The 288,358-nt window shown below is 43.4% G+C and overlaps 6 protein-coding genes across 10 annotated transcripts; 2 read left to right on the top strand and 4 right to left on the bottom strand.

Annotated features, from left to right (window-relative positions):
• The first annotated feature begins 21,347 nt into the window (after nt 1-21,347).
• Nucleotides 21,348-23,579, top strand: LOC109873501 (claudin-4-like). Its single transcript, XM_020465165.2, has one exon. The coding sequence runs from the start codon at nt 21,686-21,688 to the stop codon at nt 22,358-22,360; it is 675 nt and encodes a 224-aa protein (XP_020320754.1). The 5' UTR covers nt 21,348-21,685; the 3' UTR covers nt 22,361-23,579.
• Nucleotides 23,580-34,609: 11,030 nt separating this feature from the next.
• Nucleotides 34,610-37,037, top strand: LOC109873086 (claudin-4-like). Its single transcript, XM_031807427.1, has one exon. The coding sequence runs from the start codon at nt 35,043-35,045 to the stop codon at nt 35,685-35,687; it is 645 nt and encodes a 214-aa protein (XP_031663287.1). The 5' UTR covers nt 34,610-35,042; the 3' UTR covers nt 35,688-37,037.
• A 14,952-nt stretch (nt 37,038-51,989) lies between these two features.
• LOC109872457 (uncharacterized) lies at nt 51,990-66,411 on the bottom strand. The gene is made up of 6 exons (XM_020463674.2): nt 65,670-66,411; nt 63,105-63,224; nt 59,980-60,132; nt 54,890-54,981; nt 54,589-54,709; nt 51,990-53,503 (listed from the first exon to the last, which is right to left on the bottom strand). The coding sequence occupies exons 1-6, from the start codon at nt 66,231-66,233 to the stop codon at nt 53,162-53,164; spliced, it is 1,392 nt and encodes a 463-aa protein (XP_020319263.1). The 5' UTR covers nt 66,234-66,411; the 3' UTR covers nt 51,990-53,161.
• A 10,510-nt stretch (nt 66,412-76,921) lies between these two features.
• Nucleotides 76,922-99,226, bottom strand: LOC109872584 (RAC-beta serine/threonine-protein kinase). 3 transcript variants are annotated; one of them, XM_020463866.2, is made up of 14 exons: nt 99,206-99,226; nt 97,370-97,534; nt 97,042-97,170; nt 96,684-96,795; nt 96,337-96,484; nt 87,447-87,578; nt 86,921-86,986; nt 86,722-86,790; nt 85,429-85,551; nt 84,928-85,056; nt 81,742-81,956; nt 81,447-81,534; nt 79,552-79,654; nt 76,922-78,674 (listed from the first exon to the last, which is right to left on the bottom strand). In XM_020463866.2, exons 2-14 carry the CDS (start codon nt 97,413-97,415, stop codon nt 78,595-78,597), a joined length of 1,440 nt encoding a protein of 479 aa, XP_020319455.1. In that variant the 5' UTR covers nt 97,416-97,534; nt 99,206-99,226; the 3' UTR covers nt 76,922-78,594. The 3 variants fall into 3 exon arrangements, with proteins under 3 accessions (XP_020319455.1, XP_020319453.1, XP_020319454.1); XM_020463864.2 differs by lacking the exon at nt 99,206-99,226 and adding an exon at nt 98,714-99,023; XM_020463865.2 differs by lacking the exon at nt 99,206-99,226 and adding an exon at nt 97,699-98,697.
• Nucleotides 99,227-115,888: 16,662 nt separating this feature from the next.
• LOC109873150 (collagen alpha-1(XXIII) chain) lies at nt 115,889-270,657 on the bottom strand. Its single transcript, XM_020464716.2, has 24 exons — nt 270,134-270,657; nt 267,798-267,867; nt 189,919-189,963; nt 178,780-178,787; nt 151,908-152,024; nt 136,941-136,976; nt 136,645-136,671; nt 132,822-132,875; nt 132,679-132,741; nt 132,507-132,542; nt 132,292-132,354; nt 132,038-132,073; nt 131,641-131,685; nt 131,467-131,556; nt 131,293-131,346; nt 131,087-131,152; nt 130,823-130,849; nt 130,510-130,578; nt 125,913-125,975; nt 125,770-125,796; nt 125,628-125,681; nt 125,254-125,340; nt 120,090-120,128; nt 115,889-118,645 (listed from the first exon to the last, which is right to left on the bottom strand). Exons 1-24 carry the CDS (start codon nt 270,422-270,424, stop codon nt 118,643-118,645), a joined length of 1,470 nt encoding a protein of 489 aa, XP_020320305.1. The 5' UTR covers nt 270,425-270,657; the 3' UTR covers nt 115,889-118,642.
• A 268-nt stretch (nt 270,658-270,925) lies between these two features.
• On the bottom strand, nt 270,926-280,693 carry clk4b (CDC-like kinase 4b). Of its 3 annotated transcripts, none has more exons than XM_020465135.2 (13): nt 279,540-280,691; nt 279,279-279,436; nt 278,157-278,385; nt 277,460-277,550; nt 277,059-277,125; nt 276,852-276,968; nt 275,537-275,703; nt 275,044-275,138; nt 274,623-274,752; nt 274,464-274,546; nt 272,202-272,281; nt 271,974-272,064; nt 270,926-271,655 (listed from the first exon to the last, which is right to left on the bottom strand). In XM_020465135.2, the coding sequence occupies exons 1-13, from the start codon at nt 279,618-279,620 to the stop codon at nt 271,506-271,508; spliced, it is 1,539 nt and encodes a 512-aa protein (XP_020320724.1). In that variant the 5' UTR covers nt 279,621-280,691; the 3' UTR covers nt 270,926-271,505. The 3 variants fall into 3 exon arrangements, with proteins under 3 accessions (XP_020320724.1, XP_031663486.1, XP_020320725.1); XM_020465136.2 differs by having other exon boundaries at nt 270,934-271,655; nt 280,567-280,693; XM_031807626.1 differs by lacking the exon at nt 277,460-277,550 and having other exon boundaries at nt 280,567-280,693.
• Nucleotides 280,694-288,358: the final 7,665 nt, after the last annotated feature.

Here is a 288,358-nt window from a genome sequence, read left to right as displayed (position 1 = left end):
AAATGTTTTCTTACAGGTTTATGTAGAGTGTAGGCATCTTGCTCTGATAACCATTCATTCACTTTAGCATCGCTTAACAGACTACCTGTTTCTTCGACTATAGCTCTCTGTAAACGCTCTTTACCCCCATAAGACCCGGGGTTAGAGGGATTATAATATATGTTTTTCAACAGCTGCTCAGCCATCCTTCTTGCCTCTCTGAGGTACAATAACTGTAATGAGCCACTTTCATATAACGACAACATTTCAGTTTGTGAATTTTTATTTTAAGAATGCAACAATTATTACGTATACAGACAATTCAGGATTTGTTGCAAGATACAAGTCCCCGTTTTCTCAACAATCACAGCATGCAACACCCTGTATATATTGTTTAGATTTACAGGTTTGTTTCGCTGAATTTTTAAAACACACACGTCTGATATATAAGTATATAAACAACAAATATGATACACATTCACATTAAAGGGTGGTTCAAACAAATAATGTAAAATCTTAGCCAAAGTTATTTCTAGTTCTTCAGAATCCTCAACAAGCCTTGATACCATATGTGACCATTGTAAACTCTCGCCCGTATGTCGGACATGTTTCATGATTTGCTCCATTTTTAACACACGCTCTACAATAACCCCTGTATTGTGGGTTGTGTAGAACTTTACATTGTTCACTTTATTTTCAATAATCTGATGCATAACATTTGTAAGGTCTCTCAAAAGAAAAAATGTATTTATTCGCTCAAACATCGTAGACACATAGTTACCCATAGCTCTAAATAAACAAAATGTCACTCGGTCTCTTGGGATTTATTGAGCCAGAAAAGCATCACATCAGCCACCACAGCTTCCCTGTATTTGTTGTCGTCCACCAGGGTGTGTCGGATTTCTTTGAGTTTCTCATGGATGAAGATGGCCTCCTTCAGTTCATGTAGGAAGGCTTCGGTTACCCCGTAAACTCTAGGGATAGACGGCGCAATACCCATAGACTCCAGGGCGATGACCAGCGCTGGTATAAAACGGCAGGACCACAGTCTTTTCACCAGCTCCTCAAAATGATTGAAAAAGTAGTATCTAGGAGGGTCGTAGAGGCAAGGATGACGACGCTGGCTGGGATGATTGATCTCACAGCCGATGCATTTTTCTCGTATATATTCGCCAATCACCACGTTTAAAAGTGTAGCTACAGAGGCCTTGATTGTATCCACAAAAATAGTACTGGCCACCCCATCAAACACATCCTCAGGCTGGGTAAATGTCGGGGGTGTCACGGGTCTTGCCAGGGGTGCGTAGAGTGTAGGGCTTCGTGGCATAGAGTCTTTAGTGTCGGGCCCCCATGACGTAGTGGCTTCCTCGTAGATGGTCTGGAGATCCATGGTGTATGCTGAAATGAAGAACTGGCTGCTTTTTTCTTTTTATTGTAGAACAAGGCCCTTGGGTATCTGGGGGGGCGGGGTTAAAGCATCCGCTTACTTAGTTTTCTTCTGACGCTGTATCTTCTTGAGGCTCTTTTGCATCGTAATCTTTACGATTCGTATATATTATGCACTTCTTTAAATGAACAAGGCTCTGACGCTGTTGGCTCTGTACAAAGAGAGCATCCAACGGTTGCAACATTTTCAATTCCAGTACATCCCAACTCTTAAAAGGAATAAGCAGACGCAGTCGGGTATCCCCAGTCAGGCCACCACCCCTAAGGTTGTGGTTTCGGATTGCCTCGGTGCCGATATAGAACTCCACGCTGCCGCACGGTCGGCCATTCTTTCTTTGTATTTTCACCCTGTGAAATATTTGTCCTGAGGAGTCAGGGGTACCTTCCCAACGGGTCTCGTGGCCCGTGAACACACTATACCCCTTGGTGATAAGGCTCAGTTCAGGACATACAACCTTGCGAAAAACCGACCAGTCTTCAACACCATATTCCAAGCCTACAGTCTGGTCTGTATATTCTTCTCCTTCATCTACCGTATAGAGGGTCACTCTACAGGCCAGGTAATCAAACCGATACCCCCACTGCTGGCCATTAGACATCAACACTTGATCTGTCAGAGCATTTGCTGGCGGTATTTGGGTTCTATACACATTTAAAAAACGTTTTTTTGGCGCATCATATATTGCTGGTTGATACTTTGCCCTTGCTCTATGGGCAACCCGAAGGCCTGTTTCAGTTGTTACCGTCATCACTGCTTTGGTACCGATCCCAAATTCCATGGTTATTCTTAAGATCTTGTGCACTCTTAAACAGGTATTGTTCAGCGGCTTTATAAGGGGCCTTAACCAACCCAAACCGTGAGAAACAGTAACAGGTTGACCTGACACATGGTCACTTACTCAACCCTGGGCATGCACCCTTCTACATGACATAGGGTCATAAATCATTACATAGGGTCATAAATCAGGCTTGGGTCATCAATCATTAACGGCCTGTCAAATGGACCCTTACTCACCCCATAGCCCCCACCTAACCAGGCTTGCCTATCAGGCTTGGGTCATCAATCATTAACGGCCTGTCAAATGGACCCTTACTCACCCCATAGCCCCCACCTAACCAGGCTTGCCTGACCAGAAGACATGCACACGTCATCACTACATAGGGTTCACATAGCGTTCACATAGGTTCACATAGGGTCATCAATCAAAATTTTGACACGTGACATCTACTTTAATCTCTCTACCAAGCAGCTCTCTGACGGAGCATTTACTTGTCTATACACAGTCAAGCAGCGCCAACCATTGACCTGCTAGACTACTGTCTGCATGCCAGTAGGCACACACAGCCCATAGAAACACACAAGCATGCACATGCACTCTCTCTCTCTCTCTCACTCACTCACTCACTCACTCACTCACTCACTCACTCACTCACTCACACACACGCACGCACGCACGCACGCACGCGCGCACACACATGCACTCAGTCACACAACCAGTCACACAACCACACAGAGTTTCGTAATTAGCCTCCTATTTGCCTGCTGCTCCCACCAGAATAAAGAATGACCTCTGCTCTCTCTCAGGTCCCTGGAACCTTACAAGCAAACAAGCGGAACACGGACAGAGAGTCACGATAATCCCTTTGCCAACTGAAACTCGTTTATCAATCTCCAGAGAGAGAGAGAGAAAAAGAGAGAGACAGAGAGAGAACGAGAGAGAAATTGATAGAGAAAGGGGGGGGGGATCTGTGGCTGATTGAAAATCCCTGTAACAACTACAAAAAGGGGAGGTAAGGAGTAGGAGTGTTAGAGTTGTAACATGGTACAGTTGGCTGTGTTTCAATAGTGTTAGGTTTCAGACAGGACCCATGTCTCCTAACATTGTGTACACTAGGCATTTTAGGAGGAAAGTGTCATCTTCACTCGAAATGTAACTCTCAGTCCTTTTATGGAAAGAAGCATAGAAACCCTTTTTTGGTACACAATTTGTATAGATTTTGATCAATTAATTAAATCAACTGTGATAGTGCTGGGCTGGAACTAAAGCCGAATTATGTTATGCATGAATGCAGTCCAGGTCATCAGCAATTCACTTTACTAATGATTCAGAGTCAAACAATAATTTAGAGGGTCGGTTTCCTGAGGCCTGTTGCACAAAACTAGGATAAGGGATTAAGCCAGGATATCTTGGTGATCCTGGCTCAATTGATCCGTAATCCGGTTGCACTAAAGATGGATAGGGGGCAGGAGGATATGTTATGGTATAAATTACCATGGAGATTTATTCTGTGGAGCTAGCCTGCTCCAGACCAGGCTAAATTCCAGGATCTATTTAATCTCATCCCTAATGTCAGTCAGCAGTCACCACAAATGGAAACCAATAGTTATTTCACTGCTCACTATACATTGTTATCACATAACTAGACCCACTGTTATTATTTAAACGTTTGTGATCATTAATTTCAATGATTTTGGATAAAAAATGATTTTTAGATGTTGCTATCATTAGATAATTTACAGTTTCCCATAGACTATAAGGCTATATATAAAATGATAGAATATTAGGGCCACAGAGGGGAAAAAAAACACAAGTCATAATATTGTAACCAGTTGTTTTAAAGGAGGACAGTTGTTAAAATGACAGATGTGGGGCATTTCGTGAAATTGTACTTCAGTATGGTTTCATAAACAAAGACATGCTGATGTGCCAGAATATTAAGTATCACATTGTCATAAGTATCAAAACAATATGTAGCTTTTCTGCAGAAAGAACCAGCCTCATAAATTTAGGACTTTATCCTTTTTCTTCAGTGTGGCCCTAGTACTCTGTCATAAACAAATACACATTCCATATGAATATAAAAAACACAATGTGTAACATTATGTTCCTTTATTGAATAAGGACAAAACAAAGCAGGTAAACCATCAGCTCCTTTCGAAACTGAAGTCACAGTGACTCTACAAGATGGAAAGCACAGAATCCAAGCATATTATACAAAATGATACATACACATTCAAAGGTCTGTATATAACACACCCTGCATGTCTGCACAAAAATAAATGCAGGACAAATCCATAAACATCAACTGAACAGACAAATGAATGGATGCAGTAGCCTCCCTGCAGCCTTGTATTACACACAGTATACCGCACAAACATCATAAGAGGCCAAATTCGTCAAAAAACGAACCCAAAAAAACCCAAATTCCTCTGCCACCGCAGGACATATTTAACCAAAATTGAAAGCACACATACTAACTAAAATAATTCAACACATATTGGTCCCTCAGCAGCCGACCACTGTCGTCATCAGGGAAGATTGCCGGATTGTCCCAGTCCATGGCTGGTGGCACTCTGGGGGCCCTCTCCTTCCTCAGGCAGGCCACATTGTGGAGGACAGCACAAGCAACAGTAATATCACATGCCCTAACAGGGCTGACCCTTAATTTGTGAAGGCAGTGAAAGCGTGCCTTCAGGAGGCCAAAGGTCATTTCAACTCTGGCCCTGGTCCTGGCATGGGCATGGTTGTAGGCCTGCTGTGCTTCCTGGGGGTCTGTGAAAGGTGTCAGGAGAAAAGGCTGGCAGCCATACCCCCTGTCTCCCAGCAACACACCAGAGAATTCACCTGTCAACACAAAATCTCATCATTACTACCTCATAAACACAGTGATATTCTTGACACAGCCATGATGGTTATAAATAGGGGTTGTGTGGCTTACCTTGTGATAGGCACTGATAGATTTCAGAGGCCCGAAAGATTCTGGAGTCATGGACTGAGCCAGGCCATTTTGCCACAACATTGCTGATCACACAGTCAGCATTGCAGACCATCTGAAATCATAAGATGAGGAATATTACACCAATCAATGCACATCACTGGCAATACAGAGTGTTCATCAATGGACAATATCAAAAAGTTATGTTCACCTGAACATTAATGCTGTGAAAGGATTTCCTATTCACAAAATCGGCCTCATGGGCACCTGAGGGGGCTTTTATCCTTGTGTGTGCAGTCCACTGCACCAATGACATTGGGGAAACCTGTCACACAAAGTAATGAGTATCCTACTATGTGTTAACAGTTGTCCTGTAATTTGTAGATCCTCTTACCTGCAATCCTATAGAACTCCTCTTTGATGTCACAGAGTCTTCTGTGGCCAGGGAAGGAGATGAAGACATCTGCTAATGCTTTGATAGCCAGACACACACTCCTTATTGTGCGGCAAATTGTGGCCTTGTTCAGCTGTTCTGCATCCCCCACTGAGTACAGGAAGGCTCCACTAGCAAAAAAGCGCAAGGCCACACAAACCATTTGCTCCACACTCAGTGCATGGCTCCGTGCAGTGCGGTGCTTAATCCTGGGACCCAGTAGTCTGCATAGATACCTGATGCCATCTGCAGAAAACCTGTATCTTTCATATAGATGGTCATCAGGGAAGGCCAGTGGGTCCAACCGGTCCCTGAAGACCCTTTCTCGCCTGAAGGCTCTCCTCAGCACAAGTGCTTCTTCATCCACCACATCTCGCACGAATGGGCATGCCATTGTCAGAGCAGAAAGGAACACACAATTTTGGGCCTTCATATAGGCTAGTGGCCACACCTGGTGCTGGGGGGGTGGGCAAAAGAGGGCGATGCCTTATAACGATGACTTGGTTGTACTGATTGCTGGGAAAATAAAAAAAACCTTAGAAAGATGCCACCGTCCTGTGTGCTCACAATAAGAGCTCATATGTCATGGCTCACTTGACTTTACGAGAATATACCTAATTTTTATTTTGAGCTGTGTCATCTTCTTGGAGCTGGGGGAGGAAAGAAAAATAATGATTAATACATTTGTGTTACAGTTAGCATACAGTGTACATTGAAGGCATATCTCACCTCCCTCAAGTTTTTTTATTTCAAGGTCCAGTTTCCTAATTGTCCTCTTTTTATTTCGAACTCCAGTGCAAGATTTTCCATCTTTTTCTTCTTGTACTGAATGTCTATGTCTGCCAGTTCTATTTGGCGCCGGAGGTGGTTGCCATACAACTTTCTGATAGCTTGTGAGCTCTGTGAACACAATACAATTAGCGCAGCTGGAATTTGGCAGGATGTGGTGTCCTTTTATTAATACGCACTGTTGCCAGGCTGGTTTTCCCACTGTATAGCATCTGGGTCCTGTAAAAGAAATTAGATTTTTTGATTTTGATGAGGACTCCTCACCATTGTAGAGTAAATAGTACTTTCACAGTCTTAACATGATACCTCATGCCTTCTGGAATCCAGAGAGATGGTCTCCTCCTCATCATCGTCTCCATCATGTGCTGTTGCTGCTGCACTGGGGCCTTCACCCTATCACATTTAAATCGGATTCATATTGAAGCTAGTAGACAAGACATGCCAGGCCTACAGTATGCCTTTGATGGAGTACTCACTGGATCAGCATCGTCTGGTGCTTGTGCTGGTGGCTCTAACAGGAACACAGTGCTGCCAGACACTGCAAGGCAATAGGTAAACCAAAGTCAGACAGTCCAAATTGATTCAATATGAATGTGGTTGTATCCCATGTAGAGATGGAAGGACATACCTTGAATGAAGCGGGTGGCATCTTGGGAGGAACCTATGCTCGTCTCTTTCCCCCCAGGGATCCCCTCTAAGACGGGCCTGCCTTTATTTAGCTCCAAGGCCATGTCCTCTGCTGGGGTAAGGTCAGCCTTTGGTGACCCACCACCCGTGCCTTGTCTGTGGGTATTCTTTTTCACTGCTAAAACAGTACAGACAATGTGTGAGCAGGCACCTTCTGGGTACAATATATGCTTGTGCTTTGTTAAATATTAGTCAGGGACCATACCATTCTGCAGAATGTTCTTGTATTTGATTTTGACCTGCTGCCATGTCCGTTTTGGCCCGTTCATGTTTAATCTACACACACACACACACACACACACACACACACACACACACACACATTTAATGAGTCACACTGCAAAAAATTACTTGGTATTTTTGTCTTGTTTTCAGTAAATATATCATAGCTTTATACAGTGTGATGGAGTTACTTTACACAATTTCACTCATATCTGCAGTGCATTTCAATAAAAAATTTAACCGTTTCATAATTACAGTACAACTGCATTTTTGGAGATGTGAATTAAATATTTGAATTGTAATTGTGATGTTTCAGCAGAGCGGTGAGTGTGTAATTGTGCACTACTTACGCATTCAGGCGGTCTGCAATACTTTGCCACGCTTTTTCTCTTTGCTTTATCACTGTGGCGGTGTTGCCTTTCTTCTTAATTATATCTTTTACCTCCTCGTATGCCTCCATGAGGATTTGTGCTTCCGACCGGGAAAAGTACGCGGCTCTAGTTGCCATGGTAAATCAGTTAATCTGTGATCTGTGGCGGGGTCTATTTGAGTGAGCCGTGAGCGCGCACCTATCCAGGATTGGTTTCACCTGGCTTAATGAATCCGTGTCTGCTCATCCTGGCTTGGTCTTTGTGCAACCAATTAAGCCTGGACGCACATGTTTTGGCTTCATTGAGCTCAGCTGAGTCATTTATCCCGGATGTCTTAATTCTACTTTTGTGCAACAGGCCCCTGGACACAGATTAAGCCTAATCCTGAACTAAAACGTTTTTTAATGGAAATTATTTTTTAGTCCACGACTAGGCCGGGAAACAAGCAATACATTATAACGGTCACGTTCTGACCATAGTTCTTGTGTGTTTTCCTTGTTTTAGTGTTGGTCAGGACGTGAGCTGGGTGGGCATTCTATGATGTGTGTCTACTTTGTCCCGTTTCTGTGGTTGGCCTGATATGGTTCTCAATCAGAGGCAGGTGTTAGTCATTGTCTCTGATTGGGAACCATATTTATGTAGCTTGTTTTGTGTTGAGGTTTGTGGGTGATTGTTTCCTGTCTTTGTGTCTATGCACAAGATAGGACTGTTTTTGGGTTTCACATTTGTTGTTTTGTAATTTGAAGTGGTCAGTTGTGAGTTATTATTAAATAAGATGAACACTCACCACGCTGCGCTTTGGTCCTCTCTTTCCCAGGAAGAAATCCGTTACAATAACAGTCAGTAATACAAGTCTTCTACTCTTCAGAAATCTTGATCAGCATTCATCTCAAATCGTTTCCAATTTGACTGAACAAACACTTAATGTGTGCTTTATTTGTGCCATTGAATCCTTCCTCAGACACAGATTAACGGCTACGTCCCAAATGGCACCCTATTACCTAATAGTGCACAACCTTTGACCAGAGCCTGGACAAAAGTAGTGCACTACGTAATAGGGTGGCAGCCCAGGTTATCTTATCACTGCTAATATATGATTTGTTTGTCTGAGTGATTCTAAAGTGTGAGCGATAAAGTGTACAAATAAACAAGATCATATTCTACACCTGATTTCTTCTGTGGATGTGCCAGTGCTGGAATAGCCAGTCACACACACATGCACCCTGAAACTTACACAAGTAGGTACGATGCACGTACAGTACCTACACTATACAGTATATACAAGAGTATGAGTTTCCATGGCCGAGCAGCCTCACAAGCCTAAGATCACCATGCGTAATGCCAAGTGTTGGCTGGAGTGGTGTAAAGCTCGCTGCCTTTGGACTCTGGGGCAGTGGAAGTGCGTTCTCTGGAGTGATGAATCACTCTTCACCATCTGTCAATCCGACAGATGAATCTGGGTTTGATGCCAGGAGAACGCTACCCGCCCCAATGCATAGTGCCAAATCTACAGTTTGGTGGAGGAGGAATAATGGTCTGGGGCTATTTTTCATGGTTCGGGCTAGGCCCCTAAGTTCCAGTGAAGGGAAATCTTAAAGCTACAGCATATAATGAATGACATTATAGACGATTCTGTGCTTCCAACTTTGTGGCAACGGATTGGGGAAGGCCTGTTCCCTGTTTCAGCATGCAGAAATGTTTTGTCGATATCGGTGTGGAAGAACTTGACTGGCTTGCACAGAGCCCTGACCTCAACCCCATCGAACACCTTTGGGATGAATTGGAACGCCGACTGCGAACCAGGTCTAATCGCCAAACTTCAGTGTCCCACCTCACTAATGCTCTTGTGGCTGAATGGAAGCAAGTCCCTGCAGCAATGTTATATGAGCAAAGGTGGGACCAACTCCATATTAATGATGCCAATGAATTTGAAATTAGATGTTCGGCGAGCAGGTGTCCACATACTTTTGGTCATTTGTATAGGACAGACACTTTTTTTGTCTCTCTTTTATGCCATTTCTCAATGTGGTGTTATTCAATGCATATCTATGGGCTATAGTAGTAATGGCCAAATTCTATATTTCATAAACCCCCCCAATGGCATAGACTTATAGAGGTTAACAGCATATGGTCAAAATCATCCCTTTAAAGCCTGTGGAGAACATACAACGCAGTACCAAGAAATAGTCTACAACGGCCCAACCCAAAAAAGTTACACTTTTTTATTTTTATTCTGGAAGTCTTAATATGGCTCACTCAGTTGTGGTATGACAAGTAAAAATGAAAACATAACTACAAATAGAAGACCAATAGGACAGTTCAAGTTGCTTTAGCAATGGCAAATATACTTCAAATGAGTAACACTCACCAATAAGCCATCCATCTTCAACAGCTCCCTCCTTATAGGCCTACATTGCTGATCTGCAGAATGAACAAGTCGTGCGCTCCACACGGCCACCAGATTCAGCAAAGTTTTTTGGAGATCACATAACCTATTACCTGCACATAAGTGTGGAGGCCTTTTCTGATTACATAGTTTAACTCGTTTTGGGATGGAGCTTTCATGGCGAAGTCAGTACTGTCTATTTCTGTTTGTGTTTGGGAATCAATTGATGGCAAAGAAATCCCTCTTGACTTCAACCTGTTGTGTGATGGTGTATGGAAATTGTATATTGCATTTAATTTTACTGTTGATTGCATCTAAAACATTGGCTCATCGAGAGATGTGATGTGCCAAACGGGCAAGCTCCCGCTAAAAAGTGCCCATTGACAAAAACTTGAGGGTGGACAGCACATTGACTTGAACTGGAAATATATGTGTTTGCCTTTCTAAACTAGGTCTTAAATCCTCACAAATATGTTATAATATTGGTTTTCGAGAAATGATATCTGATTGGCCAATCTCTACGTTCTGCAAAAAAGTCCCACTTATCTCTAAAAACTTGATCTCTGCGAAATGCAGTGTGTCAGATCTTCCAACAGAAGAAGATCAGCCATCTCTCATTCGATTTCCCATTACTTCAGTCTTTCATAGTATTGCAACAATGGTTTCACATTCACGTCCCTCTAATTTAACAAATCACTGTACTTTACATGGATTATTGCCGCAAAACAAATGATGTGGTCAGATTATATATAGCCTGTCAAGATACAATATATCTAGGAGATATGTTTCTTTGGACACATATTGAACCCCTTATTTTTGTTGCCACAAAACTACCTCCATACTTCCATTCATTGGTATGAATTACCTTCAGACCTGTGACACTTGTGGGGGTCGTAGAGCAAAATGGAGAACACCATAGTGTTCATGAGAGTCTCACTTTTCCATGGGGTCATAAACCGTTTGGACGTTACGTTTGGACGTTAGATACAGTACTGTGATAAAGTATTTGCCCCCTTTAGCATTTTCTCTACCCTTGCATATCTTTGATGCGGAATATTATCAGATCTTCAACTAAAATATAATATTAGATAAAACAAACCCGAGTGAACAAATAACACAACAATTTCATACTTATTTAATTTATTTCACAAACAATGTTATGCACCCAATGCCCCTGTGTGAAAAAGTAATTGCCTCCTTACTCACTAACTGGTTGTGCTACCTTTTGCTGAAATGACTCCAACCAAACGCTTCCTGTAGTTGTTGATCAGTCTCTCACGTCATTTGTCCCACTCTTCCATTAACTGCTTTCCCTCAGCCAAATTTGTGGGTTTTCAAGCATGAACTGCTCATTTCTCTGTAACAGAGATTATTCAGTAGGCTGAGCAAACCCTCTCTTGAGAACTGCCTGGACCTAAAGGGTTACTCTAAACACACACGCCTCGACCCTGACAGAAACTCTTATATACACACACGTCTCCACTCTTGTCCTTAGCACTTTCCCCAAGGCACTGATCTAGGATCAGCTTACCTTGGCCAAACTCTAATTTAAACCATTAGTGGAGGTACAGATAAAACTCACCAGATCAGTGTTGAGTGCAACTTTATCCTACCCCTGGATAGAACATAAATCAAAAGGTCACGAGCGTGCTGTTGCTATGGGAACAGTTAGGAAGTGCTTGAGACTGAACTTCCAATATGGACAACACACACGCATGCACACACTTACCGTATGGACAACACCTACAACACCAAGAGTGTTGATGGAATAGTACTAGATATGTCTGTGGTGATGTCTCCAAATAGATACTATTTGAACTATAAGCAAACACCTTACAGGCCTCGATCACTCAGTTTTAAATAACTTATAAACATTATAAATAACTTATAAACAGCAGAAAAAGGTGTTAAGAGATATTAAAGGATGTACAAAAATGTTATGTTTTGATACAACAACAAAAAATTACCATTAATTTTGCACACCTTTCTGCCAGTACTCTTTTTAATAAAATAAATACTTAATTCTCCTTTTATGTTTTCAGAAATGTTCTATCATACTGTCGCAAGTGTTTAATAGGGACATCAGCTCGTAAGGTGTAGTTTCATGTAGTGACGTTTTCTGGGTAATGCCAGTGCCTCGTTCCACATCTCTTCCTTGTCTGAGTTCATATGAAACTAAACAAATAACTAGTGTCACCAGATCACACAGATAATCATGGTCAGCCAGCCAGTTTGGTACTGTGTCCCAAATTGTACCCTTTTCCCCATGGGCCCTGGCCAAAAGTAGTGTACAACATAAGGAATAGTGTGCCATTTAGGATGCAAAATATCAGTTCTCTGTTGGTTTTGGTTGTCCTGTGGTTTTGCCCTGTTCCTGGTTTTCCACTGATGTGTATTCATCTGCCCCATGCAGTTTCAGTTAGGTCATTAGTTTACATTCTCTCATTGGCCGACTTTCCGTTCACTGAAAGTTCTTTGGTGAAATCATAGGATAAGTCCCAAATTACACCCTGTTCCCTATATAGTGCACTACTTCTGACCAGTACTGCACTATACTAGTGAATAAGGGTGCCATTTGGGATGAACACCAAGATGTCATCGTCAATCTCTACAAAAAAAATATATTTTGGGGTATTTGGCCTATTTTAAATCATTCTGCCTCATAGTCCTGTAGGACAGGCAGACAGATATAGTCTAGTCCCAAATCTGTTTTTGCTGTTGTCAACTTCATTGCTGTCAAGCCAAACATTTGGCATAACAATAAGTGACAAGGAGTTATTTAATTAAATGAAACAGACTGGCACTCAGGCTAAAGCGACTGTAGATCATGTATGAGCTTATGTAAAAAAATAAATACATGAGATGACACAATTTAGCTCATTAAATTAGTACACCAATCAGTGCGGTGTGATGGAATGACAAGTGTAGCCTATGGCGCAAGATGCGGTTGAAATTTGCAGGTGGGGAGCAAGATTGTAGAGGAGGTGGCTTGAAGCACTGTACGTCTTATGACATGCGTTATATGAATTAGATCCACAGAATTATACCTAGGAAGAGTGGCTTCTATGGAGGAACTTTGAACGTCCTTTGAGCTAGCTAGCTAACAAGCTTATGTGTGCAGAGCGGCACCAGAATTAAAAACTTGTCTTACATTTTTGTAGTTGTTAAATCCAACATGAAACGTGATAACTAGGCCTATAGTATCCTTAACTAACATTGAAAAAGTTTATCCATTCTTCTCAAGCTAATAAAATAATCTCTCTCCCTATCTTCTGAATCAGAAGAGTAGATTACTCTTGGGTGGGGGGAGGGGCGGGAGGCCTAAATACTCACAGGCAAAGATTTTCAGCTTCCTGGTAGACAATGGAATAAGTTTCTGAGTGTCAGAGTGAGGGCTTTTCAGAGGCGTTTTGTTGCATTTTGTTGTGGGACTAGAAAAACATGCCTGCAACGTAAAATTATGTTATAAACCGGTTCCAATGCTTTCAAAAGAACATTTCTGTTTCGGGACAGTATGGATCTCTTTGGTTCCTGGTTCCATTTCTGTTCCTTAGAAATGTTTTGTTATTTTTCTGTTTCGGTTCTGTTCCCTGAACCGGTTTCAACACTTGCTGGGCTTCTGTGGCTGGGAAACCAGCCATACACAATGACAGCCTGTAATTCAAGTCTTCTACTCTTCAGAAGTCTTGATCAGCATTCATCTAAAATCTTTTTCTATTTGACTGAACAAACACTTAATGTGTGCTTTATTTGTGCCATTGAATCCTTCCTCAGACACAGATTGACGGCTACGTCCCAAATGGCACCCTATTACCCAATAGTGCACAACCTTTGACGAGGGCCCGGACAAAAGTCATGCACTAGGTAATAGGGAGTCATTTGGGATGCAGCCCAGGTTCTCTTATCGCTGCTAATATATGATTAGTTTGTCCAAGGTGGAGTGGCCTGTCTGAGTGATTCTAAAGTGTGTTGAGCGATAAAGTGTACAAATAAACAAGATCATATTCTACACCTGATTTCTTCTGTGGATGTGCCAGTGCTGGAAATATCCAGGCACACATACATGCACCCTGAAACTTACACAAGTAGGTACGTAGGCACGTACAGTACCTACACTATATATACAAAAGTATGTGGACATCCCTTCAAATGAGTGGATTCAGCTATTTCAGCCACACCTGTTGCTGACAGGTGTAAAAAAATCAAGCACACACAGCCATTCAATCTCCATACAGAAACATTAGCAGAAGAATGGCCTTGCTGAAGAGCTCAGTGACTTTCAACGTGGCACCGTCATAGGATGCCACCTTTCCAACAAGTCAGTTCGTCAAATTTCTGCCCTGCTAGAGCTGCCCTGGTCAACTGTATGTGCTGTTATTGTGAAGTGGAAATGTCTAGCAGCAAAAACGGCTCAGCCGTGAAGTGGTAGGCCACACAAGATCACAGAACAGGACTGCCGTGTGCTGAAGCGCATAACGTTTAAAAATGATCTGTCCTCAGATGCAAAACTCACTAAGAAGTTCCAAATGGCCTCTGGAACCAATGTCAGCACAAAAACTGTGCTATCCATGTGACTATTGGCTTACGTCGATCCCGGAGCAAACATAATTTATTCCGGAGCTAGCCAGCTGAAGAGTTCCATCAGACACTCCTGGGCTACAATCACCTATCCGGACCCGTTTTACTGCCAATGCAGAGCCCCACCGGGCCTTCACGACTGGACTACCGACGTTATCTGCCCGAGGGAGTTATCCAACTTGCCCCTCCATCGCGACGTTACCTGAACGCCCATCTGCGGCCCGCTAATCGTTAGCTGTCTTATCAGCTGCTATCTGAATAGGACGATCGGACAATTTTTCAATCTGACAATTTTTCTTAGGTCACTATAACTATATCTATTTTGCCAATTGGATTCATCCCATCTACCACACGGTACCCCACTAATCTTCAGACGGAAATGCACGAGGTGGCTAAAAACAGACCTCTATCCTATGCTAGCTTGCTACCGATGGCCCGGCTAGCTGTCTGAATCGCAGTGACTCCAACCAACCTCACTACTCACTGGACCCTTATTATCACTCAGCTAAGTATGCCTCTCCTTAATGTCAATATGCCTTGTCCATTGCTGTTCTGGTTAGTGTTTATTGGCTTATTTCACTGTAGAGCCTGCTCATTATACCTTATCCAACCTTTCCGTTCCACCACACACACATGCAATGACATCACCTGGTTTCAATTTTGTTTCTAGAGACAATATCTCTCTCATCATCACTCAATGCCTTGGTTTACCTCCACTGTATTCACATCCTACCATACCTTTGTCTGTACATTATACCTTGAAGCTATTTTATCGCCCCCAGAAACCTCCTTTTACTCTCTGTTCCAGACGTTCTAGATGACCAATTCTCATAGCTTTTAGCCGTACCCTTATCCTACTCCTCATCTGTTCCTCTGCTGATGTAGAGGTGAATCCAGGCCCTGCAGTGCCTAGCTCCACTCCTATTCCCCAGGCGCTCTCTTTAGATGACTTCTGTAACCGTAATAGCCTTGGTTTCATGCATGTTAACATTAGAAGGCTTTTATTCACTGCTTTAGCACACTCTGCCAACCCGGATGTTCTATCCATGTCTGAATCCTGGCTTAGGAAGACCACCAAAAACTCTGAAATCTCCATATCTAACTACAACATTTTCAGACAAGATAGAACGGCCACAGGGGGCGGTGTTGCAATCTACTGCAAAGATAGCCTGCCAAGTTCTGTCCAATTATCTAGGTCTGTACCCAAACAATTTGAACTTCTACTTTTAAAAATCCACCTCTCTAACCTCTCTCACCGTTGCCTAACCTCTCTCACCGTTGCCGCCTGCTATATAGACCACTTCTGCCCCCAGCTGTGCTCTGGACACCATATGTGAACTGATTGCCCCTCATCTATCTTCAGAGCTCATGCTGCTAGGCAACCTAAACTGGTACATGCTTAACACCACAGCCATCCTACAATCTAAGCTTGATGCCCTCAATCTCACACAAATTATCAATGAACCTACCAGGTACCACCCCAAAGCCGCACCCTCAAAGATATTAACCTAACCAACTTGCCCTCTAAATACACCTCTGTTGTTTTCAGCCAAGATCTCAGCGATCACTGCCTCATTGCCTGCATCCGTAATGGGTCAGCGGTCAAACGACCTCCACTCATCACTGTCAAACGCTCCCTGAAACACTTCAGCGAGCAGGCCATTCTAATCGACCTGGCCGGAGTATCCTGGAAGGATATTGATCTCATCCCGTCAGTAGAGGATGCCTGGTTATTTTTTTAAAAATGCCTTCCTCACCATATTAAATAAGCATGCCCCATTCACGAAATTTAGAACCAGGAACAGATATAGCCCTTGGTTCTCTCCAGACCTGACTGCCATTAACCAACACAAAAATATCCTATGGCGTTCTGCATTAGCATCGAACAGCCCCCATGATATGCAACTTTTCAGGGAAGCTAGAAACCAATATTAGAAACCTATATTAGGCAGTTAGAAAAGCCAAGGCTTGCTTTTTCAAGCAGAAATTTGCTTCCTGCAACACAAACTCAAAAAAGTTCTGGGACACTGTAAAGTCCATGGAAAATAAGAACACCTCCCAGCTGCCAACTGCACTGAAGATAGGGAACACTGTCAACACCGATAAATCGACTATAATTGATCATTTCAATAAGTATTTTCTATGGCTGGCCATGCTTTCCACCTGGCTACCCCTACCCCGGGCAACAGCACTGCACCCCCCACAGCCACTTGCCCAAGCCTTCCCCATTTCTCCTTCTCCCAAATCCAATCAGCTGATGTTCTGAAAGAGCTGCAAAATCTGGACCCCTACAAATCAGCCGGGCTAGACAATCTGGACCCTTTCTTTCTAAAATTATCTGCCGAAATTGTTGCCATCCCTATTACTACCCTGTTCAACCTCTCTTTCGTGTCGTCTGAGATTCCCAAAGATTGGAAAGCAGCTGCGGTCATCCCCCTCTTCAAAGGGGGGGACACTCTTGACCCAAACTGCTACAGACCTATATCTATCCCACCCTGCCTTTCTAAGGTCTTCAAAAGTCAAGTCAACAAACAGATTACCGACCATTTCGAATCCCACCATACCTTCTCCGCTATGCAATCTGGTTTCAGAGCTGGTCATGGGTGCACCTCAGCCACGGTCAAGGTCCTAAACGATATCTTAACTGCCATCGATAGGAAACAATACTGTGCAGCCGTATTCATTGACCTGGCCAAGGCTTTCGACTCTGTCAATCACCACATCCTCATCGGCAGACTCGACAGCCTTGGTTTCTCAAATGATTTCCTCACCTGGTTCACCAACTACTTCTCTGATAGAGTTCAGTGTGTCAAATCGGAGGGTCAGCTGTCCGGGCCTCTGGCAGTCTCTATGGGGGTGCCACAGGGTTCAATTCTTGGACCGACTCTCTTCTCTGTATACATCAATGATGTCGCTCTTGCTGCTGGTGAGTCTCTGATCCACCTCTACACAGATGACACCATTCTGTATACTTCTGGCCCTTCTTTGGACACTGTGTTAACAACCCTCCAGGCGAGCTTCAATGCCATGCAAGTCTCCTTCTGTGGCCTCCAATTGCTCTTAAATACAAGTAAAACTAAATGCATGCTCTTCAACCGATCGCTGCCTGCACCTGCCCGCCTGTCCAACATCACTACTCTGGACGGCTCTGACTTAGAATATGTGGACAACTACAAATACCTAGCTGTCTGGTTAGACTGTAAACTATCCTTCCAGACTCATATCAAACATCTCCAATCCAAAGTTAAATCTAGAATTGGCTTCCTATTTCACAAAGCATCCTTCACTCATGCTGCCAAACATACCCTTGTAAAACTGACCATCCTACCAATCCTCGACTTAGGCGATGTCATTTACAAAATAGCCTCCAACACCCTACTCAATAAATTGGATGCAGTCTATCACAGTGCCATCCGTTTTGTCACCAAAGCCCCATATACTACCCACCACTGCGACCTGTACGCTCTTGTTGGCTGGCCCTCGCTTCATACTCGTCGCCAAACTCACTGGCTCCAGGTCATCTACAAGACCCTGCTAGGTAAAGTCCCCCCTTATCTCAGCTCGCTGGTCACCATAGCAGCACCCACCTGTAGCACTCGCTCCAGCAGGTATATCTCGCTGGTCACCCCCAAAACCAATTCTTCCTTTGGCCGCCTCTCCTTCCAGTTCTCTGCTGCCAATGACAGGAACCAACTACAAAAATCTCTGAAACTGGAAACACTTATCTCCCTCACTAGCTTTAGGCACCAGCTGTCAGAGCAGCTCACATATTACTGCACCTGTACATGGCCCATCTATAATTTAGCCCAAACAACTACCTCTTTCCCTACTGTATTTATTTATTTATTTAGCTCCTTTGCACCCCATTATTTCTATCTCTACTTTGCACATTCGTCCACTGCAAATCAACCATCCCAGCATTTTACTTGCTATATTGTATTTACTTCACCACCATGGCCTTTTTTTTGCCATTACCTCCCTTATCTCACCTCACTTGCTCACATTGTATATAGACTTACTTTTATTTCTACTGTATTTGACTGTATGTTTGTTTTACTCCATGTGTCACTCTGTTGTTGTATGTGTCGAACTGCTTTGCTTTATACCTTCGTATAATCCCCCCAATGGCATAGACTTTTAAAGGTTAACAACATATGGTCATCACTTTAAGCCTGTGGGGAAAATACATCACTGTACTATGAAATAGTCTACAACGGCCCAACCCCTCAACATTTTTTTAAAAATCACAAATTCTCAAAGTTTTAATTTGGCTCGCTTAGTTGTGATTTGACAAGTAAAAATTAAAACATAGATACAAAAAGAGGACCAACAGTACAGTTCAAGTTGCTTTAGCAATGGCAAATATACTTCAAATGAGTAACACTCACCAATAAGCCATCCATCTTCAACAGCTCCCTCCTGTAGGCTTATAGGCATACATTGCTGATCTGCAGAATGAACAAGTTGTGCGCTCCACACGGCCACCAGATTCAGCAGCATTTCTGTAGATCACATAACCTATTACCTGCACATAAGAGTGGAAGCCTTTTCTGATTACATAGTTTAACTCGTTTTGGGATGGAGCTTTCATGGCGAAGTCAGTACTGTCTATTTCTGTTTGTGTTTGGGAATCAATTGATGGCAAAGAAATCCCTCTTGACTTCAACCTGTTGTGTGATGGTGTATGGAAATTGTATATTGCATTTAATTTTACTGTTGATTGCATCTAAAACATTGGCTCATCGAGAGATGTGATGTGCCAAACGGGCAAGCTCCCGCTAAAAAGTGCCCATTGACAAAAACTTGAGGGTGGACAGCACATTGACTTGAACTGGAAATATATGTGTTTGCCTTTCTAAACTAGGTCTTAAATCCTCACAAATATGTTATAATATTGGTTTTCGAGAAATGATATCTGATTGGCCAATCTCTACGTTCTGCAAAAAAGTCCCACTTATCTCTAAAAACTTGATCTCTGCGAAATGCAGTGTGTCAGATCTTCCAACAGAAGAAGATCAGCCATCTCTCATTCGATTTCCCATTACTTCAGTCTTTCATAGTATTGCAACAATGGTTTCACATTCACGTCCCTCTAATTTAACAAATCACTGTACTTTACATGGATTATTGCCGCAAAACAAATGCACTGATGTGGTCAAATTATATATAACCTGTCAAGATACAATATATCTAGGAGATATGTTTCTTTGGACACATATTGAACCCCTTATTTTTGTTGCCACAAAACTACCTCCATACTTCCATTCATTGGTATGAATTACCTTCAGACCTGTGACACTTGTGGGGGTCGTAGAGCAAAATAGAGAACACCATAGTGTTCGTGAGAGTCTCACTTTTCCATGGGGTCATATTAGTTTGTATCTCAAATGGTCAGGACGCTACAGACAGAAGGTGGCACATCAGCGCTTACCGACTTCAGACAAAGCAGGACGCTACAGACATTTTCGTGAGAAGACCGATTTTCGCTGTAGCTCGGCCACCTTCCACCATAGATGCTTAAACTGATGGATTAGACTGAAGGTTTTGATGGGATGCTTTTTATTATTATGTTACTTAGATACAGTGAATAAGTTCAAATGTGTTGCTTTTTAGCCATTTTCATATAGACTTGATTGTGAGTTTTGGATCATTGTCTTGCTGCAGGCTCTTCAGTTTCAGCTCGAAGACGGATGTCCTGACATTGTCCTGTAGAATTCTATGAGTAGTGTGGCCCGAAACATGTGAGATATATTATATTGCATGTTGTAACCTATCCCCAATGCAGGCTTACAGAGAGAGAGCGAGAGACAGAGCTCAAGGAGAGCAAACAAGACGCTATGTGCTAATGGAATTGTTATATGCCCTGTTTGAACCGTTTGTGCTATTCAATTATTAGGTTAAATCTGCCGCAGTGGACTTTGGTTGCTCCACAAGTGTAAAGCTATGGTGCCAACACTACTGCCAACATAACCAATCTGCCAATCTAAGACAGTAAAAATTGCAATCGCTGCATACTGTACAGTGTTGGTGTGACTCCTTTGCTGTACATCAGTGTTTCTCATCCTTTCCTGTGTGGGAACCACTTGATGAGCACAATTTTTGCTCCAACCCTACCCTAACACCTGTTTCAAGTATTCAAGGGCATGGTGATTTGTTAATTAGTTGAAACAGGTGTGTATGTTAGTCTAGGGCTGGAACGAAGGTGTGTACACCCTCAAAGGCCCCTAAGAATGAATTGTCAGCATGCAGCCCATTTTTACACATGTAGGCCACAGTAAACACACACACATGCACAAACACGCACACATTTACATGCATGCGCACATACACATACACATACACAAACACACACACACACACCCTAACCAGTTTGTTTCAGTGTCCCTGCCTCCTTATCATCTGGTTACCCATCAACCACATAGCAAGCTCTTACCCATTAACACCAATACACACCACAGAACACAGTGCTCCTGTAGGCTAATGGCTAACCCATAAATACTACTCCCTTTTATGAGGAGAAACACACACACACACACACACACACACACACACACACACACACACACACACACACACACACACACACACACACACACACACACACACACACACACCCTCGCAGTAAACATGGCCGATGTCCAGGCAACACCTAATCGGTTGGCCCTGATGTGTGATGTCATGGCTTAGGTGGGTCTGACCAACCTGCAATAAAATATATCAAGATAAGAGTGGACAACTCCTCACCCGAAAGCAAAGAGACAGAGATACACACACACAGAGAGAACACACTGTGAGAAGCTTTCCTTTCTGGATACTAAGACAAGGGAGAGGTGAGCTGCTAAAGACTGAAGGAGACAAGAAGGATACAGCATACAGGGGAAAAAGACAGTGTGAGGGGTTAAAAGGTGACAAATAGTAACAACCAAGAAGAGTGAGAGAGAAAGAAGAAGGAAATAAGGCCGAAGTGAGAGTCTGAGATAGGGAAAGAGAAGAAAATAAATAAAGAGACTGAGAAAGGAGCGAAAGAGCCACAGCAGCATCTTAATCCTAAGTGAGACTTAATTGTAGTGCAGTGCGATGGCGTCGTTCGCTCTGGAGCTAGTGGGTGTGAGCCTGTCCGTGCTGGGCTGGATACTGAGCATAGTGAGCTGTGCTCTGCCCATGTGGAGGGTCTCAGCCTTCATCGGAGCCAACATCGTCACAGCCCAGGTCTACTGGGAAGGTTTATGGATGAGCTGTGTGGTTCAGAGCACAGGCCAGATGCAGTGTAAGGTTTACGACTCCATGCTGGCCTTGCCCCAGGACCTGCAGGCTGCCAGAGCTCTCTCTGTGGCCACCATCATCCTGGGGGTCTTAGCTCTCCTCGTGGCGACCATCGGAGCCAAGTGTACCAACTGCATCGAGGAGGAGGGAGTGAAGGCCAAGGTGGTGTTGTCTGCCGGAGCTGCCTTTATCCTAGCTTCGCTGGTCCAGCTGGTGCCTGTGTCCTGGTCAGCCCACGTCATCATCCTGGAGTTCTACAACCCTATCATCCCCTCGGCACAGAAAATGGAGATCGGGGCAGCGCTGTACCTGGGCTGGGCCGCGGCCGCATTGCTGCTGCTGGGGGGTGCTATCCTCTGCTGCAGCTGCCCTCCTCAGGAAGACAAACCAATGACAAGGTACTCAATCCCTCCCCAAAGCCGGATGGCGTATTCTGCTGCTCCAAGGTCCATGGCCCCCAGCTCCTACAACAGGAAAGACTATGTGTGAGAAAAGGGGGGGTGGGTGTTCAACATGTCGGTTTATTTGTGGGTTTCTTGAGAATATAACAGAGTGTTTCCACAGTTTGTTTAAATATACCAGGACCATGGGCAAATTCTTTTACTCATCCTTGCCTTCATGGAAAGGGGGATGTATCGACCACAGGGCGGATTAAGGTGACAAGAGCTCATTAATCAAGTTGACTCTTTTTCCTCTGAGACTGAAAAAAAAGTTCACCAGAACAAGATGTATGTTGTTTTATACTCCTGTCTGGTTTACTATCAGTTGTCAGGCACTCAACATAACTGAGTGCTTTTTATTGGCAATGAGTCACATTCCCAGAGGAAGTAACTACAATAACTCCAATTAATAATTTCTTATACAGTTTGTTATGACAACAATTATTACAAGATACAGTATATTATACTGTATCTTGACTACGCATGTTATTATATAATAGATATTCTGATTTTAAAAAACGTCATGGCAAGTTGACCTACAGCTGAACTTAATGTTTATATCATATTTATCTGAACTTTTTTTTGTTTGCTATTCTTCGTTGTAAGTGGTTTGAATCACTCATTTCCAAATGTTACATGGAATATGTGAAACCTTTGGGTTTTGTACTGTTGTGAGAAGAAGAGGCAGGACGTTGCAAAGCTTGTATTGTATTGTAAATAACTGTTGTGTATACCAAAGAGCAAGCACAGTTTGCAGAAAACTATTTCCTTCAGTGGATAAATGTGTCAGAGTCCAATCAATCCAACAGACGTTCCAAAAAAGCAAGATACTTGCAGTAGGACTAGGAAAATAGATAAATATATTTTATGATACATAAATACCAAAATATACTGTGCAGGGTTACTGGGGCTCAACCAAACAGTCTGGTCAACAGCCATAAACTATGAAGAACAACGAGCATTGACAGCAGAGACATTGTTGGGATGGGAGCAAATCTTCTCCCCATAGAGTAACCCTGTTTTTAAAAAACGGCTCATAAAGAAGTTTGGAATTTGAATCTGTTTTTGTTGTTGCAATATGTTATCTTTTCACCATTCTTATAAAAATTCACAGCCAATCTGGGCTCTGTTTTATATTGTAAATTATTTTGAAATAGATAACCTTTCGATGGTACATGTAAGTGTTACTACTGTACTGTAAATGGTGGACCTCTGCCTGACAATATTGTGTTTTCAGTTTGATTAATAAATATCAGTGTACAGTTACAGCCAAATATATTGGTGTAACGGATGTGAAACGGCTAGCCTAGTTAGCGGTGCGCGCTAAATAGCATTTCAATCGGTGATATCACTTGCTCTGAGACCTTGAAGTAGTAGTTCCCCTTGCTCTGCAAGGGCTGCGGCTTTTTTGGAGCGGTGGGTAACGATGCTTTGTGGGTGACTGTTGTTGATGTGTGCAGAGGGTCCCTGGTTCGTGCCCGGGTATGGGCGAGAGGACGGTCTAAAGTTATACTGTTACATTGGCACCCTTGCACGTTTCTTAAAAAATTCCCTACAAACTGTTGGTCTCCACACCTTGTTACTGGATTTTCAACATTGCAGAACTAATTATATTTTGGTAAACTTAAGGTTACAATTTTAAAGTAGAAAATAAAGACAAATGGCATTGATAAAATTATTTTCACCCCGGAACTATTACTTGGTTTGCAAATCTTTAGGCTAAGATAACTGCCAACAAATGCTTTCTTTTAACCATCAATACTGTAATGGGTGTCGTCGTCTGATGAGGAAGAATCGGACCAAAGCGCAGCGTGGTAAGTGTTCATGACTTTTATTTAAACTGAACACTAAAACAAAATAACAAAGTGCAAACCGAAACAGTCCTGTCAGGTGCAGAAAACACTAAACAGAAAATAACTACCAACATAACATAGGTGGGAAAAAGCTACCTAAGTATGGTTCCCAATCAGAGACAACGATAGTCAGCTGTCCCTGATTGAGAACCATACCCGGCCAAAACAAAGAAATACTAAACATAGAAAAAGGAACATAGAATGCCCACCCCAAATCACACCCTGACCAAACCAAAATAGAGACATAAAAAGCTCTCTAAGGTCAGGGCGTGACAAATACGCTTGCTGCCCTTTTTCTACTGGCAATTTGTCCCACTCTTCAGCAGTAAACTGCTCTAATTCTTCATTGTTTGAGGGGTGCCCTCCATCAAATGCTGTTTTCCGCTCTCACCATAGGTAACGGATGTGATTCAGATCTGGACTCTTCACTGGCCACTCCAAAACAGTCCAGCGTTTCTTCTTGATCCATTCCAGTGTGCTTTTTATGTGAGTTTGGGATTGTTGTCCTACTCGAAGACTCACAACCTTCAAAAGAGACCGTTTTTGGACACTGGGTCGAACATCGCACTCCAAAACACCTTGATAATTAGCTCATTTCATGACGTCTTGCGCACATTCAAGGCCCTAAGCCCCAATTACCAGAGGCAGCAAAGCAACCTCACAGCATTATCGAACCTCCCCCATAATTTATTGTACAGAGGGTGATCTTTTCTTTGAACATTTCTTTTGGTCGTTGGTAAACATAGGAACACCCCACCGCTGAAGGAGACACAAGATGGCCTGATTGAACTTATCAAAAATCCACCTAAACATGTTAAATACTTGGGTAAATGTTATGTGGACCAATGAAACAAAAGTAGAGCTCTTTGGCAATACAGATCAACACTGTGTTTACTGATTTGAAGCTGGTGTACAAAACCGAAAGTGAGACGCAAAAAACAACCTTAAGAACGGGAAGCATATAAATAGCATAGAACATTTGGTTGGGTTACCCAAAAAAGTGACATATTGCAACTTTAAGAGATGCTAGCGTCCCACCTGGCCAAAAGCCAGGTAAAATGTACACGCCAAATTTAAATGAATTACAATAAAAATCAAATGTTCATTAAATCACACATGCAAGATAGTAAATTAAAGCTACATTTGTTGTGAATCCTGCCAACATGTCAGATTTCATAAAGGCTTTTCGGCGAAAGCATAAGATGCTATTATCTGAGGATAGCACCATAGTAAACAAAGAGAGAAAGCATATTTCAACCCTGCAGGCGCGACACAAAACGCAGAAATAAAAATATAATTCATGCCTTTGATGAGCTTCTTTTGTTGGCACTCCAATATGTCCCATAAACATCACAAATGGTCCTTTTGTTCAATTAATTCCGTCGATATATATCCAAAATGTCCATTTATTTGGCGTGTTTGATACAGAAAAACACCGGTTCCAACTTGCTCAACGTGACTACAAAATTCTCAAAAGTTACCCATAAACTTTGCCAAAACATTTCAAACTACTTTTGTAATACAACTTTAGGTATTTCTTTACGTAAATAATCAATAAAATTGAAGTGGGGATGATCTGTGTTCAATACAGGAAGAAAAACAAACTGAAGCATGCTTTCTGGTCACGCGCCTCTATCTAACAGTACACTTCAAGTGACCCTCCTTCAAGATGGCCGTACTTCTTCATTACACAAAGGAATAACCTCAACCAATTTCTAAAGACTGTTGACATCCAGTGGAAGCGATAGGAACTGCAAGAAGGTCCTTTAGAAATGTGGATTCCCAATGAAAACACATTGAAAAGAGAGTGACCCCCCAAAAAAACTATCTGAATGGTTTGTCCTCTGGGTTTCACCTGCTATATAAGTTCTGTTATATTCACAGACATGATTCAAACAGTTTTAGAAACTTCAGGATCTGCATGTACGGTCACTGTGGGGACGACGTCGTTGATGCACTTTTTGATGAAGCCAATGACAGATGTGGTGCACTCCTCAATGCCATTGGAGGAATCCCAGAACATATTCCAGTCTGTGCTAGCAAAACAGTCCTGTAGCTTAGCATCTGCTTCATCTGACCACCTTTGTATTGATCTAGTCACTAGTTTGTCCTGCTTTAATTTTTGCTTGGAATCAGGAATCAGGAGGATGGAATTATGGTCAGATTTTCCAAACGGACGGTGAGGGAGAGCGTGTTATGCATCTCTGTGTGTGGAGTATAAGATGCTGATAGAAATTTGGTAAAACTGATTTAAGTTTCCTGCATTGAAGTCCCCGGCTACTAGGAGCATTGCCTCTGGGTGAGCATTTTCTTGTTTGCTTATGGCAGAATACAGCTCATTCAATGCTATCTTAGTGCCAGCCTCTGACTGGTAGTATGTAACCAGCTACAAAGAATATAGATGAAAACTCTCTCTGTAGGTAATGTGGTCTTATCATGAGCTTATCATGAGAAACTCTACCTCGGCGAGCAATAGCTCGAGACTTACTTAGATATCGTGCACCAGCTGTTGTTTACAAAAATACATAGACCGCCACCCCTTGTCTTACCAGATGCCGCTGTTCTATCCTGCCGGTACATCGTATAACCAGCCAGCTGTATGTTGATATTGTCGTCGTTCAGCCAAGACTCCGTGAAGCATAAGATGTTACAGTTTTTAATGTCCCGTTGGTAGTTTAATCTTCCCAATAACTCGTCCATTTTATTGTCCAAAGTTTGCATTTTTGCTTGCAGAATTGAGGGAAGTAGGGGTTTATTTGATTGTCTCCGACTTCTCAGCAGACAGCCCACTCTCCAGCCTCTCTTTCTCCACCTCCTCTTCATGCAGATCACGGTGATCATGGCCTGTTCCCGAGCTGAGCTGTTTATCCTCCGCCACAGGCTCATCAGAGTCGTGATAGAAGAAAAAAGGATTCTGCTAGTCCGTGGTGAGTAATCTCAATCCAGATGTCTAGAAGTTATTTTCGGTCATAGGAAATGGTAGCGGCAACATTATGTACAAAAATAGTACAAAAAATAAGTTACAAACAACGCAGTTAAATGAATAAAAAACACAATAGGTTGGGGGCAGGTAGAACGTCTGCCTTCTGCTCCGGCGCCATCTTAGTTATAGTTTTGATGTCTTCGATATTATTCTACAATGTAGAACATTTTAAAAATAAAGACAAATCCATGAATGAGTACGTGTGTCCAAACTTTGACTGGTACTGTATATATAATTTGGCTCTACGTAGTTTTACGTATAGGTCTATTGTAAACGTGTATTATTGTTGCGTCAGCATCCTTTTTTTGCAAAAAGACATACAAGTACAAATATAACTTTAAGCTACATATTATTTTGACAGAGGTAGTGAACCGTCCATTGATCAGCACAACAATTGATTAAACAGGACCACGTTTGAAACACAAGTGGTTCTGAGCTTATGTCATTATTACACAGGTAAGCTAACAGTTACAGAAATCAGGAATGCAGATAGGCTGTATCTATCTGAGCTTCTGTGTCCAACACACCACCACCTGTTGTTATGTTGGGCACCTACTGACCAAAAATTATGTTTTTATTATTTATTATTTTTTCAATGCTAAAACAAAGGTTTAAGGAAATACAGGCATGCACCACATTACTACAAGACCAAACAGCTCAATCAAGCCTGATGGTCTTGTAAGTATAAAATGCTTGCTTTGATTGAATTAAAACAGCATGAAATGGTAGAGTAATGAGATAATGTCTTACTGAGGTGTGTGAAAAATTCAATGCTTTACCTTGTATGCGGTGTAGATCACATTATTGTGGAAGCACCTCTAAGAGTTTGAATTAGTCTGTTTGAGAAGGTTTGAATCCTAAGCAACCTGCCTACACATAGTTTGAAGTACAATACCAACATAGTTACTATAGTAGGTCAAAACTGTGTGCTGGAAAACCTTGGTAGAGCCTGGGTAGAATATTGGCATTGTGGTGCTTATGTGAATTTCATTTATTTTTTTGGTTTCAGACCAACGCCAACTTCTCACTTAAAATGTAGTTTTTTGTTTTTAATAATAGAGCCCAAAGGTACATATTTTTACTGCAAAATATCAAACATGATGAAGTTTGGTTGCCAAACCTTTTTCTGGACGATTAAGTGGTGGCATTAACCATTTCCGTTAGATTTACACTATCATTGAATCTGGCAAGTCTGGATTTGTTGCCCTCATTCTTGTGTTTCCAGTTAGTATTAAAATCTTTGAGAATATTTCACTTTTTGTTTTCATCAGAAGCATGGTCAATACTGTCACATATAACATCCAGGTAAGATACATTTGAAAATGTACACACATCCAACTAATTTTGGTGGTTGAAATGGTAAGTTGAACTCTAGTCGTAGTATTTCTATATCATGGGCATTAATATAGAGATGGTTCCCCCTTTGCCGCTATCACAGCCTCCACTCTTCTGGGAAGACTTTCTACTAGACATTGGAACATTGCTGCGGGGAATTGCTTCCATTCAGCCACAAGAGCATTGGCGAGGTCGGGCACTGATGTTGGGCGATTACGTCGGCATTCCAATTCATCCCAAAGGTTTTGAGGTCAGGGCCAGTGCAGTCCAGTCAAGTTCTTCTCGACAAACCATTCTGTATGGACCTTGCTTTGAGCATGGGGGCATTGTCATGCTGAAACAAGAAAGGGCCTTCCCCAAACTGTTGCCACAAAGTTGTACATAATCGTCTAGAATGTAATTGTATGCTGTAGCATTAAGATGTCCCTTCACTTGAACTAAGGGGCCTAGCCCGAACCATGAAAGAACCATGAAAGCCCCAGACTATTGTACTTCCTCCATCAAATGTCACAGTTGGCATTGTGGCAGGTAGCGTTCTCCTGGCATCCGCCAAACCCAGATACGTCTGTCGGACTGCCAGATGGTGAACGTGATTCATCACTCCAGAGAACACATTTCCACTGCTCCAGAGTCCAATGGTGGGGAGCTTTACACCACTCCAGCCGTCACTTGGCATTGCGCATGGTGATTGTAGGCTTATGTGCTGCTTCTCGACCATGGAAACCAATTTCATGAAGCTCCCAACTAACATTTTTCGTGCTGACGTTGCTTCCAGAGGCAGTTTGGAACTAGATAGTGAGTGTTGCAACCGAGGACAGATGATTTTAATGCACTACAAACTTCAGCACTCGGAGGTCCCATTCTGTGAGCTTGTGTGGTCTACCATTTCCCTGATAAGCCGATGTTGCTCCTAGACATTTCCACTTCACAATAACAGCACTTACAGTTGACACGGGCAGCTCTAGCAGGGCAGACATTTGACAAACTGACTTGTTGGAAAGGTGGCATGCTATGACGGTGCCACATTGAAAGTCACTGAGCTCTTCAGTTCTTCAGCCTCTTCCATTATTTTGCCAATGCTTGTCTATGGAGATTGCATGGCTGTGTGCTCGATTTGATACACCTATCAGCAACGGGTGTGGCTGAAATAGCCCAATACCCTAAATTGAATGGGTGTCCACATAGTTTTGTGTTTATATAGAGTATATTGTTGCACCACCGCCTCGTCTGTTCCTGTCCTTTCTAATCATAGTATGACCACTGATGCTGACCTGTCCATCAGTAGTAGAATGGTCCAGATGGGTTCCTGTGATTGCTAGAACATGCACAATGTTTTTATGCACCAAGTCATAGACTTCATGGATCTTTTTAGGGATACTACACACATTTATATGGGTGATATGGGGACCTTTCTTTGATAATTGCAAATCGACAGAATAGGACATTTTTGTAGAGGTAGCCACTGTGTTTTTAGTGGAACACTGGATTCAGGACTCATGGTGAACAGGGTGTGAACCATGAGTGAGTCATTTTTGTGTATCTGAACACCTGGCCCTTTGTTCTCTCATGACAGGATAGAGTACTTTCCGTCTCTTTTATGTTGTGAGGAAAGTTAGTTATTCCTTTTAATTCTCTGCCTCTGCTTTTGGCCATTTTCCTCTGTTTGAAATGTTCAAAGAAGGCAATGAGGTCTGCCTCTGAAGGATTTCCCCATTCCATTCCATGCACCCTGGAAAAGGTGATTTTCTCCACCACATCAGAGGGCAGTTTCAGCTTTTCAGTCATAAACTCCTTCCCACTATTCTCTGGATTGATAGTGTCTGTCTCAGAAATCCCCCCCAATTTTTTTTTGAATGTCTCTCATTCCCCGAGATTGTATATCAAGCAGTGACTCCTTCAGCATTCTGTTCTCCCGAGGAATTGTCTCAACAGCATTCCGCACGGTATGTACAGTACCTTTCAAAGATGTATTCTCCTTCTTCAGTTTGTCTATTTCCTTTTGGCTGAACTCTAAGCTGGCTGTCAGTTCTGCGATGCTCCTGTAGGATTGTCTGGAGCATCTCCAGTCTCTCCAGGTTTTTGTGGATAGACTTCAGCACGTCCCTGGTACCGTCCACTGCCTCCAAGGTGAAAGACTCTCCTTCGCTGGTGATGGGGTGTGAAGAAGGCCGGGCCCGTGACTTCTTTGCCAGCGGGCGTATGACGGAGTTAGCGCGGATGCTGCCTTCGACATGTTTCATATCCGACAGGGCCTAGGAGTGGTGCTCTTTAAAGCTTTCTAGCTCCTGGATGGACTCTGGCGCTTCCAGTTTTTGCTTAAAACATTCACTACTACACAGTGTATCCTTGTGGATGGCAATATATGCTCATACTGTAGATACATGGGTTATTCACATTTGTAGTGTTTGTAAACATTGAAATTAAACCATACTGCTTTGTTTTGTTTTGGGGGTTATAATGGGGATGATCAGTAGTTCTATGCTCATGAGGCATCTAGTATGATATTCTCCAAGAATCAATGGGTTTACATTATATCCAAAAGGTACATGTCCACAAAGTCTTTGCACCAATCACAGATTGTGGCTTTAGAATACAAAACACAATATCAAAGGTAGGGTCCAATTTAACTACATTGTTTGCTGAAGAAATATATAATTGGCTATTCTAAGCGCTAAGGTTAAAAGAGTATAGGAACATTGTTTCCAGAGAAAAGTGATATTCTGTATTCTTGGTATCTGGAAGTGTGACTTGTCAGATTCAATGAAACTCTCATGTTCTATGACTAAGTTCAATTCTACTTCCTGTCACTCATATTCAAATTCTACATCCTGTGGGGTGTAGCCAATTTAATTTCAACTCATGAGTGACCTCAACCCTGACTGAGTGGGTGTGTTTGAGCGGATCACTTTTGTCAAGACGTCACTGGTCACCGCCTTTCAAAGTGTCTTGCATTATGGGGATAAAAATTGACTTGCGATTGACTATATCGACTACATGAACTTTAAAAAAATCATGGTTTTTTTTTATGAAGTCGCCTTCAAGTCGCTGCAGTTCCTTCTCACCAACTGCACCATGCCGTCATCACAATGTGTCAGTCAATCATTAGGGTGTTTTTGTTTGACCCACGCCAACGTTGCCAAACACGTAACTGAAACAGGAACCAACTTTGCGGCGATTGTAAAGCTACAGGTGATACAAATTAAAGTGATATTTGAGACCTCTCTCTAACCAATTAATTGTACACAGGTTATGTTTTCAGTTTGTGAGTGTGTGATATGGTGTTCATACATTTTTTCTAGAAGACATTAATAAAGACAAATGTTTATAAACAATAGTGTAGTGTGGCCCAGCCCCCAAAATGACTCTTTACACTATATCCTTTGTGATGTATTTGCAATGCTGCATTATTTCATTAAATGTGGCCATCTTGGGTTGCTGGACCACAAACAGCATAACTGTTGTGTGTCCCCAAGTTTGTCTGTACAACTGCTTTTGTCAGCTGAACAGTGCTTCACGGACAACTAAGGCCAGAGCAGCAAACTAAGCTAACATATGTCATTTTTTAAAGATTTCCATATCCAGGATCATTTAACTATTTGATTTTGAAAAAAAGGGTTGAAAAAATATTGAATTTGGCCTTTACTCCGATAGCCCATATAAACGCTCAGGAAATGTTCACGTTTTTTAAACATATTTTTGAACCCCTTTTTTGATGGCACAAAACTACCTCCATACTTCCATACATTTTGAAAACCGATACCAGGTTACCTTCAGACAAGTCCTGTGACACCTGTGAGGGTCGTAGAGAAAAACAGAGAACACCATCGTGACCATAAAGGGGTCATATTAGTTTGTAGCCCAAACCGGTTCTGACGCTGCAGACAGAAGTTGGCACATCAGCAGTACTGACTTCAGACAAGTCTTTCGGATGCTACAGACATTTTCGTGAGAAGACCGGTTTTCAGTATGTCTCATGGTCTGACAAACACTGCTTAAGCTTGGCCACCAGATATCTCTAGCTTAAAATGACAGATTTTGATGGGGATTTGTTTCATTATGTTACTTAGACTGATGCACGGGTGCATCAATAGACTCTTAAGGATTTAAAGGTGACTGAATATTAGTTATACTTATGACGGACAACAACTGAAAGTGTGGGTGACATTTTTTATGGTATTTCTAACCTGGCATTGGGTATACATGGATGATCCCTGGCCGTGTAATGTGAGTGTGTATCTAACCGATACTGAGATGAGGAAAAGGAAGGGGGATACCTAGTCAGTTGTACAACTAAATGCATTACACTGAAATGTGTCTTCTGCATTTAACCCAACCCCTCTGAATCATAGAGGTGGGGGAGTTAGTATGCTAAGGGTGTCTATGCTCTTTGTCTCTCTCTTTCTCTCTCTGTTTACTCAGAAAACAGTTGTGCAGGTTTTCAGGGATATTGGAATATTTGCACACACAATTGCTCTGTTACAGGAACAGACACAGAAACCTGCTGGCTGTGGAAAGCCAAGTCGCCATATGGCACCAGGAAGTAGGCTAACATAATAAAGCGACACCAATTCTGACAGGAACGTTAACCTTTTCCTTATTGTCTTTTATTAATACATTCTAATTGGAATACAAACTAAGGAAGAATTATACAAACTATGGAATAATTACCATTAGAGTCAAGGGACCAAGAGACCGCTGTCAGAAATCACTATCAGAAAATGTAATTGTGTACTTTGCTATAGGTCTAGGGGGATCACAATGTAAGGCTTATTACTCTGTGTGTGCGTGCGTGCATGTTTGTGTGAGCGTGGCTATGACTGAGTGTATCTGCCTGCCTGTGTATTTGTGTGTGTATTTGTGTGTGTGTGTGTGTGTTTGTTTGTTTGTTTCCATGCAAATAAGCAGCCACAGGCCAACCCAATTGACTGGCTGCCAGTCGCCAAACCAACATAACTGGTTTCCCCACCTCCATGCTTTTTTTTTGTGTGAAATACACCTGTATTCAAACCATTATATGACACTTCCTGACTTGTTCCACCAATTTGGTGCCTTTTGAGACAAAAAAAAATTATAATAAGAAATCATTTTACTTAATTTGAACATGTTTAACTTCATAAAAATATGTTTTCTCATCTCAAAAATGTTTAAATGACTTTACTATATTAAGTGCCAAATAAAGTAACATGATTGACCGTGCCAAGGTTGATGATTTCATTCTAAATCAGCAATAAATCCCCCTTTGACAGGGAGAATGGAAGCTTGTTTAATGCAACCCTCACAAACCAAATGTAATTTGTTCAAACATTTCAAGCCTGTATATCTCTGAGTAACAGGGTAACAGGGTTGACATGTTACTGTATGCATGACCTACTCAGTTTTTATCCACACTATGATTTTACTTTCAGATGTTGAATGTTTCTTTTGAATTTGTATTTATTTAAATGAATAGTTTCACCATATTAAAATGAGAGTTCAGTTCACGTAAAAGGGTTGATCTTAAAATGAGGGACAGACTTAAATGAATCGCTAATCACATGAAATAAATTATAATCTTCACAAATGACTACGTCAAAGCCACAAAATAACTAGTGCTTTACAATGATGGTAAAAACTTGGATAAAGTGTGCGGTTAAGTGCGTTAAAATATTCCTAGAAGTCACAGAGGGCGCAAGGAGGGACATGTCAAATGCAGAATTTTGGCACTTTAGCAAGTCTTTATTCATATTAAAAAGGCACTCATTACGCAAAAGGAACTCATTTTGTGGAACGACCCACCTATACCAGCCTGTACCTCAAATACACAGTGTAAATCCAGTCAGGAGACATGATTCAGCATACTTTTCCCCAACATTTATAGGGCATTATTTCTTCTGAATGGCATGAAAAAAGAGAGCAGGCAAGGCCAGGGTAATTGTCATTGTCCTTATGTTCCTGTAAGGAACAGTCAAATTACAGGTGAAACCCTCCCCTCTAGCTGCCCCCTTCCTCCCTCCCTTCCTCCCTTCCTCCCTCCCTCCCTCCCTCCCTCCCTCCCTCCCTCCCTCCCTCACTTCTCTTATTTTCTCTCATCTCTCCTGCTTCTCCTCCCTCCTCCACCTCCTCCATCCATCCACTTCTCTCAGTAGCCTCTATGGGCAGGTCATTGTTTTGGGAAGAGCTTGAAGACACCTGTTCTACCATACTGAGACATCATCACCAGGTGACTGCTCCCTTCCTTCTCTCCTGCCTACCCTGGGGTATAAAGGATCTCTGATTATGTGGCAGCATCACTTAGCTACATCACACCCCCACACACAGAAAGAGAGAGCGAGAGAGCGAGGGAGGAGTACAAGGAAGAACACTGAACACAAAGAACCACAAAGAAGCTCCAGATTTGGAACAGAATCTTCTGTCTTTGATTAGAATCTCAGCTTGACTGAATCCTCTGTTAGTTCTAGAATTTGTGCGCTGGATTCTGGAAGTTGAGAATCTCAGCAGGTTCGAAGAACTTCTTAGTTAAGTCACTTCCTCGTTCCTCCAGGAAGGGCAGGTGTTGGAGAGAGCCAGTCCAGGGAGCCAGCATGTCGATGGGCATGGAGATTGTGGGGATTGCCCTGGGCGTCATAGGATTCATCCTGGGCATCGTGGTCTGTGCTTTGCCCTTGTGGAAGGTGACGGCCTATATCGGAGCCAACATTATCACATCCCAGACCATATGGGAGGGCCTGTGGATGAACTGTGTAACCCAGAGTACGGGACAGATGCAGTGTAAGGTCTACGACTCCCTCCTGGCCTTGCCCCAGGACCTGCAGGCCGCCAGAGCCATGACAATCATCGCAATCATCCTGGGGATTCTAGGGGTGATGGTCTCCATCGTCGGAGCCAAGTGCACCAACTGCATCGATGATGAACCCTCCAAAGCTAAAGTCATGATCATCTCCGGAATTTTCTTCATCCTGGCCGGGATCCTAGTTCTCATCCCTGTCTCCTGGTCGGCCAGCACCATCATCCAAGACTTCTACAACCCCCTTCTGATCAACGCACAGAAGAGGGAGCTGGGGGCCTCTCTCTACATTGGCTGGGGGGCTGCAGCCCTGCTACTGATCGGAGGGGCCATGCTGTGCAGCTCCTGCCCCCCCAGGGAGGAGAAGAGGTACAAGCCCCCCGGCATGGCCGCCCCTCACAGCGGGGGCGCAGCGGGATACGTCAGGAAGGACTACGTCTGAGAGAGATTTCTTCACCTGCCTGATTGATTGGAGGGCAGAAAAAATGAAGGAAAATAAGAGAGGTATCGCTATCCTGAACATTAGCGTGTTTGTTTGCTGTCTGACACAAAAACTAGGAGAGGAATCTCCTAGAAAGACTCCAACATGAAGAAATGTGTGCTTTAATGTTACTTCTTGGCTTTTCCTCCCCTGCGTATTTCTATTTAGTTTCGTTGTTCAGCTTTATAGTGTGCAGGCTTTGGTGACGTATGGTAGAGGCTGTCAAGACCTAGATACTGTACATATCATCCCAAATGGCTAGGTTGACAACTGTTAATTATTTCACAACAGTTTCAATTATAGTTTTTATTAATTCATTTCAAACTTGAGATGACAAACCAACGCCCTTTTGTTTCAGCACCGTATTGTAAATTTAAACTTGAAGGGTCTTGGTTTTCAAGTACTTGAGAAAAAAATCTATAGTTGCACAGTACGTGGGCTCATATTTGTAGTGCAGTACTGAGGGCCTTATTGTGTCCGTAGTATGCTATTGGCAAGGTAGGATTTTGTTACACTGAAACTTTTGGTTAAAATGTTGCACTGTGTATCACTGACACAGAGGAGTAACTAGCTCTCTCTGTTTTTACATGGATTTGATCATGAGATTCAGTTTGTGTGTGTGTGTGTGTGTGTGTGTGTGTGTGTGTGTGTGTGTGTGTGTGTGTGTGTGTCTTTTGAATGTATTTGACTATGAGAGATTGTGCTAGGTCCATGATACAGCCTCAGGTCACATTATCATAGATGTCTTCCTCTTCACAGTTTCACTGTATTTAGGTCAATGTGTGTATATGTTTGTTGTAATAAGATTTTTCTTTTGTACAAACAATCATACATATCATTACGTTGCTTTTTTAATATCATGCATGCTTTGTGTTCAGATTTTTTTTCTCAGAAATATTATGATACAGTGTTTGTACTGTCACTTGTAAAGGAAGAAGACTATTCCATTTGTATAGTTGTGCAGTGTGTAAAACCATGATTCTAATAGGAGGGACAGTAAAACCAGGATCATTATATGTAGTGATGCCTTGAAAATTTAAGCAATCCTTGGTTCCTGCCAGTGCTGGGTAAAGATATGAGGGAGTCATGACCCTTACCTTAGGACCATCTGGCAGAACGCCCAGAATATGTTCTATGAATTAAGATAGGAGATGGCGCCAGTCATATGCTGGAATCAATCCGATGAATCATGTTTATGTTGGTTTTTATGTGGCCGCATATAAGTCACTATGTATAGAGCTCACTTCAGACTGATAATTTCTGCACCCAACTGACTGACCTCTCCAGCTTGCTGACAATAAAGAGTGATTAATGTAATATTGACTTCAAGTGTATCGCGTAAGACCCAAATGCAGTCAGTGTCGAAGTAACAAAAGTTTATTACTAGTACAAGGGCAGGCAAAACGACAGGTCAAGGGCAGGCAGAGGTCAGTAATCCAGATAGGGTGCAAAAGGTCCAGAACAGCAGGCAGTCTCAGGATCAGTGTAGGCAGGGGTCAATAATCCTGTGTCGTGTGGCAAGGTACAGAACGGCAGGCAGGCTCAGGGTCAGGGTAGGCAGAATGGTCAAAACTGGAACTGGAAAACAGAAACTTGAACAGACAGGAGCAAGGGGAAAAACTCTGGTAGGTTTCACGAAACAAAATGAACTGGCAACAGACAACACAGGTATAAATACACTGGGGGGAAGATTGGCGACACCTGGATGGGGGTGGAGACAAGCACAAACACAGGTGAAACAGATCAGGGTGTGACAATACCCCTGCACCTCTCTAGGGGCGTCACCTGGTGTCCTACCTGGGTGCATACCTGGCTGAGCAAGGTGCCGGCTTTGGAAATCCGCGATGAGGCCTGGGTCCAGGATGTCCCTAGCGGGGACCCAGCACCTCTCCTCCTGCCCCAAGGTTGAACTTTCATTAGACGGCTCACCGTGTACGCCGGTTGGCCGTCGATGAGAAGGGGCAGAGGGGTGGGTTTGGAAACAGGAGACAAAGGGCCGTGAGACATTGGTTTAATTCTGGAAACATGAAAAGTGGGATGTATACGGAGGGTACATGGCAACAGAAGACAAACAGCAGAGGGTCTAATGACCTTGGAGATGGGGAAAGGGATGATAAACCAGGGGGAGAGTTTGCAGGATTCCACCCGTAGGGGTAGATCCTGGGTGGACAGCCATACTTTCTGCCTGAGACGAGACCGGGGAGCCTGGGGTTCGGTGGCGATCTGCCACCTGGAGGTGGACTTTAGAAGGGCCGACCGGGCTCTCTTCCAGGTACGATGACAGTGGCAGACAAACATATTGGCCGGCCGAAGGTATGCCAACCTCTTCCTCCTGCTCAGGGAAGAGTGGAGGCTGATACCCCAGGGAACATTCACAGGGCGATAGACCAGTGGCAGAGCAAGGAAGGGTCTTGTGGGCCCAGGCAGTGCAGAGTTGTCTCCAGGTCTTGGTTGGCTCGCTCTGACTAGCAGTTGAAATGGGGGTGGAACCCAGAGGACAGGCTGGCTGACGACCCAATGAGTGGCAAGAACGCCTTCCAGAACCAGAACTGAGGACTCCGGTTGGAGACTATGCCCACAGGCAGTCCATGTATCCGGAAGACAAGCTGCACCATGAGCTGGGCCACCTCTTTGGCAGAGTGAAGCTTGGGGAGAGGAATGAAGTGGGCAGCTTTGGAAAACCGATCCACTACGGTCAGGATGTTGTCATCAGACGGGGGAGAGACACGTGACAAAGTCCAGGGATATATGAGACCAGGGATGGTAAGAGACAGGCAGAGGTTGAAGGAGACCAGCCGGAGCTTGCAGAGGAGTCTTGTTCTGTGCACAGATCGTGCATGCGGCGACGAACGCGGAGACGTCAGGAACCACCAAATGCTTTGTCGCACAAAGGCCAGGGTCCGCTGGGAGCCTGGGTGGCAGGCAAGCCTGGAGGAGTGGGCCAACTCCAGGATGAGGAGCAGACCCTGTCAGGAACGAACATCCGGTTATCTCCACTTCTCCAATGCTATCTTCACCGCGAGAAACTCACGATACCCCACATCATAGTTCCTCTCTGTGGAGTTGAGGCGGTAGGAGAAGAAGGTGCAGGGATGTAACTTGAGGTCCAGGGCAGAACGCTGGTACAAGACAGCCCCCACTCCGACATCCGAAGAATTGGCATCCACCACGAACTGGCGTGACGGGTCAGGATGAACCAAGATGGGAGCTGTGCTGAAGCGGTGTTTGAGATTCCGGAATGCCCGGTCAGCAGCTTGGGACCACATGAACTGAACCATGGCAAAGGTGAGTGCAGACAGGGGGGAAACCAGGGTGCTGTAACCCCGGATAAAGCGGCAATAAAAATTGGTGAATCCCAGGAAACGTTACAGCTGCACTCTGGATGTAAGCTGGGGCCAATCCACCACCGCTCTCACCTTTCCGGGATACATCTGTACACTCCCTGCAGCGATGATGTAACCCAGAAAGGAGATGGTGGAGCGATGGGCAATTAAAGGGTTGCCTAAAACCTGTTACCAAGCAACACATGATGTCTTTGTTGGGTGTGGCTGGTTACTGTTGTCCGTGGTTGAAATACTATGCAGAGATAGTTCAACTACTGCAGGATTGTATTTATGGGACAAAGATGGAGGCGAGTGAAGTTGTGGTCTGGTCCGATGAGGCTGAGGTAGCATTGGTAAAATTGAAACCAATTCTGATGTCCGCCCCTTGCCTGGGCCTGCCCGACCATACGAAACCTTTTCATCTGTTTGTTTCTGAGACGGGTGAGTTTATGTCAGCACTTTTGACAGAGTATCATGGATCTGATCTGTTATAATTCTAAACGATTGGATTGTGTGATCAGGGGAATGATTTCCTGTTTGAGATCGGTAGCGGCTGCTACTGAGGCTGTTTTGGCATGTTCTGATATTGTGGCTGTGTCTCCTCTAGCCCTCCATGTGCCCCATGCTGTGCACACAATTATTACACAGGCAAGAACAGCTCATTTAAAGCCTGCGAGACTGCTAGACGATCAGAACATTCTGTTGACAATGTCCCATGTTACCCTGAAACGGTGTACAATTCTTTACCCTTTAACTGAACTCTCCCAATAGCAGATGCTGGTGAAGACAATGGCTGTGACTTAGCTATTGAAATTGACTGTAGCCCTAAGTTGGACTTGAGCTACCCTGTTAGGAAATCCGGATTTGTAGATGGGTCTGCTCAGCATAATGATAAAGGAGAGCCTTAAGTTGGTTATGCTGTTGTGACTAATTTGGAGAGTGCAAGGTTCCCATCTCACTTGTCAGCTCAAGGAGCATAATTATATTTTGACTAGAGCTTGTATTTTGGATAAAGACAGCTCTGTTAACATATACACCGACAGTAGGTATTAATTTGGTGTAGTGCATGATTTGGACCATTGTAGAAGAATAGAGGGTTTTTGACCTCCTCTGGAAAACAAATTACTCATGGTAAGCTTGTGTCCTCTCTGTTGGAGGCTGTTCAACTCCCCTCATCAATCTTGGTGATAAAGTGTCAGGCCCACACTCTAAAGATAGCCTTGGCATTCCCCAGATAAATGTTAACTGTGCAGCTAAACTGGCTACTACTTCTTCTGTTTCCTCCCTCCTACAGATGGCAGCAGTTCCAGCTCCCACCAACCCTTTCTCTGTTAATGATATCGTTGCTTTACAGGCCAAGGCTGATGCTTTAGAGACACCTCAAGTGGGCGGGGTGCTGTCATAAGGACACCTCGGGTGTATGGCTTGATGAGCAGAGCAGACTTGCCATGTCCCATTGTACTTTCCAGTTCCTTGCAAAATTGTCAAAGGAGGGATGGTGGATATTGTAAATAAATGTTGGTGTAGAGTAGGTGGTACTGTGTTTGCAGATAATTTCTGCAAGAAATTTTTGATTTGTATGACTGACCAACATTTCAGTCAATCCAAGGCCCGAAGGACCTTTTGAGCACTTAATGATGGACTTCATTGAGTTGACCCCTAGCGAGGGGAATAAGTATTGTATCGTGAGTGTTGACATGTTTTCTAAATGGATTGAATCTTTCCCTTGCAGGAGAGACACACCCCGGCAGCTGTGGCGAAAGCACTCGTGATAGAGATCATACCCAGAACAGCTTGTCCCTTCAAGGAATGGAGGAGGTCATATTGTGTCACCCTTAACAGTGTTCTTAAGACTCTTTTCCCCCAGGTGAAGGCGTCTTTGCCAAATTTAGCAGGTGGTGGTGAAACACTTCCGGAGAAAGAGTTGGAAGGACACCTGTTGGAGAGGCACTAAGCTCTTCTGACTTGCTAATTCAATTAAACTGAAATTTCAATTCAAGAATTGACAAAATAGCATCCATTTTCAATGACAAACTGAAAAAGTGTTTTTTTTTAAATAGAAAAAAAAAATGAATTTCAAATTCAAATCATTCCTGATTCGACTGACTTGAATTCGAATTTACCCCAACCGTGTATGGAAGTGTGCTGTAATGTGCTCTACTACCCCTTTCCTTCAGAAAGGGTGGCCTGGAGTGACCCTCTACGTATTTTTGCCTCAAAATGAGCATTGCCCCACCCCACCTCACCTATAACACTGACGCAGCTAAACCAGGGATAGCTATCCCTAGCTGGTATCAAACTGTCAACAGTTGGTTACTTCTCAAGGCTAGTGCGCACAGCATGTTACTGACATTTCAATTCATTACAACTCGTTTATCCCATTACGGACAAGTGTTGTGAAATATTAGAAACATTTAATGAGTAATTGGACCGAAACATTTGGATTGGGTTTTGTGTGGTAAGCTAGACATACACAATGTAGTTTCCTTATGACACCTTCTTCTCCTCTTACATAATTACATATTATTATGGTTCTTATCTGAGGGAACATTTCATGTTAAAAGTTCAAAGACAGAGAGACCGAGGGAAAGAGAGAGAGAGAAAAAGAGAGGGTGAGAGAGAGAGAGGGAGAGCAGGACATTTTTATTTAATGCGATTACAAATTGTGACTACAAATGATCGTTTACAGGGAAAGTAGTTGCATAATTTGCATTCTGAAAAGTGACGGACTTTAAAGAAATATCATGTCACCTAAATGACTAGAAAAAAGGAACACACAAGGTAGTTTGTCATTTACTCTAGGTTAGTGTGCCATTCACAGTCAATTAGTAACGATCCTTTAATTTCTTTATGGTGTTACAGCACTTAAATTGACTGCAGCCATTAGCGTGTATGTCATACTGTATGTGTGCCACTGTGTGTGCATGCTTGCCTTCTTTTTTAACAGGCTACCACTGCATAAGCAGTTTGTGTTGTGTCCAGATATTGTATCTAACTCATTTCCATGTAAAAGGGCCGATGAGCACCAACGTGAAGTTCGTAGGACTATGTCAAAGCTGGTGTCACAATCAAATCAAATGTGAAACTGTGAAATGCTTAAGGGCTTGTAAGTGAGCATTTCATGGCATTCGGAGAATTTGATTTGAAGAGTCTATATACACTTCTCAAAAAAATAAAGGGAACACATAAACAACACAATGTAACTCCAAGTCAATCACACTTCTGTGAAATCAAACTGTCCACTTAGGAAGCAACACTGATTGACAAAAAATTTCACATGCTGTTGTGCAAATGAAATAGACAACAGGTGGAAATTATAGGCATTTAGCAAGACACCCCCAATAAAGGAGTGGTTCTGCAGGTGGTGGCCAGACCACTTCTCAGTTCCTATGCTTCCTGGCTGAAGTTTTGGTCACTTTTGAATGCTGGCGGTGCTTTCACTCTAGTGGTAGCATGAGACAGAGTCTACAACCCACACAAGTGGCTCAGGTAGTGCAGCTCATCCAGGATGGCACATCAATGCGAGCTGTGGAAAGAAGGTTTGCTGTGTCTGCCAGCGTAGTGTCCAGAGCATGGAGACGCTACCAGGAGACAGGCCAGTACATCAGGAGACGTGGAGGAGGCCGTAGGAGGGCAACAACCCAACAGCAGGACCGCTACCTCCGCCTTTGTGCAAGGAGGAGCAGGAGGAGCACTGCCAGAGCCCTGCAAAATGACCTCCAGCAGGCCACAAATGTGCATGTGTCTGCTCAAACGGTCAGAAACCGACTCCATGAGGGTGGTATGAGGGCCCGACGTCCACAGGTGGGGGTTTTGCTTACAGCCCAACACCGTGCAGGACGTTTGGCATTTGCCAGAGAACACCAAGATTGGCAAATTCACCACTGGCGCCCTGTGCTCTTCACAGATTCACACTGAGCATGTGACAGAAGTGACAGAGTCTGGAGACGCCGTGGAGAACATTCTGCTGCCTGCAACATCCTCCAGCATGACCGGTTTGGCGGTGGGTCAGTCATGGTGTGGGGTGGCATTTCTTTGGGGGGCCGCACAGCCCTCCATGTGCTCACCAGAGGTAGCCTGACTGCCATTAGGTACCGAGATGAGATCCTCAGACCCCTTGTGAGACCATATGCTGGTGCGGTTGGCCCTGGGTTCCTCCTAATGCAAGACAATGCTAGACCTCATGTGGCTGGAGTGTGTCAGCAGTTCCTGCAAGAGGAAGGCATTGATGCTATGGACTGGCCATCCGCCACCTCATCAGGAGCATGCCCAGGCGTTGTTGGGAGGTCTTACAGGCACGTGGAGGCCACACACACTACTGAGCCTCATTTTGACTTGTTTTAAGGACATTACATCAAAGTTGGATCAGCCTGTAGTGTGGTTTTCCACTTTAATTTTGATTGTGACTCCAAATCCAGACCTCCATGGGTTGATAAATTTGATTTCCATTGATAATTTTTGTGTAATTTTGTTGTCAGCACATTCAACTATGTAAAGAAAAAAGTATATAATAAGAATATTTCATGCATTCAGATCTAGGATGGGTTATTTTAGTGTTCCCTTTATTTTTTTGAGCAGTGTATATACTTTCATTAAGGCATATATACATGTTCCAAACATTTTTCTCCTAAATACTAGGAATAAGCAATTGCTGTGAAAACATTTACCAGAAATAAGTATTAAAATGTATTAGAAATACATCAAAATACAATAATGTTGAAGTAAAGGACTCTGCTTATTAATATTAACACCTACACTACCATTCAAAAGTGTGGGGTCACTTAGAAATGTCCTTGTTTTTGAAAGAAAAGCAAATGTTTTGTCCATTAAAATCATTTCAAATTGATCAGAAATACAGTGTGGATATTGTTAATGTTGTAAATGACTATTGTAGCTGGAAACGGCAGATTTTTAATGGAATATCTACATAGATGTACAGAGACACGTTATCGGCAACAATCACTCCTGTGTTCCAATGGAACATTGTGTTAGCTAATCAAAGTTTATAATTTTAATGTTGCTAATTGATCATTATAAAATCCTTTTGCAATTATGTTAGCACAGCTGAAAACTGTTGTTTTGATTAAAGGAAGCAATTAAACTGGCCTTTTTTAGACGTGTTGAGTATCTTGAGTATCAGCATTTGTGGGTTCGATGACAGGCTCAAAATGGCCAGATACAAAGGATTAAAATTATAGTCAGTGTGTAGACTAATACCCAAATATGCAAAGGAGGATATTGCATCAACCTTGAAGAGAATGACATTCATATCCATATCCTGGCTTCAGGGCTTGAGCAACAGATAGTTTAAATTGGGCACGTCATTCTATCGGAAATTGAGAAAAAAAAAGGGGCCTAGCCCTAACAGAGTTTTTGGAAAATGTGAGGGAGACTTTAATGTAATTCTGTTACCATACTTTTTACTTTTACTTTTCATACTATTTTCTGCATAAATAGTGCATAGATTTGTATGGTTTGTTACACTTTGAAATCATTGGTTTTTGTTTGGCATACATTTTAAAGTGAAAAATCTCAGTGCAATTCTGTGAACTACTCTGACCTTCCCTACACTTAGAAAAAAAGGATTCGAAAGGGGTTCTTCAGCTGTCGCCATAGGAGAATCCTGTTTTGCTTCCATGTAGATCCCTCTGTATAAAATTTTCTACCTGGAACCAAGAAGGATTCTTCAAAGGGTTCTCCTATGGGGACAGCGAAGAACCCTTTATAGCGCTTCTTTCCCCAAGAGTGTACACACCCTTGTATGTTTGCCTTGTATCAGGAAATAACCTGACTCACTGGAAAGCAGAAAAAGGCCCCCCAAAAATGTAGGATGAAACTGTGGATCAGTTTTACTTTTACGGACATAGATTAAGTAAAACCAAAGGATCCCTCATTTATTTTTTATATATCAGTCGGCAATAAACTTTCTTTCAAACATTTGTCATCTCGTCCAAAAATATGGTTATAGTATGTGTGTGTGAGTGTGTGTAAGATCAGGTGCTGGTGGAAGGAACAGACAAGGCCTCGAGTGGTCATGCTCTGTGTAACATGGAGAGACAGACAGAGTTAAGTGACTGAGACACAGGCTCAAAAAGCTACTGAATCATGTTCTGGGAGTGTATGGGAGAGAGAGAGAGAGAGAGAGAGGGGGAGAGGGAGAGAGAGAGGGAGGGAGGGGAGAGGGAGAGGGAGGGAGAGAGAGAGGGAGGGCGGGGAGAGGGAGAATGACACAGAGGAATAGCGAGAGGGAGGGAGGGAGGGAGGGAGGGAGGGAGAATGACACAGGGGAAGAGCGAGGGAGGGAGGGGAGAGGGAGAATGACGCAGAGGAAGAGCGAGAGAGAGAGGAAGGGGAGAGGGAGGGGAGAGGGAGAATGACACAGAGGAAGAGAGAGAGAGAGGGAGGGAGGGGAGAGGGAGAACGACACAGAGGAAGAGAAAGAGAGAGAGAGGGAGGGGAGAGGGAGAACGACACAGAGGAAGAGAAAGAGAGAGAGAGGGAGGGGAGAGGGAGAATGACACAGAGGAAGAGAGAGAGCGAGAGAGAGAGAGAGAGAGAGAGAGAGGGGAGAGGGAGAATTACACAGAGGAAGGGAGAGAGAGAGAGAGAGAGAGAGAGAGAGAGAGAGAGAGAGGGGAGAGGGAGAATTACGCATAGGAAGAGAGAGGGAGGGAGGGGAGAGGGAGATTGAAACAGAGGAAGAGTGAGAGAGCAAAGGGGGAGAGAGAGTTGAGCTAGAGTTTCGGTTGGCTTCCTTCCCCTTCTCCTTCTGTCGGGCCACTGTGTCATGTCATCACTATGGTGACGCAGTGCATTGCCTGCTCTATCCTGGTAGAGAATTCAGCTCAGACTTTTCTTCACTGTTTCTCTCTTTGTTGGTTTCAGCTGATCATAGATCAGCCAATGGCAGAAGGGCCCACAGAGTGAACACACAACCTGGTCCTAATTCAACTTTAATATTTCTGGCGGTGAGAAGGGGACATGCAATTTGCTTGATAACATGTCCAATCAGTTATTTTTCAAAGTTACACATTTTCCGTTAGTCAGCATCATCTCACTAATAGAGTGTGTGTTTAGACCTCATCCCCATGCTCAATACGGGTAAACGCGTGACCCTAAATGAAAGGCCAAAAAAACTATAGGCAATTAAACCATTATTTAACATTATCGCGTCAGCTGCATGAAAATGAGTGAATTGGCATATAAATGGGCGGTATACTCTCAAAATTGCACTGTTGTTCAAAAAGGTAAACACAAATATTTTGCCACAGCGGAGATAAGTCAGTGTCTGAGACGCCGTACAATTCAGGCTAAAAGTATAGTTGGCCTAATGACAATTGCCGAATTGTTAGTTTAATTCATTTTTTTGTAGGCTTTCCATTCATCAAATTGTGGGGGCACAGTGCACTGTTTGGAAGCTGGAATTATTTTGTGAGTGGACAAACGTGACTGGTTGTGTTAAGGCCACATTATACATGATACAAGTTATATGGCACATCTTTACTAGGCGCACTAGAACCACAGAGATTATACTAACTTAATAGAGATTCTATATGTCATTCTATGATTAGACCCTGTGGCAAAGAAGGGGGTCGAGTGATAAATGGCAGATATGTGAGAGCAGAACTGATAAACGGGCTCTGCCCGATCACTAAAATGGCCACCCCGATCAGAACTACAGATCACAAAATGTCCGACCGCCAAAACTACAAGTTCCAGAAGCTAGGGGAACCCTCAGAAGGTGGAGTCGACCCACAGATAAAGGGTCAAGAAAAACCGGGAAGAGGAAGAGAGAAGGCTGGAAGGATCTATGAACAATAGAGAAAGAGACAATAGAGATCGGCTGGATGTATGAGCCGTGTATGAGCTGGACTGTTTTGGACTTACCTGTTGGCGTTTGGACCTGGACCTACCGAGAACCTGATTCGTGTACCGAGCCCTGCTATCCTTGACCTCGCCTACGGCCTGGGTGGACCAGGACGGAGAAACAAACACACAGGTACTGTCCTGTTTTAAAGAACTCTCATTCTTGGGTGATTTGGTGACAGTTTCCCACTTAATTTGTGACAAACGCTCCTAACCTTGAAGAGGTTTGCCACACGTGGTGGAGAATGCGGGCATGGACTAACCATACCGCTGGTTAGGTAGAAGAAAAAAAAAACTCTCCAAAGGGGAATCAGGTTTTTTCTGTGGCTTTGTTTGGTTCGGACAGTTTCTCAGGAAATGAGTATGGAGGGAGCCATACAGGCCCTGTTACAAGCGACGGCCGCCCAACAAGAGGCAACCAGAGCTCAACAAATAGCTCATCAGGATGCAATGCGAATGTATCAGGACACGTTACAGGTCCAGCAGCGCACCAACCAGCTGCTCAGAGAAGAGCAAGAGAGAAACACACAGGAGTTAAGTGAAGGCCTAAAGGGGCTAGTGGACCAAATTGGGGCTCAATTACCAGCTGCAAATACCCAGAGGTGGGCCAATAATTTTCTTCAAAAAATGACAGCACAGGATGATGTGGAAGCATATCTTACCACCTTCGAAAGGATGGCAGAGAGGGAGAAGTGGCCAAAAGAAGAATGGGCAGGGCTTCTGGCACCATACCTGGCAGGGGACGCTCAAAAAGCGTATTTCGACCTGGAGTTGAAAGATGCACAGGATTACAATAAACTAAAGGGAGAGATTCTGACTAGACTGGGAGTGACCGATACCGCGAGGGCACACCGCTTCCACCAGTGGTCCTACCGACCGGGACAACCCTCCCGAACACAGATTGTTCGACTTGATTCTCCTGGCACGGAAATGGTTGCGACCGGAGACCCGTTCATCCGCCGAGAATGTCGAGACGATCGTACTCAACCAGTTTCAGCGAGGTCTACCCCAAGAAGTGAGACGATGGGTTGGCCAGAACGAGGTACTTTCCGCCGACCATCTCGTGGGCCTGGTTGAACGGTATTGTACGGCAGGAACAGCTGAGCAGGCACAGGAGGAAAGTTTCCCGTTCCCCAGGCCTGGGCGAACCAGCGGACAAGGTAAGGCTGTCCCAACATATGGAGGGGGAAGAGAGCAGCGTGGGGCCATGAGGAAAGAATCAGAATCAGGCCGAGACACTAAGGGAAAAAACAAAAACCGGGACCGGGTGTCGAGGGGGTCTCCCCTCTAACCCCTATTATCTGTTACAATTGTAATCGATCGGGACGGCCCAAAACCAGGATTCAACCCTGCAGCTTGCCAGAGCAGACGTGCAGGTCGTAGATGGTACTCCCATAAATGATGGGTTGATGCCTAATAGTTTTCCCACTTCATCATGAAAAAGGGTTTGGTGTACAGAGTCTCGAAAATAGGAGTTGATGTGGTGGAACAGTTGTTGGTCCCCACCTGGTACCGGAGGACAGTACTGGATCTAGCTCATGGGCACATTCTGGGTGGACACCTTGGTATCGATAAAACCCGAGACCGGATTGTAAGGAGGTTTTACTGGCCAGGAATTCAGGCTGAAGTGGCTCGGCATTGTGGAGAATGCCCGGAGGGCCAGTTAACAGCTCCCCGACCAGCTGTTAGAAGCCCGTTAGTGCACCTCCCCATAATCGAAACGCCATTTGAGAGGATAGCGATGGATATAGTGGGCTCACTACCCAAATCCACCAGAGGGCACCAATACATTCTGACTCTCGCTACCCAGAAGCCATTCCCCTTTGGACGATGGCTTCCAAAAATATTGCAAAGAAATTAGTGCTCTTGTTCACCAGGGTAGGGGTTCCAAAAGAGATCCTTACCGACCAGGGGACCCCCTTTATATCCCGACTTATGGCGGACCTTTGTAAACTGTGGTAGGTGAAACAGTTGAGGACATCGGGTCAGATGATTTAGACCCTTTGTTCTTTAAGGTTGCTACCCCTATAATCGCCAAACCAATCTCTGAACCTTTTTAACCTGTCTCCCCCCTCTTCGGGAAGTTCCCATTGCTTGGAATGCAGCCACGGTTCGTCCTTTATTTAAATATAAACTGTTATAGGCCTATTTCTATTTTGCCCTGTTTATCAAAAGTGTTGGAAAAACTTGTCAATAATCAACTGACTGGCTTTCTTGATGTCTATTGCATACCAGAGAGAATACTATCTGGTTTTCGCTCAGGTTATGGATGTGTCACTGCAACCTTAAAGCTCCTCAATGATGTCACCATTGCCCTTGATTCTGAGCTTATTGACTTGGCCAAAGATTTTGATACGGTAGACCATTCCATTCTTGTGGGCTGGCTAAAGAGTATTGGTGTCTTCCATAAAGACTTTTTGAAATCTGACACAGCGGTTGCATTAAGGAGAAGTTTATCTATATTTCCATGTATAACACTTGTATTTTCATCAACATTTATAACGAGTATTTCTGTAAATTGATGTGGCTCTCTGCAAAAATCACTGGATATTTTTGGAACTACTGAACATAACGCGCCAATGTATTCTGAGATTTTTTGAAAAAATATGAACTTTATTGAACAAAACATACATGTATTGTGTAACATGAAGTCCTATGAGTGTCATCTGATGAAGATCATCAAAGGTTAGAATTAATCAATATCTCTATTTCTGATTTTTGCGACTCCACTCTTTGGCTGGAAAAATGTCTGTGTTTTTCTGTGACTTGGCTCTGACCTAACAATCGTTTGTGGTGCTTTTGCTGTAAAGCCTATTTGAAATCAGACACTGTGGTGGGATTAACAACAAGATTGCCTTTAAAATGGTATAAGATACTTGTATGTTTGAGGAATTTTAATTATGAGATTTCTGTTTTGAATTTGGCGCCCTGCACTTTCACTGGCTGTTGTCATATCGATCCCGTTGACGGGATTTCAGCCCTAAGAAGTTTTAAGCACACAGTCAAGACAATGCAGGAGTGGCTTCGGCCCAAGTCTCTGAATGTCCTTGAGTGGCTCAGCCAGAGCCAGGACATGAACCCGATCGAACATCTATGGAGAGACCTGAAAATAGCTGTGCAGCGATGCTCCCCATCCATCCTGACAGAGCTTGAGAGGATCTGCAGAGAAGAAAGGGAGAAACTCCCCAAATACTGGTTTTCCTAGCTTGTAGCGGCATACCCAAGAAGAATCAAGGCTGTAATCGCTGCCTGAAGTGGTTCAACAAAGTACTGAGTAATGGGTCTGAATCCGTATGTAAATGTGATAATTCATTTTAGTATTTTTTTTATACATTTGCAAACATTTCTAAAAAGCTGTTTTTCCTTTGTCATTATCGGGTATACTGTAATTTTCAGAGGAGGAAGGGGAGGACCCTCCTCAGTGAATTTTAGACAAATGTAAATGGTGAAACATAAAACCATAATCAATATATTAACATGTCACCAAATAATTGATTAAAACATCCTGTTTTGCAATGAAGGTCTACAGTAGCCTCAACAGCACTCTGTAGGGTAGAATCATGGTGTGGCCGGATGACAGCTAGTTTCCATGCTCCTCTGGGTACATTGACTTCAACACAAAACCTAAAATGCTCGTTGTTTTCAACCTCTTCCATAGACGTACACAGTAATTATGAAATCTTCCGGGGGAACATCCTCCAACCTAACTGACATGTTGTCCACCCAAATCAACAGATCAAAGAATGAATATAGTACTAAAAGCATACGCTGAAGATAGCTAGCACTACAGTGCATATATGGTAAGTAGTTGACTCAAAGAGAGAGAAGCAGAATAGTTTTTAACAAATACATTTCTTTAGAAATGTAAGAAGCGATATATATATATATATATATATATTATATACATACTTACATACATATATATATATATATATACATATATACATATATATACATACTTACATACATATATATATATATATATATATATATATATATACATATATACATATATATACATACTTACATACATACAGTGGGGCAAAAAAGTATTTAGTCAGCCACCATGTTCTCCCACCTAAAAAGATGAGAGAGGCCTGTAATTTTCATCATAGGTACACTTTAACTAGGACAGAAATGTTCTGCTGAATTGTACATTGATCGTCTATGCTGCCACCTACTCACTTGGATGCGTATGCTACTTTCTGCTCTGCTCCCCGAAGCGCAAGAAGTATGAATGCTCTGACTTCTGCAGAGGCCACATTGTAGTAAATGCTGTACAGCCACTGCAGACATCAGATTGACCAAGTAGAGCCTTTACGTGTGCAAGGACTGACATGACAACAGGACAACTGATGATGCATGACCCAATTTTGAAATGGCACCTTATGCATTCTACTATTGCAACATTCAAGAGTAAGTTGAAAGCCGGACTGGGTTCCTTAAAAAATAAAATATATATTTTGGTTTTATTTGCCCCCCCCCCCCCCCGCACCTCCTTACTAACATTAGCTTTAGTAGCCTATCTAGCTAGCTAGCTAACATCATTAGCTAGCTTGGTTGATGCAATCATGCAGCCAACGGCTAATAATTTAAACTAACTGAATAAATGTGTTTGGCACAGGATAAAGGAGATGAAACGATCTGCTGTTAATACCCAAGGCCAAGGGATACTGAAGTTACTGAAACTGTTAGTCAGCCAGCCAGTTTGTTAGTCCAGTAATGTATTATATATTATCCTATTTCCACTGCTGGTGATTATAGCAAATTTCACTGACTTAAAAGTAAAAACCCTAGAAATTACGCCACAGAGCAGTCTACCGAGACAATATAACATTTGTCCAACAGAACAGTTGGATGGTTTATGCAGAAAAATAGAATTGATGGATTCTAGTACCACCATAGCTTTCACAAATACAGAGACAGTCAGCCATCATGGCGTCAGTCTTTTCGTGCACAGTGACACCTACTGATATGAACTGATAACGCAGGTTTGGTTAGAATTGAGTGCAAAAGAATGAGTGACAGTCAATAACATCTACTTCATGAAAAGGGGAATATCATTTTCAATAAAAATGTTTAAAGTAGTTGATTTAATGATTGACAATATGGATTTTACAGGCAATCAGTTCCAACAGTGAGAAGCAGGGATCCAACCTCTGGTGGCCCAGATGGAGACCAGGACAATGACACAAGGTTAGTGGTTTTATGACTTACACATAAAAAAAACATTGTTACAAATTCTACTGTGTATAATATTAAATGTAACCCTGCCTTGTTACAAATTATACTGTGTATAGTGCTAAATGTAACTCTGCCACACATAAAGGCTTCAGAATCAACAATAACAAGGTTTGTAGGAGTTTGAAAGGGTTTGATTCACCTTAGGCCAGGAGTGTTTCCAATTCACATGTCCTGACAAGAACCGATGAAAAGGGAAGCTATCTATAATAATAATATTTTATCATAGCCTACGAATAGGGCCCAGAGTTTTACCTGACCAGTGCCACACCACTTTTGAACCTGTGGTGCCACCTCTCAATTTCACCCTCTGGTTAGATACACAGTCACAAGCAGATTCATTCTCCAATCTCTTAGTCTGATTAAAGGGGCAATCCTTATTTGCTACAGCAACATACATTTTGGTTTAACGAGAGATCGGCTGGCGATAATCTAGTGGCCATCAGTGGTTGCAATTGGCCCTGTTTGTTTACATTGATGTTTATAAACATTGGAGCTTATATTTTGGGTTCTGGTGGAGTATTACAGTTGAACTAAGCTCATTAGGCATTGATATGCATTTATATGTTATATTCTTCAAGAATCAATGGGTAGATATCATTCATTTCTAAGTCCAAAAATGTATGTTGCCCTGGCAACTAATGATTGCCCCTTTAATCAGAGACACGTGTTACAGTCAACATGACTGCTTGTCATTACAATAGAAAATGTATGCCTAGAGTTGGAGGGAAAATCTCCAACCCAAATGTAGTATCCAGGCACCAATAGACAGAATTCTCTGAAAAATATTTTCCTAAAGCCAAACAGATCAGAGCGGTGCACAGTACTAGTAGATTGGAGAATGAATCTGCTTGTGACTCTGTATCTAACTATCAGCTCAATGTATCTCTCCCAGTAAGAATCCACAGTTAGAAAGATTGATAAAGTAGCTACCAGTAAATACAGTACATAGATATGAGTTGTATCCCTCCCTTAAATGCATATGATTTTGTGTATGATGTGTTATTATAAGTCTATGGTATGAAACCCCTCCTCCAGTCTGCTGCCGCTCGACGACCGCGATGCCTGCAATACCTGCTCTGCATCCTGGCCACTATGACGACCCACCTTCCCCCTTTTCAGCCTGTCCCTCCAGGTGACAGGGGTACATTGGGGGGTGGGAGAGGGGGAAGGGACGCGGGTACTAACGGGAACCTGTCCAGTGGTGTAGGTCGAGGCTGGCCTCTGGAGGGGGGGTCTGTTGGTCCTCCTCAGCAGCCCCAGACGGGACGGCTTCCTCTGGGCTTGTTCTGCTGCCTGTTGTTGCTGGCTCCGGAGCTGTTGCTGGAGGATCATCTGGACATCGTCCTGATAAAGGGACATTTTTATTCATCTCATCATGGTATTCCAGTATTGTAATTATATTTATATTGTTTGTATTTTTTTGCCCAACACTGCAACTTCTACCCCTTAAACACCAAACTTGGTACAACTTGGTATATATTCTGACTACTTGTCTTTTTAGTTTATTCTGACCTAGAATCAGCTCCCCTAATTCATAAGTGGTTATGATCATTAGAAAGAATAAGACCGCTGTTGCTAGATCAGTGGTCTACTGTCCCCAAGAGGGTAATATAATATCATGATCTATTACACCACTAGAGGGAGCTGGTCTCTCACCAGATGGCCCCTGAGGCCCCAGGCTCTATTACTACAGTGTCATGCTAGGACACCAGCTGGTGATATGTACCAGCTGGATGCACTACACCGTGTAAATAATGTACGTGTATTTCATACCCATGCAGGACCGTGCACAGGGACAGGTGCTTTATCTTCAATGCTCTTGAATTCTTAAATAATAGCTTCATAATATTCATTCAAAAAAAGTTGTCTAGTTCCAGTATTTAGCTACACCACTACATGGCAAAAAAAGTTATTAACCACTGAAAACACTAATATTAGAATTATAAAATCGTATGAAATGACTTGTTGAACTAAATGCAGTTCACCACTCCCCAACACTGGTGTTAAACCATGGGTAATTAGCTATTTTCCCCTGATTAGTCAGAGCTTGTTTTCCACAGTAACATGAGAGAGACATGATATGTCTCAGACATATCCCTTTTTCCCTTCCCATAGACTGTGACTCTCTCTCTACTCTCTCTCTATATTCTCTCTCTGCTCACATTACTCAAGCGCTCTTTCACCTTTTTCTTTCAACTATCTCTCTCATCTTTCTTCTTCACTCTACAGCATAACCACTCTATCTACAGTACGATACCCAGAACTCCATCCCCTCTCTGGCTCTTCTGCTCTCTCCCTTCCCTTCCTCCCCTCGTGCTTCTCCTCCTGACTCATTATTTCCCCTCTTCCCTTGTCCATCTCCCTCGCTCCCTCCATCTCTCTCAGTACCTTCTTCTCCCCCTCCCTCATCACTCTCTCTCTCTAAGTACCTTCCAGTCCTCTACTTCCAAAGCGAGCTCCAGCCTTTTCTGCACGGCCTCCAGCAGCTGGTTGTTAAGTAACATCATCTCTGTCTTACTGCGAAGAAGCTCCGCCTCCATGGCCTTCTTCCTGTTCAACAGGAAGTGGAAAAAAACAAAAACATCAACGTCTCATTCCTCTACTGGAAAGATGCAGATCCCTCTTTTAGACGAGCAGTGTTGACAACTCTCTTTGCTGTGGTGTGTGTGTTAAGTGTGTGAGCCATGTGTGTCTGAATGCATGCACATTCGTGTGTATGTGTACACTCACTTCTCCAAGGCATCGTCTCTGTCCTGTAGTGCCTGTTGTAGAACAGCACTGCCATCCACATCATTTTCTCTACGACCCCCGGACTTGGAATCCTTGTTAAACCAAAAGGAAAGAGTGGTAGGGAAAGAAAGGAAGTTTGTTTAATTGACATTCATACGGTCATTGAGATAAAATTGTGTTTTTGCAGTGGAGGTCGGTGCCTTTTAAGACAATGGAGGACAATTATTCCATTATAATATAACATTGAATGGTTTAGGTTATTACATGATACTCAAATTTTCCCTATGCCCATCATGAGGTTGCTACAACCTAGCCTATGAATAAAAGTTTACAACGTAGATACACACAGGTCGAGAGAAACATTTGAAGTGACACATGGACAGACAGTGACACATTCAGGACCACATTGCACACTCTTGCCTGCATCTATCTCGGGTGTAATCATTAATCCAACAGTTGCAAACGAGTGCAGATGAAGCTATGTTTATCCCAGTTTCATTCTGTTTGCTTTTGTTTAAGAAATGTATTTTCAACAGAATCGGCAAAATTAATACACCCCTGATCACACGTAAACACAGCTCACTTTCATAGGAGCCCCATTGTATTCATTCTCACATCTATGAGCTCTACTCCTCTCACCTTTTCCCTTCATTTGTGGACTTCAATGGACAACACATCAGCTCTATGTGACCAGGCAAAAAAAACTTTACAAGCCAAATCATATCATAACCGCCACACACAGCCTACATCGTCGTTACCATATTAGCTAAAGTAACGTCATAGTCAACATAGCTAATATAACTAACGTGTTAATAAACCCACTACAATTATGTAGTAACATTACAGTGTATAGTCAGTAAGCAGTTTAGCAGTAACACTATCAAATAGTGTCCCCCTCTGCGTCACAATAGAATTCGATAAGTTCAAGCTTCTGTTGCTAGGGCTGTTACTAGAACTTGAAACATTTTGACCGGATGATGTAATGAACCAAGAGTCCACTGCTATGCTGGTTGCTTGGCTCTATTTTATCTCGTAGTGGTCACGAAGGAAGGAGAGTCCGGGCAGTTCTAGTTCTATTTCACTGCATAAATGCTCGCTCTGTCCAAACAAAATTATTAGCTCAGAATTGTTCTCCAAGGACGGTGTTTTTGACAGTGACGACCTGCTGACTACCTGCTGCTTCAGAGGACCAAAAAGTCTGGAAAGAGAACACTTTCTTTACCATGTATTTGTCTTTATATAAGTACATATTGTTAAATAGGAATAAATATTTTAAGCTGTTTATAGATTGACGTTGCTAGCTACTGTACTTATATACCTCAGCCTGCCTAGTCAGCTAGCCAGCTACAGTAGCCAGCTAGCTAGCCAGACAGTTTTATTTAGCTAACATTAGCTCGCTAGCTTGCAAGCTACTGTAACTGTTATTGCAGCTTTCTGTTTGTATGTACTTGCACTTCAATGGCATCCCTTGAGGAGATTTTATCTTATCTTTCCAACCAGGCAAAGTACTATGAAGACAGCACTGATCTCAGCAAGAGGCGCAACATGCAGAGAAATTCACAATTCAGGGTAACGTTAAGCAGTTAACTTCTATTAGATAACTGGACGGATTTCGTATGGACAACCATATTCCATCTTATGTTAGCTAGGTGCTAGCTATACATATAGTTTAGTGGAGGCTGCTGAGGGGAGGATGGCTCATAATAATGTCTTAAATGGAATGGTATCAAACATGTGGTTTCCATGTGGTTGATACCATTCAATTGACTCCATTCCAGCCATTATTATGAGCCGTCCTCCCCTCAGCAGCCTCCACTGATATAGTTATATGTCTGTCATATTGAGGTGTCTAGCTATAAGTTAAACCTGATCAATCAAATGAATAGGTGTAAGCAATTATGGTAATTCCAAATGCCCATGACTAGGTATCTTCGCTAGACAGACAATGGGGGGTGGGGAGAAATAAAGGATGAAAGAGGGAGAGAGGTGGAAAGAGAGTGGAAGACAGAGAGAAAGACAGCAGTGCAAATGTACTTATGTAACGGATGTGAAACGGCTAGCTTAGTTAGCGGTGCGCGCTAAATAGCGTTTCAGTCGGTGACGTCACTTGCTCTGAGACCTTGAAGTAGTAGTTCCCCTTGCTCTGCAAGGGCCGCGGCTTTTGTGGAGCGATGGGTAACGATGCTTCGTGGGTGACGGTTGTTGATGTGTGCAGAGGGTCCCTGGTTCGCGCCCGGGTATGGGCGAGGGGACGGTCTAAAGTTATACTGTTACATTGGTGCCGTGACCCGGATCACTGGTTGCTGCGGAAAAGGAGGAAGGTCAAAAGGGGGGTGAGTGTAACGGATGTGAAACGGCTAGCTTAGTTAGCGGTGCGCGCTAAATAGCATTTCAATCGGTGACGTCACTTGCTCTGAGACCTTGAAGTAGTAGTTCCCCTTGCTCTGCAAGGGCCGTGGCTTTTGTGGAGCGATGGGTAACGATGCTTCGTGGGTGTCAGTTGTGGATGTGTGCAGAGGGTCCCTGGTTCGAGCCCGGGTAAGGGCGAGGGGACGGTCTAAAGTTATACTGTTACACTTAGACTTGAGTATTTCAACAACTCTTCGCTTCAAACTTGTTAGGCAATCACATGTACCTATGGGGGGAAGGATGGCCAGCCACACAGGAGGGTGATTTTTACTAAGGAGGAGAAGGAGGCCACTGACCGTGCTGACCAAGATGCATCGTGGCCATTTCAGAGTGAAGCGCATGATTGCCAAAATCAACCTACGCTTCTTCTGACGGGGAATTGTCAAGGAGGTGGACAGCTGGGCAAGTGAAATAACCTTTTGTTTATCAATCACATTCTATTATATCTGAAATTATTATGATTTAAATGAATGTCATATCAGAGAGCACACAATGTTTCAATTTGTCACTTTTGCTTATAGGTACCCTGTCTAGCCTGCCAGAAGTTTGAGAGAGCAAAGACTGTGGTGCCGGAGTTGAAGCCCATCAAAGTTTTTTCACCATGGCACATGATCAGTAAATGTCATACTGGGCACATAATATGTGAGATGCACAGACTAATGCACAGACTAGCTAAAAACACTAGCACTGCAAACACTCAGAACAAAGAGGGCAGCATTGCCTGGACTTTGCAGTCTCCCTCTTCAAGACTCCCTTCTGAGACTGGCTGCCTGTTGAGAACAAGTGACAGGCAGAACCTCCCACCCACACAGCAACCACCTCCTCTACATTCCACACACCAGAATGTAGTATTTTAGTCTATGATTGCCATGTGAGTGCACAACAAATCTGTGAAAAATAAATGAATGACACAACTGTACCAAAAACAATCACAGTTTATGTATTATAATCTTAAATAATGCCAGGTTGGTTTTCACAGCTGTTTCACAAGGTGTTCATTATTGTAAGTTGTAAGGTTTCCTTTGGTGGTATTTATTTGTTCCACATTATTCATTGTTGTATCATAGGACCTGCAAAAGTTACATATATATTCAACCACAAGGGTGTACTAATGAGCTATGCGAGATATATATATATATATATATATATATTTTTTTTTAGCATAATGGAGGATTACTGAAATGATATTATTTCAGTGTAGATAAGGGAAGGTTAAAATATAAACATGACAGCCAGACAAGCCAGTGTATGAATCAAACGGATTTGCATATGAATGGAGTGGAAATGAGCTGTTTTCCTGATGTGTAAAGTAAATAACTTTAATGTGTCACGCAGATTACACGTTGTCTTTGCCATTTCCGAAATGTAGCAATGTTTAAGACATGGATTCCGTGTTATTATGTTAGGAAGGTACCCAAAATAAGTTTTAAATGTATTGGCTAAACATAACTTGTTTAAACAGCGACATTGTCGCGGAAATCAGCCTTGTTTGCATAGCGATGATGAAAATAATGTATTTTAGGCTGTAATGATCTCCAAACGTCCAATCATTAGGTCATCACACCGTTGATATAGCAACGGACGATAATAGTTTATCGAATCCCATTGTCAATCAGAGGGGGATACTATTTGGCTGGGGAACATAGGCGTATTAACTAGAAAGCTGCATTTGTAAAACTGAAACAAAATGACTCTCTCTCGCTCTTACTTCTCCTTTATTTTTTAAGAAATTAATTTGTTCAAAACTGTTCAACTATTGTCTTTCTATCTCTTAGAGTCAACTACTCACCACATTTTATGCAATGCTGTCCTAGCTAGCTGTAGCTTATGCTTTCAGTACTACAATATATTTATTCTTTGATCCTTTGATTGGGTGGACAACATGTCAGTTCATGCTGCAAGAGCTCTCATATGTTTTGTTTTTAGGTATTTTCTTGTTGGTTAAGTGCTTGTAAGTAAGCATTTCAATGTAAGGTCTACACACCTGTTGTATTCCAAATCAAATGTTACTTGATCGGTTGGAGGACATACTCTGGAAGATGTAATAATTACTGTGTAAGTCGGTAGAAGAGGGTGAGAACCACGAGCCTTCATTGGTTTTAGATTGAAGTCAATGTACCCAGAGGAGGAGCTAGCTGTCCTCCGGCTACACCATGGTTCTAGCTGTTGAGGCTACTGTAGACCTTCATTGCAAAACAGTGTGTTTTTATCAATAATTTGGTGACGTGAACATATTTAGTATAGCTTTATCTAAAAAGGATAACTTTTTTAATGTTTTTCCATTTTTATGAAATTCACTGAGGGGGACGGTCCTCCCCTTCCTCTGAACAGCCACCACTGGTTTCTTGGTATCGATGGTTCTTCTGCCTAAATTGTTTGCTGATATATTCTGATGCGATTTAAACTCCCCTTGAGGTATGACTGTATGAGCGCAAGACTGTGTCATAAGCCCGGGACACATTCACTAAGGACAAATTGGAGGAAATATTTTGGAACCCAAAAACTTAAACACATTTGATTGTTTTGACAATCAGGTTGCAACTCCTCAAAATATAGTCTGAGCTCAACTGTAACTGTGTGGCTGAGACTTGTGAGTTAGTTTAGACTCACCCTGTGCTGTGTGGCTCAGTTCTAGTTTAGGCTCACCTGTGCTATGTGACTCAGTGCTAGTTAAGACTCACCTGTGCTGTGTGGTTCAATGCTAGTTTGCGTGCCACGTTCTGCAGCAGAACCAGTGCTGTATCCAGACTGTTCTCCTGACCAGACGGTTCTACTGGGCTGGATCCTGTCAAAGGAAGCAACAACCTCAGAATGGAGTGAACCTCCTCTGTAACCTGCAGAGATAGGGGTAGCGAGGGAGGGGTGGGGGGTAGAGAGAGGGGGGAGAGCGAGAGGGGTCAGATAGAAAGATGTGTCGGCATTGAGTAATTGTCTCTGGCCCCCTCTCAGTTAAGGGGAGTGATGAGCTCTACAGCAAAGTCTCATAACTCAATCGCTGGTTGAAAACGTTTTTCTGCCCCTCCCAAAAGATAGAATTTGTAGATAATTGGCCTTCTTTCTGGGTTTCACCCACAAACAGGACCAAGCCTGGCCTGTTGAGGAGTGACGGACTCCATTCTAGCTGGAGGGGTGCTCTCATCTTATCTACGAACTTAGACAGCGCTCTAACTCCACTAGTTTCACAATGAGAGGGTGCAGGCCAGGCAGCAGGCTGTTTGCCTCTTAGTGGAGTCTGCCACTAGTACAGTCAGTGTAGTCAGCTCAGCTATCCCCGTTGAGACCATGTCTCTGCCTCGACCTGGGTTGGGCAAAACTAAACATGGTGGTGTTTGCTTTAGCAATCTCACTAGGATAAAGACCTCTTCCATTCCTGTCATTATTGAAAGATATTGTGATATCTCACATCTCAAAATAGGGCTACATTAATCTTAGATCCCTCACTTCCAAGGCAGCTATAGTCAATGAACTAATCACTAATCATAATGTTGATGTAATTGGCCTGAATGAAACATGGCTTAAGCCTGATGAATATACTGTGCTAAATGAGGCCTCTCCTCCTGGTTACACTAATGTCCATATCCCCCACACATCTCGCAAAGGCGGAGGTGTTGCTAACATTTACTATAGCAAATTTCAATTTACTAAAAAAAACAACGTTTTTTTTTCGTCTTTTGAGCTTCTAGTCAATAAATCTATGCAGCCTACAGGCCTCCTGGGCCATATACAGCGTTCTTCGCTGAGTTCCCTGAATTCCTATCGGACCTTGTAGTCGTGGCAGATAATATTCACATTTTTGGTGACTTTAATATTCACTTGGAAAAGTCCACAGACCCACTCCAAAAGGCTTTCAGAGCCATCACCAACATGTTTCTGGACCTACTCACTGCCACAGTCATACTCTGGACCTAGTTTTGTCCCGTGGAATAAATGTGGTGGATCTAATGTTTTTCCTCATAATCCTGAACTATCGGACCACCATTTTATTACTTTTCAATCGCAACAAATAATCTGCTCAGACCCCAACCAAGGATCATCAAAAGCCGTGCTATAAATGATTTTATGACCACTATTGTTTTCACTATATATTTTACCTCTTGGTGATGTTTAAAAAATATATATATATTTCCCCTTTATTTAACCAGCTAGGCTAGTTGAGAACAAGTTCTCATTTACAACTGCGACCTGGCCATGAATAAAGCAAAGCAGTTCGACACATACAACAACATAGAGTTACACATGGAATAAATAAACATACAGTCAATAATACAGTAGAAAAAGTCTATATGCAGTGTGTGCAAATGAGGTAACGTAAGGGAGGTCCATTTGCACACATTGTATATAGATTTTTCTATTGTGTTATTGACTGTATTTTTGTTTATCCCACTCTGTGTTGTTGTTTATTGTCGCACTGCTTTGCTTCATCTTGGCCAGGTCGCAGTTGTAAATGACAACTTGTTCTCAACTGGCCTACCTGGTAAAAATAAAGGTGAAATAAATAAAAAATCCCTAGGAGGGGTGTGTCACTTGAGTGGGTCGAGTCACTGACGTGATCTTCCTGTCCGGTTTGGCGCCTCCCCTTTGGTTGTGCTGTGGGGGAGATCTTTGTGGGCTATGCTCGGCCTTGTCTCAGGATGGTAAGTTGGTGGTTGAAGATATCCCTCTAGTGGTGTGGGGGCTGTGCTTTGGAGAAGTGGGTGGGGTTATATCCTGCCTGCTTGGCCCTGTCCAGGGGTATCGTCGGACAGGGCCACAGTGTCTTACCGACCCCTCCTGTCTCAGCCTCTAGTATTTATGCTGCTGTTTGTGTTGGGGGGCTAGGGTCAGTCTGTTATATCTGGAGTATTTCTCCTGTCTTATCCAGAGTCCTGTGTGAATTTATGTATGCTCTCTCTAATTCTCTCTCTTTTTTCTTTCTTTCTCTCTCTCTCTCTGAGGACCTGATCCCTAGGACCATGCCTCAGGACTACCTGGCCTGATGACTCCTTGCTGTCCCAAGTCCACCTGGTCGTGCTGCTGCTCCAGTTTCAACTGTTCTGCCTGCAGCTATGGAATCCTGATCTGTTCACCAGACGTGTTACCTTGTCCCAGACCTGCTGTTTTCAACTCTCTAGAGACAGCAGGAGCGGAAGAGATACTCTGAATGATCAGCTATGAAAAGCTGACATTTACTCCTAAGGTGCTGACCTGTTGCAACCTCTACAACCACTGTGATTATTATTGTTTGACCCTGCTGGTCATCTATGAACATTTGAACATCTTGGCCATGTTCTGTTATAATCTCCACCCGGCACAGGCAGAAGAGGACTGGCCACCCCTCATAGCCTGGTTCCTTTTTCAGGTTTCTTCCTAGGTTCTGGCCTTTCTAGGGAGTTTTTCCTAGCCACTGTGCTTCTACACCTGCATTGCTTGCTGTTTGGGGTTTTAAGCTGGGTTTCTGTACAGCACTTTGTGACATCAGCTGATATAAGAAGGGCTTTATAAATACATTTGATTGAAAGAGGGGACGATAGTTCAACATACACACAGACTTCTAAAGGTGATGTGCTCCACAGAAACCAAAATGATTCATTCCTTGTGTGCAGTAAGACATACTCCTTTCCCATACAGTTATCAGCATAATCCATTCAAGCCCTATTGTTGTGTGTGTCTTGTAGTTATTCAACCTCTATAAATATAACACTGTTTTTGTTTCTGTTTCAAAGATTGTATGACCAGGCCTTATGCCTTTGAAATTACCTTTGAAATATCTTGTTCTGCTTGAATGCTCTGAAAACTTGACTGTATCTGAAATGTGTGTGCGCGTTACCTTCGCTCTGTGTTGACTCCATCCCGTTCCCTCTCTGTTCTCCTGTAGTTTATCCACCTGAGCCTTCAGCTTCAGACTGCGCCTCCGAGATAGCTCCACCTCCCGACGCACCTCCTTCAACTAAACACACAGAAGCACATATGTAAAGAAGCACGTTAATCAACTTCCTACAAGAATTTCACTTTTCACTTCAACTAGACATACACAGACACAGTGTTACATGCAAACACACAGACATATGCACAAACCACCTCCCGAGACAGTACCTTTAACGATGCACACAGACACACAAATGCACACAACCTTTCTCTTAAAAAAACTCGGACAAAAGAAAAAAGAAACCCTGCTAATCCAGAATCCTGAGTGAAATATCAGAGATTGAGAAATCCTGTTGTACTGGATACGCGTATAACAGCTCAACACACACACACACACACACGCATGCACACATTTGCATACACACATACAGTACCAGTCAAAAGTTGGACACACTCCTTCCAGGGTTTTCTTTATTTTTATTACGTTCTACATTGTATAATAATAGTAAAGACATCAAAACTATAAAATAACACATATGGAATCATGTAGTAACTAAAAAAGTGTAAAGCAAATCAAAATATATTTTACATTTGAGATTCTTCAAATAGCCACCCTTTGCACACTCTCGACATTCTCTCAACCAGCTTCATGAGGTTGCCACTTGGAATGCATTTCAATTAACAGGTCTGCCTTGTTAAAAGTTCATTTGTGGAATTTCTTTCCTTCTTAATGCATTTGACCCAATCAGTTGTGTTTTGACAAGGTAGGGGTGGTATACAGAAGATAGCATTATTTGGTATATGATTAAGGCCATATTACAGCAAGAACAGCTCAAATAAGCAAAGAGAAATGACAGTATATCATTACTTCAAGACATGAAGGTCAATCGATGCGGAAAACTTGGAAAGTTTCTTCAAGTGCAGTCGCAAGAACCATCAAGCGCTATGATGAAAATGGCTCTCATAAGAACCGCCACAGGAAAGGTAGACCCATAGTTACCTCTGCTGCAGTTCATTAGAGTTTCCAGCCTCAGAAATTGCAGCCCAAATAAATGCTTCACAGAGTTTAAGTAACAGACATATCTCAACATAAATTGTTCAGAGGAGACTGCATGAATCAGGCCAACATGGCCGGATTGCTGCAAAGAAACCACTACTGAAGGACAGCAATAAGAAGAATAAACTTGAATGGTTTCAAGAAACACAAGCAATGGACATTCGACTGGTGGAAATGTGTCCTTTGATCTGATGAGTCCAAATCTGAGATTTTTGGTTCCAACCGTCATGTCTTTGTGAGACTCAGAGTAGATGAACGGATTATCTCCGCATGTGTGGTTCCCACGTGAAGCATGGAGGAGGAGGTGTGATGGTGTGGGGGTGCTTTGCTGGTGACACTGTCAATTCAAGGCACAATTAACCAGCATGGTTACCAAAGGATTCTGCATGGATACACCATCCCATCTGGTTTGTCCTTAGTGGGACTATCATTTGTTTTTCAGCAGGACAATGACCCAACTCACCTACAGGGTGTGTAAGGGCTATTTGACCAAGAAGAAGAGTGATGGAGTGCTGCATCAGATGACCTGGCCTCCACAATCACCCAACCTCAACCCAATTAAGTTGGATTGGGATGATTTGGACCGCAGTGTGAAGGAAAAGCAGCCAACAGGTGCACAGCATATGTGGGAACTCCTTCAAGACAGTTGGAAAAGCATTCCTCATGAAGCTGGTTGAGAGAATGCCAAGAGTGTGATTTGTTTAACACTTTCTTGGTTACTCCATGATTCCAAGGCACGACAGAGGGTAGTGCGTACGGCCCAGTACATTACTGGGGCCAAGTTACCTGCCATTCAGGACCTCTATACCAGACGGTGTCAGAGGAGGGCCAAGAATATTGTCAAAGACTCCAGCCACCCTAGTCATAGACCGTACCCTCTGCTACCACACGGCAAGCGGAACCGGACTGCCAAGTCTAGGTAAAAGATGCTTCTAAACAGCTTCTACCCCCAAGCCATAAGACTCCTGAACATCTAATCAAAAAGCTACCCAGACTGTTTGCATTTCCCCCCCCCCTCCCTCTTTTACGCTGCTGCTACTCTCTGTTATTATCTATGCATAGTCATTTAAATAACTCTACCTACATGTATATATTACCTCAATTACCTCCACTAAACAGTGCCCCTGCACATTGACTCTGCACCGGTACACCCTGTATATAGCCTCGCTATTGTTATATTATATAATATTCCCACATATCTCCTTTAGCAACCATACACAGCCACAAATCAAACCTGTCTCCATGAGCTGATAGCATTATATTGCACCGTATCACACAGTATTGCACGCTAGTACTGAACGAGGTGCATTGTATTCTAGTGCAAGATATGTCCTGGTGCAAGATATTTTAATTCCATAACATTTAATGACATTGAATGCACATTTCTGGCCTCACAGCACACACAAACATAATCTCTCCTTTTTGTTCTCTTGCTCACTCTCTCTCTTTCTCTCTCTCTCTCTCTCTCACCGTGTCTGAGACTGGCCCTAGTGTCCTGCGTCTGTTGAGCGGTCGTCCACTCCTGATGAGGTCCGGTAACATCCCATCTATGTAGCTCCGTCTGGACGTGCTCCTATTTTCACTGACCGCATCAGAACTGTCTCCGTCTCCCTCAATGACCACGGTCAAACCATCTGGACCGTCACTCGCTACGGTCAAACTGTCCCTGACCACGGCCAGCTCACCAGACCCATCAGGACCAGCATCTTCTACTGTCAGGAACAGCATTGAACAATCCTTGATCATAGACATGGCCAACGGTTCAGGACCGATGTCCCCCTCTTCAGTCAGGGAAATCAACCCTTCTGTTACCACATCCTCCTGCTCTGGTTTGGTAGTGGTCGAGCTTGAATCGTCCTGTGTTTGTGATACATCCCTCAGTATTGTAGACCGTGTGGTTGAACCACCCCTGACCATGCCAGGCCGCTGTGGTCCATCTTCCAGAGTGTCCAGGGAGTAGCAGAGGCGTTCCATGGCAGTGAACTGTGGTCTCAGTCTCTTGTTTAGGACGGAGAAAGCTATTGGATCTCCCATGGTCTAACACAGGGGTCACCACCACCAAAACAGCAAACCAACAAGAGAGGAGAGTTATAGAGACAGAATGGAAGAGGAGCTCACAATCTCACTGGGAAAATCAAAAACGGACTGCCAGTGAGAGAGAAAAAGACAGAATGTCTAACAACTTGTTTTTCCTGAACACTGAGGGACATGAATAGGACAAAAAACATCTTATGTGTGATGATGTAATTGTGTGATGTCAGAAAAGGCTGCACCCTCACCCTACTTCCTTCAACTTCTGCTTCTATTGCTACAGTGAAGGTGTAGCCTGGATACGGATATGTCAACATGTCAGGGCTTGAGGGAAGTGGCCCTTTGATTTCTTAACACAATCAGACACAGATTACAGGCATCAAGTACAACATCTACCTGTTTATACTGCCCTATTGTCATAATAGCAACGTTGTGCTTTACAGATACCCATTGCAGAGGGAGGAGAAGAAAGTGTGTGTGTGAGAGAGAAGAGTAAAGGGAGGGGTAGGGACAGAAATAACAAAAGAGGGGAACAGCGAAAGAGAGTGAAAAACATTAGGGAGTGGATTGGAGATAAAATCAGTCTCAGATAAAAAATCTGTTTCAGTACAGACTGACTTTCTTTGGACATGGTAAAATGTGTTGAAAGAAGAAGAATAAGGAGAAGCGCAAACCATGACTACATCATTTCCCTAATGTGTGTCCAACTAGGAATGCAGAACCACCACTTTCTCACTGATACTCCTGATAAATAATACTTTTGACACAGTGGAAGTGTGGGATCTGTTTAGCCCCTATAGAAGAATGCCCAGTGTGTATACAGCAATGCTCTGTGACATTACTCTCATTGGTTCCGTCCCAGTAACTCCCTCTGTCTCACAATGAAACCAGAAAACCCCTCAGCAGCCATTCCCTCCACAGAGAGTAAACCAGATTGATTTTATTTAACCTTTATTTTATCAGGGAGTCATACTGAGACCAAGGTATCTTACAGATGAGCGCTGAATTACATCAATTACAGAAAATACACACATCAAAATATAAATACATAATGCAAGCAGAAAGAACAACACGGTCGTAAAAAACACACACATTCATCAGTAATAAAGTCCTCAGCTTTCTGAAAAGCCCTAGAGGCACCAGAACATCAAATGTAAGATTTTTTTTGATGATTGTTCTACAAATAAGGTGCGAGACAACTTAAAGCTGATTTACCTAACTCAGTAGATACCAGGGGAATTTCCAGAGTTAACCCTCCCTGAGACTGGGTGTGGTAACTCGTAAATCTAAAGTTTAGTAATGATGTTAGGTGCAAGTGAGAATGTTGCACATAGTCAATTGAAATCATCTCAAAAGGAGCTGCAGCCCGTCCATGTTGCATCGGGGCCCTAGTTATTACACAGGGTTTATTTTGTTTGATTCACTTACACACTTTAGTGATAAAGTGTTCAATGTCATGTTGCATGCGCGGCCAATAAAAGCCTTCTAGTTCCGTACTCTTTCTGTTCCTAGATGGGCCATTTCAGTGTGTAAGTACTTGTAAATTAGTGTTCTGTACGGTCTTGGTACCACAATTTGTGTCCATTTAGCTGTTTTCCTTTGTAATAATCCCTCTGGTGAGACTTCACATGACTCTTGATGACATTCTGTTGGTTTTGGCTTAGTCCTTTGCCTTTTTAGTTCCAAGATTCTGGATACAGTTGCATCTTTTAACTTTACCTTTGACTGAGCATGCATGAGACAGTCGGTCTGTAACTGCCCCCCCCCCCCCCCCCCCCCCCTGACAGCTTCTCTTGCACTGATGGCCTTAGTGTGACCGCAGATATCCCAGTTACACAATCATGCTGTTGTTGCTTTTACCGTCTCAGGTGATTGTTTCTCCGTGCATTCTTTCATGTAATGTTCAGCATGCAAAGGAGAACGTGACAGAAACTCAGCGTCAGTGTTTACCTTTCCAAGACGATACTTCAGTGTGAGATTGAAGTCAGACAGCTCCGCCACCCAGAGATTACCGGTGGCATTCAGTCTGGCTGTAGTTAGTACGTATGTCAAGGGGTTATTATCACTGTACACTGTCACAGAGGGAGCATAAAAGAGATCATCTCGGAACCGCTCAGTCACTGCCCATTTGAGGGCCAAGAATTCCAGTTTCCCCGAGTGCAGGTGATAGTTTCTCTCTGCTTGTGTCAGTGTGAGGAGACATATCCAATGACTCTCAGTTGCTACTTTTTCGTTGGTATAACACACCTCCCAATCCCTCTTCAGAGGCATCAACATGCAGGATAAAATGGTCCTATAAATCTGGGTAAGCAAGCACAAGTGGATTAGTCAACACACTCTAATGCTCTCTGGTGAGCATTACAGAAGGCTCCGGACCATTCACCCTCGCTGGAGGTTCCGGACTGTTTTATATATTTATTTATTAATACATTTTTACCCCCTTTTTTTCTCCCCAATTTCGTCTTATCCAATTATTTTTAGTAGCTACTATCTTGTCTCATCGCTACAACTCCCGTACGGGCTCGGGAGAGACGAAGGTTGAAAGTCACGCGTCCTCCGATACACAACCCAACCAAGCCACACTGCATCTTAACACAGCGTGCATCCAACCCGGAAGCCAGCCACACCAAGGTGTCGGAGGAAACACTCTGCACCTGGCGACCTTGGTTAGCGTGCACTGCGCCTGGCCCGCCACAGGAATCGCTGGTGCGCGATGAGACAAGGATATCCCTACCGGCCAAACCCTCCCTAACCCGGACGACGCTATGCCAATTGTGCGTCGCCCCACAGACCTCCCAGTCGCGGCCGGTTACGACAGAGCCTGGGCGCGTACCCAGAGTCTCTGGTGGCACAGCTGCCCTTAACCACTGCGCCACCCGGGAGGCCGGTTCCGGACTGTTGACCGTCGCTGGAGGTTCCGGACTGTTGACCGTCACCAGAAGCTCCGGACTGTGAACCGTCGCTGGAAGCTCTGGACTGTGAACCGTCGCCAGAGGCCTAGTGAGTGGAGCCGGTACAGGTGGCACCGGACTGTTAACACGCACTTCAGGGCGAGTGCGGGGAGCAGGCACAGGACGTACCGAACTGGGGAGGCTCACTGGAGGCCTGGTGCGTGGAGCCGGCACAGGTTGCACCGGACTGATGACACGCTCCTCACGTCGAGTGCATGGAGCCAGCACAGGACGCTCCGGGCTGGGGAGGCGCACTGGGGGCCTAGTGCGTGGAGCCGGTACAGGTTTCACCAGACTGATGACACACACTTCAGGGCGAGTGCGGGGAGCCGGCACAAGACGTACCGGGCTGGGGTGGCGCACTGGACGCCTGATGTGTGGAGCCGGCACAGGTTGCACCAGACTGGTGACACGCTCTTCAGGGCGAGCGCAGGGAGCAGGCACAGGACGTATCGGACTGGGGAGGCGTGGTGCCGGCACAGGTGGCACTGGACACACACTTCTGGGAGGGTGCGGAGAGCTGGCACAGGACGTACCAAACTGGGGAGGCGCACTGGAGGCCTGATGCGTGGAGCCGGCACAGGTTGCACCGGACTGATGACACGCTCCTCAGGTCGAGTGCTTGGAACCGGAACAGGACGCTCCGGGCTGGAGAGGCGCACTGGAGGCCAGATGCGTGAAGCTGGCACAGACTTCATCAGACTGCTGACTGGCTTTTCAGGTCGAATGTTGAGCAGAACACACTTGACCAACATCTCTCTCCTCTCTCTCTCCCCCAACTTCTCCATCGCCTCCCTGATGGCCTCTGGCTCTTCCCTCTGCTCAGCCGCCAGCTCCATGTGCCCCCCCCAAAAAATGATTGCGGTTTCTTTGGCAGCGGACTGAAAATACGCTCTTCAGCAAGCCTGCGCTGCAGCATACTCTTTGCTAACCCCTCTCTCCGGTATCCTTCCTCACATTGTTCCATCAACTCCCAGGCGGGCTCTGGCACTCCCCTCGGCTCGACCAACCACCCCTCGTGCCCCCCTCAAAAAATATCTTGGGGTTTCTGTGGCCGCGGTCCCCGGCATCGTCGCTGCACCCCTATGCTCCTTGGCGACTCCCCCCAAGGAAGGGTCTCGTGTCCTCCCATTATCTCTTCCCAGGTCCAACTCACTTTATCCTCCACCGCACGCTGCTTGGTCCTTTCTTGGTAGGATATTCTGTAACGTTCGTGACAAGAGACGGACCAAGACGCAGCGTGTGTTGAGTTCAACATCTTTTAATAAAGTGAAACTTCTTCAAAAAACAATAAACCAACAACGAATACTTGAAAGTAGTGGTGCCACATGCACATACACAAAACAATATCCCACAAACACAGGTAGGAAAAAATGGCTGCCTAAATATGATCCCCAATTAGAGGCAACGATTACCAGCTGCCTCTAATTGGGAACCATACAAAACACCAACATAGAAATATTGAACGAGAACACCCCCTAGTCACACCCTGACCTACAACACCATAGAGAACCAAGGGCTCTCTATGGTCAGGGCATGACAACCACATATCCTAAGGCTGCATTTATTGTAGCTGGGGAATTTAACAAGGCTAATCTGAAAACAAGGCTCCCTAAATTTTATCAGCATATCGATGCACGACCCAGGCTGGCAAAATTCTGGATCATTGTTACTCTAACTTCCGCGACGCATACAAATCCCTCCCTCGCACTCCTTTTAGCCAATCTGACCACGACTCCATTTTGTTACTCCCAGCCTATAGACAGAAACTAACACAGCAAACCCGTGCTCAGGTCTGTTCAACGCTGGTCCGACCAATCTGATTCCACGCTTCAAGATTGCTTTGATCACGTGGACTGGGATATGTTCCAGATAGCGTCGAACAACAAATCAAATCAAATCAAATGTAATTATATAGCCCTTCGTACATCAGCTGATATCTCAAAGTGCTGTACAGAAACCCAGCCTAAAACCCCAAACAGCAAGCAATGCAGGTGTAGAAGCACGGTGGCTAGGAAAAACTCCCTAGAAAGGCCAAAACCTAGGAAGAAACCTAGAGAGGAACCAGGCTATGTGGGGTGGCCAGTCCTCTTCTGGCTGTGCCGGATGGAGATTATAACAGAACATGGCCAAGATGTTCAAATGTTCATAAATGACCAGCATGGTCGAATAATAATAAGGCAGAACAGTTGAAACTGGAGCAGCAGCACGGTCAGGTGGACTGGGGACAGCAAGGAGTCATCATGTCAGGTAGTCCTGGGGCATGGTCCTAGGGCTCAGGTCAGTTGAAACTGGAGCAGCAGCATGGCCAGGTGGACTGGGGACAGCAAGGAGTCATCATGTCAGGTAGTCCTGGGCATGGTCCTAGGGCTCAGGTCCTCCGAGAGAGAGAAAGAAAGAGAGAAGGAGAGAATTAGAGAACGCACACTTAGATTCACACAGGACACCGAATAGGACAGGAGAAGTACACCAGATATAACAACCTGACCCTAGCCCCGACACATAAACTACTGCAGCATAAATACTGGAGGCTGAGACAGGAGGGGTCAGGAGACACTGTGACCCCATCCGAGGACACCCCCGGACAGGGCCAAACAGGAAGGATATAACCCCCCACTTTGCCAAAGCACAGCCCCCACACCAGTAGAGGGATATCTTCAACCACCAACTTACCATCCTGAGACAAGGCTGAGTATAGCCCACAAAGATCTCCGCTATGGCACAACCCAAGGGGGGGCGCCAACCCAGACAGGATGACCACATCAGTGAATCAACCCACTCAGGTGACGCACCCCACGAACATTGATGAATATGTTGATTTGGTGAGCGAGTTTATTAGCAAGTGCATCGATTATGTTTTACCCACGGCGACTATTAAAACCTTCCCCAACCAGAAACTGTGGATTGATGGCAGCATTTCGAGCAAAACTGAAAGTGCGAACCACTGCTTTTAATCAGGGCAAGGCGACCGAAAACACGACCGAATTCAAACAGTGTACTTATTACCTCCGCAAGGCAATCAAACAAGCTAAGTGTCAGAATAGAGTCGCAATTCAACGGCTCAGTCACAAGAGGTATGTGGCAGGGTCTACAGTCAATCACGGACTACAAAAAGATAGCCAGTCCCATCGAGGACCCCGATGTCTTGCTTCCAGACAAACTAAACAACTTCTTTGCTCGCTTTGAGGACAATACAGTGCCACCGACACGGCCCGCTACCATCCCAGATGGCATCCCTAGCTCGTCCTTAGTGCGAGCGCAGACAAGCTGGCTGGTGTGTTTATGGACATATTCAATCAATCCCTATCCCAGTCTGCTGTTCCCACATGCTTCAAGAGGGCCACCATTGTTCCTGTTCCCAAGAAAGCTAAGGTAACTGAGCTAAACGACTATCGCCCCAAGCACTCACTTCCGTCATCATGAAGTGCTTTGAGAGACTAGTCAAGGATCATATCACCTCCACCCTACCAGACACCCTAGACCCACTCCAATTTGCTTACCACCCCAATGGATCCACAGACAACGCAATCGCAATCACACTGCACACTGCCCTAACCCATCTGGACAAGAGGAATACCTATGTAAGAATGCTGTTCATCGACTACAGCTCAGCATTTAACACCATAGTACACTCCAAACTCATCACTAAACTCGAGACCCTGGGTCTCGACCCCGCCCTGTGCAACTGGGTCCTGGACTTTCTGACCGGACGCCCCCAGGTGGTGAGGGTAAGAAACAACATCTCCACCCCGCTGATCCTCAACACTGGGGCCCCACAGGGGTGCGTTCTCAGCCCTCTCCTGTTCTCCCTGTTCACGCATGACTGCGTGGCCATGGGCGCCTCTAACTCAATCATCAAGTTTGCAGATGACACTACAGTGGTAGGCTTGATTACCAATAACGACGAGATGGCCTACAGGGAGGAGTTGAGGGCGTGTGGTGTCAGGAAAATAACCTCACACTGGGCGTCAACAAAACAAAGAAGATGATCGTTGACTTCAGGAAACAGTAGAGGAGCACCCCCCCTATCCACATTGAGGAGACAGTAGTAGAGAAGGTGGAAAGTTTTAAGTTCCTCGGCATACACATCACAGACAAACTGAAATGGTCCACCCACACAGACTGCGTGGTGAAGAAGGCACAGCGGCGCCTTTTCAAACACAGGAGGCTGAAGAAATTTGGCTTGTCACCAAAAACACTCACAAACTTTTACAGATGCATAATCGAGAGCATCCTGTCGGGCTGTATCACCGCCGAATACGGCAACGGCTCCGCCCACAACCGTAAGGATCTCCAGAGGATAGTGAGGTCTGCACAACGCATCACCGGGGGCAAACTACCTGCCCTCCAGGACACCACCCGATGTCACAGGAAGGCCAAAAAGATCATCCAGGACAACAACCACCCGAGCCATGGACTGTTCACCTCGCTATCATCCAGAAGGCGAGGTCAGTACAGGTGCATCAAAGCTGGGACCGAGAGACTGAAAAACAGGTTCTATCTCAAAGCCATCAGACTGTTAAACAGCCACCACTAACATTGAGTGGCTGCTGCCAACATACTGACTCAAATCTCTAGCAACTTTAATAATTACAAATTGGATGTCACTTTAAACAATGCCACTTTATATAATCATTACATACCCTACATTACTCATCTCATCTGTATATACTGTACTCTATACCATCTACTGCATCTTGCCTATGCCGTTCAGCCATTGCTCATTCATATATTTATGTGTACATATTCTTATTCATTCCTTTATACTTGTGTGTAAAAGGTAGTTGTTGTGAAATTGTTAGATTACTTGTTAGATATTACTGCACGGTCGGAACTAGAAGCGCAAGCATTTAGCCACGCTCGCATTAACATCCGCTAACCACGTGCATGTGACCAATAACATTTGATTTGATTGGACATCTTCCACGTGTTGTTCAAATGACTGACAAAAAAAAAGCACATCATCCAAATATGGTATACAGATTCTCTTATACCCTCTGAAGTTTCCTCCCTGCTTCGTTGGAAGGCAGAGGGACTGTTTGATAAGGAATTCTGTTCCATACGTATAAGGCTCAAGGCGTGCTGAGGGCAGTGTGTTATCTGGACACACAAAGCCTTGGTGGTATGCCTTTCCTTGATCTAAAACTGTAAACCATGAGTTTTCTCCCTGCTTCGTTGGAAGGCAGAGGGACTGTTTGATAAGGAATTCTGTTCCATACGTATAAGGCTCAAGGCGTGCTGAGGGCAGTGTGTTATCTGGACACACAAAGCCTTGGTGGTATGCCTTTCCTTGATCTAAAACTGTAAACCATGAGTTTCCTCCCAAACCATCAAGTATTTTGTGAATACGGGGGTATGGGATGCCCCGATGTACATGTCATCTTTGGCAAAAGAAATGGCTAATTCCTCTCTGAGCATCTGTTTGACTAGTTCTTGTTGTTCTTTGCTCAAGTGCTGTAAATCTACAGGTGCCTCCCACCCACCCTGTGTGACCCGTGTCAGGTCCAGGCTCTGGTGGGGATCTGTCAGGAACCTGTGCTACAGTAACCTTTTCTCCACTAGGCACAGGAACAGGGTTATACTCTACCCCCCTCTGTAATGTCCCTAGCATTGTTTGTCTTGGTAAGGTAATGTCATGTTTGGTAGTATTCACTACTGCAATGTCAACTTTTCGAGATGTGTGTTTTGATGTTTTCACAACCTGACTTTGTAGGTCAGGCCCCAGATCACTCTCGCGTTCGGTCCAAATAACACCATTTCATCATTGAAGGGGCCCCTCTTGGGATACAGGGACGAATCCATTTAGTTTGTCCACCTGGAGTGACAATGTCACATCTGCCTGCTGTAAGCAAGCATTCCTCTGTGTACTCTGAGTGCTAAAGCAGATAGAGTAGAGTCTTTGCCTACTCTATCCTAGTAAATAATGCCGGTCTTAGGTCAGTTAGGATCCCAACTTTATTTTATGAATGTGAAATGTCAGAATAATACTAGAGAGAATGATTTATTTCAGCTTTTATTTCTTACATCACATTCCCAGTGGGTCAGAAGTTTACATACACTCAATTAGTATTTGGTAGCATTGCCTTGAAATTGTTTAACTTGGGTCAAACGTTTTGGGAAGCCTTCCACAATAGCAAAATTACTTTCCCATTGTTCCTCAACTGTAGTGTATGATATACCTTTTTCTAGCTCTGAGTCTCTACTTTTATCCAAAGTAAAAAACACACATTTTGCTACATAATACCAATTTGAGCTGTTCGGTCACAGATACGGCCTACAGTAGCCTATATGTGGTGTTCAATGCAGGGCTACATTACATGAGACTATTAAACATGTTTTGCCATTATGAAGCGCTTGACATTAATAATTTGTTTTATTTGATCTAACTCTATGGGCCAAATAGGTGACTGTAAATTGCATTGTATTTTGTTGTATGACGCAAGAAACCACCGTAGAAAATAAAATGAATGCTTAACACCATACAGAGAATTAGACAATGTAAGCTACCCTCTGCCTATTTGTTAATTTGAATATTCAAGCCTGTCTCAAAATACAACAGTGCTCCTTTAATTAAGACATAAGCTTTTTACCTGACTGGCTTTCAAAGACATTTTGAAATGTAGCCTGCATGTTTTGTCCTCTTGTGGGAAGCAGTAAATCTCCATTGCCGACATATACGTATCTATAACTGGGCTAATAACTCACTATCAAAGAATATCCACAAATGTGCACACGCATGGCTCTGAAAAGAGCATTCACTTGCAGATGATTGAAAGACCAGCTTGTGGGCTACCCGCCAACAGAATTCCACTCCACTGCACACTGGCTCTGCCTACAACAAAATCACAGACTCAATCTTGCAAAGTTAGATTTGTTTTGTTGTATTGAAAAGGGGCTGACATGTTGATTAGATCACAGAAAAAAACATTTATCTATGTTTTGCAAACGCATGTGGCCAACTCAGTGAAGTTCAATGTCTTGCGTCTGTGCAGCCTGGCATTTCTTCTGCGTAGCAGTCCTGGAAGAGGTGCACAGCCCCGCATTGTTTAGACTCTTTATGTGCAATCATCATAGTTCCTACATGATAGTGTGCTTGCTTTTTTATAGAACAAAGTTGCATATCCAACTGATAGTGTCCTTTCTGTCATTCTGTGAACCCTGTTCATTGCTCCTCACAGCTATATTTGTGATTCTTGGTCTGTGTTATTTAATCTGTCTGTGTGTTTGTAGGAAGTAATTGTGTTGAGTGATAGATTTTGTTTTAATTTTGCGTAGACTAAATAACTTAAACAGGATCCTTTACCCGTTGCAACAATTTACACAATTGACCATCGAGACAGCAGGCCTAGAGCAGGTTCACAAAAATGTGCTACAGTAACCTTTTCTCCACTAGGCACAGGAACAATTGACCATCGAGACGGCAGGCCTAGAGCAGGTTCACAAAAATGGCTCCTGGGGCCACGCTTTGTTTTTTGCAGTAGCGCTCACAGCTGATTCAAATCATCAGAAGTGGGATGGCGACCATGGGGACGGTCTGGACGTGTGAGGGGCTGAGCAGTCTGTGCCATGAAGTGATCCTCGCTATCCTTGTTACAGTTCCCGCCAAGTGAGTATGTTACACGTGTGTGTGTGTGTGTGTGTGTGTGGGAGGGGGGTTATACAATACACATGCAAGCATGAACAGACAGGTGTGACATGCATACAGGTGTCTCACACACACGGTATACAACTAAAAACAAATACATACAATGAGATCCTTTAATTGAAATAAGTCAGGGGAAACAGACTTTCATTTAGACATTTATGAATGGTTTTCTTAAACGAGAGTAGTAATGTCTTCAAAGGGGTCAGGGAAACAGCAAGGTGGAATAGAGAAAAGTTCCTCTCAGAAATGATTTCAAAATGGCACACAATGGACACAAGGCTCACATGACTAACAGAACATTTGAGAACAACCTGAATCTCCTCGTCTCGACCAGCAACCGTCAGCAGTGAGACCAGGCAACTAGGAGCAGGCGTGATTACATTCAACACACACCTGGTGTTGTGACCAGAACGGCAACCCTTCACTGATCCACTCATAAATACCTTTGTGGCCGTTTATGACAATTGAAAAAATAAAATACTTGTGCGAAGCAACAAGATAACAATAAAACATACAAATCTTATAATTAGAGTAAAAGGAGGTCTGCTTAAGTATATAAGGCTGCGTTTACACAGGTAGAATAATTCTGATCTTTTCACTAATTGGTCTTTTGACCAATTAGATCAGCTCTGAAAAAGATCTGTGATTGGTCATAAGATATCAATTGGACTGCCTGTGTAACTGCAGCCCCAGTGCTCGTCGACGCTTGTAAATCATATGGCTGGTGTGTCTCAGAGCAGAGGTGTTGAGACCAGTCCTTAATTAAAAACAGGGTTTTACAAAATGTACATGTACACCTTGTACAGTGATTCCCTAAATCCCATTCCTCTGTAGCACTTGCTGTTCTATTCACAACGAGCAGTCAGAAACAAGAGCGTAATACTAGTTCATTTCATTGGATTACAGTTCAAATGGTAGTACTCTGTCCTGCATCTTCTCATATTTCAGAGTAGGTTCTTGAGTGTCGGAAACATCCGTGTAGTGTGACGTGGCAAATTAATCTACTTATACTCGCCAGGCAAGTTTACGTCAATCAGCGAGCTCACACACAAACACGACCGCACTCTGACACACACGAAATGCAGACATTCAATTTTGTATCGCTTCTCTCCAAGCATAGTCAAACACATTGAGGGAGAAACATCTTAATTGTTACCACCACCACAAATTTACCCCCCCCCCCCCTCCCAGTAGAACTACTTCAACACTATTGGTAACAGCTAGTTCCAGAAAAAGACCACTTGAATAAATCACAGAAATATGACTCCTTATCAACTGTAACAATCGGAGGGGGGGTGTAATATTTTTCTCATTTTTGAAAATAATCAGTTTGACTTTTTTTCCCCTCTTCTACCCCAGCTGTGTGAGTTACTGGGTTAGTGTGAGAGGGGCAAGGGGAGAAAGAAAGAGCGAGAGAAGAACGAAATGATAAATCAGTGCCTCAAATCTGAGGAGCAGTAGTGTCCTATAGCGCCACCTATAGGTTCTAGTCCTCCCTGTGCATGGCTGATGTGCTACTGCTGACGACGTGAGGTACTGAGGTCCTGTGTGGTTCACAGGCTGCATTTGTGCATGACCATAGTGTAGGCGAAGTTTGAGAAGACAAGATGGCTGCAAGCCTAGGCACTTAGATCCCCGCTGTAACCAGAGATCCATCAGCCTGTGGTGTCTCAAGACTGCAGTCTTTTTTTTTTTTTTTACAAGTGTGGACGCGAGTGTGTGAGCTGATGCGGTATGGGTCTCTCCAGTGTGTGTATGGTGGAGACTGTCACTCTCGTATGCTGGCGGAGTAAGAGAACTGGGGGAAGTGCGCTGGCTGGTTGGGGTCCTCACAGTCCAGATTGTCATCTGGAAAACAGAGAAAACAGTGTCAGCGCCGTAACGTCGTCCCTGCTGGTGGCATAAAGTGGCACAAATCAGGTTTCCATCCAACCTTTTTATGCGAGTAAAGTATATGTTGGATAAATAAAATATCACGACAGATGTGATGGAAACAGCAAATTTGACGGTCAAATTTCCAAACGTCACCAAAACTAAATACGCTAAACAATATTGATAGGGGGGGAAAAATATATCTATAGTTACATATCGGGATACTATTTTTGACGATTATAAAGACAATATCGCTAGTTGGCTGTACCTGCACCAAAAAATATATTTTCATAGCGTGTTCTCGATCTTTTTAAATAGCAAGACATTTTGTTTTCAGCACTTATTTACCTAACTGAACAAAAAATAAAAAACTTGTTTTCACATGTGCGTGCGCCTGCTAATGTTTTTTTATTCCAGCAATATGTTTGGAACATCGAATCGCAATGCGTATAGAATCATGAGAATCACAATACATCTCGGCACCTAAGTATCGTGATGTCCCTGGCAATTTCCTGCATCTTTGTGTGTCAGCAAAATGAATAATGCAAGAAATGGCAGTGGAAATGCCTTTATGCTCAAATATCCATATCAAATCAAACTTGGGAGTCAATGATTTGGTGTGTGGTCCACCCAGTACGACTCGGGAAAGCATGCCACATTTTAGGCTATAGATAAAATAAGAAATTCACAGGGTGGTGATAGTGCAGTGATGAGCTTGATGCTCCTTTTGTTTTTATGTACATTTTAGAATACTCGCGTAAACATCTATCGCCAATTGGATGAAAATATAGCTACACACTACTAAACACACTTGCAAACTCACATGCACGCATAAACACACACACAAACTCACACTTGTCTGGAGGTGTGACTGTGATGGTCTGTGCCGTGAACTCATCGTCAAAGTAGCGGGTGTCGGTCTCCGAAGTCACCTGAGGCTTGAAGGGCGGAGTCAGCTGAGGTAGAGAGCAGAGATTGGCTAAATGGTCCAGAAGTAGACATCACAGTACCAACCTTTCCTCTGCCATCTCAGAAGACTTGTAAAACATATTGATATTGGCTGAGTTCGAGACCATCAAATGTGTGATGCGTTGTGGCTAAATTCTGATTGACTGCCATCTACAAATAATAACAATCTATGATGCAACCAACTCTGTGGCCTTATGGTTAAAGTGTCCGCCTGGAGATTGATAGGTTGAGTCATACCAAAGACTCTGAAAATGGGACCTCATGCCTCTCTGCTTGGCACTAGTTTCAAGTTTTACTTTCACAAGACATCTGTGGCATTGAGACAAAACTGCCCATTTTAGAGTGGCATTTTGTCCCCCAGCACAAGGTGCACCTGTGTAATTATCACATTGTTTTACCAGCTTATTGATATGCCACACCTGTCAAGTGGATGGATTGTCTTGGCAAAGGAGAAATGCTCACTAAACAGTCAAAAAAGGGTGCAACATTTTAGAGAGATATTTTATTTCAGCTCATAAAACATGGAACCAACACTTTACATGTTGAGTTCATATTTTTGTTCAGTATAGGTAGGTGGGTGAGGGCAGTGTGACATGCAATTGAGATTGCATCGTCTGTTATGGCAGCATGCAAGTTAGATTGGGTCTAGGGTGTCTGGGATGATGGAGTTGATGTGTGCCATAACCAGCCTTTCAAAGCACTTCATGATTACAGATGTGAGTGCTACAGGGTGGTAGTCATTGTGGCATGAAGCCTTAGAGTTCTTGGGAACAGGAATGACGGTCATCTTAAAACATGTGGATTACAGACTCCGACAAAGAGAATATGTCTGCAATCTGATCTGATCTCTGAGAACATGCCCTGGAATACAGCCAGGCCCCGCGAGTGTTTACCTGATTAAAGACCTTACTCACATCGGCCTCAGAGAGAGAGATCACTCACTTGTCGAAGTGTGCATAAAATGGGTTGAGTTCATCTGGTAGAGAGGCATACACACGGCTGGGTCTTCCTTTGTAATCCGTAATGGGCTGTAGCCCCTCCCACAGGCGACAGGGTCGGAGCCTGTGTATTATAGTTCTGTACTATATTATGTATTATAGTTCCACTGAAATTTATTGGCAATCAGTGTTGCTTCCTAAGTGGACAGTTTGATTTCACAGAAGTGTGATTGACTATTCTTACATGGTCCCGTTGCTCGTTTGATGACTCTGCGGAGGTCGTAGCAGGAGTTCTTGTACTTATTCCTGTCCTCAGCAGTAGCCTCAGGGTTGTCTGTGATGGCCCTGTGTGCAGTAGCCCTGTCCTTTAGTTCAGCGCCAACCTCTGTGTTAATCCGGGGCTTTTGATTGGGGGAAGCAGCGAACCTTCACTGTTGGGACAACTATTGCCGATGCATTTCCTTATGAAGCTGGCGACAGAGGTGGTTAGCTTGTTGATGGTATCGTCAGTCTCTCTGAACATATTCCAATCATCAAGGAAAAGGACTCGGGATCCTCTCTGCTTAGTACTCAGCATTAAGGAAAATAATTTGCTTTAGGCCCTGCGAAATACTAGCACCCTGTCCAGTGGGTGCACGAGGGGTACTTCTACATCAAGCTGCCTCACGCTACAGAAACAAGTGATCGTCTCCTGCCCTATGGGGCGTTCTAGCTCAGACAAGGCTAATTCATTTACTTATTGATGATGCAAGGTCATTTGGGAATCAGTCATTCAGCAGTTGATGTCAAACAACATTTGACTGATTCAGTACCACTAATCTATCAGCCTATATTCACTCACCTTCCTATCTACCACATCCTGCCAGTTGATGGAGGTGAAGAACTTGTGGGACATCACATCTTTGGCATCATCTGGTCCTCCCCCTAACCTGTCAATAAACAACAGAATATCAGAGAACCCAGCTCGATTCGCACCAGTATTTTCTACTACATTAGGGGCTGTGTGTGCAGGCCTGCAATCATGAGCACACACACCTTTCTTGAGCAGACACCCAGCCTAACACAAATGGTGTCCTCCCTGAGCAGGCCAGTCAAACAGTCACACAGAACCATATCCCAACCCCACCACGACGTACCTCTGCTTGGGGTCCTTTTTGAGCAGGCCTGCGAGCAGCGCCTTGCCCTCGGGGGCCAGGTTCCGGGGGAAGCGGATCTCCTCCATGAGGATGAGCTCAAACAGCCGCTCATGGTCCTGGTTGTAGAAGGGCAGCCGACCGCACATCATCTCGTACATGACCACGCCCAAGCCCCACCAATCCACAGCGCGACCGTAGTCATTGTCCTCCAGCACCTTGACGTGCAGGGAGGTAGGGGGGAAAAAAACGGTCTTAGTCACTTTATGGGGGCCTTCAAAAATAACTGTTCCATAGGCGATTGATGACATTAGCATAGTGGGATACCTCCAATCTAAATACTCACTGCGTTAAGATTAACTTTTTTTTTAAACAATAGAGAATCAGTAGATAAGAGAACCAATCTTAAGCATGATATCTGCGGGTTCCATGAAGTAGAATTTTAAACTTTAAGACCTTTTTAATGCCACTTGGAATACAATTTAATACCAATTTTGAGGTCTGCACACCACACAATTGCTAATATTCCTTTCCAGAAATGAGCCCATGTTAGCAAAAATAAGTTTAGGGCTGGCTCTAACAAGGCTATAGACTACAGGGTTCATATTATCAGGCAGGTGTGTTATTTTAGCAATGAGCATTCTCCTGTAGGCTAAAGGATGGAAACTACACACAAAAAAGAAACGTCCTCTTGTCAACTGCGATTATTTTCAGCAAACGTAACATGTGTAAATATTTGTATGAACATAACATTAAACGACTGAGACAAACTGAACAAGTTCCTCAGACATGTGACTAACAGAAATGGAATCATGTGTCCCTGAACAAAGGGGTGGTCAAAATCAAAAGTAACAGTCAGTATCTGGTGTGGCCACCAGCTGCATTAAGTACTGCAGTGCATTCCACTCCTCATGGACTGCACCAGATTTACCAGTTCTTGCTGTGAGATGTTACTCCACTCTTCCATAAAGGCACCTGCAAGTTCCCGGACATTTCTGGGGGGAATGGCCCTAGCACTCACCCTCCGATCCAACAGGTCCCAGACGTGCTCAATGGGATGAGATCCGGGCTCTTCGCTGGCCATGGCAGAACACTTGACATTCCTGTCTTGCAAGAAATCACGCATAGAACGAGCAGTATGGCTGGTGGCATTGTCATGTTGGAGGGTCATGTCAGGATGAGCACCACATGAGGGAGGAGGACATCTTCCCTGTAACGCACAGTGTTGAGATTGCCTGCAATGACAACAAGCTCAGTCCGATGGTACTGTGCCAGACCATGACGGACACTCCATCACGACCCCGCTCCAGAGTACAGGCCTCAGTGTAACGCGCATTCCTTCGACGATAAACGCAAATCCGACCATCACCCCTGGTGAGCTGGGGAGACAAAACCGCGACTCGTCAGTGAAGAGCACTTTTGCCAGTCCTGTCTGGTCCAGCGACGGTGGGTCTGTGCCCATAGGCGACGTTGTTGCCGGTGATGTCTGGTGAGGACCTGCCTTACAACAGGCCTACAAGCCTTCAGTCCAGCCTCTCAGCCTATTGTGGACAGTCTGAGCACTGATGGAGGGATTGTGCGTTCCTGGTGTAACTCGGGCAGTTGTTGATGCCATCCTGTACCTGCCCGCAGGTGTGATGTTCAGATGTACCGATCCTGTGCAGGTGTTGTTACACGGTCTGCCACTGCGAGGACGATCAGCTGTCCGTCCTGTCTCCCTGTAACGCTGTCTTAGGCGTCTCACAGTACAGACATTGCAATTTATTGCCCTGGCCACATCTGCAGTCCTCATGCCTCCTTGCAGCATGCCCGAGGCACGTTCACACAGATGAGCAGGGACCCTGGGCATCTGTCTTTGGTGTTTTTCAGAGTCGGTAGAAAGGCCTCTTTAGTGTCCTACATTTTCATAACTGTGACCTTAATTGCCTTCCGTCTGTAAGCGGTTCGTGTCTTAACGACCGTTCCACAGGTGCATGTTCATTAATTGTTTATGGCTCATAGAACAAGCATGGGAAACAGAGTTTAAACCCTGTGAAGATCTATGAAGTTATTTGGATTTTTACTAAATTATCTTTAAAAGACAGGGTTCTGAAAAAGGGACATTTCTTTTTTTGCCGAGTTTAGTAGCATAGTGGCTAGGCTATAGATGGATGAAGCATGAGTTTGTCCATGTGCATTTGTTTAGGATACCCCTACGCGATAATTCATTACAAACGAGCTAGATGACAAACAAAGTGTTCAGGAATGTAGCTTCGATACCAATACCAGCTTTGTATAATTATACTCAATACCATAACTGTGAAAAAATGTCAAATAGTCAAAAATACAGCACTGTTACTGTATAAAACACGTGATCAACTCTCCATCTGGAGAGCTAGGTCACTGGGTGTGCAGTCTTTTTATCCAACACTGCTCAAACACAACCGAGTCAGCATAACAAGGTCCTGTTGAGCAGTTGATTTAGAGTAGGGCTGGAACATAAGTCTACACACCCAGTTAGTCTACACACCCAGTTAGGCTTGGACAATATACTGTATAGGGGCGGCAGGTAGCCTAGAGGTTAGCGCATTGGGCCAGTAACCGAAAGGTTGCTAGATCAAATCCCCAAATAACAAGGTAAAAAAAAAAAAAATGTCCTTCTGCCCCTGAACAAGGCAGTTAACCCACTGTTCCTAGGCCGTCATTTTAAATAATAATTTGTTCTTAACGGACTTGCCAAGTTAAATAACAAATCAAGATCCCGGTTGCCTAAATTGTTTTGTGCGTCAAATGGTGTGTGTGTGTGTGTGTGTGTGTGTGTATGTATATATATATACACAGTGCCTTCGGAAAGTACTCAAGACACCTTGAGTTTTTATTTACATTTTGATTTAATCTAAAACTGATTAAACTTTTTTTTTCATCAATCTATATCCATAATGAAAAAGCAAAAATTGGTTTAGAAATGTTAGCTAATTTATTAAAAATAAAAACTGAAAAATGACATATACATAAGTATTCCGACCCTTTACTCAGCACTTTGTTGAAGCAAGTTTTAGAAATATCTCAAGGATGATCAATGAAACCGGAAGCACCTGAGCTCAATTTTGAGTCTCATAGCAAAGGGTATGAATACTTATGTAAATAAGGTGTTATTGATTTTTAAGAATAACAATGTTGCACTAGCCATGCCCAGCACCATGCCCTCACCTCCGGTGCAAGGTACTCTGGGGTGCCACAGAAGGTCTTCATGGTGGCGCCATCCGTGATACCTTCCTTACATAGCCCAAAGTCTGTGATTTTAACATGTCCGTCATTGTCCAGCATTAGATTCTCCAGCTGAGAAAAGACACCAGGATGGATGAGACATTAGAACAGAGTGCCTGGTGATGTCACTATCAAAGGTTACAGTTGAGTAAGTTAAATCAGTCTGCATCCTGAGAGAACACCGACTTATATGATGATCTTGATGGCTAGCTAGCAAACGGAATCAGCCGTCCAGGTCATCCCATTTTCGAGTGTCAATTGATTTTAAAAAGTTGTGCTTCACATGTCACACCAACAACTGTGAGAATGGTCAAATGGTACTTTTTGTAAACATCTTGAGAATTTACACAAGGCATGATTATTATTACAATTTGAAAAAAACAAAATCCTTTGATGTATGAAGGGAGCAAAGAGCAGGACACAATCAACACAGATAGTGCTTACCTTCAGGTCCCTGTATACCACATCACGAGAGTGGAGGTACTCCAATGCAGATACAATCTCAGCGCCATAGAAACGGGCCCGGTCTTCCGTGAACACGCGATCCCGAGACAGGTGGAAGAAGAGCTGTAGGGAAAAATACAGCAAGAGAGTGTAAAAAGGTGAAATTATTCATTTGAGATGCTTTAATATAAAAAATGTCCTTGATTGCTTGAACACGATTTCTGCAACAGCCACTAAACTGCAAGTGTTTGCCAAAACAAAACATTTCTCTTGCTAAATGCACTAACACCACCAAAACATAAAATACCTTTCACACTATCTGTGTGAACGCATGTGGTTGAATCATCAGCATACATGGACACACATTCTGTTTTATTCCAGTGGCAACAGGTCATTGGTAAAAATAGAAAAGAGGGCCTAGAGAGCTTCCCTGCCATACACCAGATTGAACATGTTTGACATTATAGAAGATTCCATTAAAAGAAAACACAGTTCTATTAGATAGATAGCTCTGAATCCACAATATGTTATAGGTTGGATATCAAATGCTGCACTGAAATGTAACAGTACAGCTCCCACAATCTCTTTATCAATTTCTTTCAACCAATCATCAGTCATTTGTGTCAGTCCAGTACACGTGTGCCCTTCTCTAAGCTTGCTGATAGTCTTGTTAATTTGTTTACAGCCATATAGCATTGTATTAGGTGAAACAACATTTTTCTAAATGTTTGCTAAGAGCTGTCAGCAAGTTGATAGGTTTGCTATTATAACTAGTAAAGCCCGCTTTACCAGTCTTGGGTAGCGGAATGACTTCTGCTTCCCTCTAGGCCTGAGGGCAAGCACTTTCCACTATGCTCATATTAAAGACATGACAGAAAGGAGTGGCTATAGAGTCAGCTACCATCCTCCCTAGATGAACATCTAAATTGTCAATGAGAAAATGTATTTTATAAAACAAACTAACACCCTTAGACCTTTGTTTGGTGACATGTGTTCTATCTGAATCCATCAGAATGGTATCATTCGTCATCAAATGGTAATTTCACCAGATCAGTGTTTCTTAATTCTGGTCCTGGGGTACATTTAGTTTTTTCTCTCTTGTAATGGAGATTTGTGTCAAATGTTTAGCAAAAAAAGTGTTTAGCATGAAAACAATGTGAAATGACAAACCAAAAAAAGTATTAAAAAATATATATTTTGGCCATATGGATACGTTTCAATCAGTGTTCAAACAATTGATAAAACTGTAATTACACATTCATGTTTGTGTGTGTGTGTCATTGGGACGCCCACCTCTCCTCCGTTGGCGTATTCCATCACAAAACATAATCGGTCATGAGTCTGGAAAGCGTATTTCAGTGTCTGGAAGAGTGGAATGAGACAATTGATTAATTTCTCATCCCGCAAGCCCTCCTATAAATAAACAGCATGTGTGGGTGTTCTGTTTTGGACCAGCACACGTAATAGGTTGACAGTAACACAGAACACTCACTGTGAGGAAGGGATGACGGGTGTTCTGTAACACTCTGCTCTCTGTAACCGTGTGCGCAACCTCATCCTGGACACACATTTACACAAATCAGAGGGCCAGCCTTTCACAGCAACAATAAACACCAAAACACAGTACTTAGACCCTTAGCTTATAACTAATTATAAACTGGGTGGTTCGAGCCCTGAATGCTCACTGGCACATCAAACCGTATACCATAACATTTAGTTTTACTGCTCTAATTACATTGGTAACCAGTTTATGATAGCAATAAGGTACCTAGGGGGTTTGTGGTATATGGCCAATATACCACAGTTAAGGGCTGTGTCCTAGCACTCTACGTTCCACATACCACACCCCCTCTGGCCTTATTGCTTAAATATACCACTCACCACCTAAAAATGCCATATACAGGACAATCGGACTAACTAGATTAGGCCTAATACCAAAGGATCGTAATTTCCCAATAAATTGATGGCCAGTATTCTTCACCACTGTAAAGTGGTATAGGTTAGGCCTATTTCTTTACCTTAGCGATGATGACCTCCTTGCGCAGGATCTTCATGGCGTAGTGCATCCCCGTGGCTTTCTCCTTCACCAGGATAACCTTGCCAAATGTGCCTTTCCCCAGCAGCTTCAGGTAGTCAAAGTCACTCATCGTCTGACAACACAGAAACAGGGTTGAAAATTCAACCATTTTATCTTATGTAACCCAGCCCAGCCAAACACCTTGATGATGAACTATGATACTTAATAACAGATCATTCACACCATAGACAAAATTGCCACAGGGGGTGGGGGGCATGTCCTTACCCAATATTCAGAACAGGTCGATTCATCCCCCCCAATAATTTATTTTAAAACTATAATTGGTTGGGGCCCCCAGCTAGCATATGAACACAAACTATACTAAATACACTGCTCAAAAAAATAAAGGGAACACTAAAATAACACATCCTTGATCTGAATGAATGACATATTCTTATGAAATACTTTTCTGTACATAGTTGAATGTGCTGACAACAAAACCACAAAAATTATCAATGGAAATCAAATTTATCAATTTGGAGTCACACTCAAAATTAAAGTGGAAACCCACACTACAGGCTGATCCAACTTTGATGTAATGTCCTTAAAATAAGTCAAAATGAGGCTCAGTAGTGTGTGTGGTCTCCACGTGCCCTGTATGACCTCCCTAGGTCTAGCATTGTCTTGCATTAGGAGGAACCCAGGGCCAACCGCACCAGCATATGGTCTCACAAGGGGTCTGAGGATCTCATCTCGGTACCTAATGGCAGTCAGGCTACCTCTGGCGAGCACATGGAGGGCTGTGCGGTCCCCCAAAGAAATGCCACCCCACACCATGACTGACCCACCGCCAAACCGGTCATGCTGGAGGATGTTGCAGGCAGCAGAACGTTCTCCACGGCGTCTCCAGACTGTCACGTGCTCAGTTTGAACCTGCTTTCATCTGTGAAGAGCACAGGGCGCCAGTGGCGAATTTGCCAATCTTGGTGTTCTCTGGCAAATGCCAAACTTCCTGCACGGTGTTGGGCTGTAAGCACAACCCCCACCTGTGGACGTCGGGCCCTCATGGAGTCTGTTTCTGACCGTTTGAGCAGACACATGCACATTTGTGGCCTGCTGGAGGTCATTTTGCAGGGCTCTGGAAGTGCTCTTCCTGCTCCTCCTTGCACAAAGGCGGAGGTAGCGGTCCTGCTGCTGGGTTGTTGCCCTCCTACGGCCTCCTCCACGTCTCCTGATGTGCTGGCCTGTCTCCTGATAGCGCCTCCATGCTCTGGACACTACGCTGACAGACACAGCAAACCTTCTTGCCACAGCTCGCATTGATGTGCCATCCTGGATGAGCTGCACTACCTGAGCCACTTGTGTGGGTTGTAGACTCCGTCTCATGCTACCACTAAAGTGAAAGCGACGCCAGCATTCAAGTGACCAAAACATCAGCCAGGAAGTATAGGAACTGAGAAGTGGTCTGTGGCCACCACCTGCAGAACCACTCCTTTATTGGGCGTGTCTTGCTAATTGCCTATAATTTCCACCTGTTGTCTATTCCATTTGCACAACAGCATGTGAAATTTATTGTCAATCAGTGTTGCTTCCTAAGTGGACAGTTTGATTTCACAGAAGTGTGATTGACTTGGAGTTACATTGTGTTGTTTAAGTGTTCCCTTTATCTTTTGGAGCAGTGCATATCCACAGGTCACCAAAAAATTATTGTTTTTCAATGAAGGTCTACAGTAGCCTCAACAGCACTCAGTAGGGTAGAACCATGGTGTAGCCGGAGGACAGCTAGTTTCCATCCTCCTCGGGGTACATTTGCTTCAATCCTAAAACCTAGGAGGTTGTTAGGTTCTAAATAAACAAGAGTAAAAAGTAACAGACAACTATAAAAAGTTCAAACCAAGTGTATTCACCCAATGGGTCAGACAGCTGAAGAGACAAAGACATGTTCCCACCAGCACAATTGTGTATATATACACACACCACACTTTAGGTAAAGTCTCTTCCTCTTCGCTAAACATTACACCTTTATTGCTAGGCAGGAAAATAATGTTGGTAATAAACGGTTCCTTCTCCCTTAATGTGACCTGACCTCGGCACCCATTCCTCACTAATCTACAGCTCTCCACCCTTATCAGTGACCGCAACCATGTGATGGCCTTTCCCTTACTCGGTAACATTCCAAGCCCCTGGCTCATATCCAAAATTAATTGACTCCAACATATACATTCCTCCTACAGATAACCATTCACTTTTGGGGTAGAAACCAGACTGTGGGCCTTCTCCTTTCCATAGGATACCTGATGTCTAACAATAACATGTTCAGACAGAACATAAACGTTCTGCATTCCCCTCTCTCCCTCCATACCATGAACAAGGATATTCATATTTCAAGTTTAGAAGTCTATAAGAGCTCTTGCAGCATGAACTGACATGTCCACCTAATCAAAAGATCAGAAAATGGATCCAGTACTAAAAGCAGAAGCTACTGCTAGCTAGCCCTGCAGTTCATAAAATGTGGTGAGTAGTGAGTAACACAAAGGAGAGATGTTTTTGTCACTGACTTAGCTAGCAAATGCAGCTAGCCTACTCAAACACCAGGATCAAACAGAAGCATGCTATGTTAGCTAGCTGGCTATCCAACACTGGAACTCTTTCAAGTCAAGGTAAGCTTTTGGTTTTATGAATTTATTGCCACCGAGTCGTGGCTGAACGACAACATGATTAACATACAGCTGGCAGGTTAAGCTTTTTCGGCAGGATAGTACAGCGTCTTCTGCAGCGGCCTATATATATATTTGTAAACAAAAGCTGGTGCACAAAATCTAAGGAAGTCTCAAGGTTTTGCTCGCCTGAGGTAGAGTATCTCATGATAAGCCGTAGACCACACAATTTACCAAGAGAGTTTACACCTATACTTTTGATACATGTCTATATACCACCGCAAAGAGATGCTGGCACTAAGACCGCACTCAATGAGCTGTATACGGCCATTAGCAAACAGGAAAATGCTCATCCAGAGGCGGCGCTCCTAGTTGCCGGGGACTTTAATGCAGGGAAACTTCCGTTCTACCTAATCTCTACCAACATGTTAAATGTGCAACCAGAAGGGAAAAACACTCTAGACCACCTTTACTCCACAAACACAGAGAGACGCGTACTAAGCTCTTCCTCGCCCTCCACTTGGCAAATCTGACCATAATTAGATCCTCCCGATTCTTGTTTATAAGCAAAAACTAAAGCAGGGCGCACCAGTAACTTGGTCAATAAGAAAGCAGTCAGATGTAGCAGACGCTAAGCTACAGGACTGTTTTGCTAGCACAGACTGGGAAATGTTCTGAGATTCTTCCGATGGCATTGAGGAGCAAACCACATCAGTCACTTCATCAATAAGTGCATCAATGACGTCGTCCCGACAGTGACCGTACGTACATACCCCGACCAGAAGCCATGGATTACAGGCAACACCCACACTGAGGGTAGAGCTGCCGCTTTCAAGGAGCGGGACTCTAAACCGGAAGCTTTTAAGAAATCACGCTATACCCTCCAACGAACCATCAAACACACAAAGCATCAATACAGGACTAAGATTGAATTGTACTACACCGGCTCCGTTGCTCGTTGGATGACGCAGGCCTTGTGAACTATTAGACTACAAAGGGAAGCACAGCCGCGAGCCACCCAGTGACACAAACCGACCAGACAAGCTAAATTGCTTCTATGCTCGCTTCAAAGCAAGTAACACAAACATGCATGAGAGCACCAGCTGTTCCGGATGACTTAATCATTCACAACGCCGCAGGGCCTGACGGATTACCAGGACGTGTACTCCAAGCATGTATTCACTGACATTTTCAACCAGTCCCTGATTGAGTCTGTAGTACCAACATGTTTCAAGCAGACCACCAAAGTCACTGTGCCCAAGAACACTAAGGTAACCTGACTAAATGACTACCGACCTGTAGCACTCACGTCTGTAGCCATGAAGTGCTTTGGAAGGCTGGTCAATGCTCACATCAACACCATCGTCCCAGAAACCCTAGAACCTCTCAAGTTTGCATACCGACCCAACAGATCCACAGATGATGCAATCTATATTGCACTCAACACTGCCCTATACAACCTGGACAAAGGAACACATACAGTTGATCGGAAGTTTACATACACTTAGGTTGGAGTCATTAAAACTCATTTTTCAACCACTCCACAAATTTCTTGTTAACAAACTATAGTTTTGGCAAGTCGGTTAGGACATCTGTGTGCATGATAAGTAATTTTTCCAACAATTGTTTACAGACAGATTATTTCACTGTATCGCAATTCCAGTGGGTCAGAAGTTTACATACACTGTGCCAAAGACTGCGCCTTTAAACAGCGTGGAAAATTCCCAAAAATTATGTCATGGCTTTAGAAGCTTCTGATAGGCTAATTGACATCATTTGAGTCAATTGGAGGTGTACCTGTGAATGTATTTCAAGGCCTACCTTCAAACTCAGTGCCTCTTTGCTTGACATCATGGGAAAATCTAAAGACATCAGCCAAGACCCCAGAAAAAAATTGTAGACCTCCACAAGTCTGGATCATCCTTGAAGGTACCACGTTCATCTGCACAAACAATAGTACGCAAGTATAAACAATATGGTACCACAAAGCCGTCACACCGCTCAGGAAGGTGACGCGTTCTGTCTCCTAGAGATGAACATACTTTGGTGAGAAAAGTACAAATCAATCCCAGAACAGCAGCAGAGGACCTTGTAAATATGCTGGAGGAAACGGTATAAAAGTATCGATATCCACAGTAAAACAAGTCCTATATCGACATAACCTGAAAGGCCGCTCAGCAAGGAAGAAGCCACTGCTCCAAAACCATCATAAAAAAGTCAGACTACGGTTTGCAACTGCACATGGGGACAACGATCGTACTATTTGCTGCAAGAGGGACTGGTGCACTTCACAAAATAGATGGCTTCATGAGGGGGGATAATTATGTGGATATATTGAAGCAACATCTCAAAATATCAGTCAGGAAGTTAAAGCTTGGTCGCAAATGGGTCATGACCCTAAGCATACTTCCAAAGTTGTGGCAAAATGGCTTAAGGACATCAAAGTCAAGGTATTGGAGTGGCCATCACAAAGCCCTGACCTCAATCCCATAGAAAATGTATGGGCATAACTGAAAAAGCGTGTGCGAGCAAGGAGGCCTACAAACCTGACTCAGTTACACCAGCTCTATCAGGAGGAACAGACCAAAATTCCTCCAACCTATTGTGGGAAGCTTGTGGAAGGCTACCCGAAACATTTGACCCAAGTTAAACAATTTAAAGGCAATGCTAACAAATACTAATTGAGTGTATGTAAACTTCTGACCCACTGGGAATGTGATGAAAGAAATACAGTGCCTTGCGAAAGTATTTGGCCCCCTTGAACTTTGCGACCTTTTGCCACATTTCAGGCTTCAAACATAAAGATATAAAACTGTATTTTTTTGTGAAGAATCAACAACAAGTGGGACACAATCATGAAGTGGAACGACATTTATTGGATATTTCAAACTTTTTTAACAAATCAAAAACTGAAAAATTGGGCGTGCAAAATTATTCAGCCCCTTTACTTTCAGTGCAACAAACTCTCTCCAGAAGTTCAGTGAGGATCTCTGAATGATCCAATGTTGACCTAAATGACTAATGATGATAAATACAATCCACCTGTGTGTAATCAAGTCTCCATATAAATGCACCTGCACTGTGATAGTCTCAGAGGTCCGTTAAAAGCGCAGAGAGCATCATGAAGAACAAGGAACACACCAGGCAGGTCCGAGATACTGTTGTGAAGAAGTTTAAAGCCGGATTTGGATACAAAAAGATTTCCCAAGCTTTAAACATCCCAAGGAGCACTGTGCAAGCGATAATATTGAAATGGAAGGAGTATCAGACCACTGCAAATCTACCAAGACCTGGCCGTCCCTCTATACTTTCAGCTCATACAAGGAGAAGACTGATCAGAGATGCAGCCAAGAGGCCCATGATCACTCTGGATGAACTGCAGAGATCTACAGCTGAGGTGGGAGACTCTGTCCATAGGACAACAATCCGTCGTATATTGCACAAATCTGGCCTTTATGGAAGAGTGGCAAGAAGAAAGCCATTTCTTAAAGATATCCATAAAAAGTGTTGTTTAAAGTTTGCCACAAGCCACCTGGGAGACACACCAAACATGTGGAAGAAGGTGCTCTGGTCAGATGAAACCAAAATTGAACATTTTGGCAACAATGCAACACAGCTCATCACCCTGAACACACCATCCCCACTGTCAAACATGGTGGTGGCAGCATCATGGTTTGGGCCTGCTTTTCTTCAGCAGGGACAGGGAAGATGGTTAAAATTGATGGGAAGATGGATGGAGCCAAATACAGGACCATTCTGGAAGAATTCTGCAAAAGACCTGAGACTGGGACGGAGATTTGTCTTCCAACAAGACAATGATCCAAAACATAAAGCAAAATCTACAATGGAATGGTTCAAAAATAAACATATCCAGGTGTTAGAATGGCCAAGTCAAAGTCCAGACCAGAATCCAATCGAGAATCTGTGGAAAGAACTGAAAACTGCTGTTCACAAATGCTCTCCATCCAACCTCACTGAGCTCGAGCTGTTTTGCAAGGAGGAATGGGAAAAAATGTCAGTCTCTCGATGTGCAAAACTGATAGAGACATACCCCAAGCGACTTACAGCTGTAATCGCAGCAAAAGGTGGCGCTACAAAGTATTAACTTAAGGGGGCTGAATAATTTTGCACGCCCAATTTTTCAGTTTTTGATTTGTTAAAAAAGTTTGAAATATCCAATAAATGTCGTTCCACTTCATGATTGTGTCCCACTTGTTGTTGATTCTTCACAAAAAATACAGTTTTATCTCTTTATGTTTGAAGCCTGAAATGTGGCTAAAGGTCGCAAAGTTCAAGGGGGCCGAATACTTTCGCAAGGCACTGTAAAACACCATAGTGCCTTCAAAGCTTATCAATAAGCTAAGGACCCTGGGACTAAACACTTCCCTCTGCAACAGGATCCAGGATGTCCTGACAGGCCGCCCCCAGGTGGTAAGGGTAGTTAACAACACATCCGCCACGCTGAGCCTCAACACAGGGGCCCCTCATGGGTGCGTGCTCAGTCCCCGTTCACTCCTCACTCATAATGGTCAGGCACAACTCCAGCACCATCATTAAGTTTGCCGATGACAACAGCGGTAGGCCTTATTACGGACAAGGATGAGACAGCATATAGGGAGGAGGTCAAAGACCTGGCCGTGTGGTGCCAGGACAACAACCTCTCCCTCAATGTGATCAAGACTAAGGAGATGATTGTTGACTGCAGGAATAGGAGGACCGAGCACACCCCAATTCTCATCGACGGGCTGTAGTGGAACAGGTTGAGAGCTTCAAGTTCCTTCGTGTCCACAACACCAACAAACTATCATGGTCCAAACACACCAAGACAGTCGTGAAGAGAGCACAACAAAGCCTATTACCCCTCAGGCCACAAGCAATGCCATGTGTCCTCAGATCCTCAAAAGGTCGACAGCTGCACCATCGAGACCATGTTGCATCACTGCCTGGTACGGCAACTGCTCGGCCTCCGACCGCAAGGCACTACAGAGGGTAGTGCGTACGGCCCAGTACATCACTGTGGCCAAGCTTCTGCCATCCAGGACCTCTATACCAGGCTGTGTCAGAGGAAGGCCCTAAAAATTGCCAAACACTCCAGCCACCCTAGTCAAAGACTGTTCTCTCTGCTACCGCACAACAAGCGGTACCAGAGCGCCAAGTCCAGGTCCAAAAGGATTCTTAACAGATTCTACCCCCAAGCCATAAGACTCCTGAACAGCTAATTAAAGGGCTACCGAGACCCCTCTTATGCTGCTGCTCTCTGTTATAATCTATGCATAGTCACTTTCTCTCTACCTACATGTACATATTACCTAAATTACCCCGACTAACCGGTACCCCCGCACATCGACTCTGTACCGGTACCCCCTGTACATAGCCTCATTTGTTATTTCACTGCTGCTGTGTCAAATTATTTGTTACTTTTATTTTCTACTTATCTATTTTTACTTAACAATTTTTTTTTTACTTCTTAAAGCATTGTTGATTAAGGGCTTGTAAGTAAGGATTTCACTGTAAGATCTACACCTGTTGTATTTGGTGCTTGTGACAAATAAAATGTAATATGATATGATGAAAACGATGTAGGCTGTGTGTAGCAGTTATGATATTAAGGTTTAAGGAATTCTACAACCAAAATGATCCTGTGGTTTGTATGTAGCTGCTATGAAAGTTAACTGTTTGTGTGTGATCAGGGGTGTATTCATTCCACAGATGCTATTAAAAAATATTTAATAAACAGAAGCAAATGGAAGAGAGAGATAAACATACCTACATTTGTCCAATAGAAACTCTCGTTTGCAACTGTTGGGACTAATGATTACACCCTAGATCAGCTAGATGCAGGCAAGAGTGTGCAAGGCGGTATTGAATGTGTTACTGTCTCACCTTGACGACATATTTTCTCTCAACTTGTGCACATACGTTGTAAACTTTCAGTCATAAGCTAGGTTGTAGCAACCTCATGATATGTATATGGAACATTCTAGTATCATGTAGTAGCCTAAACCTATCGATGTTACATTGAGCTGGGTGAATGGAATATGCTGTGTGAATGGAATCATCCAATATGCTGTAACAGAAATAAGGCCATGCTCATAAAAAATTGATCATCCTCCCTCATCTTAAAAATGTCACCGACCACCACTGGTAGGAACAAACCAGGATTTAGCACCCAACCACATTGGAAGAATAATCTGAGTGAACATGTTGTCTATCATGTCATAGAAACACACTCACCACTTTGGAGCGGGTCTTGGACATGGCCACCTCCATCTCCTCCATGCTGCTGTTGTCGCTGGGAGAGCCAAACAGGTCCATGGGCTCTTCCTCCTCTCGCACCTTCAACCCATTGGCCACCGCCTGGATGGCACGCATCCACTCCTCTCTGACACACACACATACCCAAATAATGTGCAGTTACTACACCATAGTGAGCTTGTAGAATTCCTTCGAATCACTTTTGCCGATGACTTACACAGAAACATATCCATCCCTCCCTCCACCTCTATGTTGAATGTTATCCCTCCTCCCCACTCTTATCTACCCATTCTTACACCTCATAGTTGCCCCTATCCCCTCCTTACCTCTCTGCATTGCTTTCTACATGGAAGGTCCTCTCGATGACTGTTGTCCACTGCAGGCAGCGGATAACGAATGTGTTAGGCTTGGGCCGCTCTGTCTTCATCAGCTGGCATTCTGGGACAAACGGGGGGGATTACGGCATTACAAATGTTTTAATGCCGCAATCCCGTGTTTTTATCTCATTTAATTTGTGAAGTGTGTGAAGACCCCCAAAGCAACATCTAGCCTTGAAAACACAAACATTTCATTTAAATGTTATGTACAGAGGTGGCACTAAACACCCAGCAAAATAACAAAACACTGCCAGAGGCAAGAGCACAGGACATCAACAATAAAGTTTTCCCTTTGTAGGACCCTCACCTCCCACTGAGAAGTTGTTGAGCGGATGCAAGCTCTGGACGGACAGCTCAGGCTTCTCTTTGTAGCCGATGAAGGAGCCGTCACTTTTTAGGATGAAGTAGCGCGGCCTCCAAGTCTTAATGTACTCACCTGCACAGAGAGACAAGTGGGATTGAGTATACACCCCCTGAAAACTCTCATATAGCCTAGTCTGAGGTCAGCCACAATGTACATTCAGTGGCAACTACATACAGCCTGGAATGGTTGTTTCTCTGCCTGGCTTTGTCAGAAATTGTGTTTTGAAAGTGATTATATTAGCTGTGAATAATAATACATTGTGTGTCCTCACCTCTCTTGTGGAGCCATCCTTCTCGGACTACGCTGACCTCATTCATAGTCAAGGGTGGGATGCTCGTGGAAGGGGGTAGGGGAGGGGAACGGGTGGGGTTAAGGGAGGGGGGCCTGAGTGACTTGGACTGTCAGGAGGGTGTCAGTGTTTACAATAACCCAGCACCTAGACAAACAAACCACAACATGAGAGGAATATTAATGACAGCTAGCCTACATGAGTTTGTAAGACATAGGCTAGCCTACACAGAGTATGAAGAGATGAGCAGAGATTAACTGCATTTTGCATCCAATATGATTTTCCAGACAAAATTATTATTGGCACCTAACCTTTCTGGATGAATGACAAAAAACTACAACTTTTATTAAGCATAGCTTATATTTGACGCTGGGGCAAGACTTTGTTGGTGCTGCAAAAACAGATAGATCAAAGAAATGTGCCAGAGGGTACCAGTAAGTACACGAGCATGGCTGGGAGGGAGAAAGTGTTGCAATGGGTGTACAGAGAGCATTAGAGTTCGAATTGGTCAGTTAGCTTGGCTAGCAGACACCGTCAAATCAGCTGTTTAACATATAGCTAAAATAAACACTGTCCGACACTAATAAAGATGGCAAATTAGTTAGCTAGGCTACATCAAGTTTCAGGCTGACTTGAGACGCTGAGAGTCAAGACATGCTGGAAAAATCAGGCTGAAACTTGATGTAACTAAAGTTAACGTGCTACAGCTAAACAGTTAAGCGCAATGGCTCCAATCAATAACTTCTCGGTTTTGTTGGCAATCAACTGATGGTTGATCTGTAGCTTGCTAAATTTAAATAGTAACTTGAAACGGAATGGCATAAACTGTCTAAATGTTGTATTGACACTTCTATCTAAGTTAGATAGGCTATTCCTGTTTTTGGTAGGAAGCACACACGACACTAGCTATGAACTCTCTCATCATAGCAGCTAGCTAGCGTTAGCTGACAAGCCCAGCTTCAACTATGTTTGGACGAGGACTGACAACAACACCTGTCACTTTCCCACCCGCAACCGAAACTAAAACGTAACGTACAAATTGACCTTCTTGGCAACAACTTGGCGATTTAGCGACTCTTGAGCCAATATTGAAGAAACAAACATCAGAAAACTCCAAGTTAACTGTAAATGTAACCTTTTACGTTAGCTAGCTAACAGTTATAGTAGCTAACTTCCATTAATACTCCCCACCATGGGCTGGTATTAGGGTTCATCGGTGTCTACATTTTCCCCCTGTCAACCCTGCAACGTAACAAACAAGGCTCTCAGCTAACGTAGCGTTGCCCTTTTTTCTCTGCAGTGTAACTAGCTAACGCGTAACGTTACCGGAGTTTCGACCGTTTTCTGCGGTGGCGTGTTTGAGTCAGGGTGCACTAGTCTTCTAGTATGTACGCAGCAGAGCAGTAGCAAGCTATTTGCTCTTTGAATTAAAATGTCCAAAACTGTAAAAAGTATAAATGCGTATTTCTACAGCTGTTTTCTCTCCACGATGTTCTTGTTTAGGTCCGTTTATTTTACAGGCTCAATCCAGTAATTTACAGGACATCCGAGAAGGAATACCCCCCCCCCAAAAAAGTGTACAAACGGAAATGACGCAGACGGGGTACGTTTTACGGGCGTCAGCCTGAGCAAGAAGGCATATCAAACATTGTTTTAACCAACCCAAGATATACCAGAGCCCGTCCTTTCCTATGGGAAGAAATTAATCAGAACAAGCAAGGAGGTAAAAAAAAACAAGCAAGGAGGTGGTCAGAGCAAAGCACGAGATAGCCAGGTCCTATTGGCGCGTTCTAGAATTATTTGCATATTTCCACCTACTCTGTGAGGTGCGCTTGTGCAATAACTATATTCGCCCTTGCACTCCTAAACAACGGCATTTTTGGAAAAAGTTGCAAAGGGTAATGTTCACATAGCTTAGTACACTCTGTTTGTTACAGATTTTAGTTTCGGAAACAGAAAACTCTATTGAGATCTCATATTTAAATCGAGGAGAAAATGTGCAGAAAGTCGGTCAAAATTAATCCCGCAGCGTCTTCTCCCACTGCAAGCTTCCTCTCTTCACCAAATTTGGTAGTGAGTGGAAACGCCAAACGGATGCTTCACATTTATATATCCGGCGAAATATCTGGCCATTGTTATAGCTGTGGACATATTCTTCTTTAAATTTGTATTGGCGGATGGATCACAACCAACTGAAATCGCCACCTACTGGACTGGAGTGTTCATCTATTTTTCTTCTCTTGCCCTGTGTTTCCGCCTACTGTTCTGGAGTGTGAATTCTTTACACTTTGTGACACAAAAAGGGAAGTGACAAAATATAGGGAAAAGGGAAGAAAAATGGCCATACCAACAGACCCTACACCCATTAACACCTCACCATTATTCCACTACTTGTCCCTATCTGATTCTACACTAGGCTGGCACCCTGGGAGGACGGGACACTAATTGTTCAACACATCTTGTAACTCTTCTGCAGTAAAATCTCGTACACACAAGTACTTCTCTGCAGCTGCCACCACAACATCTATTTACTGTGATTTATGTTCCATTTCTGCGGCACAGTTGATAACCATGGCTACCTTACTGAAGCACATGTTATTGTTATCACTCTATTGGCCTCGGCCTATTCACAGGGAGCCTCTTAGGATCCCTCGCCCTGAACCCATCTTCCTCTACTACTCTCTTCACTGCCTCATCATACCTTTTGAACTACTCTGATCCTGGCAACCTCAACCTGCCTTTCTCTCACCGGACACTTCTGATGTCCAGCACCATGGGTATCCCTACAATGACTGGAACGAATTGCAAAAATCACTGAAGCTGGAGTCTTATATCTCCTTTAAGCATCAGCTGTCAGAGCAGCTTACCGATCACTGTACCTGTACACAGCCAATCTGTAAATAGCACACCCAACTACCTCATCCCCATATTATTACTTACCCTCTTGCTCTTTTGCACCCCAGTACCTCTACTTGCACATCATCATCTGCCCATCTACCACTCCAGTGTTAATGCTAAATTGAAATTATTTCACCTCTATGGCCTATTTATTGCCTTAACTCAATCTACTCTTCTACATTTGCAAACACTGTACATGGATTTTTCTAATGTGTTATAAAATAATTTTTTTATTGGTTACATACACATGGTTAGCAGATGTTGTGAGTGTAGCAAAATGCTTGTGCTTCTAGTTCCGACTGTGCAGTAATATCTAACAAGTAATCTAACAATTTCGCAACAACTACCTTATACACACAAGTGTCAAGGAATGAATAAGAATATGTACATATGGATGAGCGATGGTCGTGCGGTATAGGCAAGATGCAGTAGACTCCTTGCTGTCCCCAGTCCACCTGGCCGTGCTGCTGCTCCAGTTTGAACTGTTCTGCCTGCAGCTATGGAACCCTGACCTGTTCACCGGATGTGCTACCTGTCCCAGACCTGCTGTTTTCAACTCTCTAGAGACAGCAGGACCGGTAGAGATACTCTGAATGATCGGCTATGAAAAGCCAACTGACATTTACTCCTGAGGTGCTGACCTGTTGCACCCTCTACAACCACTGTGATTATTATTATTTGACCCTGCTGGTCATCTATGAACATTTGAACATTTGTTCCGACATAGAATATGTGGACATCTATAAGTACCTAGGTGTCTGGCTAGACTGTAAACTCTCCTTCCAGACTCATATCAAACATCTCCAATCTAAAATCAAATCTAGAGTCGGCTTTCTATTCCGCAACAAAGCCTCCTTCACGTACGCCGCCAAACTTACCCTAGTAAAACTGACTATCCTACCGATCCTCGACTTCGGCGGTGTCATCTACAAAATAGCTTCCAATACCCTACTCAGCAAACTGGATGCAGTCTATCACAGTGCCATCCGTTTTGTTACTAAAGCACCTTATAACACCCACCACTGCGACCTGTATGCTCTAGTTGGCTGGCCCTCGCTACATATTCGTCGCCAGACCCACTGGCTCCAGGTCATCTACAAGTCCATGCTAGGTAAAGCTCCGCCTTATCTCAGTTCACTGGTCACGATGGCAACACCCACCCGTAGCACGCGCTCCAGCAGGTGTATCTCACTGATCATCCCTAAAGCCAACACCTCATTTGGCCGCCTTTCGTTCCAGTACTCTGCTGCCTGTGACTGGAACGAATTGCAAAAATCGCTGAAGTTGGAGACTTTTATCTCCCTCACCAACTTCAAACATCTGCTATCTGAGCAGCTAACCGATCGCAGCTGTACATAGTGAATAGCCCACCCAATTTACCTACCTCATCCCCATACTGTTTATATTTATTTTATTTTATGCTCTTTTGCACACCAGTATCTCTACCGGTACATGACCATCTGATCATTTATCACTCCAGTGTTAATCTGCAAAATTGTAATTACTCGCCTACCTCCTCATGCCTTTTGCACACAATGTATATAGACTCTCTTTTTTTTCTACTGTGTTATTGACTTGTTTATTTTTTACTCCATGTGTAACTCTGTGTTGTCTGTTCACACTGCAATGCTTTATCTTGGCCAGGTCGCAGTTGTAAATGAGAACTTGTTCTCAACTAGCCTACCTGGTTAAATAAAGGTTAAATAAATCAAATAAAAAGTCCTTCTCAACACTTAATACCACCCCAGTTATCACTCCTTTCAAAGGCGCCCTGCTCCAGAGATTAAAGCAAGTCACAGTTCTTGTCCCTAGGCGAGTGGTATGGAGCGCCCGCTCCCTTTGAACGGAAGAAACACAAAAAAATCATTGCAAGTCTACTTCGAGTTACTTTCACCAACTCAACAGTCCCCAACCTCCTCTCCACCCAAAATAACACCACGTATGGATCAGCCAGAAGGCAAGGATCCATTCTCTCCAAAAAATCTCACTCCCAATGGGCCAGAATCATCCTTGTCACCATTAGAACGAGGCCCGAAGGCGGCGGTCTTCACTGCACCTGCCACCTCAGGTAATTCAATTTCTGAGCTACCGGAGTATGTTTTTTTCCTTTTGTACTTAATGCCAATCTTCCTCACCACACTGCTTCCCTCTAGACTCAGCTCCTTTCCTTCTTCCTCCGAACTGTAGTAGGAGTTCCCGCTTTTGTTCTTCTCTCTCAACATCCTATCTTGTCCCAGGTTTTTTCCCCTTTGTTTCATGAACTTTTCCGCTTTCTTCCTCATATATTCTTCTGAGCTACTGAAATACAGTTGACATTTTTTGTACTTGATGCCTATCAACCTCCCGTCCTCGTCCTTCATTCCTCGTCCTTCATTTTTGAAAAACTTGTCTCCAGCTTGTTCAAAATAGTAATATTTGTTCAAAATAGTAATATTTGTAAGAATATATGGCTTAGCAAGAAGGCATTCGCAGATGTCTGGGTTTTGAATAGATGCAGAGAGGAAGAAGTGAAGCGAGAGTGGAAACTCTGCCCAAAATCTTTCTCCTCCAGCAGGAAGCGATTAAAAAAATTTGCCCACCAAACCAGGAGTTTATGAATGGAGGTCAATGAGAGTGTCAAATTTGGATATGGCTTATTTGCTACGTGAGGCTTATTTAATCTAATATACATTGAGTCATTAGGAACACCTTCCTAATGTTGAGTTGCACCCCCCCCTCAGAACAGCCACAATTCTTCGGGGTACAGTGGGGCAAAAAAGTATTTAGTCAGCCACCAATTGTGCAAGTTATCCCACTTAAAAAGATGAGAGAGGCCTGTAATTTTCATCATAGGTACACTTCAACTATGACAGACAAAATGAGAAAAAAAAATCCAGAATTTTTAAAAATTAATTTATTTGCAAATTATGGTGGAAAATAAGTATTTGGTCAATAACAAAAGTTTATCTCAATACTTTGTTATTTACCCTTTGTTGGCAATGACAGAGGTCAAACGTTTTCTGTAAGTCTTCACAAGGTTTTCACACACTGTTGCTGGTATTTTGGCCCATTCCTCCATGCAGATCTCCTCTAGAGCAGTGATGTTTTGGGGCTGTTGCTGGGCAACACATACTTTCAACTCCCTCCAAAGATTTTCTATGGGGTTGAGATCTGGAGACTGGCTAGGCCACACCAGGACCTTGAAATGCTTCTTACGAAGCCACTCCTTCGTTGCCCGGGCGTTTGGGATCATTGTCATGCTGAAAGACCCAGCCACGTTTCATTTTTTTATTTTTTTTTATTTCACCTTTATTTAACCAGGTAGGCTAGTTGAGAACACCTTTATTTAACCAGGTAGGCTAGTTGAGAACACCTTTATTTAACCAGGTAGGCTAGTTGAGAACACCTTTATTTAACCAGGTAGGCTAGTTGAGAACACCTTTATTTAACCAGGTAGGCTAGTTGAGAACACCTTTATTTAACCAGGTAGGCTAGTTGAGAACACCTTTATTTAACCAGGTAGGCTAGTTGAGAACACCTTTATTTAACCAGGTAGGCTAGTTGAGAACAAGTTCTCATTTGCAACTGCGACCTGGCCAAGATAAAGCATAGCAGTGTGAGCATACAACAAAGAGTTACACATGGAGTAAACAATTAACAAGTCAATAACACAGTAGAAAACGAAGGGGGGGTCTATATACAATGTGTGCAAAAGGCATGAGGAGGTAGGCAAATAATTACAATTTTGCAGATTAACACTGGAGTGATAAAAGATCAGATGGTCATGTACAGGTAGAGATATTGGTGTGCAGAAGAGCAGAAAAGTAAATAAATAGAAACAGTACGGGGATGAGGTAGGTGAAAAGGGTGGGCTATTTACCAATAGACTATGTACAGCTGCAGCGATCGGTTAGCTGCTCAGATAGCTGATGTTTGAAGTTGGTGAGGGAGATAAAAGTCTCCAACTTCAGCGATTTTTGCAATTCGTTCCAGTCACAGGCAGCAGAGTACTGGAACGAAAGGCGGCCAAATGAGGTGTTGGCTTTAGGGATGATCAGTGAGATACACCTGCTGGAGCGCGTGCTACGGATGGGTGTTGCCATCGTGACCAGTGAGCTGAGATAAGGCGGAGCTTTACCTAGCATAGACTTGTAGATGACCTGGAGCCAGTGGGTCTGGCGACGAATATGTAGCGAGGGCCAGCCGACTAGAGCATACAAGTCGCAGTGGTGGGTAGTATAAGGTGCTTTAGTGACAAAACGGATGGCACTGTGATAGACTGCATCCAGTTTGCTGAGTAGAGTGTTGGAAGCCATTTTGTAGATGACATCGCCGAAGTCGAGGATCGGTAGGATAGTCAGTTTTACTAGGGTAAGCTTGGCGGCTTGAGTGAAGGAGGCTTTGTTGCGGAATAGAAAGCCGACTCTTGATTTGATTTTCGATTGGAGATGTTTGATATGAGTCTGGAAGGAGAGTTTGCAGTCTAGCCAGACACCTAGGTACTTATAGACGTCCACATATTCTAGGTCGGAACCATCCAGGGTGGTGATGCTAGTCGGGCATGCAGGTGCAGGCAGCGACCGGTTGAAAAGCATGCATTTGGTTTTACTAGCGTTTAAGAGCAGTTGGAGGCCACGGAAGGAGTGTTGTATGGCATTGAAGCTTGTTTGGAGGTTAGATAGCACAGTGTCCAAAGACGGGCCGAAAGTATATAGAATGGTGTCGTCTGCGTAGAGGTGGATCAGGGAATCGCCCGCAGCAAGAGCAACATCATTGATATACACAGAGAAAAGAGTCGGCCCGAGAATTGAACCCTGTGGCACCCCCATAGAGACTGCCAGAGGACCGGACAGCATGCCCTCCGATTTGACACACTGAACTCTGTCTGCAAAGTAATTGGTGAACCAGGCAAGGCAGTCATCCGAAAAACCGAGGATACTGAGTCTGCCGATAAGAATATGGTGATTGACAGAGTCGAAAGCCTTGGCGAGGTCGATGAAGACGGCTGCACAGTACTGTCTTTTATCGATGGCGGTTATGATGTCGTTTAGTACCTTGAGTGTGGCTGAGGTGCACCCATGACCGGCTCGGAAACCAGATTGCACAGCGGAGAAGGTACGGTGGGATTCGAGATGGTCAGTGACCTGTTTGTTGACTTGGCTTTCGAAGACCTTAGATAGGCAGGGCAGGATGGATATAGGTCTGTAACAGTTTGGGTCCAGGGTGTCTCCCCCTTTGAACAGGGGGATGACTGCGGCAGCTTTCCAATCCTTGGGGATCTCAGACGATATGAAAGAGAGGTTGAACAGGCTGGTAATAGGGGTTGCGACAATGGTGGCAGATAGTTTCAGAAATAGAGGGTCCAGATTGTCAAGCCCAGCTGATTTGTACGGGTCCAGGTTTTGCAGCTCTTTCAGAACATCTGCTATCTGGATTTGGGTAAAGGAGAACCTGGAGAGGCTTGGGCGAGGAGCTGCGGGGGGGGCGGAGCTGTTGGCCGAGGTTGAAGTAGCCAGGCGGAAGGCATGGCCAGCCGTTGAGAAATGCTTATTGAAGTTTTCGATAATCATGGATTTATCAGTGGTGACCGTGTTACCTAGCCTCAGTGCAGTGGGCAGCTGGGAGGAGGTGCTCTTGTTCTCCATGGACTTCACAGTGTCCCAGAACTTTTTGGAGTTGGAGCTACAGGATGCAAACTTCTGCCTGAAGAAGCTGGCCTTAGCTTTCCTGACTGACTGCGTGTATTGGTTCCGGACTTCCCTGAACAGTTGCATATCACGGGGACTATTCGATGCTATTGCAGTCCGCCACAGGATGTTTTTGTGCTGGTCGAGGGCAGTCAGGTCTGGGGTGAACCAAGGGCTGTATCTGTTCTTAGTTCTGCATTTTTTGAACGGAGCATGCTTATCTAAAATGGTGAGGAAGTTACTTTTAAAGAATGACCAGGCATCCTCAACTGACGGGATGAGGTCAATGTCCTTCCAGGATACCCGGGCCAGGTCGATTAGAAAGGCCTGCTCACAGAAGTGTTTTAGGGAGCGTTTGACAGTGATGAGGGGTGGTCGTTTGACTGCGGCTCCGTAGCGGATACAGGCAATGAGGCAGTGATCGCTGAGATCCTGGTTGAAGACAGCGGAGGTGTATTTGGAGGGCCAGTTGGTCAGGATGACGTCTATGAGGGTGCCCTTGTTTACAGAGTTAGGGTTGTACCTGGTGGGTTCCTTGAGGATTTGTGTGAGATTGAGGGCATCTAGCTTAGATTGTAGGACTGGCGGGGTGTTAAGCATATCCCAGTTTAGGTCACCTAACAGAACAAACTCTGAAGCTAGATGGGGGGCGATCAATTCACAAATGGTGTCCAGGGCACAGCTGGGAGCTGAGGGGGGTCGGTAGCAGGCGGCAACCGTGAGAGACTTATTTCTGGAGAGAGTAATTTTCAAAATTAGTAGTTCGAACTGTTTGGGTATGGACCTGGAAAGTATGACATTACTTTGCAGGCCATCTCTGCAGTAAACTGCAACTCCTCCCCCTTTGGCAGTTCTATCTTGACGGAAGATGTTATAGTTGGGTATGGAAATCTCTGAATTTTTGGTGGCCTTCCTGAGCCAGGATTCAGACACAGCAAGGACATCAGGGTTAGCAGAGTGTGCTAAAGCAGTGAGTAAGACAAACTTAGGGAGGAGGCTTCTGATGTTGACATGCATGAAACCAAGGCTTTTTCGAACACAGAAGTCAACAAATGAGGGTGCCTGGGGACATGCAGGGCCTGGGTTTACCTCCACATCACCCGCGGAACAGAGAAGGAGTAGTATGAGGGTGCGGCTAAAGGCTATCAAAACTGGTCGCCTAGAGCGTTGGGGACAGAGAATAAGAGGAGCAGGTTTCTGGGCATGGTAGAATATATTCAGGGCATAATGCGCAGACAGGGGTATGGTGGGGTGCGGGTACAGCGGAGGTAAGCCCAGGCACTGGGTGATGATGAGAGAGGTTGTATCTCTGGACATGCTGGTAGTAATGGGTGAGGTCACCGCATGTGTGGGAGGTGGGACAAAGGAGTTATCAGGGGTATGAAGAGTGGAACTAGGGGCTCCATTGTGAACTAAAACAATGATAACTAACCTGAACAACAGTATACAAGGCATATTGACATTTGAGAGAGACATACAGCGAGGCATACAGTAATCACAGGTGTTGAATTGGGAAAGCTAGCTAAAACAGTAGGTGAGACAACAGCTAATCAGCTAGCACAACAACAGCAGGTAAAATGGCGTAGACTAGGCAACGGGGCCAACAGATAAAACAAACAAGCAGAATGGAGTACCGTGATTTATGGACAGTCCAGCGTGCATCAGCTATGTAGCCAAGAGATGCCCTTGCTGATGGAAGGAGGTTTTCACTCAAAATCTCACGATACATGGCCCCATTCATTCTTTCCTTTACACGGATCAGTCGTCCTGGTCCCGTTGCAGAAAAACAGCCCCAAAGCTTGATGTTTCCACCCCCATGCTTCACAGTAGGTATGGTGTTCTTTGGATGCAACTCAGCATTCTTTGTCCTCCAAACACGAGTTGAGTTTTTACCAAAAAGTTATATTTTGGTTTCATCTGACCATATGACATTCTCCCAATCTTCTTCTGGATCATCCAAATGCTCTCTAGCAAACTTCAGACGGGCCTGGACATGTACTGACTTAAGCAGGGGGACACGTCTGGCACTGCAGGATTTGAGTCCCTGGCGGCGTAGTGTGTTACTGATGGTAGGCTTTGTTACTTTGGTCCCAGCTCTCTGCAGGTCATTCACTATTTTTGCTCACCGTTCTTGTGATCATTTTGAACCCATGGTGTGAGATCTTGCGTGGAGCCCCAGATTGAGGGAGATTATCAGTGGTCTTGTATGTCTTCCATTTCCTAATAATTGCTCCCACAGTTGATTTCTTCAAACCAAGCTGCTTACCTATTGTAGATTTAGTCTTCCCATTCTGGTGCAGGTCTACAATTTTGTTTCTGGTGTCCTTTGACAGCTCTTTGGTCTGGGCCATAGTGGAGCTTGGAGTGTGACTGTTTGAGGTTGTGGACAGGTGTCTTTTATACTGATAACAAGTTCAAACATGTGCCATTAATACAGGTAACGATTGGAGAACAGAGGAGCCTCTTAAAGAAGAAGTTACAGGTCTGTGAGAGCCAGAAATCTTGCTTGTTTGTAGGTGACCAAATACTTTTTTCCCACCATAATTTGCAAATAAAATTCATAAAAAATCCTACAATGTGATTTTCTGGATTGTTTTTCTCATTTTGTCTGTCATAGTTGAAGTGTACCAATGATGAAAATTACAGGCCTCTCTCATCTTTTTAAGTGGGAGAACTTGCACAATTGGTGGCTGACTAAATACTTTTTTGCCCCACTGTATATCTAACTTGATGGCCTTTGACAATGTTATCTGATTTGCTCAGAGAAAACCATCATTACTTTATTCTCCTGTACCTCATCTCCCTGCCTGTTTGTTCTTCTCGATACCCCCTTCCATTTATGTCCCCATCTGTGGAAAATCCACCCTCATTTTCTTTTCTGAAGCTTTTCATATAATTTTTTTGTTCAGTTGTGTAGGTAGATTCATTACTGATCCTACTACCTTCATCCATCTCAGACTTACAGTGCCTTGAAAAAGTATTCATCCCCCTTGGCGATTTTCCTATTTTGTTGCATTACAACCTGTAATTTAAATAGATTTTTATTTGGATTTCATGTAATGGAAATACACAAAATAGTCAAAATTGTTGAAGTGAAATGAAAAAACTATACTGTTTAAAAAAAATCTAAAAATAAGAAACGGAAAAGTGGTGCGTGCATATGTATTCACCCCTTTTGCTATGAAGCCCCTAAATAAGATCTGGTGCAACCAATTACCTTCAGAAGTCACATAATTAGTTGAATAAAGTCCACCTGTGTGCAATCTAAGTGTCACATGATCTCAATACATATACACCTGTTCTGAAAGGCCACAGAGTCTGCAACACCACTAAGCAAGGGGCACCACCAAGCAAGGGGCACCATGAAGGCCAAGGAGCTCTCCATACAGGTCAGCGACAAAGTTGTGGAGAAGTACAGATCAGGGTTGGGTTATAAAAAAATACCTGAAACTTTGAACATCCCACGGAGCACCATTAAATGCATTATTAAAAAATACAAAGATTATGTTACCACAACAAACCTGCCAAGAGAGGGCCTCCCACCAAAACTCACAGACTAGGCAAGGAGGGCATTAAACAGAGAGGCAACAAAGAGACTAATGGTAACCCTGAAGGAGCTGCAAAGCTCCACAGTGGAGATTGGTGTATCTGTCCATAGGACCACTTTAAGCCATACACTCCACAGAGCTGGGTTTTACAGAAGAGTGACCATAAAAAAGCCATTGTTTAAAGAAAAAAATAAGTAAACACGTTTGGTGTTCGCCAAAAGGCATGTGGGAGGCTCCCCAAACATATGGGAGAATGTCTCTAAAATTGAGCTTTTTGGCCATCAAGGAAAATGTTATGTCTGGCGCAAACCCAACACCTCCCATCACCCTGAGAACACCATCACCACAGTGAAGCATGATGGTGGCAGCATCATGCTGCTGTGATGTTTTTCTTCAGCAAGGACTGGGAAACAGGTCAGAATTGATGGAATCATGGATGGCGCTAAATACAGGGACATTCTTGAGGGAAACATGTTTCAGTCTTCCATGAATTTGAGACTGGGACAGAGGTTCACCTTCCAGCAGGACAATGACCCTAAGTCTCAGTACAGCTGTGCAGATCGCCAACCAAACGCACCACTGCGTTCACTTCCAAAACCGAATGTTATTATCAAACACAAAAAACAAACAATTTCAGTGTCCAAAGTCAAATTCCGCGCCCGAAGGAGTCGTCAAACATTTTCTGCTCTCTGGCAAGCTACTCCCATCTTCTTCTATGATATAATGGCAGTCCGCAAACAAATGTTAAAGGTGCATGCAATACATACAACAATACAACAACACATGCTCCCCCATTTCATCAGGAAGAAAAACAACAGGATCTGGGAGTTAGCATGGAGGAAAATCCCATATCACCAGAGAAGGGCCGACCTCCAACTCCCTCACACCACTCTCATCAGCAAGCTTTCCAACTGTCCAACCAAAACCACTGTCTTGTCTACTAGTATATTCCCAACAGTTGTCTAGAACTGTAGGCCATAATGTGAATAAGAATTTGTTCTTAATTAACTGACTTGCCTAGTTAAATAAAGGTTAAATAAAAAAATATATTTTTTAAATGTAGCAGTGGGATGTTCTACCTCACAGCCTTTCAACGTAACCCAATAAGCGAATGACAATTTTTTACGCCGTATATACAAAGGAATCTCACCTGCTCCCACATTGTTGTCCTGATCAGTGCTCTATAAATATCTGAAGTGCCTCCGACCGCAAGGCACTTCAGAGGGTAGTGCGTACGGCCCAGTACATCACTGGGGCAAAGCTGCCTGCCATCCAGGACCTCTACACCAGGCGGTGTCAGAGGAAGGCCCTAAAAATGGTCATAGACTGTTTTCTCTGCTACCGTATGGCAAGTGGTACCGGAGTGACAAGTCTAGGAGCACAGGAGGGGACTGAGCACGCACCCCTGGGGAGCTGCAGTGTTGAGGATCAACGTGGCAGATGTGTTGCTACCTACCCTCACCACCTGGGGGGCGGCCTGTCAGGAAATCCAGGATCCAGTTGCAGAGGGAGGTGTTTAGTCCCAGGATCCTTAACTTAGTGATGAGCTTTGAGGGTACTATGGTGTTGAACGCTGAGCTGTAGTCAATGAACAGCATTCTCACATAGGTGTTCCTTTTGTTGGGAAAGGGCAGTGTGGAGTGCAAAAGAGATTGCATCATCTGTGGATGTGTTTGGGCGGTATGCAAATTGGAGTGGGTCTCTGGAATAATGATGTTGATATGAGCCATCACCAGCCTTTCAAAGCACTTCATGGCTACGGACGTGAGTGCTACGGGTCTATAGTCATTTAGGCAGGTTGCCTTTGTGTTCTTGGGCACAGGGACTATGGTGGTCTGTTTGAAGCATGTTGGTATTACAGACTCAATCAGGGACATGATGAAAATGTCAGTGAAGACACCTGCCAGTTGGTCAGCACATGCCCGGAGCACACGTCCTGGTAATCCGTCTGGCCCCGCAGCCTTGTGTATGTTGACCTGTTTAAAGGTCTTACTCACATCGGCTACGGAGAGCGTGATCACACAGTTGTCCGGAACAGCTGATACTCTCATGCATGCCTCAGTGTTGCTTGCCTCGAAGCGAGCATAGAAGTGATTTAGCTCGTCTGGTAGGCTCACCACTCTAGTTTCTTACCTCCCAAAGTGGAACGAGAATGTGGTCCTCCTGAGCGCACTGCACAAAACGGCTGAGATCAGTGATCATGAGGACAGGAAGCCATCATCCTAGACTACAACCACAACAAAGGAGGCGTGGACAACCTGGACAAGGTGATTGGAACTTACAGCTGCAGGAGGATGACTGCCCTCTGGCCCCTGGTCATCTTCCATAGCCTCATTGATGTGTCTTCATACAATGCCTTCGTGATATGGAATAAGATCAACCCTACCTGGATGCCTGATAAGTGGAAACAAGAGGGTGTTGTTCCTGGAGCTGCGCCTCCCCCGCACAGCAGCCTCTGCCGCACTTGTGAAAGCTGTTCAGGGGGCTGAATCTTGTCCTGATCCACCTGAGACTGCAGCTGGGGCAGGCAAGAGGAGGAGATGCCAATTCTGCCCCACAAAGAAGGACTGTAAAACAAATACTATGTGCTGCACATGTGAGAAATACATCTGCAAAGTCCATGCACACACACACTTGTATTCTGTCCTACATGTGCTAATTACAGTTGATTGATTTATGTTCTTCACGTTTTTGTTTAATAGCTATTATCTTATTTTATTCTTATTTATTGTTGTTGTTTATACATCTTGTGGGTGGGGGCAATGGTTCAAAAAATTGGACAAGACTAGTGTTTTGTAGTTGAATTCCTTATTGTACAGTATATAAGAATATATCACTATGTTGCCAATAAAGTTCAAGACTGTTATTGTTTCCCTTCAATACAATGCATTCAAAACTACTTTCTGCACATTTCTGCTACTTTCTTATTAAACTCATTCATTAAATGCAGTCTTTCTGCATTGTGAAGAGGGGAAACCCAGATATTCACAAAGTTTGTGATGAATGACAGGTTGTTTCTTCATGCAAAATAGATTTGGGGTTTAAAATTAAATTAAGCAACTTTATTTGAGGGGTTTAGTGAAGGTGGGTCACTTTTTACCCTTAGGACAAGGGGAGTATGCAGAATGTTAAGACTACACAAGGGTAAACAGGTAACATATGCATATCTGTATTCCCAGTCATGTGAAATCCATAGATGTTATTTCATTTGACTGATTTCCTTATATGAACTGTAACTCAGTAAAATCTTTGAAATTGTTGGATGTTGCATTTATATTTTGTTCAGAGTAGTTAATAAATCCAATGTGAAACATGATACCTATAGTATCCTTACCTAGCATTGAAAAGTTTAATCCATTCTTCTCTCATTTCAAATCTCTCTCCCTAATTTCTGAATCATGCTTGTAACATCAATAGGCTACTAGACTATGCTTCGGAAGGGGAGGAGTAGGGGCAGATAGGCTACTGACACACTTGCAAAGATCTTCAGCTGGCAGGCATGCAGAAACTGAAATACGTTTCTGAGTGACTGAGTGAGGGCTTTGCATACGTAGGTGCTTTGTTGCATTTTTTTGTGGGACTGAAAAAAATGCCTGGAATGTAAAAGAATGTTAATAACCAATCCCATGCTTTTAAAATAACGGTTCTGTTCCGGAACAGTATTATATCATTTTGGTTCTCGGTTCTGATTCTGTTCTTGAACCGGTTCCAACTGGTTCCAACCCATTATTATTTGTAGATAAGTCAGTCAGTCACAATTGACCCACAACGCATCATAGATTTGATGCTCTCAAAAACGATAAAAAAACGCACTGTAAAAAAAGTAGGAAAAAAAGGTCTGGTCCAAGGACTTGCGAGAACAGGGTAGCTGCAGCCCAATATTGCGATCGGAATATGGGCGAGAGGGTGTGTCGAAAGTAAAGTAGTGGGCATGTCGAAAGGAGTAGGGCTCCGATTGGCCGTGGCCCTCCCTCCGAGTTTATGGTTACAGAACTGACACACCCACTCATTTTAAGCATACAAATTTCAACAACATGCTGATTGTCTGGTTCCAAAATGTTGAATAGGTACAAAAATCTGCAGGGTGAACCATTCATAAAAAATAATAGAAATCTGTGATATATGAAAGAAAAGTCAAGGGGTACAAGACTGTACAAGACTGTATTCATACCAGAGTTATGCAAACAAACTATTCATCCCATACAGCAGTGCTGTCTGGGGCCAGAGTTCCGGTCTAGAAGCATGGTTTCGACTGCTCCTACAGTCTTGCTTCCATACTGCAGTTTAACTGACGTTAGGCCCAGAAAGACCATTTCCATTAACTGCCATATAAATAAGTCATATTTGAAAATTCTTAATAAGACACTTTAGTCATCACCTTTGTGCACAGAAGATCCATTGACTTATTAGCTGAAGCTGATTATTTTTCCACCACTCACAGCCGAAGATATTACCATTTATATTCATCCAATGTCTACCATGTTTTTGGATGACGTACTGAGCTAGAGCGCATTTGAAATTGGGCCATCCATGAATCGGCGTATGTGAATGACAGTGTCTAGTTCTTTTATACCTCAGTGGTTTGTTTCTGTGGCAGTGGAAATGCTAAGGTTGGTGTAGTTTTTGTAGCTCTGTATCATACACTGCATTTGAGGAACAATGGGAAAGTTATTCTGCTTTGAAAGTTGATAAACTTGTAACCCCACTATTGAGAAAATGGCCTTGAATGTTTTGGTACCTACTGGAGAGCTCTTCTTTGTCTACACACATTCAGCATCGTTCACACCCTCTTAAGCTTTAGCCCCACCCATCTTGTTTCGCTCTCTGAGCGTTCAGAGCGCACACTGGACGCTCTGGCCGATGAGTAGGGTTAATCTGAGCGTTTCTGACCTCACAACGGCAGTCAAGCACGTAAGCTAACTGGCTAACATTGGTTAGATTGCTAGTACATCTTCATACTTTTTCGAACGGGACCCCTGTGGAAATAGAAATCCAACCGTGTCGTTGCAACCGGGGCTTCTCTTTCATGACTTCAATTGAGTAATGGGTAACAGCTATGTAGTTGTATCAAGCAGTAATGACGTAACTTAGCGACCAGGGTGTTGTATAGAGATGTTTGCCGACCTGAGGTGCTTTCCACTGGGCATCTGTATCACTGTGTCGCTGGCGGAAGCTAGTAACCTGGCACATTTTTTCCCCTCCCAGGATTATATTTTACGTAAGATAGCATCTTACATGAGAAATAACTAATTTGGTACCCATATAGATCAAATAAAATAAACGGTTATTTGTCACATGCGCCGAATACAACAACTACATACAGGGGGTACCGGTACAGAGTCGATGTGTGAGGGCACAGGTTAGTTGATGTAATTGAGGTAATATGTACATGTTGGTTGAGGTCAACTGACTATACATAGATAATAAACAGAGAGTAGCAGGAGTATAAAAATGGAGGGAGGGGGGGTCAATACAAATAGTCAGGGTAGCCATTTGGTTAGCTGTTCAGGAGTCTTATGGCTTGGGGTTAGAAGCTGTTAAGAAGTCTTTTGGAACTTTTATGGCCTTCCTCTGACTCACCCTGGAATAGAGGTCCTAGATGGTAGGAAGCTTGGCCCTAGTGATGTACCAGGCTGTACGCACTACCCTCTGTAGTGCCTTGCGGTCCGAGGCCAAGCAGTTGCCATACCAGGTGGTGATGCAACCAGTCAGGATGCTTTCGATGGTGCAGCTGTAGAACTTTTGAGGATCTGAGGACCCATGCCAAATCTTTTCAGTCCCCTTGTTGTGCACTCTTCACGACTATCTTGGAGTGTTTGGACCATGATAGTTCATTGGTGATGTGAACACCAAGGAACTTGAAGCTCTCAACCTGCTTCACTACAGCCCCGTCGATGAGAATGGGGGCGTGCTCGGTCCTCCTTTTCCTGCAGTCCACAATCATCTCCTTTGTCTTGATCATGTTGAGGGAGAGGTTGTTATCCTGGCACCACACTGTCAGGTCTCTGACCTCCTCCCTACATGCTGTCTCATCATTGGGAGTATAGGAGGGGACTGAGCACGCACCCTTGATGGGCCTTGTGTTGAGGATCAGCGAACGTTAACGGCAGAGCAAACTTTCCGATTTCCCGAACTCACTTCCTTGTTTAGCCTAAATCACTTGCATTGCTCGCACTTTGAAATCCACAATGCAGATGGGAGGCTATGGGTTACGCTAGATGGTGATGTACTAAGAGATCAGCCAATGAACATCCAGCGGGAGTTTTTCCCGCTCCTGCCATAGGCTCCATTCAAGTCCCTTTCTCTTTCAAAAAGAAAGAGAAAGAGCCGGCTGGTGGATGAGATTAAGTGCCAATGTACAATGTCGATATCCATATTAACAACACTTTCATTGAAATTAATTTAATCGTAGCTAATTATGATAAATCAGAATTGGCAGATACAATTTCCCAATCTTCTACTTCTACATGTTATTGTGGTTGTTGGCGCTTTGCATGTATTTCAGCTAATGAAAAGCTTATCATTGTGAATAAAAGAGTGGAAGGGTAAGGGGTGAGAAGAAGTTAGGCTTGACCAGATCAGGGGTGATAACTGACCAATGCAGGGCTGAGGGTGACACTTCACAAGTGAGGAGGAGGGGTGATGCTTGACTGGTGCAATTTGATATTTGACTAGGGGAGGGGTGAGGTCTGAGGAGGAATGACAAAGTTCCTGATATGTAGATAGAGCTATCGCTAAAGATTCTTACAACAGATTAGCTAGCTTCTTATAACATCAATTAACTTTTACTTGTTTTGTTATTTGACAATTTAAAAACACAATACAACCATGCATGTGGATTAATGCATTTAAGTAAAAAGTTCAAACGTATTTCCGTTGTGGTCCTCATAAAACAAAACAACATACACATTTCCCCGGGCGCCCATGACATGGATGTCGATGAAGGCAGGCCCCCGTTGCCTTAATCGAGGGGTTGGGTTAAATGCGGAAGACACATTTCAGTTGAATGCTACACAAAGCAGGCTAGGCAATAGACCTACTAAGGCACAAATCATAAATTCATCAGACATTCCAGCCTTTACACAAATAACAGATAGGACAAAACATTGTAGTTAAAAACTCAAAAATAGAGCAGCAGGTCCTCGAGCTGGTTGGTTGATCTCAGAAAGTTCTGAATCGTTGATTGGTCTGATGATCACACCCGCAATGATGGCAGTAGTCCATCTGGTTCACACCAGTAGCATTTATATTGTGTAGATCAAGTCTTTCCCAAACTTGGTCCTGCCACGGTTCTTGTTTGGAACACTGTGCTCAGAGGGCACTTTTTGTACTGCAGTGTAAATAAAGCCTAAACCAAAAGGACAATTCCCATAGACGACCCTATTCCTAAAATGACACTTTTGTTATCACCTTTGTGGCTAACATATCCATTGAATTCACATGAGGTTGGCGGCACCTTAACTGGGGAGGATGGGCTCGTGGCAATGGCTGGAGCGGAATGAGTGGAATGGTATTTGCTCTGTTCCGGCCATTATTATGAGTCGTCCTCCCCTCAGCAACCTCCAATGATTTTTCCAGTAATTGTCTTCAAGGCCGTTTTTTTCTTCATCCTTCACAGCCGGAAATATGAACATTTAATATTCATCAATTGCCTGCCAATCATCTGGCTGACGTGACGACATTGTCGCTGCTTGCGCTTGCTCCAGTGCGCACTGAATGCTAGTGCGCAGGCGTTATCTGTAAAGCAGATGGCAGTGACCACAAAACGGCGTATGCAAACATGATTACGTAGATTACGTTGAAAACAACAGGCGTCCATCTTGGCAGCAGTCTACAGTTGTTTTATACCTCAATGGACAGAACCGACACCAACCGACAGCATTTACAAAATGAAGAAAGAAAAATGAAAAAAGTTGGCCACCAACATTATAAAGTACAATGCAACTTGAACTTCATAATTAAGAATACAACAATTAGCATTTGAAATAGTATTTAATATGACAGACAACTTCATTAAAAACGGCATGTTCCTAGAACAAACATTTAACCCAATCAGCCAAACAGGTAGGTTTGATAGGTAGATGTTTTTGTTTACCTTGATGTCAGATGTAAAAAGTCTTCAAAACATTTGTATTATTATTATCATACATTTTCCATGTTAGGCCTAATTCTAAAAGTTGTACAGTGTTCTGTGTCAATTAATTCCACATAGCATGGTTAGAGCACTCAGAGGAATGAAAAAAAGCATTTGATGCAACAATAGGTAAAAACTTTGAAACCATCATAAACATCCTAAAACGGTTTAGACCGATAATGATCTAAACATTAAGCACATTTGGGACCATTATTGCAAACAAAGATTCCATGGTGAGGGCCATCATCTGCGCTTCCCCATACAGATGAAGGATCTTAATTTGATCACTCTTTTGTGGCTGAGAATTTTCCTGCACGGCAGGACACGCAAACGTGTGATGTATTTGATGTTTAAAAAGGCTCCTAAAGTTGGTAATTTCCACTTAAAAATGTCAAACTTGATTTGCCATAACAAAATGTTTATCAACCCCTACAAAAAATGTCAAGTAATTATAATCCACATAATAATTCACATGTCCTGTTGCTGCAGGATTATGTTCCTGCTGTAGCAAACTGGATCAAATTAAGACCCTACATCTGTACCTTTCCTAAGGTTGGGATAGGCGCATGGCATTGGGTCCATGCCGTGACGGTTGGTCCTTTCAAAGCAAACAACAATCACAGGAGTGATGTAGTAGAATCATTTGCAAGGTGCAGGCTGAGTTGCACACTCCAATGCTGGATCTCCATGTGGGAACACTAGTGAGTCTGTTAGACAGTCAATCATACTGTATTTCAGGTTAATACTGTATTTCATTTGCTGCTCCTTTCCATTTGTAACCAGTCTCCTTCTTTGTGTGCACTAGATCTTTCCTCTACCTAATCTCTAAACCTTATAAAAAAAACATGTTTTCTTTTCATATGCAAAAAGTAAAAAATATTGATTGTGAATTCCAATATGAAAACCTCAACATATTAAATAGGAATTGGCAACAACAAAAAAACTACACTTGAATTTTAGTTGACAAATATATATCGATATGTACAGATCCCATGTACCAGGTAACTCATCACTGAAAGAGAGCAAGAGCAGAGACACACATTCACTAGCAGGTAAATTATACTGCACAAATCATACAATACACCAGTGGTTCCCAACCTTTTTCGGTTACTGTACCACCAGCTGAATTTTTCTTATGGACTCATGTCTTCTCAAGTACCCCCTGTGGGTAGGCCAAGTTCACCCACTGGTCCGCATACCCCTGGTTGGGAACCACTGCTGTGCACTATATAAGATTAAATATTTAAGTGATAATGCCCTCGAAGCCGGTGTTTGGTGGATATATTGGCACGATTGTTGTTCGGTCCGAGACGATATATCCTCCAAACACTGGCTTCGAGGGCATTACCACTTTTATACAACAGGTTAACAACATATTCAAATAATGATTTACATATTTGAATAAAAAATGTTATTTTGATTAATTTATTCATACTATTTCATCCATACAAGATATAGTCCCGACACAAATCTAGGGTTGCTACCCAAGCCGGCTGGATGTTCGTTCTATCGGTTCGGTTGCTAGTGATGCGACCCAGTCGTTCAGTCTTTTTGTTCTGTATCCAGTCGTTCGTTCTAAATGTTCCATTGTCATATTGGCTGGAAACATTCTTATCCCTTGCTTCCTAGCTAGCCAACTGCGGCTAATTTACAGTCAAGTCAAAAAGTGCAGCCAGAAAAACAGCAAAGTAGCCCCATTTGCATTTGTTTAAGCTGTTTTCTAGTGCCATTTATTTGGATACATCCATAACAACGAGCTAACGAGGTGCGATTTTGCCTGGCATAGCACATGTGCTCACTTGTCAGGACACTGTTGTTCAAAGCAGGAGCTAGCCAACAACACAGCTAACAAACTGAAGCTGGAAAGACTGCAAACTAGCTGCACTTTGTTTTACCTTTTTTTCAATTGACATTTCTTTGTATATATCCATTAAAATTATGCCAGATGATTCATGATTTCAACTGGCTGAGAAGCGCTGTCTGTCTGTCTCGCCCTGACTCCAGACACGTTCATTACTATGGGACAGCTGGAGATCGAATTTGAATACTGAAGCAATGTTGCAAATTTCGGAGAGCCAGACTGCAAGGTTTATACAAATGTCCCCTGTTGAAACTAAATGTTAGCCTAAAAGAAATGTGAGATAATGTCTAGATGCTTTTTATAGTGGAGAATACAAGTTGATAAATTGCTTGGCTGGGCTGATGAAAAAGTGGATTGCGCAGTCAGATGGAACAGAGTAAATAGGCATTTTAATGTCATAGATTTAGACGTTGGTAACTTGGTGGTATCTTGTGGAATAGACACCGGCTGGAATGTGGTTTTAACCAATCAACATTCAGGATTAGACCCACCCTTTGTATACAACTTCTTAAACTCCCCCAAGAGAGCCAAATGCCTGCTTGGGCCAGAGCAGGCCAAACAAACAGAGCCTCAGAAGTACTATTGCTGTACAAACCTTATGCGAACACCCTGGTATGGGCAATCCATCCCGACCCTGGTGATAGAAAAGAAACACCTTCATTAAACAAACATGCAGTATTGCATTGCCCACAGATAAATACGGATGTCTTGTAACAACAAAATGGTAGGAGGACCAGGCTCAGCCCCCCCCCCCTCCCTCTAATTTCACCAATCTCCTATTTGTTTAAAATACAGTTGTTTCAGGTTCTTTCAGTCATATTCATCGCTCTACTCTGCCTGTCTGCTTCTCTCTCTGTCTGTCCTGAACTTTCGCTAGCAAACTTGCAACATTGTATCAACTGGGCCCTTACAGTTTCCCACGCCTGATGAGCTCGGGACAGACAGCTGAATTTGTGTCCCGTATTTCAAGTGTCTCAATTTTTTTTTTTACAGAAATGGTACATTTGTCAGCAAGACAAATCACTTAATTCAGGCTACCAGAGTGTAGGCCTAATGACAATCGCCGAATGTCATTACACTCTTTGGTATTTTGTAACAGTGTCTTCCCATTCATCAAATGGCGTGCTCACAGTGCACTGTTTGGATGTGGAGTTATTTTGGAGTGGACAAACGTGCGCAGGTAGCCTGCTTTTTTAAGTGATTTGTTCGACAATCAGATTAAAACATCACGAGGTAATACATGTTTACTGTTAAAATACTTGTATTTACTTTGCTTCATCACACAAAGAGCCATTGTTTACAGACAGATGGCTCTTTGCGGAAGCTTCCGTAGCCTGGTGTCCTTGATCAACCAAATCTAAAATATTCAGTTTCACCAAAATAATGTTTCCAGTCAACAGAGGCACATCCAATATCTATATTAAAACAATCAGGGGTTGGAAATGGTTCAGGGAACAGAACCGAAAAGCTGGAAAATAACTATATTTTTCGAGGAACAGAATCAGAACCGAGAACGAAAGTGCTTTATACTGTTCCAGAACAGAACCGTTATTTTAGAAGCATGGGAACTGGTTAATAATGTTATTTTAAAGTGCCAGGTATCTTTTTCCAGTCCCACAAAAAAATGCAACAAAGCACATATGCAAAGACCTCACTGTCACTCAGAAGCTTATTCCTATGCCTGCCTGCCTCCCTCCCTGCCTGCCTGCTAAAAATCTTTGCCAGTATGTGAGTAGGCTATCTGTCCCTCCCCTCCAAGCATATTCTAGCAGCCTACTGACCTAAGCATGATTCAGAAATGAAGGAGAGAGATTTGTTATTAGAGGAGAATGGATTAACCTTTTCAATGCTAGTTAATGATACTATAGTTATCACGTTTTGGATTTGTTAACAACAAAATGTGTTTTTATTTGAATTCTGGAAACACAAGCTTGTTAGCTAGCTAGCTAGCTACAGTAGCTGGCCAACACTCTAAATTTCAAAGACATTCAAAGTTCCTTCATAGAAGCTGCTCTCCCGGTAGGTATAATTCTGAGGGCCTAATTTAGATAATGCATGTCACAACAACAAGATGCCCAGGGCTTCAAGCCAAGCCTCCTCCTTCACCCTCTCTCATTCTATCCCCACCTGCAAAATTTCAGTCGCATCTCACGCCCTACACTCGTGTCCAATGCATGTAAATAGCTTACCCATACCATAGCAAGCTGCTCTATCCACACTGATTGTTGAAGAAATGTAATGTCGAGCTAAATGTAAAAGTGAACAATATTACAGAGGTTTAAAAAAAGGAAAAGAAAGGAACGATATAAACCCTAACTTTTTTTTTGTTTCAAACTGGTTCCAAACATTATTTTGCTGGTCAGAACAGTGGAACGTAACTCCCCAAAAAATGGTTATGTTCAGAATGAAATTATTGAAAAAGTTCCAACCCCTGGGATCAATAATTACTATTTGTCAGGTTGAATGAGTCTTTCGCTATCAAATAAGCATTTAAAACATGTTTTTATCCAGGGTCTTCCATAGGCAGCCATTGAAGCCCATTCTAGACCACACAGCCATATGAGACTGAATAAGCTACCATGTAATCTTCCACTTCTACAAGAGGAAGAAAAGGGGATCTTGGATAAAAGCGTGTTTTAAATGAATATTTGATAGTGAATGACACATTCAACCTGACGAATCGTAAGTATTGTCCCTAGAGATACAGTTTAGATTTGGTTGATCAAGGATGCCAGGCTATGTAAACTATGGCTCGTTGCAGGATGAAGCAAGCCTTTACTATTAGGCCCAGAAAATAACAGGAAGTTCAGTGAGAGGAAAACAGACCCCCAAATGTCACTGTATAATTCACACTCTGAGGAGAAATATCTAACACCACAATCATGCCATCAAACCATCCATTAACTAATGCCATATTACAGTGACCAAAGATGGAGAGTCTTGCTGGTCTTGTTTCTGGCAAAGTATGGCTACCACTGCATCACAGAGAGCAGGAAGACAGGCAGGGACAAAGGCTAAATAAGAGGTGTGGTATATTCATTTCAAACATTTACTGAGTTACAGGTCATATAAGGAAATCAGTCAATTGAAATAAATAAATTAGACCCTAATCTATGGATTTCACATGACTGGGAATACAGATATGCATCTGCTGGTCACAGATACCTTTAAAAAAAGGTAGGGCAATGGATCAGAAATCAGTCAGTATCTGGTGTGACCACCATTTGCCTCATGCAGCGAGACACATCTCCTTCGCATAGAGTTGATCAGGCTGTTGATTGTGGCCTGTAGAATGTTGTCCCACTCCTCTTCAATGGCTATTTCTGGATATTGGCGGGAACTGGAACTCACTGTCGTACAGGTCGATCCAGAGCATCCCAAATGACATGTCTGGTATGCAGGAGATGGAAGAACTGGGCCATTTTCAGCTTCCATGGCACAAAAATGGGATTCAATACCTCATCACGGTATCTCTGTGCATTCAAATTGCCATCGACACAATGCAGTTGTGTGTTCATTGCCTGTAGCGTATGCCTGCCCATACCAAAACCCCACCGCCACCATGGGGCACTCTGTACACAACGTTGACATCAGCAAACTACTCTCCCAAATTACGCCATACCCGCTGCAATCTGCCTGGCAAAATTGATACCGGGATTAATCCGTGAAGAGTACACTTCTCCAGCGTGCCAGTGACCATCGAAGGTGAGCATTTACCCACTGAAGTTGGTTACGATGCCGAACTCCAGTCAGGTCAAGACCCTTCTTTGGTTGTACAAATCCAGTTTTATTAGCTGTCTGGGTGGCTGGTCTCAGACGATCCCGTCGATCAGAAGTCCTGGGCTGGCGTGGTTACACGAGGCCGGTTGGACATACTGTTTAATGTTACTGCCAACTCCTCTAAAAAGATGTTGGTGGCAGCTTATGGTAGTGAAATTAACATTAAATTCACTGCAACAGCTCTGGTGGACATTCCTGCAGTCAGCATGCCAATTGCACGCCCCCTAAAAACTTGAGACATCTGTGGCATTTTGTTGTGTGACAAAACGGCACATTTTAGAGTGGCCTTTTATTGTCCCCAGCACAAGGTGCACCTGTGTAATTATCATTCTGTTTAATCAGCTTCTTGATATGCCACACCTTTCAGGTGGATGGATTATCTTGGCAAAGGCGACTAACAGGGATGTAAAAGCATTTGTGCACAACATTTTAGAGAAATAAGATTGTTGTGCCTATGGAACATTTCTGAGATATTTTATTTCAGCTCATGAAACATGGGACGAACACTTTACATGTTGTGTTTATATTTTTGTTCAGTATATATCCCAATAGAAATAAGAACTTCAAGAATTGAGGAGTTTGATGGATGTTGGCATAAAACTAGAAGCTGCCCTCTTGGACTTGTATGCCAGATATCTATATCTGTGCCCCGTCATGGAGTGTGTGCGTTCCTGGTTTTCTCCAATGACATTCCCACTGATTTTTGTTACCCTGTTCAGTGTTTCCTAGTGTTTCCTAGAGCACCAAACTACCCCACAATATCAAACAATAGCATGGATTCTATAAAGCATTTATAAAATGCTTGGTGGATGGATTGGTGTACATTAAACTTCCTCAAGAACAAGAATGTTGACATTTAGAGTAAATATGTTTGGTGTTCCTTTTGAAGGAGAGCTTTGTGGTTCAAGGATGGTTCCTAGGTATTTAAAGTCCTCTACTTGCTCAATGATCTGTCCGTTAATCTCCAGCACTGGGATGGTAGGTTGGTCTCTTCTGAAGTCAATGTCAATATAAAAATGTACAGTATGTGAACAGCTCATGGATAATGAATATATAAAAGCAATAAGGCCTGAGGAGGTGTGGTATATTGTCAATATACCGTGGCTAAGGGCTGTTCTTAGGCACAACGCAATCCGTGGTATATTGGCCATACATCACAAACCACGAGAGGAGCCTTATTGCTATTATAAACTGCTTAGCAACGTAATTAGAGCAGTAAAACTAAATGTTTTCTCATACCCGTGGTATACGGTCTGATATACCACTGCTGTTGGCCAATCAGCATTCAGGACGTAAACCACACAGTTTCTAGTTTATTTATACCATTGGCATTAGTGAATAGGCGTTTCTAATTGTCTTAAAGGGCATTCTAGAGTGTGTATTCTTTCCCTATAACGCGTGTTGTACATTTGCACAGTATAATAATATAATGACTATAGATAATTTGTACATGTTTTGTTTGAGCTGCTTTTGAAAGCAAAAGTCAAATAGAAAACAGTATTGCTATTGTTGAATTCGATGTTCATAATAGCAAGCTAGAACTGATGGTTTGGTTAGCTAAACTAGCAAGTGTATTTGTTTGGTTACGATGGCAACTACTGTAGATATCTAGTAAACTTTCTAGCTACTTCAGGGGACGTTGAATACATTTCTACAGGAAAATGAACACGCTTATACTGGCAAATGTGTTAAAGTATAGCCATGGTATGAAAGGGATAATCAACTCAGGGCTCTATGCGTTCTCTGGAAAATAACAGTACTCCATGGAAGTAGGTCAGTTCCACTCCACTTGCACGTCATGGAACACACTTTACACTCCATTCATTATTTTCCATAGAATGCATTGCCCCTCATTGATTATCCCTTACATAAAAGTCTGCTCTCCCAAATGTAACCTAATAATTAGGGGTTTGCCCTTGAATGGAAAGACAGTGTTTGAGGAAGAGTGAGCGGAGAGGCGACAGGAAGAAGTGACATACCACAGGACAGGGCTGGTCCAGTCCAGGGGGGCCCTCCTCGCCCTTCTGTCCCTTCAGTCCCTTCTTTCCCAGCATCCCCCTGTCACCCTGAGAGAGAAGAGTGACAAAACAATAATATATAACAATATATTTAGCGGATGCTTTTATCCAAAGGGACTTAGTCAGGCCTGCATAAAAACTTTGTAGGTATGGGTGGTTTCAGGAATCAAACCCGCTATCCAAGCGTTGCACCCGCCATGCTCTACCAACTGCCAGAGAGGACCACAGAGGAGACAAGTCTCTCGTCGAGCATCAATGTCTTCTCCAGATTTGACTATAACATGCTAGGTAACAGAAGATTAATAAACTTAGCCACTGCTGTGGCTGATGCACACCTTATCTCCTCGGTCCCCTCTGTCCCCCTTTTCTCCCATCAGCCCGGGGAAACCCTGACATGGAGAGAGGTAGTGGTTAATGAAGGCTCTTTATCAACCAGACTAGTATCAGGGGGGATATGACCGATTTAGACACACTTACATCCAATCCCGGCAATCCTTGCTCTCCCTGTTGAAATGAAATATGATGGAAGTTAATTCTGAAGCAGCTTACTTTGAAAAATACTGCAAGGGACTCTGATGCAGTGTCCTCTACAAACAGGGCATATGAAAAATGCTGCAAACCTTTCTCCCTATGGTGCCAGGGAGACCAACCAATCCTGTAGAACCTGGAAGACCCTGAATACCCTGTGTGCAGAAATAGTGTCATCTGTTATGTGGGTCGTGAGGTTATATGCAGCAGGGTTGGGGACAATTCTGAATTGAGTTGCAAATTCGTCATTTATTCTAATGTAATTACTGAATTTGAATATAATTTGAATTGGCCACACAGGAAGCAGAATTAAAGTAGAATTATGTAATTCAACGACATTCAAATGGTTAATTTATTCTACACATCACTAGTATTACTTTCCCTAGCAAGAAACCAAAAACTGTAGCTAAAACAGAAAGGGGAACTAACAGAATCACTAACAACAACCAAGGCTGCAAAGCTGCGACTGGTACAGCTTGGTTCGGTTAACCGTCCACTGGCAAACATAACAGGATTTACAGTAAGCCACAACATACTGTTTCAGACCAGGCCAGAATAAGTTACGCAAGATACGGTCATACGTCTTGTTAACCCCAAGATGGCCTGCCATACTACCATCGCGAGCCAACCTCAGTATCTCTTGTCAAAGAGTAACTGGAACCACAATTTGACATACCCTTTTCCAATAGTCTTGCCCAGAAGTGGCACGAGAATGCCATTTCCTCATCAGAACACCATCTCTATCAAAGTAACCCACACGCTCTTCATCAAACTCCTCCTCTGGACGTATCTCAGCAAAAAGAGGAGAGAGGGAAACATCTTTACTCTGTTCAGCAATCAGCTACTTCCTAGAAATTGTCAACTGTAGGGACCCTCTCTTCCTTTAGTGGTCCTACAAACTTGCTCATCTTTGGTGTTTTCAAGGGAAAGGTCAACTCAGGAGGTTTACCGAAATCAGGATCACACATAAACGTCTCAGACAGATCAAACATGGTGTGATCACTGACATCCTCCTCAACACTAGGCTTGCTCCCGGCAACTTTCTTAGACATAGCACTTGTAACGGCACACGCTGGGAACACTGGAGGGTACTTTTCTGATAACCCATCAGGTTCCTCCAGCCTGGGTTCCTTACAAACGGCAGGATTTGGCACGACCTTCCCTCCAGTCAAATTGTTGCCCAAAATGAATGAGACCCTCTTCACTGGTAGGTCCACATTATACAAAGGAACTTCCATGCAACCTATCTCCATGCCCTGTACTAACACACTGTACCCAGTTGCTAAAGTGTCAGACAAAGGCAAAACACCCTCCAAAATGAAGGATTGGGCTGCCCCAGTGTCTCGCAGTATGTTCAAGGGCTGCTTAACAGCATCATCACTCTCCAGAGACACAAACATGTTTGAAACAAAGGGTTCATATACATCTGATCCAAAATCTTGTTTAGGAGATAAACCAGTTCCAACCAGAGACTTATCGGGCTGGAGTGGTTTCAACTTAGGACACTGAGAGACTGTCCTTTCTCACGGTAGTAATGACAAACTGGAGGACACAAAGAACCAGTTTTCTGACGATCTTTGTCTTTGGGCACTGGGGAAAAAGACTGAAACCTCGCAGGGCTGGGAGCTTTGTTTGTGAAGGTAGTTTTATGTATCAACACAAAGTCATCTGCACTGACTGCAGCTTTCTCAAGAGTGTGCTCATAAATGTAGGTACACTATATATACAAAAGTATGTGGACACCCATTCAAATAACTGGATTAGTCTATTTCAGCCACACCCGTTGTTGGCAAATCTATAAAATTGCACACACAGCCATGCAATCTCCATAGATAAACATTGGCAGAAGAATGGCCTTGCTGAAGAGCTCAGTGACTTTCAAAGAGTCAGTTAGTCAAATTTCTGCCCTGCTAGAGCTGTCCCAGTCATCTGTAAGTGCTGTTATTGTGAAGTGGTCTAGGAGCAACCACGGCTCAGCCAGGAATTGGTAGGCCACACAAGCTCACAGAATGGGACCACCGAGTGCTGAAGCGTGTACCGCGTAAAAATCGTCTGTCCTCGGTTGCAACACTCACTACAGAGTTCCAACCTGCCTCTGGAAGCACGTCAGCACAAGAACTGTTCGTCGGGCGCTTCATGAAATGGGTTTCCATGGCTGAGCAGCCACACACAAGCCTAAGATCACCATGCTTAATGCCAAGCGTTGGCTGGACTGGTGTAAAGGTCGCCGCCTTTGGACACTGGAGCAGCGGAAATGCGTTCTCTGGATTGATGAATCATGCTTCACAATCTGGCAGCCCAACGGTTAAAACTGGGTTTGGCGGATGCCAGGAGAACGCTACCTGCCCCAATGCGTAGTGCCAACTGTAAAGTTTGGTGGAGGAGGAATAATGGTCTGTGGCTGTTTTTCATGGTTCGGGCTATGGAAATCATAACGCTACAGCATACAATGACATTCTAGACGATTCTGTGCTTCCAACTTTGTGGCAACAGTTTGGGGAAAGCCTTTTCCTGTTTCAGCATCATAATGCCACCATGCACAAAGTGGGGTCCATACAGAAATGATTAGTCAAGATCAGTGTGGAAGAACTTGACTGGCCTGCACAGAGCCCTGACCTCTATCCCATCAAACACCTTTGGAATGAATTGGAACGCCGACTGCGAGCCAGGCCTAATCGCCCAACATCAGTATCCGACCTCACTAATGCTCGTGGCTGAATGGAAGCAAGTCCCCACAACAATGTTCCAACATCTAATGGAAACCCTTCCCAGAAGACTGGAGGCTGTTCTAGCAGCAAAAGGGGGACCAACTCCATATCAATGACAATGATTTCAGAATGAGATGTTTGACGAGCAGGTGTCCACATACCATACTTTTGGTCATGTAGTGTAGCAACCCTTTCATGAAGGAAATTCTTTAACTGCTCGAGCAGTATGAGGGTTTTTAAATCGTCAAGTTCCTTGACCTCTTGAGAACCACACCACCGATCAAAAAGTAATGCTTGTTCCCTTGCAAATTCAACATGGCTTTGTGATTCTGTCTTTCATAATTGACAGAAATGTTGTCTGTATGCCTCTGGGACCAACTTGTAAGGATAGCAGCTTTAACAGTGTCATAATCTGAGCTCTGGTCAATAACCTTTCCCACAAGAACACTGGAGGATATCTCGTGACCATTTTAGGGATGTGGCAGTCCCCTCAAACAGAGTAAAATATATATCCAACTCCTATTTGTTGAAAGGCGGTACAAGCCGGCTGTTCCGACCAAGATCAAAGTCTGATTCGGAGTACTTCCAAATCTCTCCTGTAATCGAATGGAATGCTCACGTTCTTGTTCTTGTTGTCTGGCTCCAACTTTGTCTTTAGTTCTAACTCCCACAGCAGCACGTCTACGGGACTCACCGCGCTACCCGTAGCAGACTTTTCATCAGCCTCTCTCTCTGGGAGGATTTCTTCCTCCAACAAAGCAGTATAGACTAACTCTTTGAATACTGCTTTTGAATCGGCATGTGCAACGAGCCCCCATTTTGTTACGTTCCCTAGCAAGACACCTGAAATTGTCACTCAAACAGAAGGGGAAACTAACAAAGAGTCCCTATGAACAATTCAAACGAAACAGGTGGGATTCTAGGAGGGGTTCTGAAAGACACTCATGAGGGTGTCCACTGAAAGTTGACTAGCAACAACACCTGGGACCTAAATGACACCACTCCCACCATGAGCACCCACTAAATTTGCCCAAGAAGAGGTAAACAAAATTAAGAAAACCCACACCAAACAGGAAGCAAACCAAAAAGTGGAGCTAAATGAAAACAGGGAAGATCAGGTAAAGGATTGTTTTCATTTTGGGGTTATAGTCCTGCAACCACCTTACAAGCTCAACAGACCTCTGACATGATGTCCAAACATGAGTTCATTCAGACTGAAACCAAGAGATTCTTGAACAACCTCCCACACTGCAAATAGCAAAAGAGGGACCCCTTCATCCCAGTCTTTTTCGAACTCAAAGCAGCAAGCTCTCAACATAAACTTCATAGACTCTCAACAAGAACACCTTGAGACTCTGGGTGGTAGGCACTAGAGGGGCAATGGGCAACACCCAACTTTTGCAGCACTCGTTGAAAGACCCCAACATGTAACTCGAAACATGGTCCTGGGGGCTCATCCAGGATCTGAACTGGGATCTGAGCCCGGAAAACTATGCTCATGTTTTTTTTTTTACATACAGTGATCAATAATATGTAAACAAAATATATTAAAAAACATGGTTGAAACATTAGATTTTTAAAGACTCATTCTCTGTAAATGAATTTAAATAATTATAGTAGTCTGGACATGTTCAAAGATTCTTTTGTAGGTTTATTAATGATTCGAAATTCTGTGTGACATGTTTGAGTTGTCATCAAGCTAATATTTGAAATGACATCGGTGTTCCTTGCAGCAATAAATGACAGATGCTTTTGGTAAAAGACGAGTCGAAGGAATGAGACTGTCATGCTTCATGTTGAATTCTACTTCCTTTAATTTTAATGTAATTAATATTCTGCTTCCTGTGGGGGGGGGGGGGGGGGGGTGCTCAATTCAAATTCAAATTTCAATTCATGGGTTGAATTGAATTAAATTCAGAAATTCCGAATGCACCCCAACCCTAACATGCAGTATGAGTGAGACAGAATAGGATATAATTACCCTTAACCCAGGAGGTCCTCTGTCACCTGCATCCCCCTTTTCTCCGCTCACTATGTCTCCTGGTTCCCCCTGTGAGACATTGACAAAAGCACAATTTCAAGCTGGTGCTTTCATTTCCTAGCGAATTACAATCCATCTTCTCTCTGATTTACCGCAAGTACAATTTTCATTCCCTATTCTAACATCCAGCTTTTCATGATCTGTTAATTAATGCAACATTTTGAATGACAGGACATTCCAGTGCAGCTTTAGTAGCCTAAAGAATCCTGGGTCATTCTAGGGGCAGGAAGAGATCAGAGCCCTGACAACACACCTTGGGGCCAGGCATTCCATGATGTCCCTGAAAAACACAATGTGTTATCTCATTCTCTTTGTAAACACTGTTCATCACAAGAGCATATTAAAGCACATCGATTATTTAAAAACATTTTACAACAATTTACTAGGTTCCTCTGAGAACAGGTTGAGCATGGAGTGTTTGACAGTCATCTCTATGCAGACAGAACATTGGTATCTAGAGAGTTTAAGCTTTTGATACCCCCCTATTATTAAGAAGACAGAGGGACCAGTTACCCACCATGAATCCTTGGAGCCCAGGAGGTCCGGGGGGCCCCGGAGGGCCTGCGATAGAGATGATCTGGGCCTGAAGCAGAGAGAATTAGGATAACCAGAGGTCACACAATCATATAACACTACTCAACCATGATGAGATATCACACAGTTTGGTGTAGACAGTTAACAGTTTGGTATAGACACAAGTTTGGTATCTAAAACATTACTGACCAGATTGTCCTCAAACCTTGAATCTCCTCTCGCTCCTTTTTTGCTGTCAGCTCCCTAAGAGAGAAAAAAATACATTATATGGACAAAATCTACAAAGCAGTGGGATACTAGACTGCCATGCCATGCCCCTAACCCGTTGGGTATCCATCAGGACATAGCCCATATCCCACTTACCACAAGCCCAGTTAAGCCCGTCAGACATCTCTCTCCCTTTTCCCCTGCCACTCCAGGCATCCCGTCATCACCTCTCTCCCCTTTGGCTCCCTACAGAGAAGAGGCACAACATGAGGTGGATATAAGGATGTCTAGTACAAAAATAATTCATTATTACAGAGTCATGTCATTTACCCTATCCCCATCAGCTCCAGGTGCACCATGTGAGCCTGATTCTCCCTGTTGTCATGAAGGAGACAGGAAAACATGTGTGTGTCTATTGTCAATCCATAAACCAAAGCCATACTGTAGATGACTGCACCAATGCTGGATATGCCAACATATTTGATACATTGACATTTTGGTCATTTAACTGACACTCTTATCTAGAACAACTTACAGTCAGATAATATAAACGACACACTGTGCATTGCGTATAATAGATACAATATATTGGCTACAATGACAAATCTCTCCAGAACAAAATCTCTTCCACAGATGAGGATGGGATTCAAACCCATGCATGCACAGCACAATGGATTGGCAGTCCATCGCCTTAACCACTCAGCCACCTCTCAAACACAACTCTCACCTTTGGCCCTTGTCCTCCTGGTGGCCCTGGGGGGCCCTGCGGGAATAATAAAATGTAGAAAAGTAGAAAAGGAAAGTGAGTGAGACTTTGTACTGCACAGGAGACTGTTATACATAATACATACATAGAATAATATTCTGGTGTTTGATACTTTTAATCGTTAATAAGATAGCACAATCTGAATTTGTGGGGTCGCAGTACAATGCAGAATGTTGTTTCAGATCAACTTTTAAAGAACCCAATTAAGAACTCACCTGAAAGACATGGCCAAGGCCGATGTCATAGGACTCAAGAACAGCCTTCTCTCCGGGTAAGCCCTGCAGAGGGAGACAGAGTGAAACACACAGGTAGAATGAATGAAGAAAAATAAATGTATCATCTTGGAAGACGTGTCTAATGCAGATATTTTCTTCATAGACCCACAGTAGATTACTTTAGGTCAAAGAGTGTGATATGAGGAGCCACTCACCGTGTCCCCCTGAGGCCCTGTGTCTCCCTTCTCCCCCTGAACGAGAACATAGAGTGAATACACACAGTGGAACCTCAGCATGCCTGTCATTCCAGTGCATCATGACCTGTGAGTTGATACCTGGCTGTATATTCATATTTCAAGATCTCCATTTATGATTCTTCCTCTTTACCTTCATCCCTGGTAGTCCATCAAGGCCACTCCTGCCCTGGTCGCCAGCATGCCCCGGCTCCCCCTGTCACAGACATGGAGAAAGAGTGAGATTGGGAAAGAGAAGGGAGAGCAGGAAGAGGAATGAATAATCATACTTCCCACCTTTAGCCCTGGAGGTCCCTGTGGTCCAAGCATGCCATGCTGTCCATCCTCACCCTGCAAGACATCAGATTATTGGAACATATTCATGAACTGCCAGACATTAGATTATTATTAATTAACCACATGTTTTATACACTCTTAGAAAAAAGCCGCTTGTCCCTGACATGGTACCCTGTATGGTCATCCTTTGTACCTTTAGTTATAGGTACATACATGTATTTGTACCCCAGTTCATACCATCATTACATATAGTCCACAGGAACAAAATCATTTTTTTGTTGCCTTTATCGTTTACCACTACAGTGACAAAGCCATTTGTTCATTGTAAAATGACAAAAACTTACCTTTACAATAGATCACTTCAAATCAAAATCAAATCAAATTTATTTATATAGCCCTTCGTACATCAGCTGATATCTCAAAGTGCTGTACAGAAACCCAGCCTAATAATAAGGCAGAACAGTTGAAACTAGAGCAGCAGCACAGTCAGGTGGAAGTTGAAACTGGAGCAGCAGCATGGCCAGGTGGACTGGGGACAGCAAGGAGTCATCATGTCAGGTAGTCCTGGGGCATGGTCCTTCTGTTGATCACTTAAACTGGTACAACACTTCCACCAGGTTATTGAAGGCACACAAAATATGTTTGTACTCTGGGAAACAGAAATGTACCTTCACACCATACCCCTTTTTTTGAGAGTGAGAGGGTATTGAGGGTACACAAAATATGTTTGTACTCTAGGAAACAGAAATGTATGAGTGTGATGATTGTACCTTTATATTCAAAATATTATCTTTATCTGAAAAATGTACCCTAAAAGGTACCGAACAGTACCATGTAAGATCATAGTGTCTACCTCTGAAGGTACAATATGTGTATTTTAATGTAGTTTGAGAAACAGACGCCTCACAAGTGAAATCAAAAAAAAATTTATTAGTCACATGTGCCGAATACAACGTGTAGACTTTACAGTGAAATGCTTACTTACGAGCCCCTAACCAACAATGCCGTTTCAAAAAAGTACGGATAAGAATAAGAGATAAAAATAACAAGTAATAAAAGAGCAGCAGTAAAATAACAATAGAGAGACTATATACAAGGGGGTACCGATACAGAGTCAATGTGTTGTGGCACCGGCTAGTTGAGATAGTATGTACATGTAGGTAGAGTTGTTAATAGCGGCAACAGAGAGTAGCAGTGGTGAATAGATGACAACAGTGAGTAGCAGTGGTGTAAAGAGTGGGTGAGGGGGGAGGACGTTCAGAAGACGTTCAGAAGTCTTATGACTTGGGGTAGAAGCTGATTAGAAGCCTCTTAGACTCTTCTCTGCTACCACACAGCAAGCTGTCCATGACTAGAGTGGCTGGAGTTTGACAACTTTTAGGGGCTTCCTCTGACACCGCCTGGTATACAGGTCCTGGATGGTAGGAAGCTTGGCCCCAGTGATGTACTGGGCCGTTCACACTACCCTCTGTAGTGCCTTGCGGTCGGTGGCCGAGCATTTGCCATGCCAGGCAGTGATGCAACCTGCAACATGCTCTCGATGGTGCAGCTGTAGAACCTTTTGAGGATCTGAGGACCTATGCCAAATCTTTTCAGTCTCCTGAGGGGGAATAGGTTTTGTCGTGCCCTCTTCATGACTGTCTTGGTGCGCTTGGACCATGTTAGTTTGTTGGTGATGTGGATGTCAAGGAACTTGAAGCTCTCAACCTGCTCCACTACAGCCCCGTCGATGAGAATGGGGGCGTGCTCTGTCCTCTTTTTCCTGTAGTCCACAATCATCTTTGTCTTGATCACGTTGAAGGAGAGGTTGTTGTCCTGGCACCACACAGCCAGGTCTCTGACCTCCTCCCTATAGGCTGTCTCATCATTGTTGGTGATCAGGCGTAACACTGTTGTGTCATCGGCAAATTTAATGATGGTGTTGGAGTGGTGCCTGGTCGTGCAGTCATGATTGAACATGGAGTACAGGAGGGGGCTGAGCACGCACCCCTGGGGGGCCCCTGTGTTGAGGATCAGCCTGGCAGATGTATTGTTACCTACCCTTACCACCTGGGGGCGGCCCGTCAGGAAGTTCAGGATCCAGTTGCAGAGGGAGGTGTTTAGTCCCAGGGTCCTTAGCTTATTGATGAGCTTTGAGGGCACTATGGTGTTGAAAGCTGAGCTGTCGTCAATGAATAGCATTCTCACATAGGTGGTCCTTTTGTCCAGGTGGGAAAGGGCAGTGTGGAGTGCAATAGAGATTGCATCATCTGTGGATCTGTTGGGGTGGTATGCAAATTGGAGTGGGTCTAGGGTTTCTGGGATGATGTGAGCCATGACCAGCCTTTTAAAGCACTTCATGGCTACAGACGTGAGTGCTACGGGTCGGTAGACATTTAGGCAAGTTACCTTAGTGTTCTTAAAATATGTTGGTATTACAGACTCGGACAGGGAGAAGCTGAAAATGTCAGTGAAGACACATGCCAGTTGGTCAGCGCATTCACGTAGTACACATCCTGGTAATCCGTCTGGCCCTGCGGCCTTGTGAGTGTTGACCTGTTTAAAGGTCTTACTCACATCGGCTGCGGAGAGCGTGATCACACAGTCTTTCAGAACAGCCGGTGCTCTCATGCATGTTTCAGTGTTATTTGCCTCGAAGCGAGCACAGAAGTAGTTTAGCTCATCTGGTAGGCTTGTGTCACTGGGCAGCTCTCTTGAAGTCTGTAATGGATTGCAAGCCCTGGCACATCCGACGAGGGATTTCTTATAAGCTTCCGGGTTAGAGTCCCGCTCCTTGAAACCGGCAGCTCTAGCTTTTAGTTCAGTGCGGACGCTGCCTGTAGTCCATGGCTTCTGGTTGGGGTATGTACGTACGGTCACTGTGGGGATGACGTCATGGATGCAGTTATTGATGAAGCCAATAACTGAATTGGTGTACTCCTCAATGCCATCGGAGGAATCCCGGAAGATATTCCAGTCTGTGTTAGCAAAACAGTCCTCAACTGGCAGCTTCATTAAATAGTACCCGAAAAACACCAGTCTCACCGTCAATTGTGAAGAGGCGACTCCGGGATGCTGGCCTTCTAGGCAGAGTTGCAAAGAAAAAGCCATATCTCAGACTGGCCAATAAAAATAAAAGATGAAGATGGGCTAAAGAACACAGACACTGGACAGAAGAACTCTGCCTAGAAGTTTCTCAAACTAGACACTAATGTACTTGTCCTCTTGCTCAGTTGTGCACCAGGGCCTGCCAGTCCTCTTTCTATTCTGGTTAGAGTCAGTTTTATGACAGAAGTAGTACACAGCGTTGTATGAGATCTTCAGTTTCTTGGCAATTTCTCGCATGGAATAGCCTTCATTTCTCAGAACAAGAATAGACTAACAAGTTTCAGAAGAAAGTCCTTTGTTTTCTGGCAATTTGAACCTGTAATCGAACCCACAAATGCTGATGCTCCAGATACTTAACTAGTCTAAAGAAGGACAGTTTTATTGCTTCTTTAATCAGAACAACAGTTTTCAGGGGTGCTAACATAATTGCAAAAGGGTTTTCTAATGATCAATTAGCCTTTTAAAATGATAAACTTGGATTAGCTAACACAACGTGCCATTGGAACACAGGAGGTGATGGTCGCTGATTACGGGCCTCTATATACGCCTATGTAGATATTCCACAAAAAAATCATCAGTTTCCAGCTTCGTTAGTCATTTACAACATTAACAATGCCCACACAATGTGCTTTTCTTTCCAAAACAAGGACATTTCTAAGTGACTCTCCAAAAACGTTTGAACGGTAGCGCACATGTACAACGGTACATGTGGAAGTGAGAAATGCAGATATATTACCTGTCGTCCAGGAGGACCCATTTGTCCCTGTGTAAAGAGGAGACAGTATCAGAATGATGTGGGCCAGCGCTTTTCACGGACCCAAGTTGCTTTACAATTATACAAAAGAAAAAGAAGAAACACAAACATCTAAAACAATACCAGACTAACCAGAAGGAATAAGAAACATGAAACAAAGTGTAGGGAGTAGAGCTCAAGGAAAGGGAATACTGTGATGTGGTATGTGTGTGTGTGTGTTGGTGTTTGTGCACCTTATTATATCAGACATACAAAATCATATTTGTAATATAGGCTACCTCTAATCCATCAGTTCCATCTCGACCAGGTGGACCCTGTGAAGGAAATCTCAAGCTTTATTAAAACAACAACAAGTAAAGATGGACCAAAGTGAAGAGCGGGGCAATTCAATTGATCATCCACTAGATGGCAGTATTTATACAAATACAACAAAAGTCCTCTTGTGAATTAGTGAAGCTTTTCTGTTGCATCTATTGAGATGGTATTTTTTGCTAATTATAACAATTGACATTTATAGAGCAAAACAACACAACATAATGCAAAGCAAAACAATAATAGCAATTCTTGTCCAGCTCTAGTAAACTATTATTAATCACCAGAGGCACAGCTTTGGTTTCAGAAGTGGGGGGGACATAATTATTGCTATTTATTTATTATCCAGAGGGATAAACACTCCAAACAGCCTATCCCACTGCTCAAAGGCGTCCGCATCGTTCTAATGCACACCGTTGCCTCGTTTTGTATCATATTCCAACGATAAAACTGGGGTGGACAAAAATGCAATTTCAGAATGTGAAATTCCCCCCTGACCCCAGTGAAGGTTGCACCCCTGTTATTCACTCGTCTATCAACAAGGAGGTCTGAAGGTAAAATATACACTGAATGTACAAAACATTAAGGAAACCTCCTCTTTCTATGACATAGACTGACCAGGTGAATCCAGGTGAAAGCCATGAACCCTTATTGATGTCACTTGTTAAACCCACTTCAATCCATTTAAATGAATGGGAGGAGACAGGTCAAAGAAGGATTTCTAAGCCTTGAGACAAGACATGGACAAAAGTTTTAAGCTCCTTTGAATGGGGTATGGTAGTAGGTGCCAGGCGCACCGGTTTGTGTCAAGAACTGCAACGGTGCTGGGCCTTTCACACTCAACCGTTTCCCATGTGTATCAAGACACCTTGTAGAGTTCATGCTCCAACGAATTGAGACTGTTCTGAGGGCAAAACAGGGGTCTGAGAATGAATCCCTGGTAATCACTGGAGTCAATGCAAAACTAGTTACTAGAATGACTGTATGCCATGTCTGCTGTCACCACCACATGTGTGGAGAAGATGACAAGACAGATCCACCACTGGTTGCTCTCCTCTCCTCTAGCACCTAACGAGGTGGGTTCAGTACTCTAAGATAATCATAATTAGAGAGACAACAGGAAATGGCCTTGCTGCTTGTTGACCTTGAAACATCTGTTGGCAATATGGAGAGCAGTGTTATTGACCTCATCTCAGAGCTGTCCTGGCTGGAATGAATCAGATTATCTTTCATGCAGTAGGAAAGCTAGATGAAGAGTGTGAAAGGAAATTAATGGTTGGCTTTGTGTACTGAACTACTCTGAGGATCCTTTCATTATCTCTCCTACCACCATATGCTGGTCTATGCTGGTCAGTGCTAGTCTGATGCTGGTCAAGCAGGTCTGACCAGCATGGTCTAGCTGGTTATGCTGGCATACCAGCCTTTGCTGTGTGTTCACTGGTGAACAGAACAGCCGTCGCTGTGTTTTGGACACTGGTGACAGCATAAGCTAAAGCAAAACCAGCATCAAGTCACATTACGCTGTCTTGCAAAGTGATGTTTAAATCCTATTGGAATCCAACCAGAGTGGATACCCACAATCGGTATTCAGAATCACTGCCAGGGTTAGAAAGATTCATGAATGAGACTATCTCAGTAACGGGTGCAATAAATCCAACTAGCAGATTGGATTAGTTAAGAAAAATTGACCGTACCAGTCAAAAGTTTGGACACACCTACTCCTTTTCCTTTACTATTTTCTACATCGTGGAATTAGTGAAGACTTCAACATTATGAAATAACAGATATGGAATCACGTAGTAACCAAAAAAGATCAGGAATCAAGGTATGACCCAAGTGCAGACTGTGTGAAGTAACAATGTTCATTGTAACCACAGGGGCAGGCAAACGACAGGTCAAGGAAGGCAGGGGTCGATAATCCAGAGTAGAGACCAAGGTACAGGACGGCAGGCAGGCTCAGGGACGGGCAGAGTGGTCAGGTACAGGGTCAGGACAGGCAAGGGTGAAAAACCCAAAAACCAAGAGGATGAGGAAAAAAGAGACCGCTCGTAAGCGGGACTAACAAGACGAACTGGCAACAGACAAACAGAAAACACAGGTATAAGTACGCAGGGGATAATGGGGAAGATGGGCGACACCTGGAGGGGGGTGGAGACAAGCACAAAAACTGGTGAAACAGATCAGGGCATGACAAAAAGCCAATCAGTTGTGTTGTGACAGGGTAGGGGTGGTATACAGAAGAGCCCTATTTGGCAAAATACCAAGTCATATTATGGCAAGAACAGTTCAAATAAGTCCATCATTACTTTAAGACATGAAGGTCAGTCAATATGGAAAATGTCAAGAACGTTGAAAGTTTCTTCAAGTGCAGTCGCAAAAACCATCAAGCACTATGATGAAACTGGCTCTCATGAGGACCGCCACAGGAAAGGACGACCCAGAGTTACCTCTGCTGTAGATGATAAGTTAATTTGAGTTACCAGCCTCAGAAATTGTAGCTCAAATAAATGTTTCACAGAGTTCAAGTAATAGACACATCTCAACACCAACTGTTCAGAGAATAATGCATGAATCAGGCCTTCATGGTCGAATTTCTGCAAAGAACCACTATTAAAGGACACCAATAAGAAGGAGAGACTTGCTTGGGCCAAGAAATACAAGTAATGGACATTAGACCGGTGGAAATCTGTCCTTTGGTCTGATGAGTGCAAATTTGAGATGTTTGGCTCCAACCGCCACGTCTTTGTAAGTAGGTGAACTGCTGATCTCTGCATGTGTGGTTCCCACCGTGAAGCATGGAGGAGGTGTGGGGGTGCTTTGCTGGGTACACTGTCTGTGATTTATTTAGAATTCAAGGCACACTTAACCAGCATGGCTACCACAGCATTCTACAGCGATACACCATCCCATCTGGTTTGGGCTTAGTGGGCCTGTCATTTGTTTTCAACAGGACACTGACCCAACACCGCCAGGCTGTATAAGGGCTATTTGACCAAGAAGGAGAGTGTTGGAGTGCTGCATCAGATGACCTGGCCTCCACAATCACCCAACCTCATCCCAATTGGACCGCAGAGTGAAGGAAAAGCAGCCAACAAGTGCTCAGCATATGTGGGAACTCCTTCAAGACGGTTTTCCTCATGCATTCCTCATGAATCTGGTTGAGAGAATACCAAGGGTTTGCAAAGCAGTCATCAAGGCAAAGGGTGGCTACTTGGAAGAATCTAAAACATATTTTGATTTGTTAAACAATTTTTTGGGTGACTACATGATTCCATATTTTTTATTTAATAGTTTTGATGTCTTCACTATTATTCTACAATGTAGAAAATAGTGAAAATAAAGAAAAACCCTTCAATGAGTAGGTGTGTCCAAACGTTTGACTGGTACTGTGTGTTATTTATCTTTGCATAATAGCATAACATAACAATTTGGATTATTTGGGAGTCCACCTCATTTGGGATTTGAACTCATAACCTCTCGGTCACTGGCATTGCACCCACTCCCGCAGCCCCCTCCCCCCACACACATAATGATATGGTCACATTTTTATCTTGATTTGATGTGTTTTAGATTTTAAAGAAATGGTTTTATATGTGAGCCATAACTGTTGTTACTTTATTGGAGTCCTCCAGGTTTATGCATTAACATTCCCTGAAAGGTTTTGGTACCACTCGGTGGAACCAGCAGATCTGTTGGTTGGTGGCCTTTACACTGGTGCTCATGACCTCACTTCCTCATTCTATTTACAGAACTTTTTCTGGACCAGTCAATTTTGTCTTTTCTCATAATTGATCATCTTTTACAGGTTTGTAATGTGTAACTATATAAAATACACCTTGAAACAGTAAAGTAACATGTTTAGCTAACTATTTCATTGGTCGTGTGACATTTAGTTTGTTTTGTCCAAGATAGAAAATGCTAAATCTCCCTATTATAGGATTTAACATGGAATATAATCAAATTGGGATTAAATCAGCTTATTTTTGTATATTTGCAGTGGTATTGTTAGCAAGCACGCCCGCATAAAGAAAATTAGAGGGTAGGGTAGCCTAGTGGTTAGAGCGTTGGACTAGTAACCGAAAGGTTGCAAGTTCGAATCCCCGAGCTGACAAGGTACAAATCTGCCGTTCTGCCCCTGAACAGGCAGTTAACCCACTTTTCCTAGGCCGTCATTGAAAATAAGAATTTGTTCTTAACTGACTTGCCTAGTAAAATAAAATAAAAAAATAACCAGCCCCTGGTTCGACCGTGATCTGGCAGAGTTACGCCACCTCAAGAACGTCATTTGGCGAAAAGCTTGGGACACAAATACTCTGACTATTTGTCGTTCAGGCAAATGAGAAATAAGTGCACTCAGGCTATCCAGAAGGCCAAAGTTAGTTACTTTAAGGATCAGTTCTCTCTCTGTGGGTCTAACACCAAGAAGTTCTGGAAAACTGTGAAAGACCTGTAGAATAAACCCACCTCCTCATAGCTGCCCTTAATGTTGATGATGTGTTTGTTACTGACAGGCAGCGTATGGCTGGGTTCTTTAACCACCACTTCATTAAGTCAGGAATTCCTATTTGACACAGGTACGCCTCCTTGGCTGTCCAACACTTCTTTATCTCCCAGCGCGTGCCCAGCCTAGTCAGCATGTAATGCAACTAGCCCCGATGCTCCACCCGCTTTTTCCCCTGCCCCATTACACAGCTTCTCCCTGCAGGCGGTCACTGAGTCTAAGGTATGAAAGGAGCTCCTTCAACATGAACCCCAAAAAACATCTAGGTCAGATGGTTTAGATCCTTTCTTCTTTTAAGTTGCAGCCCCTATCATCACCGAGCCTATCTCTCACCTTTTTAACCTGTCTCTCCTCTCTGGGGAGGTTCCCAGTGCATGGAAGGCAGCCACGGTGCGTATTTTATTTACAAGGGGAAATCAAGCTGATCCTGACTGTTAAAGGCCAATTTCTATCTTGCCATGTTAATCAAACGAGCTGGAAAAATTTGTCAATAATCAACTGACTGGCTTTCTTGATGTCTAATAGCATTCTCTCTGAAATGCATTCTGGTTTCAGCTCAGGATATGGCGGTGTCACTAAATTATGTCACCACTGCCCTTAATTCTAAGCAATGTTGTGCTGCTTTTTTATTGACTTGGCCAAAGCTTTTGATACAGCAGACCATTCCATTCTTGTGGGTCGGCTAAGGAGTATACGTGTCTCTGAGGGGTCTTTGGCCTGGTTTGCTAACTATCTCAAAGAGTGCAATGTGTAAAGTCAGAACATCTACTGTGTCAGCCACTGCCTGTCACCAAGGGAGTACCCCAAGACTTGATACTAGGTCCCACTCTCTTCTCAATTTACATCAACAACATAGTTGTACATTACAGATTTCAATTCAATATTTTCCTCATCAGTCCAAACACAATATCCCATAATGACAAAGCGAAACAAGTTTTTAGAAATGTATTCAAAATAAAAACAAACATTTTTACAAAAGTATTCAGACCCTTTGCTATGAGACTCAAAATTGAGCTCAGGTGCATCTTGTTAGCATTTTTCATCCTTGAGATATTGAATTGGAGTCCACCTTTGCTAAATTCAATTGATTGGACATGATTTGGAAAGGCACACACCTGACTATATAAGGTCCTATGACAGTGCATGTCAGAGCAAAAACCAAGTCGGAATTGTCCGTAAAGCTCAGAGACAGGATTGTGTCAAGTCACAGATCTAGGGAAGGGTACTAAAACATTTCTGCACCATTGAAGGTCGCTAATAACACAGTGGCATACATCATTCTTAAATGGAAGAAGTTTGGAACCACCAAGACTCTTCATAGAGCTGGAAACCCGGCCAAACTTAACAATCGGGAGAGAAGGACCTTGCTCGGGGAGGTGACCAAGAACCCGATGGTCACTCTGACAGAGTTTCAGAGTTCCTCTGTGGAGATGGGAAAACCTTCCAGAAGGAAAACCATCTCTGCAGTACTCCACCAATCAGGCCTTTATGGTAGAGTGGCCAGACAGAAGCCACCCCTCAGAAAAAGGCCCATGACAGCCCGCTTGCAGCTTTCAAAAGGCACCTAAAGGACTCTCAGACCATGAGAAATAAGAATCTCTGGTCTGGTGAAACCAAGATTGAACTTTGGCCTGAATGCCAAGCGTCACGTCTGGAGGAAATCTGGTACCATCCCTACGGTGAAGCATGGTGGCAGCATCATGCTGTGGGGAATTATTTCAGCGGCAGGGACTGGGAGACTAGTCAGTATCGAGGGAAAGATTAACGGGGCAAAGTACACAGAGATCCTTGATGAAAACCTGCTCCAGAGCTCTCAGGAACTCAGACTGGTGCAAAGGTTCACCTTCCAACAGGACAACGACCCTAAACACACAACCAAGAAAACGCAGGAGTGGCTTCGGGACAAGTCTCTGAATGTCCTTGAATGGCCCAGCCAGAGCCCAGACTTGAACCCGATCAAACATCCCTAGAGAGACCTGAAAATAGCTGTGCAGCGATGCTCCCCATCCAATCTGACAGAGCTTGAGAGTATCTGCAGAAAATAATGGGTGAAACTCCCTAAATACAGATGTGCCAAGTTTGTAGCGTCATCCCAATAAGTCTCGAGGCTGTAATCGCTGCCAAAGTTGCTTTAACAAAGTACTGAGTAAAGTGTCTGAATTCTTATTTAAATATTTGCTAAACTTTCTAAAACCCTGTTTTTGCTTTGTCATTATGGGGTGTGTAGATTGATGACGGGGAAGGAAAACAACTATTTAATCCATTAATAGAATAAGGCTGTAACGTAACAAAATGTGGAAAAAGTCAAGGGGTCTGAATACTTTCCTAATGCACTGTATATGCAGATGATACAGTCTTATACCCAGCTGGCCCCTCGCCAGATTTTATGCTAAAAGCTTTCTTAGAGTCCAACAAGTTTTCTCTGCCCTTAACCTTGTTCTGTACACCTCAACAACAAAGGCCATGTGGTTCGGTAAGAAGAATATGTATACTTATATGTTGCACTATTGAATCCTTGTAGTTAGATGTTTTAGTTACCCGTAATTAATGGTAAGAAAGCTCGCTAGCTAGCCTCATGCTAAGCGATAGTTTAGCACTAGCTATATGCTACCTTTGTGAAGCTAGCCACAATAAGGATTAGCCACACAAGTGGAATTTGCATCTCGCCTTCAAAATAAAAGTTGAAAGTGATTAAAACTGATACAAATTATGGAAATATGGAATTATGCCATATTTGCATTAGATAATGCTGAACAAGATCAGAATGTTGTTATATAATTTCAACAAAAGACAATAATTAGTTAATTTGTCAAAAAAAGGACATATGTTGAAATTGCACTGTGGATGTATTAGACTAGAATTGTATTGGGGGAGACTTATATGATGGGGCTGCAGTGGAGCAGGTTGAGAGCTTCAAGGTCCTTGGTGTCCACATCACCAACAAACTATCATGGTCCAAACACACCAAGACAGTCGTGAAGAGGGAACGACAAAGCCTATTCCTCCTCAGGAGACTGAAAAGATTTGGCATGGGTCCTCAGATCCTCAAAAAGTTCTACAGCTGCACCATCGAGATCATCCTGACTGGTTGCATCACTGCATGGTATGGCAATTGCTCGGCATCCGACTGCAAGGCACTACCAGAGGGTAGTGCATACGGCCCAGTACATCACTGGGGCCAAGCTTCCTGCCATCCAGGACCTCTATACCAGGCGGTGTCAGAAGAAGGCCATAAAATTTTTCAAAGACTGCTGCCACTCTCTGTTATTATCTATGCATAGTCACTTTAACTCTACCTACATGTACATATTACCTCAAATACCTCGACTAACCGGTGCCCCCGCACATTGACTCTGCACCGGTACACCCTGTATATAGCCTCGCTATTGTTATTTTACTGCTGCTCTTTAATTATTTGTTACTTAACACTTATTTTTTCTCAACTGAGTTGTTGGTTAAAGGCTTGTAAGTAAGCATTTCACTGTAAGGTCTACACCTGTTGTATTCGGCATATGTGACAAATAAATTGGATTTGATTATATGCACTTTACAGTCTTATCTATGGATCTTGGGTCCGTGAAATGGGGTATCAGCCTACTCAGTGACACCCATAGAACACAACTGGCTGAAAACGTTCTACTTTTAAACTCGGACAAAACAGAGATGCTTGTTCTAGGTCCCAAGAAACAAAGAGATCTTCTGTTGAATCTGACAATTAATCTTGATGGTTGTACAGTCGTCTCAAATAAAACTGTGATGGACCTCTGCGTTACTCTGGACCCTGATCTGTTCCAAGATGGCGTAGCAGTAAGTCGTCCTGTTGTGTCGTGTCCCTGTATATTTCGTTTATTTTTAGTTTTTTACATATTTTTGTTTTTTTTACATAGCTATCCCTTTAAAAACATTTTGCTAAACCTAAGCTTCCAAATACTCTCCTGCTACCCGCCTCACCCAATGTAGCTATTTTTCCTAAAGTATTTATATTTACTTCGGAACCCCTCAACTGAAGCTAGCCAGCTAACCACCAGCTATGCTAGCGGTCTTCAGCTAACCGGTCATCAGCTAACCTGTAGTTCGGAAAGCTCTCGCCAGTTCGAACAACGCGACTCTAACCAGAGCATAACGGACCTATTTATTTTTCATCCCCGGATTCTTCCCCGGATTCCCACCGCAAACGGAACATTTTTCAGCTGGATTTTTCAGCTGGATCTTCACAACTAGCTATCTAGCTAAACCGCAACCCCGGATGATTACCCCTGGCTAGCGTTTCCACCCACTTAGCTTGAAGCTAGCCCGGCCTGCGCTACCACCGTAGCATACTCCTGAGCTACAATACCCGGGCCCACGACCGGTCTATCGATGTCACCGCATGAAGAGGAATAAACAGACTCACCCCATCGCGACGTCCCCCAAAGGCTAACCCTCTAGCCCTCGCTATCTCCCTGCTTGCTAATTCGGCCTGCTAACTGCTAGCTTGTCCAGCTCCGGTCCGCTAACTGCTACCTTGTCTAGCCCGGGCCTACAAACTGTTAGCTTGTTAGCACAGGCCTGCTAACCGCCTGAATCGCCGCGTCCCAAACGCTCACCGGAACCATATTTACTTTCTATCTCTTTTGACTTTTAATTTGTTTATACCTTCCGGAAACCTGCCTCACCCAATGTGATTCGGAATCGCTAATATTTTTTTACATTTTTAGAACACACTTAAGAACCTCCAGAAGCTAACCAGCTAACTAGCTACAAGCCATTTAGTCATTGATTGTTTTTTTAAACCTGGATAACACTCGCCAGTCCAGCTTCCCTGCCCCATCCACCGCTGCCCCCTGGACACTGATCTCTTGGCTACATAGCTGATGCACGCTGGACTGTCCATTAATCACGGTACTCCATTCTGCTTGTTTGTTTTATCTGTTGGCCCCGTTGCCTAGTCTACGCCATTTTACCTGCTGTTGTTGTGCTAGCTGATTAGCTGTTGTCTCACCTACTGTTTTAGCTAGCTTTCCCAATTCAACACCTGTGATTACTGTATGCCTCGCTGTATGTCTCTCTCAAATGTCAATATGCCTTGTATACTGTTGTTCAGGTTAGTTATCATTGTTTTAGTTCACAATGGAGCCCCTAGTTCCACTCTTCATACCCCTGATAACTCCTTTGTCCCACCTCCCACACATGCGGTGACCTCACCCATTACTACCAGCATGTCCAGAGATACAACCTCTCTCATCATCACCCAGTGCCTGGGCTTACCTCCGCTGTACCCGCACCCCACCATACCCCTGTCTGCGCATTATGCCCTGAATATATTCTACCATGCCCAGAAACCTGCTCCTCTTATTCTCTGTCCCCAACGCTCTAGGCGACCAGTTTTGATAGCCTTTAGCCGCACCCTCATACTACTCCTTCTCTGTTCCGCGGGTGATGTGGAGGTAAACCCAGGCCCTGCATGTCCCCAGGCACCCTCATTTGTTGACTTCTGTGATCGAAAAAGCCTTGGTTTCATGCATGTCAACATCAGAAGCCTCCTCCCTAAGTTTGTCTTACTCACTGCTTTAGCACACTCTGCTAACCCTGATGTCCTTGCTGTGTCTGAATCCTGGCTCAGGAAGGCCACCAAAAATTCAGAGATTTCCATACCCAACTATAACATCTTCCGTCAAGATAGAACTGCCAAAGGGGGAGGAGTTGCAGTTTACTGCAGAGATAGCCTGCAAAGTAATGTCATACTTTCCAGGTCCATACCCAAACAGTTCGAACTACTAATTTTGAAAATTACTCTCTCCAGAAATAAGTCTCTCACGGTTGCCGCCTGCTACCGACCCCCCTCAGCTCCCAGCTGTGCCCTGGACACCATTTGTGAATTGATCGCCCCCCATCTAGCTTCAGAGTTTGTTCTGTTAGGTGACCTAAACTGGGATATGCTTAACACCCCGCCAGTCCTACAATCTAAGCTAGATGCCCTCAATCTCACACAAATCCTCAAGGAACCCACCAGGTACAACCCTAACTCTGTAAACAGGGGCACCCTCATAGACGTCATCCTGACCAACTGGCCCTCCAAATACACCTCCGCTGTCTTCAACCAGGATCTCAGCGATCACTGCCTCATTGCCTGTATCCGCTACGGAGCCGCAGTCAAACGACCACCCCTCATCACTGTCAAACGCTCCCTAAAACACTTCTGTGAGCAGGCCTTTCTAATCGACCTGGCCCGGGTAACCTGGAAGGACATTGATCTCATCCCGTCAGTTGAGGATGCCTGGTCATTCTTTAAAAGTAACTTCCTCACCATTTTAGATAAGCATGCTCCGTTCAAAAAATGCAGAACTGAGAACAGATACAGCCCCTGCTTCACCCCAGACCTGACTGCCCTCGACCAGCACAAAAACATCCTGTGGCGGACTGCAATAGCATCGAATAGTCCCCGTGATATGCAACTGTTCAGGGAAGTCCGGAACCAATACACGCAGTCAGTCAGGAAAGCTAAGGCCAGCTTCTTCAGGCAGAAGTTTGCATCCTGTAGCTCCAACTCCAAAAAGTTCTGGGACACTGTGAAGTCCATGGAGAACAAGAGCACCTCCTCCCAGCTGCCCACTGCACTGAGGCTAGGTAACACGGTCACCACTGATAAATCCATGATTATCGAAAACTTCAATAAGCATTTCTCAACGGCTGGCCATGCCTTTCGCCTGGACCCGTACAAATCAGCTGGGCTTGACAATCTGGACCCTCTATTTCTGAAACTATCTGCCACCATTGTCGCAACCCCTATTACCAGCCTGTTCAACCTCTCTTTCATCTCGTCTGAGATCCCCAAGGATTGGAAAGCTGCCGCAGTCATCCCCCTCTTCAAAGGGGGAGACACCCTGGACCCAAACTGTTACAGACCTATATCCATCCTGCCCTGCCTATCTAAGGTCTTCGAAAGCCAAGTCAACAAACAGGTCACTGACCATCTCGAATCCCACCGTACCTTCTCCGCTGTGCGACCTAGAATATGTGGACGTCTATAAGTACCTAGGTGTCTGGCTAGACTGCAAACTCTCCTTCCAGACTCATATCAAACATCTCCAGTCGAAAATCAAATCAAGAGTCAGCTTTCTATTCCGCAACAAAGCCTCCTTCACTCACGCCGCCAAGCTTACCCTAGTAAAACTGACTATCCTACCGATCCTCGACTTCGGCGATGTCATCTACAAAATGGCTTCCAACACTCTACTCAGCAAACTGGATGCAGTCTATCACAGTGCCATCCGTTTTGTCACTAAAGCACCTTATACCACCCACCACTGCGACTTGTATGCTCTAGTCGGCTGGCCCTCGCTACATATTCGTCGCCAGACCCACTGGCTCCAGGTCATCTACAAGTCCATGCTAGGTAAAGCTCCGCCTTATCTCAGCTCACTGGTCACGATGGCAACACCCATCCGTAGCACGCGCTCCAGCAGGTGTATCTCACTGATCATCCCTAAAGCCAACACCTCATTTGGCCGCCTTTCGTTCCAGTACTCTGCTGCCTGTGACTGGAACGAATTGCAAAAATCGCTGAAGTTGGAGACTTTTATCTCCCTCACCAACTTCAAACATCAGCTATCCGAGCAGCTAACCGATCGCTGCAGCTGTACATAGTCTATTGGTAAATAGCCCACCCTTTTCACCTACCTCATCCCCATACTGTTTTTATTTATTTACTTTTCTGCTCTTCTGCACACCAATATCTCTACCTGTACATGACCATCTGATCATTTATCACTCCAGTGTTAATCTGCAAAATTTTAATTATTTGCCTACCTCCTCATGCCTTTTGCACACATTGTATATAGACCCCCCCTTTGTTTTCTACTGTGTTATTGACTTGTTAATTGTTTACTCCATGTGTAACTCTTTGTTGTATGCTCACACTGCTATGCTTTATCTTGGCCAGGTCGCAGTTGCAAATGAGAACTTGTTCTCAACTAGCCTACCTGGTTAAATAAAGGTGAAATAAAAAAATAAAAAAATCTCTCTTTTGACGAACATATCAAGACTGTTTCAAGGACAGCTTTATTTTTTTCCATCTACGTAACACGCAAAAATCAGAAACTTTCTGTCCAAAAATGATGCAGAAAGATTAATCCATGCTTTTGTTACTTCTAGGTTAGACTACTGCAATGCTCTACTTTCCGGCTACCCGGATAGAAGCACTAAATAAACTTCAGTTAGTGCTAAATACGGCTGCACTCCCTACACTGGCTTCCTGTTAAGGCAAGGGCTGATTTCAAGGTTTTACTGCTAACCTACAAAGCATTACATGGGCTTACGCCTACCTATCTCTCTGATTTGGTCCTGCCGTACATACCTACACGTACGCTACGGTCACAAGACGCAGGCCTCCTAATTGTCCCTAGAATTTCTAAGCAAACAGCTGGAGGCAGGGCTTTCTCCTATAAAGCTCTATTTTTATGGAATGGTCTGCCTATCCATGTGAGAGACGCAAACTCGGTCTCAACCTTTAAGTCTTTACTGAAGACTCATCTCTTCAGTGGGTCATATGATTGAGTGTAGAGTGGCCCAGGAGTGTGAAGGTGAACGGAAAGGTTCTGGAGCAACAAACCGGCCTTGCTGTCTCTGCCTGGCCGGTTCCCCTCTCTCCACTGGGATTCTCTGTGTATAACCCTATTGCAGGGGCTGAGTCACTGGCTTACTGGTGCTCTTTCATGCCGTCCCTAGGAGGGGTGCGTCACTTGAGTGGGTTGAGTCACTGACGTGATCTTCCTGTCTGGGTTGGCGCCCCCCCTTGGGTTGTGCCGTGGCAGAGATCTTTGTGGGCTATACTCGGCCTTGTCTCAGGATGGTAAGTTGGTGGTTGAAGATATCCCTCTAGTGGTGTGCGGGCTGTGCTTTGGCAAAGTGGGTGGGGTTATATCCATCCTGTTTGGCCCTGTCCGAGGGTATCATTGGAAGTGGCCACAGTGTCTTCTGACCCCTCCTGTCTCAGCCTCCAGTATTTATGCTGCAGTAGTTTATGTGTCTAGGGTAGGGTCAGTTCGTTATATCTGGAGTACTTCTCCCATCCTATCCGGTGTCCTGTGTGAACTTAAGTATGCTCTCTCTAATTCTCTCTTTCTCTCGGAGGACCTGAGCCCTAGGACCATGCCTCAGGACTACCTGGCATGATGACTCATTGCTGTCCCCAGTCCACCTGGCTGTGCTGCTGCTCCAGTTTCAACTGTTCTGCCTGCGGCTATGGAATCCTGACCTGTTCACCGGACATGCTACCTGTCCCAGACCTGCTGTTTTCAACTCTCTAGAGACAGCAGGAGTGGTAGAGATACTCTTAATGATCGGCTATGAAAAGCCAACTGACATTTACTCCTGAGGTGCTGACTTGCTGCACCCTCGACAACTACTGTGATTATTATTATTTGACCATGCTGGTCATTTATGAACATTTGAACATCTTGGCCATGTTCTGTTATAATCTCCACCCCGCACAGCCAGAAGAGGACTGGCCACCCCTCATAGCCTAGTTCCTCTCTAGGTTTCTTCCTAGGTTCTGGCCTGTCTAGGGAGTTTTTCCTAGCCACTGTGATTCTACACCTGCATTGCTTGCTGTTTGGGGTTTTAGACTGGGTTTCTGTAAAGCACTTTGAGATATCAGCTGATGTACGAAGGGCTATATAAATACATTTGATTTGAACTGTTAAGATCTATCAAAATGATGTAGCACTTATTGCGGGACCCTGAAACCGGTGTGAAATGAGCCACATTAAGCTTACCAGTCAACCTACTTTGTACAGAACATTAATATTGCAATGCATAGCCTTACCGCATTTCATGGACCCAAGATCCATAGGTATCAGCTTAGGGAAACACACTGATTACAAAGATTAGCATCGTAGCTAATATTCATGGACCAAGATCCATAGGTAAGGCTGTACAATGAGATATGAATGTCAATGCACAATGGGCTATATAGCGAGGCGATTTCCCACCGTTAAAGCTCCCTTATATAAGCTACAATGATTAGAATTGTAATAGGTGTAATAGTAGGTGGATACCCCTCATTCCATTGGCCCAAGGTCCAGGCTGTATGCTGGAGGTTGGTCTCTAGTGAAAAAATGAACAAAGGGTGGTCTCCAGAGAAAACACAACAAAGTCTGGTCTCCAGACCATGCAAGTCTATGCTGTTTTTTTTCAGCAGGGAGTGAGATAAATCAATCAACCAAATACATTTTTTAAGCCCTTTTGACATCAGTTTTTGTTACAATGTGCTTTACAGATACTCAGCCAAAAAAACAACAAAGGCAGAAGCACAGTGGCTGTAAAAACAACCTTAGAAGGCAGGAAACTAGGAAGAAACCTAGAGAGGAACCAGGCTCCGAGGGGTGGCCAGTCCTCTTCTGACTGATGACTGTAGCGACATGGATGAGAGGAGGAGAGAGGGCTGTCTTACCTGCTCCCCAAGGTGACCTCTGGGCCCATCCTTCCCTGTGTTCCCAGATGGTCCTCTGAGGCCGGTTGAGCCAGGGGGCCCTGGGGGGCCGGGAGGGCCAGCCTGACCCTGATCACCCTGTATAGGCATGGAAGCAGAAGTATGAGATGAGGTAATAATCCCAATTCCCACAGTATTATCAATCAAAAAAAGTTGCAGAATAATTGTGTTGTCACACCCCAGACAAGTTCTTGAACCACTTTCAATATCTTAACTTTGATCAATGTGCTGTACAGTTAATTCCAAACTTTTCTGACAGTAGCCTCTTTTACCGCCAACTATCCTTGCCAATGTCAAAGTCTTACAGTGAGGCTTAAACTGCTGCTATGCATAATATTCATGCTATAAGACTGTTGAATGCTTGATGAGGTTTTATTCAAAGCAAGATGATTAACACAGTCATATTAACAGCAATTTATTTTGTCAAGTAAACAACAAGCTATTGTTGTCCTCCAATTACCATAGTTCTGACTGGCATTCTTTCCACCAATTATCATCCACAAACACAGTCATTTATTCAAACTCACTTTCCAAAGAGAGATAATTTACCTTCCCACTCATTTTCTCTCTCATTTGAAGCAGACATATGGAAGTGGCAGTGCGGCAAACATAAAAATGCTTGAGGCCAATAACATGCGTGTGAGATGTGAAAGAGTGAGGGAAAGTGATAGAAGAAGAGAGGGTGAGAAGCCAGCTTGAAGGGAGAGAAGAGAAAGAGGGCTGAGACGCACCTGAGACTAGCTTCAGGAGGCATTTCTGACTGCAGAGAGAAAGGGAGAGAGGGAAGCCACCAGAGACACAGAGTGAAAGAAAAACAAACAGAAAGAAAGAATGTACGAGAGAGGTTAAACAGAGAGTTGTGAGGATGTCAGAAATGACTATTCAATTTCAATTCAATTCAATTCAAGGGGCTTTATTGGCATGGGAAACATTCTACTATTCTCTATAGGCTTGACAGAAGAGAGGGAGAAGGAGAAAAAAAGAAGGGAGTGGCAAGGCTGGATGGAGACTCAGAGGAGAGAGAGAGATTTAGTGTTGGGGAAGGGGGGTAGGACAAACCTTGACAGTGAGAATATGAGTACTGAGCACACATGCAGAGCCCATGAGTGCAGGGTGTCCTTGACGTGAGGTTCGGACAGTGTTGGAAAGGAGCATTAGGATGAAGGAAAGAGGAGGGGTTAAGAGGAAGATAATGAAAGACAAGCGTGAGTAGGGTGAGAGACAACAGAGGGGGTGAAGGGATGGAATTGAGGTTATTGATCCATCTGTTAGTAAGCACAAATATCCTTTCTTGGCATAGTTCTAGTATGTATAAAGCCACTCAGCCATAACTGACTAGAGCATACAAAGACAATAGTCCTCCCGTCTGGTTTCAATCCTCAAACAATAGCGGCCTCGTTGTCTTGTGGCTGATTGCCTTCATATGAATATCAACCGTCCACGGAGAGATTCTTGTAATCTTGTCCATGTTTGTTTTAGAGCTGTGGTCAATATGAATTGTGGTACATATGAATTGTGGTCAATATGAATTGTGGTCAATATGAATTGCATTGGGTTTAGAGGCTAAAACCACATTCCACATTCTTTCTGGTGTAATTTATGTCCTCTGCTTTCTCAAATCTCTACACAGACACAACGACCATGGTAGACTGTACGCTCATCAGTATTGACACCCTCCTACGAATTCACATACACCTTGAAGTGCTAAAAGGGCATGCAAGTGCCCTCATATGTTAGATATTGTGAACTACAAAGTACGCATCCATGAATAAGAGTTTGGAGTGCAGACTAGGAAACAATGACCTGCAATAGAAACCAGGCCATAATCAGCTTTGAAGCAGAATAAGAGGGTTCAGAATGACAGGAATGCATCTACCCCAACAACCCGTTGTAAAATACCTTATTAGCAAAGAGTGACTGATGGTGAACCAATTGCTTCTTGATATTTGAACATGGCTGGGAAGCAGTGCTACTTCCCTTGACCTCGGTAGAGAGGACAACAGTATGGAGACTAGTGCCCGATGGATCAGTGCAAGATAAAATGTGTTTCTGTCTTATCACGGAGACCTGGTAACCGGGTCTTTCTTTTAAGAACTAGAGTCATGTGCACAGTGAACAGCAGTGCCCCAGAATGCCCTTCAGTTGGGGCTTAAATACAATAACTAGGCAATAATAATTTAATAGGCTGATCCAGGGCACCTAACAGAAGTGTGTTAGGGTGGGGGTTACAGGGGAGTCAGTAGGGTTGACTTATCGGTTTACGATAGGTTCAGATGTTGTATAAATTAAAATACAAATCTGGATTCCTGATCCATATTTCTCCCTATAATGTGGTAGACAGAATAAACTGTGGGTTAAAACAAAGGAAGCGAGTGTGTGGCTGGGGAAAATAAGCATTGTACTTGACCTGAGAGAGTGGAGCTGGTAAAATTCTGGTGTGTTGGTGAATGATAAAAGATACAGTGAGTATACAAAACATTAGGAACACTTTCCGAATATTGAGTTGCACCCCCTTTGTCCTCAGAACAGACTCAATTTGTCATGGCATGGGGCTACAAGGTGTTGAAAGTGTTCCACAGGGATGCTGGCCCATGTTTACGCCAATGCTTCTCACAGTTGTGTCAAGTTGGCTGGATGTTCTTTGGGTGGTGAACCATTCTTGTTACACACGGAAAACTCTTAAGTGTGAAAAACCCAGCAGCGTTGCAGTTCTTGACACACTCAAACCGGTGTGCCTGGCACTTACTTCCATACCCTGTTCAATGGCACTTAAATCATTTGTCTTGCCCATTCACCCTCTGAATGGGACACATACACAATCCATGACTCAATTGTCTCAAGGCTTAACAATCCTTCTTAACACCCACCTGCTTAACCCAGAATCTTGCCACACCAATGTGTCGGAGGAAACACTGTTCAACTGACGACCCAGGTCAGCTAGGGCACGATGAGCCAAGTAAAGCCCCCCCGGCCAAACCCTCCCCTAACCCGGACAATGCTGGGCCAATTGTGCGCCGCCCTATGGAAATACCATTCACGGCCAGTTGTGATACAGCCCGGGATTAAACCCGGATCTGTAGTGACGCCTCTAGCACTGCGACGCAGTGCCTTAGACAGCTGCGCCACTCTGTACTTTTTAATGTGACTTGCGACAGCAAAAGTCACACTATAAATATTGTCAAGTTTTGAGTGAACTTAAAAATTGTGCTTCCAAACAACACTGTGGTCAGAGCAGCACTGAGGTGGGTTGCTGAGTTCACATTAATTAATATCCCACAAGGCTTAATGCCTCTGCCTCAGCAACTCAAAGAAGTAACACTTAGATTTCCCTTGACCACCAAGTCAAAATGTTAAGTTCTATGTCTCAAAAAAGGTCTCACCTACATCTCACCAACTACCATAAAAACACTTTTACACAGCGGAAGCAATTCACACAATTTTCGGGATTCATGTAAAATTATCTTTCAAATCTAGTACAATTAATAAAGTTATAATACAATTTTCAACTTGAAATGGAATTAAATTCTGGAAGTATGAAAGTAATTTGCTTTGTACCTTTGTGTACTGTCATGTACTTTGATCATCTATAGCATTCTCTAATTTTCCTGTATTCTCTAGGGAGACCAAGGAGATATGGGGCCCAGGGTGAGAGAATTAAATATGTCATACACTGAGTGTACAAACCATTAGGAACTATTGCTCTTTCCTTGACATAAACTGACCAGGTGAAAGCTATGATCCCTTATTGATGTCACCTGTTAAATCCACTTCAATCCGTGTAGATGAAGGGGAGCAGACATGTTAATAATAATCCTCTACGGGATTGGTGTCCCCCCCGCGGGACGGTTGAGCTAACGTACGCTAATGTGATTAGCATGACGTTGTAAGTAACAAGAACATTTCCCAGGACATAGACATGTCTTATATGGGCAGAAAATTTAAATTCTTGTTAATCTAACTGCACGGTCCAATTTACAGTAGCTATTGTTTGAAGAGAGTGCACAAGAACAAAAAACTTTTATCAAGGCAACTGGAGGTAAATAATGTACTTACATTCAGTAATTTTCACTGATTTGTCATCCTGAGGGTCCCAGAGATAGAATGTAGCATAGTTTTGTTTGATAAAAAATGTAGGGACTGGGTGTGTCTGCCGCCCCCCCCCCCCCTTCTAGAAGTATAAGGTTAGTGCCTTTTCTGTAGGGAATTTAATTATCCATAATTGATGACATTGCTGAGAGTGTGTAAACTTAAATGTTTTATTACCATGTAATTTTTGTATGTTCTCTATAGTCATGTACTTGATAATGTATCAATTGACCAATTGATACAACTGACATTTTGAACAGTAATTCAATGGTTCATTGGATCAGCCTAAAACTTTGCACATACACTGCTGCCATCTAGTAGCCAAAATATAAATTGCACCTAGACTCCTAAGCGATATAATGGCCGTTCTCTTGCTCTTCAAAGATGATGAAAACATTTTTTGTGGGAAAACACGTTTTTTTCTTTGTATTATCTTTCACCAGATCTAATGTGTTATATTCTCCTACATTAATTTCACATTTCCACAACCTTCATAGTGTTTCCATCCTTGCTTCAGGTCCTGACCTACAGGCCGTTATATTTGCGTATGTCATTTTAGGGGACAGTTTTTAAAAAGGGTCCGATCCTTAAAGCGTGGTTTGGTGGGTCATGTTTTGGAGGATGAATGACTCGACCTTCGCCTCTCGAGCGCGCTGGGGAGATGAGTGATGAGACAAGATTGAAATTGGGTAGAAAATGGGGGTAAAATACGAAAAAAAAATCATGTAAAAAAGTAGCTTTTCTATAGGACTAATTGCACTATAGAAAAGGTATATTTTGTCATACCTTGTCTCCTTTTGGCCCAGGCAGTCCCTGACAATAGAGGAGAAAAAGGAAATAATGGACTGTGATGATCGCTGACAAAACTCATTCCTTCCAAGATATTTAAACTTTCACTTTAAAGACTCAAATGAAAGCCATACCTTCTACCTCATGAAGGGTTCAGGGTTGTGTGGTGGTTTGAGGTACACAGATTTTGTTCACTGATTAACTCTCCCTCTCTTACAACGGGTGGAGGACATATAAGCTTAGGCCTCAAAGGGTTACGCTCTACAGAATCTCATGATTGCAATTCATTCTGTGATGAGGTATCCGCATGAGGCCTTCTTAGAGTGTGTTTAGATTGAGATGAAAGGTATCTGCTAATATGAGCTTTGTGGCGATTTTTAATCCTCACACAGATGGAGTAAATAGACGTCAGTGTCAGAGTGATGTAACTGGGGTTGGAGGGTTGGGCTGCTGCTTTTCACTGTACTGTCAGATAACAGGAGCCTCAACACCCACTCACTCTCCACACGCAGTACATCTTTACACAAGTCTTGCAACCTTTTTTGCTCTGCACACATAATACACATAATAGTACACACAATTTAATAACTACATCTGGGGATGCATGCCATATACAGTGCATTCGGAAAGTATTCAGACCCCATTCCTTTTCCCACATTTTGTTACGTCACAGCCTTATTCCAAAATGGATTAAATTAATGTTTTTCCTCATCGATCCAAACACAATACCCCAGGAGTGGCTCCGGGACAAGTCTCTGATGTCCCTGATCTCCGGAGAAACCTGAAAATAGCTGTACAGCGACGCTCCCCACCCAACTTGACAGAGCTTGAGAGGATCTGCAAAGAAGAATGGGAGAAGCTCCCAAAATGCAGGTGTGCCAAGCTTGTAGCGTCATACCCAAGAAGACTCGAGGCTGTAATTGCTGCCAAAGGTGCATCAACAAAGTACTGAGTAAAGGGTCTGAATACTTATGTAAATGTGATACATTTGCCAACATTTCAAAAAATCTGTTTTTGCTTTGTCATTATGGCCTGTTTTGTGTAGATGAGGGTAAAAAATTTAAAAAATCATTTTAGAATAAGGCTGTAACTTAACAAAATGTGGAAAAAGTCAAGGGGTCTGAATACTTTCCGAATGCACTATAATTCTTAAGATTACGGTGCACTTCTGTGTTACATTTAGTCCAAATTCTTAATGAGGTGCAGGGAAAGTGTTTAAGATCGTGTATAAGTGCCTTCAGAACAAGGTAATAAATCAGATAATCTTATAAGAAAGGGGTACTTTTTACAAAGGCTCACTTCAGTCAAGACACACCCCATTTATTCTTGTGTGTGACATTGTTTCCACCTCTCATCCCATGTTGCAGACCAGCCTGCTGTGGTCCCTTGGATATAGACACAGGTATGCACAGGGCTGCCTTCAGGGCTGCCTGCCTTCAGGGGCTCATATAGCACACTGATGAATGGATAGGCCTTTCCAGACTAGGAGCACAGCTTTGCCAAGGTGAATCCAAGTTAAAAAGGTCTCCCTTAACCAGAGGGTGCTGATAATGAGCTGACCGGTAGAGAATAGAGGAGTGTTCATTTCATTTCATTCCATTCCTTTCATTCATGCATTCATGCTGAACAGTGGGACATACTGTAGGACAGATGTAGACACGCTTATGTACACCTCTCCTGAGTCCGTATGCACAGCTCAATTGGGCACAGTGTAGAGTCCACGTTCACTGTAACACAAAGCCATTATGTACACCTCTCCTGAGTCCGTATGCACGTTTTGGTAGCAAATCTATCAGCTCAATTGGGCACAGTGTAGAGTCCACGTTCACTGTAACACAAAGCCATTATGTACACCTCTCCTGAGTCCGTATGCACAGCTCAATTGGGCACAGTGTAGAGTCCACGTTCACTGTAACACAAAGCCATTATGTACACCTCTCCTGAGTCCGTATGCACAGCTCAAATGGGCACAGTGTAGAGTCCACGTTCACTGTAACACAAAGCCATTATGTACACCTCTCCTGAGTCCGTATGCACGTTTTGGTAGCAAATCTATCAGCTCAATTGGGCACAGTGTAGAGTCCACGTTCACTGTAACACAAAGCCATTATGTACACCTCTCCTGAGTCCGTATGCACAGCTCAATTGGGCACAGTGTAGAGTCCACGTTCACTGTAACACAAAGCCATTATGTACACCTCTCCTGAGTCCGTATGCACAGCTCAAATGGGCACAGTGTAGAGTCCACGTTCACTGTAACACAAAGCCATTATGTACACCTCTCCTGAGTCCGTATGCACAGCTCAATTGGGCACAGTGTAGAGTCCACGTTCACTGTAACACAAAGCCATTATGTACACCTCTCCTGAGTCCGTATGCACAGCTCAATTGGGCACAGTGTAGAGTCCACGTTCACTGTAACACAAAGCCATTATGTACACCTCTCCTGAGTCCGTATGCACAGCTCAATTGGGCACAGTGTAGAGTCCACGTTCACTGTAACACAAAGCCATTATGTACACCTCTCCTGAGTCCGTATGCACAGCTCAATTGGGCACAGTGTAGAGTCCACGTTCACTGTAACACAAAGCCATTATGTACACCTCTCCTGAGTCCGTATGCACAGCTCAATTGGGCACAGTGTAGAGTCCACGTTCACTGTAACACAAAGCCATTATGTACACCTCTCCTGAGTCCGTATGCACAGCTCAATTGGGCACAGTGTAGAGTCCACGTTCACTGTAACACAAAGCCATTATGTACACCTCTCCTGAGTCCGTATGCACAGCTCAATTGGGCACAGTGTAGAGTCCACGTTCACTGTAACACAAAGCCATTATGTACACCTCTCCTGAGTCCGTATGCACAGCTCAATTGGGCACAGTGTAGAGTCCACGTTCACTGTAACACAAAGCCATTATGTACACCTCTCCTGAGTCCGTATGCACAGCTCAATTGGGCACAGTGTAGAGTCCACGTTCACTGTAACACAAAGCCATTATGTACACCTCTCCTGAGTCCGTATGCACAGCTCAATTGGGCACAGTGTAGAGTCCACGTTCACTGTAACACAAAGCCATTATGTACACCTCTCCTGAGTCCGTATGCACAGCTCAATTGGGCACAGTGTAGAGTCCACGTTCACTGTAACACAAAGCCAATATGTACACCTCTCCTGAGTCCGTATGCACAGCTCAATTGGGCACAGTGTAGAGTCCACGTTCACTGTAACACAAAGCCATTATGTACACCTCTCCTGAGTCCGTATGCACAGCTCAATTGGGCACAGTGTAGAGTCCACGTTCACTGTAACACAAAGCCATTATGTACACCTCTCCTGAGTCCGTATGCACAGCTCAATTGGGCACAGTGTAGAGTCCACGTTCACTGTAACACAAAGCCATTATGTACACCTCTCCTGAGTCCGTATGCACAGCTCAATTGGGCACAGTGTAGAGTCCACGTTCACTGTAACACAAAGCCATTATGTACACCTCTCCTGAGTCCGTATGCACAGCTCAATTGGGCACAGTGTAGAGTCCACGTTCACTGTAACACAAAGCCATTATGTACACCTCTCCTGAGTCCGTATGCACAGCTCAATTGGGCACAGTGTAGAGTCCACGTTCACTGTAACACAAAGCCATTATGTACACCTCTCCTGAGTCCGTATGCACAGCTCAATTGGGCACAGTGTAGAGTCCACGTTCACTGTAACACAAAGCCATTATGTACACCTCTCCTGAGTCCGTATGCACAGCTCAATTGGGCACAGTGTAGAGTCCACGTTCACTGTAACACAAAGCCAATATGTACACCTCTCCTGAGTCCGTATGCACAGCTCAATTGGGCACAGTGTAGAGTCCACGTTCACTGTAACACAAAGCCATTATGTACACCTCTCCTGAGTCCGTATGCACAGCTCAATTGGGCACAGTGTAGAGTCCACGTTCACTGTAACACAAAGCCATTATGTACACCTCTCCTGAGTCCGTATGCACAGCTCAATTGGGCACAGTGTAGAGTCCACGTTCACTGTAACACAAAGCCATTATGTACACCTCTCCTGAGTCCGTATGCACAGCTCAATTGGGCACAGTGTAGAGTCCACGTTCACTGTAACACAAAGCCAATATGTACACCTCTCCTGAGTCCGTATGCACAGCTCAATTGGGCACAGTGTAGAGTCCACGTTCACTGTAACACAAAGCCATTATGTACACCTCTCCTGAGTCCGTATGCACAGCTCAATTGGGCACAGTGTAGAGTCCACGTTCACTGTAACACAAAGCCATTATGTACACCTCTCCTGAGTCCGTATGCACAGCTCAATTGGGCACAGTGTAGAGTCCACGTTCACTGTAACACAAAGCCATTATGTACACCTCTCCTGAGTCCGTATGCACAGCTCAATTGGGCACAGTGTAGAGTCCACGTTCACTGTAACACAAAGCCATTATGTACACCTCTCCTGAGTCCGTATGCACAGCTCAATTGGGCACAGTGTAGAGTCCACGTTCACTGTAACACAAAGCCATTATGTACACCTCTCCTGAGTCCGTATGCACAGCTCAATTGGGCACAGTGTAGAGTCCACGTTCACTGTAACACAAAGCCATTATGTACACCTCTCCTGAGTCCGTATGCACAGCTCAATTGGGCACAGTGTAGAGTCCACGTTCACTGTAACACAAAGCCATTATGTACACCTCTCCTGAGTCCGTATGCACAGCTCAATTGGGCACAGTGTAGAGTCCACGTTCACTGTAACACAAAGCCATTATGTACACCTCTCCTGAGTCCGTATGCACAGCTCAATTGGGCACAGTGTAGAGTCCACGTTCACTGTAACACAAAGCCATTATGTACACCTCTCCTGAGTCCGTATGCACAGCTCAATTGGGCACAGTGTAGAGTCCACGTTCACTGTAACACAAAGCCATTATGTACACCTCTCCTGAGTCCGTATGCACAGCTCAATTGGGCACAGTGTAGAGTCCACGTTCACTGTAACACAAAGCCATTATGTACACCTCTCCTGAGTCCGTATGCACAGCTCAATTGGGCACAGTGTAGAGTCCACGTTCACTGTAACACAAAGCCATTATGTACACCTCTCCTGAGTCCGTATGCACAGCTCAATTGGGCACAGTGTAGAGTCCACGTTCACTGTAACACAAAGCCATTATGTACACCTCTCCTGAGTCCGTATGCACAGCTCAATTGGGCACAGTGTAGAGTCCACGTTCACTGTAACACAAAGCCATTATGTACACCTCTCCTGAGTCCGTATGCACAGCTCAATTGGGCACAGTGTAGAGTCCACGTTCACTGTAACACAAAGCCATTATGTACACCTCTCCTGAGTCCGTATGCACAGCTCAATTGGGCACAGTGTAGAGTCCACGTTCACTGTAACACAAAGCCATTATGTACACCTCTCCTGAGTCCGTATGCACAGCTCAATTGGGCACAGTGTAGAGTCCACGTTCACTGTAACACAAAGCCATTATGTACACCTCTCCTGAGTCCGTATGCACAGCTCAATTGGGCACAGTGTAGAGTCCACGTTCACTGTAACACAAAGCCATTATGTACACCTCTCCTGAGTCCGTATGCACAGCTCAATTGGGCACAGTGTAGAGTCCACGTTCACTGTAACACAAAGCCATTATGTACACCTCTCCTGAGTCCGTATGCACAGCTCAATTGGGCACAGTGTAGAGTCCACGTTCACTGTAACACAAAGCCATTATGTACACCTCTCCTGAGTCCGTATGCACAGCTCAATTGGGCACAGTGTAGAGTCCACGTTCACTGTAACACAAAGCCATTATGTACACCTCTCCTGAGTCCGTATGCACAGCTCAATTGGGCACAGTGTAGAGTCCACGTTCACTGTAACACAAAGCCATTATGTACACCTCTCCTGAGTCCGTATGCACAGCTCAATTGGGCACAGTGTAGAGTCCACGTTCACTGTAACACAAAGCCATTATGTACACCTCTCCTGAGTCCGTATGCACAGCTCAATTGGGCACAGTGTAGAGTCCACGTTCACTGTAACACAAAGCCATTATGTACACCTCTCCTGAGTCCGTATGCACAGCTCAATTGGGCACAGTGTAGAGTCCACGTTCACTGTAACACAAAGCCATTATGTACACCTCTCCTGAGTCCGTATGCACAGCTCAATTGGGCACAGTGTAGAGTCCACGTTCACTGTAACACAAAGCCATTATGTACACCTCTCCTGAGTCCGTATGCACAGCTCAATTGGGCACAGTGTAGAGTCCACGTTCACTGTAACACAAAGCCATTATGTACACCTCTCCTGAGTCCGTATGCACAGCTCAATTGGGCACAGTGTAGAGTCCACGTTCACTGTAACACAAAGCCATTATGTACACCTCTCCTGAGTCCGTATGCACAGCTCAATTGGGCACAGTGTAGAGTCCACGTTCACTGTAACACAAAGCCATTATGTACACCTCTCCTGAGTCCGTATGCACAGCTCAATTGGGCACAGTGTAGAGTCCACGTTCACTGTAACACAAAGCCATTATGTACACCTCTCCTGAGTCCGTATGCACAGCTCAATTGGGCACAGTGTAGAGTCCACGTTCACTGTAACACAAAGCCATTATGTACACCTCTCCTGAGTCCGTATGCACAGCTCAATTGGGCACAGTGTAGAGTCCACGTTCACTGTAACACAAAGCCATTATGTACACCTCTCCTGAGTCCGTATGCACAGCTCAATTGGGCACAGTGTAGAGTCCACGTTCACTGTAACACAAAGCCATTATGTACACCTCTCCTGAGTCCGTATGCACAGCTCAATTGGGCACAGTGTAGAGTCCACGTTCACTGTAACACAAAGCCATTATGTACACCTCTCCTGAGTCCGTATGCACAGCTCAATTGGGCACAGTGTAGAGTCCACGTTCACTGTAACACAAAGCCATTATGTACACCTCTCCTGAGTCCGTATGCACAGCTCAATTGGGCACAGTGTAGAGTCCACGTTCACTGTAACACAAAGCCATTATGTACACCTCTCCTGAGTCCGTATGCACAGCTCAATTGGGCACAGTGTAGAGTCCACGTTCACTGTAACACAAAGCCATTATGTACACCTCTCCTGAGTCCGTATGCACAGCTCAATTGGGCACAGTGTAGAGTCCACGTTCACTGTAACACAAAGCCATTATGTACACCTCTCCTGAGTCCGTATGCACAGCTCAATTGGGCACAGTGTAGAGTCCACGTTCACTGTAACACAAAGCCATTATGTACACCTCTCCTGAGTCCGTATGCACAGCTCAATTGGGCACAGTGTAGAGTCCACGTTCACTGTAACACAAAGCCATTATGTACACCTCTCCTGAGTCCGTATGCACAGCTCAATTGGGCACAGTGTAGAGTCCACGTTCACTGTAACACAAAGCCATTATGTACACCTCTCCTGAGTCCGTATGCACAGCTCAATTGGGCACAGTGTAGAGTCCACGTTCACTGTAACACAAAGCCATTATGTACACCTCTCCTGAGTCCGTATGCACAGCTCAATTGGGCACAGTGTAGAGTCCACGTTCACTGTAACACAAAGCCATTATGTACACCTCTCCTGAGTCCGTATGCACAGCTCAATTGGGCACAGTGTAGAGTCCACGTTCACTGTAACACAAAGCCATTATGTACACCTCTCCTGAGTCCGTATGCACAGCTCAATTGGGCACAGTGTAGAGTCCACGTTCACTGTAACACAAAGCCATTATGTACACCTCTCCTGAGTCCGTATGCACAGCTCAATTGGGCACAGTGTAGAGTCCACGTTCACTGTAACACAAAGCCATTATGTACACCTCTCCTGAGTCCGTATGCACAGCTCAATTGGGCACAGTGTAGAGTCCACGTTCACTGTAACACAAAGCCATTATGTACACCTCTCCTGAGTCCGTATGCACAGCTCAATTGGGCACAGTGTAGAGTCCACGTTCACTGTAACACAAAGCCATTATGTACACCTCTCCTGAGTCCGTATGCACAGCTCAATTGGGCACAGTGTAGAGTCCACGTTCACTGTAACACAAAGCCATTATGTACACCTCTCCTGAGTCCGTATGCACAGCTCAATTGGGCACAGTGTAGAGTCCACGTTCACTGTAACACAAAGCCATTATGTACACCTCTCCTGAGTCCGTATGCACAGCTCAATTGGGCACAGTGTAGAGTCCACGTTCACTGTAACACAAAGCCATTATGTACACCTCTCCTGAGTCCGTATGCACAGCTCAATTGGGCACAGTGTAGAGTCCACGTTCACTGTAACACAAAGCCATTATGTACACCTCTCCTGAGTCCGTATGCACAGCTCAATTGGGCACAGTGTAGAGTCCACGTTCACTGTAACACAAAGCCATTATGTACACCTCTCCTGAGTCCGTATGCACAGCTCAATTGGGCACAGTGTAGAGTCCACGTTCACTGTAACACAAAGCCATTATGTACACCTCTCCTGAGTCCGTATGCACAGCTCAATTGGGCACAGTGTAGAGTCCACGTTCACTGTAACACAAAGCCATTATGTACACCTCTCCTGAGTCCGTATGCACAGCTCAATTGGGCACAGTGTAGAGTCCACGTTCACTGTAACACAAAGCCATTATGTACACCTCTCCTGAGTCCGTATGCACAGCTCAATTGGGCACAGTGTAGAGTCCACGTTCACTGTAACACAAAGCCATTATGTACACCTCTCCTGAGTCCGTATGCACAGCTCAATTGGGCACAGTGTAGAGTCCACGTTCACTGTAACACAAAGCCATTATGTACACCTCTCCTGAGTCCGTATGCACAGCTCAATTGGGCACAGTGTAGAGTCCACGTTCACTGTAACACAAAGCCATTATGTACACCTCTCCTGAGTCCGTATGCACAGCTCAATTGGGCACAGTGTAGAGTCCACGTTCACTGTAACACAAAGCCATTATGTACACCTCTCCTGAGTCCGTATGCACAGCTCAATTGGGCACAGTGTAGAGTCCACGTTCACTGTAACACAAAGCCATTATGTACACCTCTCCTGAGTCCGTATGCACAGCTCAATTGGGCACAGTGTAGAGTCCACGTTCACTGTAACACAAAGCCATTATGTACACCTCTCCTGAGTCCGTATGCACAGCTCAATTGGGCACAGTGTAGAGTCCACGTTCACTGTAACACAAAGCCATTATGTACACCTCTCCTGAGTCCGTATGCACAGCTCAATTGGGCACAGTGTAGAGTCCACGTTCACTGTAACACAAAGCCATTATGTACACCTCTCCTGAGTCCGTATGCACAGCTCAATTGGGCACAGTGTAGAGTCCACGTTCACTGTAACACAAAGCCATTATGTACACCTCTCCTGAGTCCGTATGCACAGCTCAATTGGGCACAGTGTAGAGTCCACGTTCACTGTAACACAAAGCCATTATGTACACCTCTCCTGAGTCCGTATGCACAGCTCAATTGGGCACAGTGTAGAGTCCACGTTCACTGTAACACAAAGCCATTATGTACACCTCTCCTGAGTCCGTATGCACAGCTCAATTGGGCACAGTGTAGAGTCCACGTTCACTGTAACACAAAGCCATTATGTACACCTCTCCTGAGTCCGTATGCACAGCTCAATTGGGCACAGTGTAGAGTCCACGTTCACTGTAACACAAAGCCATTATGTACACCTCTCCTGAGTCCGTATGCACAGCTCAATTGGGCACAGTGTAGAGTCCACGTTCACTGTAACACAAAGCCATTATGTACACCTCTCCTGAGTCCGTATGCACAGCTCAATTGGGCACAGTGTAGAGTCCACGTTCACTGTAACACAAAGCCATTATGTACACCTCTCCTGAGTCCGTATGCACAGCTCAATTGGGCACAGTGTAGAGTCCACGTTCACTGTAACACAAAGCCATTATGTACACCTCTCCTGAGTCCGTATGCACAGCTCAATTGGGCACAGTGTAGAGTCCACGTTCACTGTAACACAAAGCCATTATGTACACCTCTCCTGAGTCCGTATGCACAGCTCAATTGGGCACAGTGTAGAGTCCACGTTCACTGTAACACAAAGCCATTATGTACACCTCTCCTGAGTCCGTATGCACAGCTCAATTGGGCACAGTGTAGAGTCCACGTTCACTGTAACACAAAGCCATTATGTACACCTCTCCTGAGTCCGTATGCACAGCTCAATTGGGCACAGTGTAGAGTCCACGTTCACTGTAACACAAAGCCATTATGTACACCTCTCCTGAGTCCGTATGCACAGCTCAATTGGGCACAGTGTAGAGTCCACGTTCACTGTAACACAAAGCCATTATGTACACCTCTCCTGAGTCCGTATGCACAGCTCAATTGGGCACAGTGTAGAGTCCACGTTCACTGTAACACAAAGCCATTATGTACACCTCTCCTGAGTCCGTATGCACAGCTCAATTGGGCACAGTGTAGAGTCCACGTTCACTGTAACACAAAGCCATTATGTACACCTCTCCTGAGTCCGTATGCACAGCTCAATTGGGCACAGTGTAGAGTCCACGTTCACTGTAACACAAAGCCATTATGTACACCTCTCCTGAGTCCGTATGCACAGCTCAATTGGGCACAGTGTAGAGTCCACGTTCACTGTAACACAAAGCCATTATGTACACCTCTCCTGAGTCCGTATGCACAGCTCAATTGGGCACAGTGTAGAGTCCACGTTCACTGTAACACAAAGCCATTATGTACACCTCTCCTGAGTCCGTATGCACAGCTCAATTGGGCACAGTGTAGAGTCCACGTTCACTGTAACACAAAGCCATTATGTACACCTCTCCTGAGTCCGTATGCACAGCTCAATTGGGCACAGTGTAGAGTCCACGTTCACTGTAACACAAAGCCATTATGTACACCTCTCCTGAGTCCGTATGCACAGCTCAATTGGGCACAGTGTAGAGTCCACGTTCACTGTAACACAAAGCCATTATGTACACCTCTCCTGAGTCCGTATGCACAGCTCAATTGGGCACAGTGTAGAGTCCACGTTCACTGTAACACAAAGCCATTATGTACACCTCTCCTGAGTCCGTATGCACAGCTCAATTGGGCACAGTGTAGAGTCCACGTTCACTGTAACACAAAGCCATTATGTACACCTCTCCTGAGTCCGTATGCACAGCTCAATTGGGCACAGTGTAGAGTCCACGTTCACTGTAACACAAAGCCATTATGTACACCTCTCCTGAGTCCGTATGCACAGCTCAATTGGGCACAGTGTAGAGTCCACGTTCACTGTAACACAAAGCCATTATGTACACCTCTCCTGAGTCCGTATGCACAGCTCAATTGGGCACAGTGTAGAGTCCACGTTCACTGTAACACAAAGCCATTATGTACACCTCTCCTGAGTCCGTATGCACAGCTCAATTGGGCACAGTGTAGAGTCCACGTTCACTGTAACACAAAGCCATTATGTACACCTCTCCTGAGTCCGTATGCACAGCTCAATTGGGCACAGTGTAGAGTCCACGTTCACTGTAACACAAAGCCATTATGTACACCTCTCCTGAGTCCGTATGCACAGCTCAATTGGGCACAGTGTAGAGTCCACGTTCACTGTAACACAAAGCCATTATGTACACCTCTCCTGAGTCCGTATGCACAGCTCAATTGGGCACAGTGTAGAGTCCACGTTCACTGTAACACAAAGCCATTATGTACACCTCTCCTGAGTCCGTATGCACAGCTCAATTGGGCACAGTGTAGAGTCCACGTTCACTGTAACACAAAGCCATTATGTACACCTCTCCTGAGTCCGTATGCACAGCTCAATTGGGCACAGTGTAGAGTCCACGTTCACTGTAACACAAAGCCATTATGTACACCTCTCCTGAGTCCGTATGCACAGCTCAATTGGGCACAGTGTAGAGTCCACGTTCACTGTAACACAAAGCCATTATGTACACCTCTCCTGAGTCCGTATGCACAGCTCAATTGGGCACAGTGTAGAGTCCACGTTCACTGTAACACAAAGCCATTATGTACACCTCTCCTGAGTCCGTATGCACAGCTCAATTGGGCACAGTGTAGAGTCCACGTTCACTGTAACACAAAGCCATTATGTACACCTCTCCTGAGTCCGTATGCACAGCTCAATTGGGCACAGTGTAGAGTCCACGTTCACTGTAACACAAAGCCATTATGTACACCTCTCCTGAGTCCGTATGCACAGCTCAATTGGGCACAGTGTAGAGTCCACGTTCACTGTAACACAAAGCCATTATGTACACCTCTCCTGAGTCCGTATGCACAGCTCAATTGGGCACAGTGTAGAGTCCACGTTCACTGTAACACAAAGCCATTATGTACACCTCTCCTGAGTCCGTATGCACAGCTCAATTGGGCACAGTGTAGAGTCCACGTTCACTGTAACACAAAGCCATTATGTACACCTCTCCTGAGTCCGTATGCACAGCTCAATTGGGCACAGTGTAGAGTCCACGTTCACTGTAACACAAAGCCATTATGTACACCTCTCCTGAGTCCGTATGCACAGCTCAATTGGGCACAGTGTAGAGTCCACGTTCACTGTAACACAAAGCCATTATGTACACCTCTCCTGAGTCCGTATGCACAGCTCAATTGGGCACAGTGTAGAGTCCACGTTCACTGTAACACAAAGCCATTATGTACACCTCTCCTGAGTCCGTATGCACAGCTCAATTGGGCACAGTGTAGAGTCCACGTTCACTGTAACACAAAGCCATTATGTACACCTCTCCTGAGTCCGTATGCACAGCTCAATTGGGCACAGTGTAGAGTCCACGTTCACTGTAACACAAAGCCATTATGTACACCTCTCCTGAGTCCGTATGCACAGCTCAATTGGGCACAGTGTAGAGTCCACGTTCACTGTAACACAAAGCCATTATGTACACCTCTCCTGAGTCCGTATGCACAGCTCAATTGGGCACAGTGTAGAGTCCACGTTCACTGTAACACAAAGCCATTATGTACACCTCTCCTGAGTCCGTATGCACAGCTCAATTGGGCACAGTGTAGAGTCCACGTTCACTGTAACACAAAGCCATTATGTACACCTCTCCTGAGTCCGTATGCACAGCTCAATTGGGCACAGTGTAGAGTCCACGTTCACTGTAACACAAAGCCATTATGTACACCTCTCCTGAGTCCGTATGCACAGCTCAATTGGGCACAGTGTAGAGTCCACGTTCACTGTAACACAAAGCCATTATGTACACCTCTCCTGAGTCCGTATGCACAGCTCAATTGGGCACAGTGTAGAGTCCACGTTCACTGTAACACAAAGCCATTATGTACACCTCTCCTGAGTCCGTATGCACAGCTCAATTGGGCACAGTGTAGAGTCCACGTTCACTGTAACACAAAGCCATTATGTACACCTCTCCTGAGTCCGTATGCACAGCTCAATTGGGCACAGTGTAGAGTCCACGTTCACTGTAACACAAAGCCATTATGTACACCTCTCCTGAGTCCGTATGCACAGCTCAATTGGGCACAGTGTAGAGTCCACGTTCACTGTAACACAAAGCCATTATGTACACCTCTCCTGAGTCCGTATGCACAGCTCAATTGGGCACAGTGTAGAGTCCACGTTCACTGTAACACAAAGCCATTATGTACACCTCTCCTGAGTCCGTATGCACAGCTCAATTGGGCACAGTGTAGAGTCCACGTTCACTGTAACACAAAGCCATTATGTACACCTCTCCTGAGTCCGTATGCACAGCTCAATTGGGCACAGTGTAGAGTCCACGTTCACTGTAACACAAAGCCATTATGTACACCTCTCCTGAGTCCGTATGCACAGCTCAATTGGGCACAGTGTAGAGTCCACGTTCACTGTAACACAAAGCCATTATGTACACCTCTCCTGAGTCCGTATGCACAGCTCAATTGGGCACAGTGTAGAGTCCACGTTCACTGTAACACAAAGCCATTATGTACACCTCTCCTGAGTCCGTATGCACAGCTCAATTGGGCACAGTGTAGAGTCCACGTTCACTGTAACACAAAGCCATTATGTACACCTCTCCTGAGTCCGTATGCACAGCTCAATTGGGCACAGTGTAGAGTCCACGTTCACTGTAACACAAAGCCATTATGTACACCTCTCCTGAGTCCGTATGCACAGCTCAATTGGGCACAGTGTAGAGTCCACGTTCACTGTAACACAAAGCCATTATGTACACCTCTCCTGAGTCCGTATGCACAGCTCAATTGGGCACAGTGTAGAGTCCACGTTCACTGTAACACAAAGCCATTATGTACACCTCTCCTGAGTCCGTATGCACAGCTCAATTGGGCACAGTGTAGAGTCCACGTTCACTGTAACACAAAGCCATTATGTACACCTCTCCTGAGTCCGTATGCACAGCTCAATTGGGCACAGTGTAGAGTCCACGTTCACTGTAACACAAAGCCATTATGTACACCTCTCCTGAGTCCGTATGCACAGCTCAATTGGGCACAGTGTAGAGTCCACGTTCACTGTAACACAAAGCCATTATGTACACCTCTCCTGAGTCCGTATGCACAGCTCAATTGGGCACAGTGTAGAGTCCACGTTCACTGTAACACAAAGCCATTATGTACACCTCTCCTGAGTCCGTATGCACAGCTCAATTGGGCACAGTGTAGAGTCCACGTTCACTGTAACACAAAGCCATTATGTACACCTCTCCTGAGTCCGTATGCACAGCTCAATTGGGCACAGTGTAGAGTCCACGTTCACTGTAACACAAAGCCATTATGTACACCTCTCCTGAGTCCGTATGCACAGCTCAATTGGGCACAGTGTAGAGTCCACGTTCACTGTAACACAAAGCCATTATGTACACCTCTCCTGAGTCCGTATGCACAGCTCAATTGGGCACAGTGTAGAGTCCACGTTCACTGTAACACAAAGCCATTATGTACACCTCTCCTGAGTCCGTATGCACAGCTCAATTGGGCACAGTGTAGAGTCCACGTTCACTGTAACACAAAGCCATTATGTACACCTCTCCTGAGTCCGTATGCACAGCTCAATTGGGCACAGTGTAGAGTCCACGTTCACTGTAACACAAAGCCATTATGTACACCTCTCCTGAGTCCGTATGCACAGCTCAATTGGGCACAGTGTAGAGTCCACGTTCACTGTAACACAAAGCCATTATGTACACCTCTCCTGAGTCCGTATGCACAGCTCAATTGGGCACAGTGTAGAGTCCACGTTCACTGTAACACAAAGCCATTATGTACACCTCTCCTGAGTCCGTATGCACAGCTCAATTGGGCACAGTGTAGAGTCCACGTTCACTGTAACACAAAGCCATTATGTACACCTCTCCTGAGTCCGTATGCACAGCTCAATTGGGCACAGTGTAGAGTCCACGTTCACTGTAACACAAAGCCATTATGTACACCTCTCCTGAGTCCGTATGCACAGCTCAATTGGGCACAGTGTAGAGTCCACGTTCACTGTAACACAAAGCCATTATGTACACCTCTCCTGAGTCCGTATGCACAGCTCAATTGGGCACAGTGTAGAGTCCACGTTCACTGTAACACAAAGCCATTATGTACACCTCTCCTGAGTCCGTATGCACAGCTCAATTGGGCACAGTGTAGAGTCCACGTTCACTGTAACACAAAGCCATTATGTACACCTCTCCTGAGTCCGTATGCACAGCTCAATTGGGCACAGTGTAGAGTCCACGTTCACTGTAACACAAAGCCATTATGTACACCTCTCCTGAGTCCGTATGCACAGCTCAATTGGGCACAGTGTAGAGTCCACGTTCACTGTAACACAAAGCCATTATGTACACCTCTCCTGAGTCCGTATGCACAGCTCAATTGGGCACAGTGTAGAGTCCACGTTCACTGTAACACAAAGCCATTATGTACACCTCTCCTGAGTCCGTATGCACAGCTCAATTGGGCACAGTGTAGAGTCCACGTTCACTGTAACACAAAGCCATTATGTACACCTCTCCTGAGTCCGTATGCACAGCTCAATTGGGCACAGTGTAGAGTCCACGTTCACTGTAACACAAAGCCATTATGTACACCTCTCCTGAGTCCGTATGCACAGCTCAATTGGGCACAGTGTAGAGTCCACGTTCACTGTAACACAAAGCCATTATGTACACCTCTCCTGAGTCCGTATGCACAGCTCAATTGGGCACAGTGTAGAGTCCACGTTCACTGTAACACAAAGCCATTATGTACACCTCTCCTGAGTCCGTATGCACAGCTCAATTGGGCACAGTGTAGAGTCCACGTTCACTGTAACACAAAGCCATTATGTACACCTCTCCTGAGTCCGTATGCACAGCTCAATTGGGCACAGTGTAGAGTCCACGTTCACTGTAACACAAAGCCATTATGTACACCTCTCCTGAGTCCGTATGCACAGCTCAATTGGGCACAGTGTAGAGTCCACGTTCACTGTAACACAAAGCCATTATGTACACCTCTCCTGAGTCCGTATGCACAGCTCAATTGGGCACAGTGTAGAGTCCACGTTCACTGTAACACAAAGCCATTATGTACACCTCTCCTGAGTCCGTATGCACAGCTCAATTGGGCACAGTGTAGAGTCCACGTTCACTGTAACACAAAGCCATTATGTACACCTCTCCTGAGTCCGTATGCACAGCTCAATTGGGCACAGTGTAGAGTCCACGTTCACTGTAACACAAAGCCATTATGTACACCTCTCCTGAGTCCGTATGCACAGCTCAATTGGGCACAGTGTAGAGTCCACGTTCACTGTAACACAAAGCCATTATGTACACCTCTCCTGAGTCCGTATGCACAGCTCAATTGGGCACAGTGTAGAGTCCACGTTCACTGTAACACAAAGCCATTATGTACACCTCTCCTGAGTCCGTATGCACAGCTCAATTGGGCACAGTGTAGAGTCCACGTTCACTGTAACACAAAGCCATTATGTACACCTCTCCTGAGTCCGTATGCACAGCTCAATTGGGCACAGTGTAGAGTCCACGTTCACTGTAACACAAAGCCATTATGTACACCTCTCCTGAGTCAGTATGCACAGCTCAATTGGGCACAGTGTAGAGTCCACGTTCACTGTAACACAAAGCCATTATGTACACCTCTCCTGAGTCCGTATGCACAGCTCAATTGGGCACAGTGTAGAGTCCACGTTCACTGTAACACAAAGCCATTATGTACACCTCTCCTGAGTCCGTATGCACAGCTCAATTGGGCACAGTGTAGAGTCCACGTTCACTGTAACACAAAGCCATTATGTACACCTCTCCTGAGTCCGTATGCACAGCTCAATTGGGCACAGTGTAGAGTCCACGTTCACTGTAACACAAAGCCATTATGTACACCTCTCCTGAGTCAGTATGCACAGCTCAATTGGGCACAGTGTAGAGTCCACGTTCACTGTAACACAAAGCCATTATGTACACCTCTCCTGAGTCCGTATGCACAGCTCAATTGGGCACAGTGTAGAGTCCACGTTCACTGTAACACAAAGCCATTATGTACACCTCTCCTGAGTCCGTATGCACAGCTCAATTGGGCACAGTGTAGAGTCCACTTTCACTGTAACACAAAGCCATTATGTACACCTCTCCTGAGTCCGTATGCACGTTTTGGTAGCAAATCTATCAGCTCAATTGGGCACACTGCTGGCCAATGATTAAGCAGGCTATAGACAAACATGGGTAAAAATCCAGTCAGTGTAGAGTCCACGTTCACTGTAACACAAAGCCATTATGTACACCTCTCCTGAGTCCGTATGCACAGCTCAATTGGGCACAGTGTAGAGTCCACGTTCACTGTAACACAAAGCCATTATGTACACCTCTCCTGAGTCCGTATGCACAGCTCAATTGGGCACAGTGTAGAGTCCACGTTCACTGTAACACAAAGCCATTATGTACACCTCTCCTGAGTCCGTATGCACAGCTCAATTGGGCACAGTGTAGAGTCCACGTTCACTGTAACACAAAGCCATTATGTACACCTCTCCTGAGTCCGTATGCACAGCTCAATTGGGCACAGTGTAGAGTCCACGTTCACTGTAACACAAAGCCATTATGTACACCTCTCCTGAGTCCGTATGCACAGCTCAATTGGGCACAGTGTAGAGTCCACGTTCACTGTAACACAAAGCCATTATGTACACCTCTCCTGAGTCCGTATGCACAGCTCAATTGGGCACAGTGTAGAGTCCACGTTCACTGTAACACAAAGCCATTATGTACACCTCTCCTGAGTCCGTATGCACAGCTCAATTGGGCACAGTGTAGAGTCCACGTTCACTGTAACACAAAGCCATTATGTACACCTCTCCTGAGTCCGTATGCACAGCTCAATTGGGCACAGTGTAGAGTCCACGTTCACTGTAACACAAAGCCATTATGTACACCTCTCCTGAGTCCGTATGCACAGCTCAATTGGGCACAGTGTAGAGTCCACGTTCACTGTAACACAAAGCCATTATGTACACCTCTCCTGAGTCCGTATGCACAGCTCAATTGGGCACAGTGTAGAGTCCACGTTCACTGTAACACAAAGCCATTATGTACACCTCTCCTGAGTCCGTATGCACAGCTCAATTGGGCACAGTGTAGAGTCCACTTTCACTGTAACACAAAGCCATTATGTACACCTCTCCTGAGTCCGTATGCACGTTTTGGTAGCAAATCTATCAGCTCAATTGGGCACACTGCTGGCCAATGATTAAGCAGGCTATAGACAAACATGGGTAAAAATCCAGTCAGTGTAGAGTCCACGTTCACTGTAACACAAAGCCATTATGTAGGTCGCTGTCCAGTGTGGCACAGTTGTTCCTGTACCCAAGAAGCTAAGGTAACTGAACTAAATGACTATCGCCCTGTAGCACTCACTTCTGTCATCATGAAGTGCTTTGAAAGACTAGTCAAGGATCATATCTCCTCTACCTTACCTCACACCCTAGACCCACTTTGTTTACCACCCCAATAGATCCATAGACGATGCAATCGCCATCGCACTGCACACTGCCCTATCCCATCTGGACAAGAGGAATACCTATGTATTAATGCTGTTCCTTGACAGCAAGTACCCTCCAAGCTCATCATTAAGGAGTCTGGCTCTGAACCCTGCCCTGTGCAACTGGGTCCTGGACTTCCTGGCGGGCCGCCTCCAGGTGGTGAAGGTAGGAAATAACACCTCAACACCAGGGCCCACAAGGGTGTGTGCTGTTCATTCATGACTGGGTGGACACGCACGCCTCCAACTCAAGTTCGCAGACGACACAACAGTAGTAGGCCTGATTACCAACAATGATGAGACAGCCTACAGGGAGGATGTGAGGGCCCTGGGAATGTGGTGCCAGGAAAAGAAACCTCTCACTCAACGTTGAACAAAATTAAAGGAGCTGATCGTGGACTTCAGGAAACAGTAGAAGGAGCACGCCTTATCCACATCAACTGGATTGCAGTAGAAAAGGTGGAAAGCTTCAAGTTTCTCGGTGTACACATCACTGACAGACTGAAATGGTCTACCCACACAGACAGCGCGGTGAAGAAGGCACAACATTGCCTCTTTAACCTCAGGAGGCTGAAGAAATGTTGCTTGAGCAAACATGTTAGACATATACTGTAACTTCTTCTTTAAGAGGCTCCTCTGTCCTCCACTCGTTACCTGTATTAATGGCACCTGTTTGAACTTGTTATCAGTATAAAAGACACCTGTCCACAACCTCAAACAGTCACACTCCAAACTCCACTATGGCCAAGACCAAAGAGGTGTCAAAGGACACCAGAAACAAAATTGTAGACCTGCACCAGGCTGGGAAGACTGAATCTGCAATAGGTAAGCAGCTTGGTTTGAAGAAATCAAATGTGGGAGCAATTATTAGGAAATGGAAGACATACAAGACCCCTGATAATCTCCCTCGATCTGGGGCTCCACGCAAGATCTCACCCCGTGGGGTCAAAATGATCACAAGAACGGTGAGCAAAAATCCCAGAACCACACGGGGGGACTTAGTGAATGACCTGCAGAGAGCTGGGACCAAAGAAACAAAGCCTACCATCAGTAACACACTACTCTGCCAGGGACTCAAATCCTGCAGTGCCAGACGTGTCCCCCTGCTTAAGCCAGTACATGTTCAGGCCCGTCTGAAGTTTGCTAGAGAGCATTTGGATGATCCAGAAGAAGATTGGGAGAATGTCATATGGTCAGATGAAACCAAAATATAACTTTTTGGTAAAAACTCAACTCGTCGTGTTTGGAGGACAAGGAATGCTGAGCTGCATCCAAAGAACACCATACCTACTGTGAAGCATGGGGGTGGAAACATCATGCTTTGGGGCTGTGTTTCTGCAAAGGGACCAGGAAGACTGATCCGTGTAAAGAAAATAATGAATGGGGCCATGTATCGTGAGATTTTGAGTGAAAACCTCCTTCCATCAGCAAGGGCATTGAAAATTAAACGTGGCTGGGTCTTTCAGCATGACAATGATCCCAAACACACCGCCCGGGCAACGAAGGAGTGGCTTCGTAAGAAGCATTTCAAGGTCCTGGAGTGGCCTAGCCACAGTCTCCAGATCCAAACGTTTGACCTCTGTCATTGCCAACAAAGGGTACATAACAAATTATTGAGATAAACTTTTGTTATTGACCAAATACTTATTTTCCACCATAATTTGCAAATAAATTGTCTAGATTCATTAAAAATCCTACAACGTGATTTTCTGGATTTTTAAAAATCATTTTGTCTGTCATAGTTGAAAAGCGTCCTGCATTCGCTATTTAAATGAATAGATGACATGTATTTTTCCCGCTGCCCCTGTTTTGATACAGGTGCATGATAATGGTCCATTCTAAATCAAAACAAATTTCACACATTTATTACATGCATAATTGCATTTTCCAGTCAATTTTGATGATGGTGTTTTCCGCTAACATTTGCGCTTATAGCCTACTACCACGTGCGCATTGCTGAGCTTATAATGTGAAGAAATAGCCTAATAGTTTATCAACATCTGATCTGTTGCGTCAGCCACATTGCGGAAAAATGTTTTTTTTTTATGCAAGTGGTTGTATTAAATAACATTTGTGCCACAAATACTAAAATGTTAGCATTTGGAAACTGCCAGGGAAATAAAAGAAAATGCCTGGATTGCTGTCATACTCTAACATCTGCTTCCAACTCACACCCTCAAACACGTAGATCCCCTGACCGCAGCTCACTCTCCAGATCCCAATCGCCTGAATTCTAATGACAAGTACACACACCTGCATGTCATTATCACACACTATTTAGTTCAGTTCTTTGCACTCCATCACTGTGAGGTATTGTTTGTTTTGTGACATGTCTTTCAGAGCTCTGGGTTTTCCTGTGAATTATAGTTTTTGCCTGTCTCACTAACGACGCCTTTCTGCCTGTTCTGTAACCTATCAGATTTCCTGTTATCTACCTATTGCCTGATCACCCGGACAATGTCACTAGCCTTTTCCCTGCCTGTACTGTTGCCTTTTGGACCCCCTGTGTATGACCTTCTGCCTGCCCCTGGACCCAGCTACCTGCCTCCTCCTGTGGTCCTTTGCAATAAACACCTACTGCGCCCTGCGCTTGAAACCAGCTCTCTGTCTCCCCTCGTGTTCATTACACATACCTTGTTCATAGACTGCTTACAGGTTAAGGAAACCAATGTGTAATGTAATTTTGTAATTTGGGTGAACTATACTTTTAAGCTAAACAAAAACTGACGATTTACCTACTGTTACCTCCCATGTGCTACTGTAGGTGTTCAATCACTTACCTTTTCTGAAGCACGGCTCACCAGGTTACTGCAGACCAAACATACTTTATCCTCATACACATCAACTAAAACCCAATGACCGTGGTGAAAATGGTACTTACTGGAGATCCTGAAACAGAAAACAAACAAGGATAGAAAAATGCAGTTAGTGATGATGACCTCTGAACAGTTTTATCCTGGTAACTTTCATCTTCTACCTTGGAGTTGTGACTAACTCAGTGGGAGGTTGATTGTTTGACCATAATAGCCCCAACCGGTTGATACTGTATGGTTTACATCTACTCTTCCATTTTAGACAAACCTTTACCAGTCGTTGTCATAACAAAAACTCAGTTCCCATGGTGCCTTGTTTGTTCGGCTGTCATTGCAATCACGAGACATGATGATTGGATAATGAGTTTGATTACAGAAGGCTCTGCCCTCCTGACTTTGTTCGTTTCCCCTGTGTGTGTATCTGTCCTGCATCAGACACAAGCTTGCACGCACACTTACACACACCACAATGAGGATATCTAGGCCTGTGTAATAGCAATGTTCCCCTACTGACATGATTAATCACAGATACTGGTTGGGCAACGCAAATCCCTATGTTCTCATCAGTGATGTGTGTGTTCCAGCCTGCCAGCAGTCAGGACCACTATCTGTATAATGATGCTTTTACGAGATTTGGTATCGCTAATGGAATGTGACACTGAGATACAGGCACCTCAAGGAGAGTCCAGCACAACATTACTCCAACATGTAACCAAATAGCACATCTAAGGAATAACTGAAGACAGACATCTCAGGGTCTTCTGTTACAGACCCTGTCATAGTTAGGATGCCAGTCCTCTCGCTGTCACGGTGAGAGGGAAATGGATCCAGAGAGAAAGGGTTCAAGAGAGAAAGGGATCCAGAACAGAGGATGAGGATCCCGGGCCGGGCCAGGAGGAACCCTGCTGGGTCAAGGACTGAAGTCGAGTGGAGTCAGGTCACTAGACAGAAGGCTGCTTTTTATGGAGACGTGCGTCCCTGAGCTGGGGGCGTTGTGGAGCCAGTGGAGTAATCTTACTCAACCCCCCCCCCCCCCACTGCAGCAGCAGCCAAAGTCATCACACGGAAAACAAAGAGGCACCTCTCCTCTCCATCCCCGTAACTGCATGTGTGTTCTACACTATCTAGGGCAGAACTGACAGATTGTGTACGGATGCCAGATACAAGCAGGCCAGAACCTTAGACCAGGACGTGAGAATGTACTGATGAGATGAGATGGGAGACATGTTATATGCTGCTCCTCTGCAGACCACCTGGGCAGAGGCCCTCCAGAGCTATATGGGCCATGTGATTTACCTCCAACGCCACCCACCACTATACATCATGGATGAGCTTTATCTGTGGTCCACATTTGGGCACCAGACATGGAGTTCAGGCTACTGTCCGGATTACGGATCTCTGTATGTATCTGATGTGGTGTAGTCTAGATTTCTACTATCTTCTCTCTGGGACACATTCATTTCCATATCGTAGCTGAGAAGATGAGTACGCTGTAGGGGAAAGTTCAGCCATTTTGTATCACAGGCAGTGTTTTTGATTATTTGGGAATTTTTCTTCTGGCATTTTCAAATACGTTTTTTTGATTATCATAGGATAAAGTTAGTGTGCATCTTTTTCTGATCACATGGTGATGTAAATAGTTGGAAATGGTGAATTAACCAAAATAAAAAATAGGCAAGCTTTATAAAGGCTCTGTCTTTAACACTGAAGTCACCTTGTCTACGTGCTGACTAACTCCCCCTCCCTTGTCTACATGCTAACTCCCCCTCCCTTGTCTACGTGCTGACTAACTCCCCCTCCCTTGTCTACATGCTAACTCCCCCTCCATTGTCTACGTGCTGACTAACTCCACCTCCCTTGTCTACGTGCTGACTAACTCCCCCTCCCTTGTCTACGTGCTGACTAACTCCCCCTCCCTTGTCTACGTGCTGACTAACTCCACCTCCCTTGTCTACATGCTGACTAACTCCCCCTCCCTTGTCTACATGCTAACTCCCCCTCCCTTGTCTACGTGCTGACTAACTCCCCCTCCCTTGTCTACATGCTAACTCCCCCTCCATTGTCTACGTGCTGACTAACTCCACCTCCCTTGTCTACGTGCTGACTAACTCCCCCTCCCTTGTCTACATGCTAACTCCCCCTCCCTTGTCTACGTGCTGACTAACTCCCCCTCCCTTGTCTACATGCTAACTCCCCCTCCATTGTCTACGTGCTGACTAACTCCACCTCCCTTGTCTACGTGCTGACTAACTCCCCCTCCCTTGTCTACGTGCTGACTAACTCCCCCTCCCTTGTCTACGTGCTGACTAACTCCACCTCCCTTGTCTACGTGCTGACTAACTCCCCCTCCCTTGTCTACATGCTAACTCCCCCTCCCTTGTCTACGTGCTGACTAACTCCCCCTCCCTTGTCTACATGCTAACTCCCCCTCCATTGTCTACGTGCTGACTAACTCCACCTCCCTTGTCTACGTGCTGACTAACTCCCCCCTCCCTTGTCTACATGCTAACTCCCCCTCCCTTGTCTACGTGCTGACTAACTCCCCCTCCCTTGTCTACATGCTAACTCCCCCTCCATTGTCTACGTGCTGACTAACTCCACCTCCCTTGTCTACGTGCTAACTCCCCCTCCCTTGTCTACGTGCTGACTAACTCCCCCTCCCTTGTCTACATGCTAACTCCCCATCCCTTGTCTACGTACTGACTAACTCCCCCTCCATTGTCTACATGCTGACTAACTCCCCCTCCCTTGTCAACATGCTGACTAACTCCCCCTCCCTTGTCTACGTGCTGACTAACTCCCCCTCCCTTGTCTACGTGCTGACTAACTCCCCCTCCTTTGTCTACGTGCTGACTAACTCCCCCTCCCTTGTCTACATGCTAACTCCCCCTCCCTTGTCTACGTGCTGACTAACTACCCCTCCCTTGTCTACGTGCTGACTAACTCCCCCTCCTTTGTCTACGTGCTGACTAACTCCCCCTCCCTTGTCTATGTGCTGACTAACTCCCGCTCCCTTGTCTACGTGCTGACTAACTCCCCCTCCCTTGTCTACGTGCTGACTAACTCTCCCTCCCTTGTCTATGTGCTGACTAACTCCCGCTCCCTTGTCAACGTGCTGACTAACTCACCCTCCCTTGTCTACGTGCTGACTAACTCCCCCTCCCTTGTCTACATGCTAACTCCCCCTCCCTTGTCTACGTGCTGACTAACTCCCCCTCCCTTGTCTACATGCTAACTCCCCCTCCCTTGTCTACGTGCTGACTAACTACCCCTCCCTTGTCTACGTGCTGACTAACTCCCCCTCCTTTGTCTAGGTGCTGACTAACTCCCCCTCCCTTGTCTATGTGCTGACTAACCCCCGCTCCCTTGTCAATGTGCTGACTAACTCACCCTCCCTTGTCTACATGCTAACCCCCCCTCCCTTGTCTACGTGCTGACTAACTACCCCTCCCTTGTCTACGTGCTGACTAACTCCCCCTCCTTTGTCTATGTGCTGACTAACTCCCGCTCCCTTGTCAACGTGCTGACTAACTCACCCTCCCTTGTCTACGTGCTGACTAACTCCCCCTCCCTTGTCTACGTGCTGACTAACTCCCCCTCCCTTGTCTACGTGCTGACTAACTCCCCTTCCCTTGTCCATGTGCTGACTAACTCTCCCTCCCTTGTCTACATGCTGACTAACTCCCCCTCCCTTGTCTACATGCTGACTAACTCCCCCTCCCTTGTCCACGTGCTGACTAACTCTCCCTCCCTTGTCCACGTGCTGACTAACTCCCCCTCCCTTGTCTACATGCTGACTAACTCCCGCTCCCTTGTCTACGTGCTGACTAACTCCCCCTCCCTTGTCTACGTGCTGACTAACTCCCCCTCCCTTGTCTACGTGCTGACTAACTCCCCCTCGCTTGTCCACATGCTGACTAACTCTCCCTCCCTTGTCTACATGCTGACTAAATCACCCTCCCTTGTCTACGTGCTGACTAACCCTTGCTCAGGTCTATGATGGGAAATTCCATGGTAACAGAACGACACTGTGACTTCTATTTTTCACCAGAAAATGTATGCCAAACAAAAACAATTGATTGCAAAATTTAAAAACCCATGCAGAAGGACTACTTTCAAAAATGTCCAATGAACATTCCAAGAGCATTGCAAATGTAAAGTTTTGTAACAGAATGAAGTTTTGTAACAGTTTTCCAAAACCTCATATCTACTCTGAACGAATATTCAAAGATGTCTGCAGAAACAATTGGCTGTGAGCTATATGACACCTTGAGTTTGAAAAACAAAGTGGGTTATTAAACTACTGTAATGAATACGATGGGAGACAGAGTGCTGGTTTCAAGCGCAGGGCACAGCAGGTGTTTAATTGTAAAGGACCACAGGAGGAAGCAGGTAGCTGGGTCCAGGGGCAGGCAGAAGGTCATACACAGGAGGAGGCAGGTAACTGGGTCCAGGGGCAGGCAGAAGGTCATACACAGGAGGAGGCAGGTAGCTGGGTCCAGGGGCAGGCAGAAGGTCATACACAGGAGGAGGCAGGTGGCTGGGTCCAGGGGCAGGCAGAAGGTCATACACAGGAGGAGGCAGGTGGCTGGGTCCAGGGGCAGGCAGAAGGTCATACACAGGAGGAGGCAGGTGGCTGGGTCCAGGGGCAGGCAGAAGGTCATACACAGGAGGAGGCAGGTAGCTGGGTCCAGGGGCAGGCAGAAGGTCATACACAGGAGGAGGCACGTGGCTGGGTCCAGGGGCAGGCAGAAGGTCATACACAGGAGGCGGCAGGTGGCTGGGTCCAGGGGCAGGCAGAAGGTCATACACAGGAGGAGGCAGGTGGCTGGGTCCAGGGGCAGGCAGAAGGTCATACACAGGAGGAGGCAGGTAGCTGGGTCCAGGGGCAGGCAGAAGGTCATACACAGGAGGAGGCAGGTGGCTGGGTCCAGGGGCAGGCAGAAGGTCATACACAGGAGGAGGCAGGTGGCTGGGTCCAGGGGCAGGCAGAAGGTCATACACAGGAGGAGGCAGGTGGCTGGGTCCAGGGGCAGGCAGAAGGTCATACACAGGAGGAGGCAGGTGGCAGGGTACAGGGACAGGCAGAAGGTCATACACAGGGACTTCAAAAAGGTAACGGTACAGGCAGGGAAAAGGCTAATAACGTAGTCCGGGAGATCAGACAAGAGGTTGATGACAGGAAATCTGATAAGCAAAAGTACCGGCAGGGAATAGGCAAAAAGGCGTCGTTAGTGAGGATGGCCAAAAACTACGATACACGGAAGGACTTAGAAATGTAGAAATGTGTATCAAAACAAACAATACCCCACATTAATGGGGTGCAAATAACTGAAATAAATAGTGTGTGTAAATGACATACAGGTGTGTGAACAGGTGATCAGAATTCAGGTGATTGGGATCTGGAGAGTGAGCTGCGTTTAGGGGATCTATGTGTTTCAGAGTGTGAGATGGAATGTGGGCTGGAAAGGGAGCTGCGTTCAGGGGATCTATGTGTTTGAGAGTGTGAGTTGGAAGCCGACGTTACAACTACAGCATGTGAAGTGGATTAACACCTGATAACAGAATGACGGTAACAGAATACTACTTATACTATACTACACTACTATACTACACCTATACTACACAGAAATGCATAATTATGGATATGTGATGTAATCATTGTGTTGTATTCTCAATAGATACACAAAGCTAGAAAGATGCAATTTACCTCCTTTGCAGGGTTTGGCATTATTCTAAACATAGGTTATTATTCTAATGAGCTCCACCGCCTCAAGCGAGACCAGATTTGGTATGAACCAACCATAGACGTCGATGTTTGACAAGTTTGGACATCCCAGTAGAGCACAGTACACTATAGCACAGCACAGAACAGCGCAGTAGAGTTCAGTATAGTACCGTACAATATAGTACATTATACTCTACTCTAGTGTGCCCTACTGTACTGTACTGTACAAAACTATACTTGGTTCCGTGGTTGCCATGTCGCAGTGAGGTAGCCTAGACAGAGAGCTCTGTAAATATTGTATATATTCTATTGTTTTAAAGTGTTTTTCATTGCATTTTTTTATAAAAAAAAAAAAGTTGACTTGTTGTGAGAGAAACTGTAATATCTGGTGGTGACCCACGAAATTGCAGGACTGATTATAGCAAGTCAGTTTATATTTTGCTTCACTAGCTAGCTCAAATTGAATGAGGCAGCAGCAACACCCGACCAACAGCATTGGCTTTTTGGCTTCCAGCTCCGGTTCCTAGATGGAAGTGGACTGCGGTGTGAGGTGATGCAGAGGCTCACCTCGTAGGGGGATTTTCAGGTCTACTGCTGAGGAGTGGTGTTCTTACTGCCGCTTTTACAGTCGCGGAAGCATCACCACGTGGGTGCTACATTTCAGTAGTGGATGATCTAGCCTGATCTACGGAGGAGAAGCTGTGAACATCGAAGACGAAAAGGTGCCTGACGAAGAGCTCCGAGGCCTGTCTGTCAGATGTCTCTACCTCCCTGCCTGGCTCTACCATCAATGCTTGGATAATTTTTCAAAAATATGATTACATTTCTATAATATATGAACTATTAGCTTTCATTTGACACCAAATGTGATGTGCTCCCATGAACTTCATATGTTGGTTTTCATGGGTCTTTTATTTTTACATGGAAATGGCCTGATCTATTATCAACAGAAATGTGACATCTTATTGGAACTCCTTTCCATGCTTTTCTAATATTTGAACTTCCGGTCACATTGCTGGAGCCCAGGGGAGTAATTAGTGAGCCTCCCTTAACAGCCTGATGATACACTGTCGGCTAATAAATTACCTGTGAATTCTGGCCTCGGTCATTGTGAATAGGATTATATCGGTCCACCATGTTTCATATCCACAGACTAAACATATCCACATATGGTAAATGTCAAAGAACATTCCAAGAAAATTGAACTACACACTATTAACAAAGGATGTGATAAGAAATAACCCAATTATAGTGGATATCCCTTTTTTAATGGCATACTTCCACAACAGCTCTTTGCAGTCCGCCCCGGCCAGTCCGCCCCCGGCCAGTCCGCCCCCGGCCAGTCCGCCCCCAGCCAGTCCGCCCCCAGCCAGTCCGCCCCGAGCCAGTTAGCCCCCAGCTAGTCCGCCCCCGCCCCCAGCCAGTCCGCCCACAGCCAGTCCGCCCCCAGCTAGTCCGCCCCCAGCCAGTCCGCCCCCGCCCCCAGCCAGTCCGCCCCCAGCCAGTCCGCCCCCAGCTAGTCCGCCCCCAGCTAGTCCGCCCCCAGCCAGTCCGCCCCCGCCCCCAGCCAGTCCGCCCCCCCCCAGCCAGTCCGCCCCCCCCCCAGCCAGTCCGCCCCCCCCCCAGCCAGTCCGCCCCCAGCTAGTCCGCCCCCAGCCAGTACGCCCCCAGCCAGTCCGCCCCCAGCTAGTCCGCCCCCAGCCAGTCTGCCCCCGCCTCCAGCCAGTCCGCCCCCGCCCCCAGCCAGTCCGCCCCCGCCCCCAGCCAGTCCGCCCCCAGCCAGTCCGCCCCCAGCTAGTCCACCCCCAGCCAGTCCGCCCCCAGCTAGTCCGCCCCCAGCCAGTCCGACCCCAGCCAGTCCGCCCCCGCCCCCGCCAGTCCGCCCCCGCCCCCAGCCAGTCCGCCCCCAGCCAGTCCGCCCCCAGCTAGTCCGCCCCCAGCCAGTCCGCCCCCAGCTAGTCCGCCCCCAGCCAATCCCCCCCTGCCCCCAGCCAGTCCGCCCCCAGCCAGTCCGCCCCTCAGCTAGTCCGCCCCCAGCCTGTCCGCCCCCAGCTAGTCCGCCCCCAGCCAGTCCGCCCCCAGCCAGTCCGCCCCCAGCTAGTCTGCCCCCAGCCAGTCCGCCCCCGCCCCCAGACAGTCCGCCCCCTGGCAGTCCACCCCCAGCCAGTCCACCCCCAGCCAGTCCACCCCCAGCCAGTCCGCCCCCGCCCCCAGCCAGTCCGCCCCCAGCCAGTCCGCCCCCAGCCAGTCCGCCCCCAGCCAGTCCGCCCCCAGCCAGTCCGCCCCCAGCTAGTCCGCCCCCAGCCAGTCCGCCCCCAGCCAGTCCGCCCCCAGCCAGTCTGCCCCCAGCCAGTCCGCCCCCAGCCAGTCCGCCCCCAGCCAGTCCGCCCCCAGCCAGTCCACCCCCAGCCAGTCCGCCCCCGCCCCCAGCTAACATAACGTTCTGATAACCATATGTTTCTTAGAGCTTGGTGAGAGCTTGGGTGTCCATCCTGAGGTCCTTTTGCATACAACTTTCCACAACTTTCTGCGGGATAGTTGCTTGACTTTGGGACATTCTCAGCACATTTAAGGAACGTTATTTACTTGGAATTTCATTACTTCAACAGAACGTTGGTTACATTTAATGTACATTTTCATTGAATTTCATACTCAGTTCATATAGTAACTGTATCCACTGGGGAGTGAGGTGATTGCCATCTAAGAGCCAACATCGTTTTTGCGGCAGTGCTGCCTGCCAGCAGTAATAGTATGTTCTCAAATAATCTGGAATGTTCTCAAATAGTTCAGAGAACGTTCAGAATCAATGTTCTTCTGTGGGAATTTCAGTACTTTAGCATTATGTTTCCTGCAGGTTTCCTCATGTTTCTATTTAAAGTCATGTTCACAAGTTGTTCCAAGAACAGAAACAATGTTCTTCTGTGGGAATTTCAGTACTTTAGCATTATGTTACCTAAAGGTTTCTTCATGGTTCTATTTAAAGTCATGTTCTCATACTGTTCTAAGAACATTAAGACCGCTTTCCATGAAAACGTTAGTAAGGTTCAGTAACGTTCTAAGAATGTTGTTTAAAAACATATATTCCACTCTCAGAACGTGAAGAAAACGTTTCATAAGAACTACAAGAAAACCTTTTGTAACGTTTAGAGAATGTTCAAAAAATGTAATTTAAAAACATATAACTCAGCAAAAAAGAAACGTCCTCTCAGTGTCAATTGCGTTTATTTTCAGCAAACTTAACATGTGTACATATGTGTATGAACATAAGATTCAACAACTGAGACATAAACTGAACAGGTTCCACAGACATGTGACTAACAGAAATTGAATAATGTATCCCTGAACAAAGGGGAGGGTCAAAATCAAAAGTAACAGTCAGTATCTGGTGTGGCCACCAGCAGCATTAAGTACTGCAGTGCATCTCATCCTCATGGACTGCACCAGATTTAACAGTTCTTGCTGTGAGATATTACCCCACTATTCCACCAAGGCACCTGCAAGTTCCCAGACATTTCTGGGGGGAATGGCCCTAGCCCTCACCCTCTGATCCAACAGTTGCCAGACGTGCTCAATGGGATTGAGAACCGGGCTCTTCGCTGTCTTGCAGGAAATCACGCACAGAACGAGCAGTATGGCTGGTGGCATTGTCATGCTGGAGGGTCATGTCAGGATGAGCCTGCAGGAAGGGTACCACATGAGGGAGGAGGATGTCTTCCCTGTAACGCGAGTTGAGATTGCCTGTAATGACAACAAGCTCAGTCCGATGATGCTGTGACACACCGCCCCAGTCCATGCCTCCACCTCCACCTCCAAATCGATTCCACTCCAGAGTACAGGCCTCGGTGTAATGCTCATTCCTTCGACGATAAATGCGATTTCGACCATCCATGTTGATGAGCATGGACCCTGGACATCTTTCTTTTGGTGTTTTTCAGAGTCAGTAGAAAGGCCTCTTTAGTGTTCTAAGTTTTCATAACTGTGACCTTAATTGCCTACCGTCTGTAAGCTGTTAGTGTCTTAACGACCGTTCCACAGGTGCATGTTCATTAAATGTGTATGGTTCATTGAACATGCATGGGTAACAGTGTTTAAACCCTTTACAATGAAGTTCTGTGACATTATTTGGATTTTTACTAATTATCTTTGAAAGACAGGGTCCTGAAAAAGAGACGTTTCTTTTTATGCTGAGTTTATATTCGTTCTCAGCATAAACAAAACTCTCTCTAGCCTCTATTTTGCTAAGTGTGTTCAGGTGTGTTGGCCATGCACACTAATTGGCCAATAATGAGTGCTTGTTTCCTTTGAAATGGGATCTGTTTGAATAGACTAAAATAAACAACTTTGTACGTGTAAAAAACACAGCATGCTGGCTGCATCCTTTAGGCGCATTGGACTAATTCCAAGAATAAATAAATGAAGATTATAGGTTTGAATCTCACTGATGCTGTGTCACAAAAAAAATGCATGATTCACTACTAATGAATTTCACATGTGTCCTATCTGTGCTTGTAATTTCTTATTGAAACATTCAGTGAAAGTTTTAAGGAAGTCAACAACAACAACAAAACACCTCAAAGCAACTTATAATTTCCATTCTCAGAAACTTTCAAGGAACCAGAGTAAAATGTTCTCAGAACCTACAAATAAACTTTCTCAGAACAGGAGACATTTTCACTTCTGTTCTCAGAACGTTGAATTTTTTTTAAAGTTCTACCAGTCAGGAGACGTCTGGCTTCATTCCCACAAACAATGTGAAACCAAAAAACATACATTCCCGTCCGTAGGCATGTCTGAAAGGGTTCTGAGTATACGTAAGTCTGTGTATAATTATTCCTGAGAATGGATGGATTTCCTCAGATGAAACAGAGAGAAGTGAGGCTAGCCAGGCAGGCGATACTGGCAGGGTGAAAAGTCATTCACCCAAGGAGCCTGCAGCTGCACACTGTCAAAACTCCCCTGGCTGGCTGCAACTAGGGACTATTGGGAGGTACTGTACAGTTCACTCACCGTGGGTGATTTTATTTGGCCCCCCCAAGTTTTCTGAGAAAAAAATAAATATAATATTACAGTATATATATATATTTTTTTTTTTTGTTGTTATTGTTGGACATAAAAGACTAAGTCAGCTTCAAGTGATTTTAATTTCAGAAATCTGCTCCAAAGTATTCCCACACATAATAGAGAGATATATGTGATTGTATATACTGTAAATACAAGCAAGGTTTGAAATGATTCTCTTTTAGTCAAATATTATATCTGTTCGGGGCTTCTTGCTGTCAGTCTGCAGTCTACAAATGATCTATAATTATGTTCCAGCTCCCTGGCCATCCACTCAAGAAAAAATCATCTCGCGGCTGAGTCTAATCGATGATCCCTGGTTTACCCCATGACACACATCAACATACCCATTAACACACACTGCTGAGGAAGATAAGCATTGAAAACATTGAAGGAGCATAGAAAAAATTAAGAATATCACCAGGGTCGCCTTGTCTTCCCAGCCTTCCCCGTTTTCCTGGAGGCCCTACAAGGATGACAAAGAGAGAGGAGCAGAGATGATTTATTCGTCTGTTTATTAGCTTACTAATTTAACATACAGGTTGCCTATATTTCCCATTCAATAAATTATTTGTTTTTTTCAAGTGCAACAGCTGAATTGCATTAAAATGATTTCACTTTCATTTGAACACATCCCCTGTCTTTTGTTGTCACCACAGTTTGGGATTACAGCTTCAATAAACAAACCTATTTCATAGTGTGTAACTTCCAGTATACAGCTTCCAGTGGGGAATGATCTGTTGACTTCTCAGATATCTGAACTAGTCAGGAAGTGACCGTGTTTGTACAAGTCCGATAAGGTTCTTCCATTACAGAGCATCATTTGTGCGTAGAGACAGGAGGAGATGGCGAACATGACCTGACAAAACTGGTGCTATGACAATGGGTCAACAGATCACTTAACTGTTGAGGGAGAGAGTCTAGGAGGCTGATAGACTTGGTCAATATCAGAGACTCAGCGTGAGAAAAAATGGCCTTTCTCTTTCCCATTCCTGAAGACGGGCTCGGGAATGAGTGTGGAAGCTTCCCCTGGCGTGTTAACCCTGAAGATAAGGGAGATTAGAAAAGGGCTATTTCTGACAGCAGCGACCGTGGAACACACACACGCACGTGTCCCCTCAGCTTTTCCCTGGCTGCATCTGCAGGAAGGCCCCAGGCCGACCAACAGTGACATCACATGCAAGCCGTATCGTTAACCGCCACATGGATCAGGGACTGCAGCCATCACACAGTCCACCCAGATCAAACAAGACCAACTGACACCACACTCTCCACAGATATGTTCAACATGCTTTCACCCTGACACACTGGCCCAAGAGTCATAGACAAACACATGCAACGTATGAGGGCTCAAGAACAAACGACAAGTATGGTATTAATAAGAGCATACTGTGCTAAGATCATATTATTTGACCAATTGCTGCAGCTCGCATGCAGGGGGAGGATGGCTACTCTCAGATGACGTGAGCGCAGTATAATTTTTACCAATGGGACGATTCCTTGGACACAATGCACAACTTAGAACTGAACAAAACAGTTTGAATTAACGTTAAAATATGAATGTGAATGTCCTCTTTGTTTTATTCAACAAATTCAACATGTGCAATTTGCATGCCTATTTGAGCGTTAGACAAATATATCAGCGTTCCAGGAAAAAAGGGAACAGTGTTTCCAAACTATTATTGCCAATTTGCGAGAGGACAGGCCTACATCTTTAAAAACTAGAGTTCTATTGCAGATCTATGGTGAGTAAACCCTCTACCCCGCCCTCGGTCTGTCTGCTGAAAAATCACGACACCAAATCCCATGTAAAAGAAAGAACATGCGGTTTGTACACTAAAACTTTGTGTGCGTGATATTGCCCCTCTTCAAAACGAATCACGATCAACATCCAGCAAGAGATATAAATTTAAAAAATGCGCACGGCAGGACCCCACGTGATTTAACTCGACCCATAGTCACAAAAAAAACATCATAAAGCACTTTCCCCTGATTCCATAAAATTAGAGAGCTGTATATTTAAGTATACTTTAATCAGAAATAAGCTAGTGTTATCACAGAATACCATGCAAATCCTGATAGTCAACAAAAAAAGATATTGTGATTAATATTTTTTGACCTATAGAAAATAACAGTAGAATGTGTGTGCTGTACATCATTTCACAGGCTAATGAAGATTTTGAAAAAATACATTGCATACCTATACTATTCTCTCTCTATTTACAGTAAGATCATGAGACTGGTATGGCTATAATTGTGGTGAACACAAAGAATGTCATTTAAAAAATTCGTTTTGGTAGCTGACTCTCTCATGATCTTTAGTAGGTATGGAAGAGGTCCAGTGGAAAGGAGGGCACAAACACTATCTTAATAGGGAACTTCAATCACCAGGTACCATAAATTGTGCCAAAGACCCACACCTCTACCAGTGTTGGATTAAAAGCCTTAGCAGTACTGGAATGCTCACATGAATAGAGGGAATTCATAATGAATTCCATGGACATTCATTTAGCAGGTGGTACGTGATCATTTCTTTATTTTTTTTTACAACACAAAAGACCTTATACTGTGCTGAGGGTGTGAAAGGAGGAGGAAGGAGAAATAACTGGGGTCGACACCCCCATTCACTTGGCATCAAATTCACACCAGACGTGGATTATCGGTGCTTATCCACATCTTAAGATACCACAGTGTAGCTGCAGGATGGACCCAAAGTAAACCTATAGCAGAAATGGCCAACACAGGAAGGAGCTTTTTTTTCTGGGCCAAGATTGAGTGTTGTATGGATCTGGGTAAATCCACATGCACATTAACTTTGGCAGAAGAATCAACCTGGCAGAACATGCAAACAAAACAGTATCTTTTGAAGCTTAGTTCTATATTGCTAGATAGCCCTAGAGGTAAATATATTAAGAACGAGTCTGATACAAAAACAAAAAGCAATTGATAAGAGTACATTTTTAGGGAGCATGTATGATACAAAAATGCTGTCATAGTGCAATATTATCTACAGAGAATACTAGAGTTGTTGTTAGTTATGGTAAGGGATATGTTTTATCTTAGACAATCTCTTGGGTCTGTAGAGACAGCGAGTGAGCATCCGTTTCCAGTTATGTGTCTCTGATCCTAGTCCTACCTATAGAAACTGCACATAAAAACAACGATAAACTGTCATGCCCTGATCTGTTTCACCTGTCCTTGTGCTTGTCTCCACCCCCTCCAGGTGTTGCCCATCTTCCCCACTTATCCCCTGGGTATTTATACCTGTGTTTTCTTTCTGTCTGTGCCAGTTTGTCTTGTTTGTTCAAGTCAACCAGCAGTTTGTCTCAGCCCCTGCTCCCCCCCCCAGTCTCTCTTTTTCTCATCCTCCTGGTATTTACCCTTGCCTGTCCTGATGCTCAGCCTGCCTGCTGTCCTGTGCCTTTGCACCTACTCTGGATTAATGACCTCTGCCTGACCTGGGCCTGCCTGCCGTCCTGTACCTTGGCCCCACTATTCTGGATTATCGACCCCTGCCTGCCTTGACCTGTCATTTGCCCGCCCCTGTCATTGCAATAAACATAGTTACTTCAACACAGTCTGCACTTGGGTCTTACCTGAAACCTGATAGTAAACAGTAAATCACAACTACAGCCTCTTCTACTGTGGCCGGGATACAAATCGAAGACACATTTGTGTCCTCTCCCTGCCTTAAATGAGGATCTGCACTCCTCATCGGACAAATGGATGACAGTTGACATTGACAACAGTGATTGGTATTACAGTTAAAGTTGGAACAAGCGAAAATCTTAGTCACTTGAAGATTGAACTTATTCCTCCAAGACGAGCAACCTGATGTTGTTGCTATATAAACCTACGTCTAATGATTGGTCCTCTGTAGCTCAGTTGGTTCGAGCGACGGCAAGATAGAGGACCTTATTCCTGGGACCACCCGTACATGAAAATGTAAACACGCATAAATGTAAGTTGCTTTGGATAAAAGCGCTTGCTAAATGGCATTATGATTTCTATTATTATTAAGTTTGAAGTTGACAGATAGGGGAACATCTAAAACCAGGAAAAGGTTTGATTTAAATGTATTACAACTGGTCCACGTGATAGAGAGCCAGCTGTAGAGTGCTGGCTTAGTTATAGGAGGCATAATAAAACACCATTAAATGGAAGAGAAAATATCCCGTTGTCCAAAATCAACACATTCTCCATTACGGTGAAAGAAACACGAGCGACACATCCAATTTCTGCTTAAAAATAGACTTTAGATCTCGACAGACCATTGTTTTCACGCTGGGCTTGTTCTGAGAAGCGATTCTTGCTCATACTTGTCGTTACTCTTTAAAAAATGTAATATGCATGATACCCATTGACTATTAAAGGATATAACTTCGTGAGCGTAGTTCAACTGTCTTACCCTATCAGATCCGAAAATATAGCTTTTTCTAATCCATTATTTGGAAACAATGTAATTGTAAAAAAAAACAGTTTTAAATTGCAAATCCATCTTGTGATTATGATCTTTAGCTGATGTCACCAGAAAATATATTTCACTCCCTGCCAGCCCTAATGCTCAGAAAGTTTCATATGAAGACAGCAGTGTCATAAGTTCATTATTCACTACTGAACAAAAGCTAAAATGTTCTATGCAAATTTTATGCATTAGGCTACACATTTTCCTTCTACAATCTGATGGAAGTTGAAGTCTACACACTACAGGCAGTCTCTACCAATAGTAAGACTAATAGCTCACAGCACTTCAAAGCAAACTCTCCAGGTAGCTAGCATAAAGTATGGAACCATGGGTGGAATGAACAGATCCTTGCCCAAATGATACTAATCTAGTGATGACACACAGTACCAGTCAAAAGTTTGGACACACCTACTCATTCAAAGGCTTTTCTTTATCATTACTATTTTTCTACATTGTAGAATAATAGTGAAGACATCAAAACTATAAAATAGCACATATGTATTCATGTGGTAACCAAAAAAGTGTTAAACAAATCTAAATATATTTAAGATGTTTGATTCTTCAAAGTAGCCACCCTTTGCCCTGATGACAGCTTTGCACACTCTTGGCATTCTCTCACCCAGTTTCATGAGGAATGCTTTTCCAACAGTCTTGAAGGAGTTCCCACATATTCTGAGCACTTGTTGGCTGCTTTTCCTTCAATCTGCGGTCTAACTCATCCCAAACCATCTCAATTGGGTTGAGGTCGGGGGATTGTGGAGGCCAGGTTATCTGATGCAGCACCATCAGTTAGTGTTGGATTCTAAATAAATCAAAGACAGTGTCACCAGCAATGCACCATCACACCTCCTCTTCCATGCTTCACAGTGGGAACCACATGTGCAGAGATCATCTGTTCACCTATTCTGCATCTCACAAAGACACGGCTGTTGGTACCAAAAATCTCAAATTTGGACTCATCAGATTTCCACTGGTCTAATGTCCATTGCTCATGTTTCTTGGCCCAAGCAAGTCTCCTCTTCTTACTGGTGTCCTTCAGTAGTATCCTCTGCAGCAGAGGTAACTCTGGGTCTTCCTTTCCTGTGGCGGTCCTCGTGAGACCCAGTTTCATCATAGCGCTTGATGGTTGATGCGACTGCACTTGAAGAAACTTTCAAAGTTCTTGAAATTTTCCACATTGACTGACCATCATGTATGACAGTAATGATGCGCCATAATATGGACTTTGTCTTTTACCAAATAGGGCTATCTTTTGTGTACCACCCCTACCTTGTCACAACACAACTGATTGGCTCAAACACATTAAGAAGGAAAGAAATTCCACAAATGAACTTTTAACAAGGCACACCTGTTAATTGAAATACATTCCAGGTGACTACCTCATGAAGCTGATTGAGAGAATGCCAAGAGTGTGCAAAGCTGTCATTAAGGCAAAGGGTGGCTACTTTGTAGAATCTCAAATATAACATATATTTTGATTTGTTTAACACTTTTTTTGCTACCACATGATTCCGTATGTGTTATTTCATAGTTGTGATGTCTTCACAATTATTCTACATTGTAGAAAATAGTAAAAATAAAGAAAAACCCTGGAATGAGTAGGTGTGTCCAAACTTTTGACTGGTACTGTAGGTCTGATGAGGAGGACCACTCAATCATAAAAAGCGCATAATGCTATAGAGACTACCAAACACATGCTACTGAGCAGCATCAGACACTATTGTAATGTGAACAACAGCCTATTCCCAGCAAAAGCTCTGCTTACAGTTTTTCTCAATTGCTTAAACATAAAAACTGATTCCAGTAGCACCTTTTTGTCATTCCCAAAAACTCACACACATTTCCCATAACCATAAACACTATTCACCTGTTTCCACACATTTCAATATTCAAAAATCTTTCTGCAAAACCTTACACAAAAGTTGCCAAATAAATCATTCATTCAGGAAACACATTCTTTCAATGTACAGTGCCAAGCGAAAGTATTCGCCCCCCTTGAACTTTGCGACCTTTTGCCACATTTCAGGCTTCAAACATAAAGATATAAAACTGTATTTTTTTGTGAAGAATCAACAACAAGTGGGACACAATCATGAAGTGGAACGACATTTATTGGATATTTCAAACTTTTTTAACAAATCAAAAACAGAAAAATTGGGCGTGCAAAATTATTCAGCCCCCTTAAGTTAATACTTTGTAGCGCCACCTTTTGCTGCGATTACAGCTGTAAGTCGCTTGGGGTATGTCTCTATCAGTTTTGCACATCGAGAGACTGACATTTTTTCCCATTCCTCCTTGCAAAACAGCTCGAGCTCAGTTTAAGTTAATACTTTGTAGCGCCACCTTTTGCTGCGATTACAGCTGTAAGTCGCTTGGGGTATGTCTCTATCAGTTTTGCACATCGAGAGACTGACATTTTTTCCCATTCCTCCTTGCAAAACAGCTCGAGCTCAGTTTAAGTTAATACTTTGTAGCGCCACCTTTTGCTGCGATTACAGCTGTAAGTCGCTTGGGGTATGTCTCTATCAGTTTTGCACATCGAGAGACTGACATTTTTTCCCATTCCTCCTTGCAAAACAGCTCGAGCTCAGTGAGGTTGGATGGAGAGCGTTTGTGAACAGCAGTTTTCAGTTCTTTCCACAGATTCTCGATTGGATTCAGGTCTGGACTTTGACTTGGCCATTCTAACACCTGGATATGTTTATTTTTGAACCATTCCATTGTAGATTTTGCTTTATGTTTTGGATCATTGTCCTGTTTGAAGACAAATCTCCGTCCCAGTCTCAGGTCTTTTGCAGACTCCATCAGGTTTTCTTCCAGAATGGTCCTGTATTTGGCTCCGTCCATCTTCCCATCAATTTTAACCATCTTCCCTGTCCCTGCTGAAGAAAAGCAGGCCCAAACCATGATGCTGCCACCACCATGTTTGACAGTGGGGATGGTGTGTTCAGGGTGATGAGCTGTGTTGCTTTTACGCCAAACATAACGTTTTGCATTGTTGCCAAAAAGTTCCATTTTGGTTTCATCTGACCAGAGCACCTTCTTCCACATGTTTGGTGTGTCTCCCAGGTGGCTTGTGGCAAACTTTAAACAACACTTTTTATGGATATCTTTAAGAAATGGCTTTCTTCTTGCCACTCTTCCATAAAGGCCAGATTTGTGCAATATACGACTGATTGTTGTCCTATGGACAGAGTCTCCCACCTCAGCTGTAGATCTCTGCAGTTCATCCAGAGTGATCATGGGCCTCTTGGCTGCATCTCTGATCAGTCTTCTCCTTGTATGAGCTGAAAGTTTAGAGGGACGGCCAGGTCTTGGTAGATTTGCAGTGGTCTGATACTCCTTCCATTTCAATATTATCGCTTGCACAGTGCTCCTTGGGATGTTTAAAGCTTGGGAAATCTTTTTGTATCCAAATCCGGCTTTAAACTTCTTCACAACAGTATCTCGGACCTGCCTGGTGTGTTCCTTGTTCTTCATGATGCTCTCTGCGCTTTTAACGGACCTCTGAGACTATCACAGTGCAGGTGCATTTATACGGAGACTTGATTACACACAGGTGGATTGTATTTATCATCATTAGTCATTTAGGTCAACATTGGATCATTCAGAGATCCTCACTGAACTTCTGGAGAGAGTTTGCTGCACTGAAAGTAAAGGGGCTGAATGATTTTGCACGCCCAATTTTTCAGTTTTTGATTTGTTAAAAAAGTTTGAAATATCCAATAAATGTCGTTCCACTTCATGATTGTGTCCCACTTGTTGTTGATTCTTCACAAAAAAATACAGTTTTATATCTTTATGTTTGAAGCCTGAAATGTGGCAAAAGGTCGCAAAGTTCAAGGGGGCCGAATACTTTCGCAAGGCACTGTAATTAACTTAAGTCATCACAACCTAAACTCAAAGAGCACACCTTCCTCCAGGTGAAAACACTAAGCCTCAAAATGATTAACACACCAATCAGAATTGCAAGATCAATAAATAGGTTCTAGAGGCATGTCCATGTGCTTTGGGACAATGGATCCTAACAATGCCGAAGTTGCAAGACTACAGAGGATGAGGATGAGGATGAGGACGAGGACGACGAGGACGACGATAACAACAACAACAACAAAGTCCAGTAATCTCAGATGAAATCCGTGCCACCTTTTAAAATGATAAACTTGGATTAGCTAACACAACGTGCCATTGGAACACAGGAGTGATGGTTGCTGATAATGGGCCTCTGTATGCCTATTAAGATATTCCATAAAAAAATCAGCCGTTTCCAGCTACAATAGTCATTTATAACATTAACGATGTCTACACTGTATTTCTGATCAATTTGATGTTATTTTAATGGACAAAAAAAATTGTTTTTCTAAGTGACTCCAAACTTTTGAACGGTAGAGTATGTGAGTACTACGATGCGATAGTAATTTAGACAGGTTACCTTGGCGTTCTTGGGGCACAGGGACTATGGTGGTCTGCTTGAAACATGTAGGTATTACAGACTGGGTCAGGGAGAGGTTGAACATATCAGTGAAGACACTTGACACTATGCTCTGAGTACCCATCCGGGTAATCCATCTGGCCCTGCGACCTTAGGAATGTTGACATGTTTAAAGGTCTTGCTCACATCGGCTACGCAGTGATCACACAGTTATCTGGAACAGCTGTTGCTCTCATGTGTGGTTCAGTGTTGCTAGCCTCAAAGCGAGCATAAAAGGCATTTAGCTCATCTGGTAGGCTCACGTCACTGGATAGCTCGCGACTAGGTTTCCCTTTGTAATCAATGATAGTTTGCAAGCCCTGCCAAATCCTGTATTGATACTTTGCCTGTTTAATGGTTCGTTAGAGGGCGTAGTGGGATTTCTTATGTGTCCGGATTAGTGTCCCGCTCCTTGAAAGCGGCAGCTCTAGCCTTTAGATCAGTGTGGATGTTGCTTGTAAACCATGCTTCTGGTTGGGATATGATACGTACGCTCACTGTGGGGACGACGTCATTGATACACTTATTAATGAAGCCAGTGACTGATGTGGTAAACTCCTCAATGCCATCAGAGGATATAGTTATGGTCAGATATGCAAAATGGAAGGCGAGGGAGAGCTTTGTATGCATCTCTGTGTGTGGAGTAAAGGTGGTCTAGAGTTTATTTGTCTCTAGTTACAGAGGTGACATGCTGGTACACATGAGGAAAGATGGATATTAGTTTTCCTACATCAATGTCACTAGCCACTAGGAGCACTGCCTTTAACCGTATATTAAGGTTTATTTGGAATTGTAGACATTTGCAGCTAACATCCGATTTACCCCATACAGTGCATTCGGAAAGTATTCTGACCCCTCTCCGTTTTTCACATTCTGTTACGTTGCAACCTTATTCTAAAATGTATTTTTTTTAAATGTCCCTCATCAATCAATACCCCATAATGATGAAATAAAAACTTTTTTTTTTAGAAATTTCAAAAACAGATATCCCTTTTTTACATAAGTATTCAGACCCTTTGCTATGAGAATCAAAATTGAGCTCAGTTGCATCCTGTTTCCATTGATCATCCTTGAGAAGTTTCTACAACTTGATTGGAGTCCACCTGTGATAAATTAAATTGATTGGACATGATTTGGAAAGGCACACACCTGTCTATAATAGGTCCCACAGTTGACAGTGCATTTCAGAGCAAAAATTAAGCCATGAGGTCAAATGAATTATCCGTAGAGCTCCGAGACAGGATTGTGTTGAGTCACAGATCTGGGGAAGGGTACCAATACCCATACCAAAACATTTCTGCAGCAGTGAACGCCCCCAAGAACACAGTGGATTCCATAATTCTTAAATGAAGAAGTTTGGAACCACCAACACTGTTCCTAGAGCTGGCTGTCTGGCCAAACTGAGCAACTGGGGGAGAAGGGCCTTGGCCAGGAAGGTGACCAGGAACCCGATGGTCACTATGACAGAGCTCCAGAGTTCCTTCCTTCCAGCTGAACAACAATCTCTGCAGCACTCCAACAATCAGGCCTTTAGAGTGGCCAGACGGAAGACACTTCTCAGTAAAATGCGCAGTACATCCAACTTGGAGTTTGCCAAAGGGCACATAAAGGACTCTCAGACCATGAGAAACAAGATTCTCTGGTCTGATGAAACCAAATTTGAACTCTTTTGCCTGAATGCCAAGTGTCACATCTGGAGGAAACCTGGCACCATCCCTATGGTTAATCATGGTGGTGGCAGCATCATGCTGTGGGGATGTTTTTCAGCGGCAGGGACTGGGAGACTAGTCAGGATCGAGGAAAAGATGATAGGAGCAAAGTACAGAGAGATCCTTGATGAAATCATTCTCCGGAGCACTCAGGACCTCAGGCTGGGGCGAATGTTCACCTTCCAACTTGAAAATGACCCTAAGCACACAACCAAGACAACGCAGGAGTGACTTCGGGACAAGCCTCTGAATGGCTTTGAGTGGCCCAGCCAGAGACCGGATTTGAATCCGAACTAACATCTCTGGAGAGACCTGAAAATAGCAGTGCAGTAACACTCCTCATCCAACCAGATCCTCTCAGAGCATGAGAGTATCTGCAGAGAAGAATGGGAGAAACTCCCCAAATACAGGTGTGCCAAGCTTGAAGCATCATACCCAAGAAGACTCAAAGGTGCTTCGACAACTGACTAATGGGCCTGAATACTTATGTAAATGTGATATTTCATTTTTTTTTTTTGCAAATATGTCTATAAACCTGTTTTTTGTTTTTGCTTTGTCATTATGGGTTATTGTGTGTAGATTGATGAGGGGTGGGGGGAAACAATTTAATCAATTTTAGAAGAAGGCTGTAACATAACAAAATGAGGAAAAAGTTAAAGGGGTCTGAATCCTATCTGAATGCACTGTAAGTAATTCAATAAAATGTAACGAAACATATGAGATGTAGTTTATAATATTACAGTTGAGCAGCATTAAGTAGTCTCACAAAGTAAGGCATATGTTTGTTGTAGTATCTGTCAGTCAAAGCAGGGGTAAGGTTCAGTTTGTGACTGGACCGGGTAGATCTGCCACTGACATCGATTCTCGTCTGAGGCAGCCGTTTGTTGTTATCCTGGGATTATGTGAGCTTCTGGGCAAAGTATCTGCAGACGTGGGCACAGAGGGCCTCCAAGGACTGCAAGCCCAGGTCATTGCATGCAGAGTCATAGGAGGTGTAGGTGGGGCCCATGATGATTTTGGTTGCACATTGTTGGATCTTCTCAAGTTGTTTGTGTTGGTGGGCTGTGAGACCTGAGTGCCATACTAGAGTGGCATACTCGAGCACTGGACAGATAAAGCAGGTGTAGACTGTCAGAAGGTCTTACGGGGGAAGTTTTAAGTGGCATAAATAGTTCATCATAAAGAGCCTTCGCTTCCCCTCTGGTGGTAATGTCGGAGATGTTTGTGCCCCATTTTATGTTGGCTTGAAATGTCACACAGAGTGCTTTGGCACTGGACAGCACCTCAAATGTGTGGCTGGAGACAGATAATGTCAGAGGTGGGTCAGGATTGTGGCTGAAACAGGAGTACATGACTTTGCACTTTGCTGGGTTGAGCTTAATCTTGTTTTGTTCTGACTAGTCGGCTAGTTGGTTGAGGTCCTGCTGTATGGTGGAAGTGTCGCATATATGTCTTAATTCAATTAGGTTCAGGTCATCCACCAAGGCCCAGGAGTTGGATAGGGTTCCTTCTGATTCACCATTGACGTGAGCCACGAATACAATTGGACCAAGCCGTGTGCCCTGGGGGAGGCCACAGGAGAGTTCTTGGGCATGGGATAGAGTCTCATGGTATCTTGTCACCTGGGTATGGCCGGAATGAAAGTTGCAAATCCATGGCGTGAACTCTGGTTGGACAGATAACTGAAAAAAATATGTTTCACTGCAATGGTGTCATCTACAAGATCAAAGGCCTTGCTGTGGTCTGTCAGGATCCATGTGTTGGAGGTGCATCTGGTATCTGCTGTTCTGTACAGCTGGTCTGCCATGCTTGCAAGGCTCCATCACTTAATGGGTTTCAGAACTTGGCTAAACCTCTGGTCATCTAGGTTTTAAAACACCCTCCTCAACCGCCCCTCAAAATGTGTTTTGGATTATTTACCAGGGGAAAGATATTCCTAAATAGATTTCCTTTCATATTTGATCTGTGGCTTTTTAATCAGTAACATTTCCCTGCTAGCTTCACAGGCAAATATTCCCTTTGAGTGCCAATGTAAGTACATACTGTACTTCTCACACAAATGAAAAAGGACTTTGATTTTTCACCCTTCATCAACAACTTGAAGGTTTAAGGTTTAAAACCGTTCTACCCACCGACAAGAGTGGTCTACATTCACTCAGCTCCTTAGCTCCATGAATGGCAGAGTGATGGCTGGAGTGTATTCTCTGGCATGATCAGACATAAAGGTTTAAAAATGAATCACAAGCATGAGGCAGGAATACAGCAGGGGTCTTCTACCTGGCAAGCACAGACACCAAAAGAGACTACAATTCAGATTTTAAGATAATGATCACATTACATTACTATGTTTTTCAAGGCATACTTTATGAGGTCTGCAAAGAGTGAATTTATTTTTGTTACAGTTAAGAAAAGGACATAAAGGTAATAATATGATTATAGTATATGTACAGTCTGTTAGATTGGGGGGTATGTGATGCCTAACACATTAGAAGGACCAAAAGACCTATGGTATTATTAGCAGACTACATCTGGATGGTGTACAGATGAGAGACAACAGTATCCAGAACCAAAAACTATTCCCACATAGTGAGAGATGACGGTCTTCATCCTTCACCACTGCATATTACATTTGACATAAAACCAAATATGAAGATTTGTGTGTCTGTTGAATAAAACCAGTCAGCAGAATCAAACTAAACCTTGGCCATAATTGAAGCCATGGGCGATGGCAGATTTATCCATTCAGCTGATGTATTTGTGTTTTTGACTCGAACCCAACTCAAATGCCTAGGCATAATGAAGCTTTAGAGGTATGGTTATCTTTCTTTACAACAGGTTATGTTGTACTCCCTGAAACATATTTGGGAGAGACTATAAATGTGAGGCATTCTTTTCTCAAAAAGTGGCAACTTTTTCAAGATTGAAGATTCATAAGTCACACATCAGGACGCGTATACATGCTGTATTGCCATGAGGCTGAGAGACAAATGTGCCATTTCATAGCTAACCTCATGCTATTATACACATTTTGCAATGAGGCTGAGCGAATTTGACATCTTAAAGCTCATTTCCGGCTATTCTACACATTTTGCCATGAGAGGAAATGTTGCAGTTTTACAGCTAATTTCTTGTCATTCGAAACACCTTTGTCGTGGCTTATGATCAGATTCTATCTGGGGAGGGGGAAGGGGGCCCCCAGAGCCAGTTGCCTGCCCCCCCACCCGCAATGTGGGTGTGTGTGGTACGCCAGTGAGAAAGTCTTAATGAAGATTTACATTGACACATATAACATCATAATCAACATTGACATTTTCAGCACTTTGTGCCGTCCTTAAGACAGCACAAACTCATCTTGGGACTTCTACTATGCTAAGGCACAGAAAATTCAGTTGCTGGTATAATGGATACACTGGATGAGAATTTGGAAATAATATAGAAATTAGCACAAATCTCTCTTCGAAGGCTATAGGCCTGATGGGTAGAATGTGAAATCATGGTGTGATTATCTGTAGAGGAACATGGTATCCCAGTGTCAAATAGTTTAATGGCGTTCCACAGAGAGATCACTCTGTGCACCAGATGGGCTCTGTAAAGAAACCTGGAATGCATCTTGGCCTCATTCATGTGGACCAGTACAGCAAATGTTTCTTACAAAATTAAGGAGAAGCGAGGGAAAGAGAGTGAGAGAGAGCTCGTTACAGTTGAAGTAGGAAGTTTACAAACACTTAGGGTGGAGTAATTAAAACACATTTTTCAACCACGCCACAAATTTCTTGTTAAAACTTCTTGAGTGTTGGGGGCAGGATTTTCGTTTTTGGCTAAAAAACGTACCCATTTGAAACTGCCTATTTCTCAGGAACAGAAACTAGAATATGCATATAATTGTAAAAAAAACACTCTAACAGTTCCAAAACTGTCAAAATATTGTCTGTGAGTATAACAGAACTGATATTGCAGGCGAAAACCTTAGGAAAATCAAACCAGGAAGTGGCTTCTATTTTGAAAGCTCTATGTTCCATAGCCTGCCGTTGCTCCATTTAAAGGGATATCAACCAGATTCCTTTTCCTATCGCTTCCTCAAGGTGTCAATAGTCTTTAGACATAGTTTCAGGCTTTTATTTTGAAAAATGAGCGAGAAAGATAACTTTGCGTCAGTGGATAGCTGGGTGTTCGCATGAGTTTAGCTTACGCAACAGAGTGGGGCAGCCATTGTCTCTCCCTCTCCTATTGACAAAGCGACAGTCCCGGTTGATATATTATCGATTATATATTTTAAAAACAACCTGAGAATTGATTATAAAAAACATTTGACATGTTTCTGTGGACATTACAGATAATATTTGCAATTTTCGTCTGCGATGTCGTGAATGCTCGAGCCTGTGGATTTCTGAACATAACGCGCCATACAAATGTAGGTATTTTGGATATAAAAATAATCTGTATGGAACAAAAACATTTATTGTGTAACCGGGAGTCTCGTGAGTGAAAACATCTGAAGATCATCAAAGGTAAGCGATATAATCTATTGCTTTTCTGACTTTCGTGACCAATCTACTAGGCTGCTAGGTGTATGTAATATTTTGTCTACTGAGAGAGATGTTCTTACATAAACGCTTGTTATGCTTTCGCCGAAAAGCTGTATTGAAATCTGACACGCCAGGTGGATTAACAACAAGCTAAGCTGTGTTTTGCTATACTTGTGATTTCATGAAAATTAAATATGTTTAGTAATTTAATTTGAATTTGGTGCGCTGCACTTCAGCGGGTGTTGATGAAAATGATCCCGCTACCGGGATGGGTGCGTCAAGAATTAACAAATTATAGTTTTGGCAAGTCGGTTAAGACATCTACTTTGTGCATTAATTTTTCCAACAATTGTTTACAGACAGATTATTTCACTTATAATTCACTGTATCACAATTCTAGTGGATCAGAAGTTTACATACACTAAGTTGACTGTGACTTTAAACAGCTAGGAGAATTCCAGAAAACGATGTCATGGCTTTAGAAGCTTCCGATAATTTACATCATTTGAATCATTTGGAGGTGTACCTGTGGATGTATTTCAAGGCCTACCTTCAAACTCAGTTTCTCTTTGCTTGACATCATGGGAAAATCCAAAGAAATCAGCCAAGACCTCACAAAAAAAATTGTAGAACTCCATAAGTCTGGTTCATCATTGGGAGCAATTTACAAATGCCTGAAGGTACCATGTTGATCTGTACAAAAAATAGTGAGCAAGTATAAACACCATGGGACCACGCAGCTGTCATACCGCTCAGGAAGGAGACGTGTTCTGTCTCCTAGAGATGAATGTACTTTGCAAATCAATCCCAGAGCAACAGCAAAGGACCTTGTGAAGATGCTGGAGGAAACGGGTACAAAAGTATCTATATCCACAGTAAAACGGGTCCTATATCGACATAACCTGAAAGGCCGCTCAGCAAGGAAGAAGCCACTACTCCAAAATTGCCATAAAAAAGCCAGACTACGGTTTGCAACTGCACATGGGGACAAAGATCGTACTGTTCTGATGAAACAAAAATAGAACTGTTTGGCCATAATGACCATTTTTATGTTTGGAGGAAGCCGAAGATCACCATCCCAACCGTCAAGCACGAGGGTGGCAGCATCATGTTGTGGGTGTGCTTTGCTGCAGGAGGGCCTGGTGCACTTCACAAAATATATGGAATCATGAGGGAGAAAAATTATGTGGATATATTGAAGCAACATGTCAAGACATCAGTCAGGAAGTTAAAGCTTGGTCGCAAATGGGTCTTCCAAATGGACAATGACCCCAAGCATACTTAAAAAGTTGTGGCAAAATGGCTTAAGGACATCAAAGTCAAGGTATTGGAGTGGCCATCACAAAGCCCTGACCTCAATCCCATAAAAAATTTGTGGGTAGAACTGAAAAAGCGTGTGCGAGCAAGGAGGCCTACAAACCTGACTCAGTTACACCAGCTCTGTCAGGAGGAATGGGTCAAAATTCACCCAACTTATTGTGGGAAGCTTGTGGAAGGCTACCCGAAAGGCTTGACCCAAGTTAAACAATTTAAAGGCAATGCTACTGAGTTTAAATGTATTTAGCTAAGGTGTATGTAAACTTCCGACTTCAACTGTATATTTTGTATTTTCTTCACTTTCAGTTATTTAGCGAGGGAATGCAGCTAGCTACTACTCGCCTACACAAACTCCCGGCTCAAGCAGAGATGGATGCTATGTTACCTAGCTGGCTATGGTTATCCAACACTGGAACTCCTCATAGTCAAGGTAAGCTTTTGGTTTTATACATTTACTACCACCGGGCCCGCCGGTGTAACTGCTAAACTGCTTGATAACTGTACACTGTACTGCATGATTGTAGTGGGTTTACTAACATGTTAGTTCTAGTAGCTACAGTATGTTGACTTGACATTAGCTAATATGGTGACAACGATGTAGGCTGTGTGTAGCGTTTAGCGGTTATGATATTAAGGTTTGGCTTGGAAATATTTTTTCACCTGGGCACAGACAGCCGATGTGTTGTGCACTAAAGTCTACAAGCGAAGGGAAAATATAAGAGGAGTAGAGCACGTAGATGTGAGAAGGAATTATCCAATGATCAAAGGGATCATGCTGTTTGTATGTAGCTGCTATGAAAGTGAAATGTGTTTGCGTGTGATCAGGGGTGTATTCATTCCAGTGATTCTGTTGAAAAACATTTCTTAAACGGAAGTAAACGGAACGAAACGGGGATAAACATACTTGAATTTGTCTAATAGAAATTTTTGTTTGCAACTGCTAGACGAATGATTACCCTAGATCAGATCAGCTAGATGCAGGCAAGATTGTGCAAGGCAGTATTGAATGTGTCAATGTCTGTCACCTTGATTACCCAAACTTTCATTCATTGACTGGGTTGTACCAACCTCATTATGGGTATAGGGGAAATTAGAGTATCATATAGAGCTATTGATGTTACATTGAGCTGGGTGAATGGAATATGAATGACAGTCATCCAATATGCTGCAATAGAAATAAGGCCCTGCTCATAAAAACATTATCGCCCTCCCTCAACTTAAACGGACCGCCTCTGCCCTCCACTCATGGACAGGCACCTGTGTGTACAAGAAGTGTTGATGTCTGAATACGTACTTAATCTTTCGCATGTGTTTTAATGCATTATACGTAGACAACAGGAACATGGTTGCGCTGAAATAGACTTCCACAGAAGACTGTGAAAGCTATGACTGTGTCAGTGTGCCTGCTTATGAGTGCGTGACTTGCATTTGCCCATATTCATTCCTGATCTGTTTTCTTTCACAGTGTATATACTGAATGAGCTAGAATAAACAGTCAAATAGTGATCTAAGATAAAATATTTGTGAACAGGATATAGTTTGCTGATGCCCCTAAATTCCATTATGCTAGAACAAAATGGATTCTCAGAGGCCTCTCAGATTCAGGCCGTTTTCAGGGTGCCGGTAAAGGCTGTTGCCTTAACCTTCTCAAGACCATTTACTTCAACAGTGTTTAGCTGATTCAGAAGCTAGCTCAATACCTAAATGTACGTCAATGTCCATTCTTATCAGTGGTCTTGTTACAACATTCAGAAGTGAGGTTAAACCCACAGTGGTCTCAGTGGTACTCCCTCAGACTAGTGACGAATGTACTGAACTCAAGGTGAGATTACTCTGGCAGTGTGATATACAGGTCACATGAATGACTGCTATGGGTCTGATACTGAGAGGAAATATCGGTGTCAGCTCCTAAAGTAGAGGGGCTGACCAGAGGAGGTCTTTCCCACCCTGGTTTGAGTTTGTGAGTTGGGTGAACTTGCATAGAGCATATAGTGGACTTCCTTCATGCTAATTGGTAACAGGCATCATACAAATGTTCTTAATAATAGGTCTATTGCCAACAGGTAAAATGAAAGGAGGGTAAATCGCATTTTGAGTTTTGATTGACCAACCCAGTATCACAGAGTGTTGTTTAATATACTTCTAACCACAAGCTAGGGGAAAAACTCACTTTAAACAAAAGTACAGTGTATCCTCTTTATCCACTGTTAAACCCAACCGAGGTCAGTGACGACAAGTTCACTTAGCTTTATGCTTGACCTTGAAAATCATGCTATTAGCAAGCAGTGTTCTGGCTCAAATCAACACACAAAAGTCACAGAATGATCTGTAGCACACATATGGTTGACTTTTTCGTGTAACGTCTCTCGTCAGAATGAGGATCGGACCAAAGCGCAGTGTGGTAAGTGTTCATGATTTTTATTTATCAAAACACTCTAACAAAATATCAAAGTGAAAACACAAACAGTTCTGTAAGGCAAATAAACTATACAGAAAACAACTACCCACAAAACACAGGTGGGTAAAGGCTGCCTAAGTATGATTCCCAATCAGAGACAACGACAGCTGCCTCTGATAGAGAACCACACTTGGCCAAAAACAAAGAAATAGAAAACATAGAAATAAAGAAACTAGAATGTCCACCCTAGTCACACCCTGGCCTAACCAAAATAGAGAATAAAAGCCTCTCTATGACCAGGGCGTGACATTTCACCAGAGGGTTGTTTGACATTTCTGCGGTAATTTGACCATGATAACAAGTTTAGAAGCTGGCTGCTAAACTAATTTAGCAATCTAAACAATTTTAGCTGTCAGGGATTAATTGACTGACGATCAGTGACTGGGGTGGGTGGGGAATTGATCTAAGGGCCTTGGGCCACAAGTTGCCCATCTCTGCCCAACACTTTTTGGCCCTGACAGAGATATGGATCACCCGGGAGGACACTGCTACTCCAGCTGCTCTGAGTGCTCTCTCATAGTCCGAGAGCATCTGGTAGTCGCGGTGGTGGCACAGGGCTTCTCATTTCTCCAAAGTAGGAGATTTTCTATTTTCTCCCTCAATGTGACTCAAAAAGAGGAAACTAGGCATATGTTGCACATCACTACCTCACAGGAGAGGTATTTCAACATAAACATGTATTTTTTTATCAAAATGCAAAAGGCAGAATCAAATAACATTTTATTGGTGACATGCACCGAATACAACAGGTGTAGACCTTACAGTGACATGCACCGAATACAACAGGTGTAGACCTTACAGTGACATGCACCGAATACAACAGGTGTAGACCTTACAGTGAAATGCTGAATACAACAGGTGTAGACCTTACAGTGAAATGTTGAATACAACAGGTGTAGTAGACCTTACAGTGAAATGCTGAATACAACAGGTGTAGTAGACCTTACAGTGACATGCTGAATACAACAGGTGTAGTAGACCTTACAGTGAAATGCTGAATACAACAGGTCTAGTAGACCTTACAGTGAAATGCTGAATACAACAGGTGTAGTAGACCTTACAGTGAAATGCTGAATACAACAGGTGTAGTAGACCTTACAGTGAAATACTGAATACAACAGGTCTAGTAGACCTTACAGTGAAATGCTGAATACAACAGGTGTAGTAGACCTTATGGTTGGGTTGACTGGGCTGATGGAAACATGGAATGCTGGTACAATTTTGTACATGCCGACAAACAATTTGTCCGTTCGACATGTTGGGATCTTTTTGTCTGTAAAATGCATATGGCGGTGGAAACACGGTGGACTTGGAGTCACATGATGATATGTTGTGTGGTCCTCCCACTATGACTCGGGAAACCATGCAGTTAGTTCGGCTACAGATGAAATCCATTGTCAAGAAACTTCACAGGGTGGTGAATATGCAAGGTGGTGAGCTTGATGCTCCTTTCCAATAAATATCCAGGGTCTTATTTTGGTGACATGATGATCGATGCTGCCATTTGATAAATACGAATAATATAGCTGTTATCCATAATAATCTCATAATCTAGGTAGCCGTGCAAAAACCAGAATTCTACAATATCCGCATGAAAATCTGTTGCTAATTGGATTGAAACCTAGCTAGTGACTGAGTTATGGGGTTGTCCCTCCTAGCTATCTTAAGATGGATGCACTAACTGTAATTTGCTCTGGATAAGAGCATCAGCTAAATGAGTAAAATGTCAAATGCAACATAAGGGCATTTTTTTTTTTTTTTCACCCAACCTAAATCCAATAACATGGTGACATTTTTTGTTGATTTCACGTTGAATTCACATTAGTTGACAATTCAACCAAATGTAAATCAAAACTAGCCGTTGAACTGACATCTGAGCTCAGTGGAAAGGCTTTTGGGGCTTGAATGTAGCAAGTAACAGAATTCCTTAGAGGTTTTAACAGTTTTTTTGTATATCCTAGCGAGGTTTAGAGCGCGCAATTTGGTATGCCACTTCCATACCAGGCTGGAGTACCCCCTTGTTTCATGTTCACAGCTTTATCAATAGTCCTCTGTTGAATGACACACACGTCTGAGCTTATAGAACTGGCTCTTGGGTATGCCTATTTTAAGGGCATTAGGATGAGCGCTACTTGCTAGAAGGAAAGTGTGTATCTCTTTCTGATACAGAGTGGTGATAAGTTCCCCATTATTAACCTCTATCCACATGTCCAAGAAATGGAACCGCCTATGGTCATATTCAACAGAGGACTTCAGGGCAGTGTTCATACTGAGGAGATTACGTTTTGAAAACAAAAGCAGCGTTCAGTAAGGATAACACACAAAGACAGAGACAATGAATGCATTTTCCTTACAGGATCAAAATATAACATATTTTAGCAATTACATTTACTTTTGATGTTTAAGTATATTTTAAGCCAAATACTTTTAGAATTTACATAAGGCACAAATTGTGATACCTGTATCAGTGGACAGCGTACTGTGTTTTGAGGCATGCATTTGAACATCCATAACTTTCAACACAAGAGGGAGCCTTCACTCTGTTCACGCCAAGGGAACAGACACTGGCCAGCTACTCTGTACTGCATGGCACTCACAGAGACTGTTGTTCTAAATGTGGACATTTGTATGTAATAAAAAAAGCTGAAATGAAAATATATGTAATTTAAAAAACGGTGGACATTTCAGTGTTTCCGTGCTCAAACTACATACACTGGACTCCATAAACTGCGTAATTAAAGAGGACTTCTCATGTAGTTTTCAGCTTTTCACTCTCCTGGCTGACCTCTGATCTCCACACTTGAAAAAGACCAGAATCCACCCAGCACCCAGTCATGTACTGTATAGAGACTGGAACTCAAGCTTTTCAGCTGCCTGACAAGTAAATTACATTTGCCCTGGGGAAACCCCATGAAGGAGTTATCAGCCATACTATCACCACATGGGTTCTGTCTCCACCCAGAGGGAAGAACCAACACAGGTCCTGCTGTCTTCACGCAGAGGGAATACCCAGCACAGGTCCTGTCTTCACCCGGACGGAACCGCCAACACAGGTCCTGTCTTCACCCAGAGGGAACACATAACACAGGTTATGTCTTCAGAAACTCAAACAGGAAGTACCAGTGACACGCTCAATACCAAAGTGATCTGATGAAGTAGATGCTAAGCTACAGCACTGTTTCGCTAGCACAAACTAGAATATGTTTCGGGACTCATCCCTTAATAAGTGTATCAACGAAGTCGTTCCCCCAGTGACCATACGTACATATCCCAACCAGAAGGCATGGATTACAGGCAACATCCGCACTGAGCTAAAGGCTGCTGCTTTCAAGGAGCGGGACACTAACCTGGATGCGTATAAGAAATCCTGCTATGCCCTCTGACGAACCATCAAACAGGCACAGCGTCAACAAAGGACTAAGATCGAATCCTACTACACCGGCTTGCAAACTATCATGGATTACAAAGGGAAATCCAGCCGTGAGCTGCCCAGTGACGTGAGCCTTCCAGACAAGCTAAATGCCTTCTATGCTCACTTCGAGACAAGCAACACTGAACCATGTGTGAGAGGACCAGCTGTTCTGGATGACTGTGTGATCCCGCTCTCCATAGGCGATGTGCGTAAGACCATTAAACAGGTTAACATTCAAAAGGCTGCAGGGCCAGACGGATTACCAGGATGCGAACTCAGACCATGCGCTGACCAGCTGGCAAAGAGTCTTCACTGACATGTTCAACCTCTCCCTTAATCAGCCTGTAATACCTACATGTTTTACGCAAACCACCATAGTCCCTGTGCCCAAGAACGCTAAGCTAACCTGTCTAAATGACTATCGCCCCCCGTAGCACATATAGCTGTACCCATTAAATGCTTTCAAAAGCTGGTCATGGCTCACATCAACACCATCATCCCAGAAACCCTAGACCCACTCCAATTTGCATACCGCCCCAACAGATCCACAGATGATGGAGTCTCTATTGCACTCTACACTGCCCTTTCCCACGTGGACAAAAGGAACACCTATGTGAGAATGCTAGTCATTGACTACAGCTCAGCGTTCCACACCATAGTGCCCTCAAAGCTCATCAATAAGCTAAGGACCCTGAGACTAAACACCTGCCTCTGCAACTGGATCATGGACTTCCTGACAGGACGACCCCAGGTAGGCAACAACACATCCACCACACTGACCTTCAACACGGAGGCCACTCACTGGTGTGTGCTTAGTCCCCTCCTGTACTCCCTGTTCACCCAGGACTGCATGGCTGCGCACGACCCCAACTCCACCATTAAGTTTGCAGATGAAAACAATGGTGGTGCTGTAGGCCTGATCACCGATGACGATGAGACAGCCTATAGGGAGGAGGTCAGAGACCTGGCAGTGTTGTACCAGGACAACAACGTCTCCATCAATGTCAGCAAGACAAATTACTGATCTTGGACTACAGGGAACGGAGGGCCGACCACACCTCCATTCACGATGGGGCTGTTGTGGAGCAGGTCGAGAGCTTCAAGTTCCTTGGTGTCCATATCACTAAGGATCTATTATGGTCCAAACACACTAACACAGTCATGAAGAGTGCACAACAACTCTTCTTCCCCCTCGGGAGCCTGAAAGATTTTGCCTAGTCCCTCAGATTCTCAAAAAGTTATACAGCATCACCATTGAGAGCATCTTGACTGGCTGCATCAGCGCTTGGTATGGCAACTGTTTGGCATCCGACCGCAGGGCGCTACAGATGGTAGTGCGTACGTCCCAGTACATCACAGGTGCAGAGCTCCCTGCCATCCAGGACCTCAATACCAGGCGGTGTCAGAGGAAGTCCCTAAAAATGGTCAGACTCACTGTTAGTCTGACAATTTCACTGTTAGTTCACACCTGTTGTTTACGAAGCATGTAAGGAATACAAGTAGACTTTGATTTTGTTTTACCTAGAGGGAACACCCAACACAGGTCCTGTCTTCACCTAGAGGGAACACCCAACACGGGGCTGTCCTTACTGACAGTCAGATATACCCCCTCACTCTGCTATTAAACACAGGCAGACAGGTAACAGTTTGTTTAGCCTACAGGTCACATTGTACCACTGAGGTAGCAACATTGATGTACATTTCACCTACAGAAAGGAGACTGCCATTAGCCTTCCAGAAAATAGGATGATTGTCCATGGAAAGTAGCATTACTTATCAAACAACTTCAGCAGTTCTGGATGTATTTTCCGAATGAAGAGCAGAACACTTTGAAAGCAATACACACAGTTACACGACAGACTCAGTTATCAGGTTATCATTCAGATAAGGAAGCCATCTGCTTTTCAATAAAAACTCATTGTAGCATTTCATCTGGTCTTATTTGCCTAACAATTTGGAGCACAAAGCGATTTTGCCTTTTTCGTGTTTGCGGAGCCCTTTGAAGTCTGTTAATGAATGAAAACTGTTGAGGAATATGAGTTGTTCACCCAAAGGGAACAAATGAGAGAGAGAGAAATGTAGGGAAATTACTTCCACACCTTGTTAAAACTTGTTGGGTGGCGTCAGGCCACTCTGGAGGGCAGACCCTCACTGATCTGGAGCACAAGTGTGGAAACATGAATCCCACAGGTATGTCCTTACAGACAATGGCATAATTATGTTGACACTAATGCTTGTATAATGCTATCCTACCATAGTAAAATAAATATAGTTTAAAGCATCTTTCATTTATTTGACAAGACTGCCAGCCTGTGCCATATAGTTTGAATCTTTACAATATAGTAAGATTAATTCAAAGGACACTGTGGTATGGCCACCTTTGGCCACCCACAGTCCACTGTCAGAAGAATCACCACACTGCTAGCTTCTAGACAACCTGATCTGGGTCAAAAGGTTTCTGAACAGCTTCTACCCCCAAGCCATAAGACTGCTGAACAGTTCAAATGACTAACCTGACTATTTGCATTGACCCGTTTTATACTGAACTAAATTATACATGCAACATAAATGCAACAATTTCAAAGATTTTACTGAGTTACAGCTCATTTAAGGAAGTCAGTATATTGAAATATATTCATTAGGCTCTTATCTGTGGATTTCACATGACTGGGCAGGAGCGCCTGGGAGGGTATAGGCCCACCCACTGTGGAGCCAGGCACAGCCAATCAGAAGGAGCTTTTCCCTACAAAAGGGCTTATTACAGACAGAAATATTCCTCAGTTTTATCAGCTGTCTGAGTGGCTGATCTCAGACGATCTTGCAGGTGAAGAAGATGGATATGGAGGTCCTGAGCTGGCGCAGTCGGTTGCACTTACTGCCAAATTCTCTAAAACAACAATGGAGCTGGCTTATGGTAGTGAAATGAACATTCAATTCTATGGCAACAGCTCTGGTGGACATTCCTGCAGTCAGCATGCCAATTGCACGCTCCCTCAAAACTTGAGACATCTGTGGCATTGTGTTGTGTGACAAAAGTGCACATTTTAGAGTGGCCTTTTTTAGTCCACAGCACAAGGTGCACCTGTGTAATGACCAGGCCTTTTAAGCAGCTTATTGATATGCAACACCTGTCAGGAGGATGGATTGTCTTGGCAAAGGAGAGTTGCTCTATAACAGGGATGTAAACAAATGTGTGCACAAAATGGGAGAGAAATACGCTTTTGGTGTGTATGGAACATTTCTGGGATCTTTTATTTCAGCTCATGAAACATGGGACCAACACTTTACATGTTGCTTTTATATTTTTCTTAAGTATATTTGCACTGACTCTCTTGCTCCGGCTCTATGCACACTCACTGGACCCCCCCCCCAGACACTCACACATACTACACTGACACACGCATTATCTATCCCGATTGCCTAGTCAATTTAACCTCTACCTATATTTTATTTTATATTTTACCTTTATTTAACTAGGCAAGTCAGTTAAGAACAAATTCTTATTTTCAATGACGGCCAATGAACAAGTGGGTTAACTACCTTGTTCAGGGGCAGAGCGACAGATCTTTACCTTGTCAGCTCGGGGATTCAATCTTGCAACCTTTCGGTTAATAATCCAACACTCTAACCACTAGGCTAATCTGCCGCCCCAAGGGTAGCCTATATGTACATTTTATTACCTAAACTACCTCGTACCCCTGCACATTGACTTGGTACCGGTACTCATTGTATGTAGTCTCCTTATTGTTATTTTATTGTGCTACAATTTCCTTTTAATTTTTTTGCAAATGTTCATACTTTTTAACCCTGCATTGTTGGGAAATGGCTCATAAGTAAGCATTTTATGGTAAAGATTCTGCCTTTCATAGAAATGTCTCACTTTTCTTTTTAATGAGCCAATACAGGCATAGACTCAGTGTCGGCGCATGTGACAAATAAAATAAGCTTTGACTTGATCTATCGCTGAAGTCACACGCACACATTTAACAGTTCTTTACCCATTCAAGAACGTCCCAGCCTAGCTTCTCCTTCACCTACATATTGTAGTCTGGAGTAACACATAAATCCTACCCTCTTAATAGTGGATGGTCACCAAGAGTAATTCACTGTTCCAGAGAAACAGGCCTATGTTTCAGCCTAGGTGGTCTACGTCAGTCGTCGGGTCTCTCCAGTCTAACCCCCCACCCCTCTCTCTCTCTCAGTGACTGGTAGGGTCTATCTATAACAGCACTGAGGAGACACTGAGTCTATGCCTGTATTGGCTCTTGTCATGCATTAAAAAAGAAAAGTAAGACACAACAGGATGACGGAACACAACCGTCCAGAACAAAAATAAAAACGCTAGGTTGGGTCGCACAATAAGAATGGCCAAGGATATGAGACATTTCTATGAAAGGCAGAATCGTTTTCATTGCTTGGACAAAAATGTCATACATCTCTTGATGTTCCCTGAGACAGTTAACGAGAACATAGTCAGATCTTCTGGATAATAGGATCTCATGGCAATGTGTCAAACCCAATAGCAACATGAGGTCCTAAGGTAGGCTGGATGGTTCTCAGTGGCCTTTGATCAGGCAAACACTAATCTGGAACCAAAGTCCAAGCAAAGTTCCCTGCTTCGCTCCATAATAAACCACATATTTATCTTGGAGCATCCTATGAAGTTAGATCAACTTCACACACTCAGAGCTCGGGGGTAAGGCAGTAAACATTTTGGAGTAGCCATTATAGAAGCATCCTTATTTATTATTCTGTGTCATGAGCATTCTAAATAAAAAGTCCAGGAACTGAACTGGAGGGCTGAAGCTTGTAGAGAATGGATACAGGCTCACAGTATCATGGGAATGCAGAATGTAGGCCTAGTCCAACAAATATCATATCATCCGCCTACGATCCCAGGGGAAAGATCAAACTCATACTAAACCAACCAACACTTGCATTTCATGTTGACTATTGAAGAGTTGATGTCATTCTCTGCAAACATCAAAGCAGTGACTCGCTCCTGCAGGTTCATGCTCTACAACATCAGTAGAGTACGACCCTACCTCACACAGGAAGCGGCAAAGGTCCTAATCCAGGCACTTGTCATCTCCCACCTGGATTACTGCAACTCACTCTTTGCTGGGCTCTCCGCTTGTGTCATCAAACCCCTGCCACTTATCCAGAACGCTGCAGCCCAACTGGTGTTCAAACTTCCCAAGTTCTCCCATGTCACCACGCTTCTCCACACGCTCCACTGGCTTCCAGTCGAAGCTCGCTTCCACTACATGACCATGGTACTTGCCTACGGAGCAGCAAGAGGAACTTCCCTACCTTTAAGCTATGCTCAAACCCTAAACCCCAACCCGAGCACCCCTACGAGAGGGCAGCCCCCGCTCAGCCTAGTCCCATCTCTGCCCCCCCCCCCCCCCCCCCAAAGAAAGAAAAAGCTCAGACTTTTGCGATAGCTACTGTACTTTATTGAGGTAAAATGTACTTTCTATGACTGTGATATGTGGATGTCCCCCCTAGCTTTCTTAAGATGAATGGACTAACTGTAAGTCGCTCTGAATAAGAGTGTCTGCTAAATGACTAAAACGTAAAATGATAATTAAGCTTGGACTTAATTGCACATCCTTCCCAAAAGAACACCAAGACCTCATCTCCATCTCTATACCTCTGGGGTTCAGTTCCCTGCGTCTCAGTTCCCTGCGTGTCCAGGCTAGTAATCTTAACCTAATGGGGAATAAATATAAAATAACAAACCAGTTAGCCGGTCACAACCAACTGCTGTCTCTCACTGGTGACAGGTCTGACCACAGGACAAGTCCCACAGAAACATATACAGACAGCGCATAGCAGAAAGAACAGTATCACAGCCCTGGTTCCCATTAGAGCCAGGGACAGGAGCGAGAGAGTGACGCCTGCCCCCGACAACACAGACAGACTCCATGGGAATCACTGAGTGCTCATTTCCTGTGACTGCGAAACCAAGGGCAGACAAGTGTCAGAGCAAGCAATGAAGGTCACCATGCAGGCTGTTCACAATATGTTAGCAATTATATCAGCACCATAAATCTAACAGGGAGGTACACTGAGTGTACAAAACATTAGGAACACCTGCTCTTTCCAGGTCCAGGGTACGCAAAATAAAAATGTTTTTAAAATATTTATAAAATATATATATATATATTTTTTTTTTTTTCTCCTTCACATTTTCAAACAGTCCATTTACATTTTCCAACGGGGCTATATATTCGGGTGTGGCTTTTTTCTCGCCTGAGTAGCCTCGTTCCAGTACCAAAAATAAAATTTAACCATCCAGTTTTCAGCTAAATAACAACACTTTGTCAAATACAGGTAGCCTAGTCAGATAACAAACATCCAATCACAATAACCGTTACTCTCTCGCAGGAATTCCACTAACGGTCTGTATGTAGCCAGACGTAGCTGCTGCTCATGTTGGTATCTGTACTGATGGCGCAAAAGCTATTAAGACTGATGCCCTTTGCAACCACATACCTATGTGAGAGTGGATTCTCAGTCCTCAATAGCATGAAAACTAAATAGTCAGACTGTGTGTGGGAAATGATTTAAGACCGATGCCTGTTGCAACCACATACCTATGTGAGAGTGGATTCTCAGTCCTCAATAGCATGAAAACTAAATACAGTCAGACTGTGTGTGGGAAATGATTTAAGACTGATGCCCTTTGCAACCACATACCTATGTGAGAGTGGATTCTCAGTCCTCAATAGCATGAAAACTAAATACAGTCAGACTGTGTGTGGGAAATGATTTAAGACTGATGCCCTTTGCAACCACATACCTATGTGAGAGTGGATTCTCAGTCCTCAATAGCATGAAAACTAAATACAGTCAGACTGTGTGTGGGAAATGATTTAAGACTGAGACTCTCCAATACAACCCAACATTGCAGGGTTATTTTAAGCCTTGGGACAATTGAGACATGGATTGTGTTTGTGTGCCATTCAGAGGGTGAATGGTAGTAGGTGCTAGGCGCACCGGTTTGAGTGTGTCAAGAACTGCAATGCTGCTGGGTTTTGCACGCTCAACAGTTACACAGGTTTATCAAGAATGGTGCACCACCCAAAGGACATCTAGCCAACTTGACACAACTGTGGGAAGCATTGGAGTCAACATGGGCCAGCATCTCTGTGGAACGCTTTCGACACCTTGTAGAGTCCAAGACCCAACGAATGAAGGATGGTCTGAGGGAAAAAGGGGGCGGGGTGCATCTCAATTTTAGGAAGGTGTTCAGTGTAGCTTTGGCAGGCAACAACATCTCATCACTGAATCAACTTCTGTATAATCCTTCTCATGCCTACTCATCTATTTTTACCAAAGGGTCTAGACGACAGCCAAACCAAAACTTTGCTTTCTTGAACGTTGGTATGCTTTCTCCACATTTCCCTGAACAGTGTAACTATTTACTCACCAAACCTGTACAGAATCATGAGGAGAGAAGTGAAGACATAGCTTATCCCAAGTGCAAAATGTAATGTTTAGAGAGAGATTGATTCCAGCTCAGTCTCAGTCCCAGCTTCAGCCACTGCATGGCCTACTACTGAGGCCAGAGGGGAGCCCGACTGGGGTCTCACACACCACACATACTGACACAGCAGGCCTCCCCAGCCCCCTGGGGGCCACCCTGCATCTACCTTCTATACCTGGCATGGGGAATTCCTTCCTGCACCTTTACTTGGCAACGGAGCAATGTTTACGGTGAATTTACAAAAACCATAACCACAAGCCCTCCGAATAGAGCTTCCCTCTTGAACCTAACTGAAAAAGCGGAGAAATTTTAATAGCGTAGGCTACTGTGTGTGCGTCGAGAAAATAAAAGTAAGCAGTGAGTCACAAAACAGATGTTGCATACACATGTCAGCAGCAGCACTCATTTCTGTTCTGCTCCAATCCTCCCTATGGTTCTATTCCACTCAGGTCAAATCATATACAGTTTGGTATAGAATGCAAACAAGGGGCGTGCATTTAAGGAGAGATTTAGCCATTTTAGGCACTAGCTGCTCCCTTTTTGATACTGTACAGAGAAAAAAGTGGTATGTATCGTTACTATTTTATCCACACTTGGAGCTGAGCTAAACCACGGTTTACACTACATACAGTATATGAGTCAGGCACCTGGAGATGTGCTCATTTGGAACCGCTGTGAGACATAGTCGCTTCTGCGAAGAACTTTCTCACCTCTCAGTCTCCTACCTAACACTGGCAGGTGTGCAGGGACGAGATTAAGATTGAGATTTAGACTCAAATTAAGACTACCGGGGACTATTAGAATGACTGGTAATGGAAACTTTCGAGGTCTTGTGTTACGAATAAAAAATTTAAAAATTTATACAGTAAATAATTTACAAAAAAACATGCAATTATAGGGCAGAGATTATGGCGCTAAGAAAGTTTCTGAGCAGGGCTGACCTGATGAGACATATCCTGCTTAGACGTGAGTCAAACATTATACATATAATATCATCTTACTACTCAACTAAATATATATGACAAAAATAGTTCAAATACTATTTTTACTTGAAGAGAAAAAAACGTTTTTTTCACTATTTTATTCCCTCATCTATTGTTTTCCTCTAACATAAGACATAAGTAACTCATAAGTAACAAAAATCACAGCAAATCATTTATTGTGCTCATATTTTCTTTAATATGTCACATAAATTTTGTTTGCCAGGAGAGGAACATGCCAATAGGACTATTTCATTTCAGCATTCTGGCGAGTGTAGAGAGTATAGAGATATTGTTATCCACGTTGGCACCAACGATGTTAGGATGAAACAGTCAGAGATCACCAAGAGCAACATAGCTTCAGTGTGTAAATCAGCTAGAAAGATGTGTCGGCATCGAGTAATTGTCTCTGGCCACCTCCCAGTTAGGGGGAGTGATGAGCTCTTCAGCAGAGTCTCACAACTCAATCGCTGGTTGAAAACTGTTTTCTGCCCCTCCCAAAAGATAGAATTTGTAGATAATTGGCCCTCTTTCTGGGACTCACCCACAAACAGGACCAAGCCTGGCCTGCTGAGGAGTGACGGACTCCATCCTAGCTGGAGGGGTGCTCTCATCTTATCTACCAACATAGACAGGGCTCTAACTCCCCTAGCTCCACAATGAAATAGGGTGCAGGCCAGGCAGCAGGCTGTTAGCCAGCCTGCCATCTTATTGGAGTCTGCCGCTAGCACAGTCAGTGCAGTCAGCTGTAACGGCCGTCGGTGGAAGAAGGTGAGTACCAAAGCGCAGCGTGGTACTTGTTCATGTTATTTATTCAAACTGAACACTATCAAACAAAGAACCCCCCCCCCCCCCCCAAAAAAAAAAAACAGAACCGAAACAGCTCCATCAGGTGCAAACCACACTAAACAGAAAATATAATCACCCACAACTCAAGGGTGAAAACAGGCTGCCTAAGTATGGTTCTCAATCAGGGACAACGACTGACAGCTGCCTCTGATTGAGAACCATACCAGGCCAAACACAGAAATACCAAATCATAGAAAAAAGAACATAGACTGCCCACCCAACTCACGCCCTGACCATACTAAAACAAAGACATCACAAAGGAACTAAGGTCAGAACGTGACATCAGCTCAGCTATCCCCATTGAGACTGTGTCTGTGCCTCGACCTGGGTTGGGCAAAACTAAACATGGCGGTGTTCGCCTTAGCAATCTCACTAGGATAAAGATCTCCTCCATTCCTGTCATTATTGAAAGAGATCGTGATACCTCACATCTCAAAATAGGGCTACTTAATGTTAGATCCCTTACTTCAAAGGCAATTATAGTCAATGAACTAATCACTGATCATAATCTTGATGTGATTGGCCTGACTGAAACATGGCTTAAGCCTGATGAATTTACTGTGTTAAATGAGGCCTCACCTCCTGGTTACACTAGTGACCATATCTGAGGCTGAGGTGTTGCTAACATTTACGACAGCAAATTTCAATAAAAAAATAAAAAAATGATGTTTTCGTCTTTTGAACTTCTAGTCATGAAATCTATGCAGCCTACTCAATCCCTTTTTATAGCTACTGTTTACAGGCCTCCTGGGCCATATACAGTGTTCCTCATTGAATTCCCTGAATTCCTATCGGACCTTGTAGTCATAGCAGATAATATTCACATTTTTGGTGACTTTAATATTCACATAGAAAAGTCCTATCGGACCACCATTTTATTACGTTTGCAATTGCAACAAATAATCTGCTCAGACCCCAACCAAGGAGCATCAAAAGTTGTGCTATAAATTCACAGACAACACAAAGATTCCTTGATGCCCTTCCAGACTCCCTCTGCCTACCCAAGGACGTCAGAGGACAAAAATCAGTTAACCACTAACTGAGGAACTCAATTTAACCTTGCGCAATACCCTAGATGCAGTTGCAACCCTAAAAACGAAAAACATTTCTCATAAGAAACTAGCTCCCTGGTATACAGAAAATACCCGAGCTCTGAAGCAAGCTTCCAGAAAATTGGAACGGAAATGGCATCACACCAAACTGGGTCTTCTGACTAGCTTGGAAAGAAAGTACACTCCATTATTGAAGAGCCCTCACTGCTGCTCGATCATCCTATTTTTCCATCTTAATTAAGGAAAATAAGAACAATCCTAAATTTATTTTTGATAATGTCGCAAAGCTACCTAAAAAGCAGCATTCCCCAAGTGAGGATGGCTTTCACTTCAGCAGTAATAAATCCATGAACTTCTTTGAGGAAAAGATCATGATTATTAGAAAGCAAATTACGGACTCCTCTTTAAATCTGCGTATTCCTTCAAAGCTCAGTTGTCCTGAGTCTGCACAACTCTGCCAGGACCTTGGATAAAGAGAGACACTCAAGTGTTTAAGTACTATATCTCTTGACACAATGATGAAAATAATCATGGCCTCTAAACATTAAAGCTGCATACTGGACCCTATTCCAACTAAACTACTGAAAGAGCTGCTTCCTGTGCTTGGCCCTCCTATGTTGAACATAATAAACGGCTCTCTATCCACCGGATGTGTACCAAACTCACTAAAAGTGGCAGTAATAAAGCCTCTCTTGAAAAAGCCAAACCTTGACCCAGAAAATATTTTTTAAACTATCGGCCTATATCGAATCTTCCATCCCTCTCAAAAATGTTAGAAAAGGCTGTTGCGCAGCAACTCACTGCCTTCCTGAAGACAAACAATGTATACGAAATGCTTCAGTCTGGTTTTAGACCCCATCATAGAACTGAGACATCAGACCGAGGCTCTGCATCTGTCCTCGTGCTCCTAGACCTTAGTGCTGCTTTTGATACCATCGATCACCACATTCTTTTGGAGAGATTGGAAACCCAAATTGGTCTACATGGACAAGTTATGGCCTGGTTTAGATCTTATCTGTCGGAAAGATATCAGTTTGTCTCTGTGAATGGTTTGTCCTCTGATAAATCAACTGTAAATTCCGGTGTTCCTCAAGGTTCCGTTTTAGGACCACTATTGTTTTCGCTATATATTTTACGTCTTGGGGATGTCATTCGAAAACATAATGTTAACTTTCACTGCTATGCGGATGACACACAGCTGTACATTTCAATGAAACATGGTGAAGCCCCAAAATTTCCCTCGCTAGAAGCATGTGTTTCAGACATAAGGAAGTGGATGGCTGCAAACTTTCTACTTTTAAACTCGGACAAAACAGAGATGCTTGTTCTAGGTCCCAAGAAACAAAGAGATACTCTGTTGAATCTGACAATTAATCTTAATGGTTGTATAGTCGTCTCAAATAAAACTGTGAAGGACCTCGGCGTTACACTGGACCCTGATCTCTCTTTTGACGAACATATCAAGACTGTTTCAAGGACAGCTTTTTTTCCATCTACGTAACATTGCAAAAATCTGAAACTTTCTGTCCAAAAATGATGCAGAAAAGTGAATCCATGCTTTTGTTACTTCTAGGTTAGACTACTGCAATGCTCTACTTTCCGGCTACCCGGATATAGCACTAAATAAACTTCAGTTAGTGATAAATATGGCTGCTAGAATCCTGACTAGAACCAAAAAATGTGATCAAATTACTCCAGTGCTAGCCTCCCTACACTGGCTTCCTGTCAAGGCAAGGCCTGATTTCAAGGTTTTACTGCTAACCTACAAAGCATTACATGGGCTTGCGCCTACCTATCTCTCTGATTTGGTCATGCCATACATACCTACACGTACGCTACGGTCACAAGACGCAGGCCTCCTAATTGTCCCTAGAATTTCTAAGCAAACAGCTGGAGGCAGGGCTTTCTCCTATAGAGCTCCATTTTTATGGAATGGTCTGCCTACCCATGTGAGAGATGCAAACTCGGTCTCAACCTAAGTCTTTACTGAAGACTCATCTCTTCAGTGGGTCATATGATTGGGTATAGTCTGGCCCAGGAGTGTGAAGGTGAACGGAAAGGCTCTCGAGCAACGAACTGCCCTTGCTCTGTCTGCCTGGCCGGTTCCCCTTTTTCCACTGAGATTCTCTGCCTCTAACCCTATTACAGGGGCTGAGTCACTGGCTTACTGGTGCTCTATCATGCCGTCCCTAGGAGGGGTGCGTCACTTGAGTGGGTTGAGTCACTGATGTGATCTTCCTGTCTGGGGAGCTAGTAGTTTATGTGTAGGGTCAGTTTGTTATATCTGGAGTACTTCTCCTGTCTTATGCGGTGTCCTGTGTGAATTTAAGTATGCTCTCTCTCTTTCTCTCTTTCTCTCTCTCTCTCAGAGGACCTGAGCCCTAGGACCATGCCTCAGGACTACCTGACATGATGACTCCTTGCTGTCCCCAGTCCACCTGGCCGTGCTGTTGCTCCAGTTTCAACTGACCTGAGCCCTAGGACCATGCCTCAGGACTACCTGGCATGATGACTCCTTGCTGTCCCCAGTCCACCTGGCCGTGCTGCTGCTCCAGTTTGAACTGACCTGAGCCCTAGGACCATGCCTCAGGACTACCTGGCATGATGACTCCTTGCTGTCCCCAGTCCACCTGGCCACGCTGCTGCTCCAGTTTCAACTGACCTGAGCCCTAGGACCATGCCTCAGGACTACCTGGCATGATGACTCCTTGCTGTCCCCAGTCCATCTGGCCGTCCTGCTGCTCCAGTTTCAACTGACCTGAGCCCTAGGACCATGCCTCAGGACTACCTGGCATGATGACTCCTTGCTGTCCCCAGTCCACCTGGCCGTGCTGCTGCTCCAGTTTCAACTGACCTGAGCCCTAGGACCATGCCTCAGGACTACCTGGCATGATGACTCCTTGCTGTCCCCAGTCCACCTGGCCGTGCTGCTGCTCCAGTTTCAACTGACCTGAGCCCTAGGACCATGCCTCAGGACTACCTGGCATGATGACTCCTTGCTGTCCCCAGTCCATCTGGCTGTGCTGCTGCTCCAGTTTCAACTGACCTGAGCCCTAGGACCATGCCTCAGGACTACCTGGCATGATGACTCCTTGATGTCCCCAGTCCACCTGGCCGTGCTGCTGCTCCAGTTTCAACTGACCTGAGCCCTAGGACCATGCCTCAGGACTACCTGGCATGATGACTCCTTGCTGTCCCCAGTCCACCTGGCCGCGCTGCTGTGACAACGACTTTTGAAGCGTGTAGAAGTTTAGAACGTTTACTTTCATTTTCTGAAATCACAAGACGTACAGTGGTTCCTCAATTCAAAGTTTTGAGTTAATGCCACAGCACATTGAGGTAGATTGGGATATCGTATGGTACATTGCAAGGGGGGAGTTAGAATGCTGATTATGCTTTTGGGCTCGGTGTAAAGCGTTGGTCCACAGGCGCTAATGTCTCTCTCCTCACTGAATGAGAATGAGAGAATTGATGAATGGGTGATAGAAACCAGATAAAAATGGATTATTGTACACAGCACATCAGCCTGTATCATCACCAGGTCTCGTCTACTGACGGTCAATAATCTCTGTATCACAAACATGTACATTCTCATAAAGGATATAAACTTCTACAAAACATTTGTTCACATGAACAAAGATAGCGAAATACCGATAATATGAACACATTCACATTTGCACTCGTATTCGAGGTCACAGATGGCTAATTTCCTATCTCACAATGACTCAATACCTAGCATTGCACTTGGTTAGTATTAGACACTGCAGCATTTCTGCACAGTATATCTGCTGAAATTTTACACCAGCATCACTTATTTCCCTGATACCCTTACTTGTGTAATAACACTTTTATGCACATGAAGACATCTTTGCTCACCTGAAATCACAAGACAAACACAGCCCATCAGACATGCGGATTATGGGACGTTTTTTTGTTTGTGTCTCTTAATATGCAGCTGCGTTTTAGTGCCATGTGACTACATAAATCAGCTACAGCAGCAGGACTAGCGGAGGGGAACAGGGAAGGCCATATGGCGCTGGTTGTTTGTTCCTTTTTTCTTGGACGGCAGAGAAACCATGGTTGGTGTTAATGTTCATTCTGCCTCAGGTCTCTTAACTGCAGGCCAGCAGTTCCTCTGTGGTGGCTGTGGTTGAGCACAGTGCTAATGGGATGCAGACAGATGGTGAGTTTGGGAAAGAGAGAGACACAGAGGAAGACACAGAAAGAGATTAGGGCTCCTGAATTAACCCGAAAGGATCTTAAAGGCTCTCATTGTTAATTTCCCTGCAGTGCAAGACTAATGATTTTTATTTTTTATTTTAAACTAGGCAAGTCAGTTAAGAACAAATTCTTATTTTCAATGACGGCCTAGGAACAGTGGCTTAATTGCCTGTTCAGGGGCAGAACGACAGATTTGTACCTTGTCAGCTCAGGGATTCGAACTTGCAACCTTTCGGTTACTAGTCCAACACTCTAACCACGAGGCTACCCTGCCGCCCCAATTGACTAATAAAGCATAGTAGTTATATGTAAGCACTGCAGGAGAAGAGTGTTGTGATCAGAATGGTACCAATATTGTATTGAGTTTATTTTGAGTTGCTCCATTCTGGGCATTCACCAACATGATGAAGTAGTGTGGTGGCACTAACTCGCCACAATCTCATGCAGCGAGCCAAATAAACCACATCACGAGGTAACGACAACAGTGGGGCCACACTCCAGCTACACAGCCAACCCAAACAATCAGACCACTTTTCGAGAGCTCGCAACACCAATAACTAATAACACAATCCACTCCGCTGCGATCCCCAACCATTGAAACCCTATTGGACATGGAGGAAATGCTAATTCTGCTCTCTCTACAGACCCACTTTGCGGTAATAACTGTAATAACGAACACTGCATCTGCAGTGATTACACCAAGGCAATACAATTCTCCTGCAGCTGGAGTATTGCAATTATCATAGAACATAATGATACAACATTTAATGTATCATTTCATTTAAAAAAACTTTTTTTAAAGTGAAGTACTGCATACGTAAACTCTCATGAATCATCTGTGACAGTCTCCTAAACGCAGTAATCAGCCTGGTGATCAGGGAGAGAGTGTGCAGAACAGTGGTGGTGAAACCTTGTTTGTTGGGATTGTGAAGGAGATATATGGACCCCAGGCATGAAGGAGCCTGCACTCTCTCTCCTTCTCTTACATTGTGGCCTGGGATCCAAATACAACTCAGCAAGGTGACCTTGCCAGAGACTGTCTCCCCCCCATCTCCCTCCCTCCACATACTATAAGAGAAAGCCTCCTTGCATAATTTCCCTACTGCGGTGTGCCTCTGGGCTGTGGTGGGGCCAACTCTTAACATGGTTGACCTAAAGAGACCTGAGAGAGTTGATGGTAGTGAGGGACCACAAAGATACTGCACAGGAATATGGCACAGAGGTATTGTACTGTGCTGTACCACTGCATTCAAGAAAACTTATGACAAGATCCAAACAGGGACCGCTCCATCCAGGTTGAAAAATGACTGGTCCCTGAGAATGATTGTCTTTGGCTTCATCATGACTTATTGGGAGTGGGACATTGTGCTTAAGGCCAATGTATGAGGATATTCTAAAATAAAATAAGCACTTCAGTTAGAAATGTACTGGGGTGGATGTGGGCGGGTCCAAAATAGGGGACGGTTGTCTAACTTTTTTTTTGTTGCTTTGGGGAGTGTTGTGTGTTATTTTTTTATTGGGAACAGGGGAGGGCAGTGTGTTTTTTCCTGGGTTTACATTCACCCTTTTGCAAGCTTATTGCAAATAAAATACAGAAATACCTTATTGTGCATTCGGAAAGTATTCAGACCTCTTGATTTTGCCCACATTTTGTTACATTACAGCCTTATTTTGAAATGGATTCAATTGTGCTTAGGGTCATTGTCCTGTTGGAAAGTGAATCTTCACCCCAGCCTGAGGTCCTGAGTGCTATGGAGCAGGTTTTCATCAATGATCTCTCTGTACTTTTCTGCGTTCATCTTTCCCTCGACCCTGACTACACTTCCAGTCCCTGCCGCTGAAAAACATCCCCGCAGCATGATGCTGCCACCACCGTGCTTCACCGTAGGGATGGTGCCAGGTTTCCTGACACTTTGCATTCAGGCTAAAGAGTTCAATCTTGGTTTCATCAGACCAGAGAATCTTGTTTCTCATGGTCTAAGAGTCCTTTAGGTGCCTTTTGGCAAACTCCAAGCGGGCTGTCATGTGCCTTTTACTGAGTGGTTCCGTCTGGCTAATCTACCACAAAGGCCTGATTGGTGGAGTGCTGTAGAGATGGCTGTTCTTTTGAAAGGTTCTCCCATCTCCACAGAGGAACTCTGGAGCTCTGTCCGAGTGACCATCGGGTTCTTGGTCACCTCCTTGACCAAGGCCCTTCAGCCACTCAGAATGAGTTTTTCCCCACAAAAGGGCTCCCGTCGTTACACATGGTCTGCGGTTTTGAGGCCGGTTGGACATACTGCCAAATTCTCTAAAACAACATTGGAGAAAGCTTATGGTAGACGAATAAACATTCAGTTCTCTTGCAACAGCTCTCGTGGACATTCCTGCAGTCAGCATGCCAATTGCACGCTCCCTCAAAACTTGAGACAACTGTGGGATTGTGTTGTATGACAAAACTGCATATTTTGAGTGGCCTTTTATTGTCCCCAGCACAAGGTGCACCTGTGTAATGATCCTGCTGTTTAATCAGCTTCTTGATATGCCACACTTGTCAAGACTTCTGCGAAGTCGGCTCCACTCCCTGTTCGGGCGTTGCTCGGCGGTCGACGTCGCTGGCCTTCTAGCCATCACCGCTCCATTTTTCATTGTTCCATTTGTTTTGTCTTGTTCCCCGCACACCTGGTTTACATTCCCTAATCACACTGCATATATATATTCCTCTGTTCCCCCAATGTCTTTTTGTGGAATTGTTTTGTTACGTGTTTAGTGTTACGCGCCAGACTGGTTTTCCCCAGGTAACGTGTTTTGACCCGTACTATGTTTATTGTCATACATTTGCATTATTGTGAGTGTTTCGCGCTTATACACTTTTGCCATTGGCTGGAGGTTTTTTGACGCAGTAGCGTCACAACTCTTTGCTCTCCTGCACCTGACTTCTTACCAGTAGCGCACAACCTTGACAACACCTGTCACGTGGATGGATTCTCTTGGCAAATGAGAAGTGCTCACTAACAGGGAGGTAAACAACATTTCAGAGGAATAAGCTTTTTGTGCGTATGGAACATTTCTGGGATCGTTTATTTCAGCTCATGAAACATTGGACCAACACTTGCGTTTATATTTTTGTTCAGTGTAATTTAGTATCTAGTTAGCTATCTAGCTAAGTGGTTAGCTTCTTCCAAAAGCAGATAACCCCCTCCTGGATTAAGAGCCTTCCTGTCTAATATTTTTAATATAGTTACTTGTATAGCTGGGATGTCTGTCCTGCAAATACTTTAGGCCAGAGACTGTATAAAATGTCCACTATGTGCTTGTTAGCATTTCGTTAGCATTCCCTATAGGATATTATATATACTTGTTAGCATTGCTAACGTTCGGATTACAGAGGCTCAGTGGGGTTTGAAAATAGCGCCCCTTGGGTTCAGTGCCGGTATTAACGAATATCCCGGTATGGCAAAAGGTCGGTATGACAATCTGGATACCGCCAAAGCTTTGCGAACCCTCAAACTTCTGGCCCGTAGCCCTACGTGGCGTCGACTGTGTCACATAAGCATACGCAAGTGGCAAAGTCGATATCCACATTTATAAACACCGGGTCCCTACAGTTATTCTTATTTGTGGTTGTAAACATAATTTTTTTACAGTACAAGGGGAGGGTCATGTGAACATATTTTTACGATGTCAATTTTTTATGACAACTGAAATTTGACTATTTGGTTGTATTACAGTATCAACAGAAGAGCATAGTAAAAACTACACATTTTTGAATGTTCCATGCAAAATAACTGCACGCATTTAGCTCTATCATTAGATGCATGCTTTTCATGATCAGTAAACATCAATTGACATCAACATCAATGTAATTTCAGATATGTGAGGGTAGCCTCACAATCTCTCTCAATATTGGCCACCCTTCATTGGATATTTGAGTGATATAAAATTGAACTATACATGACAAGTTTAGGTTAATTTTCCATCCTTTGTGGGCTCTGCCTGTTAAGCAACAGAATGGAGCATTTGCTGATGTACTGTTAGTTGATAATGTTCACTTTGCAAGCTACCGGTAGAAATTCTGTACAATTGGCGACACATAGTGGTAACTAGACCTAATATACTTTTTCTCCAACCAACGTAGGCCTACCTGGTGAAGTTAGCTAACATCCACTTGTCAACATTGTTTTTATGTGTTTAATCACAATTGCTGCTGACAGAAAAGATAAGCTACATTGACTGATGGACCACGTATATTGGCTAGCTAGCTGATAACAGATCAAGTCATTATGGTTAGCTAGTTAAGAGGCTACATTTCAGGGGATAAACTATATGGCTATATCCAAATATTGTTTGATTTGCTTGCAATATATAGTGGTGATGACAGTACTCCAACTGAGAACTTTACCAGAATGAGGACTTGCCAATGTCAAGCTCTTCCCAAAAGCCTAGCGTCTCATGAAATAAGATCAATTACACGTTGTTTGCTTAGCAGGCTAGCTAGCTAGCTACATGCCAAATGGATAGGCTACCCTCATTTATCTGAAAATGCATGATCAATTGATGTTTACTGGTCATGAAAAGCATGCAGTTACTCGCTGTAAATCTCTGATGATAGAGCTAAATGTATCAAACATGTGTAGTTCTGACTCTTCAAGACATGATGCTTTTTGAACCAAATAGTTATAACATTTACTTAACAATCCCTTGAAAATGGCACGTAGTTGTCAATGGTTTTAGCGGAGCTGGGAGACTCCTTGCCCACCCAGCAGCCAAATTATACGACAAGGGTGCAATTGCGGCCCGCAGATTTGGGCGTTCCTGCATGTGGGCATTCCTGCATCTGCAGGAACCCCTCTTTATATTTCTATTGGGCAATTGTTAAGCTAGGACAGGCGACAGGTGGGGGCTCTCCAGTACAGTAGGTACCATAACGTTGAATGCCAACCGCCGATAAATCCCACAGAAGAAGAAGAAGTGAGGGCAACAATGGTAGACAGTGTCCTTCCTCCCCCGCCTGTTGGGCACTGTACACATTTCCTTACTCCAAACCAATAGTACTTTTGACAAAAATAGCTCATTTGGCCATACGCTTTCAATAAAACAATTAATTTGTCCACACTTTGCAGATTTCTGAATCATGAATTGACTTGCAATGGAGGAGAGTGAGGCCTGCATCCAGCAATGTCACAAGTCACATGACCTGTTTTTGCAGCTGTTACAATACAGCACTACAGGGGAGAGTTTGGGGGAGAGGGAAAACTCCACTGAACTAGTTTCAATGTACGGAATCACTTGGGAGTTTCTGTATTTTGGGTAAACTTCTCCTGTAAGTCTGAAATTCTCTACTAGTGATGATGCCTGAGGCTGTGGCATGGTACACTTAAACTAGCCATTCAAAAAGCCAAATTCTTTCTCATAAAGAACATGTAAACCACCATTCTACATCCAAAGTGGATCAACCAATGTACCAATGGTAAGAACATAAATGTTTCAAAGGCTATTCATAACACTTAAATACATTCATTAATCAAATCAAATACATGTATGGGGTTATATAAAACTCTTGCTCCAAAAGCATTAAAAACTGCAACTTTGTATGCAGTACTATCGTTCCTAATTCCCAGACAAAAAATATATATATTTGTATATATGTGCCCTTTGGTTTCCATTGGGCTGTCCATTATTGTTACAATGTCCGTTAGTGCGTGTGAGTACCTGTGCTGTGTGTTTTGGCTTTCGTGGCATTGTGGATTGCACAGATGATTACGTTTCTCGTCCCGTGTGTTAATCATTGTGAGCTTGTGTTATTTATTCGAGATACTACTCGCTCTTTTGTTTGGGTTTCTACAATGTGTTTAGTATTATGTTTGTTTGGTCTTCGACCCCGTGCCTTTACACGGCACGCCATAATTTGGGTGTCACGCCCTGACCACAGAGAGCCCTCGGGGGTGTGGCTCGGGGGTTTTCTAGTCATTATATTTCTATGTTGGTGTTTTAGTATGGTTCCCAATTAGAGGCAGCTGATTATCGTTGTCTCTAATTGGGCATCATACTTAAGTTGTCCTTTGTTCCCACCTGTTTTGTGGGATATTGTTTTTGTTAGTGTTTTGAGCACTACGGCTTTAACGTTCCTGTTGTGTTTATTGTTTGTGTTAGTGTTTTGAGCACTACGGCTTTAACGTTCGTGGTGTGTTTATTGTTTGTGTTAGTGTTTTGAGCACTACGGCTTTAACGTTCGTGGTGTGTTTATTGTTTGTGTTAGTGTTTTGAGCACTACGGCTTTAACGTTCATGTTGTGTTTATTGGTTTTTGGTAGTTTCACTGTGTAATAAAGTATGTGGAATTCAACTCACGCTGCGCCTTGGTCCGTTCCTGTCGACGATCGTGACATTGGGTGTAATAAAAAAAAAGATTACACATTCCTGCGCCTGTCTGCCGAATCATTCATACCAACGTGACAATGTGCACCTCTGAAAAAACACACCAACGTTCATTGTCAGGAAATAATAAACAAATAACCTTTAAAAATCACTTATAATAGCAGAGTTGTGTTTAAAGGTGTATTTTAAGCCATAACTGCTCCTAAATAGCATTTTCCGTTTGCTTAATTGGGACAGTTAAGTTCTCCTCAGATATTAAAGTGTTTAAGAATGTATTTATTTGTCAAGGACCATGTACAACATACCACTGCACCAGATTTAGCTAGACTTCCAGGTGTTTGATGCCATTCCAGCCATTATTATGAGCCGTTCAACCCTCAGCAGCCTCCACTGTACCTAACCCTAACCCTTAGCTAGCATGTTCCCCAACCCTCAGCAGCCTCCACTGTACCTAACCTTAACCCTTAGCTAGCATGTTCCCTAACCCTTAGCTAGCAGATTTCCTGAACCCTAACCTTAACCCTTAGCTAGCATGTTACCTATCCTTAACCCCTTTTTATTTATTTAACTTTCATTTAACTAGGCAAGACAGTTAAGAACAAATTCTTATTTACAATGATGGCCAACCCTGGCCTACCCCTGCTGCTGCTGGCCTTTGCATATTCCACCATTACACTCCTGAAGATGCCAGTATTAGGCTACATCAGCGGTCGGCAACCTTTTCCATTTGGAATGCCAAGTTATCGTACCATTTCTATTGATCTGTTTGCCAGTTAGGATTTTAATATGCACATTTTCGTGGAACAATTTCATTTAATTTATAATTAAGTATTCATATCTCAAAATCAATGTCATGTGGTTAATAAAAAAGTATATCTAAATTAAAATGATTCAAATCTAAAAGTAACTTCTATTGCTATCGCCAATATGTAAAAATAGTTGTCATAAAGCCAAAAAAAGAAAAACCTAGCAGCCCGCAGGTAGAAACTATCCTAATAAAAATAAACATCCTATACATTACATTGTCTCTGCATGGCATGTCTGCAAGGAACTTACTTCTTTCCCCTTTCATGCTGAGTGGTTATCAAAAAGGAGAGTGCTGGAAAGATTTTTCAAATAGGCTACGTTGCGAACTATTGTCCTTCTCAATGGCTGTAAGAACAGACTTTGTTCCTCTTGTTTGATGAGGTGAAGAAAAAACTATTTTGAGAAGCTCCGATTGATGGTGAGTTAAGACCATCAGAAAAATTATCAGATCCCCCAAATGGGCACTTTTAGGGCGTAATCAGGTGCGTTTCTTTACTCAAGATTGACAGCAGAGCCCCAAATGATGAATAAATTGACAACAATGAATAAATTGACAACTCGTAAATGTAATGAAATGTAGCCTAGGTTGTGCGCTCTGCAAACAATGGGTCCACTCTTGAAGACACCTGTACTATGGCAGGTAAGACTGTAATGATAATATATTGAATGCATTAATATAAATGATCATAACCAAACAAACATTATAGAATAGAAATGATGGTAATTAACGGTAAAGGTTCTGCTGGTGATACTGGTGTGCAACACCCGCACCTCTGCAATGAATTAGTCCACTCAAACAGGCATGAATCAGACAAGTGTCTTGTGTGCCATAACATTTTTTTATAAATATATTTGCCACTGCTTGACTATAAAAATGTCAGTTGACCAACAGCCTATTGACCAAACAATCGACCAGTCGACTAACTGGGGTCAGCCCTAATAAAGAACTTTCTTTCCAATAACACAATCATAAACATATTACCCAGCTAGTGTTTATTTCTAATTGTACCATCCCCTCTCTCACTACTGCCACCTGTTTCTTCAGGACTCTGTATCACTTGGGAGGAATCTAGCTCAGGAAAACATGCATCACTCATGTGTGGCATGGTGACATTCGTACGGTTAGCTCTGGCCTCTGTAACTTATCCATACACCTGTGGCTGCCTGCTCTCCAGAACAGTGAGAATTCTTCTCGTCTCACACCCAGGCAGGTCTAGAATCAGTTTACACGTTGTCATATTGTATTCATGGAAAATTAACTGGAAGCAGCAGAAAGGAGCAAATTGCATTGTCATTGTTCCTCTTTGTTGTATTAGTTCAGGAATGGAATTAGGTATTGTGGTGCTCTAACCTGCTCCAGAGGCCATGGGTGAGCCACACAGGAAGGAAGTTTTATACTGGCCAGATCCCGACATTAACTGCCTACTTTATTTCCAATAGTTTATCCCTGTTAAAAAAAAGCCCTGCGGTGATGTTCTAATCATCTGGCCAGCTAGAAGTTATGCTAAAACAAGCTACAGTAAATAGGACTCTTAGGCCAACAACTCCATGTCATTTCAATAACTTAGCTTCTCAAAGATGCCCTCTGGTGGTCAAGCTAGTAGTCATGGCATCAATGGCTGACAGTAAAATACTATGACATCATGCATTCCAACATGCCATACCATTCCGCAGCTGCAGTAGGATGCAACTTTTAAAGGAAGAAGCACGGTAGCAGTGCTGTCTTTCTGTCTAGCCACTGATCCACTGATCCAGGACAGTCAGAGAGATACCAGGAGTGATTTAATACTGCAGTGGGCTAAATCTGGGTGTTTCTTGGTAGTCTTAAACAAATGTACTTTGAAACAAAAATATAAACCTCACACACATGGTTATGGGCTTAAAAAAAAAAAGTTGCCGTACCATGTCAGATAGTTGAAATGTATTTGATTTTAAGTTTGCATACATTACAGAAGACTGAAATATAACAAAACTGACATAGAAACACCGGACTTTCAGCAGATAAAAAATATTTAAAAAATGTTCATTAATTTTGAAATTTAAAAAAAGATTAATAACATTTGACTATGCTGGTCATCTATGAACATTTTAACATCTTGGCCATGTTCTGTTATAATCTCCACCCGGCACAGCCAGAATAGGACTGGCCACCCCTCATAGCATGGTTCCTCTCTAGGTTTCTTCCTAGGTTCTGGCCTTTCTAGGGAGTTTTTCCTAGCCACCGAGCTTCTACATCTGCATTGCTTGCTGTTTGGTGTTTTAGGCTGGGTTTCTGTACAGCACTTTGTGACATCAGCTGATGTAAGAAGGGCTTTGTAAATACATTTGATTGATTAATAACATGCCACCCATGAGGCCACTAGAGGGCGATTGGGTCAGTTGACTGCAAGATAGAGCTACACCCACTGACAACATGATGAGAAACAGCTTAAGACCACACTACAAGTAGTAGTGGATGAGTATCATGTAAACGTATTAGCTCCATGAGATCCACTAGCAGAAATAACAGTGAGTCTGTTGTTCAAAAGGTTTGTCACATACTTTCTGATTTTCACTTTCAATCTAACTTTTACATGTGTCTCCCTTTGTCGCTTTGACTTCTAACCTCTTACAAAACGGTCTGACCTCGAGGCTGGCACGTCAGTGTGAGCCCAGTCTGGAGAGCAGCTATGGTAGATAACCCGGGGGTCAGCCCCAGCTGTGGGAAGGAGAGGGGGAGGATGAGGAGAGGGGGAGACAGGGGGAGTGGGGGTGGTGGTGACAGCTGTGGCGCTGAGAGAGAAATGGCATGCTGTCCCAGGCTGAGCAACATGTGCTAATCCAAATACCCAACAGGTCACACATACTCCCCCACGTAGTCCACCACACGAACTCACACAGACTGTAAACCCATACACCCACAGACGGACACACTGAAAAACACACGGGTATATAGTACAAACACATCTATGCTATCAGCATCCAAATCCTCACAACTCCACTGTGGTGATTAAACAGCCATTCTCTAAATCCCAGTAGTTCATTAAACTATTTAGAGGAAAAACACAAATCAGAGGCAGGTCATAAATTCAATATAATTGCCCAAAAGCCATGTTGCCTTTACTTAAGCTGACCTGACCTGCCAATGACCCTGCTTGGTGTTCATCCAAACTGACAGGGAGGAGCCTGGTCAGTTGACATAAACATTTGATCTGGTGGGTCTGGTTAGACCACAGGGATACAGGTAACTGCCAAAATAAAGGAAACACCAACAATAAAGTGCCTTAATAGGGTATTGGGCCACCATGAGCCAGAACAGCTTCCATGCAACTTGGCATAGAGTGTCTAGAACTCTATCGGGGAGATGCAACACCATCCTTCCACAATCCTGTTGATGGTGGTGGAAAACACTGTCTCAGGTGCCATTCTAGAATCTTCCATAAGTGTTCAATTGGGTTGAGATCTGATGACTGCGACGGCCATGGCATATTGTTTACATCGTTTTCATGCTCGTCTAACCATTCAGTGACCACTCGTGCCCTCTGGATGGGGGTATTGTTATCCTACGGGGCATTGCCATGGTAGCCAAAAAAATGGCCTGCCCAACACTTTATACATGACCGCATGATGGGATGTTAATTGCTTAGTTAACTCAGGAACCACACCTGTGTTGAAGCACCTGCTTTCAATTTAGAGTACTTTGTCATTTACTCAAGTGTTTCCACTATTTTGGCAGTTACCTGTAAATAGAGGACTCTATATGAATATAACCCATTTTAGCATAGACATTGCCATTGAGGGTATCCACCATTTTAAAGTAGTCAACTGGATGGGGATTCCTATGGGTTGGGAGTGATCAGTCAATGATCAGAGCATTGTCTAATGTCTTCTTCTTTTAATTGGGTTGCTTATGGTTTTAAGCTATATAACCGCCATCTAATGGCCACAATATATTAATGACACACATTATTGATTTGGGACTGCAGCCCTGCAGGTGGTAGTAAATCATCTAAATAAGCGCTATGCTTTTTTTCAAACATGAAAGAAGAAGATAATGTACTACTTTGAAATGAGGCCTCAATTGCGCTGCTCGTGCTGTCACAGATGTCATAATGGTACAGATACAAAGATCCCACTGGGCACACCACATCATTTCAATTATGGATATTTGGATAATATTAGTTTGAGATTTTGATCAATGAGATTTCAACCTTTATTCACCCGCTCAAAAAGACAGCCAGAAGTTTGTTGAATTCCCAGTGTGTTATCACTGTGCTTTCAAACATCGAAAAGCACAACCAAGTTCCAATGGAAAAACAATGTCTGCTGTTTGGTTTATTTGTCATCTAAATGTATTACCACTGCGCTTTCAACCACTTATAAGCACAACAAAGTTCCAATGGATATGCAATGACAGATATTTTTCATTTATACAACAACTTAATGTGTTATCACTTTGCGCATGCAAAGGTCGCAGATCTGTGTAGATCTTCAGAATTGGCGTAATAATCTGCGCAGAATCTCGAAAGTCACTGATTACTTGCACCATGTACTTTTAATGCAATCCAGGTCATTTGGTTGTACTATTAGTTGAAGCACAGTTGATAACACATTTAGATGACCACTAAAAAAAAATCTGACATGGCTTCATGAGGTAGGGAACTGGAATGCATTTCAATTAACAGGTGTGCCCTGTTAAAAGTTCATTTGTGGAATTTCTTTTCTTCTTAACGCATTTGAGCCAATCAGTTGTGTTGTGACAAGGTAGGGGTGGTATACAGAAGATAACCCTATTTGGTAAAAGACCAAGTCCATATTATGGCAAGAACAGCTCAAATAAGTAAAGAGAAACAACAGTCCAATACTTTAAAACATGATCAGTCACTGCAGAAAATGTCAAGAACTTTTACATTTTCTTCAAGAGCAGTCGCAAAAACCATCAAGCACTATGATGAAACTGGCTCTCAGGATCGCAACAGGGAAGGAAGACCCCGAGTTACCTCTGCTGCAGAGGATAAGTTCATTAGTGTTACCAGCCTCAGAAATTGCAGACCAAATAAATGCTTCACAGAAATCAAGTAACAGACACATCTCAAAATAAACTTTTCAGAGGAGACTGCGTGAATCATTCCTTCGTGGTCGAATTGCCGCCAAGAAACACTACTAAAGGACACCAATAACAAGAAGAGACTTGCTTGGGCCAAGAAACACGAGCAATGGACATTGTCCTTTGGTCTGATGAGTCCAAATCTGAGATTTTTAGTTCCAACCGTTGTGTCTTTGTGAGACGGAGAGTAGGTGAACGGATGATCTCTGCATGTGTGGTTCCCATTGTGAAGCATGGAGTTGGAGGTGTGATGGTGTGGGGGTGCTTTGCTGGTGACAATGTCTGTGATTTATTTTGGAATTCAAGTCACACTTAACCAGCATGGCTAACACAGCATTCTGCAGTGATAAACCATCCCATCTGGTTTGCGCTTATTGGGACTATCATTTGTTTTTCAACAAGACAATGACCCAAAACACACCTCCATGTGGGAACTCCTTCAAGACTGTCGGAAAAGCATTCCTCATGAAGCTGGTTGAGAAAATGCCAAGAGTGTGCAAAGTTGTCATCAATACAAAGGGTGGCTACTTAGAAGAATGTCAAATATAAAATATATTTATACTTTTTTGTTATGACATGATTCCATATGTGTTATTTCATAGTTTTGATGTCTTCACTACTATTCTACAATGTAGAAAAAATAAAGAAAAACCCTGGAATGAGTAGGTGTGTCCAAACTTTTGACTGGTAATGTATTGTCTATTTTAAGTAGAACCCTGGGATCAATTGAAACAATAGCTGTTGATTACTTTGTAAACGCTATATACGCCTAAAAAGTATAATTGATGATATACAGTATGACTTATAAAGTATTGTTACATTTAATTTGCTCTGTTAAATGTCTCTCAATAATCATTCTCACTATAGAACATTGGTAGTAGTCAGTGACGAATACAAAAGCTGGGCTTGGTTTAAACCCTGAATGGGAAACCAAGTTAATAGCTGTATAACTCTCAATTGTTTTTTGGTGTATATAACATAGAAGAACTGAGGTTGTTTCAAAGGTACAAATTCAACATATTTTATACAAGGTTTGTCTATGTTGAAAATTGGTTACAATGTTGACACAATCAATGTGGTTGAAATCATGTGGAAGCTTGGCCCCGGTGATGTACTGGGATATTCACACTACCCTCGGTAGTGCCTTGCGGTCGATGGCCGAGCTGTTGCCATACCAGGCAGTGATGCAACCAGTTGTTGTGTTGTTACCTGCTCTCAATATGTTCTTGATGGTGCAGCTGTAAAACATTTTGAAGATCTGAGGACCCATGCCAAATCTTTTCAGTCTCCTGAGTGGGAATAGGTTTTGTCGTGCCCTCTTCGCGACCATCTTGGTGTGCTTGGACCATGATATTTTGCTGGTGATGTGGATGTCAAGGAACTTGAAGCTCTCAACCTGCTCCACTACAGCCCAGTCGATGAGAATGGAGGCGTGTTCAGTCCTCCTTTTCCTGTAGTCCACATTCATCTCCTTTGTCTTGAACACATTGAGGGAGAGGTTGTTGTTCTTGCACCACACGGTCAGGTCTCTGATCTCCTCCCTATAGGCTGTCTCATCGTTGTCGATGATCAGGCCTACCCCTGTTGTGTAATCAGCAAACTTAATGATGGTGTTGGAGTCGTACCTGGCCATGCAGTCATGAGTGAACAGGGAGTACAGGAGGGGACTGAGCACGCACCCCTGAGGGGCCCCCTGCGTTGAGGATCAGCATGGCGGATGTGTTGTTCCCTACCCTTACCACCTGGGTGCGGCTCGTCAGGAAGTCCAGTATTCAGTTGCAGGGGGAGGTGTTTAGTCTCTTAACTTAGTGATGAGCTTTGAACGCTGGGCTGTAGTCAATGAACAGCTTTCTCACATAGGTGTTCACTTTGTCCAGGTCGGAAAGGGAAGTGTGGAGTGCAATAGAGATTGCATCATCTGTGGATCTGTTGGTGCGGTATGCAAATTGGAGTGGGTCTAGGGTTTCTGGGATAATGGTGCTGATGTGAGCCATGACAAGCCTTTCAAAGCATTTCATGGCTACAGACGTGAGTGCTACGGGTCGGTAGTCATTTAGGCAGGTTACCTTAGTGTTCTTGGGCACAGGGACTATGGTGGTCTGCTTGAAACATGTTGGTATTACAGACTCGGACAGGGAGAGGTTGAAAATGTCACTGAAGACATTTGCCAGTTGGTCAGCACATGCTCACAGCACACGTCCTGGTAATCCGTCTGGTCCTGCGGCCTTATGAATGCGGACCTGTTTAAATGTCTTAGTCACATCGGCTGCGGAGAGTGTGATCACACAGTCATCTGGAACAGCTGATGCTCTCATGCATGTTTCAGTGTTACTTGCCTTGAAGCGAGCATAGGAGTAATTCGTCTGGTAGGCTCGTGTCACTGGGCAGCTCTCGGCTGTGCTTCCCTTTGTCGTCTGTAATATTTTGCAGGCCCTGCAACATCCAACGAGCATCGGAGCCGGTGTTGTACGATTTGATATTAGTCCTGTATTGAAGCTTTGCCTGTTTGATGGTTTGTCGGAGGGCATAGCGGGATATCTTATAAGCTTCCAGGTTAGAGTTCCGCTCCTTGAAGCGGCAGCTCTACCCTTTAGCTCAGTGCGAATGTTGCCTGTAATCCATGGCTTCTGGTTGGGGTATGTACGTACAGTCACTGTGGGGACGGCGTCCTCAATGCACTTATTGATAAAGCCAGTGACTGATGTGGTGTTCTCCTCAATGCCATTGGAAGAATACCGGAACATATTCCAGTCTGTGCAAGCAAAACAGTCCTGCAGTTTAGCATCTGCACCTGCTTAAGTTTTTGATTGTAAGCAGGAATCAGGATAATAGAATTATGGTCAGATGTGCCAAATATAGGGCGAAGTTGAGCTTTGTACGCATCTCTGTGTGTGGAGTAAAGGTGGTCTATAATTTTTTTCCCCTCTTGTTGCACATTTAATATGCTGATAGAAATGAGTTAAAACTAATTTAAGTTTCCCTGCATTAAAGTCCCCGGTCACTAGGCGCGCCGCCTCTGGATGAACGTTTTCCTGTTTGCTTTTGGCGGTATACAGCTCATTGAGTGTGGTTTTAGTGCCAGCACAGTGCCAGTCTGTGGTGGTAAATAGACAGCTATGAAAAATGAAGATGAAAACTCTCTCGGTAGATAGTACAGCGTATCATGAGATAGTCTACCTCAGGCAAGCAAAACTTTGAGACTTCCTTAGATATCGTGCACCAGCTGTTGTTTACATAAATGCATAGGCCCCCGTGTCTTACCAGAGGCTGCTGTTCTGTCCTTGGTGATAAGGTATTACAGTTTTTAATGTCCCGTTGGTAGGATAAACGTGCTTTCAGTTCGTACCATTTATTTTCCAGTGATTGAACGCTAGCTAGCAGGACGGAAGGCTTGGGCAGATTAGCCACTCATTGCCTGATCCTCCGCGAAATGTGTGTTTCCTTCTCCAGCGAATAACGGGGATCTGGGCCTGGTCGGGTGTCTGTAGTATATCCCTCCCGTTTGACTCATTGAAGAAGAACGCTTCGTTCAGTTTGAGGTGAGCAATCGCAGTTCTGATGTCCAGAAACTCTTTTCGGTCATAAGAGACGGTAGCAGCAACATTATGTACAAAACAAGTTACGAACAACGCAAAAAAACTAACAAAATAGCATGATTGGTTAAGAGCTGATAAGACGGCAGCCCTCCAATCCGGCACCATTTTACTTCAGATCCTGACTGTGGTGAGAAAGCCCATGGTGTCACTGGCCATTAGCAAGGCCAGAGATAACAAGGTCATTTCATATTCATCAGTCTACACACACGTAGACTGACATGCTGGTTTGGGTGTTTGGACAGGGTAACAAGTAACACACTGGGGATGCCTGTTGGTCCCTGTCAGGCCACGGGTCCCGCCATGTCAACATTGTCACCAGTATTACAGTACATACACTGATAAAGAGAGTGGCTTGTGTATCTCAAGAATGCGAAACATTTGCACCACCATTTGACATTTGGGTCAGGGCTCAGTTGGTATGAGTTCTGCAATGTGACCGTAAGGTAATACGTTCGGTGATAAAAATCTAATTCATCCACAACATGAGATTTCACATAAAAGGGCTTTAATATTGTTATACTTACTTGAACCGGCAAGGAGAGTGGAAAGGAGTTAGAAAATCAAAGCCACACTCAACCAAAGATGAAAATGTTATTAATCAGAGTTTGTACACAGTCTACCAGGTATTAGAATCCCCACTAAGGATAAAGTAACCATAATCTGCTGCACTTTATTTTCTACTGGATCTCAAACCACGTGTTTTTCTCTGGGGAGGTCGGCAAAAGTAAACAGCAGTTAAAAACTTCCTGGTGAGGCACTCAGTGTTAACATTGTCTGCGTGTGAGGAGCCTCTTCAATGAAGTTGGGAGAGCGGGAAGGGTATTAGAGCCCAACTATCTCCCCAACCAATCACAGAACTCCACTGCAGTACACACAATTAGCAGATTGTCATCAGAAAAGGATCACAGCACGCAAACTCTCCTAAATAGTTGGGCTTTAAAAAAAAAGAAGGCTTTGGCAGTTTCTGCAAGAAAACAACAAATACATCCACTATCAGGAGCCATGATTCTTCACTGAGACATTCATTGACAAGCATGGTAGATCACAGCATTGCCAACTAACATAAAATTGACTGAAGAAAAGCATGAGACTCAGATTTTGCACTTAAAATGTATGCCAAACAAAAACCTTTGATTTCAAAGACACCTGTCCACAACCTCAAACAGTCACACTCCAAACTCCACTATGGCCAAGACCAAAGAGCTGCCAAAGGACACCAGAAACAAAATTGTAGACCTGCACCAGGCTGGGAAGACTGAATCTGCAATAGGTAAGCAGCTTGGTTTGAAGAAATCAACTGTGGGAGCAATTATTGGGAAATGGAAGACATACAAGACCACTGATAATATCCCTCGATCTGGGGCTCCACGCAAGATCTCACCCCGTGGGGTCAAAATGATCACAAGAACGGTGAGCAAAAATCCCAGAACCACGCGTGGGGACCTAGTGAATGATCTGCAGAGAGCTGGGACCAAAGTAACAAACGCCTACCATCAGCAAGGGCATTGAAGATGAAACGTGGTTGGGTCTTTCAGCATGGCAATGATCCCAAACACACTGCCCGGGCAACGAAGAAGTGGCTTCGTAAGAAGCATTTCAAGGTCCTGGAGTGGCCTAGCCCGTCTCCAGATCTCAACCCCATAGAAAATCTTTGGAGGGAGTTTAAAGTCCGTGTTGCCCAGCAACAGCCCCAAAACATCACTGGAATGGGCCAAAATACCAGCAACAGTGTGTGAAAACCTTGTGAAGACTTACAGAAAACGTTTGACCTCTGTCATTGCCAACAAAGGGTATATAAACAAGTAAGTATTGAGATAAACTTTTGTTATTGACCAATTACTTATTTTCCACCATAATTTGCAAATAAATTCATAAAAAATCCTACAATGTGATTTTCTGGATTTTTTTTTCTCATTTTGTCTGTCATAGTTGAAGTGTACCTTTTGATGAAGATTACAGGCCTCTCTCATCTTTTTAAGTGGGAGAACTTTTACAATTGGTGGCTGACTAAATACTTTTTTGCCCCACTGTAAGTGTTGATATTACTTGGCAGGGGTCTTTACTTCAACATTATTGTTTTCATGTATTTCTAGTACCTTGAGACTTTTTATGGTAGATACTTTCTAAGACTAGAAATAAAAGACTTTGCTTATTCCTAATTCTTAGCATGGAAAATGGTTGCTCTTTCCATGACATACAGTGAGTGTACAAAACATTAGGAACACCTTCGAAATATTGAGTTGCACCAACTTTTGCTTTCAGAACAGCCTCAATTCGTTGGGTACGGACTCTACAATGTGTCGAAAGCATTCCACAGGGATGCTGGCCCATGTTGACTTCAATGCTGCCCACAGTTGTATCAAGTAGACTGGATGTCCTTTGGTTGGTAGACCATTCTTGATGCACACGTAAAACTGAGAAACCCAGCAGCGTTCCAGTTCTTGACACTCAAACCAGTGCGCCTGGCACCTACTGCCATACCCTATTCAAAGGCCCTTAAATCTTTTGTCTTGCCCATTCAACTCTCTGAACGGCACACATACACAATCCATGTCTCAATTTTCTCAAGGCTTAAAAATCATTCTTTAACCTGTCTCATACCCTTCATCTACGCTGAGTGAAGTGGATTCAACTTGACACAACTGGAGTCAACATGGGCCAGCATCCCTGTGGAACGCTTTCGACACCTTGTAGATTACATGCCCTGGTGAATTGAGGCTGTTTTGAGGGCCCAAATGGGGTGCAACACAATATTAGGAAGGTATTCCTAATCTTTTGTACACTCAGGTGTACGCCTTAATTTAATTTTTTTTTTTTAACTATATAGACTCTTAGCTTTCATTTGACACCAAATTTGACATGCTCCTATTTACTTCACATGTTGGTGCCCCAGGATCCTTTTACATGGAAATGACCAACAATAAAAAACGAACACCCTTGCTTTCCTTGCACTACATTGCACTTGTCATTTCTTCCTAGCACCGACTTTTACTGCTAGCTGCTTTATTGAATTCTTTAGAGTCTAAGACGTTGGGGGAGGTGAGCTAGGCTGACATATGGAATTGTTTTAAGATGGTCATACTACATATCACTTAGCTATTTGATTTTGAACTTTAGAAACCTTTTAGGCATAATTATTTGATGAAATATAGATTTTGGCATTTACTACTAAAGCCCATTAAAAAACACTTAATGTCAAAAAGGACAGTCAAAAAATACATCATAAAGAAACAAGGTTGTGCAGTGTTACATTTTGCAGCTTTAAGTGGTTAAAACTTGAAATTCCGTTACCAAATAAAAACATTTTACACATATTTATCCCCTTTTTTGGGTAGGCACAAAATGACCTTCATACTTCCATTTAAAACCGGTTCCGGTTATATTCAGACGAGTCTCGTGACACTTGTAGGGGTCATAGAACAAAACAGAGAACATTATCATGTTCGGGAGAATCTCCCCTTTCCACAGTGGGGTACCATTAGTTTGTAGCCCAAACGGTTCAGACACTACCAAACAGAAGTTGGCACATCGGCGGTACTGACGTCAGACAAGTCTCCTGACACTTGCGGGGGTTGTAGAACACCATCGTGTTCATGAGTCTCCCCTTTCCACAGAGTGGTCCTAATAGTTTTAGGTCAAACCGTTCTGACGCCAAAGACGTTTTCATGAGAAGATGGATTTTCGGGACATCTCATGGTCTGACATACACCGCTCTAGCTCTGCCAGCTTCACAGCAGATGCGGAAGTACGACAAAGGCGAATGCGGTGGATTGACTGATACGTCTAGCTTAAACTGACGGATTGTGATGGTGAGTTTTTTTGGGGGGGATAATTTAGATTGACGCACCGGTGCATCAATCAACTCTAAGGGGTTCACTTTTATATGTGGTTGGAACTTGTCCCATCTAGTAACTTTAAGATAAATGCACTAACTGCAAGTCCCTCTGGATAAGAGTGACTTACAGTTAAATGACTAAAATGTCAAATATTTGACAGAGTTGCATAATATAGTCTACAGTCCAAGTACATTTTTATAAACAACGTCAACGATCTAAAGGATACTAGCCATGCAAAATATAATTTAGATTGTTCTAATTTGATCCAAATACTGTTACTGTGCATAGACACTCTGAATAACTTTTAGCTTTTACAATAAAAGTTTACATTTGATTTAATTTTGCTATAAACTAAATCATATCAACATCGTGAGATTTGGCAACGGAACACTATGAAACAGATGAACAAAGTAAACAGTGAGAGGCGCTAAATAAACCTGTCTGTGTATTGGAGCATTCCAGGCTAAGAGACAACACAAACCTTTACACTTCCACAACAAACACAGTAATAAACCCAGTCAACTCCCCAGCCAGACAGGAAACAGCAGCCCACTGTCTACAGGTCTCCAGCCCGGCTAGAGAAATGCATCTCAGAGGTAATATCAGGGGACACGCAGAACTTGATGTTAAACTGTGAAGAAACATGGCATGCAGCCACACAGATGAAGGAAAACAAAAAACCCAGGACGCTCTGGCTGACTGGAGGCATTTGAGAGATTTGCAATTAAGATTAGAGCTGGCGGCGCTAAAACCGATCAGGCTACTCTTACACACAGCAGCATGCTCATGCAACCTGGCAGCATGCCGGCCAGCATTTGCAATCAAACCCCCTTTCAGAGATCTTCTAGATCCAGGGACCCTTCTTTGAAACTCTGGCCTAGGCGAAGGGTTTTATGAGATGGGACGGGTAAATAAATAGCTTAGAAGTCAAAGGTTATGTAACATAAAGAAAAAGGAGAGGTCTAAAAGTGAGGTGTTCCTTTTGCTGCTAATGAGCCTATGGACACAATTGAGTGACATCCCCACCCATTCAAATCCACCCATCAGAGAGTAGAGGACTGTCACCCTAAATGACCTTTGAAATCTGTTTGAACAACTTGTTGTTGAGAGGGAGGTCTACAGTATCTGTGCTGATGGACAAGAACAAGACAAGATGATTTTCTAAAGGGACTAGACATAATAGATATACATCTGGCATGCACAGACAAACACAAACACATAGAGACAAACACACACAGACTCACATGCACTCATGTGTTCATGTATGAACACACGCACACACACACTTTCTCCAGGTTTTCAAGTGTTTTTTGTTCTTCTTCTTAATGGGGGTTCTCAAGCTTCTGAATCTGGCAGGTCACATTGAGATTGATTTTATAATTTAAAGGTAGACTCAGCGAGGTGACGTTGCCGTGAGCCGCACTGCAGATATTGGGCGTGTTTGAGTGGTAAAGGCTAAAGCAACGACTGTAGATGAAAGCCGAGCAGTGAAGTCCGGGGAGGTGCATCTGCGACAGCCAAAAGTCGGACCACAGATGTGGTTTTCCAACAGCAAGACTCAGATCAACATGGCAATGTTGCCATTGCTTCTGAAAGGTCTTCTGTATAATGTCGAAATAAACATGTATCTAACCCCCATATCACACACACTCACAAACTGAAATTATAAAATGATCTATGTACATTGTACAATCAATTAGTGTATATATATCCATGATTTACATACTGTAAATCGTGATGAATTAGTACCTGTTTCAATCATGTCTCTGATCATGTAAGCGTGGGTCAAACTAAAATACCCTAATGATTGGTTAGCGCTCTGTGCTGTTTAAACCTAACCTTTAAACCTAGCCTATGACTTGACCCATCACCATATGCATTACTGCCCCACAGTGACAAGATGTGACATTCCCAAAAACTATACAACATATAAATGGCTCCCAACAAGGAGTGGCTTTTTTATGTATTTTAACACAAGATGTGGCCCTTTTGGGTACTTCCGATTATCACAGGTGCCTGTAATTATCGCTGGCCCTCTGTGTGGTCTTATTACATGTAAAATATATCAAATAACAAAATAAGATTATAAAAATACAAAAAATGTAATGATGAAGCTGTAAAACATTATCCTAAATATAAACCGACAATTTAGGGAATACCATTGGGGTTTAATTTGAGTTGGGGTTTTTTCACACTTTATTTATTTTACTATGTCAATAGCCTATTTCTTTGTTGTAAATGTTTTTGCGCCAAACTGGTGGTGTGAAAAAAGTCAATAGTTGGAAAAGTTGCAGAGTTCATTTTTTTTTTTTTTTTTTTTTTTTTTTTACCTTTATTTAACCAGGCAAGTCAGTTAAGAACACATTCTTATTTTCAATGACGGCCTGGGAACAGTGGGTTAACTGCCTGTTCAGGGGCAGAACGACAGATTTGTACCTTGTCAGCTCGGGGGTTTGAACTCGCAACCTTCCGGTTACTAGTCCAATGCTCTAACCACTAGGCTACGCTGCCGCCCCATTATTGAAAATAATGTAATTGTTGATGAGATGTTTTTTAAATTAATTAGGCTATTTTCTCTTGAACCATATGGTCTATCCACTGGAAACTCGTGGACAATACGGACACAGATATATATATATTTTTTAAATACTATATTTTAATTTCAAAAAATTAAAAGTTATTCAAGTATACATTACCAAAGTTACCATAAAGTGCCATAGATTACCTGTTAATTACTGCCATTTCTTTAAGATTCCGGTAACTTTAAAGTACCGGTAGCCCCCACGACATTCTGTCCCTAACACTAAATCTAAAACTTTATAATAAACTATAGAGCACAATAGAAATGTTTTGATACAATTGTAACTATATAAAAACTAGTAATGTGGATCTAAAAACTAACTGGAACTAAACAGAATTTCAAACTCATGTAAAAACACAAAACAGGTACAGTACAGGAGAGCTGCAGTATGACGAAAATACACTTCTGCTCATGTTGTTTAGCACCAGCCTGTGAACTGTGAACAGACCTCTCTGAAGCCACCGTATGCTTAACAAGCACTTTAACATTTGTTTATGTCACGCCCTGACCATAGAGAGCTTTTTATTCTCTATGTTGGTTAGGTCGGGGTGTGACTAGAGGTGGGTCATCTAGGGGATTATGTTTCTATGTTGGCCAGGTATGGTTCCCAATCAGAGGCAGCTGTTTGTTGTTGTCTCTTTATTGGGGATCATATTTAGGCAGCCATTTTCCCCATTGTGCTTTGTGGGATCTTGTCTAGGTATAGTTGCTTGCGAGCACTACTTTGAGCTTCACGGTTAGTTTTTTTCACTTTATTGTTTTTTCTTTGAGTTTCTCTTCCAAATAAAAGGATGGAAACATACCACGCTGCATCTTGCTCCACTCCTTTTAACAATCGTGACAGTTTAACAAATTTTGACAGCAACAGGACTGCAAAGTCCACTCCGAAGCCAATACTTTTGGGGGGACAAAATACATGTAGATATAATTCGATATTTAGCAAGCACAGAGCAATGAAAGCAATGAAAACAGTGTTGAGACACAATCAAAAGAAGCGTGTACCACACATCAAAATGAAACATGGATTTAAAGGACAAGGACTTTGGTACCACAAAATATGACTTTAGTCTATTTCAACACCACCAGAAGGTATAGTGAAACTCCAACGGGACAGAGCAGCTTAGTGGAGGGGTAAAAACCATCCACCCAAAACAAATGAGAGGGCATATTGGGATTTGAGGGTTTTATACCTAGGGACACCCAGGGAGAGGGGGGCATTTCCCTCAATCTACCAAACAACTAACCATTCAAACAATCACCTAGGATTCTGGACAATTAAACTTAACATTCCATAATCATTTCCATATCCATCTCAGGGGGTAAAAGGCCTCACGTTGTGTTCATTGAAATTGTGAAATGTTGAAGAGAAAGGAGAGAGATTTTACAGCAGTGCAGAAAGCTAGCCAAATGCCCTCCCACAGACCATGGACAGATGCTTTCAATAAGGGACCAAGCTTTCATTGTTTCTTTTACCCATATTTTGAGGCAAATATGTACAGACTGGGTTATTTCAATAAACCCCCTGACTCAAGACTCAATTTCCTTTTTGAACAAGAGAGGTTTGTACAATGTGCAGGCATATTTTTCTACACAGATATTCAACATGTACAATTGCATTTTTGAGGCCCATAAGAAATCATGCCCACTATCTTTGTGTAAGGATTACCTTGTCAAGTTGCTGTTTAACAGTTTTTGTTACTCACCTCTTTAGTTATCTATATATATGTAGTCATTCCAATTCAGGGAGTTTTCTTTGAGGTTGTATCATGCATGTGTGCACACAAAAATATACAAAGAGTCAGACATACGGTGAACTCCAAAAGTATTGGGACAGTGACACATTTGTTGATGTTTTTGGCTCTGTACTCCAGCACTTTACATTTGTTGCAACGACTATGAAGTTAAGGGCTGGGTGGGACTAAAGATTAACAGGGTGTGAACGATGCTGAATGCGTGTTGACAAAGTAGCGCTCTCCAGTATGAATACCAAAACATTCAAGGGCCATGTCCTCAAAACTGAGGTTACAAGTTTATAAACTTTCAAAGCAGTATGATATACCATTTTGTAGCTCTGAGTCTCTCCTTAAATCAATGTAAAAAATGGCATATCAAATTTTGCTACATAAGACCAACTCAAGCTGGTCGGTTAAAAATGTGGGAAAAAAATCAATGGGTCTGAATACTTTCCTAACGCACTGTAAAATATTTTGCCCCAATATTTTTGGTTCCCTAAAAATGGGGGGGGGGGGGGGGGATTTACAAAAAATACAGTAATTTCTAAATGGTTCCCTCGATATAGATGAAAATACCCTCAAATTAAAGCTGACAGTCGGCACTTTAATAAGGATTGGACCCTAAAATGACATACCCAAATCTAACTGCCTGTAGCTCAGGACTTGAAACAAGGATATTATTGATACCATTTGAAAGGAAACGTTTTGAAGTTTATGGAAATGTGAAATGAATGTAGGAGAATATAACACATTGGATCTGGTAAAAGATAAAACAAAGGAAAAAACATGCTTTTTAATCATTTTATTGGTACCATCATCTTTGAAATGCAATAGAAAGGCCATAATTCCAGCCCAGGCTCAATTTAGATTTTGGTCACTAGATGGCAGCAGTGTATGTGCAAAGTTTTAGACTGATCCAATGAACCATTGCATTTCTGTTTCTCATGTTTCATATTTCTGCCCAAATGTGCATAAACGGTTTATTAATAACTGTTCAAGTTCATAATTGTGCACTCTCCTCAAACAATAGCATCATATTATTTCACTGTAATAGCTACTGTAGATTGGACAGTGCAATTAGATTAACAAGAATTTAAGTTTTCTGCCAATATCAGATATGTCTATGTCCTGGGAAATGTTCTTGTTACTTACAACCTCATGCTAATCGCATTAGCCTACGTTAGCTCAACCGTCCCGCGAGGGACACACCAATCCTGTAATGGTAAACTAGATTCATTTAGGCAATAACTAGATACATAATCTGTTGTGTATTAAGTAAATTGCAAATGTAAAGTCAGGTCATCATCGACCCTTTTCCCTCGCAAAGGTATGGCAGTAAGAGTAAGACAGCTTTGGCACTAGTGGTCAAGAGGCGCTTGCCTGTTTACTGCATCAGCCCCCCAAGCACTTGTGTTTTGAAATACTCCCATGTCTCTTTGAGAGAGCACAATAGCCACATTTGGACAGAGACTAGCTAATCCCACAATTCCATGAGTGAAAAAATACCATGGTGAAGAGTGAAGGACCACCTGCACCGTCAACTGGAGTTAAGGACGCTTTGTGGTGCTGGAAGAAAAGAGTTTATCATAAAGCATAACATTGTTCTTTGCATCTCAAGGAATTAGCATGTTGTTGTAAAGGAAGGAAAGGCTAGGATTTGTGGTATAAAAGACCATGTTTGTAGCCCTCCATCCTTTAAAGTGCAGGGCACTGAGAAAGAGGCACTGGTTTCTTACCTTGCGTCTGTTCAGATTTAACAAATACACGAGCACCACCTGTCAATGAAAATCGAACCAATTGAAATTTGAGTGTGCAGCTAGCGTAGACAAGGCTTTGTTGCCTTTGGTAGTTCATGTTCACTCGCCAACTCCATGCTGTTTCCCCCTTAAGTGCTTTCATGTTTAGAGCCCGGTACACAAAACCTGAGGCCAACCTAGCCAGGATAAAATAGACCCTTTTGTTATTCCTAAGAATACAGTCTTCCGGTGCCTTAAGCATTTGGGTTTACTTCTTAATTGGGAGGCCAATGCTCTTCAAACTAACGTAGATACATGTTCCTGAGGTTGCACAAGCATTCATCTGTTCAGTTCCTGAACTTTGAGATGAGGGGTTGTACTAAAGGCCTTCTACCTTCAGTCAGGTCCCACTCACATGAAACCATTCCATCTCTGAATGTTGGCAATGCCAATGAATTCATCTTGCCCTGTGTGGTAGATGCTGTACAGTGGAAAACTGGAAATATTTTGGCAGTCACAACAGCGGACCAATCAACTAAAGGTGAGCTATGTTTCTGTGAAATCATATAGAGACACATATAATGCTTCAAACCAATGAGTAGCAATAAAGAGACACGTCCTTCCAAAGATTCTGTAGTATACCTGTCATTCCTGTTTCAAGCAAAACACTACGTTTCGGAAAATAAGATGAGAAAAAAGTGTACTTATTAATACAAGGCTAAGCATACCGTCTTCTCCCATTTCATTCGATAGACGGTTATAAATCTTAATGTTCCATGGCCAAGCTGGCTCAAAAAAGTCATGCCGTCAAAATCAAACCACATTTGACTTTGTATAACTTCCACATGTGAGAGGTTCTTGCTGTATAAAACTGATGAAAAGTACTCAGCTTGTGACTTTGACCACCGTGTCAGTCAGCTCAGAAATGTCACTGTTCCACTATTCACAAAACATGATGAGCAGTGAGTGACGGGGCAGGACTGTTGGAGTGAATAATGGCATACAGTATGCTACCACGGAGACAGAAATGTTGAAAGGAAGCCAACAAGTGGAGCAGTAACATTGCTGTAGTGAGCACCAGAGACATATATTATGAAAATAAATACATGGCTCTGGTGAGAACCAACACTTCCAGGATACATCACTATGCTCTTGACAACACCGCACTCTGAAGCCATCCATACACATCACTACAAACAAGCTTACTTCCCACCCCGGAGGGTGAGGCTACAGTTGATCCCAGGTCTCAGGACTAGAGACAACACTACTGTGCCATCCACCTTCACCACACAGACACAATATATAAAATGTCAACTCCTGCCTGGGCAACATTTCAAAATATAAATCCAGGCAGGGCTTGAGGGAGGACCAACATACAGTATCAGATTGAATTCCATTTAGGACCCAAGTGCCCCTGTACATTTCCATGCTGATTTGAAGTCATGCAGAGGCATGTGAGTAATCACATTTTAACATTTTGGATGAAGCGTCAAAGTACAGGACAGGAGAATAAACTCTCATACCTTCAATACTATCAGTTTATCCTTGAGATTTTCTATAGATCTTCTTTAGGCTGTTTTTTATTTATTTTTTTATTTCACCTTTATTTAACCAGGTAGGCTAGTTGAGAACACCTTTATTTAACCAGGTAGGCTAGTTGAGAACAAGTTCTCATTTACAACTGCGACCTGGCCAAGATAAAGCATAGCAGTGTGAGCATACAACAAAGAGTTACACATGGAGTAAACAATTAACAAGTCAATAACACAGTAGAAAACGAAGGGGGGGTCTATATACAATGTGTGCAAAAGGCATGAGGAGGTAGGCAAATAATTACAATTTTGCAGATTAACACTGGAGTGATAAAAGATCAGATGGTCATGTACAGGTAGAGATATTGGTGTGCAGAAGAGCAGAAAAGTAAATAAATAGAAACAGTACGGGGATGAGGTAGGTGAAAAGGGTGGGCTATTTACCAATAGACTATGTACAGCTGCAGCGATCGGTTAGCTGCTCAGATAGCTGATGTTTGAAGTTGGTGAGGGAGATAAAAGTCTCCAACTTCAGCGATTTTTGCAATTCGTTCCAGTCACAGGCAGCAGAGTACTGGAACGAAAGGCGGCCAAATGAGGTGTTGGCTTTAGGGATGATCAGTGAGATACACCTGCTGGAGCGCGTGCTACGGATGGGTGTTGCCATCGTGACCAGTGAGCTGAGATAAGGCGGAGCTTTACCTAGCATAGACTTGTAGATGACCTGGAGCCAGTGGGTCTGGCGACGAATATGTAGCGAGGGCCAGCCGACTAGAGCATACAAGTCGCAGTGGTGGGTAGTATAAGGTGCTTTAGTGACAAAACGGATGGCACTGTGATAGACTGCATCCAGTTTGCTGAGTAGAGTGTTGGAAGCCATTTTGTAGATGACATCGCCGAAGTCGAGGATCGGTAGGATAGTCAGTTTTACTAGGGTAAGCTTGGCGGCTTGAGTGAAGGAGGCTTTGTTGCGGAATAGAAAGCCGACTCTTGATTTGATTTTCGATTGGAGATGTTTGATATGAGTCTGGAAGGAGAGTTTGCAGTCTAGCCAGACACCTAGGTACTTATAGACGTCCACATATTCTAGGTCGGAACCATCCAGGGTGGTGATGCTAGTCGGGCATGCAGGTGCAGGCAGCGACCGGTTGAAAAGCATGCATTTGGTTTTACTAGCGTTTAAGAGCAGTTGGAGGCCACGGAAGGAGTGTTGTATGGCATTGAAGCTTGTTTGGAGGTTAGATAGCACAGTGTCCAAAGACGGGCCGAAAGTATATAGAATGGTGTCGTCTGCGTAGAGGTGGATCAGGGAATCGCCCGCAGCAAGAGCAACATCATTGATATACACAGAGAAAAGAGTCGGCCCGAGAATTGAACCCTGTGGCACCCCCATAGAGACTGCCAGAGGACCGGACAGCATGCCCTCCGATTTGACACACTGAACTCTGTCTGCAAAGTAATTGGTGAACCAGGCAAGGCAGTCATCCGAAAAACCGAGGCTACTGAGTCTGCCGATAAGAATATGGTGATTGACAGAGTCGAAAGCCTTGGCGAGGTCGATGAAGACGGCTGCACAGTACTGTCTTTTATCGATGGCGGTTATGATGTCGTTTAGTACCTTGAGTGTGGCTGAGGTGCACCCATGACCGGCTCGGAAACCAGATTGCACAGCGGAGAAGGTACGGTGGGATTCGAGATGGTCAGTGACCTGTTTGTTGACTTGGCTTTCGAAGACCTTAGATAGGCAGGGCAGGATGGATATAGGTCTGTAACAGTTTGGGTCCAGGGTGTCTCCCCCTTTGAACAGGGGGATGACTGCGGCAGCTTTCCAATCCTTGGGGATCTCAGACGATATGAAAGAGAGGTTGAACAGGCTGGTAATAGGGGTTGCGACAATGGTGGCAGATAGTTTCAGAAATAGAGGGTCCAGATTGTCAAGCCCAGCTGATTTGTACGGGTCCAGGTTTTGCAGCTCTTTCAGAACATCTGCTATCTGGATTTGGGTAAAGGAGAACCTGGAGAGGCTTGGGCGAGGAGCTGCGGGGGGGGCGGAGCTGTTGGCCGAGGTTGAAGTAGCCAGGCGGAAGGCATGGCCAGCCGTTGAGAAATGCTTATTGAAGTTTTCGATAATCATGGATTTATCAGTGGTGACCGTGTTACCTAGCCTCAGTGCAGTGGGCAGCTGGGAGGAGGTGCTCTTGTTCTCCATGGACTTCACAGTGTCCCAGAACTTTTTGGAGTTGGAGCTACAGGATGCAAACTTCTGCCTGAAGAAGCTGGCCTTAGCTTTCCTGACTGACTGCGTGTATTGGTTCCGGACTTCCCTGAACAGTTGCATATCACGGGGACTATTCGATGCTATTGCAGTCCGCCACAGGATGTTTTTGTGCTGGTCGAGGGCAGTCAGGTCTGGGGTGAACCAAGGGCTGTATCTGTTCTTAGTTCTGCATTTTTTGAACGGAGCATGCTTATCTAAAATGGTGAGGAAGTTACTTTTAAAGAATGACCAGGCATCCTCAACTGACGGGATGAGGTCAATGTCCTTCCAGGATACCCGGGCCAGGTCGATTAGAAAGGCCTGCTCACAGAAGTGTTTTAGGGAGCGTTTGACAGTGATGAGGGGTGGTCGTTTGACTGCGGCTCCGTAGCGGATACAGGCAATGAGGCAGTGATCGCTGAGATCCTGGTTGAAGACAGCGGAGGTGTATTTGGAGGGCCAGTTGGTCAGGATGACGTCTATGAGGGTGCCCTTGTTTACAGAGTTAGGGTTGTACCTGGTGGGTTCCTTGATGATTTGTGTGAGATTGAGGGCATCTAGCTTAGATTGTAGGACTGGCGGGGTGTTAAGCATATCCCAGTTTAGGTCACCTAACAGAACAAACTCTGAAGCTAGATGGGGGGCGATCAATTCACAAATGGTGTCCAGGGCACAGCTGGGAGCTGAGGGGGGTCGGTAGCAGGCGGCAACCGTGAGAGACTTATTTCTGGAGAGAGTAATTTTCAAAATTAGTAGTTCGAACTGTTTGGGTATGGACCTGGAAAGTATGACATTACTTTTCAGGCCATCTCTGCAGTAAACTGCAACTCCTCCCCCTTTGGCAGTTCTATCTTGACGGAAGATGTTATAGTTGGGTATGGAAATCTCTGAATTTTTGGTGGCCTTCCTGAGCCAGGATTCAGACACAGCAAGGACATCAGGGTTAGCAGAGTGTGCTAAAGCAGTGAGTAAGAGCAACTGCCCCTAAAAACCATCTAGTCCCTTTGAAAACGGCCCATGTAGCATCGATATGAGTCAGAATAATTTATTATAGTGTCAAAATGTACTACAATGTGTAAATAGGATCATTTTGGTCATAAAGTAAGTCTTGTCTAAAGCATCACAACAAGTAAATGAAGGTTGGGTTTGGATTACAATTACGTCAACAAATCATGCCCCATTTTGCCAAGCTCCACACTTCTCCAGCATGACAGTGGCCATCGAATGCGGAGTTCCTGGGTTGGTGTGGTTACACGTGGTCTGCAGTTGTGAGGCCGGTTGGACGTTCTGACAAATTTACAAAAACTATGTTGGGGGCGGCATATGATAGAGAAATGAACATTCAATTCTCTGGCAACACCTCTGGTGGACATTCCTGCAGTCAGCATGCCAATTACATGTTCCCTCAAAACTTGAGACATCTGTGACATTGTGTTGTGTAGTAAATTTGCATAAACACACAGGAAAATTACCGCTGAAGGGAGGGTCCCTCCATGTGACATTTCGATGTCTAGAAAGCAGCTGATTGCGGAAGAGTGTAAATATGTTTCCCTCACCCCTCTTTTTGCTGAGATACATTTGTGTGGGTTACTTTGACAGAGATGGTGTTCTAATGATAAAATGGCATTCTCGCACCACTTCTGGGCAAGACGATTGGCCCAGTGTATGTCAAATTGTCATTCCAGTTACGCTTCGACAAGAGATAGAGGTTGGCTCACGATGGAAGTATGACAGGCCATCTTGGGGTCAACAAGACGTATGACCGTATCTTGCGTAACTTATTCTGGCCTGGTCTGAAACAGGATGTTATGGCTTACTGTAAATCCTGTTGTGTTTGCCAGCAGACGTGTAAACCAAACCAAGCTGTACCGGTTGCACCTAACCTTTCAGCAGGGTTCTAACTAACCTTTCAGCAGGGTTCTGGTGCTTTGTGTTGGTCCTTTGCACAAAGCAGAGTGGTCAAACTGATTTTCTTGACCATTATGTGCGCTGCCACTTGTTTCCCTGAAGCCATTCCAATGAAGAAAGTCCTGGCTCCCAGTATTGCTAAAGCCCTGGTGAAATTATTTCCAAAGTTTGGACTTCAGCAGATAGTGCAGGTACAGTCGGACCAAGGTTCAAATGTAATGTCAAAGGTCTTGCAGGAAGTGCTACAGCAATTGGGTGTTACCCATTGCCCCTCTAGTGCCTACCTCTCAGAGTCTCAAGGTGCTCTTCAGAGATTTCATCAGACTTTGAAGTCTATTGTTTACTGCTTTGAGTTTGAGAAAGAATGGGATGGTTCCTCTTGAGCTGTTGGCAGCATGTGAGGTTGTTCCGTAATATCTTGATTTTAGTCCGAATGAATCAAATCAAAGTTCATTTGTCACGTGCGCCGAATACAACAGGTGAAATGCTTACTTACAGGCTCTAACCTATAGTGCAAAAAAGGTATTAGGTGAACAATAGGTATGGAAAGAAATAAAACAACAGTAAAAAGACAGGCTATATACAGTAGCGAGGCTATAAAAGTAGCGAGGCTACATACAGACACCGGTTAGTCAGGCTGATTGAGGTAGTATGTACATGTAGACATGGTTAAAGTGACTATGCATATATGATGAACAGAGAGTAGCAGTTGCGTAAAAGAAAGGTTGGCGGGTGGTGGGTGGGACGCTATGCAGAAGGCCCGGTTAGCCAATGTGCGGGAGCACTGGTTGGTCGGCCCATTTGAGGTAGTATGTACATGAATGTATAGCTAAAGTGACTATGCATATATGTTAAACAGAGAGTAGCAGCAGCGTACTATTACTTGTCTTTGGACATCATGTCAGAGGTCCTTTGAGCTTGCTGAGAGAGAGGTTGTTGCAGGGCAACACCTTAAAAACACATTTAAAAAATCTGTTGAAGCACGTTAGCGCTTTTCAATACAGATTACATCGCACCTGAGAGTTTGCCAGTGAGAATCTGGAGAAGGCGCAAACGAAAATGAAAGTTTGGTACAATCGGTAGGACCGAAAACCGCACTTTCGACCTGGTTTTGTTGCCCATTCTGGGGTCACTGTTGCAGACTCGCTTTTCATGCCCTTACCCCATAATGACAAAAATTGGTAATCTGGATTACATCATCGCCACACCGGAACGTAGGAGAAAAACCCGGCTGTGTCATGTTGAAACCATACTTGGCCCGCTACAATTGGGTGGCGAACTCAGGGGAAACTGGTTATGATGGTCTACCTGTGGACACTGCTGTCACCATTGACTATAGTCTTTCTCAAGAGTACGAGGACAGCCCAATACACCCTGTGCCGGTTGTCCGGTAAAGTAACTCAGAGATTCTAGAAAACCTTTGTCTTTTTGCCACACTTGTCTCCAGAGGAAAAAGGCAACATTGTTGCACTGATTTTAGAATATCTGGGTTTATTTCTCAGATGTGCCAACTCAGACAAATGTACTAGTGCATGACATTGACGTTGGGGACTCGGCCCCAATCAAACAACATGCCTATCGAGTGAATGCTAAAAAGAGAGAGAAGCTCCGCAATGATGTAATAACTTTCCTTACGAGAGGAAAGTTCATATCGATATTGCAGGAGTTTCCACTTGAAATTCTCCAGATTGACTGACCTTCATGTCTTAATGTAATGGACTGTAATTTCCCTTTGCTTATTTGAGCTGTTCTTGCCATAATAAGGACTTGGTATTTTACCAAATAGGGCTATCTTCTGCATATCACCCCTACCTTGTCACAACACAACTGATTGGCTCAAACGCATTAAGAAGTAAAGAAATTCCACAAATTAACTTTTAACAAGGCATACCTGTTCATTGAAATGCATTCCAAGTGGCAACCTCATGAAGCTGGTTGAGAGAATGCCAAGAGTGTGCAAAGCTGTCATCAAGGCAAAAGGTGGCTACTTTGAAGAATCTCAAATATAAAATATATTTTGATTTGTTTAACACTTTTTTGGTTAGTACATGATTCCATATGTGTTATTTCATAGTTTTGATGTCTTCACTATTACTCTACAATGTAGAAAATAGTAAAAATAAAGAAAAACCCTTGGATGAGTGGGTGTGTCCAAACTTTTGACTGGTACTGTACATACATTTATAAATAAAAGAGGTGGCTGTTTTGTCTTGTATTTAATTGTTGACAGCCAGTAAACATCATGTTTATATTGCAGAAATCGACACGTTTAAGATGATTCTGTTGTGCAATGAAAGTTGTTTTCTGTTGGTGGTGAGCATGTAGGATATATTTGCTGTCTTAAGGGGGAAGGTGTTACAGGCGTTGGTTTTTCCATTATCTTTTGACGTTGGACTTTAGCACATATGTCACTTTAGCATGTAGGGTGCACCGATTGGTGTCACCTTGTTAGTCAGAATGTGTTCCACCTGTGTTGGCTTGCCATCTAATTAGTGGGAAGGTGTTTCACCTGTGCTGGCCCAGGTGCTATTTAAGAGTAGCTGTCCCAGTCCTCCAGTTGTCTTGAGGGGTGTAGAGGGACTATTTGATTTCTAGAAAAAACATTCCTTTGTCAGATTTTTTGGTTTGCTTTATGTCTTTAAGTTGGATATGGATTTTCCTTTTGTTTAATTGTTCTTGGGCAAATTTACTGGGCGCTCATGGTGGGTGTCTTTTTGGTTCCAGTTGTTGTTGCTAGTCAACTTTCAGTGGACACCCCCATGAGTGTGTCAATATTAGGAAGTTGTTCTTAATGTTTTGTACACTGTCTATACTGTGCATTCGGAAAGTATTCAGACCCCTTGACTTTTTCCACATTTTGTTCCATTCCAGCCTCTAAAAACTATATATTTTTTACACACAACACCCTATAATGAAGCAAAAACATGCATTTACATTTCTGGAAATGTATTCAAAATCAACTAAAATATCACATTTACAAAAGTGTTCAGACAAGGGTTGCACATTTTGGGAAATATTCAGACGTGGAAACTTTCCGTTGGAATTAACGGGAATATATGGGAAATAACGGAAATACCATTTAAATGTAGATGTTTTCGATATATTTATCAATACAAAAATTTGAGGCTTTACCAAAAAAGCCTAAAATGTGCCCAGATGGCTACCAATTTTTCAACCCTTGTATTGATCAGCCTGTTGCGTGCTTTGGTGTGTGTTCCCAAACAAGGACCAATTGCGCTCTGAGGTGGCTGATGTTGGTGGGATTTGGAGGAAACAGGTGAAAGAGCCTCAGATCCACAAAGTCCCTTCCACCAGGTGGCTGATGAGATATGTTAGCACGACTGCCATATTGCATCTCCATCCCGAAGCCATTGCTTGGAAGTGTACATCACCAGACTGCCAAGAACTTTGCCCTCATCCAGGCCAAGGTGGCAAGACACGGTAGTGGTGACACCATAGGCCTTGTTGATCTCTGCACCAGACAGGATGCTCTTGCCAGGATACTTGGGGTCCAACATGTACGCTGTGGCGTGTATGGGCTTCAGGCAGAAGTCTTCATGCTTTTTTATGTATTTCAGAACAGCAGTTTTCTCTACTTGGCGCAACAGTGAAGTGGGCAGGGCAGTACGGATTTCTTCTCTTACATCTGCAAGCAGAGTGAACATCAGACAGGTAGATTGCTGCTATAACTTGATGACCCTTCACATACCTAACCATTTCCTTTTCTCTCTTGTAGAGTGTATCCGTTGTTTTCAGTGCCATGATGTCCTTGAGGAACAGATTCAATATATGAGCAGCACAGCCAATGGGTGTGATGTGAGGGTAGGACTCCTCCACTTTAGACCAAGCAGCCTTCATGTTCGCAGCATTGTCTGTCACCAGTGCAAATACCTTCTGTGGTCCAAGGTCATTGATGTCTGCCTTCAGCTCATCTGCAATGTAGAGACAGGTGTGTCTGTTGTCCCTTGTGTCTGTGCTCTTGTAGAATACTCGTTGAGGGGTGGAGATGATGTAGTTAATTATTCCTTGCCAACAAACATTCAACCACCCATCAGAGATGAATGCAATACAGTCTGCTTTCTCTATGATTTGCTTGACCTTCACTTGAACTCTGAACTCTGCATCCAGCAAATTAGTAGATAAAGCATGTCTGGTTGGAGGGGTGTATGCTGGACGAAGAACATTCAGAAATCTCTTCCAATACACATCGCCTGTGAGCATCAGAGGTGAACCAGTTGCATACACGGCTCGAGCAAGACATTCATCAGCATTTCTCTGACTACGTTCCTCCATTGAGTTAGATTCCAGGAGGACCATGAGCTGTTGCTATCGATAAGGTGTCTGATTCATAATTTTCACCTCGAATAGAAGTAGAGGGACTTTTTGTTTGTTGCTTGTTGTGAGCGCTGAGGGAAATTATGCACTTGGCCATATGATTCTGCATCTCTGTTGCATTGTACAGATAAATAGTTAACCAGTTAGTTTAAACAACAAACAGGCGAATTAACACTCCTCAGTTAGCAGGCTTAAGCCTGATAGCAAAAACTAACTAGCAGAAATTGTTAACAAGTTAGAAATGATTTAGACACACTTTGCTGAAGGCTACTATTTACTAGTTAACAAAAAATTATGTATGTCGTATAAAATATATTCACCCTACCCAGTATTGTAATCTAACTTACCAGAAAGCATGTAGTCCTTGGCTCAGACAGTTTGGTAGTGTGGGCTCAATAGCATCTCATTAGTGTGCAAGGTCTTGAGAATGAGCTGCACATGTGATGGAAGAATGCACTGTGCATGCAGAGGGTTGCAATTCCATTGAATTGGGGATAGTTTAACCAAACTATGCCACAAGACCTAGAATTGCCCACAAATTGTATCCCACAAAAAAAAGGTTCACTGTTATAAGCTTACTTTTTTGATGAATTTAAGCAACATTTCAGGACTTAACTTCCCATGAAAAATTCCCAGGAAAAGTTCTGGAAATTAGCCGGAAAGTTTCCGACCCTTTGCAACCCTAAATCAGACCCTTTAATCTGTACTTTGTTGAAGCTCCTTTGCCAGTGATTACAGCCTCGAGTCTTCTTGAGTATGACACTACAAGCTTGGCACACCTGTATTTGGGGAGATTCTCCCATTCTTTTCTGTAGACCCTCTCAAGCTCTGTCAGTTTGGATGGGGAGTGTTGCTGGACAGCTAATTTCAGGGCTCTCCAGAGATGTTCGATCGGATTCAAGTCCGGGCTCTGGCTAGGCCACTCAAGGACATTCAGAGACTTGTCCCGAAGCCACTCCTGCATTGTCTTTGGGTCGCTGTCCTGTTGGAAGGTGTACCTTCGCCACCAGTCTGAGGTTCTGAGCACTCTGGAGCAGGTTTTCATCAAGGATCTCTCTGTACTTTGCTCCGTTCCTCATTCCCTCGATCCTGACTAGTCTCCCAGTCCCTGCCACTGAAAAACATCCCCACAGCATGATGCTGAAACCACCATGCTTCACCGTAGGGATGGTGCCAGGTTTCCTCCAGACGTGACACTTGGCATTCAGACGTTCAATGTTGGTGTCATCAGACCAGAGAATCTTGTTTCTCATGGTCTGAGAGTCTTTTTGGCAAACTCCAAGCGGCTGTAATGTGCCTTTTACTGAGAAGTGGCTTCTGTCTGGCCACTCTGCCATAAAGGCCTGACTGGTGGAGTGCTGCAGAGATGGTTGTCCTTCTGGAATGTTCTCCCATCTCCACAGAGGAACTCTAGAGCTCTTTCAGAGTGACAATCGGGTTATCGGTCCCCTCCCTGACTAAGACACTTCTCCCCAGATTGCTCAGTTTGGCCGGGCTGGCAGCTCTAGGAAGAGTATTGGTGGTTCCAAACTTCATCCATTTAATAATGATGGAGGCCACTGTGTTCTTTGGGACCTTCAATGATGCAGAAGTGTTTTGGTACCCTTCCCCAGGTCTGTGCCTCGACACAATCCTGTCTTGGAGCTCTACGGACAATTCCTTCGACCTCATGGCTTGGTTTTTGCTCCGACATTCACTGTCAGCTGTGGGACCTTGTACAGACAGGCGTGTGCCTTTCTAAATCATGTCCAATCAATTGAATTTACCACAGATGGACTCCAATCAAGTTGTAGAAACATCTCAAGGATGATCAATCAAAACAGGATGCACCTGAGCTCAATTTCGAGTCTCATAGCAAAGGGTTTGAATACTTATGTAAATAAGGTATTTCTGTTTTAATTTTTTATACAGTTGCAAAATGTCTAAAAACCTGTTTTCGCTTTGTCATTATGGGCTATTGTGTGTGGATTGAGGAAATTCAAAAAAAATGTAATCCAATTTAGAATAAGGCTGTAAAGTAACAAAATGTGGAAAAATTCAAGGGGTCTGAATACTTTCCAAATGCTTTATTATGTTGACCATTAACAGGCTTAGCAAAAATAACACTTTGCAAATAGATGTGCTTATATGCCTATACCTGAGCATTGTCTTCCTCTGAATAGTTTTCAATTGAATAACACTAATTAAAATGATGACTACTTTGTTGAACTGTTTGAGAAAAGTCAAGTTGACTGATAATGTAAGTAAACCATTTAATATTTGAAATTCCTTCTATCAACCTGGCAGTAGAAGCCACCGTCACGCATCACGCTGACAGAAACAAGCATCTTTCTGGTAAGAAGAGGGGCGGGGGAGTATGCCTTATGATTAACACGACTTGGTGTGATCATAACAACATACAGGAACTCAAGTCCTTCTGTTCACCTGACTTAGAATTCCTCACAATCAAATGTCAACTGCATTATCTACCAATAGAATTCTCTTCGATTATAATCACAGCCGTATATATTCCCCCCCCCCCAAGCAGACACATCGATGGCCCTGAACTAACTTTATTTGACTCTATGTAAACTGGAAACCACATATCCTGAGGCTGCATTCATTGAAGCTGGGGATTTTAACAAGGCTAATCTGAAAGCAAGACTCCCTAAATTCTATCAGCATATCGATTGTGCAACCAGGGCTGGTAAAACACTGGATCATTGTTATTCTAACTTCCGCACGCATATAAGGCCCTCCCCCGCCCTCCTTTTGGAAAAGACCACGACTCCATTTAGTTGCTTCCAGCCTATAGACAGAAACTAAAACAGGAAGCTCCCGCGCTCAGGTCTGTTCAATGCTGGTCCGACGAATCTGATTCCACGCTTCAAGACTGCTTCGATCACGTGGATTGGGATATGTTCCGCATTGCGTCCAACAACAACATTGATGAATACGCTGATTCGGTGAGCGAGTTCATTAGAAAGTATATCGGCGATGTCGTACCCACAGCAACTATTAAAACATTCCCAAACCAGAAACCGTGGATTGATGGCAGCATTCGCGCGAAACTGAAAGCGTGAACGACTGCTTTTAACTAGGGCAAGGTGACCGGAAACATGTGTAGCTATTCCCTCCGCAAAGCAATCAAACAAGCTAAGCGTCAGTATAGAGACAAAGTAGAGTCGCAATTCAACGGCTCAGACACAAGAGGTATGTGGCAGGGTCTACAGTCAATCACGGATTACAAAAAGAAAACCAGCCCCGTCGCGCACCAGGATGTCTTGCTCCCAGACAGACTAAATGACTTCTTTGCTCGCTTTGAGGACAATACAGTGCCACTGACACGGCCCGCTACCAAAACCTGCGGACTCTCGTTCACTGCAGCCAACATGAGTAAAACATTTAAACGTGTTAACCCTCGCAAGGCTGCAGGCCCAGACGGCATCCCCAGCCGCGTCCTCAGAGCATGCGCAGACCAGCTGGCTGGTGTGTTTACGGACATATTCAATCAATCCTTATCCCAGTCTGCTGTCCCCACATGCTTCAAGAGGGCCACCATTGTTCCTGTTCCCAAGAAAGCTAAGGTAACTGAGCTAAACGACTACCGCCCTGTAGCACTCACTTCCATCATCATGAAGTGCTTTGAGAGTCAAGGACCATATCCCCTCCACCCTACCTGACATATATAAATATATATACACATATAACTTATCTAACACACTAGACCCACTCCAATTTGCTTACCGCCACAATAGGTCCACAGACGATGCAATCGCAACCACACTGCCCTAACCCATCTGGACAAAAGGAATACCTATGTGAGAATGCTGTTCATCGACTACAGCTCAGCATTTAACACCATAGTACCCTCCAAACTTGTTATCAAGCTCGAGACCCTGGGTCTCGCCCCCGCCCTGTGCAACTGGGTACTGGACTTCCTGACGGGCCGCCCCCAGGTGGTGAGGGTAGGTAACAACATCTCCACCCTGCTGATCCTCAACACTGGGGCCCCACAAGGGTGCGTTCTGAGCCCTATCCTGTACTCCCTGTTCACCCACGACTGCGTGGCCATGCACGCCTCCAACTCAATCATTAAGTTTGCAGACGACACTACAGTGGTAGGCTTGATTACCAATAACAACGAGACGGCCTACAGGGAGGAGGTGAAGGCCCTCGGAGTGTGGTGTCAGGAAAATAACCTCACACTCAAAGTCAACAAAACAAAGGAGATGATCGTGGACTTCAGGAAACAGCAGAGGGAGCACCCCCCTATCCACATCGACGGGACAGTAGTGGAAAGGGTAGTAAGTTAAGTTCCTCTGCGTACACATCACGGACAAACTGGTCCACCCACACAGACAGCGTTGTGAAGAAGGCGCATCAGCGCCTCTTCAACCTCAGGAGGCTGAAGTAATTTGGCTTGTCACCAAAAGCACTTACAAACTTTTACAGATGCACAATCGAGAGCATCCTGTCACTGCCTGGTACGGCAACTGCTCCGCCCACAACCGTAAGGCAAACTACCTGCCCTCCAGGACACCTACACCACCCGATGTCACAGGAAGGCCATAAACATCACCAAGGACAACAACCACCCGAGCCACTGCCTGTTCACCCTGCTATCATCCAGAAGGCAAGATCAGTACAGGTGCATCAAAGCAGGGACTGAAAAACAGCTTATATCTCAAGGCCATCAGACTGTTAAACAGCCACCACTAACATTGAGTAGCTGCTGCCAACATACTGACTCAACTCCAGCCACTTTAATAATGGAAATAGATGTAAAAAAAAAGTTAGCACTAGTCACTTTATTTATTTATTTAAAATTTTACCCCCTTTTCTCCCAGATTTCTTGGTATCCATTTGTTAGTAATTACCATCTTGTCTCATCTCTACAACTCCCGTACGGGCTCGGGAGAGACGAAGGTCGAAAGCCAACCCAACCATGCCCCACTGCTTCTTAACACAGCGCGGCTCCAACCTGGAAGCCAGCCACAACAAGATGTTGGAGGAAACACCGTGCACCTGGCCACCTTGGTTATCGCGCACTGCGCCCGGCCTGCCACAGGAGTCGCTGGTGCGAGATGAGACAAGGATATCCCTATCGGCCAAACCCTCCCTAACCCGGACGAGGCTAGGCCAATTGTGCGTCGCCCCACCGACCTCCCGGTCGCGGCTGGCTGTGACAGAGCCTGGGCCCGAATCCAGAGTCTCTGGTGGCACAGCTAGCGCTGCGATGCAGTGCCCTAGACCACTGCGCTACCCGGAAGGCCTCACAATGCCACTTAATATAATGTTTACATACCCTACATTACTCATCTCATATGTATATACTGTACTCGATACCATCTACTGCATCTTGCCTATGCCGTTGTGTACCATCATTCATTCATATATCTTTATGTACATATTCTTTATCCCTTCACACTTGTGTGTATAAGGTAGTAGTTTTGGAATTGTTAGGTTAGATTACTCGTTGGTTATTACTGCATTGCTGGAACTAGAAGCACAAGCATTTCGCTACACTCGCATTAATATCTGCTAACCATGTGTATGTGACAAATAACATTTGATTTGATTTCATAGAGTAGGAAACATACCTGGAGGACAGGAGCACTCTTGAATGACCTCCCTGGCAGTGCGAAGTTTGGGCAGTGCTATGGTCAGTCTCTGAAAGGGGACAACAAGGATACACAGTGCATAATGTTTATTTGAATGTAAGATGTACAGTGGGGCAAAAAAGTATTTAGTCAGCCACCAATTGTGCCATTTTTATCATAGGTACACTTAAACTTTGGCAGACAAAATGAGAAAAGAAAATCCAGAAAATCACATTGTAGGATTTGTTATGAATTTATTTGTAAATGATGGTGGAAAATAAGTATTTGGTCAATAACAAAAGTTTCTCAATACTTTGTTATATACCCTTTGTTGGCAATGACAGAGGTCAAACGTTTTCTGTAAGTCTTCACAAGGTTTTCACACACTGTTGCTGGTATTTTGGCCCATTCCTCCATGCAGATCTCCTCTAGAGCAGTTATGTTTTGGGGCTGTTGCTGGGCAACACGGACTTTCAACTCCCTCCAAAGATTTCCTATGGGGTTGAGATCTGGAGACTGGCTAGGCCACTCCAGGATCTTGAAATGCTTCTTACGAAGCCGCTCCTTCGTTGCCCGGGCGGTGTGTTTGGGATCCTTGTCATGCTGAAAGACCCAGCCACGTTTCACCTTCAATGCCCTTGCTGATGGAAGGAGGTTTTTACTCAAAATCTCACGATACATGGCCCCATTCATTGTTTCCTTTACACGGATCAGTCGTCCTGGTCCCTTTGCAGAAAAGCAGCCCCAAAGCATGATGTTTCCACCCCCATGCTTCACAGTAGGTATGGTGTTCTTTGGATGCAACTTAGCATTCTTTGTCCTCCAAACACGAGTTGAGTTTTTACCAAAAAGTTATATTTTGGTTTCATCTGACCATATGACATTCTCCCAATCTTCTTCTGGATCATCCAAATGCTCTCTAGCAAACTTCAGACGGGCCTGGACATGTACTGGCTTAAGCAGGGGGACATGTCTGGCACTGCAGGATTTGAGTCCCTGGCGGCGTAGTGTGTTACTGATGGTAGGCTTTGTTACTTTGGTCCCAGCTCTCTGCAGGTCATTCACTAGGTCCCCCTATGTGGTTCTGGGATTTTTCCTCACCGTTCTTGTTTTCATTTTGACCCCACGGGGTGAGATCTTGCGTGGAGCCCTAGATCGAGGGAGATTATCAGTGGTCTTGTATGTCTTCCATTTCCTAATAATTGCTCCCACAGTTGATTTCTTCAAACCAAGCTGCTTACCTATTGCAGATTCAGTCTTCCCAGCCTGGTGCAGGTCTACAATTTTGTTTCTGGTGTCCTTTGACAGCTCTTTGGTCTTGGCCATAGTGGAGTTTGGAGTGTGACTGTTTGAGGTTGTGGACAGGTGTCTTTTATACTGATAACAAGTTCAAACAGGTGCCGTTAATACAGGTAACGAGTGAAGGACAGAGGAGCCTCTTAAAGAAGTTACAGGTCTGTGAGAGCCAGAAATCTTGCTTGTTTGTAGGTGACCAAATACTTATTTTCCACCATAATTTGCAAATAAATAAATTAAAAATCCTAAAATTTGATTTTCTGGATTTTTTCTCTCATTTTGTCTGTCATAGTTGAAGTGTACCTATGATGAAAATTACAGGCCTCTCTCATGTTTTTAAGTGGGAGAACTTGCACAATTGGTGGCTGACTAAATACTTTTTTGCCCCACTGTAAGTAGTGGTAGAAATGTGGTAGAGTAGTGGTAGAAATGGGACAACCATTTTTGAATGGATCTCGAATTTGATGATCAGTCTGAATTAAGGCGTCAAATTAGTAGTTAGCCTAGAGATTAGTCTTGTTACATAAAGGGCTTTCAGAGCTAATCAGTCCATTTTTAATCATGATTAATCGAATTGTCTGAAAGCATTCAAAATACACTGAAAACATACAAATACATAATCTATACAGCTAAAAACAAAGCTATCTATACAATTAAAAAACAGTGTGATGTCACAACAAGTTGACTTTGAGGTTAAAGAAAGTGTGCTTCATCAATTTACCTGATTTTACTTACTGTTACTTTGGACAAAATCAATAAGTAAATATTCTTGTAAATGCTTTTTGTATAAAAAATCTTAAAATTACAGCTCAATTTTTGCAATTTCCGAATTGGCGTTTAATCGTGATTAATCAGTGCAAATCTTGCAATTAATTTGTTTGTTTTTTTAACAGCCCTAGTTACTTGATTATGGTGATCAGCTACCACAATGTTGATAAAAAAAACGGCAACCTTACTGTATTCGAAAATGTGAAAAATCATCCTTGCATTTGTATCAGTCTGATACGTTTAACTTTATAAAAATGTTAAGTCATCCTCACCTCTTGCACAATTTTTTCAATGATATCCTGGAGACCAGGTACTGTTCCATTCTCATCCTGCGCGGATGCATCGGGATGGATCAGGAACATTCTCTCCATCTCCAATGTATGCACTCTGTACTCCAGGTAAGATGTCTTGAAATTGACCAAAAAACAAAACGCCATAGAACACACCGACAGCATGATACAAAAGACAATTAACATCCCGACTAAACAATATGAAAAGTTTGATTTGAGGCAGTTGATAGATTCCTTGGCCTTCTTATTCGCTGACTTTGCGTGGGATCCCATCCTGACGTTGGCAGCCAAAAAACTACTAGAAATAAATTGTAAACACTTTTCCTGTGTGCAACATTTCCTGCTAGAAATAATCGATTTTTTAAAATGCCACTTTGTTACAGCATCAGCGGCATCACTAGAATGAACGTTTACATCTGAGTATAAGTGAATGGGGAGGAAAGCTGGACGCAACAGTAGCGTAGGCTGTGTAGTTGCGCTCACGCGCTCTCAGGTCGAATGATTTAGACCAGTAAGACAGAGACAGGGTGCCAAATACCATTCTTAGCACTCTCCGAAGTTCCTTCAATAAAAATAGCCTGCCTGAGAATTCACCTCTAGAATAATGGTGAATAAATGCATGAAAACCTGAATAATGAAACCAATTAAACTCTTATTCAAAACAAAGCAAAGTAATAACATTAATCGATTTGACATAATCCATTAAATGGTACTGTACTTTGAAAAAATATTGAAATATAAAATGAACCATTGATGGAAAATAATGGGGGTGGATTGAAATGTCACACTCAATGTTATTTATTCAAATGTTGTATCAACAAATACATTTTAAAACGTATCAAGGACAGTGCACTTGTCTATTTCAAATCCCATCTCTTGCATGTGTGGAACTGGAATCTAGTCATGGGATGTTGTATTGCCATCAACTGGATAAATATGACTACTACAAGTAGACCAATAGACTGCATTCTTATCACTGTCTTACTGACCATACATAGTGCCTTGAAAATTACCAGAAAATATGTCTAGCAATCAATCAACTTTAAAGAGCAATAATATTTTCCCGATGACAATATTCTATGTCAAATCAATTAATCTGAAGTAAAAAAAAAGGGGGTTAGTTCAATATGAAGGAACACAATTTTGAGAACATAGTAAACAAATTTATTCACAAATCAAAAGGGATCAAGAGGATTCACAAGTTAAATAAATTAAATCTGAAGGAAGCAGGCAGGTAAACTCAATCGGTATGTAAACAAGGGTAATAATCTCATAGATAGCGGACTGATGCAGTCTATAGAAGTCTCCCTTGGAGTAGAGAAATGTAGAGTAGTGAGTGCTGTGGTCTTCAGGGTCACTTTTTCCTCTCCTTCCTCATGGGGTGGAAGAATGGATGCCAGATGGCCTCTTCCAGGGTGAGCCTCCTGGACACGTCATACTCCATCATACTGTGGATCAGGTCAAATAGCTGCTCGTGGTCTGAGCTCCTGGAGGACATGTATTGCTAAGGGGACAAGAAAAACGGTACATATTAGAAACAGCATCTAGTTGTTGTACAGTATTTCATGTGTGCAGATCAATTGAGGTTGTACCAGCGATTGTATTGTGGAATTTCTGATTCACAAAAAGGTGCTTGCTAGTTGCTACTGAATTGATTGATTTTTATAAACTAGTAAAAACATATATTTTTTTTAAAGAACACAGTACATACATTTTATTAAACGTGACAGGGACAGTACAATTAAGTCAGTGACTTACTTCCATTGTGGACCCTAATGTGCATGGTGCTTATCATACAGGTAACTGTAAGTTTGAGTTTTACCTTGAGTGGTTTGCAGTGCTTCCTCACATATCTCCCTGAGGAACTGTGTTCATCCCAGTCCAGCCGGTCATGATGCACATACCGCCGCTTCCTGGGGGACAATTTAAAAACATACATTTACACACTCTTAATTGACAACAACCATTTGTCAATGATTATGTAAATCTGCATCTTGAAATTGAGACTCAGGGTTATCAACCAAAAATCATTAACAAACACTAAACATACTTCGTTTTCTGTAGTAGGTGGACAGGTATGGGCCCCAGAACCCTCTCCATCATGGCCAGGTGTTCTTTGCTGTCATGCGTCTGAAATTTCACAAAGTTAAAGTCCCCCCCAAAATTGAGCCTGGTTCCAGATCTGTTTGTGCTTTTGCCTACTCCATTGTCATGCCAAAACATGGCATGACAATTCCAGGAGATGGTAAGAGTAGAAATAAGGTTGTTACGGTGACTGTGTTACCGCTACAGCAGCAGTCAAAAGTCATGACTGCAGTCAAATTCTATGTGACCGCTGAGTCAAGGTAACGAGGCTTCTCCAAAACTGCGCTATGCCGCCGCTGATGGTAATTAGTAGCTTACCAAACTTGCTAATGGCCTGGTACTCAGCGCTCTATTGTCCCTCTAATCACGCTGACGTCAATGCAAATGTAATCAAAAATCTAATCAAACCCTTCATGAGAGCCCTGGCATTCACAGTTTGAGTGAATTAGGGTTGCCCGTGGCGCAGCCAGAGCCAGCTCCTCATAGCTGGCTGATGCATGGAATTAAATAAGTTTTCCTATAATAAGCCCAAGTTGCGCAACATTTCTATAGGCTATGTAATTGTGAGAAAAGCTGATGGCCTCCATTAAAAAGTGGATCCATCAGCTCTCCATAGGCTAGGCCTACATTATTTATTTCTCTACCTTCCTAATATTCAGCACATTGCTTTGCTTTACAACTGGAGTAGCCTACCCGGCTGGCATGAAAATGAACTGCGGGAAAAGCGTCCTCCATTTAATATTTAAGTGCATACGGATGACATGTCTTCCCCCCCCCCCCCCCCCGACAGGTGCGTGATATTCGCACATTTTCAATTCAAACTAATTTCACACATTATTTAGTACATGTAAAGACAACATTTGATTCAGAATAGTCTGAGGGGTGAGAATATTATCACCTTTGAATGATGCACTAGGCAAGAAGCGGCGCATACATTTATTGCACCTTTTTGAAAGCAGTCGCAGGCATCACCTAGTTCATAGGTCTAAATGTTTTGATAAGGTTTGTATCACAACTGAAGTGGCCGAATAACTAAACGTAGCCTGTAGACCCCTGGAACAGAGTGGTTCTTATGAGCAATCGCATGTGAAAACAGTTTTGACTAGTCACTATTTAAAAAGAGGATCCTCGCTTTCCTCGTGCTGCAGTATTTTTTGCTCAATTCTTAAAATTAAGCACATGAATCTGCTTTACAACTGGTGTAGCCTACCAGGCTTATACTTTTTGAATTTGTTTTATAACCGCACATAACCTACATTCGCTATTCCGAGTGCAGGCTAAGGATGACATGTTAAATTTTTTGGTGGGCCATTCTAAATCCAAAAATACTTCCACACATTAGTAGACTATATGTAAAAGACCGGATTAAATTGAGGATAGTCTGATGGGTGACAATATTATCAAGTGCTCGTCAAATTTCGAATAAGAAATTTGAGAGATCGCGTGTGACTATTACTGTAGGTCCCGCCTTAGGCCAATCGGTAATTTTGTAAATGAAGGATCTCTATGGCAAGATACATCATTCACACGAGTTTCGTCAAAATCGGGCCAGTGCTGTCAGATATCGCATGTGACTAACGTACGAACGGAGACTGATCCACAGTCCCCTCCCCGAGTTCATGGGGGAGAATTCACTTTGTTAAGTGCTCAACACAGAACAGCCGCATGTGCACACACCCCCGGAAATCATTTGGGAAAAATATACATTTATATTTTATTAAGCTGTGTTCAATTATATTCTTCTTACTATAAAATAATGCCAGAAGAATTAAGCAAATATTGTGCAAATATTGTCTGCTATATAAACTAATATGGCATAGCCAGATCAGGGCCTAATATAAGGACGACTCAGAATATGCCATTCTACTCTTCTGAAATAGGCTACATTTTCATCAAACCATAATGTTTCTTTAGACCTGCCCAAAATAAATAATGGATTCATTTTGTTGGTGTAGGCTGTATTAAGTGGTATTTATTAGTCTCCACATCAGTAGCTTGTAGGTTGTGTGTGGAAGCCCGGAGATGCTAAACATGTTTATGTTAATTCATGGTAATTTACCATCTGACTGGCAGTTATTTGCATGACAGTCACCAGCTGACAATTTCATGACCACCACAGCCCTAAGCAGAAAGACTGGCACCCAGGCTACAAAAATGGCAGGAAGGCAATTGTATCAATAAAAATATTTTTGCTGAAAGAAACTCCCACCACTGCTCCTGTACCTACCTGGAACAGTGTTAACCCAAGATAGTACTCTAGGAGAATGCAGCCCAGACTCCACACATCACATGACTGATTCCACCCCAGCTCTGTGAAAACAAACATTACAACAATTTAGACTTGCATTCCTCACTTTCGCCAACACATTGGTTTCTCGCCACTTACCAAGGATGACCTCCGGTGCTCTGTAATGGCGGGTGGAGACCACAGAGGTGTGGTGCTCATGGTCAAAGGTGGCGTTACCAAAATCCACCACTTTCACATCTAGGTTTTTCAAAGTTCTCTCATCCCGTTTCTGCATTTGAAAACACAAGACATTTATTACACGCTGTCTGCTGCAGCGGTCCATACTGACTGGAGGGGACTGGGTAGTGGTGTGCCAATCTGGACCTACTGACTGAAGGGACTGGGTAGGGGGGTGCTGATCTGGCCATACTAGTATTTATAAATTGTTAAACCATTGACAGTTGGATTGGATGATACGCATGACTGGAAAAACTGAAGTGTTTTAAAATGCTTAAATAAAGGTTGTCAATATCTAAATAGTCTATGTGTGCTCTCAACTTGCAATGGTCAGTCAACTTACCATTTTGGCATTGTATTCCATGTCATAGTCAGAATTGACAAAGAGAATGTTCTCTGGCTTCAGGTCAGTGTGGGTCAGTTTATTTCGATGGAGAACTATGAAATAAAAATGAGTGCAGGTGTTAAGATACCTTCCTTTGTTCCTAAATTCCAATTTACATAAATAAAACTATCCACCATCTGATGGTATAGAGCACACTGTGCAAGTTAATGATTTGAAATGAAGATAATTAGTATTAGGTTATTCAAATTCCAACTCAATATACAGAAATAGAACTTCCCATTTCCATGTTGCTTTTTCTAAAAACATCAAGCTGTATATTGTCTATATTTACATTTAACCAGAAAAGTCCCATTGAGACAGGGAGTCTCTTTTACAAGGGAGACCTGGCCAAGTAGGCAGCAGCAGTCATCACAACAAGAGACGATTCGGCCTCCAGGGAAAAAAAGGTACACTCGTCCTGAACAGAGTTTTGCACCAGAGTTTTACTCACAGGACACAGCTCTGAAGATCTGGTAGGCCATGTGTCTGATCTGGTCCACAGTGAAAGGCATGAAGCCGTTCTCCTTCAGAAAGTCAAAAGTGCTGAGACCCAGAAGCTCAAACACAATGCAGATGTGGCCATGGTAATCGAACCAGTCCAGCATACGCACACAGCCACTGTATGAGGGCAATAAGAAAACACATTAACACAAATATGCCCTCTTTTTTTGGGACACTGAGCAAAGTTTTGGTCTTGTGAGTGGAAACTTGAACATTGTGAGATTTTTGTGCAACTTTCGGCACACGTTTACAAGGGGCAAAGGAGAAGCTGTTCGTACATCAGAACAGAGTATCTACAACAAGAACAGATAACTAGACAATACCCTTACAGTTTTAGACAGTGGCCAATTTGAGCATAATGTAGGCCTATCAACAAAACCAATGGAGCAAATCCCATAACATTTTCACATGGAAATAGCTTTTGATTTCTATGATATAGCCTACAGTAGCCTATATGTGCTGTTCAATGTAGGCCTACATTGCATGAGATTTTTTAAAACGTTTTTACATGAAGGGCTTGACATTAATTCATGATTTTTTACTTGGTCTGTAACATCATGGGCCAAATAGGTGACTACATTGCATTGTGTTGTATGATGCAAAAAAAAATGTAAACACTACTAAATATAATTAATTACCATACAATGAATTAGACAATGTAGGCTATCCCTCTGCCCGTTGGCTTATTTGCATATTAGAGGCCCGTCAAAAAACAAAACGTCCCCTTTAATTAAGACGTAAGCTTTTGTTTTTTACCAGACTGGCTTTTCAAAGACAGCTTGAATTGTAGCCTACATATTGCACTCTTGTAGGAAGCAGTAATTCCCCATTGCGGACCTATACTTAATTATAACTGGGCTAATAACTAGCAAAGAATATCAACAAATGTGCACACGCATGGCTATGTGCTCTGATCTGAATGAAAGACCACTCGACAGCTACCCCTCTGCCTACAACTAAATTACAAACTCAATCTTGCAAAGTTAGATTTGGTTTGGTTTGTTGCATTGAAAAAAGGGGCTGATATGTTGTTTCAATCACAAAAAAAACAATCTATATAGTGCAAACTAATACGGCGAACTCAGTGAAGTTCAATCTCTTCCGTCGCCTGGCAGTCCTGGAGGAAGTGCGCAGCCACACGCAGCTTAGAGGGAACATTGATTACCACCTGTTCGTATATCACCTCCAATCAGCTAAGAATTTGGTCAGAGGTATATAAGAATGTTGTAGGCTAAAATGTGTGTCCCTTAGTCCCGGTTGCTCACAAGGTTCTCTCATCATCCAGGGAGTTCATCTGTTCCAGCACCTCTATCTCAGACATAGCAGCCTCCCGGTAACGATCAATGTTCTTAATGATCTTCAGTGCCACCCTCGTGTCATCACTACAAAAGCAGAGGTTGACAGAGAGAAGATAATGCCATGAGTGTAAACCCATTTGGTTGGCTTGAACAAGAAATAAAGATGTTACTTACTTTGGGTTGTCGATACATTCCACCACTTTCCCGAAAGCCCCTTCTCCTAAAGTGGATACAATCTCATCTAAAGGGGCAAAGGAGAAGCTGTTAATACATCAGAACAGAGTATCTACAACAAGAACAGATAACTAGACTAGCAGCTGTCTACACCACAGCTACTCACTCTGGCTACATAGCATGTGTCACTTCACTCCTATTACTAGGAAACTACTACAATAATAGTTCTCTAGCCTTACTGCTAATAGACGGATAGAGAGAAAAAAAACTTCCAAATCTCAAAGCTTTACAATATTTCTTAAAATATTCCAATGCCCCGAAGCTATACCCTACCTACACTGACATAATTCAAACATACATCAGACAAAAGGGTTACAGAAAGAAAGGTTGGTGTTCTATACATCTTGCTTTTAGTACGAGTCCATTGTGATAGATCAGGTGACCCTCCTCATCATCCTCAAAACTTCTGGATCTCTTCCTGCGGTGACTCCTCTGGAGAGAGGGGGGGGTTCATGGCCAACAGCATCACCACCATGATCATCATAAACCCGCCAGAACCAGGCCAGAATGCGCCAATCATTCATTCAGCGGGAGGAAGTTGATGAGGGGGAGGATATTCGGCCCATTCAGAAACCCAGGCCAGGCCACGGCAGCAGCAATTTCAAATGCATCCCCGAGAAACGCACAGGTGCCACCATAATGTGTGTTACAGAAGAAAAACATGGCAACATATTTTCAGACATGACTCACAATAGAAGTTCTTTCAATAAATGATAAGAGTAGTTATACAACAGAAGTGCAGCGGAACATCATCCACGGTTCAATGGCTGAGTTTTATGGAAGCATCTAATATTTGCGCCAAAATAAATATCTTAATCCAAACTTTCATTCCAATCACTTAAGATTGAAATGATTGTTTAACATTATTTTTAATAATAAAGCAGAGCACTGTTTTGGAATACCAGACCAATTAGTAATAATTATGCAAGTTCAAATAACCCCAATAACAAAATTATCAACCATAGATGATTACTGTTCTACTATGCGATCACCCAATTCCACAGACAGAAAGAGTTAAACAGGTGGAGAGTATCATACCGAGTCTGAGCGCCCCTGGCTGTGACGGCGGGAGCGGTGTCGTGTGCGACAGCTCTGGTGGCTACGGCCACTGCGTGCGGAAGATTTGCTGTAGTGGTGCCAGTCTCTGTTCCTCCGCTCCTTACACGTCTCACCCATGGCCCCATCCCTCTCCTTGTCCCCATGGCTCTCTCGCTCCACACTGGGCTCCTGGGCTCTGCGCTCCAGCTTCTTAGAGTCAAGGTGACACCTGTAGTCAAGGTAGACTACAGTTAAAACAACCTCAACCTAGAAACTACAAGTTCATATTCATTATCAAGTGGGAGACATTGCTTAATCACAGCAATCTTTTGATGGTTTGTATGATGGGATACAACGGCGATCATACAAATGCACTGCAAGTGAAATTCTGACTGATCACCTTCATTGGCTCGACAAACGGCCACTTGCTAAAGATGAGAATAAGGGACGAATACAGAATACAACAGGGTTGTTGATAAGGTAATCTCAGGCGTGAGGTATTATTCATCAGCCCTTGCAGCAGGGGTGTTATGTCTTGGCCGGTCAGGCGCCGGTAGGCAGCATCAGCCAAGTATCTAAAGACCTTCTTCCCCTCTCCGCCGACACCTATATTATAGATCGGACTGCACAGTCATGCCTTTCCAACCTCTCACACACACATTCCACATACATGCCTGGAATGGACAATGTTATAGTAGTAAATCCCACCTCTCAGCAAGAACACCAAGGATTTATTGGTCAATACTGTGTTTATGATTGCTGTGGAACCTGCAAACTTGTACTTGCATACTTGTTCAATGCAATCGTAAATAGACAAAAGTATATATACATTTTTAGGCCTATATAAATTGTAAATAGAACAAAATGTCAGTTAATGTCCAGAAATACTATCCCTGTGATTGATTGTTTAACTGTTTACAATTAATAGTCAATGGTGTTTACATTTGAATTCCCCTTGCCATAATAAACATGTTATATGTTCTGATAGAGGTTTTATGACAGCATCTTCAAGAATGTTGGCTGAACATTTTCAACAATGCTGACCCTAAATACAATCAATGACATTCATTATTCATCTTAACTTGAATAGTTGATGGCACATGAGCTGAGTGCCTTATTTACCTTTCGTATGTTTTGTCGTGGTGGTACCGCCTCTGTCTCTTTTCCCGGTCACTGCTATGGGAACTTCGCCTCTGCCGTTTGCGAATGTCCTGCTTCTCCTCATAGCTATACTCCTCAACCCAGCCATCAGGGTGTCGCATGCGCTTGGAACGCCGCATCTGCCAAACAAGGAAAGGCAGTGAGTCTATGCAATAAAAATTAAGACTTCTTAGAAAGCCTATCCTCATGCATTCCTGTACATCTTGGTTGTAAAATCCATACCAGCTGCAATGAAAGGAACGCGCTGCCCCTGGCATGGCTCTGGTGAAAAGCTAGCCTGACTGTCTGCTTGTCACGTCTCATATCGTGTCAGATGTGACTGGACTGTGGACATACTTCATTTCCGACTTCAGAACAAAATGTATTAATACAGCTGAAGTAGGCTATCCCATGATTGGCTGGACAGATGCTAGCTAAACGCTAGCTGGTATGTGTTATGCTGTTTAAATCGCTTAACATCTACACATAAAAAGTTAGCTGTGACATATCAGTAACGTAACTCGTTAACAATTGTGGCAAGGTAGCCTAGTGGTTAGAGCGTTGGACTAGTAACCGGAAAGTTACTAGTTCAAATCCCCGAGCTGACAAGGTACAAATCTGTCGTTCTGCCCCTGAACAGCCAGTTAACCCACTGTTCCTAGGCCGTCATTGAAAATAAGAATTTGTTCTTAAATGACTAACTTAGTTAAATAAAGGTAAAATTAATAAAATAAAAAACACTTTTGGTTCCTACAACAGAATCATAAAGCCCGCCTATTTCCACAATGTAACTTATTCTTAAACCTAAACCCACCGCTAAATGTATACCCAAGCCTAACATTAAATTAAGACAAACCTAAATTGTGGTTGTCATTCATTTTTACGTGGCTGTGGTAACTAAGTTAGTGGAAACCACTTCCTTGTGTTATGTTAGCTAACTAACGCTAGCTAAGTGTTAACTAGCTATGTCAACAAACCAACAAATCACTACTGCGTTAACGTTAGCACACAACAAGTAGCTAACTAACGTTAGACAACTGTTTATCGTTAAGTTTCGATATGCTAATATCAGAGTTATCTTCAGGCAAGCTGAAAATAACACGAAATAAGCTAACATGCTGCAACTTCGACAGTTCTCGGAGCGAAGAGCATTGGCTAACGTTGATTGCTCGGTAGCTAACATTAGCTTTAACGTCAAGATGGTTTATTGCGCTTTTAAGTTTAATGTAATGAGCTTATATTTCGCTGTTAAACATAAAGATACCCTCACCTCAAACAACTGGTAGTCAAGTTCTGTAATAAGACCCTGTACTTTCCAGCCAAGCTAAGGGAACGATATTTCAAGTACGGTTACAAATTATGTCACGACCACTGACTGATAAGTACTCAAAATACTCAACAAAAATGGCGACCGTGTGGTTTGGAACAAAGCCCTCTGACGTCAGCGGGATGATGGGAAATGTAGTTCATAACGCTCACTCAACGCAGGTTTACTTAATTTCCACGTTGCCAAAATTTTTGACACTGACATATCCTTATTTCCAGAGTAAATATAAAACCAGTCTCTCACCTCAACTTAAAGGATAAATACAATATTGTATCCAGTTAACCCTGACCGGACAACGTATAAAAGGTTACATGCATTGCCCTCTCTCAAAATGAGTAGGCCTGAGGAATTTGAAAGAATCAAAAGATGTGTCCTTCCATAAGGAACACTCAGAAAATGTTGTTGGGGTGTATACAATGGTAACATGAAAAACATTGAAGCAAAAAGGCATGAGAACCTTTGGTATTGCCTAACAGTAGATCCTCCAATGAGGAGTTATGTCATGAGAGAAAAAAGAAGTATTTTCCAGATGGTCATTCAGTGTTGACACAAATATATTGACCTGACTAACCCAGCTGATGCCATAAATAGTTTTTGTACACTGGGGGGTAATAATTTGCTGGCAGGGTTTCATGTTTATGACCATCCCTTCAGCTATTATTAGCCCCTCTATTTTATGAATATCGTTGCAGCTTTGCTTACAGGTTTGTTTTTCAACGCAGCTGGTTCAAGTGTAAGCAGAGATGTACAGTCAGGTCTATAATTATTGGTACCTTTGCTAAAAGATGAGAAAAAAATACTGTATAAAATAAATGCAAAAATGTTTTATGACATTGTTGAATACATTGGGAGGGATCTTGACCATTCCTTCATTCAGAATCTTTCCAGATACTTGATATCCTTCGTTTACTTCTTATGGACTGCCCTCTTTAATTGAAACCACAGGTTTTCAATGGACTTCAAGTCGAGACTGAGATGGCCATTGCAAAATGTTGATTTTGTGGTCTATTAACAATTTATTTGTGGATTTTGATAAAAACCCTCTAGAGTGTATGCTGGGGAAGGGAGTTGGTTTAATATGGTCATACCAAAGATCCTTAGCTATCTGATTTACAATTTTAAGACCACTTAAAAAGGTATCATATTTTTGGGGGGATGAAACATTGAATTTGGTATTACTGCTATTAGCCAGTAGAAACACATTGAGTAACAAATTCACTACATGGAACAACATACAGTCTAAAAAACTATCAAAAGGGAGTTTGTTCTGAAATGTCCGTCCTATATCTGAGAGATTATTATATGTTGTTTTTACATTCATTTATCCCCTTATTTTTAGGCACTAATACATTGCCGTCGGAAAGTATTCAGACCCCTTGACTTTTTCAAATTTTGTTACATTAAAGCCTTATTCTAAAATAGATTTTTTTTAAATGATTATCCTTAGCAACCAACCAACATATCCCATAATGACAAAGTGAAAACACAGGTTTCGAAATTTTAGCAAATGTATAAATATATATATTTTTTAACTTATTTACATACAGTACCAGTCAAAGGTTTGGACACACCTACCCATTAAAGGGTTTTTCTTTATTTCTACTATTTTCTACATTGTACAATACTAAAGACATCAAAAACTAGGAAATAACATATATTGAATCATGTCGTAACCAAATGTGTTGAACAAATCAAATGTATTTTATCTTTGAGATTCTTCAAAGTAACCACTTTGCCTTGAAGACATCTTTGCACACTCTTGTAATTCTCTCAACCAGAATCACCTGGAATGCTTTTCCGAAAGGAGTTCCCACATATGCTGAGCACTTGTTGGCTGCTTTTCCATCACTCTGCGGTCCAACTCATCCCAAACCATCTCAAATGGGGTTGAGGTCGGGTGATTGTGAAGGCCAGGTCATCTGATGCAGCACTCCATCACTCTCTTTCTTGGTCAAATAGCCCTTACACAGCCTGGAGGTGTGTTGAGTCATTGTCCTGTTGAAAAACAAATTATAGTCCCAATAAGCGCAAACCAGATGGGATGGCGTATCGCTGCAGAATGCTGTGGTAGCCATGCTAGTTAATGCTAGTGTGCATTGAATTATAAATAAATCACAGACAGTGTCACCAGCAAAGCACCCCTACACCTCTTCCTCCATGCGTCACAGTGGGAACAGCACTTGCAGAGATTCTCCGTTCACCTACTCTGCGTCTCACAAAGACACAGCGGTTGGAATCAAAAATCTGAAATTGGACTCATCAGACCAAAGAACAGAATTCCACCAGTCTAATATTCATTGCTCGTGTTTCTTGGTTTCTTTCTTATTATTGGTGTCATGTAGTAGTGGTTTCTTTTTATTATTGGTGTCATGTAGTAGTGGTTTCTTTTTTATTATTGGTGTCATGTAGTAGTGGTTTCTTTCTTATTATTGGTGTCATGTAGTAGTGGTTTCTTTCTTATTATTGGTGTCATGTAGTAGTGGTTTCTTTTTTATTATTGGTGTCATGTAGTAGTGGTTTCTTTCTTATTATTGGTGTCATGTAGTAGTGGTTTCTTTCTTATTATTGGTGTCATGTAGTAGTGGTTTCTTTCTTATTATTGGTGTCATGTAGTAGTGGTTTCTTTTTATTATTGGTGTCATGTAGTAGTGGTTTCTTTTTTATTATTGGTGTCATGTAGTAGTGGTTTCTTTTTTATTATTGGTGTCATGTAGTAGTGGTTTCTTTCTTATTATTGGTGTCATGTAGTAGTGGTTTCTTTCTTATTATTGGTGTCATGTAGTAGTGGTTTCTTTCTTATTATTGGTGTCATGTAGTAGTGGTTTCTTTCTTATTATTGGTGTCATGTAGTAGTGGTTTCTTTCTTATTATTGGTGTCATGTAGTAGTGGTTTCTTTTTATTATTGGTGTCATGTAGTAGTGGTTTCTTTCTTATTATTGGTGTCATGTAGTAGTGGTTTCTTTCTTATTATTGGTGTCATGTAGTAGTGGTTTCTTTCTTATTATTGGTGTCATGTAGTAGTGGTTTCTTTTTTATTATTGGTGTCATGTAGTAGTGGTTTCTTTCTTATTATTGGTGTCATGTAGTAGTGGTTTCTTTCTTATTATTGGTGTCATGTAGTAGTGGTTTCTTTCTTATTATTGGTGTCATGTAGTAGTGGTTTCTTTTTTATTATTGGTGTCATGTAGTAGTGGTTTCTTTCTTATTATTGGTGTCATGTAGTAGTGGTTTCTTTCTTATTATTGGTGTCATGTAGTAGTGGTTTCTTTTTTATTATTGGTGTCATGTAGTAGTGGTTTCTTTTTATTATTGGTGTCATGTAGTAGTGGTTTCTTTTTTATTATTGGTGTCATGTAGTAGTGGTTTCTTTCTTATTATTGGTGTCATGTAGTAGTGGTTTCTTTCTTATTATTGGTGTCATGTAGTAGTGGTTTCTTTTTTATTATTGGTGTCATGTAGTAGTGGTTTCTTTTTTATTATTGGTGTCATGTAGTAGTGGTTTCTTTCTTATTATTGGTGTCATGTAGTAGTGGTTTCTTTCTTATTATTGGTGTCATGTAGTAGTGGTTTCTTTCTTATTATTGGTGTCATGTAGTAGTGGTTTCTTTTTATTATTGGTGTCATGTAGTAGTGGTTTCTTTCTTATTATTGGTGTCATGTAGTAGTGGTTTCTTTCTTATTATTGGTGTCATGTAGTAGTGGTTTCTTTCTTATTATTGGTGTCATGTAGTAGTGGTTTCTTTTTTATTATTGGTGTCATGTAGTAGTGGTTTCTTTCTTATTATTGGTGTCATGTAGTAGTGGTTTCTTTCTTATTATTGGTGTCATGTAGTAGTGGTTTCTTTCTTATTATTGGTGTCATGTAGTAGTGGTTTCTTTCTTATTATTGGTGTCATGTAGTAGTGGTTTTCTTTTTTATTATTGGTGTCATGTAGTAGTGGTTTCTTTTTTATTATTGGTGTCATGTAGTAGTGGTTTCTTTCTTATTATTGGTGTCATGTAGTAGTGGTTTCTTTCTTATTATTGGTGTCATGTAGTAGTGGTTTCTTTCTTATTATTGGTGTCATGTAGTAGTGGTTTCTTTTTATTATTGGTGTCATGTAGTAGTGGTTTCTTTCTTATTATTGGTGTCATGTAGTAGTGGTTTCTTTTTTATTATTGGTGTCATGTAGTAGTGGTTTCTTTCTTATTATTGGTGTCATGTAGTAGTGGTTTCTTTTTTATTATTGGTGTCATGTAGTAGTGGTTTCTTTTTATTATTGGTGTCATGTAGTAGTGGTTTCTTTTTTATTATTGGTGTCATGTAGTAGTGGGTTTCTTTTTTATTATTGGTGTCATGTAGTAGTGGTTTCTTTCTTATTATTGGTGTCATGTAGTAGTGGTTTCTTTCTTATTATTGGTGTCATGTAGTAGTGGTTTCTTTTTTATTATTGGTGTCATGTAGTAGTGGTTTCTTTCTTATTATTGGTGTCATGTAGTAGTGGTTTCTTTTTTATTATTGGTGTCATGTAGTAGTGGTTTCTTTCTTATTATTGGTGTCATGTAGTAGTGGTTTCTTTTTATTATTGGGTGTCATGTAGTAGTGGTTTCTTTCTTATTATTGGTGTCATGTAGTAGTGGTTTCTTTCTTATTATTGGTGTCATGTAGTAGTGGTTTCTTTTTTATTATTGGTGTCATGTAGTAGTGGTTTCTTTTTTTATTATTGGTGTCATGTAGTAGTGGTTTTCTTTCTTATTATTGGTGTCATGTAGTAGTGGTTTCTTTGTGTCATGTAGTAGTGGTTTTTTCGTTTTTATTATTGGTGTCATGTAGTAGTGGTTCTTTCTTATTATTGGTGTCATGTAGTAGTGGTTTCTTTTTATTATTGGTGTCATGTAGTAGTGGTTTCTTTCTTATTATTGGTGTCATGTAGTAGTGGTTTCTTTTTTATTATTGGTGTCATGTAGTAGTGGTTTCTTTCTTATTATTGGTGTCATGTAGTAGTGGTTTCTTTTTTATTATTGGTGTCATGTAGTAGTGGTTTCTTTTTTATTATTGGTGTCATGTAGTAGTGGTTTCTTTCTTATTATTGGTGTCATGTAGTAGTGGTTTCTTTTTATTATTGGTGCATGTAGTAGTGGTTTCTTTCTTATTATTGGTGTCATGTAGTAGTGTTTCTTTCTTATTATTGGTGTCATGTAGTAGTGGTTTCTTCTTTATTATTGGTGTCATGTAGTAGTGGTTTCTTTCTTATTATTGGTGTCATGTAGTAGTGGTTTCTTTCTTATTATTGGTGTCATGTAGTAGTGGTTTCTTTCTTATTATTTGGTGTCATGTAGTAGTGGTTTCTTTCTTATTATTGGTGTCATGTAGTAGTGGTTTTCTTTCTTATTATTGGTGTCATGTAGTAGTGTTTCTTTCTTATTATTGGTGTCATGTAGTAGTGGTTTCTTTTTTTATTATTGGTGTCATGTAGTAGTGGTTTCTTTCTTTATTATTGGGTCATGTAGTAGTGGTTTCTTTCTTATTATTGGTGTCATGTAGTAGTGGTTTCTTTCTTATTATTGGTGTCCATGTAGTAGTGGTTTCTTTCTTATTATTGGTGTCATGTAGTAGTGGTTTCTTTCTTATTTGGTGTCATGTAGTAGTGGTTTCTTTCTTATTATTGGTGTCATGTAGTAGTGGTTTCTTTCTTATTATTGGTGTCATGTAGTAGTGGTTTCTTTTTATTATTGGTGTCCATGTAGTAGTGGTTTCTTTTTATTATTGGTGTCATGTAGTAGTGGTTTCTTTTTTATTATTGGTGTCATGTAGTAGTGGTTTCTTCTTATTATTGGTGTCATGTAGTAGTGGTTTCTTTCTTTATTATTGGTGTCATGTAGTAAGTGGTTTCTTTCTTATTATTGGTGTCATGTAGTAGTGGTTTCTTTTTTATTATTGGTGTCATGTAGTAGTGGTTTCTTTCTTATTATTGGTGTCATGTAGTAGTGGTTTCTTTTTATTATTGGTGTCATGTAGTAGTGGTTTCTTTTTATTATTGGTGTCATGTAGTAGTGGTTTCTTTCTTATTATTGGTGTCATGTAGTAGTGGTTTCTTTCTTATTATTGGTGTCATGTAGTAGTGGTTTCTTTCTTATTATTGGTGTCATGTAGTAGTGGTTTCTTTTTTCTTATTGGGTGTCATGTAGTAGTGGTTTCTTTCTTATTATTGGTGTCATGTAGTAGTGGTTTCTTTCTTATTATTGGTGTCATGTAGTAGTGGTTTCTTTCTTATTATTGGTGTCATGTAGTAGTGGTTTCTTTTTATTATTGGTGTCATGTAGTAGTGGTTTCTTTCTTATTATTGGTGTCATGTAGTAGTGGTTTCTTTTTATTATTGGTGTCATGTAGTAGTGGTTTCTTTTTTATTATTGGTGTCATGTAGTAGTGGGTTTCTTTCTTATTATTGGTGTCATGTAGTAGTGGTTTCTTTCTTATTATTGGTGTCATGTAGTAGTGGTTTCTTTTTTATTATTGGTGTCATGTAGTAGTGGTTTCTTTCTTATTATTGGTGTCATGTAGTAGTGGTTTCTTTCTTATTATTGGTGTCATGTAGTAGTGGTTTCTTTCTTATTATTGGTGTCATGTGTAGTGGTTTCTTTCTTATTATTGGTGTCATGTAGTAGTGGTTTCTTTTCTATTATTGGTGTCATGTAGTAGTGGTTTCTTTCTTATTATTGGTGTCATGTAGTAGTGGTTTCTTTTTTATTATTGGTGTCATGTAGTAGTGGTTTCTTTCTTATTATTGGTGTCATGTAGTAGTGGTTTCTTTCTATTATTGGTGTCATTAGTAGAATGGTTTCTTTCTTATTTTGGTGTTATGTAGTGGTTTCTTTTTTATTATTGGTGTCATGTAGTAGTGGTTTCTTTCTTATTATTGGTGGTCATGTAGTAGTGGTTTCTTTCTTATTATTGGTGTCATGTAGTAGTGGTTTCTTTCTTATTATTGGTGTCATGTAGTAGTGGTTCTTTCTATATTGTGTCATTAGTAGTGTTTCTTTTTATTATTGTGTATGTAGTAGTGGTTTCTTTCTTATTATTGGTGTCATGTAGTAGTGGTTTCTTTTTTATTATGGTGTCATGTAGTAGTGGTTTCTTTCTTATTATTGGTGTCATGTAGTAGTGGTTTCCTTTCTTATTTATTGGTGTCATGTAGTAGTGGTTTCTTTTTTATTATTGGTGTCATGGTAGTAGTGGTTTCTTTTTTATTATTGGTGTCATGTAGTAGTGGTTTCTTTCCTTATTATTGGTGTCATGTAGTAGTGGTTTCTTTCTATTATTGGTGTCATGTAGTAGTGGTTTCTTTCTTATTATTGGTGTCATGTAGTAGTGGTTTCTTTCTTATTATTGGTGTCATGTAGTATGGTTTCTTTCTTATTATTGGTGTCATGTAGTAGTGGTTTCTTCTTATTATTGGTTGTCATGTAGTAGTGGTTTCTTTCTTATTATTGGTGTCATGTAGTAGTGGTTTCTTTTTATTATTGGTGTCATGTAGTAGTGGTTTCTTTCTTATTATTGGTGTCATGTAGTAGTGGTTTCTTTCTTATTATTGGTGTCATGTAGTAGTGGTTTCTTTTTATTATTGGTGTCATGTAGTAGTGGTTTCTTTCTTATTATTGGTGTCATGTAGTAGTGGTTTCTTTCTTATTATTGGTGTCATGTAGTAGTGGTTTCTTTTCTTATTATTGGTGTCCATGTAGTAGTGGTTTCTTTTT

The sequence above is a fragment of the Oncorhynchus kisutch genome, linkage group LG28, assembly GCF_002021735.2.
Source record: "Oncorhynchus kisutch isolate 150728-3 linkage group LG28, Okis_V2, whole genome shotgun sequence".
Lineage (NCBI taxonomy): Eukaryota > Metazoa > Chordata > Actinopteri > Salmoniformes > Salmonidae > Oncorhynchus > Oncorhynchus kisutch.
This window is presented reverse-complemented; position numbering and strand designations above follow the sequence as displayed.

Excerpts from the sequence above, each read along its gene's own strand:
- LOC109873501 (XM_020465165.2), top strand. The coding sequence starts at position 21,686 with ATGGCGTCGTTCGCTCTGGAGCTAGTGGGTGTGAGCCTGTCCGTGCTG.
- LOC109873086 (XM_031807427.1), top strand. The coding sequence starts at position 35,043 with ATGTCGATGGGCATGGAGATTGTGGGGATTGCCCTGGGCGTCATAGGA.
- LOC109872457 (XM_020463674.2), bottom strand. The coding sequence starts at position 66,233 with ATGGGAGATCCAATAGCTTTCTCCGTCCTAAACAAGAGACTGAGACCA. Across the intron at positions 63,225-65,669 it reads TAGGGCCAGTCTCAGACACG|TTGAAGGAGGTGCGTCGGGA; the intron begins GTGAGAGAGAGA and ends CTGTGTGTTTAG. Across the intron at positions 60,133-63,104 it reads GGAGTCAACACAGAGCGAAG|GTTACAGAGGAGGTTCACTC; the intron begins GTAACGCGCACA and ends CTATCTCTGCAG.
- LOC109872584 (XM_020463866.2), bottom strand. The coding sequence starts at position 97,415 with ATGAATGAGGTCAGCGTAGTCCGAGAAGGATGGCTCCACAAGAGAG. Across the intron at positions 96,485-96,683 it reads GTAGAAAGCAATGCAGAGAG|AGAGGAGTGGATGCGTGCCA; the intron begins GTAAGGAGGGGA and ends TGTGTGTGTCAG. Across the intron at positions 87,579-96,336 it reads CCAAGACCCGCTCCAAAGTG|ACGATGAGTGACTTTGACTA; the intron begins GTGAGTGTGTTT and ends CTGTGTTGTCAG.
- LOC109873150 (XM_020464716.2), bottom strand. The coding sequence starts at position 270,424 with ATGGGATCCCACGCAAAGTCAGCGAATAAGAAGGCCAAGGAATCTATC. Across the intron at positions 267,868-270,133 it reads TTGAAAAAATTGTGCAAGAG|AGACTGACCATAGCACTGCC; the intron begins GTGAGGATGACT and ends GTCCCCTTTCAG. Across the intron at positions 132,876-136,644 it reads TGGGTCCTCCTGGACGACAG|GGTGAGGATGGACAGCATGG; the intron begins GTAATATATCTG and ends GATGTCTTGCAG.
- clk4b (XM_020465135.2), bottom strand. The coding sequence starts at position 279,620 with ATGAGACGTGACAAGCAGACAGTCAGGCTAGCTTTTCACCAGAGCCAT. Across the intron at positions 278,386-279,278 it reads CACGACAAAACATACGAAAG|GTGTCACCTTGACTCTAAGA; the intron begins GTAAATAAGGCA and ends CCTTGACTACAG. Across the intron at positions 272,282-274,463 it reads TTGGGTTAACACTGTTCCAG|ACGCATGACAGCAAAGAACA; the intron begins GTAGGTACAGGA and ends GTGAAATTTCAG.